Raw genomic sequence first — 244,033 nt, forward strand, 5'->3', positions numbered from 1 at the left:
TTGAGCTTTTTTCAGCCAAACGGCTTCATTCCCTCATAGGCAACTTTCTGTGGTGCCGCATGGCAGTGATTGGCAGATCCACGGGCAAAAGTGGGTGAACCAAAGATGGGACTCTTCCCTTTGTACACTAGGCTACATCCTAACGCCAGAGGTTTCTGCATCCAGGTGCATCAAGATGCATTATTTCCATCCAAGCACAGGCAAAAGCACTTGAGAAGGGTACAGAGCAGGGCAAGTGAGGGATGTTGCTAGACGAGGGTGTGTAGCCTCGATAGAGGCCTGAGGGCCAAAGAGAGAGAGGCCCCAAAGCCTCAGGTTCCCCACCTCAGATGTCTCCAGCTTTGTAGAGTAGCTCATTCTTCCCAAGTGTGGGATCTTCTTGAAGGGATACCACTCCAGCAACAAACAAATAGTCAGCGCAGGGGAGCCCAGGTCTGTGGCGTAGGGAGAGGGGACCTTTCTTGCTTAGAATTGGATCACATTGATGTCAATGGGAGCTTTCCGCCCACAGCAAATAACCTAGAGGGGTTCATGTGCAGGAACTCCAGGATTCTGTTCCAGCTCAGGGGAACCACACACTGTATTTGTTTTTTTAAGCATCAGCCACACAGAAACACTTTCCATGCTGCTACACCTCCAAGAGACTCATACCTTCCAAACTCTCCCAGACCTTTTAAGTTTATACCAATAATTTTTTTAAGGCCACACAGGGGTCTCAGAGCATAGCATAAGCCATTTTACAAAATAATGCATTCACATGGAACCGTTTGAACTTTGTGGTGTTGGATGTAGACTCTTCTTGCGATCTTTGCTATCTCTGATCATCAGGCCCTTCAGAGATACAGGCCAGGCTTAGTGCAAGTGGTTCCTGGAAGCGATTGCTCCATAGGGCAACTTGTCCATCTTCTACAACCTTTTTTTTTCCTTTTTGTTGTTGTTGTTGTTCCCTTGTGGACGTGGGCGCTGAGTGAGAAATGTACCAGTGCTAAAAATGGGAAGAACGGGCAATAGATCCCGGAAACACCCCCGCAAGGTCAGGAAGAGGCTGCCCTCCCTGCCAACTCTGTCCCCGCCTATTTACAATACCGTGTCCACCCACTGTGTCCCACCTGATCCCTTAATCTGCTGCTGTGCAGTTCAGAGAGCAATATCAGGTCCCTGACGCTTGCAAAGCCTCACTGATTAAGCACTGCCTCTTCAGTGCTTGGGAAGTCACAGAGCCACAGGCACGATGAAACCAAGGTTCAACATTTGGCTGCTGCCTCTCCTGCCTTTCCTTTTTTCAACTTGCAGCACAGTAAGTGTAGCAGGGCAGGGTAGCAACTTCTTAAAGAAACAGCTGAAATAGCTGCCATAGTAGTAGCAAAATCACTGAAAGTCTCCTTTTATTTCATTTATCGTTTTACCATAGTATGATGTTCCTGTGACCCGTGATAACTGCTGCATCTTGGATGATCGATTTGTAAGTCAATATCTCTTGTTATTCTTGCGCTTCTTACTACTGTAATATGGTTACCACTGGTATGTTGGCATGTGTATTCCTTTGCGAAGCAGTTGTTAAAATTTGTGGCTGCTTTTAGCGTTGGCTACAGACTGCATGCAATATTTTAAAATAAGCTCATTTATCATTGTGTTTTAAGCTCTCCTCTTGTCTAGCCTACAAGGGGGTGATTAATATTAATCAGGTAGGGGATGGAAAATTATATAGTCAGGCTGTTAAACATTTCTTCTTCTGCAGTGTGATTTAAAAGTTCTCTTTTCCTGTAGGGTAGCTTTTGCCCCACCACATGTGGCATTGCCGATTTCTTGAATACATATCAGCCTACAGTGGATCGAGATCTTCGGATACTTGAACAAATCCTGGAGCAGATCTCTAACTCTTCAGTTTTAACGGACCAACTGATAGCTCAGATTCGTCAGGTGTACATCGGATCCCCTCAAACTCAGCCAAGTGAGAATGCAAAGGCCGCTACAGTGAAAACATTCCTCCCCAGTTCATTTAGCAGCGGCACATCGCTAACATTTTGCATGCTTTTGTTCCTGTTCTGCAGATGTGATTCCAGGTTATACTCAAAAGTCCAGAGAAATCATTGATGAAATCATCAGATATGAAAATATCGTTGTGGCCCATGAAAATACAATACAGTATGTATCTTCTGTTATTGCAGCTTGGAGGACTCTACTTAATCTCACTGCTTCGCTTCCTCAAAGAAGTTCCGCTGATGTGTGAAAGAAAATGTGTGTGTGTTCTTATAACTTAATCTGTGTAAACAGACAAGTTGTTTGCTTAGTTAAGGTTTATCACCCAATCAAGCTATTTACTTGTTTAAAGTTATAATCCAACCAAGAGAATTAAGCTATCTGTATAGCTACAACTCCTATACGTGTTTACTTGGAAGCAAGCCTCACTTACTACATTGGGGCTAACTTTTTAATAAACCCGTTTACTCAGACTACAGCAGATGCTTCTTACACATCTAAAGAACACAGATACAATAATCTATTAGTCCTCCAGCAGCAGACATGGAGGCATGCAGTACATTTATTCTTTTAGGTCATGTTAGTGCAGAAAAACAAACAGTTGCTCCTAGTATACTGACTACATCGAGGGGAGAGTGGGGTCCCTCACTGGACCTGCGCCAAGCTCTGTGGCTTCAGTGGACAGTTTGCTGGACATGCAGAGAGTGAGGTAACTTGAGATAAGACATGATTCTCTGCCCCCCTCCCGCCTCCCGCCTCCCACCTCCCACCTCCTCACAGACTAAATGAATTCAGCTTCAACTATTGTTCCAATAAACCTCTCCTGTATTGGGTTTTTCAATTGCTAGGCAACTGACAGACTTGCTGATTTCGAACAATAACAATATTCAGCATTTGAAGCAGAAGACTGCTCAGCTCGAGGCACAATGCCAACAGCCGTGCAAAGACACTGTCCAGATACAAGAATTAACTGGAAGAGGTAAGAGCGAGAGCCTAATACCTGTTTGATAAATTGTGCGCTATCACTCCCGTCTTATTGAGGTGGCTAATAGCTCTTTTTAACAATTAAATCTGTTTCTGGTCATGAAGTCCACTCAATTCAAATATATACAGAAATTAATGGGAAGTCGCAGTGACAGGATAATGACAGTTTATTGTGTACTAAAATTTTATGGAAAGGCGCTGCATTTGGCTAATTGGCCTTTTTATAAACTTATTTCATTCTTGAGCATGAAGCCCAGCCATTTGAAAGCATATTTTAAAATCTGAAAGAACTGGGTATGGGTACAAGGACTGTGGGATTGAGATCAATAGAAATAACTCTTCATTTGAAGAGTGTCCAAAGCGTTTTGTTAACAGTTTTCAAATTATGTACAGTTTCCATGTAGAGCAGAACCAGTGGTTTGAGGGGTGTGGGGTTAGTCTTAGGCCAGGGAGACTTGGGCTCAAATCTCTGTTCAGCCTAAGCTACTTCATGTGATTGATGAGAGATTAAACTGTGCATATTGCCCTGAGTTCTTTGGGTAAAAGCACTGGAGAAGAATGCAAATTATAACGATTGAGGTATGTGGGGTATTTAGTCTTGTTTAGTTAAAATGTGAATACCATAGACAGCAGTTTCACTAATGTATGTTGCTCCTGTTTCTTCATTATAGATTGTCAAGACATTGCAAATAAAGGTGCCAGGCAGAGTGGTCTCTACTTCATCAAACCTCTCAAAGCCAAGGAGCAGTTCCTGGTCTATTGTGAAATTGATACACTAGGAAACGGGTGGACGGTTTTCCAGAGGGTATGTGATCTGCAAAGTGAATGTGTGGCATGCATAACATATAAGAGATGATCAGTTGTATAAAACGAATACTAATCCTGCTCATTTCCCTTTCCTACCTCTCCAATTCCTTATCAGAGGCTTGATGGGAGTGAAGATTTTAATAAAAACTGGATTCAGTACAAAGAAGGCTTTGGGCACCTGTCACCAAACGACCAGACAGAATTCTGGCTAGGAAATGAGAAGATTCATCTGATAACCACTCAGTCGGCTGTTCCATATGCCTTGCGGATAGAGCTGGAGGACTGGAGTGGCCAAAGAAGGTATTCCTCCAAGAGGATTTCTTCAGTAGTTCATGACTCTTATGCTGCTGCTGGTCAAACATTGGCTTATTAACAACATGCTCCTTCCCAGGAGGAACAATGGGGATTTTCCCTTCCCAAACTTCACATTTTCTTCCCATGAGAACTTTGTACCTGCTGGTAACACTGCATTTGGCTCAGAGGGTTAAGAGGATATAGTGCAATAAAAGCAGGAACGCACATGAGGCCTTCCCTCAAAAGGGCTTCCCAGGGAGCAAAAGATGGGTGAGGGGGGTTTGACCAGAGGCCAGGAGGGGAAAGTGAAGCAACTTGTCTGGACAGAGGTGCAATGGTGCCAATAGAAGCAGGGAAGGAGGGCTTTGTGGGGGAAGGAAGAAGAGGTAGATGCAGGATCTGTGTATGACCATTGCTGGGGGAGAGGAACTGCAGCAGCAAAGGCTTGGGGTCTTGTGACTTGTTGGGGGCTGGTAAGTGCAGCAGAAAGGGCTATGTGCTACCTGGTTCTTTGTCGCAGGACATCATTGCTGTTAGACTTTGGAACTCCGGCCATCCAAAGTTTGCACTGTACAGTTGCCAAATTCTAAGGTATGAACTAGATCATACTGCTGTTCTTCCATGTCCCACTCCAGGTCTGTGGGCCAAAGTCTGCAAAGAGGGCTCTTGCTTTGTCAACACCTGGCAAGCCTGTTATGCTGCACCATCATCTTTTCTGTCCATTTGCTACCAGCCAATATGAGCCTTAAGGCTATTGTTGGTTTCTCTAGATTCTACTGCTTCCTGCAACATGTGAGCCTGGCTCCCTCCCAGCAGCCAATCTGACATTGATACGCGTTCCGGCTATTAGTCCACATTACTAATGAAAAGACCACTGGGTTGCCCCCAGTGTTCTTTTTCCTGACAATATTCCACTGAAGAGCATAAAAAGCACAATTATATTTGTTTCAAATCGGTAAAGGTAAAGGGCCCCCTGACCATTAGGTCCAGTCGTGACCGACTCTGGGGTTGCACACTCATCTCACATTATTGGCCGAGGGAGCCGGCGTATAGCTTCCAGGTCATGTGGCCAGTATGACAAAGCCGCTTCTGGTGAACCAGAGCAGCACATGGAAACGCCATTTACCTTCCCGCTGTAGCGATTCCTATTTATCTACTTGCATTTTGGGGTGCTTTCGAACTGCTAGGTTGGCAGGAGCTGGGACCAAGCAACAGGAGCTCACCCCGTCACAGGGATTTGAATAGCGACATTTTAATTATAGAAGCAGGTAAAGTTAGTGTACCGTGTTATGACCCAGGGATGGTTTGCACCTCATCTCTCAAACAAGCTCTAGTTTACTCCCTTAGTAACTGTAATAGCAGAAAACTGCTTTACTATGGTGCCCAGAGCAGAGGAGTGCGATCACGTCCTCTACAGTTATAGACCCGCTAAGATGAAGTACTCAGCAGGCAGCTGTTTTAGACAGTTTCTGCGCACATGCCCCCATTTTGTACCCTTGAAATGCCTGCACCACGTAATATAATTAACGGACATGTCTGAGGAATCAAAAGTAAACGACACTTAACGCTAGTAAAATGTGGAGTGTTTAACTTTCTCCTTTCTACAGCTATGCAGATTACGCCCACTTCAAAGTGGGAACTGAAGCAGACAAGTATCGCCTGACTTACGCCTTCTTTTCTGGCGGTGAGGCTGGTGATGCCTTTGAAGGCTTTGATTTTGGAGATGATCCAAGTGACAAATTCTTCACATCCCACAACGGGATGCAGTTCAGCACAGCTGACAACGACAACGATAAATTTGATGGCAATTGTGCTGAACAGGACGGATCTGGGTGGTGGATGAACAGATGTCATGCTGCTCACCTCAATGGCAAATATTATAAAGGTAACACTATGAACTTTCTGCATGCTCCAAGTCCTCTCCCCGCCTCCCCAACTTTTGAAGGCGGACAGGTAACAGGGGCCTGACTCATCCGATCTCAGGTTTCAGAAAGAGATGGGTAAACATAGACACCTCCTCACACATAATCTGGAAATAGTTCCACTTATTCTGAGCCAATCCAAGTTAAAATGGACTCAATCAAGGAGTGTTTGATAGGACTGATCTCTTCTCCCTCCAACCCTAAACATTCAGGGTAGGATCCAACAAAAGTGAATGCTAGGCTCACTGAATATAGTGCAACTTACTTCTGAGTTAACATGCATAGGTTGCACCTTTAAGCACTTTTCTGTCCCATTGATTTCAATGAGAGAGAAATCCATTCAACTTTGATATCCTAGCCTTTGGCTATAGCAAGTCTGCAGACGCTTCAGATTTTCCAGGAGCAAGTGGATCTGGATGGCCAGGTATATGCATTTTCCTGTGGTGTAAACCATTTATGATTCTGAGATATCTTGAAATAGGAAACTTGAATACTGAAATGGTGCCATTAGATGACCAATTGACTCCTTACATATCACACATGTGCAATTAAGAATTGGAATTACAAATTATGTCTCCTTCATCTCACTTCAGAAACTTACTCTGAATAAGCCTGAGAAGGAACCATTTGCTTGTCAATTGACATTTTACATATCACATATTTATTGTGTGTATAACTAAGTGCCGTCCTTTTTTTCTTTTAAAAAAATGTTTAGGGGTACTCTCATTTTCCTACTATATTGAAATACTGTCCCTCCCCTCAATGAGGCCAAAATTAGATTCACAAAATGTTTAGCGGTATGCGTACCCCTATGTCCCTCCAGAAAAAAAGCACTGACTAAGTGTTCTTATTATGAAATGTCCCATTCAACTCAGTGGAAATGACTTTTGAATAAACAAGTTTAGGAACTTGCTGCAGAATTGCTTGGGGCACAGAGGAGTTAAGTCATAGCTGTCAAGTTCTCCCTTTTTTAAAGGGAAATTCCCTTATGCTGAATAGGCTTCCTTGTGAGAAAAGGGAAAACTTGACAGCTATGGTTAAGTACAGCTTATCTTCTCATTTTGTAAAAATAATCTTACCATCCCCTTATATAACATTATGTTGCTGCTTGTATTTTAGGTGGTTCTTACACAGAGAAAGATGCTGGACCGAGTGGTTATGACAATGGCATCATTTGGGCAACCTGGCGAAGTCGGTGGTATTCCATGAAGAAAACAGTGATGAAGATCATTCCATTCTCCAGGCTTTCAGTAGTAACAGGAGGGCAAGCCGGAGGAATAAAAGAGGTTATTATTGTTATTTAGTTGCTTTGCCTTGCCAAAGCAACCGAAAGTGACTTTCAACCAAACACTGAACAAACAAACAAAAACAAACATAAATACATTCAAATTTGGGGTGGGGTGGGGTGGGTGGTTGTACTTTACAAACTTACAAAAGCCATACATTGTTAAAGGCCAAAGGTCTGTGTATAGAGAAAAATGGCCTGGCACCTAAAGGCACATGAAGAAGGGCCTCAGATGATGATTGCAGGGTCCAGGTAAGTTTATATGGGGAGAGACTCTTTGGGGAGAGGTTCATAAGGGGAGAGGCTGGATTAGGCGGCCGAGGAGACATTTAGGAAGACAACAAAGTCAACTGCAAATTTAATTAATGGAAGCATTGCACCTGAACAATGTCTCATGGAAAATATTCTCAGAGCTATTACATTCTGAGTACTGTTTTATCACATTAAAATCAAAATGGCATATAGATGTATATAACGAACACATGGAATCTGCTGCCGTCTGATGTGGCTGAGAATGGCTTTAAAATAAGACTAGACAAATTTCATGAAACTATCATTTAGCCATGATAACTAAACAGAACTTCCATGTTCAAAATAAGTGTATCTTTGAATCCCAAACTGGAGCGGAGATTGTAGCCTGGCATGGTCTTCCAAAGATTCTGAATTAGTAATGTCTTTGGTTAGAAATAGCAGGGCTCTTTTGTTTTTGTGTTCACAAAATCCTCTTTATAGATGTATGTTATTCAGTCTTTTCTCAGGAGAAAAATGACAGTTGTTCCTTTTCTTTCTTTCTTGTAGGTTGGAGATGTTTAAAAGAACATTTTTAACAAAGATTTAACTGGTCAAGTTCACAAACTTTTATAAAATGCTACTCTGAAGTTCACAAAGCATCCAAAATGTAGCATCTGGAACTAGAAGCAAATCATTTAATGTTCATTTCCCACCTTCCAATAAAAGACATTCATTGCTCACATTTTCTGCTGCATATTCACAGTTGCACAATTTTGCACAAGGTTGTGGAAAACTGAATAGCTCACAAGTTTAAAAGCCTGAATCCTGAAGTTCTCCAGATTGTGTCTGTATGCAACAATGGTATAGCAAAATCCACATGCAAGAAAATATCCTTCAACATAGGCAAAAACTGTTCTAGATTAGAACCACTATTTGTAGTTATTGTTCAATATTTCTTCTCCATATATATTTGAATAAATATTAATAAATAATAATGTACTCTTATTTGCTTCTTAACTGCCACAATAATTGAAAGGAATTCGGCAAATGTTCGGAATCATCTTCAAAAGATTGTTTATAAATCTTTAAACATGACACTAGCTTTATTCATCAGCACCCTATTTGTTCAATAAGAAACAATCCCATACAAAGCCCAATCTATTACATATAGTTGACTGTTTAATGTCACCTATGTTTTATTTGAGATGGACCACTGATGCAAATTGATTTTGTGAATAAAAGCACCAAATTACCAGATTTGGCAATTTCATAACAAAACTCATCTCATTGAATCCCTTATTGTTAGGTAAAGATGTTTGTGTAGTAAATGATACCCTATCCATTCACATATAAAACAAATTATTCTTCCCTTGTTATTTTTTCATATTCCAGAAATTACTTCAATTTCTTTTAATGGAATAGGAACAGTGCTTTACGAACCACACTGTTTTAATTAGAAATAAAATATACTTGTACCAAACACTTTATAGGCTGAAATTAACCACTAGTGAGTTTTCACATTGGTTAAATCTTAGTGAAGATCTGACAGATACACAGAACTGGTTCACTAAAGCTCATTCTTCAAGAACCATCAACATAATAATGCTAAGACTCAAGCTGCCGCTATTTAAGGCAAAATTAAATTGAGATAGTCAGCTATGATACCTTGATTTCTGCGGGTGGCGCTGTGGTCTAAACCACTGAGCCTAGGGCTTGGCGATCAGAAGGTCGGCGGTTCGAATCCCTGCGACGGGGTGAGCTCCCATTGTTCGGTCCCATCTCCTGCCAACCTAGCGGTTCGAAAGCACGTCAAGTGCATGTAGATAAATAGGTACCGCTACAGCGGGAAGGTAAACAGCATTTCCGTGTGCTGCTCTGGTTCGCCAGAAGCGGCTTAGTCATGCTGACAACATGACCCAGAAGTTGTCTGCGGACAAACGCTGGCTCCCTCGGCCAGTAAAACGAGATGAGCGCCACAACCCCAGAGTCGTCCGCGACTGGATTTAATGGTCAGGGGTCCCTTTACCTTTATTCGTGTTACTTCTAGTTTGCTTTGGCACAAACATCATACTACCTTCCCAGATATGTTGCTAAATCCATTATATGGAAATATGGTGTTAAAATAAAAAGAGCTTACATTGCTCTGAATATTGTGATATAGCATCAAGTATACATCAGGTATCAATCCAGATAAGGACAGTTGGAATTAATGGGTTGGATCCGTATCTGCCATTCTGCAAATAGAAGGGATGTTGACAGACGGCACTGAGGAGGAGGAGTCTGGATTTGATATCCCGCTTTATCACTACCCTAAGGAGTCTCAAAGCGGCTAACAATCTCCTTTCCCTTCCTCCCCCACAACAAACACTCTGTGAGGTGAGTGAGGCTGAGAGACTTCAGAGAAGTGTGACTAGCCCAAGGTCACCCAGCAGCTGCATGTGGAGGAGTGGAGACGCAAACCCGGTTCCCCAGATTACGAGTTTACCGCTCTTAACCACTACACCACACTGGTGTAGAAGAGGCTCTTGACGAAGAAGGTGATGTTGGGTGATTTTGCCAGTTCCTCCTCCTTCTAGCAGTGCCACTTCCCACACAATTCTGGAGGGTCCCACAACTTTAGACATCTGCTCTGCTGATTTGAACAAATCCAACTCAATCCTAGACAGAAGTAGAAAAGCAGATAACTGGTGATAGCCCATGAACAGCTATAGCCAAGAAAGGTTAAACAGAAATATCAGGTATTAATGTCACACAAATGTTATGCAAATCTCTTTTGGGGTAAGGCATTTCCTTTTTGTATGTAATGTATAACAGGCCACCTTCGATCAGGTAGGTCTTTCATCTGACCCAGCAGGACTTTTCTTATATACTTGTCTTGACCAACCCCTGCAGAGGAATTTGTAGCAAACACAAGTGAGATACAAAAATATTGGATGGCTAGCCTGGTATCAACTAGGCAGATTCATTATATTACTGCATATTAAACAACAGGCTACTAGGGGGCTTACTTGGTTTGAAGCTATGATTCTAGAAACAGAAAGCATGGGAAAAGGTTCTCCCAAATACACAAACTGTGAACACTACAGGATACGGGGCACAGCAGGAAGTTTAAAACACATGTAGGAAGTGAACTGGGAAATAGAAATTGAAGATGAATATTGGTTTAAGATCTGGGAGAAATTCCCTTATAAATGTACTTCAGCCGGTATTAAAGAAATGATGCTGAAAATAATGCAATAAAACTTTCTTATTTTCCTAAGAATTCTGTTGGAGTGGATGGGGTGACAGAGGCAACTACTGCCAAATGTGGTGGATGTGCCTGAAAAGTGTAATCTTTTCAGGACCCGGTAGTTGGTGAAATACACAAGATTTTACCCACCAACGCATTACAAGATCCCCAGAAGCTGCCTTATTGAACTTTTGTTGTTGTTGTTTAGTCGTTTAGTCGTGTCCGACTCTTCGTGACCCCATGGACCATAGCACGCCAGGCACTCCTGTCTTGCACTGCCTCCCGCAGTTTGGTCAAACTCATGTTCGTAGCTTCGAGAACACTGTCCAACCATCTTGTCCTCTGACGTCCCCTTCTCCTAGTGCCCTCAATCTTTCCCAACATCAGGGTCTTTTCCAAGGATTCTTCTCTTCTCATGAGGTGGCCAAAGTATTGGAGCCTCAGCTTCACGATCTGTCCTTCCAGGGAGCACTCAGGGCTGATTTCCTTAAGAATGGATAGGTTTGATCTTCTTGCAGTCCATGGGACTCTCAAGAGTCTCCTCCAGCACCATAATTCAAAAGCATCAATTCTTCGGCGATCAGCCTTCTTTATGGTCCAGCTCTCACTTCCATACATCACTACTGGGAAAACCATAGCTTTAACTATACGGACCTTTGTCGGCAAGGTGATGTCTCTGCTTTTTAAGATGCTGTCTAGGTTTGTCATTGCTTTTCTCCCAAGAAGCAGGCGTCTTTTAATTTCGTGACTGCTGTCACCATCTGCAGTGATCAAGGAGCCCAAGAAGGTAAAATCTCTCACTGCCTCCATTTCTTCCCCTTCTATTTGCCAGGAGGTGATGGGACCAGTGGCCATGATCTTGGTTTTTTTGATGTTGAGCTTCAGACCATATTTTGCGCTCTCCTCTTTCACCCTCATTAAAAGGTTCTTTAATTCCTCCTCGCTTTCTGCCATCAAGGTTGTGTCATCTGCATATCTGAGGTTGTTGATATTTCTTCCGGCAATCTTAATTCCGGCTTGGGATTCATCTAGTCCAGCCTTTCGCATGATGAATTCTGCATATAAGTTAAATAAGCAGGGAGACAATATACAACCTTGTCGTACTCCTTTCCCAATTTTGAACCACTCAGTTTTTCCATATCCAGTTCTAACTGTAGCTTCTTGTCCCACATAGAGATTTCTCAGGAGACAGATGAGGTGATCAGGCACTCCCATTTCTTTAAGAACTTGCCATAGTTTGCTGTGGTCGACACAGTCAAAGGCTTTTGCATAGTCAATGAAGCAGAAGTAGACGTTTTTCTGGAACTCTCTAGCTTTCTCCATAATCCAGCACATGTTTGCTATTTGGTCTCTGGTTCCTCTGCCCTTTCGAAATCCAGCTTGCACTTCTGGGAGTTCTCGGTCCACATACTGCCTAAGCCTGCCTTGTAGAATTTTAAGCATAACCTTGCTAGCGTGTGAAATGAGCACAATTGTGCGGTAGTTGGAGCATTCTTTGGCACTGCCCTTCTTTGGAATTGGGATGTAGACTGAACTTACATATTGAACTTACATATGAACAAAAAACAGGATTTGACTGATAAGCCTTTACTTTGATACTGACTCTTTACAGCACACATGGTTATTGCCATCATGTTCTTTCTGCTTGTAGGCTTCTCAGAGCAATCAGGTGACTCCACTGTGGGAAATAGGATGCTACATTAGATGGATTTTTGATCAGCTCCTAAGATCATATTCAAACCTTCCAAGGACATGAAAAACTTGTTAAAACATTTTGAATAGCCCGTCTACTAAGTATATTTAAAAATGCAATATAGAGCAGAGGTTCCCAATCTGCTCCATGGACCATCAGTGTCATTCCAGAGATCTGTAGGGTCTCTGTGGATTTGTGGTTGACCATGGGAGATGGCACATTCATCACACTGAATATTCATTATGGCATTTGTTTATTGCTTCTGTATTTTTTGTATTACAATTTGAAGTCTATGGATTTACAATTGCTACAATAGGAGGGCCCTCAGCAATTTTCAAGTGGGAATGACTGCAATAGACCATTGGAAATATTGGCAGTTGCGTGATTGGCAGTTGTGTGATAAAACTGTTTCATGAAATAAAAAAAACAGACTATAGCCATTCTTTTAAGGCAAGCCACTTTCCAGAAGCATGTCACTTCTATCAATAAAAACTTAGAAATTGGCATCTTGTACATAAAATACCAAAGCCCCTGAAAAATAAACTTGCTGATTCATAGTAACCTTTCCCCTTTTTCTTTTTCTGCACCAAGCACATTGACAAAAATATCATCGGGAAAGACTGAAGTCCCAGTGATGTTATGACCACCATGATAGCTGAATGTGTGGCTCATTCAAATAGCCACCTGTCCAGAGTCTTGTAGCTTTGTAAGTCTCCAATTATCAAGGTTTATCTTTGGACTGAGCCTGTCATTCATTTACTGATAGCGTTTTCAAAATGTGTCCCATATCAAAAGGTTTTTCGATATGAGCATGCACCCTCGGTCCTACAAAGATTGGGCATAATTGAACAAATGTTAGTCACAACTAAGAAGAAGAAGAAGAGTTTGGATTTGATATCCCGCTTTATCACTACCCGAAGGAGTCTCAAAGCGGCTAAATTTCTCCGTCCCCTTCCTCCCCCACAACAAACACTCTGTGAGGTGGGTGGGGCTGAGAGACTTCAGAGAAGTGTGACTAGCCCAAGGTCACCCAGCAGCTGCATGTGGAGGAGCGGAGACACAAACCCGGTTCACCAGATTATGAGTCTACCGCTCTTAACCACTACACCACACTGGCCCTCAGTCTAAGAGCAGCAGTTTGATGCAAATTCTTACTGTGTAATTGGTGGGGTCCACCTCTCTCAGAAGGAGCATGATCTGTCCTTGGGGGAATCTACTGCAAGACCTGCAGCCCACATTTTGGAGTCATAGGTAAGCTGAGAAATGACAAGTCAGGCTGGCTCCATCTTGCAGCAAGCACAACGTGGGTGGGGAAAAGAAGGTAAAGACAGTGCATGTTCCCAATGGTGAGCACTCCAAGGCATCACCCTGGTGAATGGACATTTACCCCAGACAGTTCCGCAAAGCTTCCCAACTTGAAAGAGGCAGGGAGAGGAGCCAACCTTGGGCAACTGAGGATTCACTGATCCTAAAATCTGATGGTTTGGGACTATTAATAAATCAGCAACCTCCTCAGCACCAGCCATAAAGATAGCTAATGCTCTGACCTACGGTGAGGTCACCTGATGGAGGTAGATAGCAGAATGAGGAATCCTCATTCTAACCTCAGAGGCAAGTACCCCACCCCGTCCTCTTTGGAAAGTGGGAGATTAGGTTATTCCATTAACTGTTTCATCAGCCACTGTTTTGTGGGAGGGATTTAAGTGCATTCTCTAAATTTAGCTTTGCACAATCAAAGTAAGTTATAGTTTCTGTCACCATAGTACAAAAAGCAACTTTAAAAAATAATCAGATTTTTGCAGTTTGGAAAGTGATGGGGAAATTCACAGAAAAGTGTGGGGTGAACAAAGGAAGACATATAAGAACCTCCCAAGCAAATCAGGATGAAATTAGCACAAATTATCATATAACTGCCCCACAAACAAATCAAAACAAATACCCATTAAAGACCAGATATAATCTATTTTTGTGCGTGTAAGCTTTGTACAAGCAAATGAGGATGAATGCTCAATGAACAGGTAATCTGGAGGAGCCAGTTGTTTAAAGGAAGTTGCAGCCCTTTATTTAAATCCATCCATGTCTTCATTCCTAGTGTTGGAAATGGGGCGTTTACCCCATTGCTGGCTCTTTCTTCTGGATCCAAACAATTAGAGTACAGCACAAAATGGCCATTGTAATCATGTGTTTCCTGTAATGTACTAAGAAGTGACACTCCATCAATGTTAGAAATGCCAGCTCTAGATCGTTGACATTTGTCAGTGCTGTGTTCTCCCCTATGTGTTCTATCTATCAATGATTCATTTCAAACTTTAGGTCCTCCTTTCCTGGAATAGGGTTGGATTATCCACCCACGTCTGCCTTCCGTGTTTGCTGGAATTGTGCAAACGGACTTCTAGCAAACAAACCAAGGAGTTTGTGCAACAGACCCCTGGGTCAGCAAACTCAGATGTTGCACTGTGGCTCTGCAAACAAAAGGGAAACTAATCATTAATTGTGGGGGGGAGATGGATAGTTTAAATTCAAGGTTTAAATTCAACCAAAAATGCCTAAGTGGGACACATCCCTTCCTGTCACATCCACAGCTTTCTGAAGATGTTGCAGTTGAGAGTCTTCTGTGCCCTGCTGTGCTTCAGCATCACTTGGGTATGAGTTCATTTTATCTGATTCTCCTGTTAGCTTACCAGCTATGTTGCTTTTTGTTCTACTGGTCACTTGCTTGCTTAGAAAGTAATATATTTCAGCCCAAATAAACCTCTTACTACCAGACCAAATGGAAGTGAAATCTGGGGGTATCTCCTTTCAAATGCTTGAATTTGGGAGGGGTGATTCTTGGGGCATCTGGCTGCATCTCTATCTATACAACCTGTACTTGTTTCTATATGTATATGTACAAGAAAAGTTATGCATAACTGGTTGCATATAATAAGTGGCCCCAGATAAGGGAATATGCTTTCTCAACCAGCTCCAGAGATTGCATCTCAGTGGGACCCTGATGAGGGTTTTGATGTGGATGCACATCCAGCTATCTCTCTGCATTGTCATCTGTGTGTGTTAGCCTATCTCTGTGCATGTATCTTCCTTGCTGGACTGGGGCAAATGAGTGCTTTATAGGCATGTGTTCATAATAGGAGACTTTCTGATATGCATTATCTTTGAATTCTTCATATGAAATCTAGTCCATGAAAGTTGTAATTGTATACACCAAAAAACTTAATTGAGCTCTTGGTTATATTACAAAAAAGACCCCAAAATTAATTAAATTACGATGTGATAACTCCCCAAAGCAAGGATAAATGCATTACCTTCATATTGTGGAGGAGTGATTTGCTAATTGTATTATTGAGCCAAATCGGATCCTATAGTTTGCATTGCTTGCATTGTATGAATTCTGACTGTGTGGCTTAGCCCCATATCCCTGGGATGACTTGCTTAAAATGCTTGTTCTCTTTGCCTCTCTCTGTGTGCCGAAGGGTAATGTAAACAAAACAGGATGCCAAGCTAATGAAGTCTAGTAATTAGAAACTCTTGCTGTTGTTTCACTAGCATTACAGCAGAGAAACCATGTGGTTTATTTTCAAGCTCTGCCTTTAAAAGTAAATGTTACTATATAGGTAGAATATAATGCAAGCAAAACTGCTGTGAGTCATGAGTGAATTTGCTGGAAGTGTGTTTCTGGTGCAAAGGACAACTTCATGCAATTGATATGCTGTCAAGTACCAAGCAACTGGAAAGTAATAAGCCAAGTAAATCACCAAGCAAATATTAGTAAGTTACTGCTGTTACAATTGACGTATATCATGTAGGCTGCAATCCTCCTCAGTTAAAATCAGTATGTTTTGACACAAAGTTTTGTATGTGTAGGATTGCCTCTTTCATCAATACAGCTGGCTGAAATAGCAAATGGATTGGATCAATCATAATTTAATAGGCTATACCAGGCATCCCCAAACTTCGGCCCTCCAGATGTTTTGGACTATAATTCCCATCTTCCCCGGCCACTGGTCCTGTTAGCTAGGGATCATGGGAGTTGTAGGCCAAAACATCTGGAGGGCCGCAGTTTGGGGATGCCTGGGCTATACAGTATATGGGTGTTCCATTGACTTGGTTTCTTAGCTTAGAAGCTAGAGAGAAGCTTATCTGAATCTGTTCCTTAGGAAACTTTTGGTTTGGTTAGGTTCATACATCACTAGAATCTTTGCTTCAAGCATTTTGCTTCAGTTTTGAGAGTTGCCATGCCCTGATGTGATTCATTCAGTTTTATTGTGACTTAATTGTAGACTTAATCTTAAAAACAGCAACTCAGCAGTATTGATTGCCGGAATGATTTCTGCTTTATACAGTTACAAATTTCATGAAATGCTGAAACACTGCTAGCTGTAATGCTAGTGAAACAACAGCAAGAGTTTCTAATTACTAGACTTCATTAGTAGGGGCACCTGGGTATATTTTGGGTTGTTTTGGTAACTCAGTGAATTATTATTAAAGAGAGAGTGTGGTGTAGTGGTTAGAATGTCAGACTAGGACCTGGGAGGCCAGGGTTCAAATTCCCATTCAGCCATGAAGGGTGACCTTGGGCCAGTCGCCAATTCTCAGCCTAACCTATCTCAGGGTTGTTGTGATGATAATATGGAGAGGGTGAGAACCATGTATGCCACTTTGGGAAGCAAAGAGAAAGATAAATGTAACAATAAATTAGATTAAATGAGTTATAATATTGTTTTGATGTTTTTCCCCTCCGTCTATGACAGGCAGCAGAAGGTGAAGCCTCCTTTGCAGAGCTCGGAGGAGGTGTCCGTGGCCCAAGAATAGTGGAGCATAAAGCCCAGTCTGACTGCAAATCTGAAAAGAATTGGCCAATATGCTCTGATGACGAATGGGTAAGCCAACAGAGAGCGAACAAGCCTGAAGCACATTCATCACACTTTTTGCTATACACCACGGTCTCCAAACAAAATCATGGTTATGGCACAATAGACCCCAATGACATAGATATACAATAATACCACAACATACCTGTAATTCAGAAATTGCTAGAAAGGGTTTCTTCAAATTTCTAGTCTAACTGAAAATCAAGGATGAAAAACTAGGAATTGTTTAGTAATTAGAAAGCTTTCATTGATTATGAATAAAGTCAATTCAGACTACACATATAACCCACTGAATTCAGTCAGACATCACAGCATGAGGAAATATGTACAGAATCTAGCTGCTGAGCACCCTGTGTGCTAGATTTTGGGCACACATATCTTAGAAAAAATACACAGCACTGGGTTTCCTAAAAATATATTCACAAAAGACAAAGTTGCTATAAATACAGAACAATGTTATTATTGCTAGGAAGTCAAATTAAACCAGCTTCTCCAAGTAGCATTCCTGCATAAACAATGTGGCATGACAATCAAACACGGTTGAAACTGGGCATGTGATTAAAATTAAATCTCATGTGATAATTAAATTACACGTGATTATAATTAAACTTCTGTTACCAGTAATAATAAAATAATGAACCTTGAGGACCAAATAAGTGACATGGCAGATGTTTCATCTGTAATTTTATTTTATTTGCTATTTCCTCATTTCAGGGCACTAAATGTCCTTCAGGATGCCGAATGCAGGGACTGATAGATGAAACAGACCAGGATTTTGCTGACAGGATAAACAAAATTAAGAAACTGCTTGCAGATAATCAAAACAGCTACAAGACATCAAACATTATTAAACAGGAAATCACTAGCTATCTGGATAGAAATTTGGCCAGTGAGCAACGTGAGTATCATCCACACGAGTGTGTTGTCATCTGACTTCTCTAACAATTGCTAAATACAAACAATTGCTTGCTGCATCCTTATTATATAAGACCAAGTGGACTCAAGTAACAGTCACAGAATCATAGAACTGCAGAGTTGGAAGGGACATTAAGGGTCATTTACTCCAGCCGCCTGCAGTGCAGGAATCTCAACTAGCTCATACATGACAGAATAGAATTGTAGGTCAAAACAAAATAAAAAGATTCCTTCCAGTAGCACCTTAGAGACCAACTAAGTTTGTCATTGGTATGAGCTTTTGTGTGCATGCACACTTCTTCAGATACACCGAAACAGAAGTCACTAGACCCTTTTATATATATAGTGAGAGGGTGGGGAGGAGTATTACTCAGAAGGGTGGTGGGAATTGGTGATTGGCTGATAGGTGTGGTAAACCTGTTGACGACTGTTAACGACTGCAGTTGGTCTTACAGGAAAAAGCAAGGGGTGAAATGGCTAAAAATAGCTTTATCGTGTATAATGAGATAAGAATCCAATGTCTCTATTCAGACCAGGTCTCTCCATGGTTTTAAGTTTGGAAATAAGTTGCAATTCAGCAACTTCTCTTTCCAGTCTGTTTCTGAAATTCTTTTGTAATAAGACAGCTACCTTGAGATCTCGTATAGAATTGTAGGTGTTATAATCACACACAAGTAAGACGCATCAAGAGCAACGAAAACTTTCACAACATACTTGCTTTGTATGATTTCACTGTCAAAATAATCTCCTTTCACAAGGTACTTCCATGCATAATCACACAAAGAGGGGAGCAGGATCACACCTGCTGGCTGCACGCCTGGGCCCCTGCACTCAGAGCCAAAGCTCTGTAGAAGGGTACCCACTTCTAGGTGCATGTGGCTAGTGGGTCTGTATCATCAGAAAGGCTGAACGCATAGGATTCTTGAACACAGTGTCAACCTCCATATCCAGTGTGACATTAGTTACAGCAGGCCTTTAACAACTGTCTGAGACAGTTGGGAGAGAAGCACCCTTAGCCAAAGCCTAATCAGCAGCCTCCCAATTTACAATTCTCACATCATCTTCATTAATTACTTTGCTTTAAACCAGGCATGGCTATCTGTTTTGGTGTCAAGGACCACAAGGCCAGTCCTCCAAGTTGAAACATTATGGCAAATGTGGACTTGCTCCAGATCTCCCTTCCAAAAGCAGACCATGTGATATACTTTCAAATAATGTTCTAAAATAATTCTGAGGATTTATCCTGCCCCAGATCAGAGCCCCTGTTTCAACAGTGAAAGCTTCATTCTTCAAGGATGAATATTCACTTATTGTCTTAGTATTTACAGTGGAGCGACAACATAAAAATGCTTCATTCCTAGACAGACCATTGGTCCTAGTTCAGTGTTGTTGAAGCTGAACTTAACTAGAGATGTTGCAGGTTGAACTGGGGCCTTTTGCATGTAAAGGATGTGCCCTCCCAGTAAGTTGGGCCCCCAATATTCTTCCTGAATATTTATGGCCTAGATAGGAGCGGAATTCATGGCTCATCATTACTTTCTTCCAACATTTCTTTAACAAAGTAAGATCTAACATGAATGGAATACAGAGAAAGGGGAAAATAAGAAAGCTAGGATTCAAATGGCTACAAAAGAGAGTGCCAGCTTATGCAGTGAGGTTTTTCAGCACCTCTCCCTAACAGGTGAATTTTGTGGGTTCCAGCGCAGAACTGAAGGTTGGAAGATTAAGTAATAGGGATCCATAATTCAGGCATACATGGATGCATGCGTTCTTGAGCCTAGCAAGAAAGTTGACAATACCCAAGTGCTTTTATTTTCAAATGGCACCCAGAGAGCACCTTGATCTATGATGGGATGATGACTGGGATGGGTGTGTCTTCAGGTATGTTTTTCAATGGGAAAGCAGAGGGAGAGAAAGTAAACCCTTCCTCTCAGATACTGCTGTCCCGATCTGGAGAAAAAGACAATATCATCAAGGGTCATTAAGGGTTGGCCCCTAAAGGAGCCATTTGCTAATTTCCTCCTACCAAGTGTCCTTATACAGTATAATGAATTGTTATTATCATTGTAATTCAATTTGTACCTTGAAATAGCTATTGTGGGGAAAAGACTAAGCTATTGCGGCTTCTCTTGCTTCAGAGATTGATGATAACTATGGCCAAATATCTGACGATCTGAGAAGGAGACTTGTGACGCTGAAACAGAGAGTCGCTGACCAAGTTAGCCGGATTAAAGTGCTGCAGAACACCATCCGGAACCAAGTTGTAGAGATGAAGCGTTTAGAGGTAGGCTGAAACCATTTTTTTTATTTAAAAAAAAATTCTTGTGCTGGGCTGAATTCCATCCATTCGCCCTTTCTCAAGGGCATCCATCTTCTGTGAAAGTACAAGAGACATTCTTCTCAACTTCTGGTGGAATTGGACGAATTCTAACTATTTTCTGTTGAGCAATGCCTTAGTGCTATAGATGCGGGTTTGTCTTCTTTATTTTACAACAAAACCTTTTGGGGGTCACTTCAAGCAGTGATGAAACTGCCATCAGCAACAGCCCAGGGGCCTTCCTCCTTTGCAAACAAAATAGCACAATAAATGCTTAAGGACACAACAGCTTCGGTAGACTTAGGAATCAAAGCATGGACATTTATACTGAGGTTGTGGGTTTTGTATTTTCTACATTGCATTTTGTCTTATAGGTTGGTTGACCATAATAAACACTTGCCAGACTGACACACTTCTCTTCTTCTCCCCTGTCTGTATTTTCACCTCTCCATCTCTGCCTAGGTGGACATTGATATTAAGGTACGTTCCTGCAAAGGGTCCTGCTCTCGAGCTGTCAACTACAATGTGGACACCGATAGCTATGACAAGATACAGAAGCTGCTTTTGCAGGCCAGCTCCACCAACTTGCAGCCGGCATATCAAGCTGCTCCCTTGAGGGTACTGAAAATGAGACCCCTGAAGGATTCCACTGTCCCTAGCCATTTTAAAACTGCTCCTCTGTCGGAACAAGAAGCAGGCATCATTAATCGTATCAAGCTGGTCGAAGTCGTATTGGAAGATTCAGAGGCTGCTGGACAACCGCACACTAGCAAGGTAGTCACTCCTGGAGGGGATACCTCTGGCAGAGGCGATACCTCTAGTAGTTTGAAAATAGTCGGTCCTTCTGATTCTCGTCTCTCCCGTACATGCATCAAAACCATCACTAGAAAAGTGATCAGAGGTCCTGAAGGTCCTAGAGAAGAGGTTGTTGAAGAGTATAAAACATCTGATGGTTTGGACTGTTTCCATTCTAAAGATTTAACCAGAGAAGCAAGCGGCACCACCCACACGAGAGTGACCATTGGCAGTGGTGGAAGTGGCTCCTCTGACTTTTCTACCCTGCCTCTGAATGCAAAGGAGTTTTTCACCTCAGGTTCTGGTGGCAGAATCCATAGCACAGGGACTGGCAGCCGCACACCGACCTTTGAAGGACCCGACGTTTTCTCTGACCTTGGGGAGGGAGAAACCGACGACTTCTCCATCTTTGACCAGCCCTCCCCCGAATTCCATTCTCATACAAGTGGCAGCACATCCCATTCCAAGACGGTTGTGTCCAGCAGCAGCAGGAGCAGCAGCAGCAGCAGCAGTTCTAGTGGCTTCAACAAAGGGGGCTCCACTTTTGAAACCAAGTCAATAAAAATCCCACCAGTTGAGCTTCAACATGACGAGAGTGGAGAAGACAGACCTGATTTTCATGCACGCAGCTTGAGTGAAGGAGGAGTGAAGCAGGGAGAAAGCTACACCGGGACAGGTACCCACCCACTGCATGGAAAATAATTATTGAGGGAGCAGCAGTGAAGTGTGCAACCAAACTGACACACAGGTTAAACCACGAGTGCAATCCATGCTATTGTTTAAATAGTAAGAGCAATGTGTCTGTTGGTTGCCATTTTGGAAAGCTGGGGGACATGGTTTCTCGCCATGAGTAATTGGATAACAAGGCAGTTGTGTACCTAACGTCATGGGTAATGAAAATGTGCATGCAAGCAATCAGTTTGGGGTGGGGGGGGAGAGTACAAGGATTCGTTCCACTGCAGCCCCAAATTAAGTATAGCCAGTTGACTTGAGCATGATTACTGTTTGGATTCCTGTGACCTTGTAATAAAGCTTAACCGAAAACTTCTGTCAACCAGATCAACTTTGTTTTTTTAGACTGTGAGGATATCCACCAGAAACACACTTCTGGTGCCCAAAGTGGCATTTTCAGAATCAAGCCAGCAGGAACCACTAAGGTTTTTTCAGTTTATTGCGACCAAGAGACCACTTTGGGAGGATGGCTTCTGATCCAACAGAGATTGGATGGGGCGCTGAATTTTAACCGGACCTGGGAAGACTACAAGAATGGTTTTGGCAGCGTGGATGGGAAAGGAGAGTTCTGGTTGGGCAATGAAAATCTCCATCTCCTGACCCAGAGGGACACTGTCCTTCGAGTCGAAGTAGAGGACTGGGAGGGCAATAAAGGTTATGCAGAATATAACATACACATAAGCTCTGAAGAAGAAGGCTATAGGCTCAGTGTCTCTGATTATGAGGGGACAGCAGGCGATGCTCTTATCAGGGGCTCAGAGGAAGATGGGGTTGAATACACCACTCACAATAACATGAAATTTAGTACTTTTGATAGAGACAATGACCAATGGGAGGAGAACTGTGCTGAGATATATGGAGGTGGCTGGTGGTACAATAATTGCCAAGCTGCTAATGTCAATGGGATTTACTACCCAGGAGGTCAGTATGACCCAAGGAACAATGCTCCCTATGAGATTGAAAATGGGGTGGTCTGGGTACCTTTCAAGCCCTCTGATTACTCTCTCAAAGTTGTTAGATTGAAAATTCGGCCTATAGAAACACTCTAGATATCAAAGCAGCAACAACAAGAACTTCCAAAATTATATATACCTCATTATTATGTAGTGTATGTCTTATTGTGTGTGTGTGTGTTTTTTTTATTATCCAAAACAACTGAATGCAACTGCCTATAAAATAAATGGGTTCACTCAAAAATACATTTCTGGTGTGATTAAGTTATTTACAAACAACAGCACAAATATTATAAAATGTATGTTGGGGATGTCTCCCCCAGTTAAACCATTTGTATCTTTAAAGTTCTATAACGAACGTAGTATTAAACAATGCACATTACACACTGAGATCAAATTCAGAGTCAGCGCTGGCTGAGCAAAGAAAGATTCTCTACAGTATTTAAGTCAGAAATGGAGAACCTTTTTTTCAGCCTGAGTATTTCATTCCCTCATTGCCAACTTTCCAAGGTCCTCGCATGCCAGTGGTGGGTGGGTCCAAAATAAAAGTGGGCATGGTCAAAGCAAGCAAGGACAAAGTAGGCACACATATCAGGGCTGACCCTACTATTCTAGAGACTGAGGCAGCAGTCTCAGTCAGCACAGCAGATGCTCATGAGTGCGCCCTGCACCCACTAAGCTAGCCTGCTTCCCTCAGGTGTTGTTGAAGATGCTGTCCCATCATCAGTGTTGAAGGATGCCAGTCTGGTTGGCTTTTGGAAATGGAATGGGATGCAGGGGCACCATCTTGTACTTTACCTCAAGCAGCAAAGTGTCTTCATCAATACAACAATCAACAAAGCCAGTGTGTGCACAGGCATATCTGTAATTTCCCCCTTTCCCACACAGCTTTTTTCAAGCTTAGTTGCTGGAGAGGTGGTGGTCTTAATGGAGATCACAGCCGAGGAGGGGAGGGTTAGCCATCTTCATAAATATTGCCCCCCACCCCACTCTCCATGCAGTAATCAGGCCTGAAACAACAATAGATGGGGGTTTACAAACCCGTTTGCCATGCATTGCCTAGTCAGTTAATTTACTAATAGCAGAATAACTTTCAAAGGTGGATTTGTTTTGGACTATATAAATTAGTTCAGTGAAAACAAGGCTAAGGCGATCAAAACAGAATTAAAAGCAGCTGTAGAACAAATGGGGTTGATCCCTGGTCTCCAAATGTTGGAAGAGAAGTCTTTTAAGGGTCAAACTAGATGTTACTTTAATTGCCCAGTCACCAGCCATGTCTGGTTTTTATTATTTACCACCAGCCATAGAGGCCCCTGGTTTTTATTGGGACTGCAGCATGTGGGGATATATAACCCTCCCCTCCCCGGCAATAGGCCTGAAAAATTCACCCAATGCGCTGCAAATAGCATTAGTAAAAAGGCTCCTATTAGTGATATCCCATGCTTGCTAGCCAATTATAGGAGCATCTGTGTTGATCCACCAATACTTTTAAATAGAAAAGGCTTCACCAGGATCTCTTATCAGTTAAAAATGAAGGTGGGAGAATCAAACAGCTCAATACTCCCCGACATCAGAAACTCTCCGTATTTAGAACGTTAACATGTGAGGAGAAATATGCATAATGCAGCGTGTGAGAGAGAGAATGGGGAGGTCTCTGCGTACGTATGATCTCTGTGAGAGAGGTGCACTTGAGCAGAGAGAGCGAGGAAAGATGCTTATGTGAAGTGGGTGACTGGTCTGTGTGTGGCGAGTGCTTGTGCGTACTGTGTGTGTAAGCGAGGAAGTGTGGCGTGGTCACCTCACAATTTTTTTCTGGTACTGGGAATGATCCTTGTTGTTGTTATATGGCAACAGCATCTGGGTTTATATGGATGTGTAATCAATATTGTGTGATCTCCATAGTCGGCATCAGGAGAATGTGGCTGACTTCTCAGGATAAGCATGAGATTTCTGGGGTGGCGTGGTGGGAACAGCAATGACGACTCTCTGTAATTTTGTGTTATGCCATCTTCCTGTGGCAGCCATTTTGAATTCTGCCATGCCCCTTCCATGGCAGCCATTTTGTGTTATACCACACCCCATGGCAGTTATTTTGTGATTGACATCCATAGCACTTGCTCAATATTCAAAATGTGCCGCTGGACCAAAAAAGCTGGTGACCTCTCTCTTAATACAACTACCGGTGGCAAGGATAAACACGTCTGCAAGTTCTTAGCCTGGGGTAGCTAATGTGGCACCCTTCACATGTTGTTTGACTAAAATTCCCAACATCCCTGACTATTGGCTATTTGGAAGGCACCACATAGCTAGAGGGCAAGGACATAACAATAACAATAACAATAATACTTTACTGAACAGGGGGCTGTGAACTAAAAGGACTCTTGTTTTGTAGTCAACCAGAGAAAGCATTGATATCCCAGTATCAATTGTTTCATGTTAGCTGCATTGCATAATTATAGCCACAGCCCTGTTTTGTCAGGAAAGGCAGGCTTCTGCAGGGAAATGTATAACCGGACAAATGTTAACTGTTTGGTGACAATACACTTCAACGAGGTCACATTTAAAATGTCCTGATGTGCATTAGACATTTTTAGTGCAAATTGTGCAAAAGTAGTTCTGGTCTCAGGTGATTAAAAGAAGTTGGGTAAAAAGTAGCTTGAAGACAAAAGAATAAAATTATAGAAAAATCACTTATTGGAATTATTTTTATTACTATCCTTTAAAAAATTTATATACTGCCCTTCATCAAGCGACCACAGGGCAGTTTACATACGCATGTTCGGAGGCAGTATACTTCTGTAGCCAAACACAGAAACATAATAGAATCTCTGCTGGATGAGGCCAGTGGCCCATCTAGCCCAGTATCCTGTTCTCACAGTGGCCATCAGATGCTTATCAGATATCTGCAAGCAGGGAAACCCAGCTGAAGAAGCATCAAGGTGAGTTAAGCACCCATTTATTTAATTAACACAGCAGCTCAATTGCTCAATTGCTTCCCAGAAGCCTCTGGCTGGCCACTTCTGGGAAAAGAATGCTGGACTTGATGGACAATTGAACAAATCCAGCAGGACCTCTTACGTTGTGAAGTTTCCCCCCACAGAATTTGAGGCAATAACTCATTTCCTCACTTTGAATCTACTTTTGAATGGGCAAGTTGTGGAATTCCCTCCACACAAAGATGCATCTAGCTTCTTGATGGTACAGCTTTTGTCGCAGTTCATTACCCTGCCCTTTGACAGCTGTGAGGGGTGATTTAAGTTGTATAATACTTTAAATTGTATTAGATTTTCATGTAAATTCTTTTATCTGATTTTAAACCGTGTGACGGTATTGTAACTTGCCCATGGACCTTAAGGCGAAGGGTGTGTGTAAGAAATCCTGTAATAAAGAAATAAAGTTAGCGGAGCAGAAAATGTTAATACTATAGAGGAAGTATGAGGTATTCAAAAAGGTTTTTGTATTGCCTATCTGTCTCAAAGGTATCATATGATGTTTGCAAACTATTTCAATGAGGTTAATCCAAGCCAGGAACCCTGGGAACTACCACCCCCGCAAGGTAGAAGTCTTCTTACTTGGCTTTGGGAAGCTTGGCCAAAGGTTCTGGCAGTGTCCCAGAGCTCCCCTGCACATTCCCAAAGCTTGGCACCTTGCTCACCCTCAGGGGGAGGGAAATAAATGGAGAGTGGGTTTTCTGCCCCTCTCCCTTTATTTATTTCCCTCCCACCCCCACCTGCACAAAGCTGTGATCGCATAAGTAAAGTAAGTGTAAAATGCGAATTGCCTGTATAACACTTCTGCTTTTACTCACAGTGCATTTAACCAACATAAACATGGGAGAGTGTGTGTGTTTGCCGATTCATGTTTTAATGCAAAGTTAGGCTCAAATATATCATGAAACAGATATGAGCACACAAAAAATTGCCACTGTTTATTTAAATAATGAGCGCTATTGTTGGATGACTGGTCTAATCTTCATGCTGGCTTTCTTCAGTGAATGCCAGGACCCTTTCCAATTCATCCATACCATGCCATCATCTGTTCCGTGTTTTGCCATTTCTGAGGTATAATGCCCACCCCAGTAGTATCTGCCATTTGGATTGGCGGAATGGCAGCGATTGTACCACCAGCCACCACCGTCTTCTTTGGAACACTGTTTCTTTGGGTCTGGATTTGGCCTGCGGGGTGAAATATACAAAAAGGTATATTTTACATGCACCAATAAAAAAGTAAATGCATAATCTGCAAATCCAACATATATCAATTTATGTTATTAATTGTTTTCAATTCTGAATTTTAAAGTGCCCTGGTGAAGGGTGAGTACCGGTAATACATTTAAATTAATAATAATTGTAATGAAAATTACAACCATAATAAATGTAATTGTGCACCCAGTACAGTAATAGCTGTATCTCCCTTGGACAAAGTAATCTCTATTAATCAACCAGGAGATCATCCTATGGTTCTCCGAATGATGAATTATATAAATTATTAGCTTATAACTCTTAACTCTAGGATACTTTTTATAATCTGTTCCAGCCTGACAGCATGATCCTATACCTGTCTAATCAAAAGTAGCTCCCCCTGAATTAGAAACATGCCCCCCCAAGCCTGACAGATGTATCTGTGTGCCCATCAACCATTGGTGTTCATTTATTGCAATGGTAATAAACTATGCCAGCCTAACAGGTTGCAGTCGTGCAACCTTAAGAGTTGCAAAGGAAGCAATTCATCTCTAGTCATACCCAAATGTGTCCCAAATGTGTGTGCCAGAGTACAGGAGCAAACCAAGTGCAAATGCATACACATACCAGCCATCATTGTCTCTGTCGAAAGTGCTGAAGAACATGCTATTGTGGATTGTCATTGTTCGGTTTTCGCCGTACAGCTGCGACGCTCCTTCTAACAAGGCATTTCCAGCTGTGCCCCTGTAGTTACTAACTGAGAGCTGATACTTGTTTGCTTCCCCCTGAATGCTGAATCCTCCATATTGTGCTTTAACCTTATCGCCATTCCAGTCTTCCAGTTCGATTAAAAGCTCAGTGGGTCCCATTTTGGTAAGCTGGCTGATTTTGTCATTTCCGAGCCAATATTCACCTGTGGTATATGGAAAACACATTGGCTAACGCTATCTTCAGAAGGGGTTTTAAGGAATCTATTCTTTGTCCTAAATCTGTAAAACCTGAACCAAACAAGGCAGTTCCAAGAATTATGAGAACACTTAGCTGGGCAATGAGTTAAAACCATATGTTATTTTTTTAAAAAACAACAACAGAAACAGAGAAATCTTGCTTATCCCTGCTCTTCTAAACACCCCAGTGCAACCAACAGTCTTTTATTGATTTATGTAAGAGGAAAGTTCGGAGACTGTTAAGACAGCTACAGAAAACACTGCTTGACACTGCTTTGCTGAACAAACTTTATGCATCGATACAAAAAGGAAGCAAAGGCAGTCAAAAGTGGTAAGCATCAAGGCATTAAGGCGGCAGTGTTTATCAAACCTGGGTCTCCAGTTGTTACTGGACTACAACTCCCATCATCCCTGACCACTGGTCCTGAACTTTGAGAAATGTCATAATGATGAAGGCATTCATTAACACAGCCACTTGATCCATTTAGCTGCAAGGACATCGGAAGATGCATTACTGTATACCAAGTGGGACTATTGACCCACTTTGCTCAGTGCTGTCTACACTGACTGGCAGCATCTGTCCAGAGTTTTCAGCAGGGGACTCCCCCAACCTTACCCAGAGAAGCTGGAGAATGAATTTGAAACCTTCCAGATGCTCTATCGCTAAGAAGTGATGCAACTCCCAAGTTGCAGTATGTCCTCTCACATTCTTCACCAGCCAAAGCAGCTGATAATAAGAAGCTGCTCAGAGTCAAGATTCTTACCAGGGGTGTCACAATAGTTCTTTCCACCACTGGATGCAATATTTCCAAACCCTTTTTTATAGGAATCCCATGCTCTTCCAAAGTTAACACTGCCATCTTGGCGGTTTTGAATAAGCAGCCAACCTGAAAAAGGTAAAAGGATGCAAAAAATCACCAGTCATTAACCAAAACAACGGAAAGAAGAAGAAGAAATATGCTGGCACAGGTCATTTTTAGTGTATCAATATGGCCTCAGTAATTTGTGTCTCAGTGTGTCTGAATGTACTGGTATATAGAAGACTTCAGTAAAATAAATAGCCGCACCTCTATCTAAAGGACATGCACAGTCTATTTGGACATTCTCATATCATTTCAATAGCAGAACTTGTCAGTGGATAATTGCTTGTGTAACAGAACAATACCTGCTGGAAATAATGAGATCTTAGCAAATGATTTCTCATGGGGGCAGATGCCAACTCTGGATTATAACTTGAGATGTTTACCTTGCCCATCTCAAGATGGGCAGGGTATTTAATAACAAAATATACAACTATGCTCTAAAAATATATGATCACATCAAGGGTGGCACCTGAGATTTCAAAGTGCTAAACTTTGATGTGACAGTATCCATAACACATAGCCTACAGGGGGTGGGGTGGGGAATCTTCTCAGAATTGAAATCCGGCCGTAGACTGAGAGAATGTGCATCATGCTTGACTACCAAATACTTAATTTCAAAGTTAAGTTGACAGGCTGTAATTTTTTTCTTGTTTACGCAAAAGCTGCAGATGTAATACAGTTGGTGCAAATTTCTTTGCCACTCTTTTGGTTCTCTTTACTCAACATAGTAGCAGCTTCAAACGGGCAGCTTCAGTGGGTCTTCTCCCTGAATAGCCTCCCCTCTCTCCTTGCCAGTGTCACTTGGACTTGCTCTCTCCCTCTGGGACCAATCCACACCACTGCCTGGAAGGCAAGTGGAGGCTACAGTTCCTTCACCTTGCTCTTATCTCTGTTGGCATCCTGGAAGCAGCAGTAACGGCACAGATGGGGAGGGGCAAGGGGTCCTGGAAATCAGCAATGAGCTCCTGTGGGGCACTGGCCCAACTCACCTCCATTGTCTGTTTTCATGTCACAATAAACTCTGTATGGTTTGAAAAAAGGATCCGGTTGGACGAGATACATCTCAGATGTTTCACCTCCTTTCCGAATTATGTCTTCACACTCTGCAATCAGAAAGCCATGATATATCTTGCTGAGCAAGCTACAAAAATACTGTACCTGTACTGTCCCACTCACATCCCTCAAACACGTGGTATTCATAGGGTCTTTGTGTTTAGGGTCCACACCCAATATTTTTGGGAATCCTACTGATGTGAAAAGTCTTTCCTCCACCCATTTTGTTAAAATACAAGGTTCCCTCAGTAGAATGAGGCAATAAGAGATTTTCATTCGCTTAAGCTGCATGTAATGAACCAATTACCACGAGGGCCATCAACCAATTCGGAAGAAAGGAAGGAGAACAGCAGGCAAGTTGGCCTTAGGCCAAGAATGTGGAACCTGCAGCTCTCCAGACATTGCTGGACTACAACTTCCATCATCCCTGACCATGCTGGCCAGTGTTGATGGGAACTGAGGGTCCGACAACAACTGGAGGCCCACACATTCCCTGTCACTGTCATAGACCTTAGGATGAAGCCACAGGGCTGCTGTAGCCATCACCAGCCACAATGGACTTAGCAGCTTTGGTTGGGGTGGGATTACCCTGCTCATTATTTAGCGGTCACGAGATGCCTCATTGGAGATGACAGTGTGGCATAAGGGTCTCTGTGAATGCGCCAGTGGCACCATCAAGGCTGCCTGTGTACCTGTCAAGCTGCGGAGCAAGACAAGCTAGGAAAGAGAGAGATTACCTTTGCCCGACACCACAGGTATATTGCATGAAACCGTACAGGGAGCACGGCACTCTTGCAACTGAGAAGTGACAGTTTTTTGCAGCTCTTGTATTTTCTTTTGCAAACTCTCCACAACTGAACGAAGAAGTCGCAGGTTAGATGGGATGTTGTTGTCTAGGTTATCTTTGATGAAAGTGTAGTGTTCCTCAACCTCCTTGTTGTATTGAGAAATTACATTCTGGTTATCTGAAGGGGGGAAAAAATCAAAGTCATGTACTGTATACATATTTTTTTTAAAAAAAATTGCTAACAGAATAAAAGAGCATTTATTGTGTCAGTACATAGACCATAGCAGACTTTTTTTTTCACCCAATAGGCTAGTAATCCGACACTGACTCCCACTGCCCTCGCATTCCTCTGCTGCATCCCTTGTAAATTTCTCTAGATTGGAAGCCCCTTGAGGCAGAGAACAGACCTCTTATTCTTTGTAAAACAGCACCAGTGTTAATAACGCTTATCCTGCTCAGAGTAGACCCACTGAAGTTAATGGACATGACTAATTTAGGTTCATTAATTTCACTCGATCTACTCTGAGTAGGACTTAGCCGCATGTATATGGAGGGTACAATAGAAATAATAAATACTATTGTGTTATAAGCCATGATCAAGATTTGACTTCTGCTTCATCTCCTGGGCAAGCACTTCAAACATTTGTAGATGCCATCTGCCTATCTGGTCCAGCATGCAAGTCAGGAATTATGACCCCGATTACAGAGATTGATGGCTGGCTGATATGATCAAACTGCCATACTGCTAAATGTTTCATTTTCACACATGGTTCGTACATTCCAATCCCATATAAGTCTATTCAAAATAGACAGCAGTGTTTAAGCTTTCATTTAATGCTATTTTTATGTCTGATTTTAATGTCTCTGCTTTTTTCTATTTTTGTTGCGTAAGTCACCTTGAGACACCCGATTACAAAAATACAACTAATACATAAAGGTAGGAACTAAAATATATCTATAAAAAAGCATTCTGCTGTCCCACCACCTGTTTGTGCGGGGAATGTGGTCATGAATGTGCCCTCTTGTGGTTTTTATTATCATTCATCTTTCTCGAGAAGCCTTTCAAGATACCCAGAGCAAGGCAGTTTTGACCATGTATTGATTTGCAGCACGGAATAAGTGACAATAGCAGGGTTTACCTCGTATTTGTTTCTGTTTCTTTGCTAGCCTCTCATCCAGCAGGTGGGTATAAGAATATATAGTTGAAGTGGATTGCTCTAGCTTCTGCACTTTGTCTGTTAGATCCTGCACAGTTGGCTTCACTGTCCTTTCCTGTTTCAGCAGCGCAGTCCGCAGCTCGCATCCAGTTGGGCATAAGACTCCCTTTAAAAAGTGTGCCACACACAAACACAATGCAGTTGAATGCTGTAGGTTAGAGCTAACATGACATTAAGTACATTTTTTTAATTCAATGTGCATGCTTTTAAAAAATATATATGCAAGTAGCAGCCACAGCAGTAGACCAATAATTACCAGCATCACAGTGGGCAGAAAGGGGGAGTTGGTTCCAACAAAAGTCTGAAGCTGCTATTTGTAGTGGAAAGAAATCCCACATAGGCACCCATAAAGGCTTCTCTTGTGATACAAATACCAACTTAGGGGTGCAGTAAATATTTTTGATGGAACCATGGCAGGGTGGAAGGCATAAACTCTCCTCTCAACCCTTTAAATTCCAGGGATTCAGATGAGACTTAGCGATCATCCAGAGTTTGTTGTCCCATGTGCAGTTTTCTGCTTGCCTCACTGCTTTCTCTGGGGAAAGCCGCTTTTAGCACTGAATTGGAAAAAAACGACAATCCACAAAAAGCCCATTGATGTTTGCTCTGATTCAGTGGTAAGTAGCAGGTCTACCCGGGGAAAAGTGGCAGGCAAGAGGAAGAGTGGACGAGCACTAATAGTTCCAGTCACACAGACCCATAGCAGCGTGGGATACATTTCCTCATGGTGCCATCCCATAGTGCTTGGGTGTGGGTGAGCATGGAGTTCTGAATGGGTTAAAAAAAAGAGAGAGATAATTGGTCATTCATACATGACCATGAGTGATATGGAATTGAATCACAAGAAGGTTACCACAGAATTTCAGGCATATGCGGATTGGGCATACAAGGTAGGTGCAAACAAATTAATTAATTGGCTAGCCACACATTTGTCAGATGGCTAATAATTGGGGGAGATAAAGAAAAGAATGTCTGTGTTATGATCATAGCTGCCAAGTCTTCTGTTTTTCGCGGAAACCCCCGTTTCCCGCTGTTATCCCGAATAGAAAAAAAACCCGTAAATCCCCCGATTTCCTACCTGCCAGGGAGGCTCCTTCTGTGCATGTCTGGACATGCGCAGAACCGATTTTGGGTGCCGCTCTGCCCATGTCTCGGCACTGGAAATTGGGCAGCGCCGGCACTGGAAGTTTCTCCTACGCATGTCCAGACATGCGTAGAAGCGACTTCCGGTGCCGCGCCGCTGCTGATCCCAGATTTTTTAACGGGAGACTTGGCAGCTATGGTTATGATGTGCAAACAAGATGAGTTTTTAACCATTAAAAGAGCAATTGTTTAAAAGCAGCTGCCATAAATACCTGCTGGCCACACAGATGTTTCACTACAGGCCTAGCAAAGTAGCTCTGAATCAAGCTCCCCAGCAGTGCATGTCTGCAATTTTTGAAATATCAGGATTACAGCCCAAAGCAAACCAACAAGAAATAGACTGATAATCACATATACTTTCCCACCAAAGTGCTTCCCAGAGGTAGCCTTATCAAACAGGATGAAACCTACTACTTGCTCTTAAGAATTATTGTCCCACCACACTAGTAACACACATAATCCTACCAGCTCTTCCGACATATGTTTGCAGCCTCCATGGTCAGGGAATGCAATCTGCTCTCTTTTTTGGCCAGCGACAGGTGGTTTGGTTGGACGAGCCCGATATCTAGAGCCACTACTGGGAGGAAGAGGAGCTGGTCGGAGAGTTGGATATGGCTCCCGTTTTTTGTTTAGTGGCCTGTGACCTCGTGCATCTACTCCATCGCCGTCAACCTGTTCACCGACAGCAGTGGGAGGATAAATAATCCTGTTACTGTTATAATCGGCAAACAATTTACATTATAAAAAGAAGACATTGTGCATCTACCGAAGTATTTATTCCTCCAAAGTTTTGTTCATTTTCCAGCTGCTCTCTCCTGTGTAGTTTGGGGAAGGGCTGCGGCTGCGTATTTTAAAAGTTTTTTCAGATGTTCTTAATGGTTTAAAATATTTCCATTTATTTTACTTATTTTACTTTAACCTGCACTGTTTTGCTGTTTTGCCGTGTTCCACCTGGGCTCCTTTGGCAGGAATGGCAGGATGGAAATGGAATAAATAAAGTGGCAGGTTCACATGTAATGCCAAGCCACAGTTAAAACAAACTAAGGCGTGTAAGCCAACAACAAACCATGGCTTCAGACTGTGGTTTGTTGGCAGTGAATAAAGCACAGTTAAGCACTGGGCAGGGTTTATGTGTAATACTAAATAAGGGTTTAATAAACCATGGGTTAATATTAAGAGCAAACCAGGCCTGTTCTAGTATTTTGGACTGGAGTGGGGGGCACAGGGGTCATCAAGGGGCCTCAGAATAAAACTGTATGCAGAAATCTGTGGTTGGAGGCAAGTACTGTAAATTCTTCAATATAATTGACATTCTTTTGAAACCCATTAGGGAATGGGGAAATCACTTAGCATGTGATCTGGAGAATAACAGCAGATACAGAAATGCCTGCCTATTTGTTCTTTGCTTGCAAATGCACCCTTCCCAGCAGATTTTTTAATTGAATAAAACTGCATTGAAATGTGCAGTTTGGTCCTAACAATTATGAGGTTTTGTGCTTACAAATACATAAAGATGCTTAAGGAATAGGTCTAAAAAGTATAGCAGTGTTAGATATTATCTAACATCCCAATGAAATGAACAAAACCTGAGAAAAAATAAATCCAAAAGCAATGGAAGGCCAAAAAAAAAATCAATTTTAAGATAAAATGAGATAATATATTACAATACAAATAATTAGCCATTGAACTTCATTCAAAAGATTAACTGAATTCACAAAAGGTGACAGTGTTCCCATAGACAAAGTTCATGTGCTACTGAATTGTCATGTTACAGAAATTTTCTTCCCCCTGATGGTATCATGTCCTTTTCAGAATCTTACATGGAAACAGTCAAACCTTTTTGTATGTATGTGGGGTTTAAATAGAAGTTGGTACTCAGTGAGTTCTCAAAGGAAAGCTTTCAAAAGCATATGCAGATATGCTCATAACACAGTTATACATAAGAACCAATTCTGGGGACACTGGATTTGGATCCATGAAATCTGAGTACAAATCATGAACCTTTGACTGGCTTCAGTTAGCAATCTGTAAAATGTGAGTAATGATGATTTATCACACAAAGTCATGGAGAACAAAAACTGGAGGGATAGAGTGTGAAGCATTTTGTACATTAAAACAGCTGTAAAACTAACACACAAGGATATGAAGAGAATTAGATTTTCATGAGAACTAAAGGTAAAGGGACCCCTGACCATTAGGTCCAGTTGTGACCGACTCTGGGGTTGCGGCACTCATCTTGCGTTATTGGCCGAGGGAGCTGGCGTACAGCTTCCAGGTCATGTGGCCAGCATGACAAAGCCACTTCTGGCGACCCAGAGCAGCACACAGAAACACTGTTTACCTTCCCACTGTAGCAGTACCTATTTATCTACTTGCACTTTGACAAGCAGGAGCTGGGACCGAGCAACGGGAGATCACCCCGTCATGGGGATTCAAACCGCCGACCTTCTGATCGGCAAGCCCTAGGCTCAGTGGTTTAACCCACAGCGCTACCCACGTCCCTTTCATGAGAACTAGTCCTAGATTAAAGAATGCTCATGATGAGTTTGAACCTAGTATGAAATCAAGTAAACATGCATTCATTTTTATATATATTAATGATTAATCTGGAAGCATTAAAAACAGTTAAAACATTTTTCCCCAAAAAATATTTTAACTTTTTCTTTGCTGCCAAATTTGTTGAAGATACATTTTAAACCAGTCAGAAACTCAGCCCTAACTACTTTCCTAGGTGCTGGGATTTTCCTTCTTCCTGTAAGCACCAGAGGTGCTCAGCGTCTATGTCAATGTGCTTTACTAATATTGATCCTCCCTCAGGCCTCCCAGATTTAGAAATGATTTTTTAAAAAATGGTTTCCAACACACTTTTTATTTTATTTTTTAAAAAGTTTCATTTTAAATTATGTTTAAAAATTTAACAGATATACCTGAATAATCCCATGAAGACTAGCGGGCTTTCCTCACCCCACCTGCCAACTTTATTTCAAGAAATGAATTATAAATGTCTCTGCAATGGCAATATTAAATAAATTCCTAAATTGGAGGTAAGTGCATTTTTTTTCCACACACACAATTATTTGACAGCAAATTATAAGCAAATACGTTTCTAGAACAGAATCCATAATTGTAACCATTATGTGGTTTTTCTTTCTTTAATTAAGAAGAAAACTCGGTCTTACCGGAGTTGCGGTTGCGGTTGCCTATATAAAGGAAAAGGGAAGAAAGAAGGGAAAAGGATCAGCATTAATTACACATAACTCAATAATTCAACCCTTCTCTCCTACATGCTTAGTTTGCAAATTATTATTTCCTTAACACAAATAAAAAAGTATTAGGTTTTGCCTCTATTTTCTGAAATCTAAACCAAAAATGTGAACACATAAAATATTTTTTTTAAAGAAAAACCTTTATATTCTAACCTCCTCTTCCTCATCATAGTCAACAGGAGCCTGGGATTTAACTACGACAACAGAAAGGAGAAACAGCAACAGTAGTTTCATGATTTTGGATTGCGTGAGCATCTTAGCAGCTTTCCTCCCCTCTGTAAAATCAGAGAAAGCAAGTCAGTGATCATATATAAATGAATCAACCTGAAGTATCTTAGCTGGTTAATGATAGGTCTGCCGTCCCACACTGTTAATATTTAACCTAAATGTTCAGAGTTTGTGTCTGGACAAAGTCTCCAGTTGAGCAACAACTTTTGCTATGTACCATCTTCAAGGGAGGACAAATAGGTGTTATTTAAATATAGCCCTGTTCATTTGCGAAAATTAAAAATGTTGTAGTTGTAAGAAATTGGGTAAAGAAAACAGACTAGCAGTGTTTGCAACTGTAATCAGGGTCTTCATAGTCTTGTTCCTTCTTCTCCTTTTCGCTCTTCAGGTCTCAGCAACCTGACCCAAAGCTATGTATAACTACATTGTCTCAAATCTAAAGAAAGTTAAATGTCATGCTTTATGTCTCATTGAAATCAATAGGGAGAGTTAATTGTTGTGACTATGCCCCATTAATTCCTATGGAGTTGGTCTTTCCTTTACTCACATGTAGTTTGAAGTCTGTTAGTATAATTTCACATACTGTAGTGGTTTTGGATATTTTTCATGTCTTCAAATGGCATTGCATGCTGCCCATCCTAAGCCACGTCACCTCCATTTTAAAAAGTGCAATTTGTTCTTCAACCTCAAGTCTCACTGTGCAACAGATCAGCAGCTTTGAATGTTTACACAATGAGAAGAGCTTGTGCAAATCTTTAATGTGGCACATCAGCCAGATTAACCAGACAACAATTTTTATTTAAGCTTATTAACTGCATTCTACCTCAAGCTTTCTCCACGCCAAGCAGAGTTTTATAAGCATCTATCATCTACCCTCCTGGGGAGCGTGGTGCGCCTTCCCACCAGGCCCTGTCCTCGTCCTCCGCCGCCGCCACGTCCCGCAACAGGCCCGCCGTGCTCGCCGCATCCTCCTCGCCGGGAGGCCTCGATACTCCACCTCAGCTGAGCCATCGCCGCGCGGAGAGCCGCAGGGCTGGGAAGGGGAGAGCGCGGCCTCCAGAGAGGCTTCGTCGCCAGCGCGCACACAGCGCGGGGGAAAGGAGGAGGCGCAGCGCGGCGGTGGGACCAGCATAGGGCTTAGTGGCTGGTTGCACCCCGCCAGCCCCCCCCAGTGGCTGCCGCCCTGGCGCAACGCGCCACTAGGCCCTATGGCAAAGACACCTCTGGGTCAGACTCATGTTGGTAGCTTCTTATGTTATAATGTCGTGTAAATACCGCTTCCCAGAACAGTAGTTGGAGCACACTGGAAGTGTGTACAGTGGTGCCTCGACTTATGAATTTAATCCATTCCAAAGGCACCTTTGCAGGTCGAAAAATTTGTGTCGAAAAGCGCCATTGGAAACGCGATTTCCCATAGGAATGCATTGGAAACGGAAAAATTTGTAAGTCGAAGCAACCCCATCTAAAAATCCGTAAGTCGAAAAAACCCTATCTAAAACCGCCGCGGTTTCCGTTCGGATGTCGAGAAATTCGTAAGCGTGCAGCCATTTGCCCCACTCGTAAGTCGAAAAATTCAGTTGTCGAGTCATTCGTAAGTTGAGGTACCACTGTATATAGGCTAAAACTTGACTATCTGGAGATATTTAACACTATTTAGCAAATGTATAGACATACAAATTTGTGCCATACTTGGAAGTCTCACTGAGAGTTCAATAGGACTTACTCCCAGGACCAGAGTTGTTGAAGCTCAGACACCCATTCCTGAACATATTTATCTATTATTTACAGTAGTACCTCGGTTTACAACCACAATTGGTTCGGAAAGTCTGTACTTAACCTGAAGCGTACTTAACCTGAAGCATACTTAACCTGAAGTGAACTTTCCCATTGAAAGTAATGGAAAGTGGATTAATCCGTTCCAGATGGGTCTGCGGTGTTTGTAAACCGAGGCATTTGTAAACCGAGGTACTGTATGACTGTATTTGCTTGTCTCACCCTAGGAGTATGTGGAAATGGAGCAGTGAATACAAATGTCCCACAAATCCACCTAACCCTGCTCCCACTAAGGCAAATAAAAACCACCACCATTAACTGTGGCTACAGCTATTAAAAGCCAGACCAAATAAAAATGTCTCCCAGCACTTCTTGAAAATGATTATGTTCAAGCCTTGAATATCCATGGGATGGAAATTGCACAATTTTAGGGCAACACCAAGAACCTCTCTTTGCATGTCCTTGTTGTTCAAATATGTATGGCAAATAGGTGACACAGTACAGTATGTTCATTTCCTTGAACTGTTATGAAGTACGTTGCTTTTTCCTTTTTTGATGAGGCAGAAAACGACCATCTTAGCAATTATTGGAAGGTACAGTAATTCATTCTACTGTGAGAGAATGTGTAGCAGATTCTTCTAGCTCAAGAGGTGGAGGTAAAGAGTTTCTCTTAAAACAATAAAATGTCGGCTGACATTTCTCCTTTTTTCCTAGGCTTTCCTCTTATTTACCTATATATTTGGACAGTGGAGAACAGAGACCCTAAACTGCATCGTTTGCCTTGTTGGTTTGTTCCGTCATGGTGCAATGCCCTGCTTTGACTGATAACCCAAGGCCACTGGTTAGTGACTCTCAGATCAAATGATATCTCTATGTGCAGCTGTGCAGAATTCTTTGAGTAGGCCACAGATATGCCACTGTGTTTGTGCAAGAGGGGGCTACTTACTGGTTGTTAACTTATTTAGAAATGTCCTTTTTCCCCAAGCAGTGTTGCAAACCTACTCTGTCTTTTAAAACAGCAGTGTAAACATGAAATCTCTCTCTTGTAGTCGGAAGGCAACAAATATTTGTAGTAGTTTCTCGTAAGTGAGACTACATCGTGACAATATTCTGGAAGCAAGCAAGCAAGCACACACACACACACTTTTAAAGATTAATGTGTGGGATGCTTCCTGTTTATTTTCATCAGCTGAGTTAACCCGGTTGTGAAATTTAGCATGGAACTTGAACTAAACAATTAAAAAATGCTCTGAAAGCTCTCCAGAAAAGCGGGACTTATCAAATGAATAAACAAACAATTTAAAAGACTGTCCATATAGGATACGAAACAAAAGAATGAGCTGTAACAATATTTGGAAGAAACTATAATCTGATATGATCTGGGATTTGTTTGTTTTTTGAAACTTCTTGGAAGGAATTTGAATCTTGGCTATCTCTAGCTCTAAGGATGAGCAAGGATCTTTTTAGAAACAGAGGAGCTGCATGTCTACACATACATGCCTGGCAGCATGCATGTTTGCTCAGAAGTAAACCACATTGAGTCCGTTGGAGCTTACTCACAGAGTAGTATGTATAATATCAGAGCCAAGTAAATCTTGCCAGATTTCTAATGTTAAAAAAACTGAATTTTTTTCCCATGAGGTCAGTGAAAAGCTAACTCATGCACTCTTCTGTTCAGAATCTGTAACTACACTTAATGCTCTCTGAGGTTCAAAACATAACTGAAGCCATCTGATTAAACTTAATGTCCACAGATGTAACGGAACTCAGTTTTACAGTAATTATTTCACAATGCTGGACGTACCCGCACACACACACAAGCATTCCACAGCCACTTTTGCAATTCATTATATTCAGTGTATCTTGATGATTTACATGGGTGCTGCCTTGAGCACAATATTCCCATCCCCCCCCATTTGCTTTTAGCATTATTCAGTAGTGGCGTCAGAAAAAACTTGGTGGGCAAGAATAGAGTTGCCACCATTTCTTCAGAGCAAGCAGCAATGCTAACAGGTATGACCTCTCAGAACTTAATTTATTTACTACACAAAGGCAGAAACAAATAAAATGATTTAAAACAGCAAAAATAAGTAAAAGTCCACAAACAATAAAATACTGCAGTGACCCAGGGAAAATTAAAATGTTACTATACCAGAAGTGAATGCAGCCCTCAATTTTAAAAAGGTTCATCAACCATGATATAAAGGTGCCATTTGAACTGCTGTAGTGAATTATGGTAGTTTCAGCACAGGGATAGTTATACTGTATAGCATTCATAGGAAGCTGTGTTATGCCAAGTCAGACCATTGGTCCACCTGGGTCAGTACCATCTCATTGACTGGCAACTGCTCTCCACAGGTTTTATCCATCCATCCAACGAGTACCTTTTGCATGCTAAGGATGTGCTTAACTGCTGAACCACAGCTCTTCCCTGGTTACTTCCCAACACCACCACAGGTTAATGCCTTTGGAAAACTATCCAGCATCACTGATGTACCTGGATTGGAGAAGCCTTACTTCCCACTAAGTTTAAAGGGATTATTCCAAAGCACTGCAGCTTGTTAGTCAGGTAACACAGGAAAATCCAATCTGATACCTTACCCTGGCACTCCAGTCATGTTCTGCAGCCTTACTCAAACGGAATTGATTTCTGGATACTGTAATACCAAAATATGTTTCAGATGGATGCGGGTGGCGCTGTGGTCTAAACCACAGAGCCTAGGGCTTGCCGATCAGAAAGTTGGCAGTTTGAATTCCTGCGACAGTCCCAGCTCCTGCCAACCTAGCACTTTGAAAGCACGACAAAGTAGATAAATAGGTACCGCTCCGGTGGGAAGGTAAAAGGCGTTTCCGTGTGCTGTTCTGGTTTGCCAGAAGCGGCTAGTCATGCTGGCCACATGACCCGGAAGCTGTACGCTGGCTCCCTCGACCAGTAAAGTGAGATGAGCACCACAACCCGAGTCGTCCGTGACTGAACCCAACAGTCAGGGGTCCTTTTACCTTTACCTTATGTTTCAGATGAGTAAATAATAATAATAATGTGTGTGTGGGGGGGGTGTTATTCTTGTTTTTATTACATATTTTGTCTTTTTTATCTTGTCTTTTTATGTTGTGAACCGCTCTGAAATCTATGGATAAAGGGCGATATACAAATTAAATCAATAAATAATAATAATAAGTTAGCAATGGTCCTATGGCTCTGTGGCTTTCAGTTTCAGATAATTTTTGTTCACAGACCTCCAAGCTCCTGATTTTAAAATCACTGAATGGCGTGACGCCCCGTAGGTGTTTCTATGAGAATGGCTAATGCGAAGAGAAACAGAAGCACGGGGGTTTGCACGCATCCTTTTCACGCGCTTCCCTGGAAGTCCGAAGGGGACTCGCTCTCTAGCCAGGCGCATATGGCATTGGCACTTCATAAAGGCTGCCGCCACGTTGACTTCAGGCATCAATTCATCTCTCCCCGGCTCTATGCCGGCTGCCGCCTTTTGCTACGTAAGGGGCGCCCGTTTCGAACAGGCAGCTCTTCGGTGACGCCATCAAGTAAGCGACCGGCACTGGAAGGAACCAAAGAGGTTCCGCCCTAAACGCTGCCCCGCGCAGGCGCGGCAGAGGGAGCAGCGCGTCAATTCCGGCGCGGCGAAGGCAAAGCGCCGGAAGTGGCGCCTTCTTCCTAACGGGCCTGCATCCGGCGTCGGTTTTGCCGCGGTTTTCGCTGAATAACCAGGTGGTTGTAACTGAGGAGGCTGGCACCATGGTGGAGGTAAGAGGGCAGGGCTTTTTCTCCTGCCGCGGGGTGGGACTGCCGAGACTCGTGGCGCGACGAGTTAAGGTCCGTTTCGCTCCTTCGCGCCGCTTTTGGGGAGGGGGGTCAGGTGCGCGAAAATTAGACCCAGGCACCCCCCAAACTTGACCCTCCAGGTGTTTTGGGACTACAACTCCCATCATCCCTAGCTAACAGGACCAGTGGTCAGGGATGATGGGGATTGTAGTCCCCATCTGGAGGGCCGAGTTTGGGGATGCCTGATTAGATCCTTTGAAATCAGCGGGATAAGGCAGTTGCTTGTCTTTGGTTTGGGCGTAGAGCTGGGTCTGCCTCCTCCAGCGCCGGCTGTGCCTTAGAAAGGGTGGAACCGGGGCGTCTGTTTGTGTTGGCGAGAGTGAGAAGCTTGGAGAGTTGCGTTCAAAATCCTTCCCGATGTTGGCTTGGAGAAGGGTTTTCACACATTCAGGGTGTCTTACAGGTACATAGTCAGATAGTAAGCATGAAACGTGAAGGTAGTCATGGAAAAGATCAAGAATGAGTGTAGACTTTGCTGAAATGGCAACATTAACTGGGAAGCTCAGAAATCGAGACGACAAGAATGGGGAAAGTTTATAATTTATTTACGAGACCACTGTAAGCAGGTTAAAAAATTGGCAAAATTTTAACCACACTTGTATAGTAACAGAAAGTATGGATAATTTAGAAGGACAAAAATTTGGTTAAGTATTGATACACAGTTGTAAATATCATTAGGACCCATGGAAGGGATGGGGGGGGGGAGTCAGGAGATTCAGAGTAATTTCAGTATTTGGATTTGGAATTGTTTTTTGTTACATGTTTATACCTTTTAAAAATCAAATATTTTTAATATATATAAAAAGAATGAGTGTATACTTAATCCCACCTCAGAAATAACACCTCATGGATTCCATCAATACACGAACTAGCCCCTCTTTCTGGCATTCGAACATGCCAGTGAACATCCATCAGTGATAGTTGGTAGCTAAAGGGGCTCTCAGGTGGTTCTCGATTTAGGAATGATGCAGGAATGTTTGGTTGCTGCTGCTTCACCTTCATCTGGTGGTAAAGGCTGAAGAGTTATTTATATACAGTGGTACCTTACGAATAACGCTACTTACGAATATTTCTACTTACGAATGGAGCTCCGTCCGCCATCTTGGATGCTGTTTAGATAGGATTTTTTCTACTTACGAATTTTTAGATAGGGTTGCTTCTACTTACGAATTTTTTCACCCAATGCATTCCTATGGAATTTGACTTACAATTTTTTTCGACTTATAAATGTGCATTCGGAACGCATTAAATTCGTAAGTAGAGGTACCACTGTATATCTGTCTCTTCTGAGTAAGAAAAATTGTTCATTTGAAGAGCGTATGCCTCGAATGCAGAAGGCCTCCCATTCAGTCACAGACCTAAAAAGCATCTTTGGTGACAGGACTAGGAAACTCAGACTAGGTCTGAGACCATTGAGAGTTACAACCATAATAAGCAATGCTTAGTACAGGCTGTATGCCTAGTGTTAGTTTTTTTCATTTCCTCAGATACTGAGGGTTTTTTTAAAGTGTTTTTCTACACCCAAAAATAAATAACTTTTATATGGTGAACTTTTGTTTGCTTACTCATGAAAAGTGACAGGAAAACTGCATTTCCTTTTTAAAACTAGGGGCAATAATGTTGGGAAATCTTTGTGCCTGGTCTGAGCTTTATTGGTGTGCTGTGCTTACATGCTCAGAATCTTTTTTAAAAGCTGCAATTATCCCCAGATCTCATTGTAAAATAAGCTGTCTCTAAGGCACACATACTGCCCAAGTGCTGTTCTTTTTTTATTCCTCAAATACCTGACTGAAAACACAGGTCAGGCAATAGGAAGAGGAACACTGCTGTATCCATCTTGCCTGTAACATACATAGAGGTATGCTGCTATTACATGCTGGGTTATGCTTGTATGGGGCCCATGTGAGATTATCCCATGATAAACCATGTTTGTGGATGAATTAACTGTACAAAGAATTCTAGAGTATTTAGCTTTTCTGCATTTTGGTACCACTCTGACCAAAGTATTCACTGAAGAGCAGGGGAAGAAGTTTGTGTGATAAATTAGTTACTATTTATCCAGATCACTGTCAGCTTCTAGGTTTCAGACCCTTCTTTCCAAGTACTAAGTGGCCCTGCATTGATACAGGAATGCTAGTCTCCATCTTACAACAGTGCAGCCAGAGGTCTTAACTTTACATGGGTGCAAAAGCCCAAGAAGGCTGTGGGTGTAGTGCAGGGCCTTGCACAAATTGGGTTTGAAGGCAGAGGGACAATGTACCTGACAGCTATCCATTATGTCAGATTTGGTATCTCATTTTGCAGCTCTGAAAAGTTTGGAAGCTTGTCTTGAAGCACAAACTCTAACCAATACAGAGCCTTGTAGGATAAACAGCACCATGCATCTTTCACCAAAGTGGCAAGAATATGAATTACACATTTCACAGACAGGCAGCCTCCACATCCACAATTTCTCTGTGTGTTAGAACATGGGAGTCATTCCCAAATAACATGGGTCAGCAAAAAGGTTTGGGGAGCACAAAGTGCATACAGAACATTAGTGTTAAGGGACGAGAGAATGGAGGATAGGATAAGTAAATGCAAGTGCCCATTTTCCTAGCTGGAGAGTAAAATCAGGTTGGCAAAAATGCTGTTAAGATGTTTAAAAGAGGCAGAGATTTTATTTATGGTGTAATGGAGTATGGAAGCAAAACAGTTTCATCTACATGGTGAACGGCTATTGAAGTAATGACTGCTATTGAAGTAATGAATGAACGGCTATTGAAGTAATGAATAACATTCTTTGTTATTAAATACTTCCATGCATCCACATATGATTTTGGGCACAAATGGGTTTGGTAGGTGCTTTTGTTGAGGAGTAACTGATTGGGACAAATGTGTAAACCCCACTTCCACTGCATTCGAGCATGCATCTGTTCCTTGGTCTTTCATTCGTCATGTGTTGGCCATAGCTGCTTTGTCACATAAACAAGGTAGGAAATTCCAGTATCACCAATGTAATTGACATTGGCTTCCCAGTGTAGGATAATAGTAAAAAGCAGTTTAATGTGGCCTCTGTATTAACATTCGCATGCTAGCCTGATCAACCAAGCAAGTAATAGTTGATTGGAGCCAACAAAAAATGAGAAACAGTTCTCTGACTGGACGTGCAGAAAGCTAATGGATCATGTTTAATGTTCTGTAAATAATGTCCTCACTCTGTTAGTTTTTATCCAGTTTTACAATGACAATAAATTTAGAGGAAAGGTGACTTGCCAGAAAGGAAGTGTAGAGCTTTTATGTCTGGATTTACACCCAGTTCACCCTAGGATGGAAAACAGACTTTTGACCAAAGCATTAGTCTAATGTCTAATGTCTTTGATCTTGACACTCCGGAAAGGAAGAAAGTTAACTTAATACTTCATTTGGAAAGTTGAGTCATAGTTCTTAGCACCTGGCAGATTCTGTTGCAGAGTAAACAGCTACTTATTAGAATGGGGGCAAGAGCTATACTCCCTTTTCTCATTTGTTTTTGGTAGTTTACCTTCTTTTTGAATGGGGGTGGGGAAAGTGAGCTACACTTGTTCTAAAGGAGAACAAAATAAAGTCAAGCTAGCCATGTATGCATAAGTACTGTACTGTTAGTCTCATACCTTTTATTGGACTCAGTTAAAACATCACAATACAGTGGAACCTTGACTTACATATGCCTCATCTCGCGGATGTTCCAAGTTGCGTCCGCTGCAAACCCGGAAGTAAACACCGGGTTTGCCACGATTCGTGTATGCGCAGAAGTGGCTTCTGCCATCTGCGCGTGCGCAGAAGCGGCTGCCGCCGTCTGCACATGCGCAGAAGTGCACTACCGCCAAATGCACACAGACACAAGACGCCTCTTCTAGCGTCCCATTTCGACCAGCGGACAGACCTCCAGAACTGATTATGTCTGTAAGTAGAGGTTCCACTGTACTAGTGAAAGTAACATTTATGGGTTATATTTTTCCAAGTACACATACTACTGCAAACTATTTTAAAAAACATTTTAGTAGCTGTTGTACTTCTGTTTATTTCTAGGACACATTTCCAAAATGTTTTATATAAATTAAAACAAAACTAGAAGTGCATAACAATGATAACAAGCAGCTAAAAGCACATACCAAAGAAGTTCACCAAAACAAAGTATTTAGTAAACATTATTATTTGGTAAACATGTATCAAGTACATGCATACTTAGATATTTAAACACAGTGAGTTGTATCCAACTCAATTATGCTCAAAATCGTCCCATTGAAATTTTAATGCTACAAATACAAAGCTCAATGTTCAATGGGACTACAAATAGTCCCACTGAAATTCTAATGCTACAAATACAATGCTCAGCTCCCCAACTCTCTAGGGAAGGAAAGGTCTCTCATGTCATCATGCTGAACTTTAGACCTGAAAGAAGTATTTTGTGTTTTCTTCTGTCTACTCCCAAACTTGGCAAGGTATGAAGACTCTCATCATTTGCCTCTTCTGACTTGGGAGAGAGAAGGCTGATTTCTCATAAAGTGTTTGCTGATTTCTCATAAAGTTTTTATGTTTGAATCAGATAGAAGGGTATGAGATACTTGTGCATTTCTGTCTACTCTAGAGATCAGGAGAAATGAGAACCTTGCTTGAGCATTTTTAATGAAATAGGTCTTGCTAAAGATGTGTCTGAAATTTTTCTTCCCTTTAGGAAGTACAAAAGCACTCTGTGCATACCCTTGTTTTCCGATCTTTGAAAAGAACTCATGACATGTTTGTGGCTGACAATGCAAAACCAGTATCATTGGATGATAGGAGGTAAGCAGGATTCCCAGTAAACTATTGGTACTTTTGAAGCTACAAACCAGTCTAAAATCTTAATCCATTACTCAGCAACCCTATTCCATAGTACCACAGTATCACTTTGAAATGAACTAGTTCTTGAGGGCTTAGAATCAACATTGGATTGTGTTTACAGTGATGGAGGAGGAAGTTAAAACTAGGGCCTGTGAACACCTAGGGTGTAGTAAAATCTAGCAAATTATAACATTCAGTAACATTCTTGTTTGCTGGAATATTTTATCTAAATACTGAGCATACTGCATCCCAATGTAAGTCCACATGAACATCAGAACTGTTATCAGAACTCCTAATTGTATATCTTACTTAAAGCATGAGTTTGTTATGATCAAAAAAAATAGATGTACTAAAGTGTTTTCTTACGCAGCCACAAAGTAAAGATGGCCGTTAAACTTCGTACAGAGTACAGTTCTGTGCTTCACATGCCTGTATTGAAAGAAAGTGCTCGAGAGAAGGGTGTGATTGATTCCTATGGACATAAGCAGTATCTTCAAAATCAAGGTATGTCTACAGTTATAATTGTATAAATCCGAGTATGGACATTTGGGCCCCACTTACAGTGAAAGAATTTTGCTGCACTTTCACTTACAATGTGGCTACACAAATGAGGACCCTGTATTTTTATTTTATCTTAATTTCCTTGCTTGTCTTCTGTCATGGATCCAAGGCAGCATACATGTGGTTGACAAAGACTTGGCATGTGCAAGTGCATATTAAATATTTTTAGAACAACACGTCAGAAGAGTTTGAAGTTTTTCTTCTTTCACATAGAAACTTTTTGCGTATCTGACAGTGGCATTGGCACATGGCCTGATCTGTGACTTGCCATGGTGTAGCAGCTGGTGATCTTTATCCAAAGTATAGCTTGCTAGTGCAGAACATTTTTTTTATTAATTATATTTATATCTGACTGTGTTTATTAATGGTTTATTGATACTCCTCAAAGAAAAAAAAATGGAAATAAATGCCACTGTGTCAGAAGAATGAGTGGAAAAATGTGAATTCCTAAGTTTCATGTTAAGTGTATAAGCAGTGCATAATGCATGTGTTTACAAGGTAAACAGTACCAGCAGTTCTTGTTATGTGCAAGTTATAATGAAAATTGTACAAAGGTGTGTTTAGGAATTCAAGTAATTGTCAGTTTACTATAATATTTATTAAAGTATTAATCAACAAATCTATTGCTCTTTAGGCGATGATGATGAATATTTGATAACAGGGACACATCCATATCCCCCTGGACCTGGTAAGATTTTGAACAAACTATTTGGGTGAAATTGAGTGCAATTTTAGTATCTATATTTTCCCCAGGAAGATGCCACTAATGATGCAGTGCTTGATAGTCACTGCCTCTTAATGAAGCTAGAGGATACAATACCAAAAATAATTGGATGCATATATGGAGGGCAGCTTATACATGCAAGTTACACAAGCAGTGTTTATTGAAGTGTGGTTTGCATCTACCTAATAAGTTCTTACATGTAGTTCACTTGTTCTTAGACATTTGATTATTAAATCTTTGGATATTGGCTAAGAGATATGATGGTCCTGGAAAATTGGGGGAGGTGTTCCCCCATTTTTCCGGGGGGTGGGTGGGTTGGTGTTTCTGGGCCTTAACACATCTAGCTGTGCTGCTGTTTAGTGAAAATTAACGGGGAGGATTTCTCTCATGGAACACTTTGAACCTAAGAATTTCATAAAGTATCTAAAGTGTCCAGAAGAGCATTACAAGTTGTCCAGTATACTTGGGTATCCTGAGCATCACGAGTTATATTTTTTTACCTGCATTGTAGAGAACTATAGTTTCAACCTGTTCCAAAGAGAGAAAATAGACTCTTTGAATTTTAAAAGCCAGTTTAGCCCTGTTAAAGTCAGGTAAAATTAAATCAACTGAAATCCTTAGATCCATAGCATTAGATACATGTGATCAATAATGACTAAGTTTTGAAGGGTGGCTTTTGTCAGCAAGAATAGATTGATCAGGATTTAGTTGGTAACAAAAAGTAATTAAGATTTGTCTTAACTATGTGTATTTTCTCTTTTATAAGGAGTGGCTTTGACTGCAGACACTAAAATTCAGAGGATGCCTAGTGAATCAGCAGCTCAGTCATTAGCTGTGGCGTTGCCACCTTCTCAGTCCAAGTAATTATATTGCGTTAAAAGTAAAATTATTCTGTGTTTTTAACTGATGATTAACTGTTTTTAACTGATGATTTTAGCGATGAAGTTTGCATGGAAAATGCAATGTAAAGAACAGCTATCTAAATCTGTATTAATGGAAACAGAATAACGTGTTCAGTCTTAAACTGAGCTTTTGGAATTTTTCATTGATGTAGCTTCATTTGTTTTTCTATATTGCTGAAATTTAAGAACTGAATGTTGTCTGATGAGATGGAATGGAATTACTGTGGGAGCCTTTTCCTTGCACAATTGATCAGCATTTTTTTGTTAGTTCTGATTACCTCTCTGTGGAGGTGAGATGAAAAGGGGGGCTTTGGATTAGGGAGTGATGTGAAGACAACGGCATACGTTCAGTTCGTTTCCATTTTTGAGTGAAGTCTCTGTGGGACCTTCCAGTAAAAGCTAGTTTGCAAGGATTTGAGTTGTGAGCCACGAAGTCCTGGTTCAGATTTCACCTGTACCCACTAACCATGCAGTTTACTAACCTTATTTACTCAGAAGTGAGTCCCGTTCAATTCAGAAGGACTTCCTAGTAAGCGTGCTTAGGTTTGTAGCCTAAATAGCCTGCCTCTTCAAAATCTTAGCTCTTCATCTGCAATATGGAAGCAATAATACTGACCAACTTACAGCACTGTTTTAAGGATAACAGGCTGGTCTTCCCCTTGCTGTCATCTTTTCCCTGTAGGTTCCCTGTTTGATGACAGGCCAGAGCACATTTCCCTGCAGCTCTGCTGCCCAAGGCAACCTATGATGCATCTGGAAAAAATAGTGCCGCAATAAAATGGCCAATTTAGCACAAGTTATTACAGTGGTACCTCGGTTTATGAACACAATTGGTTCCGGAAGTCTGTTCATAAACTGAAGCGTTCATAAACTGAAGCGAACTTTCCCATTGAAAGTAATGGAAAGTGGATTAATCCGTTCCAGACGGTCCACGGAGTAACCGTTCATAAACTGAAGCGAACTTTTCCATTGAAAGTAATGGAAAGTGGATTAATCCGTTCCAGACGGGTCCGTGAAGTACTTAAACTGAAGCGTTCATAAACTGAAACATGGGTGTAATTGGTTCCGGAAGTCTGTTCATAAACTGAAGCGTTCATAAACTGAAGCGAACTTTCCCATTAAAAGTAATGGAAAGTGAATTAATCCGTTCCAGATGGGTCCGTGGCGTTCATAAACCGAAAATTCATAAACCGAGGTGTTCATAAACCGAGGTTCCACTGTAATGGCTAAGGATTATTATAAATAATTGGGTGTGACTTAGTCTTATTCATGACTAATTTTAGCTAGATTGTGCCCTTAAATCACTGAAGAACACGAACACTTTTTGTATTTACATGCACAAGATTTTGTCAGTTACTTGAAAGAAGCAACTGAAAACAAGTGTCTGCTAACACTTTGTAGGATAATGTATCTTCACTTTCCCTGCCTCACATCCACTCCCCCTGCCTTTCCAGAATGGAATCAAATCGAACTGCTTCTAGTGTTGGTGATATATACAGACATGCTGGAATTCCTGAGCGCTCACAGCCTCCAGGTTTGACTCTGGTAAGTCCCGTTAATTGAAATCCTCTGATGGAGATGCAGTAAATTTACCAAATTGGATTCTTAACAGTGACTTTGTCAGGAATAGGGTTGTGACAGAATGACACTGCATAATCATATAGGGATAGTAGAAACTAATTGGGATATTTGTTGAGTGTCGTTTTAAAATGTCTTCCTTTTATAGGCTATGATGGAAGCTGGTGGGAACAAAAATTCTGCATTAATGGCAAAGAAGGCTCCGACAATGCCAAAACCACAATGGCATCCCCCATGGAAGCTGTACAGAGTAAGTAGGAATTAAATTGCAAAGATGAGTCTCAGGATGAATTGATTGCTAAGCACTGGCAGGCTCAAGCCTCAGGTTCAAGCACTCCTGCTCCAGTGCAGTCTAGAGCATGGGTCAGCAAACTAAGGCCCACGGGCCGGATCAGACCTAATTGCCGCCTGGATCTGGGTCGGTCCTGGAATCGCCGCTTGGATCGGCGTGATCGTTCGGACTGCGTCATTTTTTGGCCATTTCCCCCCAGGCGCCATTCCCCCCCCACACACACACACACCACGGCAGCGGCGGCGCTGCCTCCTCCCTCCCTCCCTCCTGGCTTCTCCCTGCCCTGCGGAGGAAGGGAGCTGGGCTTTGATTGGTGCCAGCCAATCCAAAGCCTCACCGCCCGCCCACTGAGGCGTGGCCCAGACTCGCCACCCGCCCACCAGCCTCTCTGTCCGTGGCATGTGGGCATTGTGACTGGCACATTGCGGAGTTTGGGCTGGAACTTGGCGCCCCTGCTGGCCTCGCGCCTGGTGCCTGGGAAAGCTGGCCCGGAAAGGAGAGGCGCCGCCACTGGCTCCCAACCACAGGCAGAGTGGCAGAGGAGGTAGGAAAGGGGGGGCTGGGGGAGAGAAAAAAGTCCCTCTCTGCCGCACGTGTGCGCAGTCCAGCCCACCACAAGGTCTGAGGGGTGGTGAACCGGCCCCCTCCTAAAAAAATTTGCTGACCACTGGTCTAGAGGAAGCATCTAAAGCAAGGGTGCCAAAATAGCCAAACAGGCTCCCAGAGTGACTTAAAAACACCAGAAGGAGGACAGCCAGTACCCTCAGCCTTTCAGTGTTTTAAAAAAAGATGGAAAGAGGAGTCCAATGGAACTAGTAATAAAATAAATTACTGGATTGAGACCAGTGTGGAAAATGAAGAATTATTATTATTATTATTATTATTATTATTATTATTATTATTATTATTATTATTTATACCCTGCCATCTGGCTGGGTTTTCCCAGCCACCCTGGGCAGCTCCCAACAGAACATTAAGAACTTCCCTAAAAAGGCAAGTGTCACCTTCCATTGCCCAGGGGTGTTTGTTTTGCATTTGTTGGCTTGTATGGGAATTGAATAGCAAATGTGGAGGTGCTGTGTGGGTGGGTGTAGAACAAGAGAAAGATGGCTTCAGATTACCTTCCTTTAAATTAGCATTGAGTTGGAGAGGGGTGGGAGGGAAGAGATTCCAACAGCTGAATTTGATGGTTACATTTTTCCATATTAGGTATTCACTGAATATTTGCAGGTCGTATTAATTACACTATCAAAACACAGTTTATAACCCGAGCTACAGATTGTGTTATGATATGTGTTCTAAACAATAAACAAATGGTGAATAAATTGGGTATAGCTCTGAAGTCAAATTCATAAGCAAAATTCTTTAGTTGAATAGTTGTTCGTAAATCAACTTGTGTTAACTGTTTAAGTTACAAATGTTGATACAGTTGTACCCTGGTTCTCAAACGGAATCTGTTCTGGAAATCCGTTTGAAAAACGTTTGAAAACGAAGGTGCAGCTTCCAGTTGGTTGCAGGAGTTTCCTGCACTCAATCAGAAGCTGCTTCAGATGTTCAGCTTCCAAAAAATGTTCGCAAACTTCCAAGTTTGCGCCGTTTGGGAGCCAAAACCTTCGAGTCACAAGGCGTTCGAGAACCAAGGTACAACTGTATTATATTTAATTGGAATCCATCTTATTTTATAACAGTCCATCTTATTTTATAACAATCCATCTCATTTTATAACAATTGCAGGTTATCAGTGGACACTTAGGTTGGGTGAGATGTATTGCGGTAGAACCAGGAAATCAGTGGTTTGTTACTGGCTCTGCTGACCGAACTATAAAGGTAAGAGATAGCTGAAAAATCACTGTCTACTGCCATTGATGCTATTTTTGGTGCTGTTAAGTGTTTCATGACCAGCATAATTTATTGCCCATCTTTCTTTCTGTTACCTAGAATTTTAGCTGCACCAGTGTGCCAGAACTGGAATGAAATAAAAACTGAATTTTCAGACTTCATAATTCTGTGTAGCGATTAATTTTGTACGCTGCTTAGGTCCTTGAGATGTTGGACTCCATTAAATGAACAGTCTTTGATGTCTTAACTTTTGCAAGATCATCAAAACATTTTTTTCTCTTGCTTCAGATCTGGGACCTTGCTAGTGGCAAACTGAAACTATCTTTGACGGGGCATATTAGTACAGTTCGGGGTGTAATAGTGAGTGGGCGGAGTCCATACCTTTTCTCTTGTGGAGAAGATAAACAGGTGAAATGCTGGGACCTTGAATATAATAAGGTAAGCCAAGCACATTGGCAGCAGCTGAAATCTTATTAGTAATAGCTATTCACGGATTCATTGTTTTAACTGAAATATGTTTGATGTGTAGGTTATAAGGCATTACCATGGCCACCTGAGTGCTGTGTATGGCTTGGATTTGCATCCAACAATAGACGTGCTTGTAACATGTAGCAGAGATTCAACGGCACGTGTAAGTAAAACAGAGATATCTGTGATGTATTTGATCTGTCTCTTCTTGTGTAAGATAAATAATAGGTTTCCTGCCTCTTGCCAATTTGGCTTCCATTTCAAAAGCTACAAATCTTACCAACCCTCCCTGGTTTAGGGTATGTGATTTGGTCAGATCTAAATCATGCATTGAAGACAGAAACTTGGCCTTTGAGCAGGAAGGTATGGCACTCCCTTTATCTTACATGGATGTAGTCTCCGTTTAGGCAAATTGTGGTATACCACCATATGTGATATATGCTGTGAATATATGTGTGCATACCTGCTTGTCAATAATGTGTTGCTACAGGAAAATACAATTTTGTGTTCTGTCTTATTCCCATTTTTTTAAAATAAATAAATACAAATAATGTCACAATGTAGGAAAAATGTCACATTTGTGAATCAGCTTTTCAAGGCATATATGCCTCCTGCCTGCCTGCAGTTTAGTGAACATTTATTACTTGGCCGACAGCTTCAGTTTCCACCCTAGTTTATGTGTTTCATTATCTTCAGGGGCATTAGGGTGGGTTGTAACAGATACCTTTGTATGAGTTAAATTTTTTGAAGGTTTCCTGTGGCCTAAGAGTTATTGCTTTGGCTACAGTTCAGTGTGGCATCTCCCACTGCGGAATACACAAATTATGAAATGATTTAGGGCAGTAATTCTTAAATGCTGGGCTCAAGTTCACAAGAGGATGAGGGAAGTTTGATGATGAAAGGCCAGGCTGCTAACTGGTAATACTAGAAGTAATTGGCCTTTCACATAAGGAGAGACCTGAGTGATACATACTTTTGTCATTGGCATGCACTTAACAATACAAAAAAAACCCGGTTATAAACAGAGTGAATGCATGCTAAATGGTTTGGCCACAGAAGATTATAAACCAGCTTTTGATGGTGGATGGTGTATTTATCAGTTCTAATCTGCTTCTAACCTCCCTAGATTTGGGATGTGAGGACAAAAGCGAGCGTGCATACGTTGGCAGGACACACAAATGCTGTGGCGACAGTGAAGTGTCAAGCGGCAGAACCACAGATCATCACAGGTATGGTGGAAGTTGTTTACCAAATGCAAACAGCATATCCAGCAGTTCACTGTTACAGTCAGCTGGCATATAGGGGAAGAAAACTGCCGTTCCAATTCCCAGAATCCCTTTGGAAACATATTGAGAACCAGAAAACAACTACTGATTTGCAGCAATGTTGTGAATCGAAGATGGTAGAATATGTAGCCTGTTTTGCTGCTTGATTTTCAACTGAAAACTAGCAGCGGGAGTTTTTACAATGTGTTGGTGAATGGTAATCCACTAACCAATAGGAATCTATTTACTTACAAATGTGTGTACAGCAGATGGAAGGCCTTTTCAGAAAAGGAAGTTCCTCGGCGCTTTGAAAGTTTGACTATTGGATAATCCTAAGTCCCCTGGCCTAAGACATTGAAGTGCATTTTAAGGTAACCTTAGATGCATATATGATGATGCCTTTCCTGCAGGGATTCTCAGAAGTAGAGTTGTAATTGTGAAACTTGGAAGTATAACAAAATTGGGGCATGTGATTCTTTAACATACAGGCAGTTCAGATACTTATCCTATCCGCATGCCTTTCTAAAATCTATTGTTATTATTTTGTATTTACAGGAAGTCATGATACCACTATACGACTCTGGGACTTAGTGGGAGGAAAAACACGGGTCACTTTAACCAATCACAAGAAATCAGTAAGAGCAGTAGTACTGCACCCAAGACAGTAAGATTTTTCAGGTTTTTTTCCTGTCCTGTTAACGTAATGTAATAAATATAATATATTATAACTACAACAACTGCAACAATGTATATTATTGAAGAAAGTGGTAAATTAAATTGTTAATCAGATATAGTAGTCTTTGGTTAACTGAACTTCCAATACTTGCTAACATACACCTTGTTACAGGTACACGTTTGCATCTGGGTCTCCGGATAACATCAAACAGTGGAAATTCCCTGATGGAAACTTTATCCAGAATCTTTCTGGTCATAGTGCTATTATCAATACACTAGCTGTGAATTCAGATGGAGTTCTGGTTTCTGGAGGTAAATGAGAATTTTAGAAGTAGCTTGAATAGGAATAATTATTTTTTGTTCATATTATTTACTGTAACATGTTGTCTGCAGGGCTGACTTACGCAGACAATTCTGAAACACTGAATAGCTCAGAGGTCACCAGTCCATTTTGATTGACTCCACAAATGTATAGCACTAGCATTGAAAGAGCTTTGGGTCCCAGACTATTCAAAATACTGCTTTTAATGTTTAGAGCAAAGCTTTCAAAATTGTGTTTCGACACGTTAGTGTGTTGGCGTCGCATGAATGCTCCCCGCTTCTCCTGGGGCTAGAAAGGGGTTAGTTAAACAGCTGGTTTGCTAGTAAAACTGAATTACTGTGTCGTGAAATGATGCATGTCTAAAAAGTGTGTCACCAACAAAATTAGTTTGGAAAGCTTTGGTTTAGAAGAGCAGGCATCCCCAACCTGCGGCCCTCCAGATATTTTGGCCTACAACTCCCATGATCCCTAGCTAAGAGGACCAGTGGTCAGGGATGATGGGAATTGTAGTCCAAAAAATCTGGAGGGCCGAAGGTTCGGGATGCCTGGTTTAGAGCCATAAATGAACTTGGTCCAAGTATGTTGAGGGTGCAATTGGAAGAATTCTTGTTCCAAATCCCACCTTTATCTGACATTTGATTGAAATGAGTTGCAGGGCCTTCTAAATGGTAGCACCTGTGTTTTAGTATAGACTGCAGATGGCACAATCTTAAGAAACATCCCCCTTTATCTTACGAAATGCCCCCTCTAAACTGATGCCAGCTATGACTAATCTTTCCTGGGAGAATAAGCTCCATTGAAGTCAGTGGGGTTTGCTTCTGAGTAAATGCGTATAGGATTATGCTGATAGCGCTGTTGTGATTACATAGAGTAAGTGGGTTTTTTAAAATAATAATAAAAGCATTAAAGTGAATTTGGGCTGCATGTTGAATTGTAAAGCAGGTGTAACACTGATTTTGTTTTTCAGCTGACAATGGTACGATGCATCTTTGGGACTGGAGAACTGGGTATAACTTCCAGAGAGTGCATGCGGCTGTACAGCCTGGATCATTGGACAGCGAATCTGGAATATTTGCGTGTGCATTTGATCAGTCTGAAAGCAGGCTGCTTACTGCTGAAGCTGATAAAACCATTAAAGTCTACAGAGAAGATGATACTGCGGTATGGAGAATCATTCTTTTTCGCCACATATTTTATATATAAAACTAGGTTTTAAGATACTCTTAGGACAGATATTCTGGAAGCATTATCCCTAAACGCTGCTTACTGCTAGAGTGATTACACATTAGCTCGGGCAGCCGGCCTACTTCTTCAGCAGCAAACACATCTCATGGGATGGGGAAATGTAATAAAAAAGCAGTCACTACAAATAGAGGGCAGTTAGGTTGCTTGCCTGCAACTTTCTAACAACAATGGAATAAAATGATTTCTAATTTCATTTTCAGCCTGAACAGGGTAGATTTTTTAAATGGTTAAAAAGAAGAAAGTACTATGCATTTATTCAGAGCAGAAAATGCTTGATACTAGTTTCACAAGATTACAAAAGGATGTATGGATTTGGAGATGGCTGCTGCATTTTAAAAGCAGACAAGTATTTCATTAGCCACACTGATTATCTGCTACATTTAGAGCACAATCCTATGCATAGAAAAAGTCCCACTGAATTCTTGTTATATGTGAATAGGTTTGCAGCCTATATCTGTTGTGCAGAGTTCTGCTGCATTACTGGCTCCAACTTAAAGACTAAACATTGCAGCAGCCTTCTGTCCATTATTATTTCCCTGTACATCAAACTACGCTTGTTTTACAGGGGAGAAAATCACTCATGACTTTTTTATTGGGAATCTTTGATCAAAGGAAACTGAAATGTTTTCTGTTGTCTTATTTTCTACTTTTAAACTAAAGCTTGTTACTGTATATCTTGATTGTACAGTGCATTTGAGCCACTTAAATAACTATACAGTGGAACCTCGGTTTACGCCTACCTCGGCGAGCGAACGCTGCGGACCCGGAAGTGTTTACATCTGGGTTCCGCAGCATCGGATGCACAGACGCGATCTGCGCAGCTCGCGCATGCGCAGAAGTGATCTGTGCAGAAGCGCTCTATCGGTGCTTCATGCACGCGCAGAAGCGTGCCTTCGACGAGCGAACACCTCCGCAGAACGGATTGCGTTCGCAAACCGAGGTACCACTGTAGTAGATCCAGTAAACAAATCTACCTGTGTCGTCATCTCCACACATTTGATGCATTGATATGTATTGCACTCCATCTGCGAAATGGGATTAGTGGCTTATTTTACCAGGGCTTTTAATTGATAAATTCTAATGCTTGTGTGCAGAAGTTGAAAGAAACACACAGTGGTTTCCAGTTCTGCTGCCTCCTCTGCCACTGGATACCACCCATAATAAACATTTATTGATGTGGTTATGTATATTGGACCAAAACTGATAACTTTCCCCCTCCTGTTGATGGCAATATTTTTATATTGTTCTCTTAACTTCAGCTGGATCAATAAACTTAGTTCATCAAGAGTGTGATTTCATAGTAAAATTCAATGACTCTGATCTTATTAAACATTCTGACTTTAACACAAGCTGGAATTCCAATATGTGTTTTTTTCTTTTTCTTTTAAAAATATTTCTAGACCGAAGAAACTCATCCTGTCAGCTGGAAACCAGAAATCATCAAGCGAAAACGATTTTAATGAGAATCCACCTCAATAGCTGTGCCATTATCCTGACTCTGACTACAAAGCCTGAACTCTCCTCAAGTCATTGCTTTGTTTAGTTTGCAGTTTTTATATTATATATGGCTTCCCTCTAGGATTTTATCCTCTCTGATCCCAGGAAATCAGCTGCAGATGTTATGCACATCTGAAGAAGTGAAAGTTTCTTTTAATAAAATGGTAATGTGCTGGTGATCATAGTCACCCAGTGTGTGCATGTCATTCTATGTGGGCAGAAGGTGGTGTGAATCCCACCTGATCTTTCCTTGTATCCCCCTTCTTCCCCCTGAGGAAAAAAACAACAACTCCTGTTTGGTACTTGATCCTATGGCACCAAATAGTAAAACTGTTTGGGGGGGGGGGGAGCCATTGTAAAAGTGATTTATGTCCTTAATACAATGTGCTACTTCATTGAGCTGTAATGCAATAAAATATAAATTTCTTTTCCAGTTTGTTCTTGGGCGTTAACAACTAAAATGCAGAACTGTGCTCTTATATGTTGTACGTGTGGTTCTGTTTCAGAGCAATGGTTTTGACCATCTCGTGTCAGAATCCTGCTTTAAAAATTTAATGAAACAACCTCTTTAAAATGCTTTCTGACGAGTGTCTATTATTTCATTCTCTGTTAGTAAAACTTTTAAAACGCAAGTCTTTTTAACACTCCACAGAAGAGGTAGACGAGCAGCTCTGAAACGACACAAGCTTTTTGGCTGAGACCAAAATTGCGATGGTTTAGCAATTTTGCTTTCTGACTAGGGCTGGGCGATATATCAATCAATATATTGTCCAAAACCGATTTGAAGCTCACATTGTGATAATTGTTTCATAATATTTGAGCAGGCAATATATCGTGAATCGTGTGTAAGGGCTACCGTAGGCGATATCAGGTTTTCGTCATCACAATACCCCCCCCCCAAAGCTAAATGTTGTAGTGTGCCACAATGTCTGAAATAAGGATGGAATTATACAGAGCTGAACAGGACAATGTCCAGGCAACTGCTACTACTTAAGAGGTCTAAAACGGATAAATGACAGTATTATCGGTCACTACACAGTCAGTTTCATCAGCAGGCAAGCCAAAATGCATCCCAGTAGGGGTTTGGGGCTTGGCTACCAAAAAGTGGCATGTAAGACCAAAGTACACCAGTGAGTCATAATGAATACAAATACAGTAATCTGGGACTACCAGCAAGCCTCCTAGGCAGCAAAAGTGGCAGCAGCCAGGAGGCGGCTGAATCAACAGTGGGGAAGGGGCAGAAGCAGTGGCAGCAGCGGCACAATAATCAGCCTGCGAAGCCTCGCCACAGCAGTAGGCGGCAACAGCAGCCTGTGAGGGCAGTAGTGGCCTGCAAGGCCTTGTGGCAGTGGCAGTGGCAAAAGCAATGGCCTGCAAGGTCTTGTCACGGCAGTGGCAGTGACAGTGGCTTGTGAGGCCTTGCAGTGGTGGCAGGAGATAGTGGCAGAAGCAGAGGTGGCCTGCAAGGCCTCACCGAGGCAGGCTGCCAGCTTCTGCCACCACCTCCCGCTATCATCAGGAAGACTTGCAGGCTGCTGCCACTTCTTGCCACCGTGGTGAGGCCTTGCATGCCCCTGTTTGTGTGGCTATTGGGCCTTGCAGGATGCCACTACTATTGCTGTCACCATTGCCAGAATATTGCAATATTCTGATGCCGCTACTGCCGTCACCTGTTACTGCCTCAAGGCCCCCCCCCCCGTCTCTGCCGCGAGGACTTGCAGGCCACGGCCACTTCTGCCAAATCCTGTCACCACTGTGAGGCCTCACAGGCCAATGCTGTTACTGCTGCCACTATTTGGTAGCCAAGCCCCAAACCAAAAGTCCTGTTGGGATGCATTTTGGCTTGCCTGTTGCTGAAAGTGACCATGACGTGATTGATAATTTCATTCATTAGTTTTAGCCCCTAAGTAGTAGCAGTTGCCAGGACATTGTCCTGTTCACCTCTGCGTAGTTCCTTATTTCAGATATCGTGATATATTGATATATCGCCATGTTTAGCTGGTGATATATTGCAATACAGTGGTACCTCGGATTATGAACACCTTGGTTTACGAATTTTCGGTTTACAAATGCCGTGGACCCATCTGGAACGGATTAATTCACTTTCCATTACTTTCAATGGGAAAGTTCGCTTCAGTTTATGAACAGACTTCCGGAACCAATGACACTCATACTTCGGGTTAAGTACGCTTCAGGTCGAGTACTCCGCAGACCCGTCTGGAACGGATTAATCCACTTTCCATTACTTTCAATGGGAAAGTTCGCTTCAGTTTATGAACGCTTCAGTTTATGAACAGACTTCCGGAACCAATTGTGTTCATAAACCGAGGTACCACTGTATTGAAAACCAGTTATCGCCCAGCCCTATTTCTGACCAGTTCTGCATGCGTCATTGCGTCCTGCTTTGGTGGTTCTTGTGACTTTCGGGCACAGCTTTTCAGAGGATGGAAGGGGCTGAATGGGAACAAATTGCTAGAAAAAACCACTGTGTGCCAACATAATGCTTTGGGTTTTGCCTTCAACTTGGAGAGAGCTCCCAAGGTGCCATTTAGGTTCCAGTCTTGCACACTTTTTTTTAATGGGTTGGACATCTTCGCTTACACTGTTCCAATAGCATTTACATGAGTATATATTACACGTTTTTGTGTACATAGAAATTTAATATTGCCAGCGAAATACTTGATTTGTAATATTGGTTATTATCAACTGAAGTCCCATAAAACCACAAGCTAGTGTTAACTTACACATGAATTGTCTGTTTTGGAAAAAAATGTTCTATTACAGTTAACAGTGTGTGTTAATGTAATTATGATGCAATTTAAACAAAAGTTTGACCTCGTGAAATAGCGTTTTAATTTTCTCCCCATAATCTTGACAGTGGTGTAAGTGCCAGCTCTCTGGGTTAATATAATTAAGGATGTTTAATGCCAGATTTAAGGTGTGATGTGCAAGTTTCATTAAAACACATTAAACAGCTCCGTAGCTACACCATAAGATCAGCCAGGGGCCTAATTTTAAAAACTGCTCAGTTGGTTAGCTCCAGTTGGGTTCTCCTATACAGTATGTGCATGGTAACTTCTGCTCATGGAAGAGCTGTTGTACATTTCTCATCAGAGCATTATGTCAAAAAAACAATAAAAATATATTCTACTGCTAGAAGGCTCACTAAACAAGCCCCAGCAGTTAGTTAGTTAGTCTGCAATTGACCAACAAACAGTAGGGGTGAACTGAGATTAAAAGAAGCTAGAAAAGTGCCTAGAATAACACTGCAAAAGCAATAGTGTCCTGATACCAAGATGAAGAACCAATTGAAATACAGTGGTACCTCGACTTACGAATGACTCAACTTACAAATGTTTCGACTTATGAACAGAGCTCCGTCCGCCATCTTGGATGCGGTTTAGATAGGATTTTTTCGACTTACGAATTTTTAGATAGGGTTGCTTCGACTTACGATTTTTTTCTCCCAACGCATTCCTATGGCATTCGACTTGTGAATTTTTTCGACTTACAAATGTGCATTTGGAACGCATTAAATTTGTAAGTCGAGGTACCACTGTACAGGAAAGTATCTTTACTAAGAACAATGAACTGTAGTTTTGTAGGTAGCTTTGTATGTAGTTCTCTGTGTTTTAATTTAAGAATCTATTTGTAAGATATTAGTCTAACAATGAATGATTTATTGTTATCCTAGTACACACACATTCTTTTTTTCTCCTTTTCTTTTTCATACTTCTCCTTTCTTCTATATTATAATTTTACTTTTCCATATTAATTTTTGATTCCTTTTTATTTACTTAACTTGTTTGACAACTAAGTTTTGTTCTAATTGTTTGTACATATATGGAAGATAATTCAAAGAAAGAAGCTAGAAAAGTGCAGACCAGGAACTCAGTCTTGATGGTGAACAGCAAAATAGTTCCTTGGGCAAATGTCAACATTTGCCAATACTGTACTTCATAAACAGCTTTAAATTAAGGAGCCTGTCAGATGTGAAAGATCAGGTGCGCCATCATGACATGTTTTAATAAAACAATCTGATAACGTTTGTCAGGATCAGATTGTGAGTCATAACAGCAAAGGTCTAATGTCAGAATGAAATCTGCTCTGCCAGCACAGCGATTTATGGAATCAGCCAATTGTGTTTTGGAGGCTGGAGTAGAATTCTGGGCCATAGAAATTTGGAGTGATAGCAGTACCCAAGATTTCAGTGGGCTTTCTCTTGAGTACTGTTTGGTTGGATATAGCAGATTGTAACAGCTCCCATCACAACAATTAGTGATGTCCCATTGGCATGTAATAGACGAGCTGTTACCATTTATGAATTCAGCCTAGAATACTTTAGAAAGGATAGGAGGTATAAAAATATTGGGCGGCCTTTCTGTGCCATAAATTGTTCTTTGTCCTTCAGATTGAAAACACTTTTTTAAAAAAACCAAGCCAGTATTAAAACAAGCTTCATATGGTCAAGATTACTGACTCCAGGGGTACATTCAATATTACAAGTCTGCACACATTTCATTAAGTTTTAGAAGCAGAAAAGCTTTTGGCCCTTGCAACATGACAAATAGGAAACTGCAAATAATATTCCTGTGTATTTTAATGATTTTATAAATGTCAGCAGTTGCTTTCACAAGGAACTGAGTGGCTCAAATATAGGGCTGAGGGAGGAAATGCAAAGAGCAGGTGTTGGAGAACAATGCTTACTTATTTGAACCTTTAATTAGTATTTTCAACAATCTTATTTACTTTCACACTGTGAAAGGTGGTGATTAGAACACTGATTTCCCCAGACACTAGTTTGGCACCACAGCCAGGAGAGCCATTATCACTACCAGGTAAGGATGTCTCTCTAGAAACACCTATGGCTGCAATCCTAAACACACCTAAGAAAATAAGCTCCATTAGATGCAGCAGAAATTTTAAGTAAACTTGAATAGGATAGCATTATATGGCAAAGGGACTGCTAAGCCAGCAACAAATTTGGTACAAGGACAAAATAAAGAATTCCTAGATGCCAAGATCCAAATTTGGGGCAAGTACTATGGTATCCCAGCAGATATTTAAAATCACAATATGCAGCAAAGTATAGAAATATAGGTTATTAAACCTTTAAATATGCCCTTTAAAGTGAGTTCCAAAAATGTTCCCTTAAAAGTTTGTTTCCAAAGTTTCCCTCTTCCTCTAGCATAGGGGGGAAACCCCACACTTTTGGTATGTAAAAAAATGGTTTACTTACAACCTCTTCAAAGGTCAGATTAATGTGCTTCAGAAAAGTTGCACAGGCAGTAAAACTTAGTTCAGTTACAAAGTGGCAAAAGTTCCTAAATTATTGGTATAGGAACTTGAGCGGCTTGTAAAAAGCCATGCAACTCAGAGCTTCTCACACACTGGATCCACTAGACCAGGCATCCCCAAACTGCGGCCCTCCAGATGTTTTGGCCTACAACTCCCATGATCCCTAGCTAAGAGGACCAGTGGTCAGGGATGTCCCATAACATCTAGAGGGCCGAAGTTTGGGGATGCCTGCACTAGACTGTTTCCTCTCAAGGTGAGGGAAAGTGATCTAGATTAAATCTGGCAGGACTGTATGGTATTAACCCCTTCATGCAATTAATTAGATTTAAGAATGTTGGTTAGATGAAGCTGGTTATCCCATACAAACAAGTGTTGGCACAGATCAATGCTGTTGGCTCTAATAATTTTTCTTGCCTGCTTTTGTGCTTAGCAGTTTCTGTCAGATAACAAGTCTGGAATACATTTTGTATGTTTTGCTCTTTTGTTAACTGATACAAGTGTGGAAATTTAGAAAGCTCCGTGTTACTTGAGAGTCAGATCTTGTTAAGAGTATTTCAAATTGGAATCAGAACTCCTATAATTTCCTCTTATCTGGTAGCATGTACTTTTCTGAGTGTCTAAAATCTCCTTTCCTACCAACATGACTTAAAAGGGTTTTGTTTTTAATATTGTACATAACTATAAGAAAGGAAAACAATTTCTTGTAACATAATTGCAAGTTTTATGTGACTGATTAGGATCATAAAGCTTCAAGACTGGATTCCTGTATATGAAAACATGCAGTGTGGATTAGAGTGGGGATGTTATCATTTGTTAATGGAAGATTGGGCAACAAAACTAAATATTTTGTGAGTTAAGTAAAATATGAATATTGTGTATTCTCTGCAACTTAATCACAAATAAAAATTTAATTACTGAAGCATGCGTGTGTTTCGCTTCAGAACTCAATCCAATTAATTTATTATGTTCATGTGCAGACCCATATTATGGTTAAATGTAAATAATGCAGGAAATGAGTTCATTCTCTGGAATATGCATTTTTTTTTCCAGAAGGGGAAATGGGTTTTATGTTTCTTAAATTGATGTAAATAGAGAGAGAGGCTTGGATCCATTCGACATATTTTGCACGTCAAAAAGGGTCTTGGAGAAATAAAAGTTGGAACAGCAGCAACTGTACGGCATGGAAAACATACTTTGCAGACTTCTGCAACTTGTGATAATGGCATAGGATCTGCTGTTAATTTATCTACCTGAAACTCATCCATGTGCCTGAACAATTAAAGATTAGAACTGGGTTGACTGAGATTTCTCAGTGGTGGCATCTCGTTTAATGAACTTGCACAGCAGGGGTGGGGAACCATTTTGGCCCAGTGTGCCAGATTTTTATCTCATGTTGGCAGACAACCTTGACAACACCCACCTATCAAAAGTTGGGGTCTGCTGGGGTCCAGGGAACTAGTGTGCAAAGCAGGATTGAATTCTCTGTGCATCAGTTTATCAGCGCTAGGCTCATTCCTGCTTTGTGCAAGGTTCAGGCATGCCAGACACTTCCCAGCCGGGACCTGGCTGGCATGCCCAAATTGAACTGGGCGGAATTCCCTGACTTCTGGTTTATTACCTGGGGGAAAGAGCCAAAAGTAGAATTTCACGTGTAAGGAATTGACTAGGTCATAAAAGATACATTCATAACTTCTGCAAACCACAAATTTTTCTCCTTTGGAATAAATTGATTCTCCACATCACATTGATAAGAGCAAAATTGGTATCTACTTTGAAGCAGCTGCTTTTAACAACACAATCAACTCATATTGGAAGGGTAGAATTTTTGAGGTATAGGTTGCCCAGTAAGCTGTTTATAAATTCTTTCCTTGTGCTCTCTTATTCCACCTTGTTGGCCTTTTAAATAAATATTATACAGGCCTGATCCAAGCTGTGTTACCATTCCAGACTCTTATGGTATGTCTGGCATGGATTCCACATACTGGATTGTACTGACCCAAAGCCCTGTTAAATCACCATGCCAGTATTGGCGGCTCGACCAAATTTGAGAATGCACCCCTGCGTTCAAAGGATCAAGCAGGACTTATCCCCAAACACAACAAGCAATATTTGCAGTTGGCACACAGTATTAGATAGAACTCATGCTAGCGCACTCTTGTTTATGCTGGCTAGCCAGTTGGGAAAGCACCTGTGCGACCAGCCAGCATCAATTGCAACTGCTGACAGAAGAGCTTTGCTAGCACTGCCCTTTCTCTGTTGACACGCTCTGGTTGGCTAGAAGGGTCCTCTTGTCTAGCATAAACACCATCATGCACTGAAAGAGAAGAAAAAGCAGCTTCCTTGCTAGCAGGAGTAGAAATATAGTGTTTTCTGGGAGTATCAAGTGAGCACAGGGCCAGCCCTACCATTAGGCAGAGTCATGCATCTGTCTTGAGCAGTAGGTGCTGTGGAGCATAGAGGTAGGTATTGGGAGACAGCCGTGTGTGCCATGCAGCTTGCCCTGCACCCGCTAAGATAGCCTGCTGCCCTCAAGTGTGGTGGTGGCTACTGGCTAAGGTTGAAGAAATAATTGAACTGCCAGCCTGGTTAGCTTCTGTACATGGACAGCCAGGAAAATATCTTGGCCCAGCCCTGGTTTGATGTTTTGCTTAGAGCAGTGGTGCTGGTGTCTACTGGGACTGATAGGGCAGAAGGCAAGGAGACCAACAATAGGGGGAGCTGGACTCAATGATGTGCAAAGACAGCTCCTTCTGGTTTTGTTCTGATCCTCCTCCCTGCTGAGTTCTACAAAGGGCAACACTGAGACTAAGGAAGAGGAGGAGGAGGAGGAGCTAAGTACTTTGAGAAAGCAGGCAGGTGGGGGCAGTTCGCTGGCAGAATGAGGTTGGTGGGGCAGTGGCCTATTTGCCCTAATGCCACAACCTCTGCTGGCTTAGACATTGCTTGGAGAAATGGAGGAAACCTATTGGTTTATGCAAACAACTCGACTCAATTTCTTGTAAAATTCTTGCTTTGTTGTTTAACAGTAAATTGCATTAATTTTGAGAATTTTTTTTTTAAAAAAGTCCAGGTCATTATATATACAGTACCCCAAATCTCTCTGAATCCTGGTGCATAATAGTCAAATAAGTCTTTAAAATGTTTTGCGGTTGTCTTCTAAAGAGACAAAAAAACCCAACAACAATAGATTTCACCATCTGTTCTCTTGCTGATTAGGAAAATCCCCTTTTATGCTAAATTAGTATGTCCTTGCAGGGAGCAAATGAAACAAAGTGACGAGGGAAAATTTCACTTTAAATGCTTTACTGAGTACTAACTAAAGAATAGTTACAGAGTGATAAGGGGAAACACTTAATAGCAATTATGTATTCAAATTAAATTATGCTTAGCAGACCAGAAGCTTCCCCATAAATGTAAACACAATTCGTTCAAAGTGAACTGAACCTGTACACAATGAAGAGAAGACATTTGCATAGGATCAGAAGTGATTTGGGACACTGGTAAAAAAAACAGAAGAGAGAAAAAAGGTGAGTTTATTGGCAAGCTTTTGATATACACAGGAAGATCTTCAGGGTGGCAGATGAAAGTGTGACTCTCCCTGTTCCTGCCTTCTGTGCAAGTCAACTGTCCATTAAAAAGGTCTAACTGGAATAATTTCATATACTCTTTCACATACCGTGTTTCCCCTTTTTTAAGACACCGTCTTATAACTTTTTTCCTCAAAAAAAAACACAAGGTGTCTTATTTTCAGGGGATGTCTTAATTTTTTATCAGATTTTTATTATGGACCTACCCTGGGGAGCAACTTCTTTTAAAAAGAGACAAGGGAAAAAGTGCCCTCTGTTTTGCAACACGCTGCCTAGGCTGCAGGAGGGAGGGCACTCTGTACCTGCCCAGAGACCACCACCATCACCCTCACTCCTAGCCACCAGAACGCCAGCCTTGCAAAATACATCCTCCCTGAGAGATGATGTTTATGTAAGGAGCATTCACCGTGCATGTCCAAAGGCAACCAGTGCAAAGGCAGTGGTGAGGGAGGCACTTTGTGCATGCTCAGAGACCACCCCATCCTGAGCTATAAACCCACTCCGGCTTTCCAAGACGCCTTTTCCCCGGCACTGGACTGGGGGATGGGAAGGGGGTGTCTCTCTGTGCATGCTCAGAGGCAGCCTCGTTCCAGCGCCGCTATGGAAGGGGAGGGCACCCACCCAACCACGATCCAGATCTCGTCCACAACGAGGTGCCGTGCGCCAGCAGTGGACTGAGCCGGAGCCCCTGGCGCAGGCCGGCGCAGGCCAACGTGGAGCCCACTACTGGCCCCGCCGAGCACAGCCACGGGCCTATCGCCCAGCCCGCCTGCCTCCCGCTCCCCTGCCCACAAAATTCCGGCAGCGGCCATGCAGCCCACGATGCTCCGGCGCCGCGAAAGAGGCCAGCAGCGCTCCCGGCGCCGTCCGGCACCCTAACAGGGCCAGCGGGCCTCCCGCCACCGCTCTGCCTCGGGCCATGCAGCCCACAACATTCCGGCAGCGCGGAAGGGCGAGCGGGCCTCCGGCCGCCGCTCTGCCTCGGGCCACACAGCCCACAACGTTCCGGCGGTGTGGAAGGGCCAGCGAGCCTCCGGCCGCCGCTCTGCCTCGCCACTCCGGCTGGGCACTCCGCCTGGCACTGCAGAGCGCTCCGCTCTGCAGCCGCCTGATCCGGCGGCGGGGCAGCAGGCCTCCTCGGCCGGGCGAGGAAGAGGTCGGGCCGCTGGCTGGGTGCTTCGCCTGGCGCTGCTGGGCGCTCCGAGCTGTGGAGCACTCCATTTTGCAGCCGCCTGTTCCAGCGGTGGGGCAGCAGGCCTCCTCGGCCGGGCGAGGAAGAGGCCAGGCCGCTGGCTGGGCGCTCTGCCTGGCGCGCGCTCCGAGCGCTCGGCGCTGCGGAGCGCTCCACTTTGCAGCCGCCTGTTCTGGCAGGTGGCTCGCCGCTGCAGCAGCCGGTTCCAGGCCCCGCTGGCTGGCTCGGTCCCGCTGTACACGGTATGGAGGTATGTCTTATTTTCGGGGTGTGTCTTAAATTTAGCAACTGCTACAAAATGCTGCCATGGCTTACTTTATGGCTACGTCTTAAAAAAGGGGAAACACGGTAGTGCATAGTTAAACTGTGGGGTTCAGTCCTACAAAGAAGGGATGGTCACCAACTTGGCTTTAAAAAAGGATTAGATAAATTCATGAAGGATGAGACTATCCACGGCTACCTGCCATGAGGCCGGTGTTCTACCTCCACCATCAGAGACAGTTTACTTCTGTGCAGTGCTGGTAGGGAGAGCATGGCTGCACTCAGCTCCTGGTTGCAAGCTTTGCACAGTGGCATCTGGCCAGCCACTGTAAGAAGGTAAAGGTAAAGGACCCCTGGACGGTTAAGTCCAGGCAAAGGTGACTATGAGGTTGCGGTGCTCATCTTGCTTTCAGGCCGAGGGAGCTGGCGTTTGTCCACAGTGGCCAGCATGACTAAACTGCTTCTAGCGCAACGGAACACCATGACACAGCAGCGGAGAGCAGGCGCACTGCCCCCAGTGACGTGGCACACGTTCTGTGGGCGGGGCGCATCGTGTGCAATGACATGGCACACATTTTGGGGCGTGTCATGCTGCGTTTTGGGTCGGGGCACGTCGCACGCAGGGGCAGCTTGCGTCTTTTGGGGGCGGGCAGTAGCGATGGCGTCCCTGGGATCGCATCACTCGGGGTGATCCGCCCCCACCGCCCCTATCTTCCTACACCCCTGCCATGACAGAAACATCATTTACCTTCCCGCTACAGCGGCAACTGTTGATCTACTTGCACTGGTGTGATTTCGAACTGCTAGGTTGGCAGAAGCTGGGACAGGGCAACGCGAGCTCACCCCGTCACACACGGGAATTCGAACCACTGGCTTTCCGATCCGCAAGGCCAAGAGGCTCAGTGGTTTAGACCACGGCAACACCCATGGGCCCCTGGTGTGATCCAGAAAGGTTTTTATTACGCTATTGTGTTGTTTGGCCCTGGGTATCCTACTCATTGTAGCCTTTGAGTCACAAAGTAGGAAAAAGCTGAACAGGTCTCGCAAGAAATGGAAGAATTAAAGTTTGCTGATTTGAACAGGACACTTCAAACGTAACTAAGATTTCTACACACGGACAGACCTCTGTGTGCACACAGGTTCTGTGCTGATATGTGTGTAACAGTCCCACATCACATCCACATCCTTCTTATGTGTGTGCCGATATGTTATGGTTGTTGCCCAGCATTTAAAGAAGCCAAAGCTAAGTTAGGATAAGCACTGAGGGGAATTTCTTTTCAAAGAGGTTACTTGAGAGCAATGTTTGCCTAAAGTGATGTGCTTTAATGCTGTAGTAATTTCCCCGCTCACCCCGTAGGCTGTAAAATGTATTTTTGATCAGTTTTAATGTCAAGTATAGACATTATGGCTTTCCCCCTGCATTCTATTTTGAAACCTACTTTTATGTGGTCTTTAAGTATGGAACTGCATGTTTCTCTAATGTTCTTTTGCGGGGGGAAAGGCAGCAAGCACCACAAGGGAGTGTTGACAAGATGATAATTTATCTATTTAATAAGGTTCAGGCATTTGAAAATGAAGACTAGTCACAGCAAAGTTTTCACTAAATTTTTATCAATATTGGTGAAGATATCTCCTCCCAAGTACAGTTATTAGTATAATGAAGAGAATTAACTTTGCTAAAACACTTGCTAGTTATTATCATGCAACTAGAGTACGGCAAAATTGACTCAATTCTCGAAGGGGCTTTTTCAAATAAGCATTATGAAATAATGACTAGACTTCGGCTTTAGCAAATCTAGCTGCTTTTCTGTCTCTAGACAGACCCAGATTCTGCAAAGCTCTCTGTACAAAATTGCCTTCATGGGGTTTCACAGGTCAAAGAATTACAAAGACAATTTTTTTGATCATTGTCAACATGCTGTGGCCTTTCCGAGTTCTTTCTGTAATATTAAATACTGCAATGTGTTTTGGCAATGTATCCAATGCTGTGTGTTCAGTTTCAGGGGCGTAGCCAGGATCAAAACTGGGGGGGGGAGAGCAAGCCATGGTTGTTCAGGGGCAGGGCCAAGGCACGAGAGGGGAGGGGCCAGAAAGTGGGAACGTGGGCGGGGCTACAGGGCCAACGGGCCCGATGACATTGTGGCAGCGGCGGCAGCGGCCACCTTGTGCTTCTGGGGCTGGCAGCGTCGGCGGCTACCCTGCTTGGCTGGAGAGGACGGGAGGGTCGGGCAGGCGAGAGGAGGTGGCAGGGCGGGCGAGGGCGAGGCAAGGCATGGCGGCTCCGAGGCATTGCTGCATATCAGCATAAAATTTCAACCATGTCGTGGGTTCAAGCCCCACCTTAGGAAAAAATTCCTGCATTGCAGGGGGTTGGACTAGATGACCCTTGTGGTTCCTTCCAACTACAATTCTATGATTCTATTGATATATTACCATAGCATATGCATCATTCTGCTTTCTTGAATTGTCCTACTCCTAGGCATAGCAGCCAACTCCTAGAGACCTAGGTGTCTCCCCCCCCCCAATTACTGGTAAATACCGTATTTGAAAGAGTCACCCCCCCATGTTGATGGGCTTTCTATGTGGGGCTTATCTGCTCCCCCCCCGTATTTTATTAAGGATGGAAGAGGGAGGGAAGGAAGGAAGAAATAGAGAGAGGGATAACTCATATTTGTGGGTGAATCTGGGCGACGCTGTGATGCTGGAACTCTGCAGCAAGAGGACAGGAGGGTCGGGCAGGCGAGAGGGGGTGGAAGGGCGGGCGAGGGCGGGGCAAGGCATGGCCACAGTCACGACGGCTCCGAGGCATTGCTGCATATCAGCATAAAATTTCAACCATGTCGTGGGTTCAAGCCCCACCTTGGGAAAAAATTCCTGCATTGCAGGGGGTTGGACTAGATGACCCTTGTGGTCCCTTCTGACTACAATTCTATGATTCTATTGATATATTACCATAGCATATGCATCATTCTGCTTTCTTGAATTGTCCTAGGCATAGCAGCCAACTCCTAGTGGCCTAGGTGCCTCTCCCCCCCCAATTACTAGTAAATACCGTATTTGAAAGAGTCATCCCCCCATGTTGATGGGCTTTCTATGTGGGGCTTATCTGCCCCCCCCAGTATATTATTAAGGATGGAAGAGGGAGGGAAGGAAGGAAGAAATAGAGAGAGGGATAACTCACATTTGTGGATGCCTCTGGGTGACGCTGTGATGCTAGAACTCTGCAGCAAGAGGAAGATACCGGTACGCCTGTACAGGAGCCTTGTAAGCAGCTTTCTCTCTGCTTGATTACAGTATACAGATGCAAGAGGAGGGGCAGACGGGAACATCACTGCTTTTTATCACTGTGTCTATCAAAGCTACAGCCCCCCTTTTTTCTTTTTCACTTCCTTTTAGCCTTGCAGGGCCACCTTAGTCAAATTGAATCCTCTGCACACTCATTAAATCGCCAATAGAACTCTTAATGCGATCCCTGAATGCTCATTAACAACTCCCACTGAAGAACAATAGGGTGAAGTGGTGAGCTATCAAACCTTGCCTGAAGGGGTATTCTGCTCCATTGTCTTAACTGCTTAACTACCGGTAGCCACTTTGCTTTATTTATTTGATGTGTTTTTGTTACAGCTGTGTTCCCGTCCGTCCCCCAGCAAGCTGCCCCCCACCCCCTGTCTACGCCCATGTTCAGTTTCACTCAACTGATGGTGAAGCTTCCATCAATAAAACAGGGAGGGAAATAATTTTTGATTATTCTCACCCCCTTCTTCTGCAGTTGCCACTCCCTCAAATCTATTCCAGAGGTTTGGGGGACCACTCCCACCCCCCAAGCACATCTAGGGGCGTGTGGGGCTACAAGGGGGAGGAGAGGATTGTCAGAAATTGTATCAATCCTTGTTATGCTGAAGGAAGTCTTACTGTCAGCTGAGCAACACCGTAGAACATAGAGCCCTAGGTATAGATGATAGATAGATAGATGAACATATAACACACAACAATTAAACAATCAGCCCAAAATTCTTAAAACTCTTTTTCTTTTTAGGTAAGGTGATGGTTTCCTAACTTCTGCTGTTATAGGTAAAAGTACTCCTGACCGTTAGGTCCAGTCGTGGACGACTCTGGTGTTGCAGCACTCATCTTGCTCTATAGCTTCTGGGTCATGTGGCCAGCATGATTAAGCCACTTCTGGCGAACCAGAGCAGCACACAGAAACGTCGTTTACCTTCCCGCCAGAGCGGTACCTATTTATCTACTTCCACTTTGACATGCTTTCAAACTGCTAGGCTGGCAGGACCAGACAACGGGAGCTCACTCCATCGCAGGGATTCAAACCACTGACCTTCTGATCGGCAAGCTCTAGGCTCTGTGGTTTAACCCACAGCGCCACCTGTGTCCCTCTGCTGTTACCGTATAGAGTGGTTCCAATAACCAAACACAGGGCTGGATTTGAAACCCTAAGGCTGCAATCTAATGCACAGTAACCTGAGCTCACTGTAAGTCCCATGGAAGACAGTGGGACTTACTTGCAAGTAATATGTGCAGGTTTAGCCTGCATGGTTATATTTCTTTTCCATTCACACACACACAAACATCATTCCACCTACCAGCTGTTCTGGTGGAACCTTCCTCTAAACTCCCTTGCTCCTCCTCATAGCTTATGGTAGGGAGTGGCTACAGCTGCCCGCTGCCCCTACCAAAGTGATACAATATGGTTCCCTTTTCATATAGACAGCCTGGCTGCTGTGCTCTGTGCTCTGGAGCCTTGACCTGCCTGCTTCCCAACTGGAATTAATTTGGCTTGTGCAAAAGATTGCGCAAACCGACGTGCACATGTGTTTGGGGTCGCGCAGTGCTGTTAGCTATTCCCATTATGGGAAAGGAAAATTCTTCTGCGTCTTTGCTGTGACCATATGAATTTGGCAGAGCTGCTCTCCTTTGAAATCGCCATTCTGCTGAGGAGAAGGGATAGGCTCAAACACAGGGAGGCGGTTTTCGCTTGCCCCTTGCCTCTATCCAGTAAAGGAGCCGCAAGCGAGTCCGGTATCTCTCGAGCGGTAGGAATGGCTATGGTAGAAACCACAAGAAAAGCCCCACAACATCTCTGGCAACAGCCATCGATATCCTAATAAGTGTAGAATCTTAGGGTATTAAGTATAGCTGTTAAGATGCCCCAGATATTTTCCACAATAACTTTTAAATGTGGAACTGCAGTACAATTCATAAGCTCTTTAAGGATTAGAACCATTCTCTAAATCCTCATTTGGAAGAAAGCACTATTGTTTCCTCCTATTAAATGTCTGTTAATCTAATCCACATCTAGTTATTTAAAACCAAAGGAATGTTGCAAATTGAGGTGCTTTTATGTCGGGGGTTGTTGTAGCATCCTTTGGTATTTCTATTAATATGTCTACATCTAACTGCAGGCTTTGCAGTTAGGGGGCTGGTGATTTGATTCTCTAAAAGGGGTTTAGTGCTGGCACTGTGGTATTGGCTACAATGGAGAGAAGATCTTCAGTGGATCTGCAGCAACAGATCAAGTAAAAGTTCCTTGCCATGCAAAGAGGAAATAGAAGATTTTGAGGTCCGATTCCTCATCTTTAAACACACACAAACACCTATAAACATATATAATATGTACATGTTATTAAGTGTCTTTGCTATGTTTTAATGGGGCTGTACTGGATGTACAATTTATCAACTGGCCCAGCACTAATGGCAGCTACCCAGGAATGCACTGGCTTTTCCTCAAGGTAATTTGGACCTAAGAGCAACTTGATGACTTGGAGCCCCCTGTGGCATTGAAAGGGAGAGGATGGGACCGGTTCATTTATATAATGGGGTCCCCAACTTTTGGGGGACTGGGGACACATTTGAAAATCAAAGAAACTGTTGTGGGTAGCACAAAATACCCATTTTACGAATGTAAATTTTACCCATGTGTGTTCTTGTAGGGCCAGTGGTGTGATTAAGGCATTTTAGAGTTGATGGTCTTACCAGGGGAAAGGCTTCTTTAGATGGATAATGTGTATGTATTACTTCACTTACTTCAAAATGTAGAAAGTGCAAGTCAACATTGCTGCACTTTTGTTGCCTGGGGTCATAGACTTCAGCCTCAAAATTCTGCCCTGATGGTATCACTGAGCAGAGCCTCATTAACAGATCTCTAATGTTGGGATTATGAATGTATATGAGAGCCAATCTATCAATAACTAAAGAACCCAGAAAAGCTAAGCTGTTTTGGACACACAAGACATTAAGCAGGTGGGGCAAAAACAACAACAACCCACACATAATGCTTAATTCTATTTCCTTGCCTGTTGTCACAAGATGGCAGTGTTTCAGAATTCGTTGCTGATCACTCTTCCGATGTGCAATATCACTTTCTTTAGGTATCAATATACACATTTATCCTGAATTCATTTTTTAGAAGTACTTTATTATTGCACTGGTTTCTGTTAGGCTACAGTTGTGGAATTAGTATATTCCTAAGTATACCAGGAATATTTTGTGTATATTTTTCATTAAAAACCAGAAAATAATTGGACTAGACAACAGGAATCAGTGGAGCAACAGAAACCATAACTGGTGAATGTAAGAACTAGTTAATTTTATCTGAGATATTGTAGATGGGAGAATTATTTCCAAGGGCACAATTAGCAGCATAAAATGGCTAATTTAGCTCATTAAAATGTAAATCTTCTCAAGTCATTAGTACACGTAAAAGGCAATCCGGGGAGACTAATAAGAATAAAGCTTCAAATCTCTCTCTCTCTCTCTCTCTCTCTCTCTCTCTCTCTCTCTCTCTCTCTCTCTCTCTGTCTGTCTTAAAAATATAAACCATGATGGGAATTAAATAATTAGAATAGCTGTTTTAAATATGACAAATGAACCTCTATTCTCAGACGGTGGAAGAAGCAACAAGGGGGTCATCTCTCTTTGAACCTGGTCCTCTCCTCACTAACAGGCAGGAAAGGATCAATGAAGTGGAAGTACTGGGAACCTTCGGAGGAAGTGATCATGGGTTTTTTTGTTTCATTATACAAAGGAAAGGGAAAACTAAGTGTAGCCGGACATGCACTCTGGACTTTAAGAAGACTGATTTTAAAAAGCTTTAGGAAATACTGGGTGAGATCCCCTGATCAGAAATACTCAAGAGAATGGATCCAAGATGGACTTAAGTTTCTTAAAGGTGAAATACTGAAGGCACAAATGCTGGAACTGAATTGAGATCACAGATTTTCCACACACAAATCCACTCCTGTTAGCCCACTACCCAAATCCCCCCCCACATTTCAGCAGTATAATTAAGGGGAGGGGGATCTACTTCAGATCTACACCCAAAGATTTAACACTTTACCACTTTATTTTCCACACACAAATCCACTCCTGTTAGCCCACTACCCAAATCCCCCCCCCCACATTTCAGCAGTATAATTAAGGGGAGGGGGATCTACTTCAGATCTACACCCAAAGATTTAACACTTTACCCTTCTCTACCTGTTGCCTAACCCTGCCTTAACCACCTGAAGTTTACTAAACTTCAGCTAAATCTGCTCACTCCTTCACAGTGTTCATTGCCATACATTACCATACAAATTTGGGCTACTGTATGTATTTGGGAGCTATCTATGATTCTCCCTAACGTTGCGAAGTGGGTGTACCCTTCTGCAATTCTGTGTGACATAAAACTTTATCAATGTCATAAAAAGAAACAACAACAACAACAGCAACATTTTGAGTAAATGTCAGTGGCAAAAGGCAGCAGACAGTTTAGGAGTCTTTGAACATTTTTACAAAGATGAATTCGCCATTTCCAAAAGTTTGCATTTTTTTTTAACCTGAAAGTTGGATGGATAGTGTAAGAGCCAATACCCTGTCTCAAGGCAATCCCTAGGGCATCTTCCAAGAGCATAGTTGCCTGTAATAAAAACAAAAGCAGTCAGGAGGAACACAACCAAAGGAGCGATAGTGGGAGTAGTAAATGATATATAGATCTCAAGAGAAGAGAAAATTGTTTTGTAGGAAAGTCTAAGCCTGCCTGGCTGAGATAACAGTGAAGTGTTCTGCTGAAAAGAAGACTAATCTCTTGCAAAGGAGATAATGTAATGTGGTATTTGTCCTGTTTGTTCACATTTTGTCCTGTTTTACATCAGTAGTATTACAAAAGAGCAAGGACATCAGAACTTAGCGGTGACTGATCATCATATCCAGTGTGGTGAAAACAGAATCTTCAAAGCCAGAGTTGTTATGTATACAGGCAGCCCTCCGTATACACAGGATTTACATCCCAAGGCACCACACGCGTTGGTGAAATCGTGTATAACTGAAACCCAATGAAAAATCTTGCAAACACCCTGCTCCACCCTAGCCCTTTCAGTGATGGTTCTGTGACGTCTTTATGATGTTTCTGGGTCACTTTTAGAGTTCAGTGCGGTGCACATATACATGGTCGTGCACTTATTGAATAAGCACAAACAAGGGACTGCCTGCATACTAGAAAACTGGAGAACGGAAAAGTTCAGAAGTAATCTTATCACTCAAAATGGCCCCACCACTAATTGGGTGAGGTAGTGCTCGAGCTTCTACTTTGCACACTCGAGCAAAAATGCGGGCCATGTGTGCATCTTCTGTGTTGCGTGCTTCTTTCAGATGCCTGACCTACCATGGCTACGATCTGGCCAGTGGGTCTGCAAAAGGTTAACCCCCCCAACCCCCATGCCTCAATCCCTATCAGGCTGAGGGGCTCCTGTGCTTTTAAATAATGATGACGATAATAAAACCTATGCAAGACAAACTATGTGGCAAACTTCATGTCTGCTTTGGCTCTCTGAGAATTTAAAGTAGGGATGTTTTTTGTTTTTTTTGCTTCAAAGATCGAGGTCAATTTTATCAACAATAATAATGAAATTCAAGTGCATTCGCATATAATTACATCTTCAGAAAACGGTTTCTGGCCCTCAACTGCATTGTCCTTGAAAGTGTGTGAAATACTGTATATTTGGATCAGAAAAATAAATAAGCAGCCTAATTCTAAACACATTTGCTTGGATGCTAGTTCCACTAATTTCACTAGAACTCACTTCCAAGTATGCATGGTTTGGACTGGAGCCCAAATCAAAGAGACTTCCATTAGCTTCAGACATGAAGACGTCTAATAAGGCTCTGCATTGCGGGACACACCTGCCGTTAAAAAGGGAATGGCTCCCAGCAAAGCTCAGTCGACTTCAAAGCAGTCTGCAGGTTTGTTTGAATTAGAGTGGAGACAAATGTGCTGCTCAGAATTCCCCACTGCAAAAGACGAATATTCATTAGACGTTATCTGAATATTTGGTATCCAATGGTCTACTCTATGCTGTAGTATACTATATGGAAAAAGATGGGGTGGTGTTTTCCCTCTTCTCCTTTCAGATTCAACATCTGGTTGTGATGTGTTACTTACACAATTCCAAAACGAGCAAAGATGAGGTTATCTAATGCTTCGAACTCTGGTACAGCCTCCAGAAGCTTCCTAGTTCAACTGTGAAGAAAGTCCAACCTGAAATCTAACACATCTTGGTCCTGTGTCCGCAGCACTATTTTAACAATTAGTGGAGTCAACTAGAGTGCATTTAAAACATATTTAAGCAAGTGGGATTTCAGAGAAGAAAAATTCTATTTTAAAAAATGAAATACAGATATACAGCCCTACAAAAGCTTATGACCCATTATCTAACTATTTCTTTCCAATGGCAATCTCATTCAATTAACCTAAGCTGCACATTCATAGTTCCTGATTTTAGGTTTGAAAAAAGGCAGCCATCAGCTTTGTGAGTCAGAAATGAAAGTCTATACTTCAGCAGAGACAGTCCAAAAATGCAGCTGCAAGACCAAACTACTACCCTATCAACTTCCTGGCTATTTTTCACTAAAATACCTTTAAAATCTATTTCCACACTGTTAACTAATACTTAGATTAATAAGGGAATTATTAACAATATATTTTAAATCGATCCCTTCCAGAGTTCAAAAAGCTGGTTCTGATCCAATACTTTGAAATGATCCACATTAGGGAAAACATTTTCATGTCTTTTCTTAGCAAGACCCTGGGAGATGAACTGTGCTGGAAAAAGTTAGGCCAGAAATCCAATCTGATATAACTTATCTACATTGGGAAATGTGTCTTTGTGCAGGAGAAGACACTGAATGAAAGAAATATATAAAACTGAAATATACTTTATTAAACTATCTCCTTATTAGGAAATGACTGCACTTTTAAGCAAATTACTAAAATGGCATGATTTGGAAGACAGTCCACTAAAATCAGTGCAACTCACTTCCAACAAATACGTGAGCCTATTATCCTCGCAAGCCAGTAATATAGTGATTACCAGATGTTGTCACTATGGTTTGGATCTGCAGACAAGTTAGCTTCATGAACTTCATGGAAGGAATGCTACCCCCAGAAGAGTGTCCAAAGGGTTGGGGGCCCTCCTGAACAATATAGGATGGTGGCGGTGGGAGGATTATATGGAAAATGTTCTGCCTGTGAATTTCCTTAACAGTGCAATCCTATTGCATGTCAGGCCACATTCACACCATACATTTAAAGCACTATGATACCACATTAAACGGTCATGGCTTTCCTTAAAGAATTATGGGAGCTGTAGTTCGTTGAGGGTATTGAGAGTTGTTAGGAGACCTCCATTCCTCTCACAGATGTTTCCAGTGAAGAGGGATTGATCATTAAATCACTCTACCCATCCAGATTTCTCCCTTTCCCCCCAGGGGCCTGCCAATTATTTATGAAAACATGTCTCTATCACCTTCCACCCAAAATCTTGATAATCCAAGGCAATGTCAAATTTAGCATTATTTGCTGGAACTAAGCACCAGCAAATGTCTGGGAGCACAAATTAGGCCACATAGGATGAAAGTGGGCCAAGGACCACATCTGACCTCTGGATGTATTGCTGTCCTAGATTAGAATGCAGTCAAATTTGGAGTGGGGAACTTGTGGCCCAAATTCAAATTCTGACTCAGCCATGAAGCTCAGTGGGTGATTTGGGGCGCCTGCCATTCTCTCAATCAGTAACCTCACAGGGGTTGTGAAGATGGAGCAATCTCATATATGTATCCCACCCTGAGTCCATTGGATAAAAATGTGATGAATACTATTTGCAGTCTGGTTCCTGAAAAACCACAAAGGTGTCTGAGAACAGGATGGGTCAGGATTCTAGGGTGGGATTATCAACTAAGGCCATCACACAAGTTTCATACACGCTTCATACAGTTAAACCTAGATTCATCATCCTGCTTTTCAGGGAATCAATGGTTTGAGCAAGTCAGAGTTTTCCACATCCACATACAATGGCTAACTATGGTTTGTTGGTTAAGCAGAGGTTATTGAAGACCTTACTGAACCCAAGGGCAGGAGGATGGAGGCCTCCAACTCCTTATTTGCATGGCGTCAAGCTATGAAGGAGCAGTGACAAGGCCCCTCGTGATTTGGTTTCTCTTGAGATCAAAAAAGTCTCCTGGATAAATAGCGTAGCAATTAGGATATCATTATAATATAGGTTCAGTTTTCCTTACTTACCAGGGGCTTGTGGAATAAATACAGCTTTGAGGAAAGATCCAGCTCCTTAAGAAATTCTGTGCACATAAATGGTTCCAGATATACAAGAGTGTGAGTAAAATTGAGATAAATCCTAATGGACCCAGAGATTATCCAGCTAACCCAGCCATTTTTGTATATTTCCTCAGCAGTGACCCCTGCGTTTTGCACTGATTAAATCAAAATGCAGATGGTTACTATTGAGAGGCTCGCTGCACTTGCTTCCAGGAGGTTTAAGTTTAGTTCCGTAGTAACCACATCTCAATAAAAAACATGTTTATTTCCTTAATGATCATGGAATAAGCGGATGTGGGGCTTCCCCCCCCCCCCAATGATGTTATGAACCAATATGATCCAGGTACTTTCCTGTCAAACATCTGCGACTTAGGGACACTCCACGTCTCTATTAGTAAACCTGCCAAGGGCCTGTTTCCTGCTTAGGATTATCACAACATAGTTGCTCTCTGGGTCTGCACAACTAACAAAACCAGACAAGAGAAGGGTTTCTTCTCTTTGAAACCCTCGTCTCTACAAAAAGAAGTATCCAACTCTGAACACTGGGAGGGCAAGTACAATTTCTAGAACCTTGTGTACTTTTCTTCAAAATGTGCTACTAAGATGTTCACAAACGTGTCAGTGTTGCAATCATAGTTACTTTCTAAAGCAGGCACCCCCAAACTGCGGCCCTCCAGATGTTTTAGCCTACAACTCCCATGATCCCTAGCTAACAGGACCAGTGGTCAGGCATGATGGGAATTGTAGTCCAAAACATCTGGAGGGCCGAAGTTTGGGGATGCCTGTTCTAAAGGTATGGCTGAGGACACGCTAACCCAGCTGTAGCAAAAAAACCCGTAGTTTTTCTCAGTCTGGAACAATTCCCGTTTTCCATCAACATGCTGCTTTCAGTCTAGATTGGATTCTAGATCTTGTCATCCACAAGGATGGCTGCGGTTACTTGAAATGCATTTGAAAACACACCCCTCGCTAGGTGATGCACACCTTTCCCTGCCCAGGTGACTGAAGAAGTGGTGATTTTAATCTTGGTATACACCAGGCATAGGCAAACTTGGCTCTCCAGTTGTTTTGGGACTACAGCTCCCATCATCCCTGACTACTAGTCCTGTTAGCTTGGGATGATGGGAGTTATAGTCCCAAAACATCTGGAGGGCCGAGTTTGCCTATGCCTGGTATCACCCATTCACAATGTCCTTGTGGCTGCACACACACTCATTTCTGGGACCACCCATATCTGTTTTCAAAGGGACACATTATGTGGTAACACAGAATCAGTCTGCAATGACCTTCTATTTTTTGGAATGAAACCAGTTCCTCAATAAGCATCTTTCAGGAGCAAAAAAAATATGCAATAGATCTGATTGTGTATACAGGTATATGTAGAAAGAACAAGTATTCAGTCTACATGGATTCCAGAAAACCGTTCCTCAAACAAAAAACATGCTTTGTGAGATTCAAATCCTGGAAGGGCTCAGAAAGATACTCTGGTCACTCACTGCTATTCAATGTAGTCAGCACTGAATTGGACTAGCCAATAGTTTGACTCGGTATAAGGCAGATTTCTATATTCCTAATTTAAATCACTGAACTGGTCTTAAGTAGCTCTTTGGATCCTGCCACTATATTTATTTATAGGTGCAACTGGTCTTCAATTACATTGCATTTTAAAGATGGATCTCCACTCCAAGGCAATGGGAGCAAAACCAGAGAAAGGAGGAATGCTTGCACCCCAATGTGCGTGGCGTGTCTGGAAAGGATAATAAAGTATCTGGAGCTAATGCAGCCATTTCTGAATGTGCTTTATATGCACATAAATGGGAAATTTGTAGCACATATATGTAGCACATAAATAGGAAATAATTCCCTAAATCAATGTTCTTAAAATCATATTTTGATATAATTTGATATAATTTTGATATATAATCATTTTTACTGAATCCTACCCAGGATTTGAAAACCAAAAAACAATGTGGAAGAAAAGGACTGTATTAGTTATTGGATTTCACTTAATGTGGCTATTATTGCTTCCCCATAATGCTTTACAATGTCTACTGACCTTGGGAAAATATCAGATTTAGCTATACAAGAGACAAACCAGGAGAACTGAAGGAATATAATCTTCCATCATCTGGTGGTGGGATTTGTCTCGAGGGGAAAATCTGTTCTCCAACTATAATTTTTTTTTACTTATATTGACTCTGTACCATCTAAAACTGATTGCCCATCTTTCTAATATAAGGACTTTATTTGCAATGCCCTCTGCCTTCCAAGCTACCCGTATCTTCTGATTAGAGTGAACCAAATAACCGCTTGCCTTTTAAAAGAGCAAGCAATTGTTGCCCAGCATGCTATGCTACAGTCTGTCAAAGTGTTTGTGCATCTACTCTGAGGAAGCTCTGAAAGGAGAACAGGAGGCTGGTTCATTTAGCTCCGTATTGCCTGGACTGATTTGCAGCGGTTCTCCATTCGTACATATCTTCTTTGGCACTTCCAGAAAGGAATTTCTTGGTCAACGAAATGTGTAGGATGGATCACAATTTATTTTCAATTGTTCATGAAAATATGACACAGTTATGTTACACACAGCAGTGGGACACAATATTGACAAGGTGCTACAATGGATTTGCACTACAGACGTCTTTGCATTTTAAACCCCTGCTGGACCAGGAACGCTTTTCAATGACCTCTTACCCCCTTGCCACCCAAACCTAAGCACATTCACTCAGCAGCAAGTCCTGCCAATGTTAACGGAATTTACTTCCCAGAAATGTGCACAGGGCAGGAACTTTGACCTCGGCTTCCCATCTCTAAAATGGGAGTACAACCTATACTAGCAAGGCTGAATGAACTAATTACTGCAATGAAGCATCTTAAGGACTACAGGGCTTGCAATGGCAGTCTAATATTACAGACCGCATAATTTTGCAACGGTGTGTTTGCACAAGAGAAAAGTCAAGCAGAACCCTCCCCTAAAACCCCCCTCTCCTTTTAAAGTATTGTAAATTCCCAGCTGGGGGACATATATTCTCTTTATGTGGTTTGGACTATTATTCGGTTAACTATACTGTTATATCACACTTACCTCAGTGTGCAGTTTCCAGTGCTCAGCATGGGTTTCTCTTTCTAGGGTTTTCATAAATAAACCATGCCAATATGGGCCACATTAATCACTTAAAAGGAAGGAAGAGATCTTAACTATGGGAGGGAGCTGCAGTTTGAGACTGCTAATGGCTTTGTACAATGATTTAATAAAATTTGTAAAGTGCTTTGGCTTCGATGTGGTTGAGAGGTTATATTAAAAATGCAAGATTCTTATCGCTATGGACATGCTTAGTCTGGAGGATTAGAAAGCACAGACCAACTACATCTCAATGAAATTGAGGAACTGGGGGAGATGGGACTCAGAGACGGTTAGACACCTTCACATAGCTAACATTAAGTGCAGCTTTTTCTCCAGCAGAATTAAGAGATATGGGCTTAAAGCACAAATAGCCTAATCACAGGCTAAACATTAAACCTACATCTTGCTTTTTTCTTTTTATGAACTGATGTGACATACTGGAAGTCCCCGGTTCAAATGTCGCCTCTGGCATGAGCTCACTAGGTGGCGCTAGGTGAGCCACTCTGTGAGCCTCAGTCTCCACATCCACAATATGGGGAATACTGTAGGAAGCTTCCAGCTGGAGGAGTGCTGGAGGAGACTCTTGAGAGTCCAATGGACTGCAAGAAGATCAAACCTATCCATTCTGAAGGAAATCAGCCCTGAGTGCTCACTGGAAGGACTGATCGTGAAGCTGAGGCTCCAATACTTTGGCCACCTCATGAGAAGAGAAGACTCCCTGGAAAAGACCCTGATGTTGGGAAAGATTGAGGGCACTAGGAGAAGGGGACGACAGAGGACAAGATGGTTGGACAGTGTTCTCGAAGCTACGAACATGAGTTTGACCAAACTGCGGGAGGCAGTAGAAGACAGGAGTGCCTGGCGTGCTATGGTCCATGGGGTCACGAAGAGTCAGACACGACTAAACAACAACAACAACAACTGTAGGAAGCTGCCTTACACCATTAGATCACAGGTCCCTCTAATGCAGTATGGTTAACAATGACTGGCTGCAGTTATTCAGGGTTTCAGGCAAGGAATATCCCCAATCCTACCTGGGGATGCTAGAGATTGGACTTGAAACCTTCTGCATGCAAAATAGATGCCCTACCACTAAGCAGTGATACAACTCCCAAGATGTAATCAGACTTTTCACATTCTTCACCAGCAAAAGCAGCTGAGAATAGTTCATTAATAGAAGCTGCTCAGAGCCAGATTCTTACCTGGGGCGTCACAATATTTCTTCCCACCACTGAATGCCATATTTCCAAACCCCTTTTTCTATGAATCCCATATATTTTCCCCAAGTCAACACTGCCATCTTGGCAACATCTCATCCAGGTTTCAGGCCAGGTTGTCTTCTAGCCTTACCTGGAGGTGCCAGGGCTTGGCCAACCTTGGGACCTTCTGCATAGAAGCAGATGCTCTGTTGCTCCACAGCAGCCCATCCCCAGTATTCAATCTTATAAGAATGTAAGAAGAGCCTGCTGGATCAGGCCAATGGCCCACCTACTCCAGCATCCTGCTCTCACAGTGGCCAACCAGATGCCTGTGGGAAGCCTGCAAGCAGCTCTCTTCCCTCTTTGTGGTTGCCAGCAGCTGGAATCCAGAAGTATTGCTGCTTCCAACAATGGAGGCACAGCATAGTCATCATGGCTAGTAGCCATTTATAGCCCTTCTCTCCCTCCTCTAAATTGGCTTACAGGGTTATTGTTAAGGGTAGTAACTAGCCAAGGCATCTAAAATGCTTTGAATCCTTGAAAGTGCTTTACAAATGTTAACAATACTGTAATGATGATTCAATAAATGGGTTGTGCACAGGAAATTCATGGAGCTTGGTAGTGTGTGCAGAGAGGGTACATTTCTCCAGCCAGTGTGATGTACCTTCACATGCCATCATTTCCTACCTAATCCATAAGTTCCTAATGGGCTCAGGAATGACTACAGACCTACCGCTGCTTTGTTAGTATTCCACACCATTGCTTCGCAGAGAGATCTTTCCAGGGGGGATCCGGCTCGCGTTTGCGTTGCTGTTATTATGAGCTGGGGTTTGCCTGTTCACCGGCTGGGCGCCTCCCCCCCCCCGCGTCACGCTGCTCCCGGCTGGTTAATTAGGGACAGCCCCCTGCTGCAAAGTGGCTGTCGCCGTTTCTCCCAGGCGCGGAGTTTGCCCTTGCCTGCTGTCACATGGGGAGGGGGTGTGTTAGCAGCTCAGAGACGCTGAGGGGAGCAGCCGGAGCAAGCAGAAGGCAGCAGCAGCAGCCTGAGCAAAAAGGCAGGGAGCTGTCCTCTCTCCTGCCTCTGGCACTTGTTATTCCCAGCCTGAACTTTTATGGGTGTGCTGGAAAGGAGGGTGAGGAAGGAGGTTTCTTTCTAGCGGAGCAGAAGGGCTGCAGAGCACCTGATTGCAAACGATGAGGCCGGTCGAAGCTGGGCAAGGCATAATAAAAGCGGCCAGGTAGCAAAGGAGCGCCCGGCACCGGCTGCGGTCACTGTGACTTGGCTCAGCCACAGGCGCGCCTGCTTGCTAGGAAGAGGACTCGCTGCGCCCAGGAAGAAGCCATCCCCCGGGACACTGGCCGGGTTTGTTGGTGAGACAGGCGGCGTGAGAGGAGCATGGAGCCCCGGCCACTTGCCCCCGGGGGCAGAAGGGGGTGCCGGAGGAGAGCACGGGAGTGGCTGATCCCCCTCTGGCTCTGCGTGTGCGCTGCGAGGAGCTGCAGGGGGCAGGTGTATAAGCTCAGCCTGGCGGTGGACGAAGGGCTGCCCGCGAACACGCTGGTGGGGGACATCAGCGCAGGGCTGCCTCCGGGCGATGGGCACCCCGGCGGCTTCTTCCTCTCGGAAGGCAGCGGCGAGTCGGCCGTGTTGGCGGATTTCCACGTGCACACGGACACGGGCATCATCCGCACGGCGCGGCTGCTGGACCGAGAGAGCCGGGCGCGGTACAGCTTCGTGGCGGCCACACTGCGAGGGGAGATGGTGCAGGTGGAGATCACGGTCAGCGACGTGAACGACCACGCGCCGCGGTTCCCGCGGGACTGGGTGCGCCTCAACATCTCCGAGCTGAGCCCGCCCGGCAGCGCTTTCCGCTTGCCCGCTGCGCGCGATCCCGACGCCGACAGCTTCGGCACGCAGGGCTACTCGCTGCTGCTGCTGCCGCCGGAGGATCAGGACCAGGATAGGGAGAAAGGTCCGCTTTTCCAGCTGCGCTACAGGACCCCGCCGGATACCCTGGATCTGGTGCTGCTGCGACGCCTGGACCGGGAGCGGGCGGAGACGCACCGCCTGCTGGTCGAGGCTTGGGACGGCGGAAGCCCCCGTCGGAGCGGCCGCCTGCGCGTGGAAGTCCAGGTGGTGGACGAGAACGACAACGCGCCCGCCTTCGGGCAGAGCGAGTACCGCGCGCGTGTGAGGGAGGACGCGCCCGTGGGCAGCTCCGTGTGCCGCGTCTGGGCCACCGACCCGGACCTGGGCGCCAACGGCGAGGTGCGCTACAGCCTGGCCCGCCGCCAGGGCGACCCTTCGGCCGCCTCCTTCTTCGAGGTGGACGAGCGCAGCGGGCTGCTTCGCCTGCTGCGGCCTCTGGACCGCGAGGCCCGCGCCCTCCACCGCCTGGCCGTGGAAGCCCGCGACGGCGGCGCCCAGCCGGAGCTGGCCACGGCCCTGGTGGCCGTCGAGGTGCTCGACGTGAACGATAACGCGCCCACGATCCACCTGCTCTACCTCACCGACAGCGGCGCCAGCGTGTCCGAGGGGGCGCAGCCGGGAGACTACGTGGCCCGCGTGTCCGTCTCGGACCCGGACGAGCGGGACCAAGCCGGCGGGCAGGGCGAGCGGTCGCCTCCGGGCGGCGTGGCGCTAAGCCTGCAGGGTGGCAGCGGCGCCTTCTCGCTGCGGCCTTCTGGCGGCGACGGCGGCGTCTACTTCCTGTGCGTCGAGGGGCCCCTGGACCGCGAGAGGCGCGACGCCTACGAGCTCCGCCTGGTGGCCGTCGACTCGGGCGCGCCGCCCCTCTCCTCGCAGCGGGCGCTGCTCCTCCGCGTGGCCGACCTCAACGACCAGGCGCCCGCCTTCGCGCAGCCGCGCTACCGAGCCGCTGTCTCCGAGGCCGCCTCGCCGGGCACCGTCGTGCTGCGCCTCAGCGCCTCCGACGCCGACGAGCCGGGCTCGCGCAACGCCCAGGTACGCTACGCGCTGGGCCCCGACCAGGCGCACGGCGCGCTCTTCCAGCTCGACCCGCTCAGCGGCGCCCTCAGCATCCGGGCGGGCTTGGACCACGAGCGCCAAGCGGCGCTGGAGCTGCTGGTGCTGGCCAGGGACTTGGGCGAGCCGCCTCTGTCCGCCTCGTGCGTCGTGAGCGTCGCCGTGGAGGATGCCAACGACAACGAGCCCGTCTTCGAGCACCAGGTCTACAACGCCAGCATGGCCGAGCATGCCCCTGCCGGCCATTGCCTCCTGCAGGTAACGGGGCGCGCCCACCCACGGGGAGAAAGAAAGCTCGGCCTTGGCTCCTTAGGCCAGAAAGGGGGGGGGGAGGTCAGAGGATGCCCCCCCCCAGTGGTTGCTTGGAGGGGAGTGGGGGATTTTTTTTGCAAGGCCGTGAAGCCTGACAAGTTGCACCTGTTGAAATTCCTTCTGGTATAGGGTGGTATGCAAATTTAATAAATAAATGAAATACTGTATATTCCTGTGTATAAGACTACTTTTTAACCCAGGAAAATCTTCTCAAAAGTCGGGGGTCGTCTTATAGGCCGGGTTTTATTTCTTACATGGCGAGTATATCCCAAACTCTATATTTTAACTGGAAAAGTTGGGGGTCATCTTATACGCCCAGTCATCTTATACACCGGAATATATGGTACATAAAGGCCCTAAAAGCAGGCAGCCCCAAACTGCGGCCCTCCAGATGTTTTGGCCTACAACTCCCATGATCCCTAGCTAACAGGACCAGTGGTCGGGAAAGATGGGAATTGTAGTCCAAAACATCTGGAGGGCTGAAGTTTGGGGATGCCTGCCCTAAAAGGCTGCTCAGATGCTGTGGAGAGTTGGGGGGTAGAAGCCCTTCTCTCCACTGCATCTGAGCAGCCTTTGCAAGGTTGAACCCCACAAAGGAAATCTAGGGCGGGGTTGTTGTTCATGAGCAGCCAGTTGGGGTCTCAAGCGGCATGTGGTACTCAATGCCAATGGAGTTATTTGGCAGCTCTGGAAGAAAATTCCTCAGGGGCCCTGGCAATACAAAAAACACAATAAACAAATAACTTTTTCTTGCCCTTTCATGACACCCCAAATCGCTGCCTGAGGTGACATTCTGCCTCAGTCTGTCTCATGGCAGGGCTGGCCCTGGTCATGTGCAGCAGCCGCTGCAGAGCCAATCACCTCTTTTGCATGGTGGCCCAAACTTACTTTGTCTATGCAGGGATATGTGCAAAGTGTGATCCCGTGTGTACCAGCAGAGAAGCACAGCTGACTGGCATTTGTGTTGTGGGCTTGTGCCCCTGAGGTACCTAGCAACACGCCTGGATGAATGGTTGCAGACAGTGATGCAACAGTTTCAGCTGGATTCAAACAAAGAGGAGAAAAGGGTGACGTCTCCAAGGAATGATTTGGTTTGGCATGATGACACTGTATATCAAGGGAGATAGCAGTGACCATTTCCTGGAAAAAAGATTTTTCTAGGTAGTGATGATTTTGCTGTTGGACCATGGTCTGGCCAAATAACTTTGCCTTTTAAGTCACACAGTGATTCCTTCACTACATCCTAGTTATTTGCGTAATTTAATACTGAGTCTTCAAATAAAAAGAACATTGCTAAGGAGGAATAGTTTCCCCGGTTATAGCTTCTGTGCTGTTCCTTTACTTTGTGATTCCTGAATACCCTTCTCTCTTGATAAATTGTCTGGCTAATCTTGGTTATGGAGTGAGAATTGACATTCCTGCATATCCAAAGAGCAGGTGACTTCATATTTGGGTAGGGTGGTAGCCACTTGCAGCTGATTTTATGTTATCAAAGTATCATGACTCCTTTTCCATCTTCAAACTTCTGTAAACTCCTCAGGCTGTTAGATCATCTTATTCTATTGACAAAACCAAAGTTTCAGGGCTAAATTCTGGCCTTGCTTGTAATGTGTGTTGTAGTGGACTTTTAAGTGTACTTAATTGCATATGAATAGCTCAGTCTCAGGGACTTGGACTGAATGAGTGAAGTTCAGTACTGTACTGGCGTTTACATTTCCCACCCCCTACAAGCTCAAGCAAACAATTTGCAAGAGATGAATGCAAGTGTTAATTGTTCACTTGTGTGGTCTCAGACGATTCACTGAATCCTTAGTGCATCCTTGGGGAGTCCTGTGGCTGTCAAAATGGCCCGGTTTGTTCTGCTTATATGATGATTATGATGGTGACCTACTGTTGCCTCTCTTCATTCTCCTGTTATGCACGACTACAGTATTAGCACTGCATACAATGTTGCGGTCCTAGCTTGTGGGAAACTAAAAGTTTATAAACTAAAAGTGTAGCCATCAGTTCAAGCTCAGCCTAAATTAGGCTTTAAATGCAGTTTAAAGTGTAGACCTCAGTTCAATTTAAAAGCTCAGTGTTTAGTTCCGTGTTAAAATCTAGGATGTGAGTTTGAATAAGAGTACATTGAGTCAGATCCTTGCATTCGCAGAGATGCTCTATGTAATTGCCATTCATTGTCCTCTGCTTTGATAAAAATCACTATCCCAACAGGACTCAGCTGACCTAAAGGCACCTTTAAATTTCCACTCACAGGTGTCAGCAGCTCAGTAGATCACACTCTTATTTTTAAACGAGGTCCTCTTAATCTTTGGTGCTAAGCAGAGGTTGTGGGGAGGTATCCAGGGGTATAAAAGTAAGGCAAGCTTAAGAGAGACTCTACTTGGCCACCTCATGAGAAGAGAAGAATCCTTGGAAAAGACCCTGATGTTGGGAAAGATTGAGGGCACTAGGAGAAGGGGACGACAGAGGACAAGATGGTTGGACAGTGTTCTCGAAGCTACGAACATGAGTTTGACCAAACTGCGGGAGGCAGTGCAAGACAGGAGTGCCTGGCATGCTATGGTCCATGGGGTCACGAAGAGTCGGACACGACTAAACGACTAAACAACAACAAGGGAAGCTGCAGCTGACAAAGTGTCAAGGCAAATAGTTTAGCAAATGGGCAAGTTAAGGCCCTTTCCAAGAATAGGTAACCCATCTTACATACCCCAACTTTGCATGTGAACAAGCCTAATACAATCATACCTCGAGTTGCGTTAGCTGTGGGTTGTGTATTTTCAACTTAAGAATGCGGCGGACACGGAAGTGTTTACTTCCGGGTTTCGCTGTGCGCGCATGCGCAGAAGCGTTCTGTGTGCTTCGCGTGTGCGCAGAAGCGCTGCTCTGGATGCGTACTTTTTGGGGTGCGAACGGCACCCTGAAACGGATCAGGTACGTATCCAGAAGTACCACTGTAAACAAACAGTTGTGAAGGTAGAAAGCAAGCACTGGGCATGAAGGCTATCCAGTGTACCTGTCTGGTGGACAGAAATTACAGGTGTGGGCTTAGTACAATGAGCTCCTGGTTCTTGGGGCGGGGAATTGGTTCCCTTAGATGGCCAGGTTGTTGGTCTGGAAAAAGTTTGTGGTGTCAATCTGAGGATGATGAGAATTATATCCCAGAAGGGGCCCATTCATAGAATCATAGAACCACAGAGTTGGAAGAGACCACAAGGGCCATCCAGTCCAACCCCCTGCCAAGCAGGAAACACCATCAAAGCATTCTTGACACATGGCTGTCAAGCCTCTGCTTAAAGACCTCCAAAGAAGGAGACTCCACCACACTCCTTGGTAGCAAATTCCACTGCCGAACAGCTCTTACTGTCAGGAAGTTCTTCCTAATGTTTAGGTGGAATCTTCACCGAGGGACACACTGTTAACCTCCTGCACAGAGGATATGTCATTGGTTATCGGTAGCCACTAGGTATGTTATCTGAATGCTGTTTCCAGGATCAGAGGTAGCATGCCTCTGAATGTCATTTGCTGGGGATCAACAGCAGGAGAGGGCAATTGCCCCTTTGTCTTGCTTACAAGTTTCTCAGAAGCATCTCATTGACCACCGTGGGATACAGGATGCTGAATTAGATAGGCTCTGTCACAATGCCAGCAGCCGTGTGATCCTAGCAGGTAAGGAACTTGTTGGACAAGATTCACATTGCAGGTGTGCATTGGCCAAGAATGTGACTTAAGCTATCGATTTCTTTTAAAATATTTTATTGATGTTTTAAATACAGATAAACAACTTGGGGTTTGAAGAAGCTAAACACTTGTACAGGAGGTCTTTTCGGAACTTATTGCCATTTATTATGCAATCAGTCTTAACTGTTTTGATGGTAATGATGCTGTTTGGTTGTGGAGGTCTCACACATGCATTCCTATTATTGGTCGTCCCTTTGCACTGTATGCAAGTCCTGTTGACTTACTCCTTGGTAAGCATGTATAGGGTTGCTGACTTGGTCTCCCTTAATGTATGGCTGTCAGATTCTTCTTCGGAATTGCCCTTAAGCTTGTGGTTGTGGCAAGAGGTGTGCAGGGCACTGGATCAATAGAATGGAGTAGAAACTACATCAGCAACAGCATGAATGGAGCAGATATATGTGACTGGACAGGCTCCAAACCGAGTGGAGTTATTACCACAGCAGAAAGTCAGGCCAACAATGCACTCTAAAGGAAATATTTCATCAGTAGAAGAACACATTACTTGCACAGGGAAAGTTTGAGTAATTTCTGTAAGCACAGCCACATGCTAGTTGTTCTTATGCGTTTTGAAAGGGCCAGATATTTTCCTTGTCTGTAATTAATGAGCACCATTTGGCAGAAAGGTGGGGTGCAAATTGAACAAATAACTGATATAAACAAATACAGATGTAGTAATTGAATAATTAAGCTCTGGTGTGCTGTGAATTATGAAATAGTGTTCTCCTAATGTGTTAAGTTTGATAAGGTGGAGCACTGCTCTGAAGCAATCCAGACAAACGGGATAAGATTTTCAGATTTTGGGAGCCTCTGAATGTCATTTGAGCTTCCTTTCCTTACCTTTTTAGGTAAAGTGTATTGTTTGTTAGTGTGGATGTGGTGCCCTCCATGTATGGATTCACCTACCTTAATGTAGGTCTGATGATCTTTTTAGCATTTCCATGAAAATCTACATATTTAGTTGCTATTGTCAGGAACTTTCTTAACATTCAGCCCATATCTACGTGGTTGTTAACTTCAATCTTGCTTCTTGTGGCATCAGTGGATCCAGCAATCAGTTGTTCTGTCTTCTAATATGCTTTTAATTTTTCTATAAACCAGGGGTGGGGAACCTCAGGCCTGGAGGCCAAATGTGGCTTTGCAGGCATCTCTTGGGACTCTCTCTAGGCCAGTCCTACTCTATGCCTTCCTTGAAAACTTTTGCCTGATTGTAATGTGGTTTTGAGCTGTAGTGATGCATCTTACTTGCTTGGGTGGAGAGAGGTGTGTGTGTGTATAAACCTCAGATTCATATTGTACAAAGGTAAGCGTTACATCCATCACTCCACCTACTTCTGCCTCTGGCTTCACCAACCAATGGCGTATGGTCCCTGGAAGGTTCCCCACAAAGGAATGTTGCCCTTGGATTGAAAGAAGTTCCCTTCTGCTGCCATAAACTGTCAGCATATTGTTAAATATTTTCTGTGCTTAACCCCAGGCAGATCCTTGAGCTTTTTGCTTTCAGAATTGCTTTGTAGATCTTTCATGACCCATAAAACGCTCTCTATGATTTAATGTGCCAAGCACTTCATCCTGCTTTGTGTGAGCTGATAGACTCCTTTCTATGTTCGCCAGTGGATCCATTGTGTTCTGTTGATGATATGTAGATAATCTTATGTTTGATTTTATGAAGTGTGTTGCCATATAGAATTATAGGGCAGTGGTGGGGAGCCTTTTTCAGCTTGAGGGCATCTTTCTATGATGGGCAACTTTCAAGGGGCTGCATGCCAGCTGTTGGAGCAGGGGGACAGAGGTAAAAGTGGATGAGGCTAGAGGCGAAAGATGGGAGGGGCAAATGCTGTGAGGTTTTTTTATATACTAGGCTGCATTCCAGCTGGACAAAAGCCAGAGGTCTCTATACCCCCCTCCCCATCTCTCTGTGCTGTTACGCAAGGTGCATTGCCACAGGTTACGGACACATTTCCAACCAGGCAAAAGCACTTGACGAGGATGCAAAACTGGACCAGTGAGCGGTTTAGCTTGAGGAGAGTCCTGAGGGCTAAAGAGAAGGAGGCCCAGAAACTGAGGTTCCTCTCCCCTGCTTATAGAGAGATTGCTAGGAATAGGAAATTTACTTTACACCGTCCCCAGGTCTCTAAATGCTAGATTTAGATCTACTTGTGGAAACAAAAGAATTGATGCAGATTCCAGAGATCAATATCAGTGTTGTAGATCTAAGGAGTATTGTAGCCAGTTGCTAATTTATGGTATAAGCCAGAGTTTCGGTGACTTCAGATGATCTGTGTGCTGCCACTGCCCACATTTATTGTCCAAAGCCAAAGTGTTGTATTTCCATGGGGAGATGTGTGTGCTACAGATGTGGAAACGCTGTAAGCACAGTCCTTTACAGGGGGGGCGGGGGAGACAGTCTCAGCTTGGGATAGCCTTAATAAACGTGCAGAAAGGACAGTTCGCTCCTGCTCACTTTCTCTTGTTTAGAACATCTGAAGCCACTCAGGCCAGCATTTCTTGTAAGCATTTCTTAAGATTCAGCTCTATAACTCTAGGAAAGGAGGAGCTGCTCTGGCACCCACCCTTGTTCCTCCTATAAGAATGGAACACTTGCAGTCTGCTGAAAAAGAAGGCATGTCTTTCAGCACGAAGGTAGTGTGGGGCTTTTACCAATAGGCAGCTCTCAAAGCTTCCAGTAGCACCAATGGAAATAATTTTAAAAATAAAATAAAATAAAAAACATGCAAATTATGCTTAGTGCTTGCTGTTGGTGAAACCTCTGATCAGAAAAGATTCCATTTGGTATCTGCATGCAATTTTGATATAATCTATTTTCATTTGGGTTCCACGATGTAAGAGATTTAAAGTACTTTTTTCCCCTTTGATAGCAACTGTACAAACTTTCATTGTTGAAAGGCTGCAAATGTTCCAGACAAGAAAGCAGATGATTGTAGGTGGCTTTGCGCTCAAGGTATTCCTAGTCTGTCAAAACCAATATGCCCAGGCACAGCAGTAAATGTATTTTGTCACCCCTGCTCCTAGTGATTGGACAACTGTCCAGAGCATCTTTGTGAGATGCATAAGAACCTGCTGAACCTCTAAGTGACAGACAGCATAGATACTTGTGTTTATTGCTCCTGCAATTATGTGCGTGGATGTATTGGAAAGGTTTCTGAAACTGGGAGACTCATGGAATATGAAATAGAGCCCTGGGTAGAAGTTTTGTAGCCTCTTTGTGCCATGCCTTTGTGCCATAAGGTTTTAATTGTACCTCTTGAACATTGCCATAGGCTTAAGTAGGGATTCCTTTTTGTTTGTAGTTTTTCATAATTAAAAATTGAGCATTTTAACTTTTGTAGTTTTTTATACTTTAAAAAAAACCCCAAGCCTTTTGGATGAATGGCAAATTTATTAACCCCCCCCCCCCGAGCATCTCAGAATTCCGATGAACTTGCTCCATGCTATTACTATTACATTAATAATGTTAATCGGATTAATAATGAAATATCTGGGTGTTGTTGTTTTTGCCAAACTAATGCAAATACTTAAACAGGGAGAAATAATTGATTCCAATGGGTGTGGGCGAATACTCTGCTCATTGCTCATTCTATGCTGTGTCACTTGTTACCCTAATTTACATTTTTCTGAATTCCCTGGTCCATGACTTGAATTAAGGTTCAATCAATTGGCTGCGGCAATATGACCTTCCCAAGGTCATTCTGTTTTCTGCTTACAAGCCAATCTTTTCTTGTCACCGTAGTCTTGATAAACACACATTTTGAAGTGGACTTAAAAGATAGCCAAATATTTCTCATTAGCATTTCCCCCCTTGAAGTTAATGTGCCTTTTCAGATTTAAATAAATCTTCGATGTCTACATTAAATCTTTCTTGTGGCACTTTTATACGTGTACGGTGACATTTCACCCATTGTTTCAGCTTGGCATTAGCGACCATGTATTGAGGAAAAAGTGCTGAAGCTGATTCATTTTGTTTCAGGCAGTTTTCTTTTTTAAAATACAATAAATTTAATGGGAGTAGTTGTGATATGATTTCAGGTTCATTGTTACAACTTCTAGAGGGGTAGTTTGTTGCAGTAAAAACAATAAAGTCTTGTTGTACTTTAAATATTAATTACATTGCCCAGCACCCAATTTCCTGTTGAGCCACCTTTTCCTGCATTAATCCACCTTTTGATTGAAATCCTGCTACCTAAGTATGGTGGGTGGTGACCAGGCAAGGAACCTTTCTCACTTTCAGAATTGCCTTCCCAGGAAGGCCCACTAAGCTCCCTCATTACTATCATTTAGATGCCAGGAGAACACATTTTTGTTTTCCCAGCTTTTTAAGTATGGTTAATGTTTGCATTTTTAACTGAGAGCAGCATTGGTCTTTTACTATCAGTTTGGATGGACTGTTGCTATATAGTGTGTTGTGTTAGTATGTATTATTTATTTAATTATTTGCTGTTTTCATGGTACTTCTGTTATATCTTACTACTTTGTTAGCTGTGCTGGAAACTTACATTTATATATTCAAGATTCCCCCCTCCCCCACTACCGTGTTTCCCCTTTTTTAAGACACCGTCTTATAACTTTTTTCCCTCAAAAAAACACACAGTGGCTTATTTTCAGGGGGTGTCTTTTTTTAAAAAAAAAAGTGCTGGTACAACTGGGACCCACTGGCTCAGGATGCTCGGTGCTCTCTTCTGCACATTGCTGGGCGCGTTGTTGGCGCTGCCAGTTCCGAGCGCCTGCAGGGTGGGGTGGGGGTGGCAGTGCTTTAAACCCCCAACCCTGTAGAAAGCAATGGAAGTTATGGACCGTAACAATCCTTAAGAGGCACAGGTCTTAAAAAACCCCTGGTATCACCCTTGAAGCACAGCCTTCCAAAGTCAGGGGGGAAGAGGTCTGTTTAGACAAAGGAAAGGATCGGGGGTGATTCTGTGCCCTGGGACCCACAGAACTACTTTAAAAATCCCAACCTGGGGGGGGGTCAAACAGTGAAGCCCCATAGCCCTGTAGCAACAGAAGGCACATTCTGAAGCACCCGAGCTGTTCGGTTCCATAAAAAATCCAGGAATTGTAAAATTAACAACAATAATGGGGGGGGCACTCTATCCAAAGAGTTAAGAAGGAATGGGAAAGTGTTGAGTTATATATGGAAAAATATGGAAAGGAAAGTTAGTTAAAGATAAAAAATAAATAATTATCGCAAGGGGAAAAATAACATCATAAAGGGTAATAATATTAAATATAAAATAGACAACACAACAGAAAAAGCAAGTATATGACTAAATGAGATCGCACAGGAGTGAGGGAAGGGGGAGAGAGGGAGGGGGGTAAGGAATGGAAGGAGGCAATGGTTGGAGGAGGGTATAGGGGGATGAATTAAAGGAAAATTAAGACTGAGAAGCGCATGGTTTTTGTTTTTTTAAAGATGCAAAGGCTTGCAATCAGCCAAAGTATAGAGCCCAACTTCCAGGAGACTGCGATCTACTTGCGGATTTATAAACTGGAGGTGATCTACCCCCATTTTATTGGTGTTCAGGTCAGAGTTGTTTTTAGAGAGAGGAAATATCCCATTTTTGAGGTTAAAGTAAAAGTTCCTGACCTTTTTTTTATAATGAGGAAATGCTGCTAAAACTCCGTTCTTCATTCCACGAAGGGGAGAGGGGGCGGGGCCGGGTGCTCAAAGACAAAAGAAATGGAAAAGGAGATAGCGATCAACTCCAGCCTCGCATTCATGCAGCCGTCGGGAGAGGCAGGGGCTGCAGCCGAGTGCTGCTTCACAAACAAACGGGGAAAAGTGCTTAGAACCCAGAGAATCCAGCTGAAAAACACGAAGCAGCAACAGCAATTGCACACACACCATCCCAAGCCAGCACAGTAACCAAGTCCCAAAAGCAAGAAAGGACTCAGCAAACACTGCTGCGGCCGGCGTTGCTGCTGCTGACTCGGGGAGCTCAGTGATCTCTTCCGCACAGCGCCTATTACTATGGCTTATTTTCGGGGTACGGTTTATATTTCTCAAATGCTTAGAAATGCTGCTATGGCTTATTTTATGACTACGCCTTAAAAAGGGGGAAACACGGTAGAGCTCTGCTTCATCAGATGTAACCATACCATGTTATGGTTGGTTTAGAACAGGGGTTCGTGGTCTGCAAGCCTCATGCTGGTGGTCTGTGGAGTGTCCGTGAAGAACGGTGGGAGCAGCAGCAGCCCCACTCTTCTAAGGTTCTTTACACTGTATGTTGTTGCAGGATAGAACTAGGTTTTCATCCTCCCCACTGCAGATGGCAGGGCCAGCCTGCATTCCCCTTGTCTCATGCTGTCTTTTCTTTCTGAGTCTACTTCATTTTGGAGACAGGGAATATTACTGGATGTGGAAAGTCCCTGAGAGGAGCGGAAATGGTAGCAGTGTCCTTTGCCATTCTGGCATTCAATAAGGTTGTACTTACATGTTCTCTCCATGATTGGCATCTGTTCTGGTGGCTCTTCCCACTCTTCCTTCCACGGTTGGTGTACGTGTGCCAGGGGCCTGTTTGTCAGTCATTCAGACAAGCAAGGGCTTGACAAACTGTGCTGTTAATTTCCAATTGCAACTGTGGTCGCTCCAATCTTATGTCGTCGTACAAGTGTTCTCCCTTTGTTTTGCAGCCCCCTTTAAGATATCGTGGTTCCACTTCAAAGTGGAAATCTCCTTTCTTCCTCAAGAGTCTGGATGTTCTCAATATGAATGGTATTGAAGGGACATAAGATAAATGAGGGATAAAACTAATGAGAGGTTTCAGAGCTGCAAACCACGATGCTTGCAAGTACACTATAGAACAACTATTAGGCTTCCTTTTGAGGAAAGGTGCATGGGATCAAGCTTCTAAGGCTGCAGTCCTATGCACACCTACAACTGATCTTGGTGGAGCCTACTTCCAAGTAAATACTCATGGCATCAGCGTAACAGAATTCAGATTCTAATCCAGCAAAATGCAATAGAAATAAAAGAAGCAATAAAAATTCAATTACACAGCTTTCAGCACAGTGCATTACAATTGCTACAATAGACAGAAAATTCATCAAATGGTCTGCCAAGACCCCCAACAATTTTCAAGTGGTCCATGGGTGGTGGCAAAGGAAATCTCTGGTTTAGAGAGATTACATCCTTGTCTCTAGTTTGGATTGTGGGCTAGTGAGGTCTGGGAGACTTCAGGTTGGATTGTTGGCTGCTACAGCTGGATGTTGGCAGAAGGTACGACAGTTTCATTTCTTGGGATGCTCTTTAAAGCAGTATTTTTGGCAATTACTGACAACACAAGTTAGTCCAAATCTGCCTGTTTCCTGAAACCTCAGCTTTACGCTTTGTAAGCTTTGCCATTGTTGTCACTCCTACCGTGGCAACAAAGTCATGTTAAACATTCTCTATTTCTAAGAGCAGTGATTAAAAAAAATGCAGTTTAGGGGAACGGGAAAGCTGAATAGGATTCAGGATTGATCTTCAGTTTAGTTGATACTATTTTTTTTACCTCTCTCTCTCTGTTTTTCATGGGCAGTAATTTCTACATGGATTTGCAACAGTATTATTCTATGCTTCTGTTGATAAGCTATACAGGGCAGGCATGGCCGGAAAAAAGACCTGTTTTCTTCCTAAAACTCCAAGCCCACCTTCTTAAGTCAGGTACAAATGAACACGAGCAGATGCAAAATCATGGTTCAAGAGGCAGAGACAATTGTCCACGGTACTCTGTGAACCATAAACTAGGATGATCTGTACACATATGTAGTAGTAGTAGTCGTAGTCGTAGTCGTAGTAGTAATATATTTATACCCCGCTCATCTGACTGGGTTGGCCCAGCCACTCTAGGTGGCTTCCAACAGAAAAACATAATAGAATATTCAGTCAGCTGCTACTTGTGAAACCTGTCTTCTTCTAGGGCTGTTATGAAATCTGTCCTCCAGTTTCTTAGAAGTTTTCTTCCTTGGCCAAAGGGGCTTCCATTTTTGTGCCTCATTCTTGGGGCACTGAGTTTTGAACTTTCCTTAATGATGTGAGGTGGGTAAAAGTGGTGTATGTGTTTTCTTTCTTTCTAGTAAATACTTCTCTAGCACTCTGTAGCTTTCTTGGCTATCCAGACTTCCTGATCTGAAAAAAAGTCGTGTGAGAGAAATTAACTCATGATGTCTTCCCCTCCGCTTTGATTGCCATGGGGGCACCTGTGAAAGCTGCAGAATAGTGGGGTGAATTGTAAAATGAAAGAAAGGACACCCACACATTCTCTACTCATGAGAATTTCACTGAATTTCCCCCTTCTCTTTGATACTTTTAAAATGCAGTTTATTTGTTTACTAACTGGTGCAGAATGGTTGGTGGGGAGAATGCAGGAGACATTTTTGGCACAATGCTACCTTCATTAATCTCCAGCTATCTCTGTTTAATCTTTACTCCAGATTGGAGACTTCACAGACACACAATTACTGGGCCTCTTTCTTCCCCTCAGCTTTTTCTGAGTTGATTTCTGCCCCCAGTTGATTACAACCTCTGGCTTCGTCTGTCATAACCTGGGGAAAGAGAGAAGAGGCACGGGTAGATTTTTTTTTAAAAAAAGTGTTCTGTAGTCTGGACCATAGGTATTTGCTGGACTGGACTGATTAACAGCATGCTTCATTTAACAGAATCCAACCCTGGGTTCCTGAGCATCTTTTGTGCACTGTTTATGTCCTCATTGCCTCAAGATTATTTACCTGATCCGAATCTGAGACAGACATTCCACTTGAACATGTGTCCTTGCAACCTCTGCAAGCTTGTGTGTGAGAGAGAAGTGCTTCATTTCTTCTTCTTCATGTGCCTGAAATAAGCTATGATAAACTTCATCCCTGAGGAAAGGAACTAAGAACAAATTAAACCCAGCACTTTAGAAGGTAAACAAACAGAAATAAAAAAGAGGAATTGGAAAAACAGCTATGGCACCAAATAATAAACAGAAATTGATGGTCTCTTGAACATTTCATGGTATGCACAGAAACAACAAATAAGACTTTATTAACATTTCTAATAAAGGCAGCCGATGTTCATAATGCTAATGTCAGCCAGGTCAGCATGGGTAATAAGCTTGCCTTTTATCTTAGAAATTTGTTATAGATTGACAGCCTGAGCAGAAACCCAAAGCTATTATTCTTTCTAAATGAGGGCTACAGAACATTAGCTGTAGCTGTTCTGCAGCTGTGGGACAGAGAGTGTATGATCAATAGGAAAACAATGTCCTTCTGGTGACTTGTTTGATGAGCACGTGGACACATTGACTGACTTGTTAAGTAAGTTTGACTCTGCATCTCACCTCTATTCCTAAAGCAGGAGTAGGGAAGTAGATCTGGCTGGTGGGCTGGATCCTTATCTTCCCCCATCTCCTGCAGCTCAAGTGTGACAGGTGAGGGTGGCTACCAATCAATCAATCACGTGATGTCATAACGATGTCACAAGTCAAGCATGTTAAACCAGCAACAAAGCCACAAAATTATTTTGCTTTATTTCTAAAACAAATTTAGTAAAATAGCAAAAATAAATACTTCCCCCCCTTTTTTAAAAAATTGAGAAAATAAATAAATTCTAAACTACCTAAATAGCTCATGCTCATCGGTCCCGTCCCCCCTCCCCCCACCATTAAAAACCAGCATCTGGGAATCTTGTTCTTCCATACTCCAAAATCATGTATGGAGTAGCTTGGTAAAATGATGTATACTATACATTTGTAAAGTAATTTATGTACAGGCTGTGATATACTTTCACTTCTGAATAGCATTTGAAATGTTATGAGACACAGTAAAAAAGGAACATGTTTTATCTTATGCCAATAACCACTCATTCTAATGACGTATGTGGTGATGTGATAGCTTTTGTATGAAGGCAACCATAAAAATGTATTGTATGACACATGGATTTTTAATACTGGTATAGTTAATTTAAGGAATCATAAACTCTGTGATAAAATAGACGTATTATATAGGATCCAGCTCACGATACTGTTAAAGCTGAACTATTAGCATGTGAGATCAGGACTGGAGAAATTTCCCATGAGCTGGTATGAAAATGGGGTGGGGTCAGCTCTGCTCCAGAATCTGTTTTGTTTTTTTAAGGAAAATGTGTAGGTACCACCCCCATAAAGAAAGCATCTATTTATTTATTTAATATATTTATATCCCACCTTTCTCCCAAGTTGGGATTCAAGGTGCCTTCCGATTTGTAAAATACTAAGCAATAAAAACAAACTAGCTGAAAACAGCAATTAAAATACATAAAAACACACTTAAAATTAGCATTGTCTGCACTTTAATTGTCGAATAAGAAAGTCTTAGGCTGCTGGCAGAAGGATAACCAAGAGGGAGCCAGTCTGACCTCTCTTGGGAGGGCATCCCATAATGTGGGATGAGCCACAAAAGAGGCTCTCCCTTGTGTCATCATCAGCCATGCTTCTGATGTTGATGAGACTGAGAGAATGTGCTCAACAGAGGATTTTACGGTAGTACCTGGGTGGGTTTGTATAGGGAGCGATTCTAGCAGTGATTCTCCCCGTTCTCAGGCAGCAGTCTTTCTCTGGCTTACCTGGAGGCACTAAGGAGTCAACCTGGGATCTTTTGCAACCAAAACATTTGCTTTACCACAGAGCTAAGGCTCTTCCACAGCCCCACCACTAGAATTTTTTTCCACTGGTATATTTCTGAATCCAATCCATTCTTAAGTTTCAGGAAGATGGAGCAATTGTCCTCTATAATAAATCCTAAGATTTTTATTATTTTGGTATGATTTTCTTTTGCCTATTGTGTTTAGAGTTTATATCAGGCATAGGCAAACTTGGCCCTCCAGATGTTTTGGGGCTAGAACTCCCATCATCCCTAGCTAACAGGACCAGTGGTCAGGGATGATGGCAATTGTAGTCCCAAAACACCTGGAGAGCTGAGTTTGCCTATGCCTAGTTTATATTATACATAGCTAAGGGGGTTTGTATCAGTGGTGATAAAGCCTCTCGCTTAGCTGCCCTTACACTATGGTGAAGGGACCGGAAGGCACAAGTGCCTTTCCCCATCATTTGGTGGTACTTTTACTGACCCTGGCTTATACATGTCTCCAATAGCCAGTCAGATCCTTCTGGAGGGCAGGGCAGTTATATGAGGATGAGGCTAGGGGAGCAGGAGGCAAAGAAAGCGTTAGGCCAGGGCTGGGGAACCTATAGTCACCCAGTTGTTGTCTGCCAGCATTGCCAGTGGTCAGGAATGGCAGTAGTTGTGGCCCTTCAGTTGCTATTGGACTCCCAGGTTTTCAACCCCTGTTCTAGGCCATGGAAGGATTGCTTTATGCACAGTGAAGTTGTTGACATTAGCTGCTATTTTGAGGGTCCAGAAGTCAAAAAGGCCGAAAACAGTCGGGATACGTTAATGTGTTCACATGGCCCTGTTAGGTTGCCATGTTTTTCAGTTCAGGGTATATGATTTGTGACTTCTGTTATGTCTGCTCATGACCTAAGCACAAGGTCACTGTGTGCAGCCCATGTCACATCATGTTTTAGTGATGATGTGTTACCATTACTGCTGGCGTGCTTCTCACAAAGTAACTTTCACACTGTTTCCCTTCTAATGCATGGCATCTAGGACACTGTTATTTATATAAATATGCTGCAAATGTGTGCACTACCAGAATGGATTCAGCAAAGTTCAGTTATTCATGAAATTAGAATGTTTTTAGAGAATTCTCTTCCTGAAAACGTAGACCCAAACCCAATATTCTTCGTACTCTTCTTCCTTATCACTTCTTCTGTGCTTCTGAGAGTGCAAAGTGCTTTATTTTATTTTTTTAGCAATTAGACTTCAGACTTTTTGGAGATGAAGGAATTATTGAACTCATGATCATGATTATTATTTTTCTGCCCACAGAAGCAAAGGACCGATAAAACCTGAATTTGCAAAGCATATTCCTTTGTATTCCTAAGATGAAAGTTTTCAGTGTCAATTAAATATTTTGCTGACTTAGTGAATCTAGATTAATGGCTAAAAATAGAGTTTTGAGAGAAGTGGGCAGGAATGGCTTTGATTAGGTGAAGAAGAGGAAATACGATGGATGATGAGTCTTCCACAGTTAGTGCTTAAACAAGACAAATCTCCCTGGAGAATTCCACATTCCTTTAGTGTGCCATAAATGTCAGGCGAAGTCGAGACCACAGAAAATGGATAGTATGGAACGTTCCTAGATTTGCCTTGAAGAAAGAAGGCTGAATTCTGTAACTGAGTAACAGTGATAATATTCTTTTCCTATATTTATATTTTTCCCCAAGAGGCATTGCAGGCAGTCAAAAGCTGTTGGTGTGGTTTTACACATTTGTAATCTTTGAGATCTTAGCAAAATGTACCTTAGAAGAGTTCAGAGGTGGATGAGTTCAGAGATTGTAGCACGTATTTTCTTTCTGGGGGGAAAAAGATGGGGGTATTCAAGCCCACCTGGAGGGGCCAGTAGACTTTGTTAGGAAAAAATACAGGGCTCCTTACATTAATGCTATGCTTTTAATTACCCTCCCACCACCCATTTCCTATTAGCTCTGCAAGTGTGGGGTTTGGATCATTTGCTCAGCCTTTAAAGTCACTCTCCTCCAGCTCAGGAATTATCCCCCTTTTTAATTGCCTCTCACATTTCATGGACCGAGTCAGGTACTTGCATTTGATTTAGCAGAGAAGAGTATTGGATCTCTTAAGAATTCTAACAGCACTATTTTGCACGCATTTGTGTTCAGGAGGTTGCTTCGGGATTTGGAATGAAGTGGTGCCATCAGTATGCTGATTACATCCTGTTTTGTTTCTCTTTTTCCGCTGGATCCAGAGATGAGAACAATGGATATCCGATGCAGGGATCAGTGGGGCCGGAGGATGCTGTTTTAACATGTGCTGGGTGGTGGTTATACTGTATGTTGATCTGTTCTGAAAAATAAGAATCGTCTTCCAGGTGCAATTTAACATGTTAAGTATTAACCAAAAGCTCTAAATGGCCAAGACCTCAGATTATTTAAAGGACTGTCTGCTCCCTTTCAACCTGCCTGGTACTTAGGCTTTAGAAAATCAACAACACCCAAAGTAGTTCTGATCTTTTTACCTTTTCCCACCAGCCTTTAGAAGGTAAGGCAGATGTTGACAGAAGAAACCTGCAGTATATCTCACGCACCCTAGGCATCTTGCCAAACAATGTTTAATTAAGGCAATGCTGCTATTATTTAATTATTTTAAAGAGGTTTTTTTTAATTAATATTATTCGTTTAGATGTCAAGTGAATATGGTACAATTGCATCTTCATAATAGGGATGTGGGATTGGACCTGTTTTGTTTCATTTTAAAAAAGCTGTTTTAGAAATACCATCTTATAGGTATTTTGCCTTGTAAAGATTATGGAATTATGAAATATGCTGACCAAAAATGATGAGTAAAAGTTAAAGGTAAAGGACCCCTGGACGGTTAAGTCCAGTCAAGGGCGACTATGGGGTTGCAGCGCTCATCTTGCTTTCAGGCCGAGGGAGCTGGTGTTTGTTCACAGACAGCTTTCCGGGTCATGTGGCCAGCATGACTAAACCACTTCTGGTACAACGGAACACCGTGACAGAAACCAGAGTGCACGGAAACACTGTTTACCTTCCCATTGCAACAGTACCTATTTATCTACTTGTACTGGCGTGCTTTCGAACTGCTAGGTTGGCAGGAGCTGGGACAGAGCAATAGGAGCTCACTCCGTTGTGTGGATTCCAACCACCAACCTTCCGATTGGCAAGCCCAAAGAGGCTCAGTGGTTTAGACCACAGCGCCACCCGCTGCAGTGATCAGTATAAAACAAAAGTATTTATATTCTACTGGTCTATGTACCCTGGACATAGTCCTTAGCACTGCAGTTTTGTCCTGAGAGATTTCTTTTCAACTTTACATTATCCTGCTATAGCAACCTTGGATTCAAACTCTCTTTTACCCCCCCCTTTTTTTTGTCCAGCCATGAAAATCCTTAGTGTTTTTCTTACTTTTGTCTATTGGAAACGTTGTCATCTAAACACCGTTGCTGGTAGGAAACCCTTTACTTTCTTCATAGCTTTGAAGAACCATGGGTGCAACTAAATTAAGACCACTAGTTTTGAAAACTACTTCCTCTTAAGAAAAAAAGATGGGTTTTTTTGAAAAAAATGTCCCTTATCAAAGTTTGAAAATGGTGGTGGCCATTCACCTCTGGTTTTCTTGTCTCTTCCATTTCCTCTTTTGGTGCCAAACAAAACATTTTAAAAATGTAAACCAGGCTTTGCTAATTCTTAAGATTTCTGTTGCTTACAATCCAAACTTTTCCATAAAGGTCAGAATATTTTTAGACCTGTGTACTTGAAATAGTCTCTTCACTTTGAAGTTTGGATTATTTTAAGCATGAAGCTGTTAATAGTATTGCAACTCCTTTTTTATATACAGAACAAGCAAATGTATGAATTTCCAGACCTGACACATGTCTTAGTCTCCTGCGGTGACCTTGGAAGGCTTTTATATCGTGTTTTTCTTTCCCCCCCTTATGTAGAGAATTGGATTGTCATGCTTGTGTCTGCTTCACTTCCAGTGACGGTACTTACATCTGGTACTTGGAAAAAGGTGATGGGAAGGGCAGTTATTTAAACCTCCTAGACATGCTTGAGACAAACAACTTGTGTATGCTTTATAGTTCTAACCAATAAAAACAAATGCATATGGTTCAATGTAATTTCCAAAGTACTGGATGTACATTTCCACGCACAGAAACTATTTAAAGCTGTTGCACATGGAGTTGTTTTTTCTGTACATTCCAGTTGTCCTTTGCTTTGAAAGTGCCGATAGACCTGAAAATAGCCGTCCAGAAAGTATCATTATACCAGACTTGGAATCTGCAGTGATTTTGGATGATACGGTGCAAGACATAGACTGATGCAAAAAGCTCTAATTCTGTGTTGGTGCATTTTAAATCTGATGACAGGAGTGGACCTGCTTTGCTGTCATGGCATGTTTCAGTAGGTAGTGGTGTTGAAACAGGGAGAACTATAAGCACCTGGGATTGTTGCTTAGCAACAATCTCTTGTGCTCTTCGCTGCTTGCAAGATATCTGTAGGCAGTAGGAGAATGTGCAGGCCACGTTGTTAGGCAGTGGCCTCAAATAGCTGCATCAGGTGAGTACATGGTAAGAAAGGGACACTTTTATCTAAAAGTCTCCCTTTTTTTCAAGGGCCAGATAACTTTCAAGCATACATTTTGTTGGGAAGGAGTGAAAAGGGCAGATGGATGGCACACACTATTTGTGGCAAAGGCAGAGTTTCATAAATTATTTGGTCTAGCAAGTCCCAGTCCTGTGCTTTTTCATAATAGACTGGATTCTGCCAACCCCTTGTGGTATCTAAAAGACTTATGCTGCAAGGATAAACTCCCACCATCTACTTCTCACTGCCCTTTCTATGTCTGAACACATGACTTATAAATTCTCAATTTATACCTCTTTGGACAGAAGGACTGTCTGTATTTATCTATACATTTAAATGTCTATATTTTCACAGGCTTTGCTATTTTATGGCTATTCCCAAAGAAGAGTATAGGGTTGGCAGAGGGAGGTAATAATGTACTTAATCAGGAGCGGGCAACAGATATCATTGTATAAGAAAAAGAATCACAAGGGTCCATCGCTGCAGTTCTGATCTGAAACAGAGGGCTGATATTCTCTAATTTTTGAGAATAATTGCTTGCTAATATATTCACAGTGATGAATACAATATGTCCTATACAGTGGTCCTAGTTGGGGAGATGGGTTTCTTGCTTGAGGGGAGGCATGCGCTAGGCATGGAACAAGATCATGTACCATTGATCGTAGTTTAGGAACCAATATGCAAAATCAGGTCAACCTGAGGCTGAGTTGTAGCACGGCAAAGTCAAATAAGTCAGAGTCCATTGAACACGATCAGACAAAGCAGAGGTTAGATTCTAGTGAAGTCAATCAAACAAAAGCAGAGGTTAGGCCCAGATAAGCATAGCCAGGTGAAGAAGAGGTCAAAAATAAAAATAAAAAGGTGCATACATTTAGAGCATACAACTTCCACTTGGGAATCCTGTTAGGGGTGCTGGGAATTGTAGCTCTGTAAGGAGTGAACCATGGTTCCCAGGATTCTTGGGAGGAAGGAATGTGCTTTAAATGTGTGGCATGCGACCCAAGTGAAGCAGTTAGCACCCTGGAGAGCTCCACATGGTGCCTAAATTGGAAGTCTGACAAGGCAGGCTTGCATGTTGCTCCAACAGCCAGTAAACCAGACTGAGCCTTAAGCAGGATAGTAGCTTCCTCTGATAAGCTAGCCCTGGCCCTACTAAGTTAAGCCTCTGTTCTTAAAGGAGCTCAGCTTGTTTTAGCAGTGATTGACTCTGGTGGTGCAGCAGAGACCACAGTTCTATTATGGCCTCTGAGCGGAAGTCTAAGGAAGGCAATGCAAGCTCTTCTGGCCAGAGAATTGCTGGCAGCCTCTGAGCCTGGAACTCCCAAAGAAGTGCAGATATCAAAGGACAAATCACCCAACCAGTCCAAGATGTCCTTTGTATTCATTCGCTCTTCCCCCACGGACGAAGAATCATCATCCTGGATCATGATCATTTCCTCCCCAGAAGGAGCCAACATGTTCTGCAACAGTCCGAGATGTGGAAGGGGACACCAGTCTTATTGGGCTGCATGCCTCAGAAGCAGGCTGCTTCTGCTTTAACTGATAGACCTCACCTGAACTCCGCCAGTGAGATAAGGCCTGGAAGATGCAACTCTCTGCAGCATTTCCCCCATGACGTATGGAAGCTGCAGAACAAAGCTGAAACAACATTCCTTTTTACCTGATCTCTGTCCTAGCAGGTGACTTTTAGCCTTGCCTCTAGCTCCCATAAGAAGCTGTCCGTATGTGAAAATAACACTGCCTGCCCCTTGCTGTGTAACCTGCTGAATTCCCAGTTTGAGTAGTGTTAAGGCTATGTGCTGTTGGCACGAAACATGATGATGAGGACTAATTTTGGGTTGGATGAGCATTATTTCGAGTCACTGCAGTATTCAGGAAACATTTATCTTATTGCATTAGGTTTAAACCGTAGTCTGATGGAGGCATGTCTGCAAGTCTGTAAGTGATGCACATTTGATTTCTAGTAGCATGGAAAGCAACGTAGAAAAACAAAAAGGAATCTTACCTGCCCCCCCCCCCAATATGTAGAAACACAATGTATGCATGGAAAAAAGGGCATGAGAGCGGAAAGAAGTTGTTTTCCTAAAAACTGCATAGGAGAACTAATTCATGCTGTGGTAACGTCTTTGGTCTCTCGGTTTGATTTTACACAGATAATTTCCTTCGAAGCTGTGTTTGAGCTTTTTTCGCAGTGGCTCCAAACCAAAACATTTATGCAGAACAAAAATATATTTGGTCAGTATTTTTGTTTGTTCCCTTTGATGACACTCGAGGCAAGGCTCCATTCTCCAGGATAACGTTTTTGTTTATTCATTTTCTTTTTAAAGATGCCTTTGAAGTTCCAGCCTGCAGTATTGTTTTTGCGTCACTATAGCTCCAATAATGGTTTTATGCTGCTACTAGGCTGCTTGAGCATTCTGTTTTCATTTAGCGAGTCAAAAACAAGAGAGTGCTATGGATTTTCTAAATTAAAAACCATAGTTTTAAATGTGCAAGTCATTAATGTGGTGTTGCCAGCGATCTCCCAATTTACATTGGTAGTTAAAAAAAATGTATATGGGGCGTTTTCACGCTAAATGGCTGCGACATGGAACTAAGCAACACGTGCTTCAATCTGATAAGTGGAAGGCTAGCTTGCTACTCCCGTTACCTTCATGTGCTGATTTCAATGAAAGCTCATTCTGTATGGTCTTTTGCAGGGTCAGCGAAAGCACCCAAGTAACTGGGTGTGGGTCAGGTGGTGGCAAAAGTAACCCAGGCCAAATGTAGACTATCATTTCTGTATTTACATTCCATGTTCTGTGCATTAGCCCAGCCCCCAGCTCCTGCTGGCTTCCATCTGCACTTGATAAGCTGTTCTAGTTGTGTGAAAGCAATCTGTCAAATGTGGAGCTGCCTAAGCCTAGGTTGGCTTCTTGAGTGCCTTTTCAGATGCTGGCGGATTTGAGAGCAGGTCAGATTTTGTGGGGAGTTTTAATGATTCGCCCTGGGACAAAAACTCTCCAGAACAGACCTAGAATTTGGAGGACTTCACAGATTTGAAGCATTCTTTGCTGTGGCTGGTCTTGCTGCACAGGTCAAGGTGATAAAAGTGTTGAGCACTTCTACAAAGTCTCTGCTACTCCTGAAACCAGCAATAACAAGCAGAGTTTGTTACTGGAGCCAGGACACAGAAACTCCAAACTGGACTCTGGCATGCATTTCCAAGTTCAGCAGGATCTAGATGGGAGAATCCAGCGCTGCCAAGTTAATTCCATATTTATTACACTTAAGTGCCAATCCTGTCCGTGCCATCACCATTGCAAAACTAACTAGGCAAAAGCTTTCCTCTATAACCAAGGCTCCGGCTTTTAGCAACTATCTTTAGATTTGAGCAGGATGATTTTAATGTATTTCTTACTCCTCTTGGTTTTAATGTATCTGTGTGAGGTTTTCTGTCTGTCTGATTGGGTGTAATTCCTGGGCAAGATAAAGCGACTAAAAATTTAATTAACAACAACAACAACAACAACAAAATAAATAAATAAATAAATAAAATCAGACAGAGGCCCTAGGTTTCAGGTGATCATTTCATATGATATGAACCTCTTGTTGAATGACTGAAAATTGATTACAGAAATAACTGGTACAGACTAAAACAGGGATTACCAACCTTTTTGGGGCCTGTTTTGGGCTCATTTGCAAATCAGAGAAACTGTTCTGGGCAGCACACACAAAGCAACCAAGCGTACACTGCAGGTCATTCTGTGGCCTGCAACAGAATGTTTATTTCAAGCTTATTTTCAGAAAAGGCCTCTGTGGGTACATGTGCAGTGCCGGGCACCATATTCTCTGCTTCTGGTCTACAAGGCAATTTTGACCAGAACATGGTCTTCAAAATACTGTTACAGTCATACCTCATGTTACGTCCGCTGCGGGTTACGTCCTTTCGGGTTGCGCTATGTGCCAAACCCAGAAGTACCGGAACGGGTTACTTCCGGGTTTGGAGTGCGCACATGTGCAGAAGTGCTAAATTGTGCTTTGCGCATGCGCAGAAGCACCAAATCACAACCCGCGCGTGTGCAGACACGGGTTTTGAATGCTGTGGGTTGTGAACGTGCATTCCTCACGGATCACGTTCACAACCTGAGCGTCCACTGTATTGCTTTCTCCCATAAATAATGCAACATGTCAGGAAAAGGAACCATGATCAACAATTGCCAAAATAATTTTATATATCCGAAGATTCACTTACAGTAACATTACTTTGCATTCTTTCTCTAAATCATGCCTACAGAAACAGTGAATAATGAAGGCCTACATGAAACACTTATTGATCCTAGTTTACTGTAGCCTTTCTAAACACTAATAAGAGTTATTGATTGGATTCATGGAGCACATCATGCTTTCTCACAGAACCTGGCATTCCGCCTGGGTATCGGCATAAGTAGAAACTTTTAGAAACTGACAAGCTGGAAACCTCCAGATACTGACGGGTAAAAAATTCAGGGAGAACAGCTCTGCTTCTACAACTGGGAAGCTAAGTATTATTTTGGAGATCCAGAGAGCCATATGTATGAGTGTGTGAGAGAGTTCTCCCAATTCTTTTACAGGAGTCTTCTGAGCCACTTGACAAGCATCTCAGAAGTGTCAAAAGAGGTTTCTGATGCAACATAAATGTGGGTTGTGGTGAGGTGGGTAGAGAGATGTATGATGCTTCACATGTGCCCTCAGGTCTGTAAGTATTTGTTGTTTAGCTTCTAAATGGGGGAATAAATGAATGTTGTGGCCTAATCCCTCACCTTTCCACCCTTCCCCATCTGTTGCAAAATATAGTTGAATTAAGGGTAATGCCTAACATGTGAATTGCATTGTGCTGCTGCTGCTGGGAACCACAGCATGTTTCTCCTTGGCTGCTCTTTGTCTGGTCGACCTCTTTCTGATTTGATTTTTGCGAGTTTCTCCAGGTCATGCTGCAATTATAAACATCATAGGGGATCATTTAAATCTGTAGGTAGGAAAGCTGTTCACTCCCTAACAAGCGAAAGGAACGGGAGCACTGGAAAAGCTTGCAGTGAAAATAATGATAAATGGATGCATTTGAATACATTATACCCAAACTGATAGTGGCCATTCTTAACCGGAATTAATTTATTTTCTTATTAATAGTATTTGATGAGGTTGCTATTATTAACATGGGCAATGAAGAGCCTTCTCAAGAAAGGTCTAGATTTGAATGTACTGTATATTGGTTCAATCAGCTGTTTTTTTTGTTTTTGTTTTTGTTTGCTTCACTGAATATATAATTAAAGTCATGCTGACAATATTTCATATTCATAGCTGTAAACATTTTAAACTAGTGGGATTAAAAGGGAACTTTTGTAGCTGCCAAAAAGTGTGGCAGTTTCCTAGAACAAGAAGATCGTGTTTTCTTCTCCTTATGCAAATAATTTAGCATATAAGCAAACGAGGGGGGGGGAGAAGAGAGAGAACTACTACTATCTGGTAAGCATATGTTACAATGCAAGACTTTATTTTGTTTAAATAACAACAAAATTACTGATTTCAAAGAACCAGTCATGAAGAAAAACAACCATTTGTCATAAAAACAACCCAACCACTTGTGTTGATATAAAATATTGTTGTACACATGCTGCTATAACCTAAAGCAGTCTGAGTAGTACCTAAGATATTGGTTCCAAAACCTATATGAAAGATAAGAGGTGAGATGTGTAACATTTAAGAAGAAGCAAACAGGTGAGTTGATCTCACTTCTGATCTCAGAGCTTAATCTGGGATAAAAGTACTTCAAGAAATGAAGTGCTGTGAGGTAATGTGGTGGGGGTGCATTCACCCTCTTCATTTGTCTACTTCATGTAAATTTGGCACACCCTTTGTATATAAATAGTGGAAATGTGGATAAATATATGTGGACAAACAACAGCAAATGGAAAAATAGCAAAGGACAGGATCAGGAGGAGGGAGGGGAAATGAATAAAAGCAGGTGACCAGCTAATACTGTCAGTGTAGCGACGGAAAAAATAAACCTATGCAAAACAAAGCATAAGTTTGCCAAAAAGCCAAGCTAGAAAGTATGTCTTAATCTGACAATGGGGTGAACTTTGGGTTGGGGCCAGACAGGCATCCTGGGGCCCTGCCCTCCACACTGTAGGAGGGGTCATCAAAAAGGACTCGGCATAAACATTTCATGACACCCACAAAATCCCCTCCCCTCTCCTTCCTGGAATTAGGTTTCCAAGGAGCATTCTGTTTTAGCCAGTAGAATATACTGCGGTGTGTGCTTGGTTGTGGTATGAGTGTGGTTTCTTTGGTTTGCAAATGCTCCTGCAAGCCCCACATAGTTGGAGACTCCTGTCAGTAGGAAAAAGGCCCTGCCACTCAACCTTTGGATAGTGTGGCAGGGCAACCCGGAGGAGTGGGGAATTAGGTGGGAGAAGGCAACCGCTAAAGTAAGCAGCAGGGCCCCAAAGGGCCTTAGAAAGGTAAGGACCAGCTACTTTAGTTGGAAGCAAATAGGCATCTAATGAAGATGGAAAGTATTCTGGATTGATTTATTTGATGATTTAATGTGTTGTCAACCTCTTTGAGATTTGTTTTTTTTTAAAAAAAATATATATAAAGTGGTATAGAAATAACAGCAACAATAGCAACAGCAACAACAGCAACAAACTCCATTGCAGAAAAGGCGGGAAAGGATGCTTAGACATTCCATTGTGGTGACTGTAACCTAGGTTTAAGGTGTTATTTGGGAATTGTATATCTGAGGTTCTATGTATCTGAGGAGCACACCACAAGTTGCCCAGCCTGGAGGAGGTTCCTAGTCAAGTAATGATTGTGACACTGTGACACTGTCAGTCTATTCCAGGAATGGCTGCAGCTTCGTAGAACCCCTAAACTCTATGAGTCACTCTCCACCAGGAACAGCTCTGGGTCCAGTACCACATGAGTGAGTTTTGAGGATTTTAAAGTGCATATCTCTATGCCCATGTTTAGCAGACCTATAAGCTTTGGGGCAAAAAGGTTTCAGTGTCCCAGGAGAGATGGTGGGAAAATGTGTGAATAAGGGAGGGATGGAGCAACTGTCACCGTGAGATTTTTGTGATAGTACAAAGTAAAACCTAGGTGACTGGAATATTCTGGTTTTTACTTCTGAGGATTGTGCTTTTAATAATGCAAATGGCCTCATCACACTCCTGAAGAAAAATAATGGAATCATATGCAGAGGGAAAATAGAGGGTTTCATTGGGCATAATGAATGTATATATATTTTTTTGTTGAAAACAAAATAATGAAACCTGAAGATTTTTACCACACCAGAGAGATAATTTTAGTGGGAAATGGCTCAATGTTTATCTCCCAAAGATTTCTGTCCTGCTCCTGTGTATGTTATTGAAAGCTTCGTGAAATTCGGAGAAAGCTCTGATTCATGTAGGTAGTTGTGCAGTAATGTAGGATGATTTGAGATTTCTTTCACTTCTAAGTGAGGGATTGAGACACCACCTGAAGCATCCATACTGAGTGCACTTTAAATTCATGTCTTGTTAATACACATCAATAAACCGGGGAGTCTTTCTCTTGATGGCAGCCAGCTGTGCCTCTCTACCAAGCATTTCCACCTCTCTCTCCCTGTGTGTGCAGCAGCATTGTTGAAAATCCTGCAGGATGTTGTGCAAGGGGACGAGTTCTTTCCCCACCCCTCCCTATGGCACCACAGTGCACGTCTCCCGAGGTTGCTTTACTAAGCCACTTTGGGGGTGCAGGACAACTGGCAGTGGAAGGTGTTGGCACAAGGTTAGTAGCCTGATTGTGTTGCAGGGGACAATAATAATAATAACAATAATAATAATAATAATAATAATAATAAATAAATAAATAAATAAATTTTTATTTATACCCTGCCCTCCCCAGTCAAAGCTGGGCTCAGGGTGGCTGACACAGTAAAATTACAATAAGATATAAAAGAAAAAACAATTAAAGTACAGGTTAAAATGCAACAAGTTTAAAATTTTAAAAATGCAGCCTCATTTTAAAATAGCTCAAATCAAAGCCATAGGGAGGAAAAATAGGGGTCAGACTGAATCCAACCCAAAGGCCAGGCGGAACAGCTCCATCTTGCAGGCCCTGCAGAAAGATGTCAAATCCCGCAGGGCCCTGGGCTCCTGTGAGAGAGCGTTCCACCAAGTCGGGGCCAGTACTGAAAAGGCCCTGGCCCTAGTTGAGGCCAATCTAACCACCTTATGGCTCAGTATCTCCAGAATGTTGTTATTTGTGGACCTTAAGGTCCTCCGTGGGGCATACCAGTAGAGGCTGTCCCGTAGGACTAGGGACTTCTGAGTTGACATGCATAGGATTGCACTGTCAGTCTATCTTCTTTGTGTCTCTGTGTTTGTTGTGTCTGTTGTGTTTGTTGTTGTTGTTGTTGTTATACAAATTAAAGGTTACATAAGCAATCTATAAATAAACAGTGAGTTGTCAGTTCTTATAACAAGCGGTGTCCAAACTTTTCCCAAAGAGGGCCAGATGTGATGAAGTGAATATGCGTGAGGGCGACCAAAGTTGTTGAGTTTTTTTTTAAAGGATTTAACCCCGAAGTTATTGAGCTTTTTGGAGTATTGAAGTGGTTCAGCTTTTTATTTTACCCCGCTAAATAAACTACCACAGGGGCTGGACTTTGGAAATGCCTGTTATAACAGCACAAGATATATCCATTTTGGAATTTGTTTTATAAATTGTGAAAGATTAATAAAAAAGACTAAATATTCAAAATTCCGTGCTTTTATAATGACAAATAAGACAACCCCTCCCCCCCCAAATTTGCCCTGTCATTTTTTGTCTTCATTTTGTGCCACCACAGCAGCATATAGGAGTAGGGCCGTTTGAACATATTGTGTTATTACATTGAGTGGGACTGTATAAAGTTCTATCCAGAATGAATAAACTTGCTTATGCAAACCCAGTCTTTATGTCTTCTAATAGCAGTCTTGATACTGGCACTTTTCTAATATATGAATTTCATATGCTTGCGTTACTTCAGACAAATATTTTAAACATTTGTTTGCTACTTTAGAATACAGTATATATTTTCAACTGGATTGCCTCTGAGTTGACCTTTAAATCATAGCTATAATTTTGGGAAATAAAACTAACCATTTGGGCCACTGTTTTGAGCAGTGACAATGTGTGTGGCAGCATTCGTGCCATACGTTTCAAAGCACACTGAAGTTTGTTAAAGGTGTTGGGAATTGTAGCTCTGGAAAGGGTAAACTACAGCTCCCAGGATTCTTGTGGGAAGCCATGTGCTTGAAACATGTGGCGGCTATGCAGTATCTGTGTATCATAAACCGCCACCTTTTACCCAAAACCAAATTTTAACAGTGCAAGAAAACTTGTAGCTGTGTTGTTGTGTTTCTTTTTTTTAGGACTTGAAGCATTGTAAAAGTTTATTTTTGGCCCACAGTATAACTGTCACTCTTCTCTGCTTCCCGTTCCTCTGTCTGTACAGCACAGAAAGTGGTCAAAAGCCAACTGTGAAGGCTCATTGGGTAACACGTAAATGTAATGACTATACAATCCCCCCCCAATATAAAGTTCCACTTCAGACCCTTTATGCCACCGAAGCAACCAAGGGCAGCATTTTATTGTGGCATTCCATTCACTATCTTCCTGAGTGCTGCAGCTGTAGCGTGTCCAACTGCTTTCATCTGGGAAGCTCCAAAACAAACAGTTCAGGTTCTGCAGTGAAAGAGAAAACCACACAACCGCTTCCATCGTAAAACAGGATACCTCGCTGTGAAATTGGGGCTTGGAAGAGCCTGAGAAATTCAGCAGCTGCTTTTCCAGCCCTAAGGCATTTCCCATACCACCAGGGGACTTGCAGTGGTTGGTTTTGCATGCAGAGTGGCTTGGTCATTAGATCAAAATGCCACACTCTCTTGTTTTGGTCTCTCCACGAGACAATCAGTTACTGCATATTGCGGAAAATATAGAATAATAAGCACTGTATTCATAAGCAATGTTACCTTTGTTGCCCACATTACAAAAGTGAACATTTTTCTTAATTCATGGAAAGCCCACCCCTGCTTTACTGTGCAAATGATTATTATTATTTGTTCATTGTTGCGATTGGGAGCATGGCAGAAATAATTACAGTATATGACAGAATTCTGTATATATTGTTTTTTTAAGCACAAAAGCCGTTAGTGTTGGCAAATTATTGAGACAGTGTGTGTCTGACCTGCATATTGCAGCAAGTGCTTTCATAGGATGAGCAAGCGCTGGTGCCAGTTTCTGGTTCAGACCATTCTGTTGTTTGCTTGGTGCTGCCACATGATCCTCACAAAGAACCATTTCAACAGCAAAGTAAGATTTTGCTGCATAAAGTACCAGGAAGAACATACATTATGAAGCTTCATTCGCCACACTTTCTTTTGTATGTATATATTTGGGATCTGGGCTAAAGGATTTCACCCAGCGATTTTTAGTATCTTCAGATGAAAATTCTCTCCAAAGATTTGCGCAGCCATCTCCATCCCTCTCCCCAAGAATGTCTTGTTCTGTCCCAACTTCCAATGAGAATGTTGTGAATGGCAACCAAGCCCCCACTTGAAGTGATGAAGTTCTTGAACAATATTTGGGATGTGTGGGCATATCTTTAAATATGAGGGAGAAACACACACACACACTTAAAGGCCTGCCTGCCTCTCCAAAAAGTTCTTTATTTTCACCTTCCCCCTGAAAATTACCAATATTCTCCATTATTTTTGTGGGTGATAAATGGTCTCCTAAAGGTGGTTGGGAAAAATATGTATTTGGACCATTTTGAACATATTTTTGTGCTCCATCTTTAGGCTGTTTGAAGGGGATGGGATGTCAGAGGTGCACAGCGGATTATTTCCCACTTTTTAATATTAAAACTCTATTAAAACTGGGCCCAAACTAATGGAAAGAAATTCAATATGGACAAATGTAAGGCTGTACACTTACGCAGGAAGAACCAGCTGCACAAATATAAGATGGAGGATACATGTGGAAAGGATTTAGGGGTCTTAGTAGACCGCAAGCTTAACAGAAGTCAACAGCGTGATGTAGCAGCAATACCCCCCCTTGCTATTCTAGGCTACATCAACAGAAGGATAGTGTCCTGATCAAGGGAAGTCATAGTCTTGCTTGATTCTGCTTTTGTCAGACTGCACCTGCAACATACCAACAAACTGGAATGTGTACAGACGAGGGCAACCAAGATGATAAAGGGTCTGGAAACATAGCTGCCAAGTTTTCACTTTTCTCGCGAGGAAGCCTATTCAGCATAAGGGAAAATCCCTGTAAAAAAGGGATAACTTGGCAGCTATGTCTGGAAACCAGGGCTTATGAGGAACGGTTGAGGGAGCTGGATACGTTTAGCCTGGAAAAGAGGAGACTGAGAGGAGATATAATAGCCATCTTCAACTATCTTAAGGGCTGACAGGCACATGGAAGATGGAGCAAGCTTGTTTTCTCCTGCTCTGGAGGGTAGGACTCAAACCAATGGATTCAAGTTACAAGAAAGGAGATTCTGACTAGACACCAGGAAGAACTTTCTGGTGGTAAGAGCTGTTATAAACAGTGGAATGGACTCCCTTGGGAGGTGGTGGACTCTCTTTCATTAGTGGTTTTTAAGCAGACGTTGGATGACCATCTATCATGGATGCTTTAGCTGAGATTCCTGCCCTGTAGGGGGTTGGACTAGCTGGCCCTCAGGGTCCCTTCCAAGTCTTCAATTCTATGAAATTGCCTTCTGTGCACTTTTTAAACTCTTTTTTCATTTGATCCCTGCATTTAATCCTCCTCCCCATCCCCTCTCCCTGCAGTTTGGACTTTTTGAAGCACACAACTACTTTTCAAACTTTATAATCCCCAAATTATCATTTAGATATTTCCATCCTATGCTAGAGCTGTTTCTCCAACTTCATCATGGGTCAATTTGTTACATTGTTCTTTGTTGATTCACTTAACTGCCCTTTGCATCATCAAATGTATTCATGTTCTGAAGACAAATACAAAGTCCCGTAGCAGCTGAATTCTCTGGATTACAATCACATGTTTCGCTCATAACAGTGTTATTTGACACAGCTATTAAACAACCAATGACACAATTTGTCATGCTATATTTAAGATGTTGAGTGATTGGGAGTAATTAATGGCACAGATCAAAGTTTTATCTAGCCTGTTAATAAGAGCAAATTTTGTGGTCGGTTTCAAGACAATGACATTCCTAAGAATAAAAGCTTAGACATATTAATTGCATTCCATGCACAGAATCCTCAGTTTGTTAGTAATCTATAACATGGTGCACAAAAACAGTTACAAGCAATGTTTTAAAAATTTGGGGATTGGATTCCTCTTCTTTTCTTCTTAAACCCCTTTAAACTTTATGTCTTAGGATTTTGCCCCATGTAAATGAACAGGGTGTTTAGATACACATTTGGTTTTTAGAGGATGAAATCCTTTTATAAAATGCAACATAGGATTTGTAAAAGAGAAGTGACTCTGATTTCTATTTCTCCAGCATCTGATGAAATTTATGAAAGGGGGCTCATGGGGTATTTCACAAGGTAGACCCACTAATTTCAGTGGGCATGAACTGCTTTTCAGTAATGTGTCAAGTAGCATGTAGGAAATTGGTGTAAGGTGTATGTGGGATGTTCCTAAAGTTTTGCTGGTGAAGGAGGGGTGGGCTGATATGTCAATATGGGCGTCTCTCCATTTCATATTATTCAAAACTTAAGTTCAGTCTGCCACATTCCCAGTTCTGGTTGGGATTTTATTTATTTTTAATCCGCACAAAAGATTGTCAGCGTTTTAATGCACATTTTCCCCTACACATCTGTATAAGTAAATTAGAATAGATTTAAAACATTTTTTAAAGAATAGAATTAATAGAATGCATTTTTGTATGTTATTTTCACCAATTTCCGCATTTTAATGCACACTTTAACCTAATATACACTTTTTTGGGGTTGGACAGATGCATCACAAAAATTCAGAGAAGAGAATACCTACACTATGTATTAGAATGTGAACTAAATTATATTTCCGCCCGATTTTTACATGTTGAAACAATTTATAATTTGGACAGAAGGATCTCTGCGACCCAAAGCAATCGATTCAGAAGTTGTTGGTGTAGTGCTAGGAGCAGGTGTCAAGTAAATGAATTAAATAATCCATAGTAAAAGGCCAGTGGAAAAAAGGAAGGGGCAAAAGGCAGAGGCCCAAGGGAACCCCTCTGGAAATGTGGTAACAGAAGAGGAAAAATTATTGAAAGACAGAACAGCAGCTGGAGCTAGGAAAGCTTAAACACAACAATGTTGTATTGTTTGGCAGGCACTATATTTCGACTTCCTATGTTTTGTAGAACTTTACAGTGGTGCCTCGACTTATGGATTTAATCCATTCCGAAGGCACCTTCGTAAGTCGAAAAATGCCATTGGAAACGCGATTTCCCATAAGAATGCATTGGAAACGGAAAAATTCGTAAGTTGAAGCAACCCTATCTAAAACCGCCGCGGTTTCCGTTCGGATGTCGAGACATTCATAAGTGCGTGACCATTACCCCCATTCGTAAGTCGAAAAATTCGGTTGTCGAGTCGTTCGTAAGTCAAGGTACCACTGTATTAACAATTTAGCAGTGGGTAAGGCTCAAACATCCATTTGGTCCATTTGCCACCCTTGCAGTTTTCAAGTTGGAAGATCCCTCATCCATATTGAATGCCTCACTTGCCACACAAACGCTTTGAAGGTTGAGCATGCATATTTCTTCCGTGTTGCTGCAGAATACCCACAGCAGCATAGGTTTATTGAGTAGGTGCCAGCTGCACGGCTGCTGGCAGAACGTCTTGTCTGCTTGCTGCTTCATAGCCAGCGAGGAGTTGCTGCGAATCTTCTGGGGAGGCCATTGTCACAGCTGGAGAGCTTTTAGGATGCAGGCCTGGCCTCTTCTGTGCTCTCTCATCTCACCAGTTCCTTAGGGCTGACAGCCGCTCTGGAGCCGATCCATTATACACTTAAGATGATTACGATGTCAACATGTGTTTTGCTCTTTGATCTTCTATTTGTTGCTTTCAGTTCAGGCAGGGGTGGGGAACCTACAGCCCACTTGCTGAATTAACCCTGCCAAGCCTCCTTATTTGGCCTGTCAGGCCATTTCAGCCAAACCATATCCACCTGCCCTAGCCTTGACATCATCATATAGGACGTAAGAGGTGGGTCAGATAAAGATCTGGCTCAGCTGAGTGGTGTTTGGCGGCACCCAAAGGGCTTTTGCAAGAACCAGCGACCAACTGATTGTCAGGTCTTGCAGAGCACTTGGCAAGGCCTGACAATGAGCTGATTAGTTGACTGCTACAGAACACTTTTTGGGGCGAGTTTATTACCCTTTAAAGTCAATTGATACTGAAATACTTTCCAGTATTGTCCCCCGTTCTTGACTTTTCAATCGTGTTTATGGTTATGAGTATTTTCTTTTTCTCTCTTTGTTAAATCTGCATTTTGTTTGGACCACTTCAGGGTGCAGGTTGGGATTTACAACCAGGAGTTGAAGAGAATTTGGAGATTTGTCCTTGGACAAATCATCTGAGGTATACCACTCCACCAAAAAGAAAGGGTGTGGCACCACTGGGCCTGGTTCAGCGGTTCCAGCTAGTGTAAAATGTTGTGGCTAGGCTGCTAACGTGGACATTATCACCAGCAGATAACTCGCATGCTCAAAAGTCTTCAGTTTCTGCCCATATGCTATTGGGACATGTTCAGGTTTCGGGGATTAATTTACAAGGCCCTTAATTTGTGTCCAGCATACCTCAAGGACTACATAATCCCTTTTATCCCTGCCCAATCACCAAGGACTTTTTTTGGGGGGGGGGGAGTCACTGTAGTAATTGCAATAATTTCAAACTATAATTGCAGTTTGACTTTGTAGTTTTAACTGATTTTTTAAAATCTTTTGTAAGCTGCTGTAGAAACTGTTGTGACTTTTGTGGTTAACAGGTATATAAATTGTTTAAATAAATAATAATAAAGGTTCCTGCTCAGAGCGATTGCTTTGAGCAGAAGAAGGCTAGACTAGAGAGCACTTCTCCTTGATGTATGGTTTTCTCTTTGCAGGGCTTTTATTAATGGGGAGGAAAATTCAGTCGTAGGAGTCCCGAAATAGCACAGTCAAGATGATAATGCTGTGAAATGGAGCTCCTTCTTCATGCTTGGCTCCAATTAATGACTTACTTTCTTTTTTTTTGTTTGGAACCTGTCTGGGCTTGAAGCAGGTCGCTGTGAGGTTAGATTGAAATTGAGTTCTGCTGTCAGGCTGAGCTGCAGTCATTTCTCGAAGCTTGCGCTTGAAATTTCCTAACGGGATATACCTTCGAGAATTGCCTGCAATACAGATTTTGCAAATGTTAACGGGCAAAAGTTAGTGATTAGGTTGTTAAGGGGATGAAACTTGCATCAATTCAGGAAAGTGAAAATGCATGCCAAAATAAAAGGTTTCTTGGTTTTAGTGTCTATTTTCTTTTTGTAGTGTCATATATACATTTTTGTTAGTAGAATTTCAATTATTAACAGTGGCTGAAGGAAACTTTTTTGTGTCATTGCATTCTTTTAATGTTTTTTTTAAAATCTTTAGACACTATGCTTCCCCCCCCCAAAAAAGGTTTAAAGTCACACAAAACTTACTAATTCAGATATTTAATCACCTTTTAGACCAGGCACCCCCAAACTCAGCCCTCCAGATGTTTTGGGACTACAACTCCCATCATCCCTAGCTAACAGGACCAGTGGTCAGGGATGATGGGAATTGTAGTCCCAAAACATCTGGAGGGCCGAATTTGGGGATGCCTGTTTTAGACCATGGAGAAGTTTTCTTCTCCCCTCCTTCAGGGAAGAGTAGGAAGGGCAGAAATATTGAATAAATACGTACTGATAGTAAACTCTTTATACTTTGCTGATAAAGCTTTTTGAGCCTAGTAGTTTGAGCCATTGCATAATTACTGTAATCTACTATTTGGCACCGGTCCTTTGATGCTTGGCAGTGCTATTTATCTGAGCAGCTGCCAAGGTGCAGTGGTTAATAAGCTGCTTTCTTCAGTAGATGCCTGCATTTGAGCCAGTACATGTGTTTTTCTATTGATGAATGAAGCATTTAGTTCTATGGACTTCCTTGCCATAAGCTTGCTTATTGACTTTCTTGTATGTGATGCCTAAAGGCACTAAGGGTTCATTTATTATTTAACGAAAATTATATATTTATACACCGCTTAATAATAATAGTAATAACCCCCCCAAAGTGCTTTTTTGGTTGTGGTCTCAGGCTGTGCTCACATTACTAGCTTAAAAGGCAGCAGGGCTGTTTTGCTGAATTTCAGATTGCATTTGCACGTTGCTGTGCACATCAATATAGCTGGATATGTTTCCAAGTTGCCTGCTGTCTGCCTACACCAGTGGGCAGAGAGTGAGGTTGGATGTCTTCATATGGTGTATGTTTTGCAATCAGATCAAGGCCAGTTGGTGGAAAAACCCATCGAAACGCAGTGTTTCAGAAGCTTCAGGATACAGGTGGCATCTGGCTAATGCTGTGCACACACAAGTTCACAAACCAGCTGTGGGAGTGTGCTGGAGGCAGAGGGTATACAGGGTATATTGTGTACACAGTGTTAATGGAAAGGGACAGAGCTCAAATAACGCAACGTCGAACTCAAGACAAATGCAACAGATATCCCTTTCCCACCATGACAAATAATGGCACTTTAAGAATGCGGAACAGTTGTGCAGCCTCTTATTTATAAAGTAAGCAAAAGTATACAAATGGCCAAACTCTGTTCACTTATGTTAACACAAGAGGTACTAAAAAGCAACAACTCACAGCTATATTGTAAGTGCACAGTGCTGTAAATTTGCTGGCATTCTGTGTTCTAATCTCACTTCACCACCAACAGTTGCAAGCCTCAGCTTTTATATGGAGTAAAGCTGCCTTATATTTCAAGGTTTTTGAGAGCCTGACAAGCTAATGGATACGAAGTGCTTTTGAAGATTTGGTGTATCATAAATGGTGATTTGTAATGATATATATGAAGATTTAAAATGGTTTGACTTTTGTAAACAGTAAATCAATATTTCATCACATCTATTATCTTTACTGGTCGGCCTCTCTCTCTCTCTCTCTCTCTCTCTCTCTCTCTCTCTCTCTCTCTCTCTCTCTCTCTCTCTCTCCTATTGCCCTGTTTTCTGCCTCTCTCCTTCTTTGAGTGCGGAGTCTTTCACATCTGTGTGGTCCTGTTTGGCAGGACCTTGTGTGGCAGGTCCTGTGTTTGTCCTCTTGACCCTTGCACATCTTGACTTGTGAGATCCAGCAGGGAGGTAACTCCAGTTGGTGGTAAATACTCTGCCAGTATGTACTGGTCTGTGCTCTGAGATGAGTGAGGGAGGCGTGCTTGTGGTTCCTTTGACAGATTTGACCCACATAATAGTAACATTTGGCAGAGCCTTCCTGGTGGTGGTGCCCCAGATGTGGAATTACTGCCCTGTGGAGATCAGACACAATGCTCTCATTCAGGTGACAACTTAAAACATACAAGTTTATTTTATTTTTATTTCTTTGGCCTTTGGGATATACTTGTAATAGAGCTCAGTGTCCCAAGTATTGCTTTCTGCTGTGTTGTATTATATTGTTGATGTTGATTTTAATTATTGAATGAATGTATTTTTATTCTTCTTGTTAACCACCCTGGTCTCCTACGGGATAAAGGGCAGCATAAAACACAATAAATAATAATAATGTAGAAGAAAAATAGAACATGGGGAGGGAAGCCCTTCTTGAAGGGATTGAATGATTGCAACTTTGAGCTCTTCTCAAAGAGAATATACTCCAATGTTAATTTCACCTCCACTTTTATATACTAATAGCAACCTTAGGTAGTCAAACAGAACTCAAAAATATTGTAATGGATTCTGAATATTCTGGGGGCTCCCTATCTGCAGAAAAAATGTGGAAAAAGCTATATTGCTGATATTAGAGATGGGGGGAAACAAATAAATTTTATAAGAACAATTCACATGCTTGCTGAATGTATAGCTTAGCAGCATATAGGCATAAAGCATGGTCTTGTCTTAGTATTCATAAGATAATCAGATATGAACTAATATTGGAAACCAAAATGATGCCTTTAATTACCCAAACATACCTAAAGTGTATTGAGTTATGATTTCTAATTTATTGCCTGCTGCTAAACCGGTAATAGTAAAGCAGCCCTAAGACATGCAAGGAATGAATAAGTCAAGTCTGGCAATCTGTGCAACTAAATAAACTAACAGTGCACTCCTATGTATGTCTACTCAGAAGTGAGCTCTGTTAAATTCTTTGGGGCTTATTCCCAGGTGATTGTATACATAGGATTGCAACTAAGTGAACGTGATTCCTTACATGTTCCATTATACGCTGCATGTACAGCTCCCGGCAAAAGAATTGCAATAAGGTGCTTCCAGGCCAGAAAAGCCTCCTGCCATACCCTAATCTGTTTAACAATATAAGGGATGTATGAGCAGTTCATCTCAAGGGGCAAAATAAGCAGAGAGGAGCTTTGGAATTTTCCTTTCCCAAAACTCAGAATATCAAATCTTACAGAACCTTGAGAACTATCTTTAGAACACAAAAGTTCATTTTGCTTTTCCCTCTGGACTCACAAAAAAAGGCCTTCACTCCTGTTCCAGTCTGGTTGGAACCCTGAACAGCAGGAGTTCTTGGGGCGAAGGGATACTCTGCAACATTTTAGCGCAGCTCTAGTTGTAATTTGGGATTACTTTCCACAATCGGAAAGGCAGTACAGAACGTCTTGTTTGAAGTTTAATAGCTGAATTCCTGCTTTGCAAAGAGTGTTCCATGTGTCTTCAGCCTCTGTGATTGATATTGTTATTATTATTGTTGTTGTTGTTGTTGAATTTATATACCACCCTATACCCGGAGGTCTCAGGGCAGCTCACAGAATAAAGTCAAAATATAAAACCACAAAATACATGATCAAAATAAAAACACCCCCCCCCAAGCACATTTTAAAAGCGCATAGGATGTAAATCAAATCAACCAAAGGCCTGGTGAAAACGTAGCATTTTTGCCTGGTGCCTAAAGGTGTGTAATGAAGGCGCCAGGCAAACTTCCCTAGGGAAAGCATTCCACAGGCGGGGAGACACTGTAGAGAAGGCTCGTTCTCGTGTTGCCGCCCTCCGGAACCCTGGAAGAGAAGGTATTCAAAGAAGGGCCTCAGAAGATGATCTCAGGGTCTGGGAGGTTTATATGGAAAGAGGCAGTCCTCATAGTTATGGCTTGATGAGAAAAATAGGTATAACAAGATCCTATTCCACCCCCAAGTCTTTGACCATGGCTATCTTGTGTCTACCGGGACGTGGATGGCACTGTGGGTTAAGCCACAGAGCCTAGGGCTTGCCGATCAGAAGGTCGGCGGTTCAAATCCCCATGACGGAGTGAGCTCCCATTGTTCGGTTCCTGCTCCTGCCAACCTGGCAGTTCGAAAGCATGTCAAAGTGCAAGTAGATAAATAGGTACCGCTCCGGCGGGAAGGTAAACGGCGTTTCTGTGTGGTGCTCTGGTTTTCCAGAAGCGGCTTAGTCATGCTGGCTACATGACCCGGAAGCTGTACGCCGGCTCCCTCGGCCAATAATGCGAGATGAGCGCCGCAACCCCAGAGTCGTCCGCAACTGGACCTAACGGTCCGGGGTCCCTTTACCTTTACCTGTATCCTGTGTCTACAGCCACAGGTAATTTACAGCAAATGTCTTTTATTCTGCTGGTTGTCAGTAAAGGAGGTGAACATTGACCTTTTTCCATAGTTGCATTCTTTTCAGGTTTCGCAGTTGTGTGTTTTCTCTTCTTGGACTTTTTTTTTTTTTTAGAGAATTGGGTTTTGACAGCTTGAGCCAGCAAGTCACATTCAGCTTCAGTTAATCTGAATTCCCTTGAATAAACAATTTTTCATTTCTGCTAAAGAAGCACCACACTCATTCGTTTTATTGAAAGCATGCTCTTCTGAAGACTTCTGCTTCTAGTGGAAGCGTGAGAATCTGGGATCTGCCGCTTGCGTGCTACAGGAAGCTTCACAGAGATAAACTTCGGTTTAGAAGCAGAAGTGAAGGATGGCTTTGTGACACATCCAGAGCTTTCTTCATTCCCTGCTTGATTATGAAGAACAGTCCCATCCTGAAAAGGAGGCTGACAGCTCCACATTCTTTGACAGAATGTGCGTGATGCTTGGTCAGGGCAAATGTAGGTAAAGTTTGTCATGGGGAGGGGGGGAAGGGGCAAGGAAAATGAATCTATATGATTACAATATGTCTTGGAAGAAATATCATCTGTTGCCAACTGCATTATTATTTATGTTGAGAAAATGGGAGAGCTTTTTAAAAAGCAGTTTGCATAAATGAGACAAGCTGTGAGGTTGGCCATGTTTTAAATTTTCCATACACCCTGGCAAAAAAGATTAACCCAAACAGCCTGTGCTTTATGACACACTTGATTTCTTAGTGTAATTATGGCTGTGATTTACAGACTCTGTATTTTTTACAACTCATCTGCTTCTATTGCAGGTACAAATGTGGTTCTCTTTTTCACTTTCAAATAGGAAATCTTACTACAAAAGAGTGATAGTGGCAGGAGACTAATAAAGCATTACTTGTTGTTTTTATAAATTATTGCTGTTTTCCTATACAAAAATGCCGGTATCAGTACACGCAAAAGGCCATATCTCTTAAGGCTCACCAAAGTAGCTATCCGCCTCAAATCTTTTTAGAACTGCTAAATTATTCTGTATTTTTCTTTAAATCTTTCTCTGCAATTTGGCATCAATTGCTAATAAACAAATGTGGATATTTCAGCAGATAGTTACAGAATCACATTTGAGAAGCACTTGGTCTAGCCTGCATGTCATGCTGAGCAAAACCATGGCTTCATATGAGTGTGCAGGCTCTTCCTTTTGGTTCAGATGCTGTGTTGAGCTAAAGTGTGTCATCCAAACCCAAGCTTGTGGTTTAGCTCTCCTGCACAAAACACAAGCTGTAAACCAAAGGACATCAAGACATTGGCTCCATCTTCCATCTGGAGAGAGCTAACGCATGAGACCAGGCTTGGATGACACACTAAGTCATGTGAGATATGCAGTGGAAGTTGCTCCCAGTACCAGTCACCTGCGGAAGATAAGGCTCAGTAAAACAGTTCTAGATGTAGATAGATAGATATATTGTAGATTTTGGCAGATAGAGATATATTCAAGTACAGAGTATCTCTTGCTCTACATAAGTTCAGCAACTCAGGACATAACACCAGACAAGTAACACAGACAGACTAACTGCAGATTCACAGACTGACACTGCTAATCTGACATGCATTAATCACATATATAGCCAGGGCACTGGGCCATTACCATAGCAGCTGTCTTAGCTGACCTTGCACCTGCGATTTGCTCATCCATGGGGTGAGCTAATTTATGCTCATGAAGGAAATTAGCCCCTTATCATGTCCAGTTACTCCAACAAGCCAAATTGTGTTAATTTAGTGTGCAGCTGCAGAAAGCTGGGGAGGCGCAAAGCAGCCACAATCTCCTCGTGAGGAGCCTGCATGCTCATGCATTTGCACTAAGTCATGGTTTGGCTTGACATGACATGTGACCAAGCCTGTAAATATTAGTAATTAGTAAAGACAGGAGGCATATAAATTCCATCAAACTTGAGTATCACATATTACAGGAACTACATTCCCTTCTCCTCAATTCAGAGTTACACTTCAAGCATCTGATGAAGCGGCTTATGCTGTAAAAATGCATTGGTCTTTAAGGTAGAGAGTTAGAGTTTGAGCAAGGAGGTTTTGAGGGTACCATTGTGGGGTTTGCACGCTTTACCGATGGTGTTTCAAATATATGGGATTTCACTGATGCGTGCGGTGCTTTGGAAAGCAACCCCCACGTAAATGGGAAGTTGCCTGTATTATATTTCCCTCCCCACTTCGTACTAACACGTATATGCAGACTTTTGCATGTGTTTTTGCAGCTAGAAAAGTACAGTACTAAAAGTATACTACAGTGGTACCTCGGTTTAAGTACACAATTGGTTCCGGAAGTCTGTACTTAACCTGAAGCGTACTTAACCTGAAGCGAACTTTCCCATTGAAAGTAATGGAAAGTGGATTAATCTGTTCCAGAAGGGTCCGCGGAGTACTTAAACTGAAAGTACTCAAACCGAAGCGTACTTAAACCGAGGTATGACTGTATATTGTATAATCTGTTTTGGATCACAGGATCTGTAAATTCCTTTGTGTTTGTTAGGTGCTTTCACCCTGTTTATCTATTCCAACTGGCTATAGGTGATCATGTCATTGTCAAGGCCTTCCAGTGATGGTACGAGACCGTCATAGACCGATTGAACTAGACTCTCAGCATCTGCTTAAATATTGATCTTCCTGATGTTTGCACATGGGTTGTGTGTTCCTTCAGGATTTACACTGAATAAATCAATGGATAATATGTTCCAGCAGCTTCTGTCAGCGTAGCAGGAGTCACATCCTACTTGGTATTCAATACTAGGCAGACACATTTCAGAATGCACTGCTTATAATTTACACATGATTAGCTATAGTGTATTGTGTATCACTCTCTAACTGCAATAATGGCTTCAGTTCTTTTAAGCAAAACATTCTAATTGTCCTAATTAACTTCAGCAGCCACACTGGTGTTTGTAAAAAACAAAAACCAGTTCTGACTTTTTTTTTAAAGGAATGCCAAGGAGGAAAATGTGATTAATGGGAGCCATATGTTGCTTTTACACGTTTGTCCTGCAGTGGTTTGTAAGTCTGTAGCACTTCTAAACTAAAGCAAGTGGTCATCATATTGGAAAAGTGTCAGCACTTACATTTTCTGATACTTAGCCATATTTCGAAGAACAATGCAGATGACTGCTTCACCACAATACAGATGTTGTGCTCTTACACTAGTACTGGACCCACTTAAAGGTATTGCTCTTAGCCCTAAAAAGTTTCGGACCCAAGTATCTGTTAGCGCATCTCTCCCAATACCAGTCTCCCCGGTCTTGCGTTCTGCTTGCATGGTGTGTGTGTGTGTGTCTACTTGAGAGAGAAAAAAAACCACTTTCTGTGGTGCCACCCCACTTGTGAAATGCCCTCCCAGGAAACTTCCAGATGGTCAAATCATTTAAATGCCAACTGAAGACTTGGTTGTTTATCCATGCCTTTAGATGTGTATTGACAGTAGAGTTTGTGTTAAATATCCTGTGGGTACTTTTTATTTGACTTACTGCTCTTTAAATTTTTTTTATGGGGGAAAACTAGTTTGTACCACATGTGAGATTCTTGTTTGTTAACTACCAATGGTTTCTACATCAGTTTTCTCTAATCAGAAGCAACCTTCACTCAGTAGTGTTCAGTTTCCACTCCTCACGTGCGAAAAGGGAAGGGTGAATTGTGTGAGCTCTAGTCTTGCTGTTTTAACACATATCCATGATTCAGTTTTGTATCTGAATGTAGGCAAAGGAGCACAAAACAGCCTGTCTAGCCATACAGCCAGGATGTGGCCTTCTATGCAATGCAGCCCATATATAAAGCATGTGAGACCATGACCTGCTTCCAATCTCTTAAGAATGGTTAAGAGGATTATGTCTGCACTCACCCTGTTGCGTAAGACAATAAAGCAGTGACTCTGGAATCATTACTGTAAAATATTATAGTTCAAAGGCTTCATGCATAATTGAAAACAGGCAAAATTATAATATATTTATGTAGCTATTTGAAGCATTGAATCTGGGTATATATAGGCTTGTGCTGTATAAGCATACAGAATATAATTCTATCCTTCCAATGAGCTATTGTCTGTCCAAATATATTATGCAAAATGTGGGACAAACTACTAAAATTTAGCAGAATAAAGTTATTTTTCCAGAAGGCAACTTCTTGGTTCCGTTATTTTAAGGGTCGAAACACTAGTGTGGCAAACCTAACTTGGAAATGTAACTTCAGTGCCTATACTTTATATATTTCATTCTCATTCTCTTCCTTCCTCCCTCCCCATGCCCCTCCAGCTGAAAGAGAAACCTTGAGTTTAACCCCATTATTTTCCTGCAATACAATACTCCCATCCTCATCCAAACCGTTTAGATGAAAGGTATGTGACAGAATTCATCTTCCTCCCACATATCAAAGCACAGTTGACTTTTCTGCTCTATTGCCCATACACCTGCAAGCCTGCCCTGCCCTTCATTTCCTCTTGTGTTGACCACAGTACAGTAATTTATTATTGAGACCAAACTCAAGATCACTTAACGTGAATTAGTTATCCTCTAACAGCCATGAACTTTCTGGTTGTATTCAACAAGACTCATGCCACTTTTAATACTTCCTCTCTTGCTCCAGGCTGAAGCCCCCAATGGTGTAATAGCAAAACCTGCAAGAGTTCAAGGTAATAAGCGTGTGGTGAGGTCTGCTGACAGCTCACCGTGTGGCTGGATGCAAGATAGTCAGATGTAAGACCAGCTGTCAAGTAGGGAGCTTGGAGCGTTGCTTCAGTGCTGGCCTGGAGCCAAAGAAGAAAACTGCTCAGAATTGAAGGAGCTGCATAGCCAGCCTAGGAAATGCACTAACTATATGGCAGCAGACAGTGCTCTCCCAAGCTGCAAATGATCTTTAAGAAGGTCATTTGAAGCAGAAGATAAGGTCCAGGAAACCTCTTCAGGCACACAGAGGATGATGATGATAATAATAATAATAAAATATTTGTACCCCGCCCATCAGGCTGGGTTTCCCCAGCCACTCTGGGCGGCTTCCAACAAAGATTAAAATACATTAAAATATCACACATTAAAAACTTCCCTAAACAGGGCTGCCTTCAGATGTTTTCTAAATGTCAGGTAGTTGTTTATCTCTTTGACATCTGATGGGAGGGTGTTCCTGACATCTGATGGGGGTTCTCTGCCTGGTTCTCTGTAGCTTTGCTTCTCACAGTGAGGGAACTGCCAGAAGGCCCTCGGCTCTGGACGATGGGGGGTGGAGATGCTCCTTCAGGTATACAGGGCTGAGGCCATTTAGTGCTTTAAAGGTAAGCACCAACACTTTGAATTGTGCTTGGAAACGTACTGGGAGCCAATGTAGGTCTTTCAAGACCGGTGTTATGTGGTCTCGGCGGCCGCTCCCAGTCACCAGTCTAGCTGCTGCATTCTGGATTAGTTGTAGTTTCCGGGTCACCTTCAAAGGTAGCCCCACATAGAGCACATTGCAGTAGTCCAAGCGAGAGGTAACTGAGCATTCACCACTCTGGCGAGACAGTCAGGTAGGGTCAGGTAGGGTGGAGGTATTGTTTCTCTTGAAGGTCTTCTACCTCCTCCATGGAAGTCTCTAGCAAGGTGGTGACTTCAGAAGTTGTCTTCTGAACCGGTTCTTCCATGTTGTTGGAACCGTCTTTTGGTTGGGGTGGTGGCAGCTAAGATTTGGGCTGGGTGCTTATGGATGAACTGAAGGATTCTAATCTGGTTCAGCTATTTTGAACTTGGAACCAGGGGTTTGCTAGTTCTGGTTAACCTAAGGTGCAAGGAGGTAATCTTCTCAGTATTTCCTTCGTGATGAACTCTTGCTTTTTCCACGCCCTTATTAAGCTAAGCTAAGGAATAAGTTTAACAGCAGCATGAGATCAGTTACCATGGCAATCACAGAGGAGGGAAGATTTCTCTATCTGAGGAATTACATGTGTGCATTCTCCATGAGGCCAGGGGAATATGCACAATGGCCATTGGATATGCAAATTAACCACTCTACATTACCCTTAAGATACCTACGGTAAAAGGTAGTTTTCCCATTGTAAAGGCAACTGTATGTGTATGGATTTGCTTATTCCTTTAAATGCATAATAAAACACTAATTTGTAACATGCAAAGGGTTGCATAACTATATTGATTTCCTCGTCAATGGCATGCCTTTTGTAGTGTGTTTTAGAGACAATATTTCAAATGCAGTTAATTGGAAAGTAAGCTGATAAGCATACAGTAGTCTTACTGTGAGTTGCCATCTGTTATACTGCGGACAGGAAGTATCACAATATTTGTTACAATATTTTTATATAATGTATGGGACTTCTTACTTCATTTATCTTCACAACAGTTCTAGGAGGGAAGTACTGTACCCCTTTCAGAAGATGGAGATTTCATACCTTAAGAGTAGGAGATTCAGAATGACCCACTGGAGAGTTGTACTAAGTTAAGCTTTGGACACTTTTGAAAGAGCTGCAACGGCTCTTTTTTTTGGGGGGGGGAGATATTAGAAACAGTTAATATTTTATCTCTATGGTTTTAAAAGTCAGAAAAAGTAACTCAGGTCTAAAGTTTTACGCATAGCTGCAAAAGCTTCCTGAGGAGTATTTCATTGACCGCTTTACTGTTTAGTACCGTAATTTCAGTTCTAAATCCTGGTATGTTGGTGGGGCAGGTTACCTACCACACATTCAGGGTCCTGTATATATTGGTGTAAACCTGAAGGACATGTGTACATTGGTGCGTGCAATTGCTGCAGTCAAAAACTCTTGATTTTGACAATTGCATGTAGCTAAATATCTCATTGGATATATACCAATTTCTGAATTAATGTCCTCTTGTGTCAACCCCCCCACCTCCACTTGGTATGCCAGGAATGTGTTGGGAAGAAGTGTCTTCCCTTAGCCGTCTCCATAACATGCTTTCTTCCATCAAACACGTAGTTCTTGTCTGCATTTGGAAGCGGTATAGTGCTAATGCTGGTTGACTTTACCGCATGCTTTTCTCCACGAGCTTTTCCTAACAGTGGCTATCAGCCCTTCCTAATGGAGAGGGATCTAGTAGAAGATTAGCTAATTGCATTTCAAAGACTGCAGTGAGGAATTAAGAGTAATCAATGGGCACACATATATCCATTATTTCCCACCTTGAGTTGGTACGCCAAAAAGTGCTATAGAAATTATCATTTATAATCTTAATTATTAAATGATTTGCCGTTAATGTGCCCAAGCTGCAGCATAGTTATTAACTGCTTCTGTGTAACTGCATGTGCCCCTAAGCTTCTTTTAGGTATTAATGATTTTAAGAGATAAAGATTACAGCACATAAGAATGGAGAGAGAGCATGGAAGAGCAACACAGCTGATTGTGTGCCTTGTGGAATAACTAAGCAGCATTCCTCTAGCTGCACTTTTATAGCTATAAAGGTAAACCCTTCAGTTTTATGCCAACAACTTAAGGAAATCTCTCTCTTCCTTCCTGCCACACACTTCCTTGTGTATTGGGGAATGAAAGGGAGACTGACTGTTTAGATTGCCTTAGCCTACCCCAAGCAACATGCACTGCTCTGCTATGACCGCTCCCCTTCCCCGGGGGCGCGGCATTGCTGGCGGACATTCGGGACCTTACAGTGACCCAGGAGTGGGTGGAGGGATGCTGCGGAGGTCATTAGGACTCCGGGTCGTGTCACACGCCCCCCGGCTGACCAATCGGGTTAGCCAGGGGCGTGGCTGCTTGCCGTTTAAATCACAGAGGGGAGGTTGTTGCCTCCGCCTGCCCCCCTCCTCATTGAGGGTATCCCGTTAAAGGGATCTGGGGGTGTGGTTCCTGTCCGAAGCCTGGGCTAGGGCCATGCCTCGACCTCATCGGTGACCCTGGGGGATGCTCTTAATTGATGTATATCATAGGGCTCCCCCTATTGGTGGTTGACCCTTGAGAGACGTCCTGCTCTTCACCCAAATGCCGAAGCCAAACCATTCACATCTGTAACCAATAAAGGTGTGGCCTAATTTATCCCATTAACCCAACTTACTCAGGTCTGTGTGTTTATTTCTGAGGGGAACTATGGGGCCCGGGGCCTCGCCAAGCAAGACTGTATTCCATTCAGCCAGCCCAGGCCTGTAAATGGTAGTCTTTTCTGTCTCAATACTGTTCAAAATTTCATCATGATACTTTTGAAAATAAACAGCGTAATCCTATACATATCTATTCAGGAAAGAAGTCCTATTGGGTTCAGTGAGACTTAGACCATAATAAGTATATATATATAGGATTGCAGACTAAGTCATGATGGAAAAAAATATACTGTACATCTTATTTGAAAAGCAATGAATGTGTGGGATCCATCAAATAATAATTAAATAATTAATGGATTTTTATTCGTTGTGCTACTGCAGGTCAAGGCTACAGACAGAGATTCAGGGAATTTTGGGCATATTGAGTATTTTCTATATGATGGATTCCATAACTATGAAAAATCAAAAGCGTTCCTGATTGACCTGAGCAGCGGCCACATATGTGTCTCACAGGACATTGACAGGGAAGAGGACCCATCCACATATGATCTCCTGGTGAAAGCGGTAGATGGGGTAAGTTTCACACTTGGATAATTCCACTCTAGCAACCATTTGTTGTTCGTCAGGTGTGAAGGTAATATTTGTCACTACATCTGGTAACCTAAATCAGTTGTATCAATGCAGTCGTGTTAATAAACTTTAAAGCCCTGGCCGTGTTTCGACAATCAACTTAAAATATAGTTTAGTGAGCCATAGCTTATAAACCATAGCCCAGGGTTACATGTGAACCAGGCCACTTTTTGTGACTACATCTGGCAACAGGGAGTTCCCTAGGTCAGCTGTATTATGTAAGGATTTACCTCAGTAGCAGTGAGTTTGTGGGACTTCTGCAGGGGATTTAGACAGGTGTGTGGGACAAACCTAATGTCATTTATGTGACATCATAGAGACATCATAATAACATCAAGCGATCAACAGGTGGGCAGCTCTGCACACCTGCCAAATTTGGCCCGCAATACTGATCTTGAAAAGGATCTGACCTGTGGAGCCAGTAAGGTTCACCACTTATTCCTTAATATGGAGCAGTGGACAATTCATATTTATGGTTTAAACTTATGGAGAGAGACATACTTTTTCACAGGGTTTCCTTTTAAAGTTTGTGAAACCTTGTTAGACCTTGCAAAAGGACTTAATCACCTCCTGAGTTCCATTTAAGTACATTTATTTAAGCATTTAGCAGAGAGATTTAAAAACAGAAAGCTTCTTTTAAAAGAACATAAAAACACATAATCAACTAGCTACATTTTCCTTATCAGGATAGCTAACCTTTGATTACTCACATTTCCAAGCAGCTTGCAATTGAGGGCAGATGGACACTTACCTTGTTTTTTTTTGTAGGAACAGAGCCAGGCCCTGGCTCTTCACCGATAGTGTGAAAGCCAAAGAGAATCTGGCAATCCAGATTCTGGCAAGGTGTTTCTAGGGAGGGCAGTAGACTAATCAATAGGAGGTGGGAATTCACATGCTGCAATTGGATAGGTTGAAGTGACCATGTGTCTTTAAGGTGTTTCCTACATTTTCTTTAATTAACAGTTTGCTGAGTCTTTGTGTGAGAGAAGTGGAGGGTAGTCCACAAACATTTGGATGTGGAATTGTGTAGGCTCTGCTGGCTGTTGGTTCCTAGGCTTGAGGTATTAAGGAAGGAGGAAGGAGGTCGCTTTTCATCGCATTCACCCATTCTCCTGAAAACACATTTCTTTCTTTGGCATCGTTTTTCATCCCATTCCCAACTCCTAAAATCATCTGGGAAAGCAAACACCAAACACTTTGGACCAGCAATGTAAAGCACTGCATCTGACTAGTGTTGGTGGGAAAGATAATGTCCTTGGGGAGGTTTACAACTCCAAGGATTAGGCTTTTAGCAGTAGTAGTCCCTTTTTGGGGGGGAAAGGAAATGACATCGTTTCCCTTCTTCCTTCACGTGTGAAACTAGCTTTTCTGTGAAGCCCAGCACCGAATATATTAATAGCATGCACAGACTCAAATTGCCTTCATTGTACATCAATTCCCTTTATTTCTTCCCAGGCATTTCATGATGCTGTCTTGTATAACTGCAGCATGACAATCTCGGTGCCAGCCTAAATAGACAATACAACCATATGAGCTATTCTTGGGAGAAATGAAAGGCTCATTGAGAAATAATCTTGATGGATGCTTCAACTCCACAGCAATCACTACTCAAGATGTGCAAACAATAAACAAAAGACCCAGTATAATTTTCTGGGTGATGTTGCTTTATACAGTAGATTTTGTATGAAGTCCTCTGCTTGAGTAGCAGGGCAGAGGTTCATGGTTGAGAGTAATGCGAAGCAGTTTCAGCTGTTGTAGCAGAACCCCAATGCCAAGTTGTAGAAGAACTGTTTATCTGAGGGTGGTAGAACTCCAGTCCCTTACAGCAGTTAGGCAGCAATCCTAAACACTCCTGCAAGGCAGTTTAACATAGTCAGTCTTACTTCCAAGTTGACATCTGTAGGAGAAACGACACTTGGTGTATATCGAAGAGTTTTGAAGCAGGAATGATGCAAGATCGTGGCAGAGTCAAAAAATGATTGGCTGTCACCAATGTCCATGGCAGAGATGAAGTATCTACTGAATTGCAATAAGGGACCTTCCCAAATAAGCAATGGTATAATTTATTGATTTTATGAGTAGCTGGCAGCTTAGCTTTGCAAACTTACTATTAATTGATATTGAACTGCAAGTGGGAGAATCTCTGTTCATTCCCCATGTGGCAGGCAAATTGATTGGTGTGTCCTCCAAGTTCCTGCATTATAAATGTGGGTTCTAGCTGTGCTTGCTATGATCTTCTAATGGAGATGAGAGTTTTATGTCTGCTTGACACAGTGAAGGACTGAAGGAGACATATATTAGATATTTTAAGAATATATAATGTTTTTACTATAATGTTGATGTTTTTTGCTTTTATTGTTATTTGCCTACTCTAGTAAACTGGAAAAATTATATATATATATATATATATATATATATATATATATATATATGCTAGGATCCTTTCAGTAAAGCAGCTACTAGCTCTGACTCTATCAAAGAAAGAAAAAAGTAAATTAAATTTATAATTATTATCTGAACAAATTTTAATCTACCAGACATGATAAATTACTGGTTATCTAAGTTATACATAGTACTTGCTATGTTCCTAAAGTAAAAAAGTGACCTTCAAACTGAAAGGGATGCAGAAAAATAATTTAAAAATGTATATTTTCAATTTTTCCTTCCTTTGAATTTTGCCCGCGTGAAAACAAGCCTCAGCTCCAGCTTCAAGCTGAGTAAGAGGGTTGGTCTTTCCTTTGACTCTGTGCTTCCAGAGTACTCCAAGTGCTTTGACATCACCAAGTCACCCAGTACCCTTTTCTCCTCTACAGCTCTGGAGAGGAGACGTGACACTTCCTTTGACATAGCTGAAATAGCCCCCAGCCAGATGATCTAGAAAGCACAGCATGATCAGAACCCAGAGTAACTTGAAATTAACAATAGGTTATGATGGCTTCTTTAGTGACAAGATACATTAAAGTAAACAGATGTAGAATTTTTATACTGTTCAGTTACATTACATTGCTACCCAGAGGTCCTTTAAGTCAGTACAGTTTCCCTTCGGCTATCTGGGGAATGGCTGAGCTCCAGCAAGGTGAAACAGGTCTAATTGCATTCATGTCTTCCATGCTTTGTTATAACTGACAATTTGACTTGGCATTTGTTGTGATTCATTCAATAGGGTGGCCTGAGTGCTCAAGCTTTTGTCCGCATAGAGATAGAAGACATTAACGACAATCACCCTGTCTTCGACCCAGCGACTTACACGACAAGCATCAGCAGTCATACGCAGCCGGGAACAGAAATAATCAGTGTCGTTGCTATGGACAAGGATTCTGGAATATATGGAGTTGTGACTTACGAATTGCTACCGGGTGACTTCTCTTCCCTGTTCACAGTGGATACATCTACAGGTATGATACAAGGTGCATGAGACCCACCATTTAAAATCATATTCTGCTGATACAGATCGGGATAACTCCCAAAACACTGTGCAGAAGGAGGAGAGGGCTGGTGGTTTTGTTGGGCAAGCTGAAATGCTGGCTCTAATGGGACCATCTGCTTATTGCTACATGGAATTCCACACTTAGTGTTTGTATCCAATGATGTCTTTGGAATATACACTTTTTGTGAGAACAACCTCCTCTGCGCTCCCCTCCACACTGCCTTAATTGACTATTTCAAATGAAATAGAATGTCTTTCAGTAGAATGAAAACCTGGGCTTTAATAAATCTTGTTACAGTGCTTAATCTTCTGTTACTGCTGCATTCTGCAAGGCTTCCTTCCAGTTAAGTGTGCATAGGAGTGTGGCTGTAGGCCTAAAGCCACTGCAGAACTAGGTGTGCTTAATCTCGTCAGTTTCAGTGGGGTTAAGCAAGTTAAATTCTGTGTTGGATGAAATCTGTCTTCAAGGTGCTGTCTCTCCCCACCCACCCGGCCCACACCATGTCCTATTGAACGTTGTTTCTTCATCAAGTGAAAAATCATATTCTCCCTATGCATTTATGCATCGTATAAATGGATTTTCCCTGGCTGCTGGGTTTTGTGAGGAGACAGTTGGTCTGCTGAAATCATAACATATGCTAAAGATGAGCTTGTGAAAGTGCACACAGAATATGAAGAGCGCAGCCATGAATGTGGCAAAGATATTTTGAGTGATTCCTTTGTTTATCTTTGAAGCTAATCTTCTCCAGTAAAGCAGTTAACTTGCTTGGAAATTCCTGCATGTGGGTCATGACTGCTTCCATGTAACATGCAGCTTGTTGCTTGTTACAGCTTGGATTTCTGAAATCATTTCAGAAGAGCTTGCTTCAGAACAGGTTTTGGTGTTTAGAGTGGTAAAACATTCTAGATATAAGGAATTATTTGTTGCCCATCATGGTTTACCTCAGTCGTAGTGGCTGGTATCATTGGCTCTGCTTAGCAAAGCAAACATTTGGTGTAGAAGACCTATTCTGACACAGGTTTTGACAAATGCAGCAGTAAAATAACATTGGATTGTGTGTTTTCTTTTTTTAATCCCAATTTGACTGCAAATGTGATTTCGTCTTACACTTTATTACAGGAAGAATTAATCCATTTTAATTTCTAAACTACAGTACACATGGCATTTTTATATGGTGTGTAATAAAGCAAAATCAATGCACACATGAAAGGGTTGACATGAGTAAAGACAGATTGTGAGATTGAAATCGTTTATTTTGGAACATTCTGAAACCACATCCTTTTGAAGAAAGCCTTCCTTAGTTTTTTTGTCCAATCTGCATAAGTAATTGATAGCACATTGAGACCACTGAAAGTAAATGGGACTAGGTTAATGCGTTTGGCTTTGACCTTTTGAGAACTAGTTGTTCAGTAACGGAAATCCTTCTCGTGGTCTGAACTTAGCCACTAATGGATTCATGCCTCTGTTAAAAAGCACCACAGAATTTAACCTAAGTAAGATTGAGTGGAACTTTCAGGTATGGAGAATGCTGGGAACAATTAGGGTTTAAAATGGCTCAGGGGGGAATTTGCAGTAGAGGTTTCTGGAACTAATCCAAAGCACTTTTGTGTATGAAGTTATTCATTGAGTACTGGCTAGAACCTGACCCAGTAACCTTGGAGGATGGGGACTTGTTCTGATGATCCAATAGCTGATGATCCAATAGCTGTGACTGAGCAAATCATGTTATGACCTTCCAACTATAGATGCTTAGTGCCACTTGTCTGCTTTCAATTTGTGTCTGTGCAGCACTCCAACCACTTGACTCAGTGGCCTACAGAGTTGGAACATTGTCTGTACAGTGGAACCTCGGTTTATGAACACCTCGGTTTATGAATTTTCAGTTTATGAACGCCGCGGACCCATCTGGAACGGATTAATTCACTTTCCATTACTTTCAATGGGAAAGTTCGCTTCAGTTTACGAACGCTTCAGTTTATGAACTGACTTCCGGAACCAATTACACCCATGCTTCGGGTTAAGTACGCTTCAGGTTGAGTACTCTGCGGACCCGTCTGGAACGGATTAATCCACTTTCCATTACTTTCAATGGGAAAGTTCGCTTCAGTTTATGAACGCTTCAGTTTAAGTACTCCGTGGACTGTCTGGAACGGATTAATTCACTTTCCATTACTTTCAATGGGAAAGTTCGCTTCAGTTTATGAACAGACTTCTGGAACCAATTGTGTTCATAAACCGAGGTACCACTGTATATAGGAATAACAAAACCGTTTTTGTAACAAAACCGTTTTGGTCCATCTATCTAGCCCAGTATTGACTAGTCAGGCAGCAGTTCCTCAGTGTCTCAGGCAGAGACATTTCCCATCACTTGTTACCTGTGCCTTTTAGTAGGGAATGGCAGGGATTGAATCCAGTACCTTTGGTGTACAAAGCATCTACATGATCGCTAAGCTGTGGATCCCCTTGGTCTGCCAGTTCAGACATCAGTCAAACTATAGTTAACACAAACCATAGTTTATGGTGTGCAAATCAATATGCTAACATGTAGATGAGCTTCCTTAACCATGAGTTTGGCTTGTTGTCTGAACGGAACTATCTTACTGGGTTGTGTGTACCATAAGAAAGAGAGGTAACATTCAAGAACACAAAAAGTTTCAAGTCTTTGTCCAGCATTTTTCTATGTGTTGCTGTGGTTACCCTCAGGAAAAGCGGCCTTAGTCAATCCAGAGCATAAGGTTGTAAAGGTAACAGGCAGCAAAAATCCAGTAAACCAAGATAAGCTGCCCTTCCGGTGATGTACAACATAAAAAATACAACCAGTAATTAAAGCATTAATAAATTGCAATGCTAAAAAACAGTACAGCAAAGCAGCATAATAACAGAACTGGATTAAAGGCTTTGTGCACTGCTGACTCATGTTTCTCAAGAGACTGAAGTTTTTGTACTTAATTCTTAGTTCATAGATCAGACAAATAGGCAGGTTGGAGAAATATTCATTCTGAATAGGTCACTGGAAATGAGCATTGACCTGCCTGAGTGTTAAATTGGTTCAGCTGCCAGATTTGAAGGTGAGTTTGGGTGATGAACTGTGCATACCTTTTTAGCCATCTGCCTGCTGTCTGAGTTGGCTGTCAAATCGTATTAGTTGGAAGCCATATGGGTATAGTTAATCTATATTTTTCTTCTTCTTAATAGCTTATTTTTAAAAACCAAAAACAACTCTCTTGGTGCAGGTTTGCTCTACTGGAGGTGATTACTAATTGGAAGAGCCTAGAAATCTGGAAATATATACCTTTAAATGGTTAGAAGTAAACCAGTTCATTTGAATGATCTGCTTCATTCTACCTGCTGCTGTTGACTACTAACAAATGCATACTTCGCACATGCTTTAGTTACCTGTAGTTAAAGAGCTGTGTATGTCAAATGTTAAATAAATTGCCAGGCAACCAATTAGAAGCTGTAGGCAGATGGCCACTGTTTTTCACCATGCAGCTGATTGAAAGTAAATCCCGAATGCCCAGAGTGCAATGCTATGTGATGCAGGGTGGTGGGCAGAGCAGGCACAGATGATTTTGAGGTTTGCAGTAAGTTTGGTTTCCAGCCAGCCACAGGGCTGCTGGCCAGAGGATGCTGTAGATTAGTTTCTTCTGGAACAGCAAGAATGGTGAAAATGAATCAAAGTTCTACACAAGGGGTGGGGATCTGGTGGGTGGGCTGTATTGCTAATCTGCCTTCTCTGTGAGCCAGCTGAGAGTCTCACCCAACCAGTCAAGCACCTGAAGAATCTTCCCCAGTTATGGCCTGGGTATACCTCATAGTTTTATTCTTGGTTCCTGTGCCAGGAAGGAACTGATTTGTCGCCTGCTCAGAACTAAGGTGATCTGTGCCCTTCATTGTATTAATTGCTGGTGGCAAAGTAGAAGCCATCTGTCAGCTTGCCTCATGCTGGGAAATGTGGGCTGTGGTTTCTGCATTTGCTCAAAGGTCAGGTTACCAGTACTTAACTTAGTATAGCATGTTATTTACCTGGAGGTAAGCAGATTTGTATCCAGGTAAATGCAAGCCTATGCCTAACAAAGGCTACAGGTAATTCCTTTGATTCGCTCTAATCCACCCTACAGTTTAAACCAGAAAGAAGGGGCTGTGCATGTACCATAGGGTAAAATCTTATTTTCTGTGCAGCAGGTGCTGCAAAAAAAATTAATATATGCACTGAGAGTAATCCTATTATTAGTATAGGGTTTCTCTGATTACTTGCAGCTGAATATGAAATATGATTATAAGTTTCCCATTTTGACTGAAAGATCTGTGTAGATCTTGTTTAACGGATCAACGGTAATTCCTTCAATATTATATGCTCAAGAAAACCCCTCACCTTCAAACATCCTCATGAACAAGACAGATGTGCTCACTAGCACCAATGTGCAAATGGAGCTATTCATACGCCACAGCTTTCTCCTTTCCTTCAGAATGGAAGTTCTACTATTGAAATGAATGTGGAAGTCTCAGTAGAGCAGGGTGTGCCACGCTGTGGTCCATGGGCCACCAGTGGTCTGTGAGCTTCATTGAGGTGGTTCACTGTCTGTGGATTTGTACTTGATGGGAGACAGCACATCCATTGCATTCAATAGACTGATTTTAGTTGCTTATTTTATTGTATTGCTGTTTGAATTCTATGGAGTACAATGAAATGCAATATATAAGAAATAAAAGAAGCAATAAAAATACAATTAAAAAAATAATACAGCATCTAACACAGTGCGTTACTATTGTTGCTGCAACAGGCAGAAAAATAGTTAAGTGCTCCACCAAGATGCTCAGCAATTTTCAAGTGTTCGATCGGGTGGGCGAGGGGAACCTTAGGAGCCACTGCAGCGGATGATCTCTGAGATTCCCTTATAAAATGAGTTGCAGAAGCAGCAAAGGCTGTAGGTGTTGAAGTCACATCTTGGCAGGAGCAAGAGAGCCAATGGGCACACCTGCACCTTAGCTGACATGCCTCTTCCATGGTTTAGTAGACTAGATGCAAAATCACACGAATACACTGGCAGTATGTGTACTGTATTGTCCACTACAGTTTTGGATGGTGCTCTCTAGGTCAGGGGTGGCCAACTCCCAATAGACTGCGATCTACTCAAAGAGTTAAAAGCTGGCAGTGATCTACCCCCTTTTTGGGGGTTCATGTCAAAGTTACTGAGCTTTTTCTAGGGAGGGGGAAAGCCATGCTTTTTGGGGTGCAGGGCAAAAATGTTGGGCTTTTTCTAGGGGAGCCAAATTTGTTGAGCTTCTTTGGGGGGAGCCAGTGATCTACAACAGATGTCCAGTGATCTACTGGTAGATCACGATCTACCTGTTGGACGTGCCTGTTCTAGGTGAAAATATCAATTAAAGCCAAATTGGGTAGTATTATCTACTGGTTGGGGTGTTATCCTCAAAGTGCAAAGTCCCTCTTCAGCTTACCTTCCCTTTGTTGTACATGCAGCCTAGGGGTTTTTCTGCTACTCTCCAAGGCATGGAAAAGCAAAGGTATCCGTGTTTTTCACTCCATCTCTGCTGAATTACTGCAGTGTTTTTTCACGCTGGGTAAACAATACCTGCTGTTTTCTTTGTTTGCTATAAAACACACACACACACACACACACACACACACACACACACACTCTTAAAGTGATCAAGAGGCAGTTTGTTTTTGTAGAGGCCTGGCAGTGTAAAATGGAAATTTTGTGAACTGCACCTTTCGGTTGTCTGTAAGTATTTATCTGCTTCATCTGTTTTCCATTCTCCTCCTTAACGCTTTATCCCAAATTAGTCATTCAGCTGATTAAACAATTCTACATTGTTAAGTCAGATCTTGTTATTTACCATTCTTCCTACTCCTGTCTGAAATGCTGGAACTGCTGTCAGTCAGTATAGAACAGGCATCCCCAAACTTCGGCCCTCCAGATGTTTTGGACTACAATTCCCATCTTCCCTGGCCACTGGTCCTGTTAGCTAGGGATCATGGGAGTTTTAGGCCAAAACATCTGGAGGGCCGCAGTTTGGGGATGCCTGGTATAGAAAATACTGATGGTCTGACTCTGTATGAGGCATATGAAGTGGTTTTGATCTCCAGCGAGTACATACATATAAGGTTATTTCTTCTTCTTCTTCTTCTTCTTCTTCTTCTTCTTCTTCTTCTTCTTCTTCTTCTTCTTCTTCTTCTTCTTCTTCTTCTTCTTCTTCTTCTTCTTCTTCTTTTCACCTGATCCTTCATGGTGCCTTCTATTGCCCTACATTCTCTGCTGAAAAGCTGTGCTTTGCTATTGGAACATCTTGCCTCCTTGAGTTGCACTAAACTTTAATAACTGAAGTCATTGGTCCTGTGCCTCAGTCTATAACAGATGAGAATTAAAAGCAGTAGGTTGGTTCCAGAAGTGCCCTTTCAGATGTTGAAGGCATCTACCACTCATGGATGGGCTGCTTTCACAAGTAGAGCCTACCCTGTTTCTCCTATTTTAAGACGTAGTCATAAAATAAGCCATAGCAGGATTTTTAAGCATTCAAGGAATATAAGCCATACCCCGAAAATAAGACATAGTGATAGGCACAGCAGTGATACCGGCCGCGGCAGGAGGAGGAGGAAAAATATAAAACATCCCCTGAAAATAAGCCATAGTGTGTTTTTTTGAGGAAAAATAAATATAAGACGGTGTCTTATTTTCGGAGAAACAAGATAGTAGCTGAAACATGTTCTCCCACTTGGAAATTCCCTTGCATAGACAGAAGTGTGAGAACTTGCCTATTCTAGCACAGGGTGAGTGTTAGCAGAACAGCCCTAACATGGTATCTTCTGCAATAATGCTCAAAACAGAAGAAATAGCATATTAGTTTGAACCGTATTAAGTGAAAAACACGTGCAATAGCATTTGGCTAGAAAACACACCACCTAGAATCAAGCATATGTGCATGATTATGTTTTAAACAAAATGAGACAAATATTGGATATCCTGAAGAAAAAGTAAAGTGCTTTTTATATGTTTGTGGTCTTAAGTACATAGGAAGAGACTGCTGGATCGGGCCAATGGCCCATCTAGTCCAACATCCTGTTCTCATAGTGGCCAATCAGATGCCTGTGGGAAATCTGCAAACAGGATTCAAGCACAAGAACACTCTTATCTTCCTGTAGTTTCCACCAACTTGGCATTCACTCCCCCGCCCCGAAGTTTATTCTTTTTCGTATCTGTGTGAGTGGCATAATACTGAAGTGCAGTCGATAGTCCTGATTATGAAAATGGGTGAAATCTAGGTTTTTAGTAACAACTTTATCCCTTAATGGACTGTAATGAAACAAACAAACTTGGATTCTCTAAAATTATTTCGTGCTTTATTCCATCTGAGGGAATGCATGGAATGAGGGTCATTCATGTGACCCTGTAGATGGATAGAGTAAAAGGTAAAATGGACCCCTGGATGGTTAAGTCCAGTCAAAGGTGACTATGGGGTTGCGGCTCTCATCTCGCTTTCAGGCCAAGGGAGCTGGCGTTTGTCCACAGACAGCTTTCTGGGTCATGTGGCCAGCATGATTAAACCACTTCTGGCACAACAGAACACCGCAGCGGAATAAAAAAGGAATAAAAAGCAGTACCTATATATCTACTTGCACTGGCATGCTTTCCAACTGCTGGGTTGGCAGGAGCTGGGACAGAGCAATGGGAACTCACCCCATTGTGGGGATTCGAACCGCCAGCCTTCTGATCGGCAAGCCGAAGAGGCTCAGTGGTTTAGACTACAGTGCCACCCGTGTCCCATGGATTTAAATCACTTCTCACATATCCAAAATGGAAATAATGGTAAGGCTTCTTTGGAAAGGCAAAGAAGCTAAAGGCTGCATTGCAGATTCTTTTATGGTTAGGAGGCTTGGAAGAATCAGGACAATTGTTAAAGACATAAGCAAGTAGGCAGAGCTAGATTTGATTGCCTTCTTCTAGGCCAGGATTCTAGGTCATTTTCTGTGCAGAGCAGTGAATGTACCAAAGGCTTGTTTCTACATTCAAACACCCCACTCTATCCTGATGCTTGAACTCAGGAACCATCCTGCCAAATTTGGTCATGCTATCCCAAGAGGTGTCCAAATCCACAGCAAACAGAAACCGCGTTCCAAAATAATATAGAAGATACAGATGCCCTTTTGTTTTTTCTACTCTTGCAGTGGTGCTCTTAACACATTTTTATTTTTAAGTACGTACACATCAATTCTGTGGCTAACACTTCTGAACTTCAAAAATGATGGGGAAAGGTAATTTTCTTGTCCCATATGTTCACGTTTTCTTCTCCTTTCCAGGAACCATCTACCTGATAGCATCTCTCAGTAATGTGGAACTTACCAATGTGCTGTTGACTGTTTCTGCCCGGGATGGAGGTGGCCTTGGTTCTGCTGTTAATGCAGTTGTGACTGTGAAGATCCTGCAGACGGCTGTGGCTCCTGCTGTTTTTGAGAGATCACGTTACACTTTTTCCATTCCCGAAGATGCCCCTGAAGGAAGTGCCGTTGGAACGGTGAAAGCAAGGGAGCCCTTGAGTAAGTGGCCTTGGAAGACATTCAGACAGATTCCAGCGCCCCCTGATTTGTTACAGGCTACAAACATATGTAGCCAATATTGTGTTAAATGTTATTCTTTAAGTGGAGAAAAGCACACAACTAAATGTGAAACTAGGTTTTGAATTAGTGCAATGGTAAGAAACGTGCATTTTCCCACATTTGAGTGTTTCCTTGTGGTTTCTTGGGAGATGATATTAAGAGAGATATAAGCAAATATGTATACATACATACATACTTACATACATACAAACAATATGTTTTAAAAATAAGTACTTCCATTATAACAGTTAAACCAGGCACCCCCAAACTGTGGCCCTCCAGATGTTTTGGCCTACAACTCCCATGATCCCTAGCTAACAGGACCAGTGGTCAGGGATGATGGGAATTGTAGTCCAAAACATCTGGAGGGCTGAAGTTTGGGGATGCCTGAGTTAAACTTTACAAGATACACTGGGCTCGTTTCACTTGACCATGGACAGGGTGGAGGTAAGAAGGATTGTTTCCCCACCTGCACGCATGGCGAGTTATGCAGGCATATCAAGGTAGGATATTGCTAGGTGGAGATGGGGAGGGTCGTAGGCCCCCTTCCTCCATGCTCCCTAATGTGCTGTCATGCTGTACTGTATGCGTGCACGGTTTAGGAGGAGAGGGGAGGAGAGCTCTGTAACTAGCATACAAATTGATTGTGCCCTAGGCGTGTATTTCTAAATGGACTAGGAGAAATTATGGTAGTTAAAGATGAGTACTGTTTATACGTAAGGAAAGTTGCTTGAAATGATTAGTGTTCAAATATGGCATATATGAAAATTGGGGGAAATGAGTCTGAATGTTTAAAGGAATTTCTGTCACAAAACAGCTGCAGTCACATGTAACGCTAAGCTGCAGTTTGTTTATAATAAGTTGCCTCACAGATGAGCACACAAAACCGCGCCTTGCTTTTCCAAAGCTCAGTTAGTTTTCTGTCTGTTATTGCCTCATGTCTTTGTAGCTTGACAAGCAACTGGACCAGGGTGCCCAAACAAACCATGATGAAGCAAGGCTATTTTCAAACAAAACACCAAACTATAGTTACAAAATTACATGGTTCATAAGCCAAAAAACAAACCGTAGGTTTGTGCCATGGTTTAATGCCAGAAAACAAACCATGGTTAGTCTGCTGGGCTGAGTTCACACTTTCAATCAAACCTGGATCTGCCTCCCCAACCTGGAACCTTCCAGACGCTTTGGACTATAACTACTATCATCCCAGGCCAGCATGACTAGTGGTCAGGGTTGATGGGAGTTGTGGTCTAAAACACCAGGTTGGCAAAGACTGTGCTGATAAACAGCGGCTTAGTGTCATGTTCAAACAAGTTTGTTAAAACAATTGAGTAGATGAGGTGAAATGGCAGCTTTTAGCAATAAATTTGTGGGTATTTAAGGTGCCACGGGACTTTGTTCTTTTTTGGCAGCTTGAACACTATATATATTGAGAAGCAGAGTGAGAAACTAAAGATCCACCTGTGGCTTCACATATTTTGCCATTCTCCACTAAATAAGCAAATGCTTTAATTACTTAATGCATTGCAACACTTACAGGAAGTGGTCTGGGAAGGTTTGATACTGCCACTCCATGGTTTCCTGGGAAAAGTCAATTTCCCTAGGCTTTGAGAGCCTCTCCTTCCCCCACTCCATGTGTGCTCTCTATATGTTACAGCTTCCTGGTTTGTGCAGTGGGTTGAGGTTTTGACCCTTAGTTATACTAGAGTCTTAAAATTAGGCTATACTGGAATGTTTATGTGTCTGGTTAGAGTGGAATTCCTCTGTTCAACCTGACCTAGTTGGAAAGAGTTCCTGTATAATTTTAAATGTGAGAAATGATATTTATTTCTTCATAAAATTTAATCACACCTATGGGGTGAAAATACAGATCTCGTAAATGGGCTAACTGTGTGCCTTTAAGTTAGTCTGCACAGCATCCATTTTTTCCTACTACACCCTAGAGATTACAGCTAAAAAGAAAGAAAGAAAACACAAAAACTTAGGAAACAAATATCCAGAGAGGCGTTTAAACTGTTCAACTCACTTAACACTGCTATGCCATACATTTCTCAAATGCTCTAGAGTATATTCAGCTAAGCGGATCTTCTAACAAATTGGATGCCTTTTGTTTGACACGGGGGTGTGTTTTCTTTTTAATCTTCTTTTACAGGTTTATTGGAAACGATTTCCTACAGAATTTCCTCCGGTGATCCCTACGGAAAGTTTTCCATTGACCCTCAGTATGGAATCATCCGCACTAAGAAGCAGCTCGACCATGAAGCCCATTATCACACCCTTCTTACAGTGCAGTCACAGTTGGGAAGCTCCCCTGTCTACAGCAGCGCCCAGGTCAACATAACTGTGATCGACGTCAATGACAACCCTCCCGTGTTTGTGTCGGAATCTGACCAGATTTATATATCGCGAAGCACGGTGCCTGGCACAGCTCTTTACATTGCTCATGCAGAGGACAAAGACAGTGGACTAAATGGCGCAGTCCGGTATGCCATTGCAAGCAATCAATCAAGTATTTTTACCATTGATCCCGTTCTCGGGGTACTGTACCTTGCCAGAACTCTGGATACTGATAAACCGCATGAACACACAGTGGTGCACATTACAGCAGAAGATCATGGAAGTCCTCCCTTGAGTTCTCTGTTGATCCTACGAGTGGTAATCGACGAGCATAAAGGACGCCCCATGTTGACTTTTGAAAATTTGGTGTATCAGGTGGAAGTCAGTGAAGCAGCACCCATAGGTGTCAGAATTCTGCAAATCCAAGCCCGGAAGTTAGATCCCCAGCATACCCCTGGGAATGTTGTGTACTCCTTGGAGCATAACACGGATTCTGCTTCATTTAGAATTGATCCAGAAGCAGGTGTGATCTACCTACGGAATCCTTTAGATTACGAACTTACACAAATGCATAGTTTTAGAGCCTTTGTTACTAGCACAGCAGATAAGTCAGGGCAGAATGCAAGTACATCAGTGATAGTTAACGTAATGGATGAAAATGACAATTCTCCCGTGTTTTTGCGTGATGCCTATTTTTTTGACGTGGAGGAGAGTTCGTTAGCCCAAGGTGTGGTTGGCACAATAGCCGCAGTTGACAAGGACTCTGGAAGAAATGCTCAGCTCTCCTATTTCCTCTTATCAGATGGAAAATATTTCAAAATCAATTCCAATACAGGTAATATGTTTTAACAATCTTCCCTGTTCTCCTTGTGGGATGTTAAGCTTTCTGCTAAACTAGAGTGCTTGTTCTCGTTCTCTCTCTCTCTGTGTGTGTGTGTGTGTTTGTGTGTAATATAATTTGCATGTCCAAATTCAGGGAGAACAACTGAATTCTCTCCACTGGTGGATCTAGCTTCTGCATACACTCAAAACTCATGATAGGCTTTGCAAAGTGAATTGTCAGTATATTAGAAAGTCAGATATGTAAATAGTATTACCTGCAGGTCACACAATAGTATTCCTTTTTCCTTCCTTTCTTTTCCCTTTGAGCTGTTATTGAGCAGTGATCAGCAGCTCAAAGGAACAAGTGTGGTACTGCTGGTGCCATCACAAGTATCTGTGAAAACTGCTAGCAAATATGGTTACAGATCACTGTCAGGGACAGCACTCAAACCCTGCAAAAGTGCAAAGTTGGATGGCAAGCAGATCCACCATTCCATACATTACATATGGTCTGAGCAGATGACTTCCAGGACAGATGCTGGTCAGACTTACCAGTCTGATACCTCCATTCTTTTTTCATGCCCATCTCTGAATCTACACACTTGATTTCTTCTTAAAACATGTGCAATCTTCCATTTGTATCTTCCTAGGCCTGCCCTGGTACCTGCCTACATCTTTCTCTTCCTAATACTATCCCATCCTTACCATACCTGACATCTCTTCTCCTTTAGCTGATCCACTGGGTTTCAGTTTGTTGTGTTGCTATCAGCTGACTTTCCATTGTTCTTCCTGGTGAAGGATCTACCCTGATCTCAATTATACCTACTGCTTGCTCCCTTCCACTGTACTATATCCGTAGCGGCTTTGGACACGATTCAAGGACATTGGTGTGAAAATGTCTAATAATTTTGTGTCGCAACTGTATGTGAAATGTAGGATTAGCATTTGAGGAGGTAAAGGTCGCTGGAGGTTTCAAATGCCAAAACCCAGGATAAACAAAGACAGGTATTTTAACAAGATCAAATGAAATGTTGAAAATCAATCAGAAGGGATTGTGTAATAAAAATTCAGGCACGAGTGACAGAGCTAGCTGGCAGGAGAGGCCTTGTACTACACAGATGTGGAATCTGAGACTACTCTCCACTGCTTGCCGTCTGGAAAATGAGGAAAGCAGAATTGCTAATATAGCTGGGTTTGGAGAGATAGTGTGGAGATCAAAGAAATACAGCACAGTTCCATAGGAATGGATTTCTTACAAAGCACCCAAAATCCTGGGATAAAGAAGGCCAGCTGGTCATGGTAAGTAAGGGGCTGCAAGGCTGCAGAATATCCTCAGCCCCTACAGCAAAGTGAAGAAAATGCTTGCTGGTCCCCCCCCAAAGGGTCTGTGATGAGAAGTCCCTGGTATATGATGTCTCATCCAGCTGGCTAACAACTAAAATAATTTTCGCTCTTTTATTCTGCTGGCTGGAAGAAGGAAATATTTTGGCTTCTTTAGAGCAGCCATCTGGCTTTAAAGTTAGCTGTTTTAGTGTGAAGTGGAGTCACTTGGAGTCCAGCGAAGTTATAATGACCCCAGGGTACACAAATATATGCTGAGTGACAGGATCTCTCTTGGCTTTGTATAGTATGCAGTATGCATATCAAGTGACTGACGTGGTTAAGGCAGAGTGTGCTATAAATCGTGCATAGCTTGTTAAAACCTGTTATATGCAGCTCATAATGCTCTCTTTTTTTATCACTGTTCCCCCCCCCACTAGGTGAAATTATAAACTGGGTTGCATTAGACTATGAACAGCAAGCTCACCACTACCTGATTGCTCTGGTGACTGACCACGGGGTCCCGCAACATAATGCCACAATAACAGTCTATATCTCTGTTACCGATCTCAATGACAACCACCCATGCTTCCCACAGCTTCTGTCTGGAGCAGAGCTACATGTCAAGGTTTGAACAGATTGAGATTCCTTCCTTATCCATTTGTAACTTGAAGAAGCACCTTTGTGTCGCGTATGAATGCTGTTAATGTGTGACAGAATGTGAAAGAGTCGTTTTTAAATGGAACGCATGTTTCCAACCAGTGTAGGTGTTAAATTTGCGTTTTACAGACCAATGTAAGCAAAAAGGCATTTTAAGCCTCGTAGTGTCTTACTGCAGCACACAATAATTTTTTAAAAATTCGTTTTGAGCACCATCTTGTGGTTAGAATATGGGGAAACGGCTGAAAAGCAAAGTTGGCACATAACCAGGGCAAGCACGATTCTAATATATCAAACTACTGAGATAAAATCTGTTTAAACTTAATTTTCAGTTTACTGTAGCCAACATTTGCTGCATATGCTACCAGCCCATAGACATGTTGGTTATATGCGGCTGCTTATCCCACAGAATGGGAATGCTTGATCAGGGTCTGGGGGACCTGGACTACTTACCAGTAATTTACTTTTCACATCTTTATCAATCAGTTCTTTACATTGCCTATCATAATGCAACTTCTGCATGACTTGAATTCTGACCTGCCCAAATGTTCTTTTTGAAGTGCCCATTCCCCTACCCTCTAATAGCCCACTTAATGGGTCTGGATGCCCATTAAAAAGCCTTTCCTTTTGCACTCTTAGCGCTTTAGTTTTGAACCTTTCTTTAATGTATATTAATTTAGTTGGTCTTTGTTCTGTGGAAAGTCTAATTTTAATTGGTCTGCTTGCTATTAGGTTTTGGAAGGGCAACCAGCAGGAACCCTCGTTGCCACCATGTTTGCCAAGGACCTTGATTCTGGGAACAGTGGGATCGTGTTATATTCATTGTCCTCAGGTAAAAAATAATCCATACCTGTCAAGTACAGATAAGAAAGTGCACAATATCCAGATACGTTGGGCAAAGTTGTAACCATACAGCATAAACTGAGGGCAAAGATCTGTTCTTGGCTGCTCTTGGAAACTTCTCTTTTCTGAATCAAACGCTGATTCAGGTTTATTAAGTGGAATTCCCACGCCTCTCCATCACGTGTGGCATGCTGCCTGTTTATTATGAGGTATATTCATAGTTTTAAATGTGAGAGTTGTAAAAATGTCCAATTTTCAAACTTATTATTATTGACATGTCTCTCTTCATGAATTCACGATCTTTGTAATATCGGGAGTAGCTCTCTTTACCTTTTTATCCTTCCACGCTTGTTTTTGTTGCGTTTAGAATTCTTAATCAAAAGCACTCACTCAGCTCACCCAGGATTAAGATGATAATACTAAGTAAAACATGTTCAGTATAGTTTAGGATTTCATCTGTTATAGGCAAATGCTTTCACCGTCCCAGTGGGAAAATGACCTTTCCTTTCCCATGACTAACTGGAAATCTTCTCCCTATAGGAATTGACCATGACAGTCTGGGACAGGGATCAAAAGATAATGTGAGCAAACAATGGGGGCTTGTGTAGATCCTGTTTCATCCTTTGTTGGGTCGAATATTTGCTGGAGAGAATTCTGCAGCAAAACTGTGTTTATGATCATATCCTGCCCGTTGGCTTTCCACAGGCTTCTGGTTGGTCACTCTGAGAACAGGACCCTGGACTCTGAAAGCAGTATGCTGGTCCAATCCTGAAGTGTTCTTATCTTTCTTTTTACTAGGTCCTAGTTTTGGCTTATTTATAAAAAAAAGATCTAAAAATGACCCTCTCTAGTGCACTGATCATGCACTGCACATTTATTCTGGAGTCATTGAACAGAAAACAGTGACAGAGCCTCCAGCTTTTTACAGTCCTTATTAAAAAGAGCAAAAGGAGGAAACTTTTATTAAAAAAATGTCCCATGGAAACCTAACAGACCAATATTTTATTGCTGTTTTATGAGTTAGGCTATAGCCTATTAAAATCCATGCCTACAACAATGTTTGAAACTCCCATGGTTCTAGGTGCATTTTGCAGCAGGTAATTTCATTAGCACGAGCAGTTTCTGAGCTCTGGGTGCAGTAGTACGCCTAAGATTTTGGATTAAAACTGCAGAGTGGAAGGAAAGGAGGAGCTTTTTCTGCCTCTCCACTTCCAGCTGCTCTCTGAAGACTGGAGAAGAGACACTCTGAAGAATATTAGGGGGGTGGGAAGGGAAAGGACCAGACCACGTGAAAAATGAACGTAACATTTTAGCTGCAGTTCATTTTCAGCTTTGTATTCTTATTATAAAAAAACGTTCCTAGACATTCTGTTCTTGTGCCCATAACTTAGGTTTGTGGTGCCATTTAGCTCCTAGCCTTTATACCTCAGTTTCTAACACTGCTTGATACATTTATTAGTCTTTGGAACATGACTCTTCACTTCTGCAACATAAAACACATGGCTGAATTTCATTTTTGAAACAACCGTTTTTGTACACTATTTGCATTCAATTACCATTGTTATTTATATACCTTAAATGAGTTCGGCTTTTTTTCTTAGCAAAGTTGTGATTATTCGCCTGTTTGAATCGAGAATAACTGGTGTCACTAAATTTAAAACCGGTAGAGAATAATGCAACCCTAATACAGATGAATTTTACATTTCTCAACCGCTACGCTTTGACGTAGCTCAAATTTGCATCCCAGAGTCAGCTTATACTTGTCATAATTATTTGTTGGTGAATGAACTCAAACTAAAGTACCATGAAAACCAAATTGCCTCTTTTCCTTAACAGAGAAAGAACAGTAACTACTTCCTAAAGTCCTCCCAGGAAGACTTGTAGCTTAACATACTTTCACATACTGATGTGATATCTTGGGGGGAAGCAAGAAATCCAGACTTCACTAACCTCACAATGACTAGCTCATTCATTCCTAATTGTGAGAAACTGGATACGTGAAACCTGTTTTCTGGGCCTCTCCATGGAAGTAAACTATGGAAGTTGGAGACTGCCTTCCTGAACCACTAGGGTTAGGGTATGCTATAAAATAGCACCACTGTTCAGAGACTACAGCTGGTGCAGAGCATCATTGCTTGGCTCCCGAGGGAATGGGCTGTCAGATACTGGTGGTGCTTCTTGTTGTTTTTATTCTTGGGTGCAGGCATCCAGAAATCCCACTGGCCCTTAGGTTAAAAAAGGGGGAAATATCCATTGTTCTATATGATAAACTTAACTCACTGACAATTACCATGCACTTTTCTTTCTGATTTGGACTCTGGGTTAGGAGAGGCATGTGGTGCAGAGTTCTTGGGCAGTAGGATGTTATTATTATCCTTATTTATTAAATTTGTATACTGGCCTTCATCCATAAATCTCAGGGTGGTTCACAGCATAAAAGATTTCAAGATAAAAAACACAAAATACATAATAAAAACAAAAACAAATAACCTTCCCATCCATTTTCACAACACATTTAAAAGAGTATCAGGTGTTAATCAGCCAAAAGGTTGGCTGAAGAGGAAAGTTTTTGCCTGGCACTTAAAGGTTTATAATGAAGACATCCTGTCTGCTCTTCAGGCCATGTCCCTTAATGTTTGGTAAGGCCAACAAATCTGTTACCTCATCCTCTGTGTTTCCAGAGGGCCTAAAATCCATATGGATGCTACACAAGGATTTTGGAGTGGCTCTTACAGTGACTTTGCAGGGGCAAATACAAGCACACCTTGTTGCAGCTACTCTGGGCCATTTCTATGTGTGTTCTACAGCTGTGATCCTTGTGTCTTGTCCATTGAACTGTGCATGTACTTGCTATTAGGACAAGAGACAGAAGTACTGTACATCCATAAGGTGCTTGGGGGGCAGTTCAGTTCAATCTAGCTTTTTCTGCCAGTGACTTTCAGAACATGCTGCACTGGTTTATTGGCTACCACCTCTTGTTTAGTGGACGTTTTCTCACAAGAATTATTCCCTCGCAGACTGGAGAAAAGTTGTAGGTGTCAGTAGATGCCGATAGTCTAAACTCAGCATTTAGCAGGAGATTATTTATGAAAATATTTAATAGAGCAGAATCAATATTTGGAAATTGTTGTAAAATGACGTCAAGTGCAGAATGGTTACATTAAATTGTTTTTTTATCTCCATTGTCAGGTTTTTTGTTCTGCTCTGGTTACCACTTAAAATAATTCCAAAGCAACAGAAACCATTTTTATGTGTAGTTTTTGTGCCAATTTTTCACCAAAATTGTTTCTCATCTTGTTTTATGGTCCGTAAGTATACACATGGGCATTTATATTGAAAGTTATGCAGCGTAACCAATCTGTTCTATCTTCAGTATACATCCAATGTTTATTGAAGTCATCTGTTGCAGCCATTCAGGATTGTAATCAACAAAGTAGTTCTGTTAGCACAAGGATTTTCATTTCTGCGATAGAAGTTCTCCCGCTACTTTTCTCCCCCTCCGCAGATCTGCTCTGGCTCAGGGAACCCCCATAACACATTTAGGGGATGCATATGGAGGGGAAGATGAGGGGAAGTTCTACTGTGCAGCCAGAAATCAAACTAATGGGACTACTTTGTTGATACCACCTCAGGGCTTGTTTGTTCTGTGATGTGCTGCTTCTATAACACTTCTTAATGTGCAAGTATATTAATAGTGATGTATTTTTTTCAGGGGAAAGTTTAGGCCATTTTCAGATTGACAGCAGAAGTGGTGAATTAAGGACCACTGAAACTCTTTTGTACAATTGGCGTTCAAGCTACCAAATGGCAATCACTGCAGCTGATCAGGGAGTCCCTCCTCTTCAAGGACAAGTAGTCATCACTGTGGAGGTATTGATTTAAAACAGACATGGTTTTCTTGAAGTATCTGGAGCACAAACCAGTTAGAACAGGGTCCCCAAACTAAGGCCCGGAGGCCGGATGTGGCCCAATCACCTTCTAAATCCGGCCCACGGATGGTCTGGGAATCAGCATGTTTTTACATGAGTAGAATGTGTCCTTTTATTTAAAATGCATCTCTGGGTTATTTGTGGGGCATAGGAATTCGTTCATTCCCCCCCCCAAATATAGTCTGGCCCCCCACAAGGTCTGAGGGACAGTGGACCAGCCCCCTGCTGAAAAAGTTTGCTGACCCCTGAGTTAGAACATCCCTGGAGCACCCTCTCCCCCACAATCCATATATTTCTCTGCTGAGCCAATACACTGGAAAGGGGAAATATTTCACTCAATTTTAAATATAGGACCTACAAATTTTGTTCCAAACATTTCTGCCCCATTAAGGGGAAGCCATCAGCGAGAGTGAGAAAGGCAATGCACTTTTTTAAACAGAGAAATTAGTGGGGAAACTTGCAAACACTCTCTCTGTGTGTGTGTGTGTGTCTTGGTTGCAAACTAAGTTAGTTGCACTTAGGTCCCATTGAAAGCAATGTGAAATAAATTTCATTGTAATCAATTACAGCTTGTGATCAATGGGACCTAATTATGAGTAATTTAGACTGGATCCAACTCTCTGTCTTTATCAGATTGTTCCTTTGCCTGACACTGTTGGCCTGATCAGAGACTTTTTAAAGAGAATTTATTGTCCTCTGAACCAAACATTGGGAACCTCCTGGGATTGCTTTTCTGAATACACTCACTTATCATCACTGCTGTTGGTTTGTGCCATTATGACCAGACAAAAGTGGCAAATTGGAATTGTGCAAATGCATGCAGTGTTGAACATGATTTAACCTGGTGCATTTCAAACCACAGTTGCTATTCTGTCAGGGGATATAATTACTGATTAGCTTCAGTAAAAGAGACTTGCTGGCCCCTGTGTAGAAAGACCATACCTTACGAAGTTTGAATAAATACCTTTAAGTTTTTTAGTAGGAGCACTGTATTATATATGTGTGTCTGTGTGTCTGTGTGTATAATCTCCTGTGCTGAGATAACGTTTATGGTTTGCACACATTGGGGTGAGTACTGTGCAAGTTGCGGGACCCAGGTGGCGCTGAGGGTTAAACCACTGAGCCTAGGGCTTGCTGATCAGAAGGTTGGCAGTTCGAATCCCTGTGACAGGGTGAGCTCCCGTTGCTTGGTCCCAGCTCCTGCCAACCTAGCAGTTCGAAAGCACATCAAAAGTGCAAGTAGATAAATAGGAACCGCTACAGCGGGAAGGTAAACGGCGTTTCCATGTGCTGCTCTGGTTTGCCAGAAGCGGCTTTGTCATGCTGGCCACATGACCTGGAAGCTGTACGTTGGCTCCCTTGGCCAATAAAGCGAGATGAGCGCTGCAACCCCAGAGTCGGTCACGACTGGACCTAATGGTCTGGGGCCCCTTTACCTTTACCTTTACCTTTACTGTGCAAGTTATGCACAAGATTGCATAGTATTAAGGAAATTTGCACCTTTTGTAGTTTGCCACTTTTAATTTGTTTTTGAAATATGCAGCCTCCTTTTTCCAATATTCCTTCCTCAATTATGGGCCTTCATCAAGCCCTCTGTTGCCAGATAAATATAAGATTCATAGCACATTGCCAAAAAGAAGGTAACTTTAGTTAGTTTTAAAGAATCTTCTTGTAGTTTTTCCTGATTATGCGACTTGTTGGGTCATGATTCTTGGAAGTGCTTGAGACTGTTAGAAAGATTTGCACCAAAGCAATTCCTGCTGTGATTTCATAGAATCATAGAATCATAGAATCATAGAATCATAGAGTTGGAAGAGACCACAAGGGCCATCCAGTCCAACCCCCTGCCAAGCAGGAAACACCATCAAAGCATTCCTGACAGATGGCTGTCAAGCCTCTGCTTAAAGACCTCCAAAGAAGGAGACTCCACCACACTCCTTGGCAGCAAATTCCACTGCCGAACAGCTCTTACTGTCAGGAAGTTCTTCCTAATGTTTAGGTGGAATTTTCTTTCTTGTAGTTTGAATCCATTGCTCCGTGTCCGCTTCTCTGGAGCAGCAGAAAACAACCTTTCTCCCTCCTCTATATGACATCCTTTTATATATTTGAACATGGTTATCATATCACCCCTTAACCTTCTCTTCTCCAGGCTAAACATACCCAGCTCCCTAAGCCGTTCCTCATAAGGCATTGTTTCCAGGCCTTTGACCATTTTGGTTGCCCTCTTCTGGACACGTTCCAGCTTGTCAGTATCCTTCTTGAACTGTGGTGCCCAGAACTGGACACAGTACTCCAGGTGAGGTCTGACCAGAGCAGAATACAGTGGTACTATTACTTCCCTTGATCTAGATGCTATACTCCTATTGATGCAGCCCAGAATTGCATTGGCTTTTTTAGCTGCTGCATCACACTGCTGACTCATGTCAAGTTTGTGGTCTACCAAGACTCCTAGATCCTTTTCACATGTACTGCTCTCAAGCCAGGTGTCTCCCATCCTGTATTTGTGCCTTTCATTTTTTTTGCCCAAGTGTAGTACTTTACATTTCTCCTTGTTAAAATTCATCTTGTTTGCTTTGGCCCAGTTGTCTAATCTGTTAAGGTCATTCTGAAGTGTGATCCTGTCCTCTGGGGTGTTAGCCACCCCTCCCAATTTGGTGTCATCTGCAAACTTGCTCAGGATGCCCTCAAGCCCATCATCCAAGTCATTGATAAAGATGTTGAACAAGACTGGGCCCAAGACAGAACCCTGTGGCACCCCACTAGTCACTACTCTCCAGGATGAGGAGGAGCCATTGATGAGCACCCTTTGGGTTCGGTCAGTAAGCCAGTTACAAATCCACTGAATGGTAGCATTGTCTAGCCCACATTTTACCAGCTTCTTTACAAGAATATCATGGGGCACCTTGTCAAAGGCCTTGCTGAAATCAAGATAGGCTACATCCACAGCGTTCCCTTCATCTACCAGGCTTGTAATTCTGTCAAAAAATGAGATCAGATTAGTCTGACATGACTTATTTTTCAGGAACCCATGCTGACTTTTAGTGATGACAGAGTTTCTTTCTAGGTGCTCACAGACTGTTTGCTTAATGATCTGCTCTAGAATCTTTCCTGGTATTGATGTCAGGCTGACTGGGCGGTAATTGTTTGGGTCCTCTCTTTTCCCCTTTTTGAAAATAGGGACAACATTTGCCCTCCTCCAGTCTGCTGGAACTTCACCTGTTCTCCAGGAATTTTCAAAGATTATTGCCAGTGGTTCTGAAATCACCTCTGCCAGTTCTTTTAATACTCTTGGATGTAGTTCATCTGGCCCTGGAGACTTGAATACATCTAAACTAGCCAAGTATTCTTGTACTACCTCCTTACTTATTCTGGGCTGTGTTTCCCCTGCTGAATCATCTGCTCCATATTCTTCAGGTCGGGCGTTGTTTTCTTTCTTGGAGAAGACTGAGGCAAAGGAGGCATTGAGGAGTTCTGCCCTTTCTCTGTCCCCTGTTTGCGTTTCACCATCTTCTCCTCTGAGTGACCCCACTGTTTCCTTGTTTTTCCTTTTGCTACGGACATACCCATAAAAGCCCTTTTTGTTGCTTTTAACCTCTCTGGCGAGCCTGAGTTCATTCTGTGCTTTAGCTTTTCTGACTTTGCCTCTACACGTGCTGGCTATATGTTTGAATTCCTCTCTGGAGATTTCCCCCCTTTTCCATTTTTTGTACATATCCCTTTTAAATCTTAACTCAGTCAAAAGTTCTTTAGATAGCCAGCCTGGCTTCTTTAGGCACCTTCCATGTTTCCGTCTCATTGGTATTGCCTGAAGTTGTGCTTTTAATATCTCCCTTTTAACAAACTCCCAACCATCATGAACTCCCTTCCCTTTTAGTATTACTGTCCATGGGATTTCACCCAGCGTTTCCCTAAGTTTTCCGAAGTCGGCTTTCTTAAAGTCTAGAATTTGGACCTTAGTATGCTTGGTTGCTCCTTTCCGCTGGATAATAAACTCCAGAAGATTTGATAACCTTTCTGCAAAATCAATTGATAGATTAAACCATTTATTGTGTGTTGTGTGGGCTGTATTCTTACAAGCACAGGAACTCTTTAGGCTATTAGGGAATGATAAATTTGTGACTGAGGAATGGACGTTGACAAGAAGCCTCTTCTAAGTGTAAACACTTGTGCTGCTTGTTGAATTCCTGAGGTATTTTAGCATTAGCTGAAGTACATGTGCTCAGGCTGTGAGCAATGAATGTCCTATAAAAAGTAAAGTATATTTTCAATAAATAAGAGCAGTATTAGTGCTGTTTGCTTGTTTCAAACTTTGTTCTTTCGTTTCAGGTAATCCCACTTCCCCAAGGGAGATCTGTTCCCTCCCCAAACATCAGACATTTTGCCGTACCAGAAAATTTTAGGCCTGCGCAAATGCTGGGCTCTTTAAAATTGCCTCATCAGCACCCGTATTCCAACAGAAAACAGCATTTTAGCATATTTGAAGAAGATTCTGATGCTCCATTTGAAATCAACAGTGCTACTGGGGATCTGTTTCTTTCCAAAGAACTTGATTATGAAACAGTATCTCACTACTTCCTTAGAGTTGTTGTGAATGAATACCCAAATAGTTCTCCACAGAATAATACTTTTTTCCTCAGTATTGATGTCAAAGATGAAAACGACCACTCACCATCTTTCCAGGATGACTTTGTTGTAGTTGGGATAGAGGAGAATGTGCCCGTTGGCACCTTGGTGTACACGTTTAATGCAAAAGATGGAGATGGCAGTTTTTTAAACAGCAACCTTCAGTATTCTATACATGGGAATGACTTCACTGAAAATCCATTTCTCATTCACCCCTCTTACGGTAGCTTAATCACAGCAGTTCCCCTTGACCGAGAGATCACTCCATTTGTTGTCCTGACAGTGGCGGCAGCAGATCAGGCTGCAAACTTGACTGATCGCAGGCAGAGTTCATTGACAGCAAAAGTCATCATTTTAGATGTCAACGATAACCACCCTAGCTTCGTTTCATCTCCTCTTTCCTACGTTAGAGAAGACGCAGAGGTAGGCTCATTAGTGCATCACATACTTGCACAGGATCTAGACCAAGGAAGGAATGGACAAGTCACATACCATCTTCTCTCGAACAACGAAGACCATCCATTTGTAATAGATAAAACTGCAGGTAAGGGTAAAAAGGGCTAAGTTAGCCCCATAGAAGTTGCACTGGGGATTCTTTCCATCTCCTTTTAAAAAATTGAACTCTTGAAAGCACTTTTTGATTGAACTTAGAGCAAAAGTATTGTGGAAACTTGTAAACATTCACCAGCTTCCACACAGAATTTAACACTTATTAAAGGACTGTAATAATGCATGGTCCAATTGAGTGTCAGTCTCAGCCCCAGTGACAAAGTGTCAAGGAAAGAAGCAAACAGGCAAGTTAAGCACCTCTGTAAGGGAAAAGGCACGTACTAGTAAGTTATTTAGCAGCATTTGATCCACAATCCAGAATCGGAAGCAATGGTTTGAAGCACATTTGCAAACTATGCTTTGCGCTCTGATTTGTGCAAACAAAAAGCAGGTTACAAAGGGAGAAGGTCAGCAGGGATATGGGAGCTATCTAGTGCAGGCATCCCCAAACTGCGGCCCTCCAGATGTTTTGGCCTACAACTCCCATGATCCCTAGCTAACGGGACCAGTGGTCAGTAATGATGGGAATTGTAGTCCAAAACATCTGGAGGGCCGAAGTTTGGGGATGCCTGATCTAGTGTATCACACAGGCTGTGTGAAAATAAGGCATGGATGTTTGTTCCCTTGAGGCCAACTTTTCCAGCTGACCTGGAGAAGTTGAGGCAGAAAGTCTTATGTAATATCTCTTCTGCTGCAGTGGAGAATGAGTGGCTCAAAGAATGGGGGTGTCATTTTGATGAAAATGGAAATGATCCCTTAATGGGGATTTTTTCCTTGTGGATATAGCAGGCAAAGGCAAATCTTTTTTATGGTAATCTTTTATCTGTACTTTAGGAACTCAGACCTTGGTTTGGCATCTGAACTATAGTTAGCACAAACCATCGATTTGACACGAGTGCTGAGCTGAGCCCATAGCAAAGCTTTACTGAAACAGCAACTGCATTTGGAGAATTTATATCCTTACAACAATTTCCCCTCTTACAACAGGACTGCTAACTACTGCCTTTGCTTTGGATCATGAACACCAAGAATATTACAACCTGACCGTTGTGGCCCTCGATAAGGGTACCCCAGCTCTGTCTGCAACTCAGAGTCTGACAATAATTGTTGTCGATGTAAATGACGAAGTTCCAGTGTTTACCAGATCTCTATATGAATCCTTCATCTGTGAAAATGAAGACCCGGGAGCATTTGTCATTAAAGTTGAAGCCATAGATAAAGATTCAGGTAGTGTGCTTTCTACAAAAATAAATAAATGACAAATTCACATTATTTTGCCATCAACCTTTGAATAAAAAAAGGCCAACAATCATCTGCTTTGATATATGCACTCACAAGCTCCTAAGTTGAAGATTGATTCCGCCCCCCCCCCCCCATTTATTGTCTGCTGTGATCAGCAGTGGTTCTCAAGGATCTCAGGTTTTTCTTATCACCTGCTATCTGATTCTTTTTTAAACCAGTGGTGCAAATAATCAAAGATGGAGCCTTCTGCATGCAAAATATGCTTTCCATTTTGCTATAGCCCATCCTTTAGGACTGTAGTTGTTAAACTACAGGCCAGGCATCTGTGGAAAGGAGTAAATGAAGAAGAGTGGCATGATCTGGAGGACAGTTTTGTCTTTCACCCGCCACCAGCCAAGATTTGGATGGATTGAATGCCTCCAGCAGTTGAGTTCTAGTGAGCCACACTAGATTTCCAAGCATAACTGTGTATTTAGTGTTTTGAGGAGCACTCTTCTTGGCTATTTATTTATTTTTCTATCTCAAAAGCATTTTTTTTTATAAAAAAAATGACACATTTGATGGAAATTGCAAACATGCATTAATATTATTTGGCCAGAGTGGGGCACTGTAATCCCAGCTTCTGTTTTTTCCTCCATTATAGCTAAAAAGAGATTGTGACCTAAAAGAGCGAACCTTTTCTAAACATAAAATGTAGCAGCACAAACACTTCCTTTGCATTTTAATGTTCCCCAAATACTAACATTAGAAGTAAAAGGAGAGGTTCAGCTCCTGTGGAATTTTCCCTAAGCAAAAAATACACCCAAAATTCTAGGGTACAGGATCGGTTGCGTCTGTTAATGTCCCATGGATTTTAGTGGGATTTAAGTTTACCTAGCTGGGCATGCAATGACAGTGATGAGAGAGCGTCCACTGGTATTGTAAAGAAGCTTGAGCAACGGAGGACTTGATAGGAAATTGGCTATAGGTGTTCATAATTCCTGAGCATATCGAGTCTCCACTCCTCTCTTGTCTGGTAAGCTTCATGTCTAATATTACCATTTCTGCTGAAGAATGCTTTTGTAATTATTGCCACAGAAGCATGCAGCTGAAAACATTATATTGGAATTAGTGGTCCATGCAAATTTTTGTGTTGTGATGCTATTACAAGAATCCAGGAAGGACCTAGCAACTTGCTCTTGGGGTTCCATGAAATAGCACTACCCATGAAGAGTTCCAAAGTCATGTTTTTCATATGTATGCTTGCAGAGATAACAGAATAAAATACAAACCTGCAGGCAAATAAGACTGGTCCATAAATGTGCACTACAACTTTATACATAGACTTGGATCGTAAGTTTTGTACAAGTAAGCTTAAAGTGGAGCAGCCACCTGGTAGATTTGTGTGGTTCCAGATCCTCATATTGCATTGTTTTTAATGTTGATGTTAACTACAGCAGCATAAGCAAGACTACTTAAAAGATGGAGGCTTGAGTACAAAGAGATGCACTGCCAGTGGTTTCATCAGGGCAAGATTGTGGGCAGGTCTCCAGGATCTCACTTAAAAGAATAGGCAGGTCCCAAACACAGCATTGCTGACTTACCAGTTTTTGAGTGAGGCAGTTCAGATTAACTTCCAAAGAGGAACCCCTACCATACCAATAAGCAGCATTGAATCCAGAATCTAAAATGGTCTAATTGTGCCATTTTGCACTTTGCAAGAGGTGGGGTTTCTCATTATCTCCCTTAAAAAACCTCCTCCAACCCAGTGTAGCACTCAGCAAGCTGGTCCCCAAACTGAATCTGTCTGTCTGTATCTGTAATACAGACAAATATTTAACTTTTACCTAGCTGCAAGTCATATACAATAACTTGAGATGCATACTTGTTATCCTCTCTGCAAAATGTAGGATTAAATCCATTATACTTAATAGCACGAGTTATTTTGCTGTATAACACGTTATGAAAATGGTGCCATGCTTTCCTCGGGAGAGCACTGAAACCACAAGAAATATGGGAACAATTTATTCTGAAGCAATAAAGGATGCGAATGGGAAACAGTGTTCCCGCTACAGAAGGCATGCAGCTATAGGAAGAAGCAAACAGCTGCTAAAGTTCATAAACAACAGTTTCTCCCGCAGCACTAAGGAGAGTGGTATTGATTTTGCATGGTAACGAAGTATTACGGAACGCCATATAAACTGTTTAGCTGCAGCTACCCCATCTCTTAAGTAAGGTGCACAAATAACAATCAAGGCAGGGTTCTCAAGTAGTGAAACACACCTCTAGGTGGCTGGGCGATGACAAGTGCATTCTAGATCATAAATACAGTAGGTTTATGTTTGTCTTCCAGTTCATTGCTAAAGCTGTCCTGAGCTTTTTTGTTTTATACAAGGGATTCTATACAAGTAATAACGAATTTTGTTACCTTTGTACCAAAATATTTCCATAGGAAAATAGCTAGTAAGCCAGTACCTGGACTATTAATACTGAGGTTTGATACGCTTAGATGATTTATTGGTTTTCCCATTGTATTTTAAGGAATCAATTCTCTACTCCAGTATGAAATTTTACCAGGTCCTGGATATGAAACTTTTCAAATAAACCCAGATACTGGAGAGATTACAACAGTCATCTCACTTGACAGGGAGGCTCAAGATAAATTCACTATTAAAGGTAAGAATCTACTTCAGTTTAATGGGTGTTGCACAAAATTTTGCAAGTAAATCAGTGGGTTTTTTAAAAACAACAACAACAACAACACACAGATTTTAATAGAAGTTGTTACTTGTGGTCTCTACGCCAGGTCAATGAAATTTAATGAAACAAAAGCAGTGCAATGTGTTCAGAAACATAAAGTTGTGTTGTGTCTTAGGAGGAACAGCATGCAAAATTTGTTGTTCTCACGTTGGCAGGCAGTCTACTGTACCTTGCTTTTGTATACTAGCTTTCAAATGTGCTTTTCTATTTAGTGCTGGTTCAAGACAGTGGAACTCCCATTTTATCCAGTACAGCGACAATAATCTTCAGAGTACTGGATGAAAATGACCACGCTCCCAAGTTCATCCTTCCAGTTTCTGAGATCCAAATTATGGAGAACCAAGAGCCTTCAACAGTATCAACTGTGTTGGCTGTAGACAAGGACGCTGGTGGTAATGGGACTGTGCAATATCACATCATTGGTAAGCTGAATTGCTTTATACTCTGAATATTAAAAATGTCACAGTGTAATATTTTCTGATTTCTTTAGAGGTTTTAATTTATTTTATTATTTAAATTGTTTTGCACTTGGTATTTATCTTGCAATGGCATGGTTAAACAAAATGGGGAAATAGGCCTGCAATGAGGAGGAGTGGTGTTCTTCCTGTCTGGATAAGGAAAAATAACTAGAAGGGTCCCTAGTAGCCTAAGCATAAACAGTAACAACCCAGAATATAAAAACGATAGATATAGATATTGCAACACTAAATATCTTTGCTTCCCATAGGTAAACTTGTGGGAGAGTAGCAATTCAAAATAACTCCTTTTGGTCAACAATTTTTGTAGATTCCATTGTGTAACTGAAGTTGATAAAAGAGTACCTTGCTCATGAGCAATAGATCTTGCAAGTTTGATTTGAGGAGGACAGAGGGGAAGAGAATCCATTTGGCAGAACAGTTGCTATGTAAATTCAGGTGGTGCTTCGGATGTACTACTGTGACCTGATTTAAATGAAATGCAGGTCTCATGAAAGCATACCTGGGGCCCATAGTTGCAAAAAATTACTATAAAGTGAATTGTTTTTTGTTTTTTAAGTGGTCCTTTAAAGAGAATGCTCAGCCGATGTGTTCTTTTTCTTTAATGCTTGCTCCATTTTAAAGGTGGAAATGTTGGAGGATACTTTGCATTACACAAAACGTCAGGAGACCTCTTCACCACTTCCAGCTTAGACAGAGAAACTGACAGCAACTTTACCCTGGTTATTGAGTGTTTCGACTTGGGCAGTCCACCAAAAAGCTCAGTGACCCAACTGCATATCAAAGTCCTGGATGAAAATGACAACAGTCCCTTGTTTGCAAGAAACCAGTATCAAGTGTCAGTGAAAGAAGATCTCGGAGAACGGTCAGCAGTTCTTGAACTTTTTGCAGCGGATGCAGACGAGGGTCTAAATGGCGATGTCACCTACTCTCTCACAGAGGACATCCTTGGAGCCTTCACCATTGACAGGATTACTGGTGTGATATTTACTACCAAGCTGCTGGACCGGGAATTAAAATCTCAGTATGTATTTAAGGCTTTGGCAACAGACTCTGGCATCCTAGGACCAAGAAGCACGAGTGTTACTGTAATTGTGCATGTCGAGGATCTCAATGACAATAGTCCCTTTTTCCTACAGAATCCTGTCATAGTTCATGTATCTTCTCACACACCTATAAATCAGACATTGGCTACTGTGAGAGCCAGCGATGTTGACCTAGGACTAAATGGAGTTGTGAATTTTAGGTTCCTGAAACCAGAAACCATGTTTCAGATGGGCCCAAGCACGGGAGAAATTTCTCTTCGAGAGCCTGTACCTCATGAAGGCCTCGTTTCACACCTCCTGATAGTGGCTTCTGATCAAGGAGTCCCAGCTAGAACAGCTACTGCACTTTTGGCCGTCTATTCGGAAACACAGGCAGAGATTATTTCGTTCAGCCGTACTGAGTATGAAGCAGCAGTTCCTGAAAATAGTGAAATAGGTGGGTACCTAATCATGGTCTTTGTTTTTGTTCCACAGCCAAAAATGTGTCATTGTGGGGGTTCGTGTAAGGGACATGAAGAATCTCTGACAGCAAATGCAGTCATGAGTTAATTGTTGGTATTTGAATAGGAATTTTATGTTCTTGAGGACTGAGTCTGAACGGAATCATGCCTGAGTTGTTGCTCAGGTATCTTATCTTATTTTTCTGTTCTCTCTCTGTGTGTACTGTGCATTCTAGATGAAGAAAGGTGTCACATCAGACACAGACTCCAATTTTAAGTACTGAACATGGTGGGAGTTGTGTTCACACAAACCAGGTTAGACATAAATTAGGCTGCATAACTGCCTGAGATCACGCAGTCATGGTTTAATGTTACTATGTAATCAGTAGGTGTACCTATGAACAAAAAAAGTGGGGGGGGGGTTCTTGTATTATTCAAAAAACCTAGTTGACAGGAGGTACAATTTTTATCGTACCTTTTGCTGTGTAAGTTTTAGCACTTGGGGAAATTATTTGCTCAGTGTCTTTCCATTGACAGCCTGTCTAAGCAGCTTTAATTGGAGCTAGTAGTGTTGGTCATGTAGAAAAGTGGTAGTCAGTGAAGGCCTTTCTTATGATTTCTAGTTTGCAAATATATTTCACTTTCTCTGTTAAATGCAGTAATTTGGTTTTGCATTTCTATACATCAGTTGAGCACAACATTTGCTTCATAATGCCCTTACCTGCCTGAACCAGCAGATTGTCTGTGTGTTTGTTCATTTTGAAACAAGGTGCTGTTAACTGGGATTTCCAACTTCTTGGTTGCAGAGATCTGTGGTTCTGTAATCTCTGTGCATGTGTGTGGTGAAAATGTATGGTGCTTTCCTAAGCTCAATGCTAGCAGCATTCTCTTGCAAATGATTTTTTTTCATCTTTCATGGGTTTTTTTTTTAAAACAAGGCTTAGTAAATATGCGTGCGATTATTAAAATTCAATGAGATAATCTGTTATTGAAATGGTCTGTTACAAATATGGCTTTGTAAGGGGTGTAGTTTGACATTATGGAAATTCCCTAAGGCGTTGTGGTAAGAGAATAGAAACAGCCTGCTGCTAAATAGTAATAAACATAAATAAGAATAAATTTGGAGGGAATATTTAGAGTGGAAATGTGGGAGACTGCCTGCTTTAACTTGGGAATCGGCTCTTGGAGAGAAACAGTTTGCAGGATAGGATCTAGAAGTTCTTCTGAAGAGATTTAGACTTTTTATTTGCTCTGTTTTGAACTTGGTTACCCTCATTAATATGGGCAGCCAAAAGGGAAAAAGTCATAATTTAGGAAAGTCATTCTTTATAAAACTTTTCCCACACATGGCAAACTGTGTTCATGGGAATGTGTACAGTGGTACCTTGGGTTACAGACGCTTCAGGTTACAGACTCCACTAACCCAGAAATAGTACCTCAGTTAAGAACTTTGCTTCGGGATGAGAACAGAAATCACGTGGCGGTGGCATGGCGGCAGCGGGAGGCCCCATTAGCTAAAGTGGTACCTCAGGTTAAGAACAGTTTCAGGTTAAGAACAGACCTCCAGAACAAATTAAGTTCTTAACCCCACTGTAGTGGGGTAGGCAGTATCATCCCAGCCCGACATGCATTCATTTATTTTTACCACCACTCCTCCTAATGGTGAGCTCGATCCCAAATGGGGCCACTGAGCAACAAGAAGGAAGCAGCCAGCATGCTTGAGGGAAACAAAGATACTTGCAGAAGTACAGGTTCAGAAATTGAACCTGAGAGGGTAAAACAAACAAACAAACAAACAAACAAACAAAAAGCCTCATATGGGTTGAGCTGCTCAGTAGCTATGGAACATTGAGCATCTGCTGGAGGAGAAAGGAGAGATGAAATTGGGCAGTTGAATGGAAGTAGCTGAAGAACAAGATGCAAAGTCGCAGCCTCCTGGTAATCTTCAAGATGCCAGCAGCTAGCTGAAAGAAAAGGCAAGAAGCACAAAGAAGAGAGTCGGAACAGCAAAAGAGGGTGGAGAAAGAGATGCACTAGATATTTAAAAAAAGCAAAGAGAACTATCTCATTATTTAAAGAAGTAATTTCTGGGTACATGTATTTTAAAATTTCTCCAGGAACAGAAGTGAGGCCTGACTATAAGAAATCAGTGGAGAAATGCAAGATTTTGGAAGATGATGGATGAGGCTTAGCTCAAGCGAGAGAGGAAAGACAAAGGTACAAAAGGAGGGGAAGAAAAAGCAAAAACCAACAGCAGAGGTGGAGGGGAGGAAAAAGGCTGGATGAGCAGCAGAGGAGATGGAGATGGAGAGAGAGAGAGAGAGAGAGAGAGAGAGAGAGAGAGAGAGAGAGAGAGAGAGAGAGAGAGAGAGAGACTACAGCTTTTCTGAGGAAACCAGAACCTTAGTCTGTCAAAAAGGCCCACCTCTCCACAGAGGGTGAATTATTTTAATTCTGAGGCAACGGCTCAGAGGGTGAATTATTTTAATTCTGAGGCAACGGCTCCCTCACCCACAGGCTTAGGTAACAGTATGCATATTAGGGATACACATTTGGATGTGGGGCCCCACTTGTAATATCTAAATGGCTCCCAGTCCTACACAGCCACATTTTGAATCTGAGGGACATTGTTGACATTAGTCTGTCTCAAGAGACAATGGAATGCGCCTCTGGGGGTGAAGTCAAGCATCCCTCAGTGTTAGCAGCACCAAAGTGACCACCCTGGGGTGCAAGCCTTGGCAGTGTGTTTGGAGGTCCTGCGCCGAAGACAAGACTCTCTTCTCAGCCTCACTGATGTGGCTCAAAGGAGAGCAGATCAAACGTTTGGCACCAACTAGGCTGCAGGAATTGCCAGAAGAAGACATACAAGATGCCATCCCACCATCTTAGGGACACCCCTCTGGATTTGTGTAGGGTTTACTCCTTAGGCTTTTCTTCTCCCAAAGATGTCTAGCATGGAAATTATCAGGCAGGGCAACATTAGGGAAATGGCCTTACCATCTGCCTGACAAAGATCAGCATTCTGGGTGTGGGTGTCGCCAGCACTCCATGCATCAGCATTAGTGGCCAGACACTTGAGACGGTAGGTGATTTTGTTTACCTGGGCTCCACCATAACCTGCAACATCTCCATGATGCTGAGCTAGAAAATCGCATCGGCAAGGCAGCTGTGGCAATGGCTTGACTCTCCAGAAGGGTATGGGAAATTGTGATGCCAATGTCCAATACCAAGATGAAGGTCTACCAGGCCTGCGTGTTGAGCTCACTGCTTTATGGAAGTAAGCCAGAGGCAACTTACAGCCATCAGGCACGGCACCTCGATGCCTTCCAAATGCCCTATGGCAGGAGGATTTTGGGTATCCCATGGCAGGGCAGAGTTTCAAACAAATATGTGCTTTCCCAAGGCCATATCGCCCAGCATGTTCACACAACTGTCTCAGCAATGTCTATTCAGGCTTGGTCATGTCTACAGAATGGAAGATGGCAGGATCCCCAAGGATGTGCTCTATGGGAAGCTAGCTTCAGGCACCAGGCCCATTGGCAGACCAACTCTGTATTACAAAGATGTCTGCAAATGTGACAACATCTACCCTGACATGTGGGAATCCCTTGCAGACAACAGCAGTGCCTGCAGAGCAACAGTCAGGTCGTGTAGCCATAGCAGTGACCAAAGGAGGAATGACTGCTGGGATGCGTCCAGAGAGAAGAAACCCCATGGTGCATCTGCAGCAGCACAACCAGAGGCCTTCATCTGCCCCAGCTGCAACCAAACATGTCTACAGCCACAGCAGGTGCTGCAACCTTCCAACAGTCGGACCTCACTCCCAACTCCTCCATTGTCTCCCAAGACAGACGGATGCCAACATGTGATCTTTCACACAACATAAAAGTAACTTCTGGAAAACTAGAAGAATCCAGCAGGTTATTTGCTTCCAGAAAAAACCATTGCAACCCCATTAACCTGGAGAAATTGCATGCATTGTAATTTTATGTGGTGACATTTAAATTTAGTGTGACTTGGTGATATATTGATCAAAAAGCCACTGTTTTACAACCCAATGGGTGATGCAGCTTAAAAGGAACATTTGAATCTGGGATAAAAGCACTAGTATTATCAGGAAAATGCATTAATCCCCACATCTGAATGTACCCTATGTCATTTTTGTCTGAAAGTTTCTATTATGTGATAGTACGAGACTCTAAGAATGTAGTTGCGATGACTCTGAACAGCAATCAGAACTCCTGTTCCCATGATTAATTTCGGCTTTTGCATACCTGTCAGTTCCGCCTTTTTACTTCTGTAGAACTTCAAATCATTCCTGCTTTGTTTGGAACTTCTCAGAAGCAGCCGAGCCCCTTGCGATAACATCATGTGTAGTTTCTACGTGGATATTGTTGCTTCTGTGGCCAGGTAGGCAGCAAATAACAAGGCAGTTAACATTTCCTTTGTTCCTGTTTTTAGAAATTTGCAAAGTACAAACATGAGAGTTTTGTACTAGCATCAAGCCAAACTATAGAGATGGTATGTTCCTGACCCCTGGGTCTGTTTGTATTTACAGAATGTTTCCTGTAATATAATAAAATCTCATTTGGAAAAGGTCAATATACAGTAACCTGAATCCATCACAACTGATTAAAATCAATTGCCATGTTACAGAATTGGTTTCACAAGTGCCTAAAATTCTCATAGCTTTAATCTTGTTAGATCTTGAGGAAACCTTAACAACAAAAACTTATGTTGGTAACTGTTTTCTAAACTTAATCACAGTTAGATGTGATGTGTTTGGTTAGGATAATGCCTCATGTTTTGTTTGTTCTTCCTACTTTTGCTACAAACAGAATGGTTGTTTATTTCATGCCTTTTGCTATGATAGATCAGTTCTCTTCTGGGTTCGGGATCTCAATGAACAACGGTATACTCCCTTTGATGTTAATAACAAACTGTGCAAATCTTTGTGAAACATCTTGAGGCTAATTCTTGCAACACTAAAAAACGTGTAACCCACTGAAATGTTTGACTTTTTTCTTTGACCAGCTTGAACACCCCTTTCACCCAAAACGTTGTATCACAAAATGACTTTGAAATACCTCATTTTCAAAAGGCATTTGCCATGTGGTATATGGTGGTGGGGGTCTTCTGTTTGGGAGAAACTTAAGTAAACGTGTTTAGTTTGGTTCTTTGAAACATGACTATATTTTGGTTTTTTTAATTGTTTGTTTATTTGGGTTTTTCCTTTCTTTTCCTCCGTAGTGCTGTGAGAAACATTTTCTTTTAAGAAGGAAAGCATAGGGCTGCTTAAGAAATCAGGGGCTGCAAGCTTCCTTCAAAAGGACCAGTTAGTCTTATTAACGTTGTAGCAGATGTTATGCGAGGTACTTGTTGCACAAATTAGGTGTCAGTGAGTAACTTTTTGAAATGAAGAACAAGCTGGCTTTGAAGCAGACATCAGAAAACAAGCAAAATCAGGTTGTTTAGAACATCATACAATTTTTGCTCTATATTTTTGATTCTAAATGGCCTGGTCTTGCTTGTGGATCATCACTAGTGCATTGTGAAACTGCCATTCTTTCATATTGATTTTGGAACTTTGTATGGGCTGCAACATTGTTTGCTAGTGCTTTTGTTTCCATTAACATCTCTTTTGCCCTCTACTCTACTGGTACATTCACATGCATTAATTAAACATGGTACAAAATTGAAATCTTTGTCTGATCATTACCTTGTGCCCTCGTGTGTTCCTCTATCCCTATAATCATGTGTTTCAACTTGCTGTCTTTCATCAGCTGGTGCTTGTACATACTCACAAAGAGAAGGGAGGCAAGGACAAATGAAAGGAAATAAATCTGTAACAAACTGGGGATGTGAATTAATTTTAGCACTTTCCTATTTTAAATTGGAAAGAAGGAAGATAAGCAGAATACAGGGCCAGGTAAACTCACAGTGGAATAGAACCAAGGAAATCCACCCATTCCTGCTGCTTATATATGTAATTTGGGGTGGGGTGGGGATGCTATTATGACATCCTTGTCCAAATTTCTGTCTAAAGTTTTGGCTGCTACACCTCAAAAAGGGTATTGTAGAACTGGGAAAGGTTCAGGAACGAGCAGCCAAAATGATAAAGGGGCTAGATAAAGGGGTGTTTGTCATGTATATGACAAAATGTTACAAAGTTTGAGGTTTATGGAAAAGGTAAGGGGGAACATGATAGTGCTTTATAAAATTATACATGGTGTGGAGAAAGTAGATAAAGAGGACTCACCCCCCCAATCTTTTTCTCATGATAAAAGAACCAGTGGTGTTCCAATGAAACTTAAAACTGGAGACCCAGGACAGACAAAGGGAAGAACTGATTCATGCAGCACACAATTAAACTATGGAATTTGCTTCTACAAGATGTTGGGATAGCCACCAACATGGGTGTCTTTAAAGGGGGTTAGACAAATTCATGACTTTTAATGGCTACTTGTCGTGGTGTCTATATTGTACACAGTATCAGAGGCCATATGTCTCTGAATGTCCTACTTCATGAAGATCATGAGTAGGAGCATTCCATTGTGCTAATGTCCTGCTTGTGGTCACTCGACTGACCACTGTGAGAAGAGAGTGCTGAATGAGATAGGCACCTGGCTCTCATTAAGTTCCTAAGCTTAACTGTGTCCTGTTCTTACAATAAATGAGTTCCGCACCCCTTTGCAATATTTGTTGCTCTCCAATGTCTTCTGCAGTTTTTAGACCACTTTCTTACACAATCAAAATGTGGATTGGTAATGTTCATGAATTAGTGTGATGAATAGGTTTGACGGGTTGGTGAGGCTGACAAGAGCTGTTCTAGAGAACAGAATAATACCTGTCGTTATTTTATGACTATATAAACAACGTGCAAAAATTCTCCAGATAGGAGACGGATGGCTAAACTTTCATAGTTCGACATCACATGGAATAAATTAATAACTGGTTAAGATAAAATCTTTCCAAGTTTTAGTCACTGCAACATATTCTTGTTTTTCTAGGCACCTCTGTTTTCACTGTGGCTGCATATGACCGTAGTTTGATGGGAAAGAATTTAAAGCACACAATCATTGGTGAACATGAAGATATTTTCTACATCCATCCCATCATGGGTAAATCAGCCTATCTATCTGCATCTGTCCTAAAACCATTTGAGGCTTTTGTAAAATATTTTCCACACTTGAATTATGATTGCTTTTGTATAAACATTATCTCAGTGGTTAGTGTTAGTTTATTTAAGTGCCAGTGGAAGCTGGCTTTTGGCCTTTAAATTTAACAAAGATGTGTTTCCTAAAATCAAACTTTTAGGATTGCTTTTCTACAAAACAAAATTCAGGGCCTGATTCATTCTTCCATGGTAATATTAGCAGCGGAACTCAGATCTGAAACATTATTTACTTGCCCTAGGTGAGAAAATGATCAGAATAGATTTTCACAAAGTTATCCTCTGAAACAAGGTTTATTTTTGCTAGAAGTAACACACTAGTATATTGCTAGTAACAGGCAATTGTTAGCCTTCAGATGTCATCCTTTCTATCACCTAGGTGAGTGGTAGGAAACCTCAGGCCCAGGGCAAATGCAGCCCTCCAGGCATCCTCTGTCTGACCCTCAGGATCCACACTTGGCCATGTTCCCTCCCCAAGCTACATCCCCTACTGGTCCTGCTCTGCAACTCCTCAAATGTTTTTGCCTGGCTAGAATATGGCCTTGATCTGTGATAATACCAGCTGTTTTCCTGGGTGGAAGTTGCAGTTTAGGTTCGCTATGTTCCTCATTAAAATAATCAGAGAGAAAATTCATTGAACATCAATTGTGATCAGGCAAAGTGATTGCAAACTTCACATCAATTTTAATTAGCCAGATTTAATGTGACATTTTTCATATTTAACTTCAACAGTGTTGCAAATATGGATGTGAAAAGGGCTGTAAACATTTTTGTATATTTGTGGAAAATCCATTGAAACATAAAAGTATGTATTTTTAAAAGATTTTTACATAAACCATCCACTGGCTAGATTTTATGAGTAAAGTCGCTGTGTGCTAAATGAATACCATCTGATAGCTGAAAAGCACTTCCTTCTGGCTGTGGAAAGAGATCTACTGCTTAGTTAAACCTCAAGTATGTTTTTAATAATCAATTATTTTATTAACATGACTGTCTCATTTAATCTCAATCAAGTACACATTTGGGAACGTTTACATAAGATGTTTTCAACAACTGGATTGTTAATAGAGGAGATTCAAGCTATATGTCTGTCTCTGTGTGTACACATATGTTTACTTGTGCTAGCAGAATAATCATAGCCAACCCAAGATCCATTTCTATTGGGATGATTCTGAGGCATGATTAGAGAGATGGGAGCTTATAGGTGCTCAGTGCCACTATTTACACACATATACAGCCTCATCCTGTACTTTGCTGTGCAGTAAAGCCTTGATTAGCATGTGGCACCAGGGTACCAGCATGTGTACTATAGGAACATAACTGAATTCTTCTTGACCAGGAAATTGAACTCTTGACACTGCTGTGCCTGGAATCCAGCACAGGGAAACCCCCAGCATCCAAGTGGTTTTTCAGGGCAGGTGGGAGAGAAGAGGCACAGCCACAGAAATCCTAAGGGCATTCTTGCATTTCAGCTGGCAGAACTCAGTGGCAAGGTTTATCGGGGTTCTTTAGAAGTACTCTGCCTTTTTAGGATGTTCCTTTAGGAAGCCTCTGCTTATGGAGTAAGATCAAGGTACCCAGCCCAAATTCTCCGTTTGATTGCTCCAGGAAGCAAACTTGTCAGCAAGTTTTTCTTCTTGTAATGTATAAACCTATTGAGCCAGTATTTATTTATTTATTTATTTATTTATTTATTTATTTATTTCGATACGATTTATAAACCACTTATTCAAAATGCTCTCCCAGTGGCCAACAGATAAAAATGTAAATAAAGCAGATGTGGTGCAAACCTGATGCTGTGTAAGTTCCAACAATGCACAGTTTTTGATACTTTTATGAAAAGATAAAAAATTGATGTGGTTGAATCTAGACTTCACCTACTGCAGACAGAAAGAGTCCTTCCATCCATGGGAGGCATTTGATCCAGTGGAGGGAGTTCCACTAGTTGGAGGAAGGAAGTAACTCTTGCCAATTCTCCCATTCCTCTGCAGCTCCCAGGGTCATTTACCCGAGGAGGAGAGAGGACTTTGGAAAAGTTGTTTCCCACCTCCCCTACCCATGCCAGCATACAAACACCAGGAACATAACTGTGTTCAGGGGGTGCTGGTAGAAGAGAACTGTGGACCCAACCATTGATACAAAAAAGGACAGTTTCTTCCCTGTGACAGACAAAGAGGGAGATGTAAAAATACTTGTTATGATGCACAATTCCCTATCAGTTCCGTTCCTTCTCTCGCCTGTAGTCTGATGTGGCACAGCCCATAGCTCTACCACCATGGTGAGAAGTAGGCCTAAAAGCCAGGTCACCTACAAAGTTCATGCTGCAGATGTTGGCTAGTGGAAACATATATCAGTAGCTGCAGAGTATGATACCTGGGTCCATGGTTATGGTCCAAAGCATGACAGGTTTTGCAGAAGCTTAGCAGGACTGGGTTTGGTCCATTTCCTTTGTATACCACCTGGAATATCATGCTGGAATAAATGCAACGCATAAATGCAGTACACGAATAAGGAGTTTTCTTCAAATGCCCATTGTGCAACCTCGATGCAGGGGTAATACTGTATAGAAAAGAATGTGCAAATGATAAAATAAGACATCAGAAAAACTGGCAGTGGGTCAGTAATTAGGCCTTTGAAACGCAGCCTCCTTCACAGAGAGAGCTCTAGACTGTACCCCTTGCATTGGTAGTGGTGTAGACAAATATTTGTGGCAGAAGGGTAGGATTGTCCTGTCTTGTAAATGTTGGCTTCTGGGGTAGTAAGAATTCACCAAGATAAGTGTGTGCCACCAGCCCTCATCTGGACCTCTTCCATTAGCCTTTCTTTGGCTGCTGTGGATCCTGAATTGGACTAATAAAAAGCAGATGCAGTCCCACTTTAATGTAGATTGCTTGGTTAGATTACTTTTATTAAGATTCTCTAAAAAATAAAATTGCTTTTTGCCAAATTGCCATTATGGTTTTCATTTTTTCTGCACTTTTTAGAGAGTGATTGAAGTCAAGGAAGAAACTCTAGACCTACAATTTAATAGATAATCAGGCATACAGTTGTCTTCTCTTTCATTTACAAATTTATTTACCTTGTTTACTTACTTTTTTATGTAGAATGCACTGCCGTTTTAACTATGTATGTATATTCCTGAATATATAACAGCCATCTATTTGTTTTCATCAAACAAAACAGGTGACATCACAGTAAAACGAGCTGAATTTCTTGACTATGAAGTGAGGAAAAAAGTACATTTTGTAGTCTTAGCTGGAAATGGCTTAACTTCAGCGGTGTGTGGGGTGACAGTATTTATACAGGATGTTAATGATAATGCACCTCGATTTGAGCAAAACTATTTCAAAACATCAGTATGGGAAGGTCAAGTCTACAACACATACATCATGCAGGTAACCTCAAACTTGTGTTTAAACTATATTTGTCTGAAGTTTCCCTTCTTAATGAATACTGTATTTTTTCGGCCACTTTTATCATCATTACAAACCAGTCTTTACAAACCAGTTAATTTATCTAACCAAACCCTCCAGATTGACAGGACCATTTGAAATACCTATTTTGGGTTAGTCCTCTCAATTTTTTTATGCATCCTTTCTCGCAAGGGTCCCTGGTGGCTGAACATTCTGTCTCTTTTTGGGCAGGAGGAGAGAGAGAGAGCGCTCATCTTGATGGGACAAAAAGAGGAAATGTAGATCTTGTAAATAAAATGAATGTAAATTTCAGCTCTCTAGTATGCAGCACTGATCTGAAACAAGGAGCAATAAAAAGCACTGTGTTCGCTACAAAATTAAGAAAGCCATATGCTGAACATATATGAGAAAACATGGGTCTTACTTGAATTCAAAACTGGAACCAGCACTTAGGAAGCCATGGGACTGCATGCACACACTCACTACCAACACTTGTAATTTGCCCTGCTATTCTAAGTGTTCAGATCCTTCCCCTTATGCAAGGCAAGCTACTGCATGTGACACTGCAGCAGCCTTAAGTGTGAGGGGATGTTGATGCATGTGTGGATCATCCCTCACTGAGAATAAGTTTCATTGGCCGTAATCCAACACCTTCTGAACTCTACATGCACCTATTGTCACGTATGTGGGCAAATAATGCGTCCTGTGACCTGGCCAATAGAAGCAAAGTTGCAACACAAATAAACTGCAGCAAGCGCCACATGTGCATCCGAGATCCATTTCTACTCCAGGATGTAGAGCTGAGTGCCTTTCCATAAGGATGGGTTTTCTCTCCATACAGATCTATGCAACAGACGATGACGCTGGACTTAACGGAGAAATTGAATATTCAATTTTATCTGGCAACACAAATGAAGCATTTCTTATTGATTCAGCACAAGGAATTATATCAACGAATGCAATCCTAGACCGTGAAGACATTCCATCATATAGGTTTGTTTATAACAAATACAAGATCTATAGCCGGTGTGAGTTTTGTTGGGGGGGGGGTTGTTTGGGGGTTGTTAGGTCAAGTTAGCCATATCAATTTGTATGCTGTCAGTGGGTTCTTGTTGTTATCTTGTTGGGCTGTTTATGTAATGAAGGGGAAGCACACAGGGGTGGTGAAGGTGCCCTCCTTTAATTTATTTTCAGTTTGTTGGTTAGCTTTTTTACTAAGGCTGTGTCCCATACAGTTTGGTACCAGTGGTCCATGTTCACTTCTGACAAGTCCCTCCAGTGTCTAGCTATGATGCTCCTAGCTGCTGAGAGTAGTGGGGGGTTATAAGCTCTTTGTAGTGTGAGTGCGCATTATTGTCTTGGAAAATATTCAATAGGGCTACGAACTTTGCTTTTTCAAAGTTCAAATGATCTCCTCTTTGACCTAAACATTACAATATACTTGGGTGGAAATGCTAAATGTCAAGAGCTTCAGAGGCAACTGCTGACAGAAGCTTAAATTTGAATGTCTTGGATATAACGTTGTTTCTTTATGAAAGTTGGTGTGTGTGTGTGTTCACACTGAAACTTAAGAAACTGATTATTTTAGTAAATATCTCCATGTGTACCTTATTGATATATGTTCTAGACAAAATATGAAATTATGCATGTTTACAAACTTTGAATGCAAGTCTGTAATTCAAGTAATGTGTTCTGACAATTTTGAAGCCACAAAACTCAAGAGCAGAACTGGTGTGGTAGATGAATGGCATTAGACTCCACATATCAAATTTCAGCTTTTTGTGTCCAGCGCCGTCATGTGAATAATGGGAAACATTGCTGTTTGTCACTTTTGAAAGGAAGTTATTGTGTCAGAGATAAAAGAGAAAATGAATTCTGCATATTTACTTAACAAATGTATATTCCGCCCTTTCCCAAGCTTTGAAGTGGATTATAATGACATTCACTATAAAAATACATACTTCCAAAGGGAGATAGAGAAAAATACTGCTTACCAATTTAAGCCTATTTACAATATGTAAAACACATGACATCAGTGAAGCGTTAATGCCAGCCCTGAGTCCTGCTCCTTTTGTTCTAGTTCCCGTTTAACCCTCTGTCGTTCTTGAACTGAATCCCTTCCTCACATGTTGAAAAAGAAGTGCCATGTAAATGATAAAAATTTAAGTTACAAGGTTTCTCCCCCACCCCATTTTCAGAAGGATAATTTTGGAAATAGTTTATATCAAATTAAAAGTTACACCAAAAATGATAAAGTCATGGTTTACAAATACGGAACATCTCTTTAAAATGTTTACACCACGATCTTATATATGTCTACTCCAAACCTGTGAAGTTTACATCCAGGTCTATGTCTATATGCATACTTTACCTGGGAGTTGGCTTCATTGAACTCACTAAGCTTCTTTCTGGGTAGACATCATCATCATCATCATCATCATCATCATTTTATTATATACTGTAGTTTTTTATACCCCACCTCTGTCCCTAATGAAACACAAGGCAGCTTGCATATAAAAATGAGAACCACTAAACACAGAAAACAACAATAAAAAAATTAAATGTTGTTAAAAGTAAAGCAATATGCATAAGTAAAACCTATTAAAACCATACAAATAATTTCAATAAAAACAGCATGGCACCAGCCCTTTCATTAAAAGCAGTTAGTCAGTTTACCCAAAGGCCCAATTTAAGGAAAAAGTCTTCCTTTGCTGGTGGAAGGACAGCAAGGAGGGAGCCAGTCTCACTTCTCTAGGATGGGAGTTCCAAAGTCTGGGAGCAGCTACTGAGAAGACCCTTAAACACAGGTAGTTTGCTCTGTTTACTTGCCACCATCTAATGACCCTCCCAGACTAGCTAGCCACATCTTAATGTGAGGATAGATGCATGTCCATGTCAGAATAGCCTGAGCAATACTAGTAGTGCATCCTTTCGTTTATGGATGCCTCTGGATTGCGCAGACTGAGCTTTATTTTACTGTTTTATTTATTGCATTTATATCCCACCTTTTTCTTCAAGAAACTCAAGGTGGTGCACATGGTTCTCATTTAATTTCCATAACAACTCTGTGAGGTAGGTTAGGCCTAGAGGCAGTGGCTGGCCCAAGGTGAGCTTCATGGACAAGTAGGGATTTGCACCTGGTCTCCCGGGTTCTGTTGTGACACTCTTTCCCAAGCTTGGGTGCTCAGATGTTGTTGGACTGCAACTCCCATCACCCCTGACCACTGGTCCTTCTAGCTAGGGATGATGGGAGTTGTAGTCCGACATCTTTGGACCCAAGGTTGAGAAAGGCTGCTGTAAGCACTTTACCACACTGTATGGAATGTAAGACTACTGTTGACGTTATTTTTCTTATGGTTTTATTAATCACCTTTTAAGAATTGTTGGAGGAACTGATATAGAATTTTATGCATTTACATATGTATTTTAAAAAAATCTGTAGAGGTGCTTATGCTTTTTCTTCATCCCTGTGCACATTTTTCCTTGCCTTTTGAAAACAATTGCATTTGACTTTGGAAATTATTCGAGTTCCGTTGGGTATTTTATGGACATGTGGAGAATACAAATGTAGCAAATAGATAATAAGCATCCCTCTTGTTTTATGAACCATTGCCCAGCACTGCTTTTGAGACAGAAAGGGATAGGCATATAAATGAATCTCTGTAATAACTCCTGACAGAAAATGATCCTATTTTTGACTCTCTCTTTTTAACAGGTTAGTTGTGCAAGCTGTTGACAGAGGAACCCCCAGGCTATCTGCTACAAGCACAATAGAAATACAAGTTGTGGATATCAATGACAATGCTCCAACTCTCCAGCCGCTCGGCGACATTGAACTCCCTGAAAGTAAGAATGGCAAATACCAAGCAAAGAGATTGTGCTGGTTTGGACCTAATCCTGTTAAAAACCATAGTTTACTGCAGCTTTCCCCAACCCAGTGCCCTTCAGATGTTTGGACTACAGGCAGCTGGGATGGTCAGGAATAGTTGGAGTCATACTCCAAAACATCTGGAGGGCACCTAGTTATAAAATGCTAGCTCATGGTTACATGAATGAACCACAGGGAGCTTTGTGCTCACACATTTCCCCCTCCCCTCCCTCTCATTCAAGGGCTTTCGCTTACGTTTTAAACTAACCACAACATGTCACGTAGTTAATTTTAGCTGTGGTTTATTTATTGAAAGTCAACTTTATGCCATAGTTTTAAAGGGTGGGTTGTTTCAACAAACCATAGTTACTATTAACCACAGTGTAAGGCTCAGAAGGGGACGACAGAGGGTGAGATGGTTGGACAGTGTTCTCAAAGCTACAAACATGAGTCTGACCAAACTGCGGGAGGCAGTGGAAGACAGGAGTGCCTGGCGTGCTGTGGTCCATGGGGTCACGAAGAGTCGGACACGACTAAACAACAACAACAAAGGCTCAGAAGTATCACAAGATGTGTTCAACCAAAATTAGAATTAGAAATTGAACTTGCAGCCATGCCATAGAATGAGACGGGAGGGAGGAGCATTTGATCCTGGGGCACACTGCAGTTTGTCATGTCAAGCCATGGTTTAGAGTTCTGTGCAAATGGGGCCACTGTCTTTTTATGCCTTTGTAATAAAAGGGGGGAAATTGATCAGATGGGAAATATTTTTTTTCTTATGAGTAGCACATATTCTGTGGCATATTTCTGCTGGCTGGGAAGCTTATATTTGTGAGCAACTTAAAAACAGCATATAAAAGAATGCTGTCTGGTGCATTAAATCTCAAAACATTGGTAAAAGACCCTGCTGCAAGGTTCAGATGTCAAATTCCTAAGATTTATTTTCAATTTCTATTTCCCTTTTGGTGAAAGAAATACAGTTCTTAAGCCAGAGTTCCCAACAGTTAACTTTTCAATTCTATTGTTATTGACGAAAGTAGCACTTGTGTTATGAAAGTTAAGTTACTTCACAGTGAATCAACTGAAGCTGTTGTAATGTTCAGCAATTTTGTTCCAGTGCTTCATCCTTCTTCTGATGTTACATTTTGTGGCACAGTAGCTATTCCAAGGGCCTCTTTTTATACCACATGTTTGAGGTCACATGGAAAATCTCTTCCCGGCTCGCGGGGAGGAGATGTTGTGGGCACACGCTGCCTTCACGTCGGGGGGAATGGCTAGCATTCCCCCCAGCCCATTGGATATTCCCTGGCCGCGGCTCACCTGTGGTACGACCAATCGGAGCGCACTGGGAGGGGCGTTACTTACCTATATAGGTGAGCCCGCAGCAGTAGCTCTCCCTCTTCCTCCGGATTCGGCTCACCTCACTTTTCGCTCTGGTGGATCGCTGCAGGAATCGCTGCAGTCTTCTCCTCCCATCGCTGAAATCACAAAAACGGTGTTTTTAAACGCCAATTTTTTCCCTTTTAGCCTAGCTTCGGCGCCCCGGACCGCAGTCCTGCTTTCTCGGCCAGCACAGCACAGCGCGCATCTTCGGAGGCAGGCTTCGGTTGCCTCCCCTATCCGGCTTCCACCCCTTGCGGACCAACGTGGGAGCCTCCCCGCTTGCTCCGCACATTTTTGGGCAGCAAACTTCGGTTTTTTCTCTCCTGCCCGATTGCTTCCTTTGTGAATCGCCGTCGGAGCCTACCCGCCCGCCGCGCACCCGCGGAGCGTTCGTGCCGCGTTTCGTGTCGTGCGGAGAGCAAGCCCATTGCGTGCCCTGAGTCGCTGGTAGCGGCCGCCGGCTAGTACGGCTGTGGGGCTCCACCGTCGGATCCAGACCTCGCCCGCTCCGTTGTCGCAGCTCCTTGGTCTTCTCCAGCTCAGCGGCACCGTCTCATCAGCGTCGGAGTTCGTGGCTCAAGCTTCCTCCTACGCGTCGTTCGTGCCAAGGATCTTCACGGAAGCGCGGTATCGTAGTACCTGGGCGTCCCGATAGCGGGGGGGGGACCTTCTGGGCCTTAACGCTAGCTTGGGGTTGCCATAGTTACGCTCCAGTCTCTTCTCGCGATATTGTGGGATTTAGCTAAGATAGGTTGCGGCCGCAGCCTCCCCTCGGCACGGTCGCCATTTTGAGAAGGGCCACGTCGGCCTCGTAGGCGGCCATCTTAAGCGGGTCACCCTTGCCTCCCGAACCTTTTGTGTCGCGCTGGTTGGTTCCTTTAGGAGGGATACGTGCGCCCGATCAGTAGCCTATTGCGAACAGGTCTGAATAGGCTAGCTCAGGGCTGCTGTTGCTCCAGTCCTTCGGCCCGGTCGCCATCTTGTGTGTGGCCACGTGGCCCATCTCGGCAGCCATTTTAGGAGGGTCTTGTCTTAGAACAGGCTGATCCTCCCCCCCCCTGGTCCATATAGCCATTTAAATGAAAAGGTCCCATTTAAACAAAAGGAACCGTATACTGCAACTTTTAGGGGACTAGCTTGGCGTGTTAAGTTTCTCCTCCCTCCCCATTGTCCAAGAGGTATTCTGCTGCGCCCTTACTGCATAGTTGATTTCGAGACCCAGTCCGGACTTCCTCACTGTTTTGTTACACCTAGGGAACTGTAAGCAGTTTCCCCACGGCATAATTTGGATTTCAGTTCACCCTGGTCACGTTACTATTGCAGCTTTTGCCAGCTCTGCCGGTCAGCTTTGATTTGATTAAGCGGTGGCATTTGATTGCTTTGCAATAAGTGCCTGCAATTCGAGAGTGTTTTGTGATTGTTCGGTGTTTCCTTCATTCCATAAAGTTTTTACTTAGTCTCTGTACTTGCATTAACTTCAGGCATTTCGCGTGCAGATTTATTTCTTCAATCAGTTCACCTAGGTATTCATTTCAGTGTATGGTCGCTTTAATCACTGTGTGGTACTAGTTCCGGGCAATCAGCTAGCATACTTGTTGCCCCACCCTTCTCCCTTTTCTTTTCTCTTTTATTTTTGTTCTGTTATAGTAATTGGTGCGTTATAGTCACGTTAATTCATTTTATCAGTACCTTAAGAGACATACTCTACTGACAATAAATTCACCAAATTATTTGGCTTAATTTAGCGGCTTTTAACAATTCGACGCTGCGTCATTAGGTTTGACCTGATCGCCTCGTAACTCCTAAGTGTTCGGTAATATATCACGGGAGCCGCTTGCTTATCATTTCTTAGTGTTAAGTGATTTGTCTGTTGCTATACTTCTTAACCTCACTTGCGGAGTTTGCTCACCCAGGCTACACCGGACTTTACCTCGGGCTTTCGGGGTTCTCGATTAGCACTAACCTCCGTACCTATCCTTTGAGTTTTAACCGGGTATCTCCATAGGGAAGGAGGCCATGGCTCCTAAGCGCAAGCAGGCAGCATCCTCGGCTGTACCCGCGAAGAAGCGTGCAACGACAACTTCTAGTTCTAATGCTCCCGCATTTACCACCATTTCTGTTTCCCCTGAGACAATGGCTAACCTTTTTTCTGGCTTCCAGGATTTCTTTCGTCAGGTATCAAGGCCTGGGTTTGCAATGCACGAACTCCCTGCCGAGCTGTCTCAGGATTTCATTGAGGATACACCTAGGGAGGACGATCCGCGTCCCGGAACATCTGCTTCGTGTACCGCATCCGCAGCCGGTCGCATAGGAACTAGATCCCAATCCGCTTCTACTGCTCCAGCAACCCCCCCTAACCCTTCGGGCTCTGGCTCTGCTACCGCTAGTGGCAATAATTTTGCTTCCCAGTTGTCCCTAGGAACTCCTACTTGTCTGCGTGACCTCTCTCAAGGCACCCAGACTAGGTTGCGCCGAGTGTCTTCTGTTACCACCTTTGATGGCGAGAATCAAGATCACGAGCCGGCCACGGCTCCTAGGAGGGAGGCGAATCGGTCAGAGAAGGCAGACGGTGAAGCCGCCAAGGGAACCGGCAAGAAGAAGACCAAGAAAACCAAGCATACGGATTCCCACGATGACTCAGGTACTTCTTCCTCTAGTTCTGAGGATGAGGCCTCCACTTTGGAGGGCTACTGGGGTGAGGGAGAGGATCTCGTGGGTCTGCCGGTTTGGGCGCATGAGAGACGCGCAAACTCGCATCGTAAGACCTTTGACGGTACGCTCGAGTGGAAAAATGGTGCCCTGGTCCCAGACGTTAAGAAATCAACATTTGTATCCTCAGATTTCATTTTAGGAAATCACCTGTCAAATAAAAAGAGGAACAGGATACTAAATGGGGATTATGTGGATATCTTTACCCTTCTTCCCCCAGCTAAGATGAAAGGGAAGGGGGAAAAGAAACCCTCTTACGGAAAACGTAGATATCGTGAACCTAGGGCGGAGCGAACCTTCGAGAACTGGCTGGATGGTTTTCAAATCTATATGGGCACCATCGTAGCCTGCTATCCGAAAAGGGCCATGCATCTTCTGGCCTATATGGCCCATGTCAGGAAAGCGTATGCCCTAGCCGGTGAAGGCCCTGCATTGCTGTATGACGAGGACTTCCGTAGGAATGCCTCTCTGTTGTCTAGTACCAGATGGGACTTAAGGGATCAAAATTTCTGGGGGGAGCACGTGGGCCCATACATCGAGAAGAAGCAGCCAGACGTATCCCGATCAGCAAAGCCTGAATTTAGGAAATCAACCCGTCGCCTTGTGTGTTGGGAATTTAACAAAGGCACCTGCAGTAGGGCCTATTGTAAATACAGCCATGAGTGTGAGAAATGCCAGGGTTCTCACCCCGCCACGGCCTGCTTCAAAGGCCGGCAGCCCTTTCGAGGGAGGCGTGGTAATTTTCAACAGGGATCCAGGGGCGGATCAGCAGCCGCACAGGGCGCATCTGGTAACCGCTACTGATCGATCCTTGGCATTGGCTTACACCCCAGTTAGACTTGACCCCCTTAAATCTTTACTGCAACATTACCCTAATAACGCAGCAGCCAAATATCTATGGGAAGGTTTTTCCTCAGGTTTTAGAATCCCAGTCGCTATTCCCCCCCGCTCAGGTGAACCACCTAATCAGAAATCAGTAAAAGAGATGCCCGAAGTCGCTAGAAAAAAGATATCAAAGGAGGTTGTTGCAGGAAGGGTTGCCGGCCCATTCAGCGCACCTCCGATTTTGAATTTACATATTTCTCCATTGGGCATAGTTCCTAAAAAGAATCCCGGTGAATTTAGACTCATTCACAATCTTTCTCATCCGAAAGGTTTCTCAGTGAATGATGGCATCCCCCAACACCTGTGTACAGTCAAGTACGCCTCCTTCGATCAGGCTATCAAACTTATTAGGCGGTTTGGCAGGGGTGCCCTTCTAGCCAAATGTGATATCGAATCAGCCTTCCGCCTTCTACCGGTACATCCTCAGGATTTCAGGTGGCTGGGCTTTAAATTTGAAGGGGCGTACTTTGTGGACAAGGCCATGCCCATGGGCTGTTCCGTGGCGTGTTCTGCATTTGAGACTTTTAGCACCTTCCTGGATTGGGCCCTCCGTTTTAGAACAGGTTTGTCGGGTGTCACACATTACCTGGATGACTTTCTCTTTTGTGCGGAAGCTACTAACAACGATTGTGCTTACCTCCTAGAAGCCTTCGCCTCTTTAACTGCATATTTGGGCGTACCTCTGGCCGCTGAAAAGACGGAGGGACCGGTGTCTACTTTAACATACCTGGGTATCGAATTGGACACAGTAGCTCAGACTTCACGGCTACCAAAGGAAAAGTTAGCAGCTTTAAAGCAGACTATCTCAGAGTTGCTACCCCTTAAAAAAGTAACCCTTAAACAGATCCAGTCCCTCCTGGGTCATCTCAATTTCGCCTGTCGGGTAGTGTCTCCTGGGCGCCCCTTTTGCGCAAGATTAGCAAGATTATCGGCAGGCCTTACTAGACCTCATCACAGGGTGCGCCTTAACAAGGGGGTAAAGTCTGACATGGAAGTATGGCTTGAGTTCCTTGAGAATTTTAATGGGGTGTCCCTTTGGCAGGATAACTTGAGGCTCCAGGTGGATTTCCAGGTGCAGTCTGACGCTGCTGGCTCATTCGGTTTTGGTGTTTATTTCCGCGGCCGGTGGTGTGCGCAACGGTGGCCACCCGGGTGGCGGAATAAACCTATTACCCGTGATCTAACCTTTTTAGAATTTTTTCCCATTGTTGTAGCTGTGCACTTATGGGCAGAGGACTTCAAGAATCACCGTGTTTGCTTTTGGACGGATAACCAGGCCGTCGTTGGCGTCCTTTCCAGACAATCCTCCCGATCACCTAGGGTTACGGCCTTGCTACGTGCCTTCGTCCTCCTATGCTTAAAACAAAACATTTATTTCTCATCCAAATTCGTACCAGGTGTCAATAATGATATTGCGGACGCTTTATCTCGTTTCCAGATGGACCGCTTCCGCTCTCTAGCACCAGGGGCTCAAGAGTTGCCGGAGGCTTTCCCGGAACACCTTTGGAATCTTGGGAACGAGATGTCTTAGAGGGAGTATTGGCGTCGGTTGCCCCTTCCACTCTTAACACCTACAAGAGAGCTTGGTCCGGTTTTAGTAATTATAGAATGAAAACATTGGGGTCAGGTCCTAATCTTCCCCCCAATAAGCAAGAGGTCCTGATGTACCTAGCACACTTAAGGCGATTGGGCAGGGCTGCAAGGACCCTTCAAATTCAAAGTGCGGCCATTTCATTCTTTAGTAAAGCTAGCTATTCCATTGACCCTTGTGCGGATTTCTTAGTACGGAAGGCTCTTGAGGGTTGGCGCAGGCTCCAGCCCCCGCGTAGGGATTGCCGCAGGCCAATAACTTTTGACATCTTGTTGAGAATTCACAAACTCCTCAGGGTCCTTTGCTGGTCCAAATATGAGGCCAGATTGTTCTCTGCGGCCTTTTCAATCGCCTTCTTCGGCGCCCTTAGGGTGGGCGAAGTGGTTTGTGAGGGACCGGCCAATAAATTAAGCAGGGGCATCCTGCTCTCAGATATATCATTATCCGGCGAAGAGTTGGTAGTCTGCATTCGCCAATCAAAGACTGACCAGCAGGGAAAGGGTACCTTAATGCGTTTACCCGCTACGGGTCAGACCGGTCCTTGCCCTGTAAAGGACTCTAGACGTTTCCTCCATCTGAGGCCCCCTTCGCCGGGACCCCTACTGATTCACGCAGACGGTTCCCCCTTAACGCGACACCAGTTCACGCGCGTCATGCGCCGGGCAATCTCGGCCTGCGGCCTAGCCCCCTCTGAATTCGCAGCCCACTCCTTTCGGATTGGGGCCGCCACTACTGCGGTACACATGGGTTTGTCGGCCGAGAGGATTAAAGATATGGGCCGGTGGAAGTCCAAAGCATACAAGGGTTATCTCCGCCCCGCTAAGTAGTGTCACCCTTGATACTCGTGGCGGTCTTGCTTATGTCTTCTTTTACTTCACTTTCAGGACAGCTAGTTAAGATCTGGATGGTGGGCCATAGCATCATGCATTGGGCCCGGGCACGCGCTTGCGAACGGAACATCGGTCCCAATCTTGGGCTCCCACGTTGTTTCAGAATCACGTGGATCACTAGACGGGGCATGCGCTGGTCTGAATTCCTACCAGCCGTATTGGCCAAGATTGCCGTGTCTGGTCCCCCCGACTTCGTGGTTGTGCAACTTGGCGAGAACGATCTGGCATATCGGAAAGGCCAAGATTTAAAATGGAATATATTTAAGGACTTTGACGAACTGTTGTCCGCTTGCCCTACCGTGACCATCTGTTGGTCTTCGTTGCTCGAAAGGCGCATCTGGCGCGATTGCGTTTCACCAGCCGCTGTGAACAGAGCAAGGAAGTTTTTGGATCTGGCAGTGGCCAAAAAGGTCCTGGCCTTGAATGGACATGTGATACCACACCCCGCTATAACCTTCCGAGAGGAACGATTCTACCGCGCTGATGGTGTACATCTTTCGGACGATGGCAATGACGTTTGGCTGGCTGATGTCCTGATGGCTATTAGGTATTGGTTGCGGAAGTAGAGGTATTGGCGGCGAGCCCATTCGGGCCCGATTGGCGGTAGGCATTGGATTATCTCTAGAAGGTCCGGATGTGGTGGGGAGGATGCTGCCATCACCTCCCCAAAACGCAGAGGGGTACTCCCTTAAGGAGTCCAAGGGGCGTTGCCAAGTCCGAAACCGTGGAAGGTGAGGGCCTGAGGGCACGCCCCTTTTGGTGGCCCCAGACTGGGTACCTAGTTGATGTGCATCGCAGGGCCCATTCTACGGTGGTTAACCCTTCACAGACTGCCAGCAGAGCGGGCTGGAGTCAGATATAGTCGGTTAGATCCAATGCCTATGCCAATACCTCTTTTTCTTCCGTAATCAATAAAGTTGTGGCCTATTCGACCCATTAACCTTAAGCTATGTGTCCTGTGTCTTTATTCCTTCCGGGGAGGCCGCGTGTATTGCCACACAAAATCTCTTCCCGGCTCGCGGGGAGGAGATGTTGTGGGCACACGCTGCCTTCACGTCGGGGGGAATGGCTAGCATTCCCCCCAGCCCATTGGATATTCCCTGGCCGCGGCTCACCTGTGGTACGACCAATCGGAGCGCACTGGGAGGGGCGTTACTTACCTATATAGGTGAGCCCGCAGCAGTAGCTCTCCCTCTTCCTCCGGATTCGGCTCACCTCACTTTCCCACCCACCCACCCGTCAGGCAGGGTTCTTCCCTGACGTTGCCTACGGACTTCGGTCGGTCGCCTATTGGGGCCGGGTAGGAATTTTCCCACCTGGTTAATTGGCTCAGGCCAGGTGGTTTTCGCCTACCTCGTGGTAATCGTCACAACTTAGGTTTTGGCGATAGGCATTGGATTATCTCTAGAAGGTCCGGATGTGGTGGGGAGGATGCTGCCATCACCTCCCCAAAACGCAGAGGGGTACTCCCTTAAGGAGTCCAAGGGGCGTTGCCAAGTCCGAAACCGTGGAAGGTGAGGGCCTGAGGGCACGCCCCTTTTGGTGGCCCCAGACTGGGTACCTAGTTGATGTGCATCGCAGGGCCCATTCTACGGTGGTTAACCCTTCACAGACTGCCAGCAGAGCGGGCTGGAGTCAGATATAGTCGGTTAGATCCAATGCCTATGCCAATACCTCTTTTTCTTCCGTAATCAATAAAGTTGTGGCCTATTCGACCCATTAACCTTAAGCTATGTGTCCTGTGTCTTTATTCCTTCCGGGGAGGCCGCGTGTATTGCCACACAATGGCTATTCCTTATAGCTCCCCATGCCAGCATCTCCACTTTGGGGAACCAAGAGAAGGACAGTTTCCATGTGACTTGGAACTGCTGCCTTTAAAGAGCAGCACAAGAAGGAGTTATGACACATCGACCATTAAAAATAAAGTCCGTTTTGAGATTCCTTCCTATGTTTTGATTTTTCACTCACAGCGGTGATGCATGTCACTCCCAGAAGTGGAAAACATTTATGCATTTGCCACCCACCAGCCAGACATGGGGTTGCCAATAATCCAGAAATAGCTTGGCTTATCCGTATCTGGTTTATGTAGCTATTCCTCCAGAAGTATAGTTTTCACTCAGGCAAATTGACCTTGAAGAACACACCTGGATGAAAATTGTCAATCGACTGGGAGATGAACTTTAGACCTTAAAATCTTCAATTTGCATGCCAGATATTCATTACTGTACTCAGGCGTCAAACAAGGACCCGTTTTGAAACATCTGGACAAAATTATATTCTTCCAAAATAACTCCTGACATAAGAAGAGAGTAGTTGCATCCAGGAAGCTATTAACTTCCTTTTTTGTTTTGGCTTTTCACTCCTACTAGTTCCCCTTTCCTCCTTTTAATGGTGGTCTCATATGAACACCAAATATACATGGGAGTGTTTGTGTTACCAGTATATTGTTAAAGGGTCTGGCTTTTCATTTGCTGTGACCAAGATTGCAAAGGGTAAGAGATGTGTGCCCTGCCCTGGAATAGCTTTGCGTAGTCTAAATACAAAAAGGCTGGGAAGAGCTAGCATGTATTTTTCTTATCTATTAAATTTGTATACCACTGTATATTCGTAGATCTCAGGGCAGTATTATTTAGGTAATAAGCCACCTTTTTAACTGTTATTTTTTGAAGCCAGGGAAGATTATGCCATTTATTTCTTGAGCAAATATGTTTTCTTATTTGCAGTGTGGGGATGGGATTCTTGCAAAACTTTGCTTGAGGATTTAACAGCATATACACAGTTTAGTACAGTACTGCCATCCACATTATCTTTAACCTTACCCTTAAAATATTCCCAAGATTTCTGGTTTTGTTTTTTTTTGTACACATAAAGTTTGTTGATGAAAATTTCTGGAGGGCTCACAACTTGCAAGAACAACAGTGATAAATAAGTCTTACTCTTAAATATGATGGTTGTAGATGCCCCACTTGGCTCCCTGGTGATGCAAGTATTGGCAGATGATGCGGACCTAGGACCACCCCTTCACTACAGTTTTGCTGAGAATGGAAATCCTGGAATGAAATTTGCAATTGACCAATGCCATGGAACAATCACATTGGTGAAAGCATTAGATTTTGAAGAAACCACTCAGCTTGAACTGTTGGTCAGAGTTTCGGATTCTGTGCATCCAACTACAGAACAACTTCTGATATTTATATCTGATATTAATGATAACCCACCAGTATTTACTCAGGATGCATATCAGGTAAGAAAAGAAACTTTACAGTAAGTAATTTAAAGCTTTTGTTGTGAAGACATCTCTTCATGTGACCTTGAGATTCTGTGGACTTTCCTCTCCCCCTTTCAGGTGGTGATACCAGAACGTAGGCCTGTAGCTACCACTCTTTTGACTGTCTATGCCACAGACAGAGATTCAGAGTACAATGGAAAGATAACCTACAGAATTCTTCCCCCTTTTGATGAATTTTCTGTTGATCCACAAAATGGTGAGTTCGTTGTATGTTGAATAATTTGCAGTGTGGAACATACAGTATGAAGTGCTTTGTCTGGAATGCCTATTGAAGCTTCTTGTCATCCACACATCAAACACAGCCAAAATTGTTATCCATATCTGTAATACAATTGCATTGACAGCACTGAGAGATTGGGTGATGGGAAGATTTAAGTGATGAACAGAGGGCATGTAATGAGCACCTAGCAGTCTGTTTATTTACCTGATTGTTGAACGTGCCATGCTGTTACTTACTTCAAGAGTTCAAATGAGAAAAACATTAAATTACAGCATACCTTCAGGCATTCAAGTAGGAACAGGATTTTCCAGTAATATAAAGAATAAAGAGATCTGCCACATTTAATAATTTTGCAAAAGAATTTATGCACACATTTTGGAAAGCCCACTAGAGCAGGGTTCCCCAAACTCTGGTCCCTGGCATGTCTGTGGATTTGTAATTAAAGATGGCAGACGCCACATCCATCACGTTAAATATTCATATTGATTTTGAACTGTAGTTTTATTGTTTCTGTTATTTCTTATATTGTATTTTATTGTATAGCAACTTGAATTCTATGAAATTCAAATTGTAATACAATAAAAAGTATAAGAAATAAAAGCAACAATAAAAGTACAGTTCAGATTCATACAGCGCTTAGCACAGTGGATTACAATTGATACATTGAGCAGGAAAAACATTAAATGGCCTGCCAAGACCCTCAGTGATTTTGAAGAGATCCACAGGGAAGAAAGTTTGGGAACAACTACACTATAGCCTAGGTGTGCTCCAAATGGAAAAGAAAATGTTCAGCCTTGCAGAATTAGGTGACATGTTGCTATTGTTTTAAACTCTTGTGGTTTACTTCCAGTTGGGTATAGGATTGTTGCTTTAAAATCATTTCAAATAATGACTGTGTCTTTTAGGAAATGCTGGAGGGGGGATTTTAACTGAACCATTATGCTTCTATTACTGAAAGTTTGTTTTGAAATGTGTTTTTCTAAAACTTTATTTTAGGCTCACTATATCTGGTTAAGACAGTGACATACCAGGAAAAGAATCCAGTTATTCGACTCCGTGTAGAAGCCAGTGACAGTGGAAATCCTCCTTTGACTGCTGTTGCTTCAGTGCTCATACAGATCCAGGATGTGAATAATTACATCCCTCAATTTACTGTGCCATCGTATAACCTCAGTATCAGTGAAAATGTCTCCATTGGAGAGATGCTGCTAACATTCTCAGCTATTGACGATGACAGGACACATGACGGCACCTATGTTGAATATGCCATTATTGGTGGTAATGGTAGTAATAAGTTCCAGGTGGAAAAATGCATCATTGGGCCAGAATCTCCAAGCAAACTGGCTGGAAACCTTGTGTTGAGAAGCATTCTAGATCGCGAGAGCAGTTCATCTTACCAGTTGTTAATTCTTGTATCTGACCGTGGGACTCCTTCTTTAAACGCCACAGCTACAGTATCAATCACTGTTTTGGATATTAATGATAACCCACCTATATTTACCAGTTTGGAGTATAAAGTTCATGTCAGGGAAAATTTCCCTGTAGGCAGTCATGTTACTGCTGTCTCAGCTAGTGATTGCGATGCTGGACCTAATGGAGACATCACGTACAGTATCACCTCTGGAAATGACAAGGGGCACTTTCGTTTAGATGGGAAAACCGGCTCCCTTGACCTGGTCAGAGCTTTGGATTATGAAGAAACAATGAATTTCAGTCTCACCATTCAAGCTTCTGATGGAGGAGTTGGCATAAAAAATGTGGCCTTCGCTGTAGTTTTAATCAGCATCCTCGATGCTAACGATTACGTACCAATATTTGTATTTTCCACCCAGGACTGCAGAATCCATGAAAATCTGCCTGCTTTTTCTTTTGTCTGCAGAATTTCTGCACTGGATTTTGATACCGGCCCCTACGGTCACCTTTCATATTCCATCCAGTCATCATGTTTGTCTGGTCATGGAACTCCTGGAGATCATGACATGTTTTTCATAGATCCTCTGACTGGAGAGATCCGCACCAAGCAGGTACTTGATTTTGAAGACCAGGACAGGTATTGCTTCATAGCTCAGGCCAAAGACAGAAGCGACTCAACAGCCACTATCACCGTTCAAGTGGAGGTCGAGGGGGCAGATGAATTTGACCCTGTCTTTAACCAAGACCAATATTTTTTTGATTTCCCTGAAAGGAATGAAGCAGGGCAGTTGGTTGGCAAAGTCACAGCATCAGATTATGATGGAGGATTGGATGGTGTTGTTTACTACACTTTGCTAAAACAGTCACCCTTCTTTTCTGTGAACCACAGCAGTGGGGCCCTCTACTTGACCAGTCCTTTCCACAGGAAGAGAATCGGCATGAAGAGAGCAGGCGATACTCTTGAACTGCTTGTAAAAGCTCATAGCCCAAAGCTGGACTCGAAGTCTAGCACGTGCACAATTCTGGTGAACGTTTCTAAAGCTCCAGAGAGTTATTCCATGTTGCCGGTGGAAACGGTGTCCATTAGCATCGCCGCCTCTACTGTAGCGTTCCTGTTTCTGGCTGTCAGTCTTGCTGTGCTTATTGTTAGATTCAGGCGAAAAGACACAGCAAACTCCAGCATGAAGAAAGAGATGCCACGTCCCTCATCTGATGATTCGAAATTAGACCATGAGAATAGTGCTCCTAAAGACATCCGGAAATCCCAAACCCATGCAACCGGTAACCTTCCCGTAGGCACCATAGCCGAGTGGCTAAGTTTGGTAGGCATCAGAGAGAGAAGGGACATGGGCAATCATTGTAGGCATTCGGACTCCAGCGGCCATGGCTCTGCAGAAGGAGAAACTGCAGAAGATGAGGAAATAAAGAGGATCAATGAGCATCCCTGTAGGAAGGGTTCCGGATCAGCTTTAAGTGACCGAGGCTCGCGTATACCCGACTCAGGAATTCCTAGAGACTCTGACCAGCTTTCGTGTCAGTCTGAGGAGACTGATGTCGTGGCCATTTCTCAAAGCGTAGAGGCTGCCCACTCTTTCAAAGATGGAAGTGGAGGAGAGGGGAGAGAATGTGACGCAAAGTACGCTTGCAATAAAATGCCGTCCGAAACACTTCACAACATGGGGATGAAGGAAAAAGACATCATGACAGACATCACAAGAGAATATATCTTCATACCTGACCATCAGAACTCCCATTATGGATCTCTTGCTACCCTAGTTGACTCTGATGAGGATCTCAGAGGCAGCTACAACTGGGATTACTTGCTTAATTGGGAACCCAGATTTAAGCCTCTCGCATCTGTGTTCAGTGATATTGCAGAACTGGAGGATGAAAGCTTAAAAATGCATAGCTTTCCTAAGGAGAAGAAATCTTTCATCTTTCCTCCTCCTCTAATTACTTCTGTAGCTCAGCCTGGTTTAAAGACAGTCCCCCCGCGAATTCCAAATCTGTTGCCTGGTCAGGCATTTAAGAAATACCCCCGCTCACCCCTCATCCATCACCTGAGATATCCTCCATCTGCTATGACTCCCAGTTTTTCACCTTCTCTGTCTCTGCTTACCACGCAGACCCCTACAGCATCTCCAGTGGTCTCCCACCCTAACCTGAAGGGGATATGCCCTGGTGGGGCAAAGTGTGAACTTTCAGCAGATGAAGACGTTCAAGTATAGATTATTTATCATTGACTTAAAGTGTTACATGGACGTTTGGCTAAATGTTTTTGCCATATTCCTTAATGAGCATTGCATGTCATGTCTATATCTGTAAGAGGGAGAAAAAATATTTTTTAGAAGTTAAAACATTTACCTGCCTAATTAATTCACTGCAGGGTGTACTCCAGATCTGTTAGGGACCTCCTTGACTCATTTTGAACTTACCTACATGAGCTATTTGTGTTCTGTAAGTTCTAGACATATAGGGGGAAACAGAACTTTCACGTAATGCTTACTCTTAAACTCAGGTGAATATTTGAGGATGTGTAGAACTTGCTGGATGTCCATGCAGCATACAGAGTTGCTATTTTAGCTGGTCTAACATGTGCTCTGGTGCTGCTAGACAGGCACAATAGGCATTGCCATTTTTGTCCCTTCCCCCAAACTACTCTTGATACCTGAGCCAAGCACACTTCAGCTGCAGTAAAAAAAGAAACAGAAAAAAGTTGGTGCTACATAATATTCAGTGCATGTAGAAGTATATTTACAGACACGCATACATTTCGGAGTGTGCATATTTGTTGTATCAAATCAGCATATAGTTACCAATATTTTTACAGCTTTCTTTTGCTTCAGTATATAAGTAAATGTCTTTGCACCTTCGTTTACATTACCTCGAATGAAACCAGGATAAGTCAGAATAGGCATTTGGTGAATATGAAAGGGCCCTACAAAGTTTGGTTCCCCCCCCCCCCAAGTCTCATCTAGAACAAGCAATGGAACGAAATGCTTCCCAGACTGACCCTCTGGGCTCACATTTAATGATTGCTTATTCTGAACGACTGTGCTCAAGATTCAAAATATCTGGATCCTCTCTACTTCTGTGTAGAAGTGGCACCACCAAAGGCTGGAGGAATAAAGAAGCAGAATTAACATTGTTTCCAGATAACACTGGAAGTAATGGGTAAAATCACAGAGATTCAGAATGGCAAACCAAATCAAAGATACATTCCTAGTGGATGTAGAATGACTGCAGCATCTGGTATTTTTGCCTTTGATGTCAGTGAATCTCCAATGCAGTTTACACTGAGATTGTCTGAAAGAAGTATTTGGTGTCGCTGGAGTGCCTCCTTTTCAGCCCCTGACCTGTGCAATTCTACATTCCCTTGGACCTCTTTGAAAAGTGACAGAGTGACATTTATCTGATATCTGAGTGCAGCCAGGATTTTCCGGCTTTTAGGGATACACTGGCTTGTACTCATGCTTCTTTGCTTTCCACACCCACAGTGGGATCCATCTACTTGTGTGGTTTATTGGATTATAGCCAGGACCTTTTGCTCTAACTTCTGACTTGCTATAGGAAGCATGAAAGCTTATCAAGATCTGCCACACTAGTTCCCTCACATAAGCAGAGTTATTTTCCCATGATATGAAAGCATACCAAACAAAACAAAGGAAATGGGCAATGTTAATTTATGAATTCTGTATTTGCAAAATACATACATGTATATAACAAAGTATAACCAAAAATGTAAAGTCACGGCAGTGACTTGTATAATTGCATAACTAAATAATGTAACAGTATTTTAAATATAATTTTTATATTTTTTCTACTGTGAAAACTTAGTTTTTATTTTTCTTGGTTTTAATGTGCAAAAGGTACGAAACTATAAGGATCTCCAGGGCTTTGGGTTTCTGGGCATTTCCTGACCCAGTCCTACTAAAGGAAGCAGTTGAGGAAGAAGACTGTTGTAAGAGAGGAAGATGATCCTGAATTCTCCTGATTGGAAACAGGTTTTAGAGAATTGACACATTTTGCATTTCTAAGCAGGGCCTGGTTCCAGTCACAGCTTACCCCCAGACCTATTCTTTTTAATACATATACATACACACACACACACACACACACACACACACACACACACACACACAGATAGATAGTTTAGGTCACCCAGTAGCTACCATTGGAAGATCTCTGCACAGCTGGAATGTGCCATACTGAAATAATCACCCTCTGTAGATTATTTATCAATTTGATTTCTAGAGACATGTTCTAACCACCACCACCCCACCCAAAAAAGAGAAGGAACCCCAGGTGCTTGGACATGGATTTATTTTATTTTTTAAATGCAACCATTTTACGGATGCCTGATGCATTTTTATCATTTCTTCTAGTCTTCATTACTTCTAAGGCTTGCTGAAGACCATTTCATTTCATTTTTCATTTTTTAATATTTTTATTAATTTCTCATTAATAACAATCAAATGGAGGCCACATTAATACAATACGAAATCATACCAAATCATAATACAATCAAAAGAGCCAATTAATCAGTTCCAAATTCAACATTTTTGGATGACTTCCCGTGTTCTGGCTATCAGGAGTTAATGTTATTCCTTGGTTCTGCACCAATTCTCTTAATTAGTCCAAATACAACAATTCCGATCTAGATCCTTTATTTTAACAGCCACTGGTGTGATGACTTTCGTTTGTATTTAGCAAATCCATATCCATTAACTTGCAAAGGAAATTTATTTCTTGTAGTTTTCTGTGTGAAATATTTGTTTACATTCTTCTTTTCCTTCATGTTGTAATTGATAAATCCTCTTCAACATTGCCCCTCCCTCGAGGACTTAATTGTCATTACTCCACAGCTTCCATTTTGCCTTTCCAAAACCGAAAGTAGCCCAGCATCCGGCCATGACTCCTGGATTACTTCCAGCATTTATCTCCTATAGTCCTTTCCAATCTATTAACAAGCTGGTGTCTCGCCAAAACCATAATAAATCAGAGCCCTCTTTAGTAGGCAATGTCACAAATTATCACAGTATTTTACACAGTCTATTCTTTCCAGTACTCCGTAAAGAAAATTATAGTTCTTGTTGAATCCTTCTTGCATTCCATATATAGTTGTAATTCATTTGTAATTTTATTCCATTAGTAATTAATTGATTGATTGATTGATTGATTGATTGATTCTTCAGTGAAGGCTTGCCAAATCATAGCAAAGCAAATATAATGTAAAAAGAGAACAAAGGCTTCCCTTTCACTTGCATAGCAATCCAATTACGACAAGAGTCCTCTCCAGATCAAAACCTTGGCACTCAGTGTCTGATTCATTTAGCAGGCTATCCCTCTCCTTCAGAGCATGTCAGTTTCTTAAGTCCAAATTCACATCCATCTTAAAAGAAAAGTACCTCCACTCATGGCTACCGTATTGGGGGGGGGGGTTTCCAACACATGCAGTGCTGTGCCCTCTGCGTCCCTGCCCCCTAATTCCATCGGATGATCCGCTAGTGAAAGCTCTCCCCCCTGACCCTGGGGGTGGTGGCTTGCAAGGATAATTACTCCCAGATTATCCTTAATTAACTGCACGGCTGGCATCCGCTATCATGGGATCTGCAGTTCGCCATGGCGGCAGTGCCAGGCATCCTAAGACCTTTTCATTTTAGTCATTTTCGGTAAGGTCCTCTGATTTTTATGGTTATTTTAAGAATTTTGTTTTAAAAAAACATGTATCTTTTGTCACCTGATAGTACACTGTCTAGAGACTGCACAGCTGCTCAGCTGTACGTACATTGTTGAAATAAATAATAAAGTAAAATAAACCTTCCATCTGCAAACAGTCATTGGTGACAAGTGCTAGAAACTCACCAGACACCTAAGATGTGGTTGGAACTTTTGAATGAACAAATATTATCCCAGCACTTTGGGTTTTGCACCTCTCTTTTCCGCTGTCATCGTCTCCCTTTTTGCATTCTGAATACCAGTTTGTATGCACAGCGATCTGTCCCTGAGATCTTCTCTATCGTGTGAACACATGAGGATGAAACCAGAAACAAACCAGGTCTTATATACAGAAGATGTCAATAGAACATCATATGCCATTGTCATATCCAGGCACGTTTGTCAGGAATCAGTGAGTGATTTCACCCATGCTTTTTTTGTTTCCCAGGATTACCATGCTGTCATCCTCAAAAAATTGATTTATAGAATAGGGTGGAAAACTGATACAACAAGGCTAAAGGTTCGCCGTTCTCCCTTTCAGGTAGATGTTCTAGATTATTATTTGCAGGTGATAGTACACTAAACAATGGTCTTATCCAGTCATCCTCATCACAAAATGGCCATTTTCTGTATCGGCCAAAAGGCCATTGGTACCCTTTGCAGTCTGCCTCCAGACTTTGAATCTAGTTGTCATTGTTGCACTCCTTTTTGAAAACATTAGCTGTAAGCCGATCCCCCACCACCACCTTTTTAGCAAATATATGCCACACTCTGCATGGGATAATCAGACTTAAGAAACTTTGTTCCGTCAAGGTTTTTTTTTAATTTCATTTTTCTTTTAAATATATATATTTACTAATTCTGTGTCCAAAACTGTGAACTACATTAAGCAGATGTATTTCTGTCTCATGTGTGGCTGGGCTGAAAAATGTGAATATACAAGGAAAGAGTCTGCAGTAAATCATATGTCAGCTCTTTTCACCTCACTTTTTTTATTCTCTGTGTAAACAATGTAATTTGTTTAAGTTATTGTGAGTTTAGTTTTCACTTGCCTGAAAAAGTCTATTGTCTGATCAGTGGAGAGAGAGAAAAGATCAGTATATACTAGTGATGGAGGAGCAGGATTTGTTAGTGGAAAAATATATTAAGCCCAAAGTGCAAAAACTATAAAATAAGATGGTTTGCTGGAGTTTTTGGCGGGTTGCCACTCTGAATTGACTTGCTTAACAGCCAGTGAGTTATAGTTGTGTAATTCAGGGCCAAATGAATAGAAAATGTGATCTATTGGTCATAATATTTTTTTGCACAAAGAAGAACATATCCCTGATCTAGAGAAAGTTGGTTATGTCTAAGGCAGTGAAGTGAGCCTGTGAGTATGCCAAACTTTAATTCATAGTTAGCCTATGTAGGCTTGTGCTGCGCATCTCGTTAATTCCTAAAGGGGATAGGTAGGGTAAACCTTTTCTAGAGCACTGCCCATAACCATAGGGATTTCCCTATATATAGCATATATAGGATAAGTTCTAATCCTAAATAAGTTGTGTTCTGCTTCGAATAAAGAACTTAGTTGCATTAATTGGATTTCAGATTTAAATGCACTGTCATTTCCAAAGAGTTGCTTGCAGCATTATATACATGTGGCATTTAGAGACTCACTATTTTATTGCAGCAAAGGCTTTTGTGGGCCAGAACCCACTTCATCTGATGTGCAAATTGGTTTCCAAACTGAATGAGTATTCCACAGTGCTTTGCTTAGTACTACAGTGGCATACATACAGCTTTCCTTTTTTATTTTTTACATATAGAATAGAATAGAATAATTTATTGGCCAAGTATCAACCATACTTGGAATTTTGCTTCGACTACATTGCAATGTAAGAAAAAACGTACCTCATACAAACACTATTCCCCTCACAATACAACAGCACAGCGAAAAAACCACATACCACCAACTGACCTCCCTTTCGCCCACAACTACAGATTCAACAATTTGATGGCACAAGGAAAAAAGCTATTCCTGTGCCTAGACGTTTTTGTATATAGAGTCCTGTACCGACGTTCAGAAGGGAGTAAATCAAACAGGTGATGACCAGGATGCAAAGGGTCTACAGCAATTCTCTCTGCTCTCTTCCTGACTCGAGCGGCGTAAAGTGTCTCTATTGAAGGCAAACTAGCACCAGTCACCCTCTCTGCAGTTCTTACTGCTCGTTGGAGCCTCTTCTTATCCAGCTTAGAGGCTGTACCATACCAGACAGTAGTGGAATTACAGAGAACAGTTTCAATAGAACCTCTATAAAATTGGACCAGCGATTCTTGGGGCAGATTAAATTTCCTTAGTTGCCACAAGAAATACAATCTCTGGTGTACCTTTTTAATAATAATATTGATGTTATCTGACCAATTCAATTTTTGAGAGATCATAGAGCCCAAGGACTTAAAGGACTTTACCACTACAACCATGTTACCAAGAATGGAGATTGGCAACAAGATGGGAAGATGCCTTCTAAAATCAATTAACATTTCCACTGTCTTTTGGGCATTTAGCACCAAGTTATTCCTGCTGCACCAAGAGACAAGATGATCTACTTCCCGCCTCCCGGATGAGCCCAATGACTGTTGTATCACCCGCAAATTTCAAGATCTTAACTTGGATCAGTTGAGGTGCAGTCATTTGTGTATAGAGAAAAAAAGCAGTGCTTATCCTTTTGGCCTCAATTAAAAATAAACATTTTTCATTTTCTTCTTTCTAATATATTCACCTATTTCAAGTGATATTTTATGCATCTAACACATGAGCTCTGCCTCACAAAAATATTCACCATAATAATAAATCTGTTGGGTGGTGTTTCAACTAAATTTTACTCCGAGCGGAGCCACTGAAATTAATGGACCTGACTTAGCCATTAATTTTAATGCCTCTACTCTGAGCAAAACTTAGTTGAATTTCATCTGTTAAGGATAAGATAGGAAAACAAGAAGGCTCCAGGCTCATTCTGGACACATGACTTGTTAGCAGCATTTTGTGCTGGTCTTACACCAAGAGTGCCAACCCTCTAGGTTGCTAGTGCAATAGCCACTCACAGATTGCTTATTCCTCTGCATATTTTATTGACCGTAAGTTCATGTGCTGCAAAACATGAGGGCATTGCATCCTAGTCTTCCCCCCTTGCAAAATTTCGGGTGACAGAATGTTCGTAGTAATTATCTCTTGCCTGTTCAGAGTAAAGAATCTGTCTTTTGTTTTGTGGAAATGTCTTCACTGATTTTTTTTAAAAAAGTAATATAGAAGAATATGTTTTACATAAACTTTCTTAAACTTACTGCATCTTTAAAGGCTAAATGGCCACATTTCTCCAGAATCGTCTCTCAAAGAAACTTGAAGATTGATTCAAATCAAAGAACAGACTAGTGTTGTGGCTTGAACCAACCCTGCCAGCACAAACAGATTGCAGGACGACTTGGATTCAGCCCATACGCAGCACCTGGAAGAAACAGAGTACCAGTGATGTAATTGGCAGCACTGAAATGGTTCCCTTCAGTGTAGTAGATATAAAACAGCAGGGAATGTGTTTCAGAAGAAGAGACATCAAGAACCTGGAATCTAACACAGAAAAATGTGAGTGTGTGTGCACATTTGCATGCCAAGATTGGAGTGAATTTCCTTATGATTTAGCAAGAATCTCTTGCAGGACAAGGCATTGGACTTCCCATTCCCCAACCCATATAAATAAGAGACTGGGTTTTGGGTAAAAAAAAAAAGTCCACAACTTTATTGAATAGTTAGTTTTGGCTTGGGCATGGGGCAATCTAAATACCTCCGGCCCACCTGCCGGAAGTAGCGTGTGGTCAAATTAAGGCAGGGGTTCCTAAGACTTACATCAAATAGGGTGACCCCTGCAGGCCCCCCTGAGCATGCAAACATGGTCACTACCTCAGGATCCCTTTAACAGGGTACCCCAGCGTTTGGAGGGGATTGCCTCTATGCTCAACCAGTTGTGGCAAATTGCTATGAGGTAGGCAAAACCACCGGGTCAGTGCCAATTAGCCCGCTGGGCAAATTCCTACCCGGCCCCATAAGAACGATGACCACCTTGGCCACAGCAAAGTCATTCCTATCAGCATAAACTGTGGGTGGGGTGGGGTGGGGCCCAGTGCAGGAACACACAGGCCGTGCCCCAGGTGTGGGCTGCTTAAATGGGCAGGGGGCGGATCAGAGGGAAGCCCACCTTCGGCTCCATTGGCTCCGCCCCTGGATCCACCCACGTCCCAGCCTGCATCCCCATTTGCCAATGCAGGGTGCAGGCTAAGATCCAGCTCCTGATAGGCAGCAGGGGCATATGCCCCCTCTGCCTATCGGGAAGGGCCCCAGTGAAGCCTCTTCCGTCCAGCAATGCCACCACACCAAGAGAGGTGAGCGGACTTGGTTCATTTTTCAAATGCAAGCAGACAATCAGAGGGAAAGAACTGTAGTTTTGATCTAACTTTTTATACACCAGAGTCCTTTAATATTTAATTTATGTCCCTGTTTACTATTGTAGGGATGGGGAACCTCTGACCCTCCAGGTGTTGAACTACAGCTCCCATCGTCCTTGACTAATGGCCAGGCTGGCTCAGGCTGATGGGAATCCAGAAACATTTGGAGGGCTGCAGGTTCCACATCCCTACTCTCCAGGTCGCACCCATGCCATATATTTTGAACACTCCTGTTAACAGTCATGGCTCCCCCAAAGAAACATGGGAAAGGTGGTTAAAAGTGTTGAGAGTTGTTAGAGGACCCCTTGCAGAGCTACTCTTTCAAGCACCTTTGACAGAACTGCAGGTCCCTCCAAGATTCTTTGGAGGAAGCCAGGATTGTTAAAGTAGTATAAGAGTCCTTTTAATTTATAGCATGGATGTGACCTCTGTATGTATACAGATACAGAAAGTGCCCAACTGGGAGTCATCTAGAATAGGTTCTCCACTAATAATAACAACCCACCTTTGCCCCCAAAATAAAATTGCATATGGTAGCCATGTGCACTTTTATCATGCCACCTTGCTTCAAAATAGGTTTCAAACACAACATCAAAAGGTTTTCCCTCAGTGCAATGAGAACAGATTGCAGTTGGCGCAGGGGTCTTTCCATGGATTTATTGGCCTTTGGATGAGACTTCTAACAATAAAGCATATTCTATAGGAATCAAAGTAAGTGCCATAGAGACAACTTCATTGTAATTCAGTTTGGAGTGGGCTTTTATTTTGCTGGATTTGTTATCCCCCTATGACTATGCAGAAAAGTCTTGCTTCATATATAATTGGAAAATTGCATTCTTTTCTTAATTCCAGTAACTTGATCCTCTTCTTTTTGGTCTTCAGACCTTGCTTATTTAGCTTCCAACTCCTTCATTTCCTTTTCTATCTCTTCTAATCTGTCATTCAGCTGTCCTTTTTAGCTGATGCCACAGAGGTAATTTGCTTCTTATTATAGTCTTTAAATGAGTCCCATACATTCAAAGCTGAACTATGATTGCTATTCTTTTCTGAAAGGCCCACCATTCCTGAATCAGGTATATATTTCTTGCTTGAATTCCAGTGTTCAGCATCTTCTTGACTGAGTTAATAACTGATTGCTGGAGTGTGGTCACACATGGGAGATATATGATAAAGTAAATAAATAGCATAAATCGCCTGCTTTGCCATTTCTAAAATTTGCATTGCATGCTTTGAAAAATCTTAAGACTGTGAATATGAGTTTGAAAGTTCTGTGCTAGTATTTAAAACTGCAACCCTAAATGCACTTAAAAGGAGTACACCCCTTTGAGCATTGTTTGGGGAATAGTATATTTCTTTTAATAAATATGTTACTCACTTTTCATTGTGTGAACTGATCACAAACAGGGACACAATGGTAGTAAAGCTCAATAAAATTATATTACCAATTGATAAGCAGTAAATCAGGCAAGAGTACTTACCGGTGTCAAATAACTATTTACAAAGTTCAAACAATTTACAAAGATTTCATTCATTGTTTATTAAGTTCATATTCAATGTGAGTCTGAAGAGTCCATCCCATACTATAGAAATCAGTTTTTGTTATCAGTTACATCAGGAATCTCATCATCATCATCATCATATATGATGATTAAATATCGTTTAAGTTTGATTATTATTTTTGCATATATGGTACAAATGCTGAAATGTGGGTCAGGCATGCTTTGATTGGTCATAGAGGACAACCACAGTCACACTGGAATTATTCAAATTGAAAACTTTGTGACTTTTGGGGGGTCATCTTCCCCCGCTTTGCAATTCGTCTTTACCCAACCAAATTTAAACTGTAATTGAGTTGGATCTAGATATCTATATATGTTCACCAACACCAAAGTTATTAAAAAGACTTCGCTGAGTGGAGAATGCTAAAATATGTTAGCATCATTTCCCAGGATGAGACTGTGATATGACACCAGTAATTTTTATGTCTCCTAAAAAAACTTACTGGGATCTGTCTCTTCCCCATAGGATGGCAGTGGATAGTCTGCTGGATCTTGGTCAGCATGCATTTGAGAGGAGAGAGATAGGTAGAAGAGAGAAGTACTGCTCAGGTGATACAGGCATACATTTGGTGAGAGTGGGATGCAGGACTCTTTGCTGAACAGCAGAGGTTTATAAAGAGTTCAAAAAAATGTCACTGTCCATAAAACTACAAAACTGTTCTATGATGATATGGCAGCAAATGTTTTCCTGGCGGAAGTAAAGATTATTAATTTGTTTAAGAAAATAATATTTTTTATTTAAAAATGTAATTCAAACTGACTTAGATGGGGAATGATAGCTAAAATAGCTTCAGTGGAGAATAGTCATTGTGTTGACCTGGTGGTTTCTGGTAGGGAAAACCCATTATGGACAAGCAAACTATACTCCTGGGCTTCATGGCTTGCCAATTCTGGGCTCTGTCCACAAAACTGTCTAGGTCCATCAGCATAGCTTCAGGACATGTAAGTATGGTGATTGTTTTATTCCAAAACTTTCATTTTGAGAAATATACTCCCAGGGATAATTCATTTTGCAAAGCAGATTTCCATATGTGACCACATTGGAGTAATCAACCCCTGGGACACTTTTCTTCCGAATGGTAAAAAAATGGTAGTAGTGTCAACTGCCAGAAAAATCAGGAAGACTATTCTGTACATTAAAGATAGCTGGAAATAAGTGTTAAGCACAGACCTTGAGCATAGGGTTTAATGACTGCAAAAGTGTTGAATTATGCTGCCTACAAAGAAGGAGTTGTCAGCATGGCTAGTGGTCAGGGATTATGGGAGCTGTAGTTCAAGAACATCTGAGGACCCAAGGTTGAGAAAGGCTTTTTTTGGCATAGCAAAACCAGTCACCAGTGCCCAGAAATAATTCAGCTCCAAAACTTTGCTAAGGTGGTCAGATGTCCCAAAGGGCTATACAAACTAAAGAGAGAGGTTCCACAGAAGCAAGTTCCTCATCTATTTGCTATAACTGGAAAAAGTGTAATCTACTTATCTCTGTTTCACTGAGCTGACTAAAGGCCAGTGATCTCTGCTTAACAAAATTAAAAAACTCCTTCCAGCAGCACCTTAGAGACCAACAAAGTTTGTCATTGGTATGAGCTTTCATGTGCATGCACACTTCTTCAGATACCCATGCACACGAAAGATCATACCAATGACAAACTTTGTTGGTCTCTAAGGTGCTGCTGGAAGGAATTTTTTTAATTTGCTTTCGACTACGTCAGAGCAACACAGCTACCTACCTGTAACTAGATCTCTGCTTAAGATAGTGTCTGGAAATGGACATGGAAGATATTTGGAATTTGGAAAGGACCTAGGCAGTCATGTAGTCCAACCTTGGACAGAATCTGCAATACAGGATGTATTTTGACAATTTATATACTACCGTGTTTCTCCGAAAATAAGACACCGTCTTATATTTATTTTTCCTCAAAAAAACACACTATGCCTTATTTTCTGGGGATGTCTTATTTTTTTTATTAAGTATGGTACAGTTTAACCTACAAGGTTAAGCTGCCTATCACTATGGCTTATTTTCGGAGTATGGCTTATATTCCTTGAATGCTTAAAAATCCTGCTATGGCTTATTTTATGGCTACGTCTTATTTTAGGAAAAACAGGGTACTGACTTAGTCTCTAAACAATGCACAAAAACATATATTGCTGTCCAGCATTTGCTTAAATGCAAGGGAGAGTGTACCGCTTGCCATGGTAGCCCTTACAATATCTGATGAGCTATCGAATCTGCCCTTTATCATCTTCTGTCAAACTGCACCACCCTGGTTCTTCTCCTTTGGATGTTCTAGTTTGTCAGTGTCCTGCTTAAAACAATGTGCCTGGAACTGGACACAGTACTCCATATGTGACCTGTCCAGTGAAGAATAGAGTGGAAGTATTATTTTTCATGGTCAGGACACTATGCTTTTGCTCATGCAGCCAAATATTGCATTAGCCTTTCCAGCAGCTGCATTGGAATGCTGGCTCCTAATCTCTTCTGGTTTGTAATCAGCTAAGATATCTAGACCATTTTCACATTTACTGCTGCCAAGCCATGTCTCCACAGAGCATTTGCATACATGCCCTATAAATATTTGGTAGCACCATAGAAATATGCATGCCAGTGGAACATTTGTTGCCACGGGAAGCTGTGTGTACCCAGCGAAGTTTCACAACGTCTAGGAAATAACCATATTGGGAGGCCCCTTCTATAGACAGGAACGGAGAAGCTATTATTACTATCTTAGGGATTTGTGTGGCTCTAAATATTGGGCTAATATAAAATTCATGTTTTCAGACTTTCACACCATGAGTTCTTTTCTTTCTTTTCTACTTTAACAATACTCCAAGACCTTTTACAGTCAGGTTTTGGGTTGTTTGTACAGATGGTTAAAACATCCTGAAGAAGAAAAGCTGCCAAGAATCTGTAACTACACGGAGTTTGATGACAGGATTCAGTTTAGTTCAAATCCTACTGATATCTTCAAGGCTGGGGCCTATGTAGAGAGATGAGGGTAGCCACAGAGACATTTTCGTTTCCAAGCTATACTGATAGGCTCTTTGCAGTAAATTTGACGAATAGAACTAAGAGGCAAGGACAGTAAGAGGAGACTCTGTATCCTGTTTCTCTTTCATCAGCAGCTTCCCAAGATTACTTGCCAAGGGCAAGCAATTGATAGAAAAATGTGAATTTGATCTTGGTGCAGAAAAGCGTTTTGCATACCTTCTGTAACCATCTCCAATATTAACAAAATTGCTTCTTATGCCATAGGAAGCCCATTTAGCAGCAAGATGGTCTGCTGCTTTTTCTTGGGAACGCGTCTCAGAAGGCAAACATGAATAGGTTCTGAGTGTTATTGAAAATAAACTTGGGTTTCTTTGAGGCTAGCAAAAGTATTTTATCCACCAAATTAAAACACCATGTCAATTCTCTGTTTCTAATATATGGTGTCCGTGAAACTGATACATTGTATTATCTTGATTTTCATGCTTATTGTCCCCTTTGCAAAATAGTCGGCATCAATAGCACTTTCTTTGCTCACATTGTTTATATGATTTCACATTTAGCAGGCCCATTGAATCTTTGTCAAGAAACACATAGTCAGATATTCCTTTCTGGCAGAGGCTTCTTGTTTGCAGCAAACACTGACATACAGACTCCAGTATTTCTCTTGTTGTTGCATCAAATGTTATGCATACTTCAACCTCCCCTAAAAAAATAGTTTTGGCCTAAAAGTTGTGCTCAGAGAAAAATCTTCAAACATTTTCTCTTATTCTCTCCATCCTTCTTTGTAATGGTAGCTTTCTCACTTGGGAGAAACCTAACCATGTATTCTAATGACTTTCACATGAAATGCCCAGCAGCTGATAAGAAAGTATTCACTTCACAATGCCCTGTTCTAAAGACATCCTAACAACCAACATCAACACAGGTCACAGTGCCACGGTAGTTGACATCTTTTGTGGCTTTGACCTGGAATCACTTCCACTTCCTGATTCACTTCCCCTTCTCTCAGTGGTTGACCACAGGCAAAAGAAACTTCTTCACATATATCTAAAGATACAAAACAAATAAAAAATACTTCCATAGCTGGTATAGATATTCAAAATTTCTGTGGAAGAACTGAATTATGGAACCGTTCATATTCAATCTCAAAGTCAAACATGCAACCAAAGAGTATCTTTCAAGATAGATGGAGGCTGCAATCCTAACTCCTCCTAAAGCCCAATTGAATTCAATGAAATGTATACTTCTAGGTAGACAGGATTAGACTTGCAGCCAAAGTGACTTAAATCCAAGTGCAGAGAAGACATACAGTAGTTCTCTTGTATACATAGCTGCCAAGTCTCCTGTTTTCCCCAGGAAACCCTCGTTTTTAAAGCCATTTCCCGCTGTCATCCCAAATGGTGAAATAATCCCGTAATTCCCCTGGATTTCTTCTGGTGCCGCTCTGCCCATGTCTGGGCACCAGAAATCGGGCAGTGCCGGCACCGGACGTTGCTTCTACACATGTCTGGACATGCGTAGAAGCGACTTCCGGTGCCGCTCTGCCCATGTCTGGGCACCAGAAATCGGGTAGCGCCGGCACCGGAAGTTGTTTCTACGCATGTAAATACTACATGTAGATACTGCTGATCCTGTATTTTTCTAACTGGGACTTGGCAGCTATGCTTGTATAGTATCTTCAAGTAGTATCTTATTTAGGAGGCCCTTTTCAGTGACAGATTTACTAACCTCTGAGGTATAGTCCAAAAGCTGAAGTGACTTCTTTGTTGCAACAAAACTAACAGACAAAACCAGAAGAACCCCTGAGTGGGTTTCATTTGGAGCATGGAAAGGCACAAAAATATTTACATAAGCTGGCATGGACTTGTGAAGAGAAGAGTCCTATGGTGAAGAGAAGGAGCTCATGTTGGCCTGTTGTAGTTATAAACAGCTCCTAAAACAGAAGAAGATGGCATTCATCAAGTAATCGTAGAAGAATTAGAAATGGCAGCCAAATTGCATGACTTAACCACATTCTTGCATATAAGATCCAGAATGGATCCTCGAATTATGACTTAGGTATAGGAAGAACATTTTGGACAAAAGTTTAGTTTGAACTAGATACAGCATCTAAATTTAATGTCCCTATTTTCCCCATTGGCCTTAAAAGACCCTGAAGGCCTTAAAAGACCCTCACTTGTTCCATCTGAGATCTCAGAGGTTGCTGTACTAGCTCCATAGGAATAAAGCAGAGTTATGTTATGAAATACCTTAGACATGAGTATCTTAAAGTTGGCAAGGGACATTTCTATGCGGCATCCACAACCTTTGATAGGTTAAACTGGCATTGCCAGAAAAGAAGAAATACTATGATGCAAAAGGACATAAATATGCATAATGTTTGCATATGCCAATTTATATAAGAGAAAATTTAGGGATTATTGCTATTATTTAAAGAGAAATACAGTGCAGATCACCCCCACCCCCACTCCCATGGGCCAACTTTAACAGGTGGATGGAGCCACACATCTGTCAGTAATCTGACTTAATGATGACACACCAGGATACAACACCATTCCCTGCCCATCAACTGAGGCCACCCAGTAACCTTGTTTTAGGAAAGGCAAACAAATCACAGTGGCCAAAGCTTTCATGATGCCCCTTTCCAGCTAAATAAATCTGCCTTCTAGTTCCCTACTCTTCCCCCAGTCCCCCAAAAACAAAACTTGTCTTAGTGCACATCATTCCTTGCAACACAGGCTTCCAGTGTTCTCTTTTCAACACCCCTGCTTGTCTCCTCCATGCCATTTATAGGGCAGCCACTGTAGCTTGGACATGCAGTTCATCCTTTGTGTTTTGACCACACCCATTTTTAAGCTGCTGGGATCATGTACTGGTGGAACAACATAGAGACCAAGTACAGCAGTGCCACTATCCCCACTCAAACCCTTGCAAGCACATTCAGGAAAAACAAAAGAAAATGCTTCTTCATGAGATGCATAGTCTACTTATGGAATTCACTGCCATAAGATATGGTGATGGCTACCAGCTTATAAGGGACGCGGGTGGTGCTGTGGTGAGCTCCCGTTGCTCGGTCCCAGCTCGTGCCAATATAGCAATTCGAAAGCACGTCAAAGTGCAAGTACAGCAGGAAGGTAAACGCCGTTTCCGTGTGCTGCTCTGGTTTGTCAGAAGCGGCTTTGTCATGCTGGCCACATGACCTGGAAGCTGTACACCGGCTCCCTCAGCAAATAACGCGAGATGAGCGCCGCAACCCCAGAGTCGGTCATGACTGGACCTAATGGTCAGGGGTCCCTTTACCTTTTTACCAGCTTATAAATGGCTTTAAGAGGAGATGAGACAAATTCATGAGAAGACAGATTGTGTCTGTGATTGTAACAGATTGTAACTGTGATGGCTGTACAGAACTTCCAGTTTCAAAGGCAATGAACCTCTGAGCAACAGTTGCTGGGGAGAAAACAGTAGGGAAGGGGCTGTAGTCTTCCTAGAAGCATCTCTCTGGCCACTATTGGAAGGTGGATCTGGAACTATAGGGAGCCAGGTCCATCAGTGTGGTCCTCATAGCCTCTCAACTCCATCTTATCATCCCACAGCTGCAGAGCTTCCTGAAAGGTTCTTTGTCTTGATGAGAAGCTCCTGAAAAGCCAGTGGACAACTCTGACAAATGTACTGCCTTTCCGAACAACTCTGTGAGGGTTGCAGTATACAAGACACATGTTTGCTTAGCTCACTGCTTTTCTTTGTCTCTGAATAAAGAAATAAGTCATCTAATATTTTATGAAGCAATGCACACATAGACTCTGGCAGAACTCCACCTTCTCTCACTCAGGTGGGAGCCATGCCCCAACATCAGCAAAAACAAACACAAAAGCTGGCAGGGGCTCATTCCTTAGCACATCAGCATTGGCTGGGGGAGGGTTGTGTGTCCTGGGCTTAATACAGAATTGAGCTCTGCCCCCTCCTATACAAGAAGCTGAAAGGTAAGCTGATTTCTCTTTTCATTATTTTCATCTGAGGATGGTCTACCACCATGTGTACCATTACAGAATAATTTGATTGCATTTAATTGTGAATATATGAAAAATGGTGGGGCTGTAAAGGCTGGCTTTACAGATCCCAAAACCTCTTCAAATAAGCTGCTGCAATTTCCCATTATGTTAGTGAACATCTCAGCATACCAAAATCTTGATCCATAAAAAGCAGCAAATTAAATGTGGCTCCAGTGGTTTTGGAGTTGGACCAACAAGTTTATCTTATTAATGGATTCAAGAGAAAAGGTACCATTTTTATTACAATATTTTCTTAATGATAAAGTTAGTAATGGAATCTCAGCAGAGCACACCAAAGGAATCCGAGTTTGCTGGCAGTCAACTCAAATTTGCGTGCGTTTGGTACTGGGTTAAGGAGACTTGGCACTCGCCAACTTCTGTCTTCTGCCTTTTTTCCTTATTTGAAAAAACAACAACACACACAGCCTTTTTGCTGTTTCACTATACTTACCAGTTGACATTTTCTTGGCTTTAACTGAAATTTTGACACATAAATCCCACATGTCAAATGATATTGTAAAACAAGCATCCAAGTGTCAGCACATAGTCCAATAGTCTGGGGACCAAAGAATAGAATAAGGAACACCTTTATAGAGTCTTTCATCTATCTCCAGCCATCTGCAAGTAATTTGAAACCAGTTTCAAAGGGAGCAAAGTTGCTCAGCCTGCTAATGTAGATGAAGCTTAAGCATGAGGTTGGTTTCATCTTAGCTTTATAAACTTACTAATGAGTAGATAAGATTTTCTTTTATAGTCCAACTGTTTATTTTCTGATTCAGGAGTATTTTGACATCCCAAATATTTTGGCAGCAATACATGTAATTTCAAAATTTGACTAGTCTTTCTGAGATTTTATGATAATCTCTCAATGTGTGGGAAATGGCGTTCAGGTTTGCTGTCCCATTCAGTGTTTGCATATAAGAGAGTATGTGAAATACAGTCTTGGTAAACAAATTGCACCTGATGTGCTACAGAAGCTAACACAGATCAGACTACATCCACTGTGACTTCTTGACAAAGTCTGAGCAAGGTAAATGATTATTTTTGGGAACACCCATTTTACAAACCCTTGCCCTTTCTCATAGTTCAAGAAACTTGAAGTTATTCAATGAAGCTGAATGTTAGGAGATTCAGGAGAGCTGAAAGGAAGTTTTTCACACAGCACATAATTCAACCGCAATAATTTGTTACCACGGGATAAAGTGATGACCACCAACTTGGACAATTAAAAAGGGAATTATATAAATTCATGGATGATAAGGCAATCAATGGCTACTAGAGTCGCTGTAGCTTTACATTTCCCCCAGTATTAGTGGCGATATGGCCCTGAATTCCAGTTGCTGGGAACCACAAATGGATGTTGGCATGGTGTTGAAGGCTCCTCTTCAAATATTTGTCAGAACTACAAAGAACAGATTGATTGTTACATGCTGCCCTTGCATTTATTTGAATTATGGTGCTGGAGGAGACGCTTCAGAGTCCCATGGACTGCAAGAAGATCAAACCTATCCATTCTGAAGGAAGTCAGCCCTCACTGGAAGGACAGATCCAGAAGCTGAGGCTCCAATACTTTGGCCACCTCATGAGAAGAGAAGACTCCCTGGAAAAGACCCTGATGTTGAGAAAGATGGAGGGCACAAGGAGAAGGGGATGACAGAGGACGAGATGGTTGGACAGTGTTCTCGAAGCTACCAACATGAATCTGACCAAACTGCGGGAGGCAGTGAAAGACAGGAGTGCCTGGCGTGCTATGGTCCATGGGGTCACGAAGAGTCGGACACGACTAAACAACAACAATGGTGTTGATGTCCTGCTTGTTGTTTCTCATGGGCATTTGGTTGGCCACTGTAAGAAGACAATACTACCGGTAGATGAGATAGGTGTTTGGTTAGGTATGACCCAGTATGGCTATTCTTATGGTCCTGAAGTGCATTGTTTTGAGCAAGAGCTCAGGATTCTTCAACAACTTCATCATATCAAACGAACAAGAATTTTGAGTCACTTATGCTTTCAGTTCTTTGCACTTCATTGGAACAATCCAATTTCATCTTGGTGAAATAAACTCCCAAGTATAAGGACAGCTTGGGCATCTCCTTTCTAGGTGCAGGGGGGAAGTGTGTAAGACGGGAAAAGTGAAGGCTCCTCTTCGAATATTTGTCAGAACTACAAAGAACAGATTGATTGTTACACATGCTGCCCTTGCATTATTTCATATCAAAACACACTCTTGGTCCTGTCACAGAAGTACGCCATGGTAGTTTATACTCTTGACCAGTGATTCAAGAATACTGGGACCACTGGAAATTCACAAAAGGATGTCTTCCTATCTCTTCCTAGTGAATTTAACACAACAGTAGTCACTTATAGTCAGCTAAGCTAACAATTCTGATCACAAAGCCTAACTTCTTCTGTATTTAGGATTTTGATAATCTCAATTTAAAAAGGCCAATAATATTATTGAATAACATTCCCAAAGCAAGTGGGGAAGTAAACTTCAATTTGTGAATATTTTTTTCTACTTAAAATGGACTAAGGAGTGTGTGTGTGTGTGTGTACGTGAATGCATGTTCCCCAAGCAATACTAAGCATGACACACTGGCTGCTATTTCTTATTCTTTAATTGTGCAATTTAATGTAGTTAAGTGGGCATTCCAGTGAAAGTTCATTTGCTCTACAATCTGTTTTTATTGAGTTAGTTTATTTAGCACCTAGTGCCTATTAATTCAACATGCAAGTATAATTGGGGCATATTCATAGTTCACATAACTCCACTGTTTTAAAGCTCTTACAGGAAGGATAGTTATAATTCACCTTACTTATTCCATGGACACACATTTTTTTCATAAATTATGGTGCTGTAACTTACATTTATGGCATATCTTAAGCAGCCCAATTATGCAACGTAACAGAGATTACATGGCATGGTAGCAGAAACAACATCCTGGGTCAATTATTTACTGGTACAAGTTGCTGCAATAAAATGGCATTTTACCTGCATTACGCAAGGAAGAATTTAGCTCATTGGTATATGAAATGCTTGTAGAGCAACGGACATGTTGACAGTTTTGTTTGGCCCCATAAAAAGTTCCTTTTGATCACTCTAAAAAGAAAATAATACATGTAGTACTTGCACTGCATATTGTTCTTTCAGTCCGTTAAGAGTATGATAAAAACCAGACACCTCCCTGGCTTTGAGCACAAAGATGAGCTAACAGAATAACACATCATCAGTTAATATGGCAAATCTGGTACTCTTCATGTGCATATGTACAAAATTCAATTGGCTTCTTTTGTGACAAGACCTTTGATACAGGAAAAAGTTAGGATTGTGTTTGGGCATTATTATTATTATCATTGCTGCTGTTGCTGTTGTTGATCAGAAATTTATTACCCGCCCTTCACCAGCGGATCCAAGGGCAATTCTGCCTATTCACCCACACAGCCCCACACAGGTAAGCAGTAGTGCCATTGGCCTTGCGAAGGTGCCCCCCCCCCAATCATGTGCCAGTACATCACATGAATTATGTGTTTTTCATCTTGAGGTCAACTGCTGAAGCTGGTGTCACTGTGGGAGGCAGCTGAAAGACCCAACTACTCATTATGTGAAAAAAGTTGTTGTTGTCGTTTAGTCGTGTCTGACTCTTCGTGACCCCATGGACCAAAGCACGCCAGGAACTGCTGTCTTCATGTGAAAAATATGGGATTGCATCTCCCAACATTTCTTAAAACTTCAGTACAGGTGCAGGAGGCTCAGAATTTGATTAGAACAGTGATGCTGAGGAGAGGTGGTATCATCTCTGCCTCATTCAATCAATCTTTGGAAGCTACTGTTAGATCTAATCGGCGGAGGGCAATAAAGGAATGCTGACCAGTGACCTGGGCCTTTCATTCTGCAGCTGAGATCCATCGCAGGGTCCCACGAACATTTGTGGAGTTCCCTTCTCTTGGAGGTATTGCTTTCTCTAGCATCAGCTTAAGACTCACCTTTTCATACAAGCATTTGAGGAGAGTAGGAGAATGCTACTCTGATTATTTTGTGTGTTTATGCATCTAGTTTTAATTTCATTTTAACTTAATTATAGGTTTTATCGGTTGGACACAACCTTGAAATTCTTCCGAAATAACGGGCATCCTAAAAATATAGTAAGCAAACACATGGCTTATCCTGCTATTTGCTGAGGAGAATTTTACTGTTCCCCAGATTTCTGTGTGGCAAACTTTTCTTCAAAGGAAAATTGTCAAGGACCCCAACAACCAGGTTGCCATGCCCAACATTATTTATGAATATATATATGTAATCCGCCTAGCCATTCAAAAGGCTCAGCATAAAAATAAGCTAATAAATATAGTCAGAATATAACATTTCTAAGAAATACAACAGCAGCAGAAGAACACAGATGAGAATAATATACCAGGGATGTTTTAAAAATGAGAATAATATACCAGGGATGTTTTAAAAAAGAGAAAAGTCTTTGCACAGCTGCTAAAAGCCATCAAATGGGGAGCGGGTGAAGCCAGCCTAACTAGGAAGAATTACTAAAGTGTAGGCACTGAGAAGGCCCTGCCTCAAAAAAGTTAGGCGAGCCTTTGCAGATTATCTCAGTGAAAGAATATCATGTGTTTCATTAACTGAATTTGTAGGTCACCATTATACAGAAAAGCTGTGCTGACAGGAATTTGCAGTAATACTTCTACTACTATGGGGGGAGAGAACAAAGGAAACAAAAAGTACACAAAATGAAAAGTGTTGTATATATTGCTACTTACCCAGCATTTGGTAAAGAGTTGTCTGCATTCACCCCATTTGTGGACAACAGTTTGCCTAAAAACCTTTAAAGGAAGAAAATTAGTGAACTAAAGTTACACAGGCGTGGGGGTTTTGACTGCCAGAAAAGATAGTTTTTCTTTGCCTCCCAATCTGTCTTTCATTATTTTGCCTTGAAAGGCTCATTGGACCTTAGCCACAATTTCTAACCCACATTTTAACAGCAACAGCAGTACAGCTACCTTTGAGAAGATGTATGGCTGCTTTGTGAACTACTTCACTGGACATAAACAGATCTGAATGTTTTTGATCTATTTGTTAAAAATCAGTCGCACGAGTTAATAAGGGAAATTACTGCCATCTTCTTGGACAAAGTTACCTAGTGCACAAAAGTACAACATTCTTTAAATTAGGGTTGAAGTTCTCCTCACAAGTTCTCCTCACAAATCTCCTTAGTGAATGTTGTTTAACATGCACTATGTATTTTATTGATGTTCAAATTCATGCTTCATGTTCAGCAAGCATTAAACCTCTGGGTATTACATTGGATTACACTGCTTAATATTTGATGGCATTTTTAATTTACTTGTAATGTATTCTACTATTAGACACTACTCCATAGATGACATGCAACAGAATGTAATGACTTACAGTGTTAGATTATTGCATGACGTTCAAAAGAATCTGTGAGAGTAAAACCTGTATGGAGCATGGGGCCTTGCGCACTGGCCCTTCTCACTGTGTCTCCTCCACCCTAATCTTTCCACATTTACGAAAGTCTGAAGGGTGATTCTAAGCACTCCTGCCTTTTGCTTGTTCAGACCTAGAAACCTCCCTCCTAATTATTCACATATGACTCAAATTTTGGTTTGGTTTTTGGCAGAATTTAGGCCACAACTTTATTGATTACAGAAAGTGAGTGGTTGCATAGGCTTTGGTTCGACTAGCTCCCTGCACCCTTGCAGGTAGCGCTGACCCAGTGCACCAACATAGGTCAGCCAAGGGTGAACACCTGGATAGGCAAAAAGCCGGGAACAGACTATGTCCACCACCCAGATGTCCCCCTGGACTCAGGCACGGGCATAACCCATTTGAGTCCCTGGATTCCTTTAACGGAATACCCGTCACATAGGGATGGTGAGAGCGTTCTCCCATCCCTATCACCTGAACCAGTGCCTATCCGCAACCTTACAAGTTGTAACAATTTGCTACGCGGCAGGCGAAATCCAAATGGCACCAGCCAATCAGCCAAGTGGGGAAAATTCCTGCTGTGCCCCTGTCCCAACCACAGACAACACACGACGGCATAGCAAGGTCATGCGCAACAAGCCCTAAAAGCAGGAAGAGATGGGCGGGTGTTCTGAATGCACGCACTGAAAGAGGAAGCTCTGGGTCACGTGCATGGGCATATATAGGTCCCTCGATCCGTTTGGACTGTGGCCCATTGGCCAGATTGAACCCAACATCGAGGGACCTACCAATTGGGTGTTGTGGCTGAGCAATTTTACCCACCCACAACACAGGGTGTCGGTTTCCAGGTCTCATCGCAACACGTGCCCTCTTTGAGGGAGGACCCGATTTCTCTAAACTGGGCATTCCCAGATGCTACAACCTTTCCTCATAGGAAAGTTGTTTCACCTCCTTCCTAATTTTGGTTGTCCTTTTCTGAACCTTTTTCCAGCAGATTTGGAACTTAAAAACAAAACAAAACAAAAAACCTGCCAGGGTCCAACAAAAAGATGTTCTAGGTTTTCTTTTTAAATGATTAAATTTTCGAGAACTTCATTATGAGGTTAAAATAACAATCCAGGGAGAAATGTAAAATAAAGAGGGGGAAAGTACAAAATAAAAACAAACAAACAAACAGGCTTCATAGCCATTACCTCATTGAACAAAGTACATTCTCAATAAACTACACAGTGAATGAAATGTTCTGGGTTTTCTCAACACTGGATTGCAAAGTGTCTAGCAGGGCTGCCCCACTCATGAGGCGTGGTGAGGCAGTCGTCTCAGGCAGCAGATACAGCCGCTGAGGAGCACACCACATGCCGCCTCCTGTGCTTGTTGGCCACTGCCTGCTTCCAACCACTGCCTGCTTCTCTCTGCTCTCCTTTTACTCCCCATCACTTACAAAGTGCAGGGCCTGCAGAAGAGGAGGTGGTGGTGATGGGGGTCCACAGGGGGGGAGCAGCAGCACTTTCTGTTTTGCCTCAGGCAGAAAAATGTCCTGGTCCAGCCCTGGTGTCTAGACATTAGCACATGTGAGCTTAGAGCTTCCTGGGCTTTCCTGGTTAGAGCAGGATGGCCATGCAAGAACCTCTTTTTTCCATTTTCGAATTAACCACATGTCCTCGCCAGATGAACTCTGGTAACTGCTCGCTGCCACATAGCACAAAACAGTTTGCAGTTAGCCTAGTCACACTTGTTCCGTTGCTCAGTGTCCAAATAATTTCATGCTATCCCTGTTGCAAAATACAGGCTTGTTTTTGTGCTTTTCTTAGCCAGATCCATCTGTAGCGCAACCCCTAGCCCCAGGTAACTGATCAGAGGGTCAAGGAGCTCAAACACGAAGTTGTTCAGTCCTGTAAACTGCATGCTTAACCCTACTCATCGCTGCAAAACTGGTCCAGCCAGGATCATTAGCAGGTAATCTTGTTCTTATTTTCAAATGTGTCAACAAAAATGGCAAGAACATCCTCAACAGTGGTACACAAGCTGTAAATCAACGTCGTCCACAAAAGTCTGCTACAGATGTATTGGAGACGTTAGCCAGATAGTATTTACATCTATTGTTCCTCCCTGTCATCAAATGTATACTGTTATATAGTGTACCTTTTATTGTGTCTAGACAGGGTTAATGTTATTCCATCAGTTCTAATATCTGTTGCCTGATTCAGTTTCACATAAAAATGTGCAATGAAATATGATGTGAATTCTGCTTTTTGTGTCTGAGGTTCCTGCATGGTGGCAACAGCATATCACATTCTCTGTCCATATGATCCACACTGGGGAAGAACGGGCAAACTGCAGATAACAATCTGGCACCATGTTAAAGTTTCACCCGGAATTTGAATTGAACTTAACTTAACCTCTTGAAATTTAATAGAGGTCAGTAAACTTTGTTCCCTGCAATTATTTTAATTTAAGCTTTGGGTCACATCACCTTCTTTGGGAGAGAAGTAGGCTATGAAGATGCATGAAATAGCAGATTATATAAAAATATAAAAAGTATTGTCTGAAAGGAAGTCCCTGAAAATTCACTGGAATCTCCTAAGAACAGGATTAGGATCAGGGTACACATACAATATGGAGTTCATGCCAGATTCCTGACCTTGCTGTTTTCTAATGTACAGTATTCTAAGGGGTGATTCAGATGCGCAGAATGAAATGGTTCTGTTCTCATGCAGGGATGATATTGCATGTTTTATGGCTCAGACTTAACCTGTTGACGTGGAACCACTTTCTAACAAAACCATCCCATACAAAACCTCAGTAATGTAGTCCCAGCATGTGGTCAAATACTAAGTTAGAAAGTGCTCCCGTGTCAACAGTCTACTACTGTTCAAACAACCTTTTGTGGCTCACAGGCACATTTGCCAGTCAGAAAAACTGGGTATGCTGAGAACCACACACTCGCCATAAGAACTTCTATTGGCTACAACAGAATGCTCCTTTCAAGCCTAATTTCAGCAGGGAGAGGCACCCTGTGGCACTTATTCAACCCCACCAGTGACTGAGGGGCAGTGTAGTTTAGGCCATCTTTGCAGTGCCATGCCAACTACAGAATTCCCTCCCTTTGCAAGTTAGAATGTCCCCCTCATTGGTGACCTTCCATTGCCAGCTGAATGCACTTTTATCCATTCAAGCTTCTGGGGGATAATTCAAAGTGTGCCCCATATATGTATTTCAGAGTTCTGTAGAGTTATGGCCATTTTCTGCTGTTATGATATTTTAAGGATGTTATTTTAAGGATAGTTGCAAATGTTATTGTTACATTTATAGGGGTGTTTGTATTTTATGATACTGTGTATTATAAACCACTCTGAGGGCTTCATAGATGCAAATGGGGGGGGGTAAATATAAAACATATTTTCAAGTTTTATATTTACCTCACATTTGCAATTGTGAAGCCCCCATCGATTCTACCAGAACTCATCCACTACATGTGTAGCAGAGGTCTGAATTAAAAAATATAGATGGTAGGCCAAACCTAGAAATCATACCACCAGCCCTAGAAGCAATTTCCCTTGCCTCAGCTGGTTATGGTTCTCCTTTCTTTACATCAGCCATGTCTAAGATTTAACATTGGAAAGAGACTCTTAGATGAAACCCTGTTGAAGGCTGGCCAAAGATAAATAAATACGCCCAGCTAAGAACATGGGGGCTGTTTTCATATTTTATGGACAGTAACTTTGTTACTAGTTCTGGGAAAAATTTAAATAATGGAGCAGAATGACCGATCACGGATGATATCAAGGGGAGTAAACTTAAGAGAATTAAAATACTTGAAGTCATGGTTAAAAACATGTTTGTCCAGTAAAAGTGAGGAAGGCGTATGTAATGTATTGGGGAAAGCAGGTCTAGCGAATATATAAACACACTTTAATTTTAAACATTTAAAAGGTCATTAAACCACTGCCATTTAAAAGCACTAAATGACCTAACATGTTTTGTTACCGAGTGTTCTGGTTTCTGCCATTTCAGAGTTCTAAAGTAAATGGATTACAATTTGTTGGCAAGGAAGCCACAATTTATTTCAAAAGCACAAGGCGTTTCTGCTACATATCTCCAGGACCGTTTAGTAACATACCCTGCTGGCCTTTGCATTTTCATTGCTTCTGTTTCTGTGTGGAAACAAAAAACCCTTCCTTCCCAATGAAGGCTGTAGAAAGGCAAGTTGGAGAGTCAGCTGTACACACTTCAGATGTCATGCATTTTGCTTGAATAAGCTGTGGTTGCTCAGAGTGGCTTCAAGGAAAGGACTCAATTGCAATGCAGCTGAATGATATTCTAGCCAGGAGCCAGGTGCTCATCTCCTAAGTGTTGCTGCTGTTAGCTGGTGATAATTTATGGTGCATCAAGCTATATCAGTGGTCTATAACTTTATCAATTAGTGTTGTGCAGAGTTTACAAGTCACAATGAGTGAGTCACTGCTGTGGTAAGGAAAACCCCTGTGATGTTTGTTGTTGTTGTTGTTTAGTCATTTAGTCGTGTCCAACTCTTCGTGGTGTTAGTACTGGGTACTAACTTGCATACCAGGAGGTAGCACTCTCTTGCAGCTGACTCTGGTATCCAATACTGTAGCTCAGGCATCCCCAAACTGCGGCCCTCCAGATGTTTTGGCCTACAACTCCCATGATCCCTAGCTAACAGGACCAGTGGTCGGGGAAGATGGGAATTGTAGTCCAAAACATCTGGAGGGCCGAAGTTTGGGGATGCCTGCTGTAGCTAATGCAAGCCCTGTAATGACACTTGAGTCCAAGCCCAGAGCCTTTGCGAAAGAAGCCTGTCAAATTCAGGGCGAAGTTGTATATTTCCTTTTTTTATATAACTGGATGCGCATTGCATGTCCAAGGTGTTCAGCTTTTGGGGATGCCGCCAGAAGGATGCCATGCCACTCCTTTTTCAGTCACCTGATGGCTTGCCTCTCCAGCCTTTGGTTACTTGCCTCTGAACCATGTTTGGTTGGCACTGGTCAGGACCCTGCTATGGGGACACATATGCGAGTGACTTCTAACAGTGAATATCTTCCCTCCCTCCCTCCCTCCCTCCCTCCCTCCCTCCCTCCTTCCTTCCTTCCTTCCTTCCTTCCTTCCTTCCTTCCTTCCTTATATTTGTGGCTACACAAGGAACTTAGGAACCATCAGTTATCAAAACAGGGCATCAACCTGGGATCAGATAGTTAGCCACCCCACAAAAACCACCATTTTGATGGGTGAAACTATTATTTTAATCCCCTTTTAAGCTGCCCTAGCCATCCCTAGACAAGGAGTTCTATGTTTAGGGGATTCACCAAAATAGGTGAAAAGACAGAAGAGGGTCTATTCTGTGACAGCACCCGCTTACACAATTTCTTTCCTAGAAAGTTAGTCTGGCCCCCAGCCTTTCTAACTTTTAGGTAGATTGTGGTAAATAGTTGTACTCCACTTGGCTTTTAATTTTTTTCATTCCTAATTAAGGACTCAGCTAGATTGGTAGAGAAAATGTGTTTTATATGCATTGTATATGCAATATAACACTGTGACACCAGATGGCACTGTGGAGTCCTGTCTTTCCCTACTGAATTTCCCTGTATGAGTTTAGAACACGTTTAACTGAATTGCTTCTTTGACATGTCTGGATCCAGCCTAACTCTGCCTTTCTTTGTTTTTAATGCTCTGTATTAACTAAATGTTCTAATGACCTGTTTCACTTTTTATTCATCTTTGTTATTTAATTTTGTTGTAAATCACTTTGAGGCTCCTTGTTACTGCTGAAAGTTGGTATAAGTTTAAATAAATAAATAAGCAGGCTAGCTAGCTAGCTTAGACAGTTAAAGTCACAAACTATTTCGTCTTCATCTGTTTTATCTTCCAAAATGGCTTTTCGGATTTAAGATGAGTTTTATAAAACAGATGGAAAAGGATAACGGGTTTGTAAGACTTCTCCAGGTTTTTTTATAGACGTGTAAGACTATAATCATGAAGACTTGCAACATGAACCTGCAGTAGTTTTTCATCAGAGGAATTTTCAACCTACGCATCCAACTTCTCAGCATCACATCAATCAGGTTTCCCCCCCCCTAAATTGGACTGAATGCTGGAAACCACCATGCCAACGATCAACAACGATCCGTTTTGCTAAGCTCTGCACTAATTAGCATGAAAAAGGCAATAGTTGCCCAGAGCTCGTGTTTTTTTACATTCTCAAGCACTTACTTGGAAGGGTGAACATGGAAAATTATGTCTATTTCCATTTACAACAAAATCAGATCGTTGGATGCACATTACATAGCTAGACATTAAGATATGGAGTTGGTATGCATAAAAATACTGGTGGTGGGGATGGAACACATCACAAGCACAAAATTTTGGGGTATTTTCCCCCTGAGTCATTGAGATTGAAAGATACTCAAAGGTCTCAAGCTCTTGAAAGTCTATGGCAACAGGAATTGATGTTGTGTGTCTTCCAGAGGAGAACCTGGTCCAGGAAGCCCTTAGTGAAGGCTCTTTTGCTCCCATTAGTCCATTCCATGCGTGCATACCTAGAAGCACAAATGTACCCCTTAATGAAAGAATGTATTGTATGATTTGTGTGTGTGTGTGTGTGTGTGTGTGTGTGTGTGTGTGTGTGTATCCCACCTTTGTGGTACTCAACGCAGTGTCTCCTATCCAAGGTGTCTTCTATCCAAGCCCTGACTAGGCCTAGATGTGCTTTGCTAATAAAATTTGTTGTTACAGTATTTTATTAGTTTAATGAATTGCCTTCCACATATGTCTCAAGGTGATTTACAAACAGACCAGAGAAACAAAACAAAATTAGTTTTTTTTATTAAAAAAAAACACTACAAGACCTCCAACGAAAGATAAGTTTAAAAACAATGCAAAGTAAACACCCAAAGCAGGGACCATTTTACACCCAGCTGGGAAAACTTGCAGAAACAAAAATGCATTCAGTTCTCTTCAATGGTTACTGGAATGCTATTCCATAGAACAGGGAGAGCAACACTGAAAGTTCTTCATCACTAGGCTTCTAATGTTTTAGTGACTCTCCTGAAGAACACAGTAACCTACTGGTGAGGTGGTCTCTTTGCTTGAGCAAGGCAATTGCAAAATGTAATCTCAGACCATGTCCTGCCACTATTGTTGTACAATATATTACTATTTAGACTTCACTCTTTCCCATATATTATTGCTTAAAACTGGGTGCACTGACGGCTGAATCAGCATAACAACACGACAGACATCACTGCCCAAGATAGCCCATAATCAGAGTGGCCCAACTTTCCTAGTTTTCAAGGTGCCAAAGGGCTCTTGGCCATTTTTGCTACAGGAGACTGACATGGCTACCCTTTTGGAATCTGATCACCACCCCACCATTTTTATTGCTCGGGGGATTATTGTGTTACGGTGCCTAAAATGTGCTTTTTTGTAACTTCATCCACTTGCTTATTGACTGCCTTTGGGGTGGTCCTGGCAAATGACTGTTCTCCTTCGTCTTTATGGAAGAAGCCAATTGTGTGTACTTTCTTCTCATTCCTCCCCTCCGTCCCCCCCCCTCCCAAGCTGCATTCCTCTGCCCAGTTGAGGTCCATGGACTTCCTCCCATGCAACTTTCTGCAGGATTGCTGAGTGAATGTCTTCTTCCTGTGGGTTAGACATTTTTTTATTGAAAATGTTAACCTTTTGAGATTTTGGCATGCAGAATGAGTGCTGGGCTGACAAAATGAATGAGGGAGAAGATAGTCACACCATGGAACTCTGCTGTAGGTAATAAATCTATTGTAGCTAAGGAATTTGCGCGGATTTTTTATAAAAAAAAATCAGGTGATAACAAGTAGTAAAACCAGCTGTGTAATCTTTTTAAAAACTCCTTGTTGTCTGGGTGAAGATTAATTCCAACAAAATCCATTATATAAATTGTGCATTTTACATGAAAGCAGATGCCCTGGTTTCCTGCTGGTTATTGCCATCTTGACAAGGAAGGAATAGGTTTTTCATCAGAGTCAATCTCTTGTTGTATCAGAGACTCCTCTGATTAAGAGGAGTCAGCAGATTCTGGTTTGCTTCTGCTGTCTCAGCAAAGTCTGTAAATAATGTGAACAGATATATGTTGTGACAACAGTATCCCAAACAGGGCCGTCTTAAGCCTATCCGGCACTGTGGTTCAAAGATCCCTCCGGCCCCCCCCCTTTCCCAGATTTGCTGACCTTTTTACAGCGCTTTGCGGGGCCAGCAGCTTTGAGGGGCTGGAAAAGGCGGGCAGCAGCTGGAGGGCGGCTCCTCCGGCGGGGAAGAGGCGGAGACCCCAGGCGCGGCACTGCTTCAATGTGGTGGGTGAGCTCCGCCTCTTCCCTGGCACCCGTGCCACAATGGCCATGACAGGTGGAGGCTCCGGGCGTTGCGCTGCTTCGGTGCGGTGGCCGAGGGCAGTGAGCTCATGCCGGGAGACGCCACATCCAGCCACTGCCTCGTCCCAGGTGCCCTCTAGAACTCAGCGTGAACTTGGCGCCCTGGTGCCCCGCGCCACTTGCCTCTACAGGCAAGACGCCCCTGATCCCAAATAAAAGCTCAAGTGTGTATAATTGTGCCCTAAGTAAGAAAAGTCTGCATTTTTTAAAATACTGCCAAGTGTAGGTTTGTTTACATTTTTTTAAAGTCACAAGTAGGGATGGGGGAGAAATGCAATTCACAGCTCCGAAAACAACATGCCAAGTAAAAAAGCAGTTATCCTTCAAAATTCTCAATTCGCTGAATTTTTAAGGTGCAGTTCCCCAACCAAAACACATGGACACAAGTGTGTGCATTAGGGGGATGTGTGCAAATGCTATCTTCCCATTGACTCTCCCGATGTTGTTGGACTACACAACGCCTATGAAAACTAATGGATGGCACCATAGATACTGGATCCTGATAGGGTCAGCTCCCCCTCCCCTGCCCATCATAGTCTTTTCTCCTGCGAAAGAGCAGACTCACTTAGAGTTAAGATAAAATTTATAAATAGCTTTAAACCAAACAACCCAGCTATGGTTGTACTATGTAATATGAATGGTAGGGAGGGATTCTTTCTGCTCTTCAAGTTACAGTGAACAATGAGACTTTCTGTTCTTCCAGTTAAATACTGTAAATGCATAGCTTGATCTCCAACTTCTAGAAGTTTGGATTCTAAAGCTATTTTGGATGCAATGTCCTCTAGGTGGCAAAAGCACTTAAGTTATTCTTCCGAAATCAACCTAATAGCCACTGTTCTTTCTTCCAAAAGTTCTATGCAGTTCCTAGCAGCATCTGACTTAAAATATATAGATAATGGCGTGTGCACTGTCTTAGAAGAAATATACAAGTCATCTACAATTCTGTTTGCAAATGTGCCTGCTAACATCACATTATCAATTTCATCACCTCCATACAGAGTGATTTACACTGGGATTGGGTTCAGTGTTTGTGTTTTCTGGCTCAAGTCCCTATCCAAGAAAAACTGGGACCCCCCAATTTGGATGACTGGGTAGCAATATTTGCCCCACCCAAGCCCCACACAACCTGATAAATAACATGAGTACAACAGTATTTATTCAAGTCAACAAGATGATACGGGGTGGGGCTATCCCACATTCAAAGCTGCCCCCTTAGTCCCAAACTCTAGATGCCAGTGGAAGTCTATGACCTTTAAGCGTTTACTCCCTTAATTCAAGGAAGCAGTTCTTGAGGTGACGTCCCTTACAAATATTTTGGAAAATGTGACCATAAGTACAAATGTAACTGGGTACAATATCTCAGACAAGACAATTATAATACTATTATATGGCAGGATGTTTTGTTGAAACTGGTGTTGAAATGGTTGTAAATTTATTGGCGGCAGCAGAAATGTCAATAGTCTCACTGCCATGTGCGTTGTTTTAGAGGATCTGGAGCACAGCTGCAATGCATAAATTGACATGCTACATCCAGGCACATGAAAATTCTGTGTGAGAAATGGTCAATATTCATTAGCTTTCGGAATGCCAAATTTGATGATGATATGTGACCATATCCTCAGCTTACATTGGTTTGTGACCATATACTCTGCGTAAGATGTGTGGCCATATACTCTGTTTACTCTTGACTGGACTACTACAGTGGGGCTTCCCTTGTGCTTGGTTTGGAGATTGCAGTTAGTGCAGAATACTTCGGCACAATTGCTTATACGAGTAAGGGTCTGTACTCCTGGCCTGTTTTTATAAACTCTTACAAAGCTATTTCTACAATTGTATGAACTGGACATCTAGGAGATTCTTTCAGAACAATGATTGATTGATTGATTTAAAAGAACACAAGTGATCTGGTAGAATGATTAATATACACTGAGATAATGTAAAGAATGCCTTGATTTCATTCCCATCTCGTTTTTTTAAAAAAGTATCTGCTTTTCCTGGAAAAATGATTGTCAACACAATAACAGTCCTAATGGAGCAGGCAAATGCCTTTATGTCTCCACCATATTCTAGATGGTCTCAGAGGGAAGGCACTTTCACCACAGCTGTGCAATGCAGAATTTGTTCCAGTGCTAACTGAAAATATTTTGTGTGCTTTCTTCATTTTAGCCAATGAAAACCCCAAAGTATTCTTAGCTGGCTGAACATTTCCATTTTGCAAGGTGACAGTTGTAGGTCACAGGCTTGTTGCCAAACCTAGTTAGCTAGTGGCACTGGACCAAAGATCACTTTCCCATAGGCTGAACCTGTATTGATTTCTAAGATTCAGCACATTGAATATCCCCTATCTGTTGGCACTTTCAGAGTGGCTCAACGTGGGACTTTGAGGCCTATTTTCTATCTGTGCATGGGTTGGCTGAACTGTGCTCAGTCAGAGAACATATACCGTCTTTTTCCGTCTATAAGATGCCCCCATGTATAAGACGCCCCCTATTTTTGAGGACTCAGATTTAAGAAAATGGGGGGGGGAGATATACAGCATCTGTGTATAAGACGCCCCCTCCCCTAATTTTGACATTTTTTTAAAGGGGGAAACCTAGTCTTATACACGGAAAAATAAGATAGGTGTGTCTTGCAGCAGGTCTGTTTACAGGTAGGTAGCCATGTTGGTCTGCCGTAGTTGAAACAAAATTTAAAAAATCCTTCCTGTCGCACCTTAGAGACCAACTAAGTTTGTAATTGGTATGAGCTTTCATGTGTGTCTTTTAAACCTCTGAACAGGGCCGCCTTAAGCGGGTCGGGCGCCCTGGCGCCATGGTGCACAGATCGCTCCGGCGCCCCTGCCCCGCCCCGTTTCTTCCCACGGCTGGTGGGCGGGTGCAGCGTGCAGCGTGGTTTCCATGCGGCTTCGCCGTACAGCGCCCCCTGCCGAGCCGGCGCCCCGCGCCACCCAGCCTACCCCTAGAGCCGGCCGTGCCTCTGAACCCTGTGATCTTGTAGAACTACGCCATGAAACAACACTGACTCTAGTCACTACCTCAGTGAAACACAGAAACTACCATCTTAGATACACAACGAACATCGCAATGGTGCAAAGCACTGATATTGTGTACAAAAATGCAAAGGTTCAAAAAGTGATTAATCATATAGTGAGAGTATGTATTCAACTGTCTGATGGAATACAGAAAGCAAAGGTTTGAAGTTCAGAGACTGAATTTCTAGGCCATCCCAACACACGCTTAGTAGATGATGGATGAAAGTTCCCTCCCTTGACACACAGGTTAAGCCAGTGAATAAGAGAAACCAGATGAAAGATTTTTTTTAAAAGAAAAAGAAAGAAAAGCAGTTGCTGCAGTAATGGTACTTCTGAATTTTCTTTTTCTATGGCTATGACTAATCGAATCCCTGAAATACTCCATATGTATGTAAATTATCATAAAACGCTGACAATTTTAGGACATGCTGATGAGTACAAATTCAGCTAAATATACAATACCTCTGATACATGTGGTGTCTTGATTTTCTCAGTTGCCTAAGAAGTCATAGATGATGCTGATTATCCATGAGGATAATCATGTGGTGCAGCTCAGGCTCAAGTGCACAATTCAGACTCCAAATGGGAGATCACTGAATTAAATGCTCCCCCATATAAATAAAACTGTTATGTCAGGGGAAAGAATTATAGCCTCACCTTCTACTTGACAGAGTTTTCTTACATGTAATCTGATTCCTACATGGTGCATGAAACCATAGCTCAGTCGGTAGAGCATGAGACTCTTAATCTCAGGGTCATGGGTTCAAGCCGCACATTGGGCAAAAGATTCCTGCATTGCAGGGGGTTGGGCTAGATGACCCTTTTGGTCCCTTCCGATTCAATGGTACAGCACTGAAATATGCAATCTGCCACATAGCGTATCTTGACTATTGTTAAGAAGGTGTTTTGTTATTTGCTATATGAAACAAAAATGCAAATAAATAAAAAAACTTTCAGGAGGAATTAAAAGTGAAATAAAGGAGGGACAGTGCTCCATTATCCCATGTTTTAACCTTTTCCAACAGAAAACAAAAATCCTAAACAAGCAGGTTTTTGGAACATTTAGTACCCCAAGTAAAATGCCTCACAACAAGCCAAATGTGTGTTGTGTGTCAGAAGAAGATAACTTAATTCTGCTTCCTCTGGTCGGTTCTCTCCCCTCCAAAACAAAAAAACACAACCACCCCATGGGGCATTCAGTATCTCAGTACTCTCCATTGGCTTTGGTTTTTTGTTTTTTGTTTTGTCCTAGGCTCTTTTTAGTTTTCAGAAAGTGAACTATGGACACTTAAACTCTATGTGCTAAGTTGAGATAATGGAGCCTTCCATTGTCCCTAGTTGGCAGTGTGTTTGGAGCCAATTCACAATATATATTTTTTTTAAAAAAATAAGCTGGTCAAGATGATCATGAAGAACTCCGCATCAGCACACTTAGCACTCAACCTACTCCTGAAAGGTTTAGGTATAGAAGAGTGTACAGAGCCACAGTCACAGAGAACTACTTCACCATGAGCACCTTGACTTTCTGAAACACCCCAAAGGCTCTTTTCAACCACATTGAAATTATCAAACACATAGGACCCACCTCCTAGGGGCCAGAGGCCTTCACTCCCCCAAAAATATTTGAGGGTGCCACCCCCTCCCAAGTTGATGGCCAATGTCATTCAAATGGTGTACATGCACCGTGTCATGTGATCAATTATGTGGGGCGGGGCTTACCTCGGCCCCTCCAATATTTTATTCAAGTTGGCACCCCTGATCAAACACCTGAGATTAAAGCTCCTTGCTTCCTTTCAAGACTAATATGATTTGGACAAAACTATCCCTTTATGTTTGTTGGGGCTTATGACACATGCAGTAAGTTCTATTTTCTATCGGTGTATAAAAGGGACACTACCCTCCCCCCTGAATGACTGCATAGCTCCCTAGAGAGTTCAAGAAATGAGATCCAATGAGGTGGTTTAATTGAACCTTTTACTCCTAACTTCCGCATTGTTGTTTTTAAAAAAACATAGTTGTTAGTCTGAAAAATATAAATCAGATGTTTCCATTTATAAACCTTTTATTGAAAATGCATTATGAGAACCTTTTTAAGCGTCTCGTTCATACAGCAGAGTGGAACCCTCTCTTATTCCTGCTTTTGTAGAACCTCAGATGTTTATCGTTTCCATTTTTTTAAAAAAATAGTAACATATAGAAATATAGTTGCGGTTTATGATATATAAACTTAAGGGCATCACTGAAAACCGGTTTATGGAGTAAAAATATTTCTCTTGACTGTGGTAATTATAAGTGGAAATGGGACCCCAGTCATAAAAGATATCTAAAAAGTGTTCAAAACCTATGTTTGGCCTCTGCGTAGGGCTCTGGGGATATGCAGTACCCAGCAGGTAATTCTCATAGAAGTCAAGACTCTGCTTCATATAGTAAAGGTAAAGGTAAAGGGACCCCTGACCATTAGGTCCAGTCGTGACCGACTCTGGGGTTGCGCGCTCATCTTGCATTATTGGCCGAGGGAGCCGGCATACAGCTTCTAGGTCATGTGGCCAGCATGACAAAGCCGCTTCTGGCAAACCAGAGCAGCACATGGAACGCCGTTTACCTTCCCGCTGTAGCGGTTCCTATTTATCTACTCACATTTTGACGTGCTTTCGAACTGCTAGGTTGGCAGGAGCTGGGACCGAGCAACGGGAGCTCACCCCGTCACAGGGATTCAAACCGCCGACCTTCTGATCAGCAAGCCCTAGGCTCAGTTGTTTAACCACAGCGCCACCTGGGTCCCGCTTCATATAGTAGTTAATTGGTAAAAAAATAAGCTTTGGTGAACATGCGAACGTCTCTGTCAGCTTCCAATGGCTTGCTCCCCTCATGACATTGAAGGCAGAACAGCTTCTAGACAGGAAATCCTTCATTATCTCAGATCTCATCTTCACCTTACTTCAGAAGGCTTGATTCAGAAACTTCTCATCCATTGGCTGCTCCCAGAAATTCCTTATATGTGTCCTACACGAACTGCACATTTTAATGCAAATGGAGGTCGATCTAAATGGGGTTTCTCGCTGTGATATATAGGTAAATATGCAATCTGTCCATACCACTGGGATGGGGATTAATGAAGAGGAGGACCTCTAAGTGAGAAGGTTCCTTTTAAGACAAGTGAATATCAAGTCATTTTTGCAAGTCCTCTTTAAGAGCAGGCTTTAAGACAGCTTTCTGCAGTTGGCAATCAAGCCAAGGATCATAAACACATGTGTCATTGTGACAAGAGCAACCTCTGGAAAACCAGTTGCAGCAGCCAGTTAAGTCCTCCAAACCCAAGTGGCAAATGAAACATTTGTGTTCTGGATCTTCAGCATTTGCAATCCAGTTAATGGAGGAGGGGATATAACTCGGAGAGAGGAACAGCTTCCAATGAGGCAAATCCAGGACACCTGTGGACTAGGTAAGCATCATGAAACTCAAAAATAATTCAGTGTTGGTGAAAGATACTTCTTAGCCTGGTGGTAGTAGAACAGGGAGACCCTCTCTCAGTGGATTACATTGGCTATTATTTCAGTGTCTATATTTGCAATAATTATAATAGCAAAATAATAATAATAATAATAATATTAATAATAATAATAATAATGTCCTCATTGCTTCAGCTGCAGTTGAGTAATTGGGAACAGTCTCCCACCTCATCAATTCATAGATTCCTAAATAGGAATCTCATGAAGTTGCTCAATCAGTGTTTGTGCAGATGGCTTCCAGGAAAGGCTGCTTTGTCTGTTAACCCCCCTTGCAGATGGCTGGATACCAATCATATCATGTAAGCCATCCATAACATTTACATTTTAACATGAACAGTTGTTTGGCATTGTAATCTCCTAATGTTTTTTCTCCTTTTAAAAATATATATTGAACTACAAAAGAGTTAGTGAGGGATAGTATTTGAGTTGAAACAATTCATCTTCTCCATTTACCAATTCCTCATATCTGAGGCTGAAATTTACTATTGGGTGAGATATACAAAAAGAAGAAGTAGTAGTGTTAGCATTTTTAGCAGAGCAAGGAGTGGACCAGAAAATTTTGGTTCCTTAACATGCTTTAATAGGAAATCAATTGAATTTTCAAATCGCAAGATCCTACAGAACAATTAATCCAACCCATTCAAATTCAGTTTTTTAACAACATTACAAAAAATTAGTTTCATCTAACTGTCTAGATGATAGCTTCATCTTATTTATTGAGGGGGGAAAGGAACTTAGATAATAGTGTGTGTTTTTTATATCATATTATTCCCCTTACACATTTAACATGAAAATTATTTTTAATTTGTTTTCTTGAGAATCGGGATTCCTTTCATGTTTCTTCTCTCATGGTTTCAATGAAGGGCTCTGATTCTTATGCCTAGAAGAGACACATCTCTCTCTCTCTCTCTCTCTCTCTCTCTCTCTCTCTCTCTCTCTCTCTCTCTCTCTCTCTCTCTGTGTGTGTGTGTGTGTGTGTGTGTGTGTTTAAAGCAGAGAGTTCAATTTTGAGGTTTCTTTAAGTTGTTGAAAATATTATATCGGAGTGGGGAGCTGCCAGTCCTGAGCCTTAATTTTGCCCACAAGTCAGACCCATTATCCTAAACCTGGTGTCATATATATAATAATAATAATTTAATAATAATTTCTTATTTATACCCTGCCCATCTGGCTGAGTTTCCCCAGCCACTCTGGGCAGCTCCCAATCAAGTGTTAAAAACAATACAGCATTAAATATTAAAAACTTCCCTAAACAGGGTTGCCTTCAGATGTCTTTTAAAAATAGGATAGTTGCTTATTTCCTGACATCTGATGGGAGGGTGTTCCACAGAGCGGGCACCACTACCGAAAAGGCCCTCTGTCTGGTTCATTAGGTATCATTAGGTGTGGGGCAGATTAAGATGTGGCTGGACCAAAAGGGGGTTTGCAGACATCTACAAAGCCTCATGCAGAGAACTTAGAAGTCTCAACCGTCAATTGATTATCAGGGCTTGCAAAACATTTTGTCTCTGCCTGTGTTGTTTGATTTCAAGCCATGTGGTGGTGGTGGTGGTGGTGGGAGTTCCGAAGTTTCGCACTAATGGCAGGGCCCAGTGTTGCATATTACCATTCCCTTCTTGCAGAAAAAGATTTGAGGGCTAAGCACATACATTTCACAGGAGCCTGCTTTGCGGTTTGCAAAATTCAAGCCCCTGAGTCTCCAAACAATTTCATCCTGACCTGAGCACTATTTGCAATCTTAGGGGTAGAGCAGGAACCTGTGGCAGTTCCTTGCCCTGCATCCAAAGAGCTCTTTGAATAGCCCAGCATGCCTCTGGTCAGAGCAGCTGTGTGTGCACATCAACAATAAATAATCTTTACAAGTGATTTTAAAGCGACACATATGTGACAAAGCTGTATGCCTCTGTTTCTGTTGGCATGTCAATCCGTAGAGTAAGCCTGCTGAGGACCTAAGATATATTTTCTAATTTCAAAATGGACATTTTCCATTACTGTGTTGTTTCCTTCTTTTAAGCTTCATTTTCTTACAAAACAAAAAACAAAAACAAAATCTACAACAACTTCACAGGCTCTATCTGTAATTCTGGAAATCATTCCTAAAATATTATTTCTTGGTTTGCATGTGTAATTTGAAAATGTTCCCCTTCTCAGCCATTTTTCAATGTCTTATCTTATTTCCTTCCTTTGAAGTCTTGAAAACACATTTGGGTTCATAGACAAGAGACGGAATAAAGCAGACAACATATTTCAGAAATGAATTACAATGTTCACCCTTGCAACATACCCTTTGCGGTGAATATTTATGTATAATGTTGCCTGCTCTTTAATATTTTGCCCACTAAAAACACAAGATGACTGTTCTCCATTTACAGTTGATTTCTGCGCAATCAACTTAGCTTTCACTGGCAGGCCATGATTATATTCAGTGCATTAGTTGAGATGTTGGCTGGCTCCATGCTGTATTTGAGAGAAGGTATGTAAAACGTAAACTGGGGGTGGGGTGGGGGGAGAGGCAAAAATGCACTAAACTCCATGTACCACAGCTTAATTGGGCTGTAGGTTTTGAAATAACTCGGGACAATTCCAAATGTGATCCTTCTTCTGTCTTTTTGGTAGTTTTTCCAGAAACCTCTGTAGCAATTCTTCCGTAAGACAAGTCAACAAAGTTCCTTGAGGTTGTTGTATCGCCTGCTGTAATTATCTACTATTGCCATTAATTTTGCTTTCTGCTATTCTAGGGATACTTTTTAGGTGAGGAAAAATGTTTTCCGTAGCTGTGACACTAGGTGGCCCAAGAGTTAGTACAGTGGGGAAGCTTTGCCCCAATTCTAGTAGTGTCCAAGGATGCCCTGCAATCCATTACAACAATTGGCTTGTTCCTTCTAAGCCAGAACTCTCTTTTTTCATCATCCTGCCTCGCTCTCAACTCTTTGACTGATGAAGCGTCTAGCTTGGAATAAAAACTTAGCTCTCTCTATCTGCTATTGCAACAGCTGGCAGCTGAAAGGTATTGGTAATTTTCTCGACCCAAATCCCAGTCTAGAAAACTTGCTGCCCCCCGTCCATCTCCATAGAGCCATCCTTTATTTTCATACCTCTACCCACCTCTTGGTTGCACCGAAGTGTGGCTGAGGTCCATAGGGCTTCATAGTCACATACACACAAATGCTCTCTCATGCACACAAACACACACAGAGCAATATTTTCTATCATTAGAGTGCAATCCCATACACGTCAACTCAGAAGCAAGCTCTATTGAGTTTGATGGAACTTAGTCCCAATGAAGCAGTAGCGATCAGTGGGGCAGTGCAGGTAGGGTGGCATTCCCAATGGCGCACATTGCTGCTGGTAACCTAGAGGAGGAAGAATAGAGGAGCATAGAGCTCCCCATTGTCTTGGCCCTCTTCAGTAACCAGCCCTGTCACACAGCATTGGGAAGCCAGTTAAGCCATGCTGACTTCCCTGTGCCACTGCTACAAATGTAGATGGGATCGCAACCTTAATGCCACAAAACTTCGCTGAGAAACAGAAGTGGCGTGTGAAGGGGTGGAGCAGCAGCAGAACTGAGCTCGCCAGGAAAGACATGCGGCAGGGTGTGGTGGCCTGAAGTTGGGGGGATTCTGGGTTGTCTATGATGACCCCACAGATGCCTTCTCAACCTAGAGCAGCCCTGATTTCATGGCACATTTCCCTGCCTGATTCCCCTCTCCAGTGAGCACAGCAGCAGCACCCCTCACACATTGCTGATTCAGAGAAATTACTTTTAAGCTATATGGTCTGTGAGATGTTTCTGTAAAGGCTTCCTATCTTTCACAGTATTCTTTTACAGAACGATCAGGTAGAAATTAAATTATCTATGATTTGGCTTCGTAAGAGCTTACATTACTTGGCAGACCAAAAAGATGGAACCTGAGCACATTCCAGCGTTTCTTGGCTTGCTGAGATCTGGGATCAGGGTCCGGCCATTAATTAATTTCCTTCCAAATAGGCTGCTTGTATCAATAATAGCTTTTTCGTTTTCTGCGTTTTTACATCAACCTAATGTATGTTTTAAAGTATGTTACAACACTCACCCTCTCTCCAAAAGATTCTTATGACCTCACTCCTCATATTTGTATTGCCAAAATGATGCCAGTTTCTTCATTTATGACCTATTATGAACAGCTTTCCTTGTGCAATAACAATAGGTTAGAATGAAATGCATTTATTCCAGGACTCTTTGGAAAATTTCTTCCATGGTTTTTCATTCTCCAACAATTACTGAGAATAGATTTGAAAATGCTCAAAGGGGAGAGAGACATTTTTCATGGGGGATGGGGAGCATGGATTTTGTCATCTTTACCTTACTTTTGTATTGGCCAAAGTGTGCCTGCAAGTGTCCATTCTTTCCTTCAACAAATCATCTCTCTAGTGGTCTGCTCTCTGCAGCCTTCCTAGGTGCCTCCACTGCCATCCAAGCTCAGGGGAAGATGCCATGAGGAAACTCCTCCCATTGCGCTTTTTTAGTTTAGGAAGTGTAGTCAGTCAGGGAGACTGCAGAGTGTTGGAGCAATTTTACTGGAAAACATGCACATGCGACCGGGAATGGACGGATTTGTCCAGTTCAACTTTTCCCAGTTTCTCATTATTCCGGTCATCAGTTCTCCACATTTCCACATTTATCAGCATTTAGCACAAAGTTCTCCTAATATACGTACTTTTCTTAGGCAATTTTGCCTAATATACACATTTGTGCAAACCAGATTTCTCGGCTATAGTGCATTCTGTGTGCTATTTTCACCAACACGTGCATTTTAATGCCCTAGTGTGTGAATTGTTGTACACGTTACTTGGCTGGAGAACGGCATTGCAAAATCTGAAGAGTGTCTGTGTTTCAGTTTGCATCTTGTTTCATAAGGTGCAAAAAAAGAAAGATTAACCTTTAAATGTAAACTGAAACCAATTTTTACCCCTTCTCTATGATACCATCCTCAGCTGCCTTGCAATGAAAAGGTGAGCTGAAAATCCTGCACCCACCAAAGTCTTAAAGTGCCATAAGAATGTAAGAAGAGCCAGCTGGATCAGGCCAATTGCCCATCTAGTCCAGCACTAGGAAACTTGCAAACAGGATCCAAGCACAAGAGTACTCTCTCCACACTCCCTGTGGTTTCCAGCAGCTGGTATTCAGAAGCATTGCCGTATCTAACTGTGGAGGTAGAGCATAGCCATGATGGCTGGTAGAGCATAGCCATGAATTTGTCCAATTCCCTTCTAAAGCCATCTAAGTTGGTGGTCATCACTGTCTCTTGTGGGAGTGAGTTCCATAGTCTGACAATGAATTGTGTGAATAATTGCTTTCTTTTTTTAATCTGTCTGGAATCTTCCAATAACCGACATTCGGTGTCCTGAGAACGAAGCAGAAAAATGGCAGCCTGTTTCGCAGGAGAAGAGAGCATTTGAGAAAGGACAGATTTTGGCGCAGCAGTAATTTATTCAGCTCACCGCCCCATGGCGATTTATCTGAATCCTTTTCCCACAGAAAAGCTGTGTAGGTTTCTTCAGGTGGTGAAGTCTGTTTAAATGTGGGGCTGCCAGACAGCTGGTAGACAACATATATGTCTCATTTGCTGCATTTTGGTGCCTAGATATTCTGATGATGGAGCGCCTCCTTGTGGGATTGGGCCAGCGGGCATTGTTAGTCTCATTTAGTTTTGGCCTGGGCGAAAGGGATTTTCTATATAGGCAAGTGAGCATCGTGTGTGCCGAACTGCATATGTGCCATAACTCACCCAAGTTTGCTCTATGTTTTAAATGAGATAAATAGGAACAATCTGTTTCCTCTCATTAACATAGCATGGTGCAGAAAGCCCATTAAACCAAAAAGAAAAGAGGAAAGGATCGTGCATCTGAAATGCCGACTGGAAAAGAAAAGACCTCCTCTCTCTCTCTCTCTCTCTCTCTCTCTCTCTCTCTCTCTCTCTCTCTCTCTCTCTTTTCGTGGCCATAAAACCATTTAGTTCCCCCACTTGCAGTCTTGGAGCCTGTTTCTAGAGAGAAGCAGAACCGGAACAGATACTCTGGGTATCTCCTTCTGGATCCAGCATGGCTTGCTCTTCCTTCTGCCCAAAAGGTTGTTGTGCAGTCATCCGAAAGGGAGTGACTGCATCTCCACTGATCTTTGCAGCTTGTTAAAATTCGAAATGACACACAACCTCCAGTAAAACTTTGTAGGTTCTTCATCCCTCCCCCCCTCCTTTCAGGAATTCTGCACATCTGTTTCCGATGACTATGAGAGAAGCTGTCAAGAGTTTCAGTTACTGAAAAAGGCCTATAAAATGCTATGCAGTAGTTTTCAGTTTAAGTAAATATTTCTATATTTAAAAATTACAGAAATGGGCCTTTCGCTTTAATCGCTCCATTCTGCCTTGATCCAGCTCTGAAGCTCTGGCTCTGAATTTAGAGTAGAGCAATGTTAGCCTCAAGCGTCTTGGCACCTTAAGCAAAATACAAAAAAAGTCTCCTTCCTGTATCTCCTGTGCTTTTCAATGTCATCCTTATCATATAATATTTATAGGTCATTGTACGCTATCAAGCCGGCAAAACTAAATGCATCCCACCAAGATCTTGATAAACCTCCTGATTCTCCTTCCTGTCTTAGACCGCAAAGATGGGGGTTGAATGCGCAGGATAGTTGAGTCCAACACTTGGCAAGCACAAATGTTTGTCTTCTGGGCTACATTCAGCTTTGTGGGTCACACGTTGTACAGGCCTCTATGCAGAAACCCTGCCAATTAAATTTCAAGCCCTACTCTTCAAGCCTAGCAACTAGAAAACAGCATATTTGTCTTTTGTCTCTGTTTTTTTGGAAGAAAAATGCTTGCATATTGAAAAGATGCTAATTTCAATGACTGCTGAGCCCTGACTTCATATACGCATGCTCAGCTAGCCAGCATCGCAAACGGAGCCATTTCTCCTGCTCCTCCTGTCATGCCCTCATGGCTGATTTGCATCAAGCTGCAGTTGCAGAACTAGTTTAGATGCAGAAATAACCCTATTCAGGTGATTGCCTGAACATGCAAGGGCCTATGAGCATGGATGGGGTCAAGGCTAGCATGCAAGCCCCACCACAGTGTCCCCCAGAACATGCAAACTTAAGAACAGCCTGCTGGATCAGGCCAATGGACCACCTAGTCCAACATCCTGCTCTCACCGTGGCCAACCAGATGCCTATAGGAAACCCGCAAGCCAGACATGAGGGCAACAGCCCTCTGCCCACCTGTGATTGCCAGGAACAGGTATTCAGAGGCATACTGTATCTAACAGTGTAGGTTGAACAGAGCAATCGTGGCCAGCCTCCTTTTTGGACCTTTGCATGTCTACCATGGTGTGAAGAGGGTTTGAAAGCATGATCACCGAATCCTAGGACTGTAGAGGTGGAGTTAAAGAATCACTGATAGATGGCTACCCAACCTCTCTTTTAACACCTTATTGCTTGAGCATACCTGGAAACCTCCCTGTGATTGTCAGCATTTCAGCCATGAGTCTGAATCCAACAGTAACCAAGATTGAAAGTCTGGGGCATAGTGTTGCCAGTTCATGACCCAGGGTGAATTCCTGGCCCTTAGCCTGATGCTGAGCTTCTGAGAGTAAAAGCCTCCTAGGCAGTGCTATTTTTCTAGAAAAAGAGGTGCCAGAACTCACCATGAACACCTCCCTCATTCTCTTAGAGTGGCAATGGCACCCACCAGGTGGGTGCCAGAACCCATCTGGGAGATGCCGGAACTGAGTTCCTGCAAGTTCCCCTTTAAAAGCCCTGCTCCTAGGAGGCTTCGTTTGGTCAGGATTGAGTATACACTAAATACATTACTTTTGCTAGAGGGCTGTGAAAATTTGTGTCCCGGGCTTTGTAGACTCGTTCACCCATGTATCATCTGAAACCAAAGGGGTGTATTGGTTGCCAGATGTGAAATATATTGGCATTATTTTCAGTGGCGTAGGAGCTACCCCACTAAGAATTCTAAAACATGAGTTAGCAATATGTCAAAATATAGTGAATAACTGTAATGGCTGTTGGCCCATTAATGATTTTTTTTAAGCAGTCAGTGAATCATGGAATCATAGAGTTAGGAAGTAATCTAGTCCAACCCCCTGCAATGCAGGAATCTCAACTAGATCAAACATGACAAATGGCCATCCACCCTCTGCTTAAAAACCTCCAAGGATCCTTCCTACCTTCTGGAGCAGGAGAAAACAGGCTTGCTCCATATTCCATGTGACAGCCCTTCAGATATTTGAAGATGGCTATTACATCGCCTCTCATTTGCCTCTTTTCCAGGCTAAACATACCCAACTCCCCTGTTCTTCATAAGGCTTAGTTTCCAGATCATTTATCCTCTTGGTCCCCTTCTGCACACATATTCCAGCTTCTCAATATCCTTCTAGAATTATGGTTCCCAGAACTGGACACAGTACTCCAGGTAGGTGGTCTGACCAAGGCAGAATAGAGTCTCCCCTTGATCACCACATGGCACTGATACAGATTTAGGGTTCCAGAGTCTATTAGTGAATAGCAGAAATTAATAAACAGTAGTATTTAGATAATATTTGGAATATGAGGGGGAAATACAAGCTGCAGAGGAATTTCTGGGTTAGCCCATGCAAAACAGCCTGGCTGGGCTAGCCATTAGGCAATAATACTGGGCCATTAAGGGCCATTGGCAATGCAAAAGAGCTGTCCTTTCCCCTTGCTCTGAGGAGTGGACACAGAGAGAAGATTTGGAAGGTTGCCTGGGTAACTGCGCATGATGTCACAGGAAGATTTAGGGCTTTTTGGACCACACTTGCAGTAGCTGGGGCAAAGCGGGGAGGCTGCGTTTTGAACGGTGTGCTGGGAAGAAGACAGGCAGTCCAGGCCAAAACTCCAGGCACAGGTTAGGGGGCCAGAACTATCTTGGCTGCTAACTGGAAAGCCTGCAGCTCAGAGACTGGGGAGCAAGGCTAGCTGTTCTGGGCGCAAGAGGGCTGAAAGAAGGAGAGAAACAAGGAGATGTAATGTTGTAAACTCTCTTCCTATCAATGTAGTTCTAGAAGTATGTAAATGTAAAATATATCTTAAAACTCTACAGCCTCTGCCATGCTTGGAATTCATAAGAGAAACATGACCATGGGTGAGTGCCTGGGACCCCTGGAATCTTGGAGGTGGGGTGCATGTAACAATACTTACATTGATGCAGTGTAGAATAGCATTAGCTCTTCTTGCTGCTGCATCACATGCTTGACTCCTGTTAAGCTTATGGTCTACAAAGACCCCCAGATCCTTTTCACCTTTTCTTCTGGTATCCAGGTGTCCCCCATCTTATATTTGTGCAGCTGGCTATTCCTGCATAAGTGTAGTATTATTGAGCCTAGGGCTTGCCGATTGGAAGGTCAGCGGTTCGAATCCCTGCGATGGGGTGAGCTCC

The 244,033-nt window shown here is 42.4% G+C and overlaps 5 protein-coding genes and 1 long non-coding RNA gene across 8 annotated transcripts; 4 read left to right on the top strand and 2 right to left on the bottom strand.

Annotated features, from left to right (window-relative positions):
* The first annotated feature begins 1,177 nt into the window (after positions 1–1,177).
* FGG (fibrinogen gamma chain) lies at positions 1,178–8,777 on the top strand. The gene is made up of 10 exons (XM_035113886.3): positions 1,178–1,297; positions 1,412–1,462; positions 1,768–1,951; positions 2,052–2,145; positions 2,829–2,959; positions 3,636–3,769; positions 3,887–4,071; positions 5,673–5,950; positions 7,107–7,273; positions 8,071–8,777. Exons 1-10 carry the CDS (start codon positions 1,232–1,234, stop codon positions 8,083–8,085), a joined length of 1,305 nt encoding a protein of 434 aa, XP_034969777.1. The 5' UTR covers positions 1,178–1,231; the 3' UTR covers positions 8,086–8,777.
* A 6,190-nt stretch (positions 8,778–14,967) lies between these two features.
* On the top strand, positions 14,968–23,251 carry FGA (fibrinogen alpha chain). Its single transcript, XM_035112357.3, has 6 exons — positions 14,968–15,068; positions 17,174–17,302; positions 18,008–18,191; positions 20,347–20,492; positions 20,988–21,996; positions 22,398–23,251. The coding sequence occupies exons 1-6, from the start codon at positions 15,018–15,020 to the stop codon at positions 23,099–23,101; spliced, it is 2,223 nt and encodes a 740-aa protein (XP_034968248.1). The 5' UTR covers positions 14,968–15,017; the 3' UTR covers positions 23,102–23,251.
* A 3,597-nt stretch (positions 23,252–26,848) lies between these two features.
* On the bottom strand, positions 26,849–36,747 carry FGB (fibrinogen beta chain). The gene is made up of 9 exons (XM_035112358.3): positions 36,616–36,747; positions 36,376–36,396; positions 33,662–33,868; positions 31,976–32,159; positions 30,787–31,014; positions 29,986–30,099; positions 28,898–29,020; positions 27,814–28,099; positions 26,849–27,180 (listed from the first exon to the last, which is right to left on the bottom strand). The coding sequence occupies exons 1-9, from the start codon at positions 36,715–36,717 to the stop codon at positions 26,952–26,954; spliced, it is 1,494 nt and encodes a 497-aa protein (XP_034968249.1). The 5' UTR covers positions 36,718–36,747; the 3' UTR covers positions 26,849–26,951.
* A 5,352-nt stretch (positions 36,748–42,099) lies between these two features.
* PLRG1 (pleiotropic regulator 1) lies at positions 42,100–58,947 on the top strand. Its single transcript, XM_035113299.3, has 15 exons — positions 42,100–42,226; positions 47,001–47,107; positions 47,517–47,650; positions 48,342–48,395; positions 49,198–49,291; positions 50,788–50,878; positions 51,060–51,161; positions 52,938–53,030; positions 53,331–53,480; positions 53,572–53,673; positions 54,637–54,739; positions 55,331–55,439; positions 55,623–55,762; positions 56,740–56,933; positions 58,418–58,947. The coding sequence occupies exons 1-15, from the start codon at positions 42,218–42,220 to the stop codon at positions 58,475–58,477; spliced, it is 1,542 nt and encodes a 513-aa protein (XP_034969190.1). The 5' UTR covers positions 42,100–42,217; the 3' UTR covers positions 58,478–58,947.
* A 24,032-nt stretch (positions 58,948–82,979) lies between these two features.
* Positions 82,980–204,261, top strand: DCHS2 (dachsous cadherin-related 2). Its single transcript, XM_060278664.2, has 20 exons — positions 82,980–88,018; positions 135,236–135,427; positions 138,648–138,879; positions 147,233–147,469; positions 149,682–150,701; positions 152,449–152,636; positions 153,401–153,500; positions 157,224–157,381; positions 161,767–162,607; positions 163,600–163,839; positions 166,375–166,509; positions 166,806–167,015; positions 167,694–168,551; positions 175,566–175,676; positions 178,913–179,124; positions 179,984–180,135; positions 182,858–182,988; positions 193,426–193,712; positions 193,815–193,953; positions 194,974–204,261. Exons 1-20 carry the CDS (start codon positions 86,171–86,173, stop codon positions 197,616–197,618), a joined length of 9,936 nt encoding a protein of 3,311 aa, XP_060134647.2. The 5' UTR covers positions 82,980–86,170; the 3' UTR covers positions 197,619–204,261.
* Positions 204,262–204,383: 122 nt separating this feature from the next.
* LOC148687333 (uncharacterized) lies at positions 204,384–219,062 on the bottom strand. Of its 3 annotated transcripts, XR_015947714.1 has the most exons (5): positions 218,946–219,009; positions 217,171–217,278; positions 214,630–214,734; positions 211,858–212,062; positions 204,384–204,590 (listed from the first exon to the last, which is right to left on the bottom strand). It is a non-coding gene; the product is annotated as an uncharacterized LOC148687333 (long non-coding RNA). The 3 variants fall into 3 exon arrangements; XR_015947713.1 differs by lacking the exon at positions 217,171–217,278 and having other exon boundaries at positions 218,946–219,058; XR_015947712.1 differs by lacking the exons at positions 214,630–214,734; positions 217,171–217,278 and having other exon boundaries at positions 218,946–219,062.
* Between the last annotated feature and the right edge of the window lie 24,971 nt (positions 219,063–244,033).

Source organism: Zootoca vivipara, chromosome Z1 (assembly GCF_965207765.1).
Source record: "Zootoca vivipara chromosome Z1, rZooViv2.hap1.1, whole genome shotgun sequence".
NCBI lineage: Eukaryota > Metazoa > Chordata > Lepidosauria > Squamata > Lacertidae > Zootoca > Zootoca vivipara.

Coding starts and splice junctions, on each gene's coding strand:
- FGG (XM_035113886.3), top strand. CDS start 1,232: ATGAAACCAAGGTTCAACATTTGGCTGCTGCCTCTCCTGCCTTTCCTT. Junction 1,298..1,411: donor TTTTTTCAACTTGCAGCACA/GTAAGTGTAGCA, acceptor GTTTTACCATAG/TATGATGTTCCTGTGACCCG. Junction 4,072..5,672: donor GACTGGAGTGGCCAAAGAAG/GTATTCCTCCAA, acceptor TCCTTTCTACAG/CTATGCAGATTACGCCCACT.
- FGA (XM_035112357.3), top strand. CDS start 15,018: ATGTTGCAGTTGAGAGTCTTCTGTGCCCTGCTGTGCTTCAGCATCACT. Junction 15,069..17,173: donor TGTGCTTCAGCATCACTTGG/GTATGAGTTCAT, acceptor CGTCTATGACAG/GCAGCAGAAGGTGAAGCCTC. Junction 18,192..20,346: donor AAATTTGGCCAGTGAGCAAC/GTGAGTATCATC, acceptor CTCTTGCTTCAG/AGATTGATGATAACTATGGC.
- FGB (XM_035112358.3), bottom strand. CDS start 36,717: ATGCTCACGCAATCCAAAATCATGAAACTACTGTTGCTGTTTCTCCTT. Junction 30,100..30,786: donor ACCTGTGGTGTCGGGCAAAG/GTAATCTCTCTC, acceptor TTCTGATTGCAG/AGTGTGAAGACATAATTCGG. Junction 28,100..28,897: donor GAACTATTGTGACACCCCTG/GTAAGAATCTTG, acceptor CATATACCACAG/GTGAATATTGGCTCGGAAAT.
- PLRG1 (XM_035113299.3), top strand. Junction 47,108..47,516: donor GTATCATTGGATGATAGGAG/GTAAGCAGGATT, acceptor TTTCTTACGCAG/CCACAAAGTAAAGATGGCCG. Junction 55,440..55,622: donor GTAGTACTGCACCCAAGACA/GTAAGATTTTTC, acceptor ACCTTGTTACAG/GTACACGTTTGCATCTGGGT.
- DCHS2 (XM_060278664.2), top strand. CDS start 86,171: ATGGAGCCCCGGCCACTTGCCCCCGGGGGCAGAAGGGGGTGCCGGAGG. Junction 88,019..135,235: donor CCGGCCATTGCCTCCTGCAG/GTAACGGGGCGC, acceptor GTGCTACTGCAG/GTCAAGGCTACAGACAGAGA. Junction 179,125..179,983: donor ACAACACATACATCATGCAG/GTAACCTCAAAC, acceptor CTCTCCATACAG/ATCTATGCAACAGACGATGA.